Source organism: Eptesicus fuscus, chromosome 12 (assembly GCF_027574615.1).
Source record: "Eptesicus fuscus isolate TK198812 chromosome 12, DD_ASM_mEF_20220401, whole genome shotgun sequence".
NCBI lineage: Eukaryota > Metazoa > Chordata > Mammalia > Chiroptera > Vespertilionidae > Eptesicus > Eptesicus fuscus.
The window spans coordinates 52,976,158-53,188,316 of NC_072484.1; the positions used below are offsets into that span (position 1 = coordinate 52,976,158).

Sequence of the window (212,159 nt, forward strand, 5' to 3'; positions counted from 1 at the left end):
TGCATTTTATTTTCTTCTCATTCGTTTTCTGTATTTGTCTTGAGAGAGTAAAACCACTTTTGTATGAGTTGGATGCCAGAATTATTCATTGTTCTCCCTGTTGACCATTTCTTTCCAACATAGGAATAGAAATGAAAGAAAACCAATGTGCTGCTTCTAACTTCATATTTGTGAATTTTTGTTACATCCAATAATCCTTAAATGTATGGAATTTCCTCGATGAAACCTCCTTCCTACTCAGTTAGCACGAACTCCAGTTCATGGCTTCCCCCACCGCAAATCCTGTTTCCCACCAAACTCCCCGGTACCCCCTCAGGTCCGGGGTGGGCAGACAGGGTACAGACCCGAGGGCTGCTCATAAGGAGTGTGTATTTATGGATGCCCCAAAGCAAACGAATTCTGGACCCAGTCTCCTATATCAGAAAGAGAACAGGCCCTGAAGCTAAATTTGCGGAAATTATTTTATAGGAAAAACACTAAACTCGGTCCCACCTATAAAAACCCTGCTTCTCTCCCTTGCCTTCTGAGGTTGAATTATGGAACCAAACACTAGCGACTTCAGCCGCCATCATTCTCTCAGCTGCACATGGCATGCCGAACGATGGCAGGTGAGCAGGGGGCAGGTGCACAGGGGGAGGGGGGCAGGTGTGCAGGGTGAGGGCCGGGATGGACCGTCGCATCATCAATGGCCTTGCCATCACTTCATTGTGCTTTTGCTAAACAATAACCTGGGAAAGCAGCTTCATCCACCACAGCGTCCCTCCCCCTCCAACACAGCACCTTCCAAAGGAGACACGCTTGCCAGTCCTTCACACTAAAGACACGCCTTTGCCTTGGTCCTTGTATTTAAGAAAATCTCATTCTCGAAGTTCCCACTTTAGTGCAGTGGAAAATACGCCCTGGATTCGCCCTAAATGTTCTCGCGTGGTATCCAGTCCTCCTGGGAAGCCAGGGCAAATGTCTGAATCTGAGTCATCCACCGTCTGTCGGTATGAGCTGACCTCGCCAGAGAGCAGGTCTAGGCCTGGGACTCGGAGCACAGGACAGTAGGGACCCGGAGGGAGGCCCCCGGTGGGTATTTGCAACCAGCCCAGGGACAGCCAGAAGGAAGCAGTGCCTTCGCCTGCCCCGGGGGTCAGGGCACATCGGGCCAGCACTGCCTGGAGCAGGGACAGAAACGCCCCCGGGTCTTTCAGAACAATGGGCCTTGCCCTCGACATCTTGGGAGTCTGCGTCGAGTGATTTGGCATATAATGACCAACCCGCCATATTCATAACATTATGTAATACGGTCACATCAAGTGCATGTAGTTAACCATGGCTGTGAACTAGCCATGGGCATAGTCAACTGTGCGCAAATGTGACTCCCGCAAGGCTTGCACGGGGCCTTCATGCTGAAAAGCCTTGAGCTTGCACCTGCCCCTGCAAAATGCCCTCATTCTATGCCTGAAGGAAGAAGGTCCGTGGTGAGGCCGCCAGACTGGAAGCCCCAGGCAGACCCTCGGCTGCCATGGGTCAGGAGTGGGACCAGTGGGTCCAACCTGGCGTGGGCCCCTCAGGACGCTGGCTCTGCCTCCCACTCCAGACCTGCCCGAGAATTAGCGCCTGCGGAGATGAGCTCTGGGAGGAAACCCCAGAGCCGGGCAAGGAGTCCAGCAGCCCTGATGACCCCACTCCTGGAAGACCAGCGTTCTTCTCGAAGATGGCTTCCTTCTGAATGATGCACAAACGGACAAAAATGGGAGAAGTTTTAGAAACATGTCATGTGAGAACAAACTGTAGGATTTTCAAATGTCTCTGACCACAGCTTTCTCATCAGGTGACTTCTTGTGTCAAGTGCGGCCTTGCACGGCAATCCTTTTCTGATAAAACCAAAAGTGATGCATTCACTCTGTCAGTCACCTCACAATCACCAAGAGTAGATGCTTGATCTTGAAAGAACGTTGGATGTAGAAGAAATCAGGTTTGTTCGATTATCCACATATAAATGAATACTTTGTGCTCAAACCACGCAGCTGCCCGTTCTTGGTACCCATATCCATGGAGTTCTGAGGGGCAGGAGACCAGGGCTGCTTCCAAGGGTGTCACAAACACTGGAAAACCTACTTGTGTTTAAATCTTACTCAGGGCAACCAAATTTTTCAGGATGTACTTCACAGAAAGCAAAGTCCTCCTATGAACAAACAGCACCTTCCTTTCAGGATATTAATAAGGTCCCCTCCGCCCCTCCCCCCCCCCCCACGCCCCAAAGGAAGTATGCTGTGAGCGTATGTGAAGAAGAGTCGAGCCTCGCTGACTCAGCTGTCAGATGAGCTTTATGATGTGCCCTGCGGACACTCTGTCCCAGCCACGCAGCTTCACTGTCAAGGGCAGAGGACGCAGACCCCGTGCCAGCGGCTCTGTCTCCTGCAGTCAGACCTCCCCTCATCCAGAAGAAACCTCTAGAAGTCATCGTGCCTCAGTGCACCGCATCCCGGCAAAACCCCCGAGGGCAGCCTTCCTGAGGCCTCTCCCAGAGGCAGAGTGTTCAAAAGCTAAGGGCATGGCTGGTGTCACTCAGGACAGGTGGACAGGCCAGCAGACAGAACAGGGGGCAGGCCAGCAGTCAGGACAGGCAGGTAAGCCAGCAGGCAGGATAGACGGACAGTCCGTGAGAGGGAGACAGGCCGGCAGACAGTCCAGCGCCAACACTCTCGCTGGCTCCTCCAGGTGGGATGAATCAGTCATTCCAGCTGACTTTGAAACTGCATATGGAGACGGTTGATTAGCATCGACTCCCAAAAGGGATAAATGTGTGGACACTGAGAGCTGCCGTGGTCTGAGCACGGAAGCAACGACGGAGGCTTCAGGAAATGCACTGGCTGGTGCCCAGCACAAGCAGATCTGGTGGAATTTTGTAAAATCTGCAATGTGATATTATTGTAATTCTCCTTGAAATTGGTGCATTGTCACAAAATAATAGCAATCAAATTATCTCCCTGCATTGATATGACCAGAACGTGTTGGCCATGGAATGTGAGTAGTTAGTATGTTTGTGTTTACCGTGACTTCGTACAGCCCACGCTCCACGTGACTGTTGGAAAACAATTCCAACTAATTCTATAGAAGTTATAACGACAGTTCTCAGCAAGAAACAAGGATTTCGAACCGTGTGTTCACCTGGCCTCACATGGGTGTAGTTAGCACAGTTAGCAGGTGACATTGTAGCTGACCCACAGAGAGGCCCAGCACAGGGCCTGGGAACTGGAGGGAGCACCCCTGATTTTTAGAGCAATCGCCTGAATATGACAAATTTTTTTAAGAGCTCAGTTCTTAAACACATGCATGCAAAATCCAAAAAATGCCCATATATTGTGCAATTTATATTCTATTCATTTTATATTACACGTTCCATACTGAAGTTTTCCAGCCAATATCTGATTTTTTTAAAAAAGGAAACAGTACAAGGAACATGAAAGAACAAATAAAGTCAATAAGGCAGAAAATTCAAGCAAAGCAAATTTTGATTTTTTTATTTTTTAAATAAATATGAGTGTGTGCCTTTATCAACTTAACTTTACACATGTAGGTATAGTCTAATGTTTTGAAAATACATGGTGTTACTTTTGAAAGCAAGGGTTGGGATTAAAGTATATTGGGGTATAAGTCAATTAGCAATTCTTCATTTATCTGCCTCATCTAGCATCTTCCCTTGTGTAAAAGACTAATTACTTGCCTTTCAAAAGTTCAAAGTCTAAAGAAATCGACCAAAAAGTGAATACAATGGTCTACAACCCTGCAGAAAATATTAGCATTTGAAATTTTCTTTTCATAACATCATACGAAATTGGCCTCATTTAATAAAGGAATATATCAGCACTACCAAAAAAAAAAAAAAGTGGTTAAACCAATTAGAAAAAGATGTGGTAAGTTAGATGCCACATAAAGGACCTAAGGAGTAATTGTATTTCCTGGTCTTTGCATTTTCACTCATTCTTACGTTTATTTGTGGAGTGTGGCTTACATCCTCTCCTAGCCCTCTTCTGGCCCCCTCTGCACCCAAACAAGCATCTAGCTCTCCTCTTGCTGTGTCCCCACAAATGGGATGACACTTACTTTTACCAGGTACTTCTGAATTTACCTTGGTCTGTTGCCTTAATTCTGTGCATGTGGCCTTCAAATGGTTTGTCATCTCCTATATTCTATTTAATAACTAATGACCTTGGGAACTTATTTCAAATGCTGTAGGAGTTACCTCCTAAGATTTAAAACAGTTTTGTTGATAATATTAAATGAAAGTGTTGTATGTAGACTCTTAATTTTCAAAAATCATATTATTTGGTACAGCTGTTTATGCAAAATGGTATGGAGATTCCTCAAACAAATTAAAAATAGAACTATCGTATGATCCACGAATCCCACCTCTGGGTATTTATCTGAAGGAAATGAAATCAGGATCACGAAGTGATATCGGCATCCCCATGTTTGTTCCATCACTATCCACAATAGCCAAGACACAGAAACAACCTACATGTCCACTGATGGATGAATGAATAAAGAAAATGTGGTAGATCTATATATATAAAGTCCTAAGCTACCATTACAACCGAACGACTGGTCAACCAGGCGCTATGACACGCACTGACCACCAGGGGACAGACGCTCAACGCAGGGGGAGCACCGCTCAGCCAGAAGCCAGGCTCACAGCTGGCAAGCACAGCTGCCGCAGTATCAGGAGCCTCTCCCAACACCCCAGCAGCGCTACCAAGTGGCAGCTGCAGGCACAGCAGGCCGGGATAAGCGTGATCGGTGCAGTGCCCATCCCTGGCTCGGGCTCCTCCCTGGTCGCCTGCTGCTTGGTGTACTGCTACATCCCCCAAGGGGCCCCAGATTGTGAGAGGGTGCAGGCCAGGCTGAGGGACTCCTCACCCCGCACAAATCCATGCACCAGGCCTCTAGTATAGATATAAATAGAGACAGAGCTATAACGGATTATTATGCAGCCATTAAAAAAAAAAAGAAAGAAATCTTGCCATGTGCAACAACATGGGTGATCTGGAGAACATTATGCTAAGTGACAAAGACACATACAGGAAGACAAATACTGTATGGTATCAATTATATGTGAAATCTAAATCCTACATTATAAAAGGCTAATATGCAAATCAATCAAATGGCAGAACAATTGGTCGCTATGGCATGCACTGACCACCAGGGGGAAGAAGCTCAATGCGGAAGTTGCCTCCTGGTGGTCAGTGTGCTCCCACAGAGGGAGCACCAGTCAGCCAGAAGCCAGGCTCAGGGCTGGTGAGCACAGAGGTGGTGGCGGGACCCCTTCCCGCCTCTATGGCAGTGCTAAGGGTGTCCGATTGCAGGCTTAGGTGGACATCCGCTGAGGGCTCCCGGACTGCGAGAGGGCGCAGGCCACACTGAGGAACACCCCCACCCCCATGCACAAATTTCATGCACCGAGCCTCTAGTTTAAAAATAAAAGGAAGAGCCGAAACCAGTTTGGCTCAGTGGATAGAGCGTCGGCCTGTGGACTGAAGGGTCCCAGGTTCGATTCCGGTCAAGGGTATGTACCTTGGTTGCGGGCACATCCCCAGTGGGGGGTGTGCAAGAGGCAGCTGATCGATGTTTCTCTCTCATCGATGTTTCTAACGCTCTATCCCTCTCTCTCTTCCTCTCTGTAAAAAAATCAATAAAATATATTTTAAAAAAATAAATAAATAAAATAAAAATAAAAGGAAGAAAAAGTCCAACTCATAGAAACAAAGAATAGAATGATGGTCACCAGGGGCTGACGGTGGGGAAAGTGGGGCTATGTTAGTCAAAGGGCACAAACTGTTATAAGGTAAATTCTGAGGATCTAAGTAGGGCATTGTGACTATAGTTAATTATAGGATGTTGTATACTTCAAAGTCGCTAAGAGAGTAGATCTTAAGCATTCTCACCGCAAAAGGGGGAAGGTTTCCTGTGAGTGAGGAGGGTGTTAACTAACTTGATGGTGGTGATCACTCCACAGTGTATACATGTATCAAGTCATCACGTTGAACAGTTTACATGCAATTTTATCAATTATACCTCAGTAAAGCTGGGGAGAGTCCTCTTATAAACCAGAAAATAAATGTTATGTTTAAGATTGAGACATTAATGAATGTCTTTAAAATATCCAGAATTAAATAGGCAACTTTTACTGGCAAAAAATAAAATCATATAGTAACTCCATCTACTGTGAAACTGAATAAAAGCTACAGAAAAACTTTTCTAAATACCATGATAGGAAGAAGAAATGTTAATTTAATAAAAGTCTGTCCATATGTGCACACTGCTTAGCAATGAGCAACTGTTTCTTTCTCAGCTACTGGGGCAGACATAGAAAGTGTGACCTTGTTATAGCCTTCAGAGGGCAGTTACCTCTCTATCAAATGAGGTTAAGAATGTATTTTCACCCTAGCCAGTTTTCTCAGTGGCTAAAGCAGGTTCAATTCCCAGTCAAGGGCACATACCTCAGTTCCAGGCTCCATCCATGGTCCTGGTCGGGGATCATGCAGGAGGCAACTAGTTGATGTGTCTCTCTCACATCCATGTTTCTCTTCTCTCTCTCTCTCTCTCTCTCTCTCTCTCTCTCTCTCTCTCTCTCTCTCTCTCTCCCCCCCCCTTTCCTTTTCTCTTCTTTCCACTCTTTTCTAAAGATCAATGGAAAAACTCAGGTGAGGATTTTAAAAAAAGAATGTATTTTCTCTTTCTCCCCCAAATGTTTGATATTCAGGAGTAAATGGCAATCTGGGACATTTCAGTTAATTTAATAGATGCGTTTCTGAAATGTGTGGAACAAATTTCTGTAAATTATATCAGATTTACCCAATGAGCTGCTTTATAACTGAAAATATTTATCTTACTTGACTCTTGATCTTCAATTTGAAAAATCTTATCTGCTTCACCTATCTTCATGCTGCCCAACACACACACTCACACATACACTCACATTCACACACTCACACACACACATTCACTCATACTCAATTCATATTTACACACATTCACAGCATCCCACACTCAACACACACATTCACACACTCACATTCATTTACACAACACACATTCACATACTTACTGACACACACACTGACACACATACACAGTCACACACTCAACACACACATACATACTCATATTCATACACACGTACTCCTACACATACTCACACTCACAACTCTCACCCTCACCCACACTCATGGGAGAACAACTCAGAGTGGGTGTGGCTCATGGGAGGTCACCAACCCTGTGGTGTGTCCCCAGGTGGTTCCCACCCACCCAACTGCCCACACAGCGGTCAGCAGTGGCCGGGGTGCTAGATGATTCAACTGCATCTCCGTCCATTGGTTCAGATGTTGCTGGGATCCTTCTCCCAGGAAATGAATGTTCTCTTTGTCCACAGCCATCATTAGTACATTCATTATTGTCTGCATTTCTCACATGCCTAGACCCCTCTTCCATTTGCCATCCTTAGTTATGCTACCATGAGGCCTCTGCTATTTGGGACAGATCACTGGGCAGGTGCGGAGAGCAGAGCAGGCCCTTCCTAGTGAGGTGATGGATATAAAACAACCACATCCCTTGCAGGACCTCCTTAAAGGTCACCTTTCACAACGTCCTCACTCCAGAGAGCCACTCACTCACATGTCTCCTTCAGGGAGGCAGGCAAGCCTGCTGTTATGAAATTGCTGGGTCACTGTAAACACGGGCCCACTGACCACATCCCACAGCACCGCCATGAAGTGAAGAACCCTTCATAAAGCAAATAATGCCCCCTTCCACTTTCTGGTCTACACGCTCTAATCCAAGCAAACGTTTCCAGACTTTAGACAAATCTACTTTCCACCCAGTGATCAGAACTTCTATAAAGGACTCCTTTTCTGATTCAGTGTCTTTGGGGACAGCGTACCCTCCACTGCAGGGCACGTCCTTGAACAGAGCTGCCCCACGTCCCCCATGTCTGCTTTCCAGCAGCCAGGCCCGGATGAGTCCAACGCTCAGGTCAGGGCATAGGATGCGTTGCTAAGCAGAGCCGCGCAGTGGCAGTCAGCAGTGCAGAGCAGACAAGCAGCAATGCTGCGTTTGTGGAGGTTTGACCCCTCCCAGGGCATGGAAGCTCTTTAGACCTCAGTGGTCCTCTCTGAAGGCCACTTCTCTAAGGTAGACAAACGCCTCCTTCCTGCAGCTCCCTCTACCTGGCCAAGCACAGTCATTAGCAAGCGGGCGGCCCTGCGTCTGGACATACCTATGGATTTATTTAGCTCATCAATCCTACTGCATGGTTTGAGTGTGGGACTGTTCCTTCTACTACCATGATTTGATTTTTTTTTTTTAATGGAGAGAATGTGAAGTGACGCTAATCTGTGTGATTTCTGTCCTCCTCTCCAGTGCCTGGCCTGCCAGGACAGCCAGGATGGCACTGCTCCGCTACTACCTGATGCATGAGGCCACAGGGGAGATCTCATCCTTGAATGAGAGCAGGACCCCGCACTGGGTCATCTTTGTCCCCATCACGGTGGTTCAGGGTCCTCGGGTGAGAGCGGCACCCCCGGGCCAGCTTTCTGCAGAACTTCCCCTCTGTGCTTTGCAGAGCTTGGAGCCAAAGAAATGACACTGTGATGAGGAGAACGCAGGAGCGATGGGAACCGCCACATCAGAGTGGTGCCCACTCTTCTCAAACTCCTTTGATCATATTCTGCAGAGCAGGCGTCCTCTCCAGAGGGGACCTGGGACTCCCAGGGGCAGGACCTGAATTCTCACCCCAGGCTTGCTTCCTGTCCGGCTCTCCACCCCACCCTGGGAACCACACGGGACCAACCGCCCACAGGCCCTCGTCCAGGAGTTTGGGGCGGCGCGGGGTGACGAACCTGCTGGTGGGTTTCACCTCAGGCCGTCCTGGGGCAGCCATCGGCGGAGTGGCCCCGCATGGAGTGGGCCCTATGACCCCAATAAGTTAAAACCCGGCGTGGGAAGACGCTCTTCGGGGACAAGCCTGGACCGGTCTCAGGCCTGACATCCCCTCTCGAGAGCCCCCACCCCCGTGGGTGACCCCAGTCATGAGCCCGGACCGCCCTCGGGCCGGACCCAGGGGGTGAAACCGCATAGAGTCCGGGCAACTGAGGAGCCGCGCCCCAGCCCGGCCTCACCTCGCAGATAAGAAAACCGGAGGTGGGGGGCGCGTCCCGAGCAAAAGCCACACTCTTTCTGCCACTTCCCCAGTTTGCCCTCGACCTCTGAGGTCGCAGAAATGCAGGTGGGAAGAGATTGGGGCTGTCACTGAAGGGGCCCTCGGAGCCCACGGCACGGGGGTCCCCGAGGACAGCCGAGGTAGGTGCGGGCACCGGGCCCAGGAGGTTCGAGGAAGCAGAAGTGGGGGTCCCTCTGCGACCCTCCACGCACCTCTAAGCCCCTTTCCTCCTAAAACGCGCCCAAAACTCGGGCTCGACACGAACCGGGGCGCCCACGCGCGGGCACTACCCCCGGGCGCGCTCCAGGGTTGCCGCTCCCTCCCGCTCCCAGGCGGCCCGGGCTGGCGCGGGGGGCGGGGCGGGCAGGAAATGGCCTTAATTGGGGAAATGCGCGCGGATTGCCGGGCAGCCTTTGATGTGCGCCGGAGGCAGCGCGGCCCCTCTGCGCCGAGAGCCTACTGGTGTGCCCCTCTCTGCTGCCCTCCTGGGAGCGCATCCGCCCAGCGCCAAGGACGCGTGACATTGATTTCCACCGAGCAGGAGGCCTTCGGTCTCAGTCTGTGTCCAATGTCAGGCAGCTCACGCGGAGTCCCGTTCGTCTCTCCCCGACCCCCTGGGCCTCCCAGCCCCCCATTCCCCGGGGTAGGGGTGGGGGCGAGCCGGCGGAGGTGGGAGCGCGGCCCGCCGGTGCCCAGCAGGAACGGCCGCCTCGCCTAGGCCTAATATACGTACACATATAAATATAGTGCTCGTCCAAATGACATTCCGCTCGCTCTGTCCTCCCGCACCCCCCCCCCCTTTCTTTTCATCATCAGCAAATAAAGATTAGCTGGGAAGATTATAGAAAGCGTTTTCAGGCTGGTGCTGATCTTTATTCCAGAGGCTTTGTGATGATATTGATGATGATGATGGTCAAGTGGACAGTTTGATTTTTGTGTTTGGAGCTAGTTATAAAGAATCAATATTATATCAAGGGGTAACTTTCGTGATAAAGGACTTTAACCACTCCGGCTATTCATCATAAGTCTGTAGCAAGCAGATAGGTCAAAAGAAATTATATTGCACTAAAGAGTGAGTCTTCTTATCTCACCCATACCAGGGGAATAGGGACAAGCCGATCGATACAGTAGCTGCTGTATACTTCTTGCAATTATCAATAGCTGATTTCGCCTTTTGAGGCCTGCATCTAATAATGCAAGCTAATAATAATCGTTTGAGCCTCCCTGTAGGGGAGGGAGTCAAAGTTTTAGCTGGCCAGCATCACTCATGCCGTGGTACCTTTGTGCCCCTCATCTCTGTGTGCAGCCTGGATACCCATGGGAAGGGTCACAGAAGAAGTACCTTAACAGCACTCACACCCCTAAGTGCGAAGATCTTTCCCTGCGTGTGACAAGAAAGCCATGGATGTTTTTGCCTGTGATGCCTGCACAGCCTGGAATGAACATGCAAGGTTTCCAGCACACAGCACTGCATAGATGCATACACTTCTCACTTGGCTACCTATTAAAAAATATTTAGACACTTATCTCAATAGGTTTGAAAGCAGAGTGAGTGACAGGAGAGGTGTGGGCAGGGCAGTCCGCTCTGTGCTGGTTTATTTAAGGAGAGCATTTTATTCTTATGGGGAAAGTTACCTTCAATAAACCATAAATATAACTTTGGGCTATATGTTTTGTAGGTGTCCCTGCCCCACCCCACCCCCCACCACCACCACCACCCCCAGCGTAAATAGAAAACAACATCTTTATAATTGGCACTTGACAGGCTGGTTGGGCCCGGCTGTGGTGCACTGACCACAGATTTCCTGCTGATGGAAACATTTATCACTGTGATTGCTCCAGAGTGGCAGGTGGTGTTATCAATTACCTCTTCTTACCAATAATAATATTAGCATGGTAATATCTTTGCTCAAGTAGGAACCAATTAGTGGTCACTTGTCACAGCATTAAAGACATGAGACCAAGCTGGATGCAACTGTAAGGATCCTACACAAAAGTTAGGGGTGAGGCGGAACCAGGGGGAGGGGCGAGGCCTGTGAGGGAGAGGCACTTTGATCTGGGGGGGGGGGGGAATAAAGGAATGAAAGGAGACAGAAAATAGAGCTCTAATATTTGAATACTGTTTTTGTATTAAGTGGCTGGGGAAATAAGCATATTGTAGATAAAGTGTCAAAGGTACCTGATGTAAGACTGTCTTGTGGATCCAGAGGCAGGCGGCATCAATACACTGGGACGTTAGAACAGAACTAACTCCTCAACCTCCCACTGTCAAATCAATCCTGCAGATAGGCTGTTTTATCTGAATAAATGATACAAATTAAATCAAACACCTAATTATATGTTTCGCTAATGTAAAATATACAGTATTAATTTGTAAATAATATTATTAAGCAGAGAGAATAATGACGTGACGCCTCTTGAGATGAAAACATTACAAGAGGAAAGACAATTAACAAATTAGATTTAATCATAGGGGAGAAAAACAACTTTTGTTTTTGCGATAGTGTTTAGGTATTACACTATTGTAATAGGCAGCGGTCATGTGATGGCGAGTATGTACGAGCCACCGGCGGGAGTCTTGTCCGCATCTGGGAGGCACACCTCCGTGTCCTTCACTGTGGGCGAGACTGAAAGAGACATCTTGTCCTCGTCCGTGAAAATATTCCGTTGTCACCTTTTCATCTCGAAATAAACGTATTGTGGCGGCTCAAGCTTAAAACGCATATACTTTCATTAAAGCTTGCTGCCTTGAATAAAAACAAAGTTTCAGATCGTAGTTGAAGGAGGCCCAGAAGGGAGAACAGGTGAGTTAGGAGGTAACGCGCCTTTTGTTTCAACCTTTACTTTTTTTTTTTTTATTTGGGGGGGGGGGGGGAGGGGGAGGACGGGGGAGAGATGTTGTTTCCCCAAGTCGATTTTAAAAGGGCATGCCACCAGATGTACTGATCTGCGCCGTGGTAGCAAATGGCAAGAATTTGTGCAGGTTCTGTCTCTGACCCTTTCCCCTTGCAACCTCCCTGACCCTTTCGTACCAGTCTTTGCTCGATTTTCTCAACGAAATCCCAGGGCAGCGCGCGCGGAGGGCGCCACAAAGCCTGCACCTGCACCCACAGGCCCACCCGCGGCCCTGCGCGCGGACTGCACCCGCGCAGGGCAGGCCGGCCCACGAGCTCCGCATCCGGCATTCCTGCGGTTCGGTTCGCTTGAGCCACTGTGTCCAGCACAGCGCCGAGGAGCAGCCTGCAGGATCTTCCCACTTGCAAAGCACATCGCGGCTTGCGCGACACCTCTGCAATCTGAAGGCTTGCTTCTTGCAGATAAAGGGCCGGGGTCTCAGGTTCGCCCTCATTGGAGGGGCTTAAAAAACTCTCTCGACGACGACACCTCTTGGAAAATGCAAAGCAAGTCTACGAAGTTAAACATCAATGTTTGGAAGTCTCAGAAAGACCTTGGGAAATCGTGCCCGCGTATTGCAGAGCGGGTGGGGGAATGGGGGCGTGTGAACCGCCTTAGGAACAAAACAGTGGGAATCCTGTGCATAAAGTGGCCCAAAAAGGAGGAGTCGGTGCCCTGAGGGCCAGGAGGCTGCGGGGAGCCAGACTCGGGCTTCCTCCAAAAGCTTCGGACACCGGGAGCTACAGGCTTCTTCTCCCCAAAGTGTCGAATAATAATAATAATGAAGAAGAAGAAGAAGAAGAAGAAGAAGAAGAAGAAGAAGAAGATGATTATTAACCAAGTCACAAAAAGCCGTGCACCTCTAACCAGGGACCAATCCACGGCTGATGGTTTTGCGTTTTCTCTTCTAGAAAGTAGTCACCGACATCTACCTTTCTACTGTGGTTGTGCAACGTCTCCAAAGTCTGTCCTGTAAATTAGGCAAAAACCTCCACTCTCTGCTACCGCCCCCACCCTCTTGCCCCTCTTGCCCCACGAAAGTTTCTGGCTCCCACTCGCCCCAAAGACTGGCTGCAAAGTTTTCACTGCCGAGCGCTGCTGCGTCTGAGGCAGGAGTGTCTCCAAAATGCTTGCAGCCTTCGCGAAAGTTCACAGCGTTAATGGCAAAGTAAGGTTATTTCCCCCCATACAAGCTCTGTCGTGGTTTGTGTGTGAGAGAGACAACTCTAGTTTTCAGACACCTCATATTGGTCATTTTCTCTTTTCAAAAACAAAATCACCTAAATGAATATGCCTGCCACCGAAAAACAAAACTAAAACCAACGTTAAGGGATTTTATTTTTATTTTGCAAAAGTGGTGGAGGGGCTGTTTGCAGACGATTCCAACCTGTGCGCTTCGTTCCTTGGTATGATTTCCCTGCGCTTGCCTGGAGCCCAAAGCTATTGCTTCGTGAAACTTACACAATTAGACGCTGGCGGGAGAACGCGAGCTGGGAAGAGGGAATATTCTAGAATGGGGAAGCAGCCAGAGGTGAGCCAGGCGAGCGGCTCAGGATCAGGGTCCGTCCTGGGGGCTGGTGTCCCACAGCTAAGCCCAACCCCACCCCCAGCCACAAAAGGAGCTCGCAGCGCTCCCAGCACCCCGGTCTGGCTGGTCACCGCCCGTTGCCCCTCCAGCTCACAACACTGGGGAAAACGCCGGGAGGCCATCTGTGCCAAAGCTACGTACTAGACAGGGCCACTTGTAAGGACAAAAATAAGAAATTTAGTAAATTAAAAAGACACGCTGGCGAGGGACGCGGGTCCGGTGACGGCAGGGCCTAGGCACATCCAGCCTGCCGCTCTGGGATGGAGGACACGCGCGGGAGTGGGCGAGAGCGCGTGTGCACCGCTGCGGGTAGGGGTGCACGCGCGGTTGCGAGGGCGCGTGCGTGTGACCGCAGGCGAATAGTGGGTGCGTGTGCGGGGAGCGCGCGGCGTCGGCCTCTGGAGGGTGTCGGTCCAAACGTGCGCGACCCCCTCACCTTCCCCTCCCCCACCAAGTCACATCCCCCCCCCCCCCAAAGCCATAGCACACAGTGGGCTGCACGGGGGACTTTCGTGGACTTGGAACTTTCAGTCGCGCGGCCTCTGGGCACCCTGTGCCCCTGCCCACTCCCGCAGGTGCCTCGGCACCGCACCCTTCGGGAAAGGAAAGTGGGGGGAGGGACATCGGGGCCCTGCCATTCCCTCCCTTCCCCGGATTTAAGGAGCCGCTGGCAACGGGGAGGCCCGGCGGGCGGCCGAGGGGGCCGAGGCGGCCCCGGTGGTGGCCGCGGGCGGGGCGGGCGCTCTGGAGTCGGAGGGGCCCAGAGGGGGGAGGAACGGGGGGAGCGGAGGGGAGGGGGGACCCATAGAGGGGAGGAGAGGGGAGGAGCCGCACGGCCCGCGCCGCTTCCGAACCGGAAAGTTGGTCTTGCCGAAGTCCTGCCACCCCGGCGTGCGCACTCCGCTCCGCTCCGGCCGTGAGCCTTCGAGCCGGGCCGGCCGCCTTGGGAGCTCGAGGAAGGGACAGGAGCCGGAAGAGAAGGTCCAGAGAGGGGGCACCCGAGCCTGAGAGGGACTGGCACGCCGAACGGCGCTGCGACCCGCTGCCCAGGAACGAAAGCGGCCGGGCAGCCCTCCGTGCCCCGGAGCGCAGGAGACGCGGCGCCCGAGCCGCCCGGGAGACAAAGGCGCCGGCCGGAGCCCTGCCCGCGGCCGCTCTCTCCGGGAGGGGCGGCCGGGCGGCGGCGGGGGGGCGCGGCGCGGGGCGCGGGCGGCGGCGCAGACACTCTATAAAGGGGAGAGCCCGGCGCGCCGGCGGAGACGGCGCCGCGCGGACGCCGCCAAAGTTTGCTGCCTGCGCCCTGGGCAGGGGCGGCCGCCGCGCCCGCCGGCTCCGGGCCGCCAAGCCGCACCTGGGCGCCGCGGACCGCGGAGCCCGCGATGTAGGCGGCGCCGGGCGGCGCGCTCCCAGGTCCCCGGGCGCCGGCCGCCTCCTCGCCCGCGCGGCCGCTAATTGCAAGAGCGGCCTCATTTGCATAGGCCGCCGGAGTCCGCTGGAGGCCGGCCAATCGGCGCGGCCCTCCGCTAATGGACATGCATTATTCACCAGCCTAATTACTCAGCCCCATGCGCGGCCCGCGCAGCCGCCGCCGCCGCCCGCGCCCCGCGCCCCGCGCCCGCCCGGCCGCCCCGCGCCGTCCCCGCCGGCCGCCCCGCTGATGCCGCTGTCCCGCGCGGGGCCCGCGCGCCGTTAGCAGCATGTCTCGGCGCAAGCAGGCCAAGCCCCAGCACCTCAAGTCGGACGAGGAGCTGCCTCCCCCGGAAGGGGCTCCGGAGCACGGTGAGGGGTCGCGAGGTGGCGGGGGGCTGGGGATGGCCGGGCGGCGAGTGCGACCGCCCGCCGCAGGCGGGGGAAGTTCCCAGGCTCCAGCGAACCAGTGTCCGCCGCGCAGCGCCCAGCCCGGGCAGACGGGCTGCAGGGACCGGTTCTCCACCGGAGCGCGCTGCGCGGAGAGTTTCGGAAGAAGTAAACTTGGTTCAGTTTCTGGGAGTTGGGGAGCTGCGCGCGGGGCTGGGCGGGGGCTGGGGCGGGGGCGGGAGGGGTCCGCGCCACCTCTTCCGTGCCGCCCCCCAGGCTCCCTGCGCCCAGACCCGGGGCGGTCCTCGGCGACCCGAGCGTTCCCTGGGCAGGGGCAGCGGCGGGGACGCGTACGAGGTCCACCTACCGCTGGGCGCGGGCTGGGCACCTTTGTTCGGCTCTGGGCGCCCTGGGCGGTGCGCGTTCTGAGAGAAGCCACCGGCCCGACCTCGGCCTGCCCCCACCCGCTCTGTCCTCCTCGTGCGCCCTGAGGCCGCGAAGCCGACAGTCCCGGCGCACTGACAAACTAATGATCTGGTTCCGGAGCGAGCAGGCACTGTCGCCTGGCCTTGCCTAATGGCCGCTTGGGACTTAATCCGGGGTGAGCTCGGCCGCGGCACTGGGGTGTGTTACTTGCACGCGGCGGACCCGGCACGTCTAGGCGGCTCTAAGTTTGCTCGGCCTGCTGGCGTTTCCGCGGCACCGCGGGGAGTTCTCCTTGTCCCCAAGCGAAGGGTAGCATCCGCGCAAGTAAGCCTGGCGCCGGCGGCCCGACCTCCTCTCGGGAAGTTTTGGGCCGGAATCCGAGCGGTGCCATCCTGGGCCTGCGGGGTCCCCAGGGTGCGACACCAGGACGCAGGACGGTCCGCAGCTGCACCGCGGCTCGGACGTCAGATAATTCATTCCTTTAAAAACACGCCGCCTAACTTTTGGATTAACCGATTATAAATTTAGAGGCCGATACGCATCCTTTTATGGGAATCAGGCTTTCTGCAGAAAAATCACAGGAATGGGCATTGGTCACACGGTGTTGTGAAGTTTGACGAAGCAGGTACACTGCACATCGGGAGAAAGGGGAAAACGCTTAGGACACGGCCGGGAACTCATTAAATAAAATTCGTCAACTGGGCCTTTCTGTCGCTCAGAGGTGAGGCCCCGGTCCTGTGCGGCCCCGTCACCCAAGATTGGAACCGGAGATATGCTAAAAAGAAACGCTTGCATATGGTGGGTGGATTAGGGACAAAGAATCTTTTTGTCATGGAAATGGATTTTTTTGTTTTGTTTACTTCATCACATAGAATTTCTCACACTTGGTTTGTTTTGTATTGCCCTCAATGACTACATGATCAAATGAATGGATTTATTTCTGCCGAATGAGAAAGACAGTCTTCCCTTCAAAAGAACTACATTGCATCCCAGTGAGGAATTTTAAAGCTTTATTATTGTGGCTCCTGAATAGCTTAAAATCGGCTTTCACAGGCGCCCCAAAATGCAACAATGTAAATACTTTACAGCTTTGTAGGGTCGTTATCAAAATGTGCAATGTCTCCTTTTATTAAAGCATATTTTAATTAATAGAGTAAAACCTCTGGTATTTAACAATTAACAAGCTGAGGCTCTGCTATTCATTTTTAATTTCACTTCAGAAATGTGAGCTTGGTGAACCTAATAGTGTAAACATGTTAGGGGTATATAGCCCATATTTGAAAACCTAGGATGGAATAAATTATTTACAAGTTCTTTTGAATTCCCCCTGTTGTTACTGAATTCATTCAGAGGTGAAACATTCAGGTTTTATACCTACCATAGGATTAAAGTTCCTGCCAAACCTGTGTTTTTACGCCATTCAGAGTTGTGTTCCAGATATTAACACAGTTTCTGATCATATTTTGCAACAGGCCAAAAACAGCTTGTCCGGGGCTGAGCCTTTGTCAAGTAGTGTGTTTCCTCCATTATTTTAAGGATAGTTTAGGCAAACTATTTAAAAATAGTTCTTTCTGATTTAATTATTCTGAAGCTGATTGTTTACAGAGCATAAAAGATACTGTGTTCTCTGCTCACTCAAGGAACACTCATGTGTTACTCCGCCGTGCTGGTCGTCATTAGTCAGATAGCTAAAATAATTTTTAAAGATAAATGGTTGTGAAAACTAAATTACTCCAGCATGAATCAGATCTTCTCAAAATTTTAACTTTTTTAAACACAATGGAAATAAACAGACTATGCATGAAGTTACAAGGAGGCTAAGTTAGTTTACATTGTTTCAGAAACTAAGTAATTCCTTTGTATCACTTTGAGTGTGACGTTAATTAAAGCAGTAGATGCATACAGTAAATTTGAAGGCTCTTGATAATGCATGAAAAACAGACATATGTATAATTTTAATATAACAAGGGTGGCAGAGATCCACAGCCACATTCACTTACAGTAAAAAGACTTTATTTCTTAAAAAAGAAATGACTTTTTTTTTCAGACCTTGGTTTTTAGGCAAGCAGTAAGAAAACATAGCTATCCATAAACAGCTTCCATGCTATCTGAACTTTATTACTGTAGGAATGAAATATGGTTATGTATTTAGAATGAGGAAAAAAGTAATAATGATTTTTGTGAAGTTGCAAAGTTATCCTGTTGTAAAATTTAAGGGTGACTGAGGCTTACGTTCCCCAGAAGAATCTTTTACTGTTTCTGAAAATTTAGAAATAAATGTGTTGCAGCTTATGATTCAGTTAAATGTATGCCACCAATAATGAAATCCTGGGAGCCAGCTAAGTATTTTTGTTCTAAGAAAAAGTAATGAAAACTTCCAATGACAGAAGAGTGTTTCATACACCTCCAAAGAACTTTAAAAGGTGCAACCTTGCTATCCGTTATCATATAAAACACAACTTTATAAAAATGCATTTTACTGTCGTTAGAAAGAAAACGTGTTTAAGGAAGAACAAAAGGATATTATAATTTAAAACAATTTGCCATCGTATGTTTTGTTTGTTAGCACTAATTGTTTCAAAGTGTGTTTTTATTTTCAGTCATATGGCTATCTTAAAAAATCCTTTTAAATATGGTGAGCATGTGATTTAAGAATTTACCAGTGGTGTTCATAGACTGTGTTTAAGTTAAGGGGAAGGAGGCCACCAGCCCTCGGTGCAGAGAGCTTTTCTCTTTTATCTGTATATGCATGGTTTGCCTTGAGTCCTCCCCCCCCCCCCCCCCCCCCCCCGACACATTTACAATTCAGCATTCGAAAAGGAAGCAACACTGGGGCCATTTTCTAAACATTGGTAGGCAGATTGTTTTCTCTGAGATGGGAAAGGTGAAAAGTAAGTAAGAGGGAAAGGGGAGAGGAGGACTTTACAAACATTTATTTTAAAAATAACACTTAAAAACCGTACCCTTTTTAAAAATGCATCATTTGGTGGTCAACGGAAAGCCTGCCAATTAATTCCCACCTCACAGAGGAAGAGCTGATTACCTAACAGTGGGGGTTTTATGTACATTTTAAACTTCCACAACATTTGATAATCCAGTATTTTTAGATCTGTTCAGAGCCAGGAAGAGAAAAAGGTATGGCCCAACAGCAGGAATTACTTAGCAAGCTGATTATTTTTTGTATACAAAATGATGGCAAAAGTGGGTCAGATTTCATTTCCAACTGCAATCTCCCAGGCTGTTCCATTCTTCTCAAGGTAGCTCTCAGAACATTTTCTTTTTCTGGGTGTGTGTGGGGGGCGGGGGGGGGGGGGGCCATTCAGAATAAAACCAGGGTTTTGCTCTGCACTGAGCATCAATTGGAATTTAGCATTCTTAAATGTCAGTATTGGCACAGGCTTTTATTCAAGTAAAATTAAAATCTTCTTAACTGCTAATGAGGTTATGCACCGTCTTTATGCTGCAGAACAGTTTCAGAAGGGTAATTTTTGAAGGGTTTTGTTCTCCTGTTAGTTTTTATTTGCCCACATGATCCCTTGACTAGTTGCTAGAGTCAGGCCAACGTGTCCTAGTCTTGGGAAGATGAAGGCTAATTGTGCTGCTTGTGAGCAGGCTTGTAATTATAACATATGCTACATTGCTACACATTTCATAAAATCACACGTAAACAAAATCTGTAAAAACCCAATGTTTTAATATGGTCTTAAATAATGTTTGTGTTTAAAAAAAAAAAAAAAGCAAACTCATCCTTAGGTTTTTCTCTTCTAATTTGAACACCTTTATGATTTAAAATGCAGTGAGCTGTCTGTGTGATTCCCAAGCCAGCAAAGAAAGCAAGGTGTGTAACAGAAAGTGTAAAATATTAATTGAAATACCAAAATAACGTAATGGGCGCCACTTAGGTTAGAGATTAGGGTTGATCTGTTTGTTAATTAAAGAGAAGAGTTCTCCAGGCTGAACGATGGCCGCCTGAGAGACCGGATGATGCCATATCTAAACCTTTTCCCCGGGGGGGCGGGGGGGCCCTGTGTTCTCCCACTACCCCAGAGTAGTTCTGCTCACCCTCCAAGATCCCTACCCCCTCTGCATTCTGGAAAGCCTTCTGCCAGCGGCCTAGGCCCTGCTGTCTGAGGTCTGGGAGAAGGTGGGGCTGCAGAGCTGGCCAGCTTCGGACCCGGCTCCCTGAAGGTGGGTCGTTAGAAGGGCTCTGACAAGCCTTGCTGATTTAACCTTTGCCTGCTTTGGCCTGCCAGGGGTGGCCACTAGATGTCAAGCTCATAATACAATTAGTGCATCTGTGCTGTTGACCTTGGCAACAGGACTCGACGCTGTTCTATTAAGTGTTAACACTGAATCTGAGTGTTAACTGGAGACCTCGAGCTTGCTCTGGGCTGCTCAGCTTATCAGACGCCCATCTCGTTCAGCACAAGTGTTTATAGTTCTTAAAAGGACAGAGAACGGTTTTCTTTTGTACGGCTATTCATCTTGAACTGTTTAATTAACCCTGCAGGTGCGGTGCCACTCGGTCTTAATTCTTCGGCATCACTGGTCCTCTTTTGGAGAGGGACCTCGCATTGCTGTTTGGGAATTCTATTGTGTGACCGTGGACATGCAGAGCCACCGGCCTCTGTGACCAGGGCAGTGGCTTTTCCAGGGTGGTTTTTTGCACGTGTGTAAACTTTGCCCATAGAAATGGAACAGTGCAGTGGAGTGATGATGAGTGGAGATGATTGAATGGCCTCCCCGAGTGCGAGCAGTCTGACGGGGACAGTGATCCGGCTCTGTTTCTGGACACAGTGTCGTTCCTGCCTCTCAGGGGCCATTTAGACCCAGGTGTTTGTACCTCTGAGAGGTTTTGCTTATTTCTCTTGAGTTTTATGAATAGTGGACGTGAAAGATGACTGGGGCTGGGGCACTTTCGAGTAGACGTGAAGTAGCACGTTAAAGTCCACGTGTCAGATCTGCGCGTAAGCCTTCCGAATCCTGACCCACAGGGACCTGCGCAAACCTCGTTTTCACCCCTCACGGGAATTTTGATGAGACAGTTCTCCTGGGCTGACCTGCTTCAGGACTGTGCTGTCCTCAGGCATCGATAGTGATGTGTGGGTGTCCATCAGAAGTGTGACCACAGCCGACCGACCGTCTCGATGAAAGAACTATTGTGCCACCTTGAAGTGTCACAAACATCTTATTCTTCGCCGCAGCATCCAGGCAGATAGTTGGAACAAGTGGGGTGTGTGTCTGCTCTCCGTCTGCTTGTGGCCAGAGAGGAGAGTGCTCAGCCGCCCGGGTGCCTCACCACACAGATTAAAAACTGCAAATGTTTCAGCAGAAGCCGGTTGGTGGCTGTGCCACAGGTGGTCGTTACTTAACAAATTTGAGCTGTGGGCCACCGAGCGGAGCGGAGCAGGCACGCGGGCCCGCGCTGGCGTTCGGCATAGCGACAGTGCCCTCCACCGTCGGCTCCGGGCTCTCCAGCCTGGGGTCTGGGGAAAAGGACACAATTTTTCTGTTGCGTCTGGAATTTCTTCTACATTGTTAGACACAGTGGGGGTCTCTATTTGTCTCCTCCTGCGTCGCAGCTTGGGCTCAGTATGTGATAATTCATCTTTCTTTATGGGATTCAAAGCTATCATAAGGAGTTAAAAGGAATTAATTTGCAAGAAAATAAGTGTCTCCTGACAATTTAGGAAAACTTGAAAAATGCTTTCTAGATTTTTCAGGAATGGTAAAGGCCAAGGAGAAAACAGGATTTTCGCTCCTAAAGACCCACGTGGCCTTTTAAAAGTTACTAATTAAAAGTGGGGAAGTTAGCATCCTTCTCCCATACTGAACAAGTTTACTTCTTTTGTTAATGGTGGGGGGTTTAAAATGTGTAACAAAAGTGTAGCAGAGTAAAGGGTGAGCGGTTGAGGCTCAGAAACAAATTTTTTTTTAAAAAAAATGTCTATTTACTACTTCTTTGTAATTGCTTAGTTTATTTACAAGGCGCTGTGCTCCTGAAAAGAGAAAATACAAAGCCATACTAAGAACTGTAGTTTGGAATTTTTAAAGAAAGCCCTGTGTCTCCAGTATTCTTACATATGTTGCAACAATTCTTTTCCCTTGTGGCTTCAAAAAGACATTCTGCCTGTCTTCCGCCACATTATTCTTGAGGAGACAGTGAAAACATGATACGTGTATAGTATATAAAAGATCAGGAATTGAAGCTGGGAGAATTGTGAAACAGTTGAGTGGAGTTTTATTTGGGGGAGGCGGCTTTCACACTGAGAGAGTTTATCCTATGAATAGGAACATTTTTGTTAAACATTCTCGGTATGTTTTATTAGTGAGAAGAAAAAAAAATCCCTGTCTCTAAGACTGTCACTGAAGCTCTATCCTTTGTTAGGGACTTTCTCTGAGAGGCCGCTGGACCCACTTTCCCTCTTCTACGGAAGTGAGGAGCAGAACTTGCTCTAGAAGGTGTGAGCAGTGATGGAGTTAGAAAAATCTTAGATATAAACAGCCAGTGGGGGGGATCACTGTAGACTAATTACACATTTCCTCTTACACTGATGGCTTCATGCTCAGCTGTGTCCTCCCTCCTGGCATGTTCAGGAAGCAGATTCGTCATGAAGTCCAGGGCCCAACCCGACCCGACCCGGAGCCATGGGCTGGCACAGGCTCACAGAGCAGACTGTTCCCCGGGCAGCATCTTCCTCCCACGGATGCACAGCGAGGGGCCGGTCACCTGAGAACGCCTGCTCCCCAGGACGGGAGGCTCCGGGGGATTGGCTGGCATTTTTCCTCGCTTGTTCTGATGTAACCCTTACGCACTATAAATTCCTGCCTCGTCCCCCGCCTGTTTACAGTTTGAAATCTTAGTCGTTGCATAGTCAGTATGTTAAAAATAAATTGCTTTGACATTAATGATAATGTTTGCAATGCTTGTTTTTCAATTCCCCCTTAAGAAAGAAAGACTTTCCAATTGCATTAGAAATAAATGTCTCAAAAGTGTACTGTTACAGTGACTCATGGAACGCTTTTACCTTGAAATACAAAATTTCAGCTCTATTCACTCATGGAGGTAATAACTTCTATTTTTAGGACACAAAGGCCAGTTTAAATGTAAATTTCAATAAAAGGTGGTCGAATACATCTGAATCCGGCTTAATAGCGGCTTAAAACAATGGCAGGATTAAAGGGCTTTGGAAGTTATGTGATAAAACTGTGAGCTGCATTCAGATTTTTCTCACATGTGTTTTCTTGTGGCAGAAAGCATTTTTTTTTTCAAAAGGAACAAATACTGCCAGATGAGCACATCCACACTGTAACACAGTGCATTTAGTCACTGTGATGTGAAGAGCCATCGAGTTATAACAACTTATTTTATGTCTCGCTCTGAATGCAGCCGGCGCCATGCCTCCGCTCTGCTCTGAGTGCCAGCCTCGCTGCTTCCCAGAGCTCTGTCCCCAGGAAAACAGGCTCCTTTCGCTTGTTTCCTACCAATCAATTCCGCGCAAGTGCTTGTTGTTGCTGTTGAACACCGTTCTTAAAACATGCACCCAAAATTTGAATTCCGTAGTGAGACGTTAAAGTTTTTTATTGGAATGCATTTTACTTAAAGCTATCTTAGGGAATGTGTGCTTCTCCCTGCAACTTGGACGGAATGTTCATCACATTCTGATTCTGAGAGTGAAACAGTCACAGCTTGAGCAAGTAAGCATAGCAACCGAACTGATGATGTTATTGAGATTGCATACAAACCCCAGTTAAAAAAAAAGAAGTAGTATAAGTGGTGATTCTAAAATATTTGTCCAAAATAAGAAATCTGGATTGTATTGAAGAATTTTTTCCCCTCACTAATTGTAGTTTTTTAAATATGTTTTAAGCAAAAGGCAAATTTATTATGAAACTTGGCTTATAAAATGTAACAATTCTGTTGTGTGAGGTTCATTAACATAATGAACTGTTAACAGGTCCAAATGGCCAGAATGCCACTTTTATACAATTTCCTCTTTTCGGTTTTGCTTTCTTCAATTTTAAAGGAATGTAAGTGGAAGGAGCTTTTACTTTTACCAGAATATCTTCATTTTGTCTAGGTAATTATCGCTTATCATTTCATTAAGCAAAATTACTTATTATTTGGTGGAAAGGGCTTAAATATTCTATGCCTAGTTTCTGCAATTGCAAAACAGTTGTAAATTTGCAAACCTGAGGTGGGAATATAAAGGAAGTCACCTGTAGGAACACTTCCCAACTTCCATGCATTTCGAAGTGAACCCTAAAAATAACTAACCCATAAAAAAACAATGGAAAAATTTATCTTTAGATTTGTTTGAGTTGATGAAGAACTTTGGGGCAAGTACAGTGTGTAAGACAAAAGTCCTATTTCTGTTTCACATGCCATAGTTTTCTACAAAGAAAGTCAGGGAAGTGCTCTTCCTGAAGATATAATTTCTTGACATTTAAGTAAGTTAAGTCTTCCAACACTCAATGCACTAAAAATGATCCAGAAATCAACCTAATTTGTAAGCACTTTCTCAGTGACTTGTCTCCAACATATATTCTATATAGAGAAAAAGTATTTCCTGTGCACTGTGATTGTGTAAAATTTTAAATGTATACACCATGTGAATGCTTTCCTATGTCACACAAAAGAGAAACATTTTATCTCATAAGGATTTAAAGGTAGAAAATATTTCAGAATTCGCAATATTTAATTTCTTGGTATTTTTATTTTTAAAAAGTATTAAAATAAAAATCTTTATGGAGATGATGGCAGGCCTTGATATAGCTTTTAAATATTGCAAAGGAACTTTTCAAAATACTCTGCTGTTTAGTGATAATAGTTATGATGTATGACGCCGACTCCTACGTAATTGCTCATGCAGATGGACTTTTTTTTTTAATGGCCACTTGGACTTCTTAAGTACCTGGATCTGCAGAACATTCCACTAATAAATATGAAAGAAATTTAAAAGTAAAGATTCTGTGCATTGCGTGATAATCTTTTAAATGCATGACTAGAATTTGAGACAGTCTTTACTTACTGGTCTTTAATTATTTACCTGAAGATTTTTAGTTTTTGTCTTGTTTTTGCCCTGCTTCGTGACCTTAGCAGGTTTAGAATTAGATTTTGCATACCTTGAGCAAAGTTAAGTCCTGGGAGTATTTATTTTGTTAATGTGCCATCTGCAGTATACATCAGCTGTCCTTGCTCCCAGCAATACTCAGCCTCATTACTGCTCCTATCACATTCCTTCGTTCCAGTAATGAGACTCCTCCAGTCTGATCATCAGCACTGACTTTGGTTTAAAAGTCCAGCAGGTCTTTATGGGCTGCAAGCCCTAACTTTTCCCCTTCAAATGGTTTAGCCAGTTACGAAAATGCTAATTGAACACTGCTAATAATTTTTTAAAGGCATGTATAAATTACCCGGCAGTAATGGTCTCATGGAGGGCAGCAAGCAGACTAGCCTCGAAAGATATTTTTATTTTCTTTTCCAGCAGAGGGACTAATGTTTTTACAAGATTTTTTTTTTTAAAAGTCAGATTTCTTTTCTAAAATCAGGCCGAATGAATTCTTTTCCCAAAACCCTTCAAGGAAAAATATGGAGACTTCTTAGCAAGTGCATTTGTTGAGGGCATAACAGTAAATTATTTCCGGGACCCAAACTTGGGATGTCTTGTTCTTACATTCAGCTGTGTTCGGTGACAAAGAACTGATTGGCAGCTGTCATTTCTCTCTGGAGTGATGTTGCTGTCACTCCATCTGTAAGTTGACAAAAGGCAGTTCCGCGTCCGAATTGTCTAGGCCAGCACACAGAGCCGAGTAACTCCTGAGCATTGCCATCCACCCCCACCGCCAAAAACACAGGAGCTAGAAACGTTATCGTATGTTGACTTCTCGTTCCTGTACAGCCATTTATTTGATCAGGTGTGAATTAGAATTGTTCATTAAACATGGTTGTTATTCGGCACAAGAGGGTTAGGGAAGTCAGGAAGTAGCTGCCTACAACAGTAATTAAACATGTGTAACCAATTAGAGGGCTTCCCACTACGGCACAAGCATATAATTTGCTAAGTCTTTCTATGAGAATAGATAGGAAAATAGGTGCAAGAAGTGTGTGTGTCTGACTACAACATTCTCATGTTAAACGTGTCCACGTAAATGAACTTTAAATATATAATTTCTGGTTTGTTAGCAGACCGCCAAACGCTATTGGCTGATAACAGTAACATAATTTTGGTTCATTTCACCAAGAAATATCGCATTTGATAGTTCCCATTAATTGTATGAAACATGATTAATTTCAGGCCAGACTATGTTGATGACATTCATCTGGAAGGTCCTAAATGTAGACGTGTACCCTATCCGTTAAGAACCTCACAAAGGGCTGAAAAGACACAGGATTGATCGGTTCAACGACATGCCGGGGAGATGGTGGTTTTGAGCAGAGATGAGAGAAGTGCTGTATTTTCTTTGTTACGTTTACAAATGCAAGTATTTAGCCGAAATTTCCTACATGAAACAAGTGCCCGTTGGTTTGAAAGGTTCTATAGAATTGCATTAAGTCTGTAATGTCTCCCGCTGCATAAAGATGATAAATCTGCGCGAGAGGCGGCGGCCGGCTCGCTGTCAGGTGCTGACGCGAGTTTGAAAGGTTACAGATTAGTTTAGCAATGTTAAGTGAACTGGCAAAGGCATCTCTAATTTTGCTGGAAACGAGGAGGCCGGATGGTCGGGAGAATCCTAATGAGCCCATCGAAAGCTGGCTTTGTACCCACAGACAGGGCGGCTGCGGATTGTATGAAAATATTGGAAATCAATGGCTTCTATGGAATTTCATTAAGAAGCAGTATCCACAATTGATAGAGCCTCATAATTTGATGGATTGTGCTAAGAAAATGATTAGCTGGCTAGAAGGGCTCATGGAACACACACGCTGGGCGTCAGAAATGTTGAAGTGGGGTAATTTGTACAAAATAAAAAATATTGATTTTACGTATGTGCAAAATTTTGCAGCGGAGGGCGGGTTGTGTGGCCGGTTGCTGGCTGACGCAGTCTCTCGGTTTCTGCAGTGGCCCCCGGGGAAGGTGGGGACGACGGTGACAGCGGCAACGACAGCAAGAGTGGCGGCGAGGAGACCAGCGTGTGTGACAAGTGCTGTGCCGAGTTCTTCAAGTGGACGGACTTCCTGCGGCACAAGAAAAGCTGCACGAAAAACCCGCTGGTGCTGATCGTCAACGAAGATGAGCCGGCCCCGGCCTCGGAAGAGTTTCCAGAACCTTCTCCAGCCAGCTCTCCCAGTGAGCAGACGGAGAGCGAGGCTGCTGAGGAGGCGGCCCCCCCAGAGAGCGGGGAGGGCAGCGAGGTGAGGCCCCCCGAGAAGGAGGAGGAGCCCATGGACGTGGAGTCCACCGTGGGCGACAAGAGCTTCCAGAGCCCAGGCCCCTCGCTCCCGGGGAAGCCGCCTCTACCTCAGGCCCCCGAGCCGGCGCCCGTGACCACGTACAGCATGCCAAGCACCAACGTGACACTGGAGACCCTGCTAAGCACGAAGGTGGCTGTGGCGCAGTTCTCCCAGAATGCGAGAGCGGCGGGTGCGGTTGGCTCCAGCAGCGGGGTGACGGCGGTGGCCGTCCCCATGATCCTGGAGCAGCTGATGGCCTTGCAGCAGCAACAGATCCACCAGCTGCAGCTCATCGAGCAGATCCGCAGCCAGGTGGCCATGATGAGCCGCCAGCCCCTGAGGCCGCCGCTGAACCCCGGGGCCACGGCGGGGGCCCAGGGCGCCCCTGTTCCCGCCTCCAGCCAGCTCCCAGGGCTGGCCACACACTCCGCCCTGCAGCTGCCCACCGGGGCTGCCCATGTCCTCACGGCACCAGGCCCTGCTGCCCAGTCCACGGCCTACGAGGGCGCCCAGCCACTGTCACAGCCAGCATCTGGGGCGAGCACCCCCCACATCCCCAGCGGGGGCCCCTCGGTCCCCGAGTCCAGCGGGCCGGCATCCTCCAGCGTGGCCTCTGCCTGCGCTGCCCCAGCCTCGGTGGCCAGTGCCTCCAGCAGCACCTCGCAGCCACAGAAGGCTCCCACGCCGCCCACCCTGGGGCCCGGCACGTTGCTCAGCTCGGCGCCCAGCCTGCCAAACCCTCTTCTACCTCAGACCTCCGCCAGCAGCGTCATCTTCCCCAACCCGCTGGTCAGCATCGCGGCCACGGCCAACGCGCTGGACCCCCTGTCGGCCCTCATGAAGCATCGCAAGGGCAAGCCCCCCAACGTGTCGGTGTTCGAGCCCAAGGCCAGCGCCGAGGACCCGTTCTTCAAGCACAAGTGCAGGTTCTGTGCCAAGGTGTTCGGGAGTGACAGCGCCCTGCAGATCCACCTGCGCTCCCACACGGGCGAGCGGCCCTTCAAGTGCAACATCTGCGGCAACCGCTTCTCCACCAAGGGCAACCTGAAGGTGCACTTCCAGAGGCACAAGGAGAAGTACCCCCACATCCAGATGAACCCCTACCCCGTGCCCGAGTACCTGGACAATGTGCCCACCTGCTCCGGGATTCCCTACGGCATGTCACTGCCCCCAGAAAAGCCGGTCACCACCTGGCTGGACAGCAAGCCCGTGTTGCCTACGGTGCCCACGTCGGTGGGGCTGCAGCTGCCGCCCACCATCCCGGGTGTTGGCAGCTACGCCGACTCCCCCAGCCTCACCCCCGCAAGCCGCTCCCCTCAGCGGCCCTCGCCTGCGTCCAGCGAATGCCCCTCTCTGTCCCCCGGCCTCAATACCTCTGAGTCGGGTGCCCCGGTGACCGCCGAGTCCCCACAGCCCGTGCTCGGTGGGCCTTCTCTGACCAAAACCGAGCCCGTGAGCCTGCCTTGTGCAAATGCCAGGGTGGGGGACATCCCTCCCGGCGGGCAGGTCTCTGCCACGGCCACGTCGGCCGCCACCACCCTCACGGACAACAGCATCTCCACTGGCCTCTGCAGCCCGGTCCTCGTGGCCAGCTCTGACCAGTTCAAGGCCAAGTTTCCCTTCGGAGGGCTGCTCGACTCCATGCAGACGTCGGAGACGTCCAAGTTGCAGCAGCTGGTGGAGAACATCGACAAGAAGATGACGGACCCCAACCAGTGCGTCATCTGCCATCGGGTGCTGAGCTGCCAGAGCGCCCTGAAGATGCACTACCGCACGCACACCGGGGAGCGGCCCTTCAAGTGCAAGATCTGCGGGCGCGCCTTCACCACCAAGGGCAACCTGAAGACACACTTCGGGGTGCACCGGGCGAAGCCGCCGCTGCGCGTGCAGCACTCCTGCCCCATCTGCCAGAAGAAGTTCACCAACGCCGTGGTCCTGCAGCAGCACATCCGCATGCACATGGGCGGGCAGATCCCCAACACGCCGCTGCCCGAGGGCCTGCAGGACGCCATGGACGCCGAGCTTCCCTACGACGACAAGGCCGCCGAGGCCCTGAGCAGCTTCGAGGACGACGTGGATGAGAACTCCATGGAGGAGGACGTGGAGCTGAAGGACGCAGCCAGCGACCCGTCCAAGCCGCTGCTGCCCTACTCGGGCTCCTGCCCGCCCTCGCCCCCGTCCGTCATCTCCAGCATCGCCGCCCTGGAGAACCAGATGAAGATGATGGATTCTGTCATGAGCTGCCCGCAGCTGACCGCCTTGAAGGCCATGGAGAACGGGTCCGGGGACAGCGACCGCCTCAGCAATGACTCCTCGTCCGCGGTGGGCGACTTGGAGAGCCGCAGTGCGGGCAGCCCGGCCCTGTCCGAATCGTCGTCCTCCATGCAGGCCCTGTCCCCCGTCCACAGCCACAGCGAGAGCCTGCCCTCCAAGTCCCCAGGCCTCAGCAACCACGAGGAGCCACAGGACATTCCGCTAAAGACGGAAAGGCCGGACAGTCCGCCCCCTGCCCCCGAAAACGGAGGCGCGCTGGACCTGACGTCCGCCCCCCCTGGCCGGCTGGCCATCAAGGAGGAGGCCCCCTTTAGCCTACTGTTCCTGAGCAGAGATCGGGGTAAGTGTGAGCGCACCATGTGTCGTGTCTGTGGCAAGCCTTTTGCTTGCAGGAGTGCCTTGCAAATCCACCACCGCAGCCACACTAAGGAGCGCCCGTTCATCTGCGCGGTCTGCGGGCGCGGGTGCTCCACTATGGGTAATTTAAAACAGCACTTACTGACCCACAAATTGAAAGAGCTGCCTTCCCCGTTATTTGACCCCAACTTTGCTCTAGGTCCCAGCCAAAGCGCGCCTAGCCTGGTCACCGGCTCCGCGCCTGCCATGATCAAAATGGAGGTGAACGGGCACAGCAAAGCCATCACGCTGGGCGAGGGCCCGCCACTGCCGGCCGCCGTCCAGGTGCCCACCGGGCCGCAGGCGGTGATGAGCCCCGGCCTCGCGCCCATGCTGGCTCCCCCGCCACGCCGGACCCCCAAGCAGCACAACTGCCAGTCGTGTGGGAAGACCTTCTCCTCGGCCAGCGCCCTGCAGATCCATGAGCGCACCCACACCGGGGAGAAGCCGTTCGGCTGCACCATCTGCGGGAGAGCCTTCACCACCAAGGGCAACCTCAAGGTGAGGGAACAGGCTGGGGTCCCCCCCCTCCCCGAGCCCTGGGGACACCAGGGATGCCCTCCACTCCCAGAGGTGTGGCAGGCGGGGCTGCTGCTGGCCAGGGGGAGGCGCTGCTGGAGAGCCAACGCAAAACAATATGTGTACGCCTGTGGTGTGTGCACACAGAGTGTGGGTGTGCACGTGTGGGTGGGTGTGTGCACATATGGGTGGAAGTGCACGTGTAGGTCAGTGTGTGCATGTATATGCACGAGTGTGCAGTGTGTGTATACCTCTCTACTGTGTGCCTTGCATGTATATAATGTGTATGTGGGGGAGTGCATGGGTGTAGTGTGTACATGTATAGTGTGTGTGTGCTGTGTGGTGTCTGCATGTGTGTGTGTGCCGTCTGCATATGTGTGTGTGCCATGCGTGCACTCAGGTGCACACGCTCACAGTTACGGACGTGTGCATGCTGTTCAGCTATAGAGCATCTCCCCTCCCCTTGGGGGCTTGTGCGGCCCCTGCAGCGCAGCAGCCTGCTGGGGAGATGGATACCGTGCCTGGTGGGCAGGCCCAGGGCCCAGCTGTCTAGAATCTTGTGGAACACTGATGGCAAGACAAGCTGGGCCTTTAAACATCTCCCCATGATACAAATGATGCACATCCTGCCCCAGGCCAGAAGCTGGTCCTGTTGTTTGTCCTGTGGCTGCTGAGGGGGCCATGGTCGTTTGGCGAGAAGCACCCAGCCCAAGGCCAGAGTGAAGAGCTGGCGCTGTGTTCATAGTTCAGCTCCAGCCTCCGTCCTTGTTCCCTGGGAAGTGGAGTGTGTGGCAGGCACTAGGTGACATGTGCAGGCCAGCGTCCCGCTCTCAGCTAAATGTGCTGCCCTCCGGCCATGCCAGGCGCCTGCTGGGGTCTTGGTGATCTCTTCAGAGACTGTGAAAAGGTCAATGCCTGTGGCTTCTACTTACTGAGGTCTCTGCTGACCACAGATGCCCAGGATGCTTCCTCTGTGTTTGGGAGGGAGGCAGGGTGGAGCCAAGAGTTTCACCTATGAGACGACTTAATGGGGCAGGGAGAGGCCCCCTATGCCAGGCTCAGGAGCCAAGAGGCCCTGAGCTTTGGAACATCCTCTGGGGGGGGTCTTATTCTCACACCTTGGGGAGGAGAAGGTGTTCTATCAAGTTCATCAAGTGGAAGAAACATGAATGCATTGGCTGGTTTTGCCTTTTGTATTGAATAAAAATAAATTGTATCCTATATAATAAAAGGCTAATAAGCAAATCGGCTGGCAGAACAACCAGTCGCTATGACGCGCACTGACCACCAGAGGGCAGACGCTCAATGCAGGAGTTGCCCCCTGGTGGTCAGTGCGCTCCCACAGGGGGAGCGCTGCTCAGCCAGAAGCCGGGCTCATGGATGGCGAGGGTAGCAGCGGTGGCAGGAACCTCTCCTGCCTCCGCAGCAGCACTAAAGATGTCCGACTGACGGCTCCCAGCCTGTGAGAGGGCGCAGGCCAGGCTGAGGGACACTCCTCCCCTCCCCCCCCAAGTGCACAAATTTCATGCACCGGGCCTCTAGTTGAAGCATAAGATGCTCAGAAAAGTTTGCCTCACGTGGACTGGCTTAGGATGGGGACGGAAACAAGTCCTGAGTGAGTCGCACGCATGTGTGGATGGCACTGGGGCATGCATCCACAGGCACACCGCCTCGTGCCGCTTGCTCACTGCTTGTCTCCCTGTCTCCCATGCAGGTGCACATGGGCACTCACATGTGGAACAACGCTCCTGCGAGGCGGGGCCGCCGCCTGTCGGTGGAAAACCCCATGGCTCTGCTGGGGGGCGATGCCCTGAAGTTCTCGGAAATGTTTCAGAAGGACCTGGCAGCACGTGCCATGAACGTGGACCCCAGTTTCTGGAATCAGTATGCGGCGGCCATCACCAACGGTCTGGCCATGAAGAACAATGAGATTTCTGTCATCCAGAATGGGGGCATCCCCCAGCTCCCGGTGAGTCTGGGTGGGAGCGCCATGCCCCCCGTGGGCTCCCTGGCTGCCAGCATGGACAAGGCTCGCACGGGCAGCAGCCCACCCATGGTGGGCCTGGACAAAGCCAGCTCCGACACAGGGGCCAGCCGGCCGTTCACGAGGTTCATCGAGGACAACAAGGAGATCGGGATTAACTAGCCCGCGCTCGGCTGCTCATCTGCCGTCCTGTCCCTCCTACACACTGTGCTGTGTGACCGTCAGGTACACACCTGCCGGACCCGGGTTCTGCTTACAATTGTCCCCACGGCAGAACATGCGTTAGCTGTGTGGCTGCTGGAAGGTCGTCTCGTAAGCGCTGCATGGTCCTTTCTCAGTGAGCTTGACTGTTCTTGAGAATTCTTCAACCTTTTAAATAAGCATAAGTCAAAAGTCCCTGGAAAACCGCCTTGGGAACAGAAAGGGCTCCAAGCACATCCGCTTCGTTTCTCCTGAAACCTAATCATCCCGGGAGGGAAAAGGGGGTCCCCTGCGGTATTCCAGCGACACTCATTCAAAATAGTTAAACATTGAACTCCGTTTTTAGAACTCGTATCCTAAAGACGTGGTCCCGTCCTCCCAACATCGTGTCTTATGACTGTACCTTTGTCTGTAGTATTTATAATGTTACGATTATGCGGGTAACAGACATGCAGCCCCAACTTGAAAGGTAGCTTTCGTACTGCAGAATACATCTGACAGTGTGATTTTTTTTTTGAAAGCAAGATTTGTTTTACTATAAATAAGTGGGTTATTTCAATGCAGGCAAAATTGTGAAGTTCCATTGGGAAAGATAGCATGCTTTTTTTGTGTGCAAGTACCTGTCAGTAACAAGCCTTTTTTATTTTTATTTAAATGTTTGTAGCTGCTATGTGGACAGTTGTTCTCTAGTGTGGTCTGTGGCCCAGCAACTGGGAACCAGTTACAGACGAGCGTCACCGTAAATTATTCACAACATTATAAACCGTTGTGAGTAAATATTTCACGTATCAAAGCTGTACAATAAAGAGGTAATGTTTGTATAATGTGGTTGCAAACTCTTAATTTATACTGTTGCACTTTTAGTATTTTGTATTAGGGAGGTTTGTCTATAATTTGAAGATTTAAAAAGATGTAAAGTATTTTATAAATAGTACTTTGATTTAAGGAAAATGGAAAAAAAAAAACCTGTTATCGTTTCTTGTTTTAAGGTCAGACAACATGAGAAATCGATGCTACTTAAAACAGAAAAGCCACCCAGACTTCTCAGTTCCGCAGTAATCTAGGGCCTGCCATTTCTTCAGTTAAAATGACTGACTTAACTTTTCTACAAAGCGCATTTAAGAACCTGACCCCCTCTAACGAAACTTTGATGAATTCATCTTAGGAAGGGGCCACCGTGGGAGCCAGGAGCTAAGAGGAGGCTGTGTAGGTACAATTTTACTGTTATCTCTGTCTCTGTCTTACACACCCATGAGGGAGCCCTGACTGCCGTGAGCAGTGGTCCTTGTGTCCGTAAACTGGGGAGAAAGATCAGTCTGGCAGGATAATCAGTCATAACTGGGAAATTCGCTCCAGTCCTGGTGGATTTGTTACCTTCTCAGATGAAAACAAAGCACAATGTCATCCGATTACTCACAACACCTGTTTAAGCTGGTGACTTCCTGGCCTGAGTGAGGACCCGCCCTGCAGCCAGGTGGGCGGGTGGGTGGGCGGGGCTGGCGGCGGGGGCGGGGCTGCCTGTTCTACCTCATTTTGTGCGTTGGGAGCGGGCTGCAGTCTGAGACTATGGGCTTCCTCCAGCACCACTGTCCCAGAGACGTTCGGGTCCCAGTGCCCTGAAGAAGGAATCAGACAGCGACCTCGGCTGAAACAAACAAAAAAATAGGACAATCTTTCCAACTCAACCACAGCAACGACAGATCACATCGTTGAACAGTGTGCAAGACTCACAACAAAGCAGACTGCGAAGTTTGTTTCTGTCCGGAATGAACTCTGAACTCGCTCCACAGCCCTGTTTTCTGAGGGGTGGGGTCGTGTCCCCACCACGTGCGGCCGCCCCTCCTTGTGGGATGCGGGGGAGGGGTTGTCTCAGCATCATTGTGAAAAGAAACAGGTGGCTTCCTGTTGCTGTGTTTCAGCAGTTGAATGTTTTTATTATTTATCTGTGTCCTTCTTTGGCGTGAATTTTTTGTTGTTAGTATTTGATCCCGTGTAGGGTTCTGTCTTCTCCCAAGAGGATGTGTATATATAACTTCAGAAAAATGTAAAGTGTGTAAATAAGACGGCTCGTGACAGGACCGCGAGACGGACCCCTCTGTGTTCAGGGCGAGGCCGCCCCTCTCTGCATGGTGAAGAGAGACACTATTTTTCTACTGGGATGCCATGTGGGGCCAGGGCCTCCCCGAAGCAGCGGGAATTGTTACCTAGATCCAATATTTTTTATGATGAAATCTGTGGCTCGACACACCTGCTGATCAAAATGGATGTCTTAGTCTAGGTTCCTATTTTGTCATATGGAGTTGAATAAAATGCAGGATGTCCTACTATTTCTGAATCACGTTCCTTGATTATTCGAATTGAAGCAATGGAATTTGAGGTGCTGGTCTCACTTATGCGGGGGGGGGGGTGTACATCCCTGGTGTTTCTCTGAGGAAGGTCAATGTGGGTTGACTGCTCAGATGTAAGCAATATCTCTGTGTATCTTGATTGGTCTTGAAATGTTTAGTTTTCCCTTTTTTCTAAAATAAAAAGGCAGCCTCCTGATTGTGGATTTTTTTCATCTACGATGGAAGAGGGTAGAGTAGAAGATGCTCATTAGAGGCTGTTGGCAGTGTCCAAAAATGACTGCTCAGTGACCTTCCCGTCATCAGCTCCCGTGAAGACAGGGCCTCTTCCCGTCACTGGGAAGATAGGCAGCTGTGCAAGAAGGACATGGAAAGGGAGGTGCCGCTGCGAACCGTGGGCGCACGTGTCCCGTTGTTCCCGGTGGAAGATGTTCTCGACTCTAAAAGAAGCTTTACCTCACCCATAACATCTGATAAGACTTACAACGTTAAATATTTCATAGCTCCTGCTTTCAACATATATAATCCATTGTCCTTTTTTTTTTTTTTTTTTAAGTAACTACTGATATCTAGGAGCCACAGTAACTTTTACATGGGAAGTGCCAGGTGATTTTAAAGACCTGATCAAGGTACTAACCACTAAACTGCCCAGGCCACCCTCCCAACCTGTCATCAGCCTTAGGGATTAATCCATGTCGATTTCACTGCTAGTCTAGAAATGATGGGATAGAAAGTGACTAAATCAGTAAATTCGGGAGTTTTTTAATGGTAAGAAAATAGCAAAAATGTCTATAACCATTTAAAACAATATAAATTAAACTGCACTGCGGGGGGATGAGGGAGGAGACGGGCATACTTCTTATTTCAAAAATATCTCCAATGTAAAAACGAGAGGCGGTTCAGCTTCATGAGTCCTGGGTATTTGCTACTTTGTAGCATCAACTCTGGTTGCTTAGACTATATAACGAAGAATCAGAAATGCCAACAATCCCTAAATATTATTTATTTAAATACGTTTCTGTTCTAAGTGCATTACAGGGACCGTTAACATTTAACACCAATTAAAAAGTATTGCTAAAGGGCTAAAAAGCAATTGTTCTTAAACTCTCCGCTGTTTAATTTCATCCCGGTGGCCGCTTGAAGGCGTGTGGGTTCCCTGCCTGCCTCCCTCTCCTGTGCTTGGCAGACACGGCGGCTCCTGCTCAAGCCTCACAAAGAATCGGGTCGCGGCCACATCAGGGGCATTTCTTTATTACGAGGCTGCGTGGACGTTTCCAGCCCAACCGACCTCAAATCACTGCACTGATTCTGGCTGTCTGCCCGATGCCACACAAGCCCAGACCCCTCGTTTCCCTCCTGCGTGCTTGCAGCAGGTGACAATGTCACACGCGTGGAATTCTGCGTCCAGCCACCCTGTGGGCTTCCAGGTTCAGCCCTTTGTGTGAAAGTCCGGGCTCACTCGCCCATCACCAGCCTGGGGTCGGCAGGGAGGGCTTGTTTTCTCCTCTGGGAAGTTGCTGGGGACACATGGAAAACGGGCCTGTTTGCTGACTTCAAGCTACCGTAAAGCCTGACCTACAAAATACTCTGCAAGACGGAAGAAAATTCAATTCCATTCCCCTTTTCCACATAAATGGGAAATGGTAAGCATTATTTCAGCTTTCTTTAAGAAAGGACACGTTTAAAGTGAACTCACCCTAGAGGCATTTTCCTACCATTCTGTTCACGTGTTTGTACCAAGATAACAGGCTTGGGGGTGGGCGTCTCCCCTCTTCTGTGACCCAGCTGGGCTTGCTCCGCGGTGGGCACAGGACGGGCCACCAGGGCCAGGCTGGCCTCCCTGTGCAATGTGACAGCTTCAGCCCCTCCCTTCCCTCCACCTCCTTATCTGTAAGAACCGGGTAGAATTTGATGATACTAAAATCCTTCCCACTTCAAAAACTCGGTTTTTTAACAAGAACTACCATTAATGTACACCTTCCTTTTTCTCCCCAAAATTCACTAAACAGACTGACAGTATTTATAGAGAGAATATACAAATGATTACCTAAGAATATAACTGAGAAATCTATTACAAATGACTTTGCTAAAGAAAATGTGTGGAATCATTTTTGGACCATGAGAAATATGTTGGTATCTTTGCCTTTTTTTTTTTAAATCATTGAATTAATTAAAGCTTTTTAAAATGCAATTATATTTAAGGTAAAATAAAGTCAAGCTCTGTGGACATTATGTTTACTGCGTGTTCTTGTCAAGAGTCTCATACGTGGCCTGCTTCGTGTCCCGGGTATCGCGCGCACACAGGCACAATGCGGCTTCTCATTAGGGTGAGATGTATGTGTGTTCAGAAGAGTATGCACCTTATGGCCATGGTTATTTCTTATTGTTCCTGTTAGTAGTATCAGAGAACTTAAGCTGTTAACATCGCTGGTCCTGTCCTAATTTGTAACTGCCGGCACTGTTTGGTCTAACCTCTCTGACATTATTACAGATGGTTTTAGGGTAGCTTTGCCTCTTGCTCACCCCTTTCCGGCTGCATTCAGTATGTTACTGAGCGAGGAGTAGCTCAGTGGGAGATAATCCGCGTTGCTGAGATGGGAAAGAGATACCATTAATGTAAGTACGGTCGTGCTCTGTTATGTCCAAAGTTCTTTACACTGAGTGGCCAGATTATTATGATCTCTGAACACATAATCTGGCCACTCAGTATATGTGTGTGTGTGTGTGTGTGTGTGCGTGCGTGTGTGTGTGTGTGTGTGTGTGTGTGTATTAGAGGCCCGGTGCATGAATTTGTGCATGGGTGAGGTCTGGCCAGCCTGGCCAGAGGGAGGGGACATGGGCGGTTGGCCGGCCTGCCTGCTGGTCGAACTCCTGGTCAAGGGGACAATTTGCATATTAGCCTTTTATTATATAGGACATACACTGAGTGGCCAGATTATTATGCTTTCAGAGATCATAATAATCTGGCCACTCAGTGTATGTCACTAAATGAAACAGCGATCCACCAGCCGAGCCCAGGAAGCGAAGGGTGTGAGGACCTACGCATTCAGGGGCTTCCTCCCTTTGTGTGACTCAAACACAGAGACAAGCAGTTCCAAAATGGGACTATTTGTGAACATGGGAATTTTGTAACCCGCTCCCTCCCATACTTTCTGGGTTGGTATGATGCACATATTCTTAAATGATAGTACGATCTTATAATCCAGGATTTTCACAGGCATGTGAGTTGTTTCCTTCACACTCCATCCTGATACTTCATGGACTCACTGATTCCATGCCATATATTTTCTTCCAAGCTTAACTTAAAGGACAAGTGAATTCAACTTTTTACAAGTAGGGATTTAAACATCTGAATGACAACTCATCACATTTCTTTTGTAACCGGAAGATCTCTTAATTACATGTGTCATACAACACACTTCTCTCTTATTTTCCCTATTTGCTGCATCAAGGAAAATTCAAAAGCAGCTTTTGTTAGGACCTAAAATTACCCAGAGGAACTATGTCACCTCCCCAACCACCACCGCTGAGGACAAACAAGCAGCCTTGGAAAACATATGTCCACACCTCACATGGTGAAAGTTTTAGGGATAAATAATGGGAAATTATCTAGGAAATTAAAGTATTATTCATTTGAATAATTCAAGGATAAATTAAGATTTTGAATTATAAATCCATTTTCCTTCACAAAGAGGCCGAGTTCTGTTTTCCTAGGAGTTTTCCTGTGAGTATGTGCAGAGAGCAAGAAACACGGACACTTCCTTGACATTTTCTCTTCATATTTCCTTCGTGTTTTGTTTGGGGCTTTCTGTTTTGCTTTGTTAGTGAGTTTTCCTCACAGCGTTAGGTGCAGGCTGCTCAGCTGACGCCGGCTTAAAATGCTGGGTTTGGGATCACGGTAACAGGCCTGTGCCCAGGCGGTTCCTGTAACTCAGGTGGGGGGGGGGGGGGTCCTCCGGTGCTCCCTGTACAGGTGGACTGTTCGGTGATGTGACATCGGTCTGTAGACACAGGTGCTGAGTGAGAAGTCGAGCCGCCTGTGACTCCCCCGGAAAGGACTAGAGCATCACTGGCGCGTGTGCAGAGGGGAGCACCACTCAGGGCAGCCAGTCCAGAAGCTGTGCAGCAGCGGGGAGAGGCCGGCAGAGACAGGGGAAGGTCCTCAACCCCCCAGCATCTCACAGCCTGTGGCTGCGCTCAGCTCACAGATTTTCAGTTAGGAGCCACAGGCCATTTTGGAAAATGAACGTTAACAATAAATATTGGTAAATGATTAGCTTTACCTGAGGAACTCCGAACATTTTTCGTCAGCTCAGAACCTCTCATAGGGTGCTGCAAACATTAACCTCAGGGTTAACTCCTGGCCTGTGGGAGGCCTGCCTTCTCTCCGTTCTCAGGTGCATGTCCGTCTTCCCCAGAACTGAGCTCCTGGCTTGGTGTTGCTGGCCTTTTCTCTGTCTGTTTTGACCTTGATCCTTCCACTTTTGCCAACAGTTTGTGCTGGAGAATAGAACGAGAACAAGCACGCTGGTGCTGCCGTTTTATGAGCTGAGAATCAGCGCTGTTTCCTGTTTCACCGCACACATTGCTCAGTCACATCACACTGTTTTATTGTGAATGTCACGTGTGTCGGGTTCCTGCTCGCGCTGCAGGAACAGTCGTGTCACCAATGGGCAGGCTGGGCGCCCCGGGAACTGCTGAGAGCTCTCCCTTTCCAGGCACAGAAACCCTGTAACACCCCGGAACGGGGGCGGGGGGGGGGCGGGGTGTGCGTGCAGCGCTGGCTGGAGAGTGCGCGCACTAGCGGCCCAGCTGGTTAGCTCTGCTCATCAACAGAACCAACCTAAAAGCAAGGGCACATTACAGCTCACCTCCCGCGTATAGAGCAAGCGCATCAAACAAAAGAGGTCTGCACCAGGGACATTTAATGATGAAAATGAGAAAAATATGTGTTAAATCCTCCTATAACATTCCTGACTTAATTCAATAGATGATGGATGGGTAGATGGATGGATGGGTGGGTGGGTGATAGATGGGTAGGTGGATGGATAATGAATAGAGAGATGATAGGTGTATAGATGGTGATGGATGGATTGATGATGGGTGGATGGATAGAAGATAAGTGATGGATGGATGATGAATGGATGGGTAGGTAGATGATAGATAGATAGACAGACAGAGAGATAGATAGATAGACAGATAGATAGATAGATAGATAGATAGATACTGTCTTCCACACGACACAAGGCGCCCAGGGCCCTTACACCCATTTCCCCCCAGGCCCTTCCTCTATCAGTTAAGTTTGCATTTGACTGCTAATAACATAAACCCCATCTAAAACCTTAAGTAGAGGCTTATTTCCCGTGTAACCAGGCTTAGGTAGTTGCTGGGGATGACTCGGTTGCCCCTCGACGCCGCCAGAGGCACTAATGTGCTGGCTTGTCCTCATGCTGCTCCCTCACGACCACAGGGTGGCTGCTGCAGTCCCAGACATGTCATCCACGCTCCGCTCGGAAAGAAAAAGAACAGCAGAGGGCGTGGGGCCTGAAATCAGCTCTCCGTCTCTTTATCAGAAAAGAGAAACTTTGTCAGGATCCCCGCCAGAGGTCCACTCTCTGCCACCCGGGGAGCCAAGCTGCTGAGTGGATAGGGGGCTGATTCTGGACGAGCAAGGGCTTCACAGTCAGAGGCCAAAGCTTGAATTCCAGCGCTGACACTCACAATCGGTGCCTCATGCTCTCCGAATCTTAAACCCAGGGCTTGTGCAACGGGGCTCGGGGCACTGCCTCGCCGGGCTTCCGTGACGGAGCTCCCAGCACAGCAGCCGTCACCGGGAAGCTCCCTCCATCCAGGATGCCTGTCCCTGGCTCTTCCCAGGACAGCTCACTCATGTCTTCAAGACCCGTCCCTCCTGAAGAGGGGCCACCAGCCGTGTACGAGCAGAGCAACCACGGACTTGCCATCCGGCAGCCTTGGGAAAGCTGCAGCGAAGCCAGGCTGAGGTGCCGCACCAGGCTAGGCACAACTGCTGCTCTCTGTACCAGCAGCTTCCACCGTGACTAGCTGACCGTGAGCGTGGCAGGCGTGGGGGACAGACTCGGGGATCGTGCATCTGGAAATCTGGGGTGAGGCTCCGTGTACAAAAGGGATAGGGAAAGAGTCAGGAGGGTTAGGTTTATTAACATGGGGGCGGCGTCAAGGGACCCACACACTGAGCTCTGACACCAAGTGAAAGCAGATAGAAGCAGGCAGCTGGCCCGTGCTGGCACTGAGCGTGCTGGCCAAGTCCATGCGGGTGGGAATCACACATGTCCCTCCCTCCCGGTTACAATCAGGTCATCACCTTCCAGCTGATTCCAGCTACTCCTCCTCTCACTCAGGTCTGCAGGAGTGTCTTAGCGGGCTTGGTGTCCACAGCAGAGGGGTCCTTGGGACCCACTGCTAGCGAGTCACAGCTGTACTGTGAGCCCTGCATGTGAGAGGATTACCCTGCAGAGGGTGTCAGCTGAGCACTAGTCCTGCATTCACGGGAGTGCTCCTTACCTCGGCTGTCACCATCACAGAGCCACGGAGCCAGCCCGAAACCGCGGGCCTCGTCCATGTCCAGCAAATGTGTGACAACGGGCCGCGACTGGTGTTACACGTGCAGAAACGTCCTCGGCACTTTAAAGAAGTTGGAGAAGACAAGGGGTAAGCCAGTTGACCAAAGGACTCTGCTATCCTCTGCGTCTCCCCTTCCTGTGTTTCAGTAGTGGTTATTGACAGGGTGCTGCGTGGCTTTTGTACAGTACCTCTCCGTGTTCACCTTGATGATTGAGGATACGGGGCACTGCAGACGGAGGTGAGGAGAACGTGAAAAGAAAGGGGTATGACGGTAAATATGCTGGATGCCTTGCAAATTTGAGAGGATAAATTGAAATTTTACAGCACTAATGAGTTTTTGAAGACTGTTAGCCAGGCTTGTCCAAAGAGTTCTCTCCCTATTTAAGGTTTTCTGCATTAGAAACTCAAATTTCAGGAGCTCTTTTGGTCCTGGATTGAGTAAACGGCCAAAGCAGATGGCATGTTTCCACGTATTAAACTTACATTGTATCTTGCTTCCATTGTAACCATGGCAAGTAGAGCACTTGAGCCAAAACTTAGATACTTTGTAACCATCACTAGGCTCAGCTGTCAAAAAAAGAAGTGAATTCCAGGTGTTTGCATTTAACTTTTTGTGTACTGAGGGGTCCTGAAAGTTTTCATATAAGCCTAAAATTAAAATTTGAGGTTAATAACTATATTTTTGAAATTGTCCTTGGTTCAAATAATTTATAGGCCAGCTGTTGTTAGCAGCTTGAAGTTACTTCCCAAGCTGAAGTCTTCATGCAGGATTTGAATCTGCACCATCAATGACACTGTTGTGGGCCCAGAGCCACATTCAGGTATTAGAACTCAGAAGGGCCCGGCTGGCATGGTTCAGTGGTTGAGCATTGACCTATGATCCAGGAGGTCATGGTTTGATTCCCAGTCAGGGCACATGCCCGGGTTGTGGCCTCGATCCCCAGTGTGGGGTATGCAGAAGGCAGCTGATCAATGAGTCTCTCTTATTATTGATGATTATCTCTCTCTCCCTCTCCCTTTCTCTCTGAAATATATATACTTTTTTTTTTTTACGAACCCAGAAGGTTTGCTGTTAGGGCCAACCCTTTCACACACTTGAACTGGGAACGTAACCTTGAGTTAGTACAGAGACCAAAGAGTTCCTCTGACCTCACTGTCAATTGGTCTAAATACTATTTGCCTCCATATATTTACTTTATTTCCCAGGGAAGGATCCCATTCATCAGTGGAGACCCATATTTACTTTGCATTTAAACACTACCATTATGGAACATTACATATTTGAATGTGAGGAATATGCTACATGTTCTTCAATATAATTTTCTTCCCATGCAGATCATAACAGGTTATGTTTTTGCAATACATATACGTATATATGCATACATATGTATATGTGTATACATGTAAAATATTTTATTTTCATTGCCTAGAAATATTCCTAAATGTAATACAAATAAATCAAAGACCAAGTTGCTCAAACAATATTTAAACTGACAATAATTTGAGGAATAATTATAAATTCTAAGTTGTAGGGTTTTGTTTGTTGTTTGTGTGTTTATCTGTTGCCCCTATCTAAAATATAACAGAGGTGTTTTGTTAACCTGTTAGGATTCTTCCAGACCTCAATTCAATCTTTGCCATTGTTTCATATTGACATCAATGCTGGAATCATTGATTCTGACATTTTTATCTGTCATCGGCCGCATTAGCAGTTTGTACAGATGTCTCCCCTTTTTCCCTGAAACTGGTACTCATTCTGTTACCTTTGTGTTAAAAAAAAAAAAAAAAGATTTAAGGATTTCCACCTGAGCAGTAGTTTTCAATGTGTGAGTTGCAACCATTTATGGGTCATGAAATCAATTCAATGGCTCTAAACTACCTTTTCTTAATGAAAGAAAATAGACTAGAAAATGTAAGACTGCACAGCACTTTGAAACAGTGAGTCCCGCTTTATATCCATGTATGTGTGTGGACAGAATTTCCATGTGAGGTGGCCAGGTCAAAAGTGTGAAAACCACTGTGGTATAGCCTATATATATATAGGCCATATACGTATATAGCCTATACCCGTGGTCGGCAAACTGTGGCTCGCGAGCCCCTTGCGGCTCTTTGGCCCCTTGAGTGTGGCTCTTCCACAAAATACCACAGCCTGGGCGAGTCTATTTTGAAGCAGTGGCGTTAGAAGAAGTTTAAGTTAAAAAAATTTGGCTCTCAAAAGAAATTTCAATCGTTGTACTGTTGATATTTGGTTCTGTTGACTAATGAGTTTGCCAACCACTGGCCTATACTATAGAGAGACGCCCTTTCCTTTGTTTCTCTTTGTTTTCTTCCTCCCTCCCTCCCTCCCTCCCTCCATTCCTTCTTTTCTTCCTTCCTACCTTCCTTCCTTCCTTCCTGCCTGCCTTCCTTCTTTCCTCCATCCCTCCATCCCTCCATCCCCGACCCTTCCTTTCTTCCTTCCTCCTTTCTTTGAGTCATTGGGTTACTTAATAAGGATTAAAGGCTGAGACTACATGTGGGCTCTGTAGCTTACTGGTGCGATCGTGGGCAGGTGCTCCACCATCATGCTCAGTTTCCTCACCAGGAACTCGGACGTGACCAGCACCTGCTTCATGGCTCCTTGAGAGCTCCAGGAGCTCCCGTGGGGAGGGGAGGGGGAGGGGGCATGCTGCACCGGGAGGGTGCCATGCAGTGAGGTGGGTGCAGTGAGGTAAGCACCATAGAACTGGAATTCAGCTCTTGTGTGAGCTTCTGCTACGATGTTTATGAAGTTGCTTATCTCATTGTTACTACTTTGACCATTTCTACATCCCTTAATTGTACATTATTCTCAACATTTTATGCTTTGGGTTTGGCTTCTAAACAAAGATGTATATCCTTTCTTATTAGAATTGTTTATACATAATTAAGATTGTCTGCAGCTCTGGATACAGGAACCTTATCAGAGATTACAATGAGTGATTCCTATTTGAATTGAAACATGTTGAAATAAACCTAGTGAGGTTTTTTCAGTGATGGGAACTGTCACCAAATGCGTGCATTACTGGGGTAACGGGGAGGGGCTGTATCATTGGTTTGGGATTATGCATATACATGGGGAAAGGGAATAGCTACTTGGTAACAAAATGGTGAAACGCAGCCATCTTTAAGGTGAGACCAATAAGAAATAAGTACTAGGATCTTTTCCTGAGGTCTTGAAAGATTATTTATGAATCATATAGGAAACTAACAAGGAGGTCTAGCTATACCCCAAAAATGGAAGGACAGGATATACCTGTCCAACCAGCGCTGGTGCAAGATGCAGAAGTAAATGGCAGATTTTAAGAAAGCTGAAATAAAAGAAGATTGTTATTGACAACAGTTCTGTCTTGCAAAAGTGTTTGGACTTTAAGTAGATAGAAACCATCAGAACCTTAATCTGGGGGCTTTAACTAAACTAGATACTGGAAGACTGCACATAATATAAGCGAGGATTCTGTCCTAATAAATTATATCTTTCTAGACATGTAGAGGGAGGTAGCATAACTCAGTGACCAAAGAATTATAAACCCAAAACTCAAAAGGAGCTATAAACTTGATTAATTGCCTTAACTATACAAGCCATAGCCCCGAACAAAACAATTGTCTGAACAAATACACACTTTTTATATTTTCTGAGGATCCAGGAGAAACACTGGCTTTTTGTGAATTATGAAAAGATGTGTGTGCTGATTGCCTTTGCAAATGGAAATCTCTACCCAAGGCTTTCTTTCCTTTGGTGCTGTAAATCTAGCCCAACAGTGAAAAAGTCACCTACACCATCTAAAAATCTATCTTCGGCAGAATGGGCACAATCAGTCGCTGAGAACAATATATAATGAGCTTTGTAAACATTCACATCCTCTGCATTAGAGAAAAAACCTTTCTAAAGGGTTTTTGTTTTTTTGTTTTTTGTTTTAATATATTTTTATTGATTTCAGAGAGGAAGGGAGAGGGAGAGAGAGATAGAAACATCAATGATGAGAGAGAATCATTGATCCTGCACGCCCCCTACTGGGGATTAAGCCTGCAACCTGGGCAATTGCCCTTGACCGGAATTGAACCTGGGACCCTTCGGTCCACAGGCCGACGCTCTATCCGCTGAGCCAAACCAGCGAGGGCAGGTGCAATCTGTTTTATATCCAGAAGCTCGTGGGTGTGGTCTCATCGCCCAGCAAAGGTGCATCTTCCTGGGCAGTGGGACTTGCTGCGGAACATGACAGGGCACTGGGGGAGGCGTTCAGACAGGAGGGAACAGAATGATGGGTATTTAAACCGGGATTTCTAACACTGTCACATGGTTTTTTACATAGAAACTCTGACGTGTGGGGTAGAAAGGTCCAGGGCCTTCCACGTGAACATCTGAATAAGGGCCCAGATTCGCACCGCCTCTCCAGAGCGTGGGAGCCCATGTGATCCTCGGGTCCATTTTCTCCTTTTGATTTTCTGTCATGAAACATAACAGAGACAATAAAACACAACAAAAACCATGCAGTCACCTTCATATTGTGGCGAGATTGGCTAACGCTGATATAATGATGGCATTAAATGTATTTCTCACAATTGCCATTGCCTAATTCACCTTCTCGGAATGACATTGATGGAAAATTCCGTTCAGATGGATGACTTTTTATGCGGAATCAATTTGGCTCCTAAGGAAAAGAAATGAAAGCCGACAGCTGGATGGAGCAGGAGAGCGTTTCCAATAGTGTCACTATTTAGAAAACGTTTCTTTCTACTGCTCTCATTCCTATTATTAAGAAAAATTTCTGCACAGAGATGTGTTCCTTGGTGAGTCGTGGCGACTGTATAAATCATAGGAGAAACCGCCGTGATGCGGCAGACGCATTCACAGTGCGTGTGAGCCGAGCGGCCACCCACCCGGCTGCCCTCCCCCGGGTGGTCTCCGCTCCTGGCACAGGGCCCAGCGCCCACCAGCGCTCTGCTGTCCTGGCCGCTCTCCGTCCTCTGCGCTCCAGCCCCTTACCTGCCACCCGTGGAGGGAACCTGCCGACACCCCACCCACCGGAGCTGCCCTGAGACGTGAAGGCGGGGATCCCAAGCAAAGGTCCCACGGTTTCACCCATCCTGGGTATTTCTTGCTGGAGTTGTCCCCTAGCACAGTTAGGGTCTTCACGGTCTCCACCAAATGACATGATTCAGTGGTTAATTATCTAGCTGTTTTGGCCGGAAACAAATGTGGATGATTGGGCGTGCACATTTTAACCCAACGTGTGGGCGAGGCCCCGTGAACACCTGCATGCAAGGGCTTGGGAAGGCGGGCCAGACCAGGTCCCCGGCGGTCCCCGAGTCCCCGGCATCCCTGCGTCTCCACCCTCCGGGAGGCCGGTGTGCAGTGGGTCTGGTCTCGGGCTCGGGTACAGATTTGCACGTGATTCTTGCATAAGATGGGGACAGAGGAGGCCTCTCCTTTACAGAGACACCGAGGGAAGGATCTAAGGCAGCTGGTCAGAGGCTGAAGCCAGACCGCCCTTTGCCGGAGCTCTGGGGACACAGAGAGTTCAAAGGTGTCCGCCGTCCTGGAGGGACGAGGAATCAGCACAAACTCCTGCAGCGGGAATGCCGGACGCTCAGGCTCTGCCGCTTCATGATCCAATCGGAGCTTTTGAATCCCAGCCACCGCTGGATCCTCACTGGGAAATACACACACGCAGGGACGGCTTTGCTGTGTTGACAGTTCAGTGCTGCGCCGTTCCTCTCCAGCGTTCTTGACCCCCGGACCCACGTTCTGTGTCATCGTTTCTCTGAGAAGGTCCACCTTCCTCAGAACCGCCTGGGTCCGTTTTTGAGCGGAGGTTCTGCACACTGACCCCAGATCTAACTACCTGGGATCTTTGTGGGAGGAGGTCAGAATGCCTGAAACTGGAGTGTTTTCTGGGGGCGGGGAGGGAGGGGAGGGAGGGGAAGTTCTGGGGTCTCCTCATAGGAGGGCTCCAGCCAGGTCACAGAGCTGGTAAGAAGGCAGAAGGCCCATCACCACGTGCTTTACATAGAAACTCTGTCCCATATTTACTCGAATCACATGTCAATTTGAGGTGGCCCCAGCCCTTGGTCACTCCCATGGGAGTCCTAGCTCAAGAATTGAGCTGGGGAGTCCTTAAGCCTCCTTAAGAAGTCGACGTTGTGAGGAGGGGAGGACTCCCCCGGAGTCCCCACTTTAATGGCTTTTCCCAGGACCAGGAGTCTGAGCCCACATGAGTCAGCGGCCGTGGCTGCCCACACCCTACAGGGACGCCCATGCAGGGAGGAACAGGGGACCCACTCAGCTCCAGGTTCCCGAGTCCCTGAGGGAGCAGTAGAATGTGTGCCCAGGGGTCCCCACTGTGCACTCGGTTACTCTGACAGCAGAGTGACGCCCGCCAGGGGACACCCTCGAGGGTGATAAGTAACACATGGCTCGGAGTCATTCCCCCCACCTGTTTGCAAAGACCTCACGTGCTGCGGGCACTGTGTGGGGCATGGAGACGCACCCATGCCGTCCTATGGTGGTGTTTACGAACCTTTCAGTGGGTATGGCAGGAAATGAAATGGGTTTGGCTCTTTAGAAGCCACCAGACTACCCCCCAGGTCCAGTGCGTGAACAATGGAGACGTGAGAGCAGAGATGTTGGGAACAAGTGTGGGCAGCCTGGGGAGCTCCCACTGATGTGTCCCAACAGGAGGCTCAGGTCTGAAAGGTCACCTTTTTTAAAATATATATATATATTTTATTGATTTCAGAAAGGGAGAGGGAGAGAGAGAGAGAGAAACACCAATGATGATAGAGAGTCATTGATTGGCTGCCTCCTGCACACCCCACACTGGGGACGAGCCCTCAGCCCGGGCATGTGATGTGTCCTTGACTGGAACTGAACCTGGGACCCTTCAGTTCGCAGGCCGATGCTCTATCCACTGAGCTAAACCAGATAAGGCTGAAAGGTCACCTTTTGCACTAAGTTCTCATTGGCCAGCGCCAGGGTTGTGGGTACAGTCACATGACCCAGCCCAGGTCCGGTGTGTTCCCCAAAAGGTTCTGCTAAGGAAGACCAGCTGCCTGTCTCCCTTGGTGCTAGGCTGTTGGCTTCTAGAACTGTCACTATGAGAAATAAAATACGTAGGGCCTCCAGAGCTGCTTTTAATTAAATTGCCAAGCTTCCCATTGGGGGTTATCTGCCAATTATGCTGCTTTCTTTTTTATGTGAAATGAGCATTGTTCAGTGGGAAGCGCCGTGAAATCCAGGACTCCGTACGAGCCTGCCTGGGATGACATGGATGCATGAATCACTGTAATGCCGGCCACGGAGATTCTGCGCCTGCGACCGCATGGACAGGCCACCAAGCAACAGGGTCCGCTGTTGTCGGGGTGACTAGGCTCTGCAGGACGGAATGCTGTGACGTGGTCACCGTGGCATAGGGAGGCAGAGCCCTTCCTCACGCAGGACTGCATCCACTGTCAAACGGGAGAGGCTTTGAAAACTAGGGGCACTTCCGTAATTCATCTGATGGTAAACCTGGCCTGAACCAAAGCGAAGTTTGTTACAGGACATAACGTGTCGGCGTGCATTCATATGTCTGTGTATGCACCACCCACCCACCTGTATGGCCTCCGGTGTGACTCTCATGTCACTGCAGACATACGTGACTGACACCCCCAGATGCCATTGGGTGTGTGTAGTGCGTGCCGTGTGCAGGGTTACTTTTCTCAAGTCCAAAGCCCCCTGAATCTCACAGTGAAGGGTCTCAGTGAATGGGATGGCCCGTGTCTGTGGAGGGTCAAGATGCTGTTTCTCTCAAATGGACGCATGGATTCAGGGCAATCCACTCAAACTGAGCAGGCGCTGCATCAGATTCTCACGTGTGCGTGGGAAGGCACACCTGTGCCGACCACCAGGTGCCTGACTCGCCGTGCGAGGGGATGCAGGTTGACACAGGCACAGATTTCATACTTGTGAACAAGTATCATGTTCTGATCAAATCGACATGATCAAGATGGCCAACCCTGGTGTCATTGTCACTTGTTTAAAATCTTTATATACTAACCTGTGTGCAGGTAACCCAGTAAAAAATAGGATGAACACACAGGACTAATCCAGTGTTTCCCTTGTGGTCCAAAATTTCCATTCTGGCCACAGGTTTGACACAGGTCAACATTTCTGTGTCGGGCAAATCCACCTCCTATGAACATGTGCCCCAGCTCCGGCCTCAGCACTGGATGGTGATGCTGGTCCCCACTTCCCATGCGGCCCCGTCCTCCACCAAGGGCCCCTCCTTCTTTCCTCACTATGTGGCCTCACCAAGGGGAGCTTTATAGTTAGTGTATTTCCTCACAAGCATTTCTGAATTTTAAACTTTATTAATGGTGTAATTAAAAAAGTAAAAATCTGCTCAATGAAATTTCATTAAAATGTTTTTTCTTTCAATTTTTTCTTCCAATGTTTTATAACAGTTCATAATAAATATGTATAGAAAGGGAATTCACCCCAACTCCCATTACCATTGATGGTTTATGCTAACATCTCAGATATGTCCTTGCTGTCATCTGGAGCATGTACAGCACACACACACACACACACACACACACACACACACAGGAATGAGCATGGTCTGGTGCTAGACCTGTAGTTTTGTACCTCTAGCTTTGAAAATGTGAGTTTGGCCTGGCTGGTGTGGCTCAATGGTTGAGTGTCAACCCATGAACTAGGAGGTCACGGTTCAATTCCTGGTCAGGGCACATGACCGGCTTTTGGGCTCGATCCCCAATGCAGGAGGCAGCCAATAAATGATTTTCTCTCATCATTGATGTTTCTATCTCTCTCTCCCTCTCCTTTCCTCTCTGAAATAAAAAAAAAAAATTTTTTTTTAAAGAAAGAGACTGTGGGTTTGCTGCCTGGTCATATAGATGGTAATTGTTTCTGTGGGATCTTTTGAGGCACATATATCAGGGACCAAGATGCTCCCCAAGATCCTGTGGTCACCATGAAGGTCCTGGTTTCTGTGGGTTCCATGATGAGGTGACTCTACCATAGAAGTTAAAAATATGCTGGCATGGCTCCCACAGGGCTGGCCCAAAAAAAGATAAAATAAATGGAGTGCGTTGGTTTGAGGAGCTTCCTTGAATGTCCTTGTCATGTCCTACTCTTTGAGGGGAAAATACTGTGATTCAAATATTTAATAGGAGACTGAATCTATGTACCAGTACATAGGTACATTTTTTCAACTTTTATAAATATGTTTAATAATAGTTGTTCTGTCCACAGGTGTTTGAGTCGATTCTTGCAGACATAGGCTATAATGTACACGTCTTGTGTTTTAATTATAAGGGAAAACATTCGAAACAGTATGGCCTCTCCCAACACACGCTATTAGTGCACCTTTCCCAGGGCTTGTGGTTTTATTTTGTTTATCCTGACCTTTTCACACCATCATTGTTTTTCTCGTGGACGGAAATAATTGTGAAGATGTGATGGTATGTTTTGCATTACACCGGAAGATAATCTGGGTGCCCCTCCATCCCCCTCAATCATCCTGGTTGAGACTGAGAACTGGTGAGCGCCTACCAGAGGCTAATGGACAGGACAAGCTCACCTGGGCAGGGCGGGAGCCCGGCTGGGAGCTGCAGCCTCTGTTCTGGCCCACGCCCCCTGTTTAATGGAGCGGTCCTTTATACGTCTCAGTGGACAGAATCAAAGGCTGATGTGGATTTGTTCCAGGCAATTGGTCCCTTTGTTTTTCTTAATTCATGAGTATTAATATTCTTTAATGAGGATTTTTTTTATTGTTTATTTTTTTAAGGGAGCTCTGCTTTCCTGCTTTCTGGAGTTCCAAGCATTCGTGAGTTCTAAGTCACGGAATATTCACAGAGTGTACTAGCAACTCTTTATAAAGGCAAGAGGAGGAAAGGCTTGGTGAGGCCTCTCATCATACAGGGTATGCCTATAATTCTAAGGGTCTGTGAATGCCAACATAGTCCAGTGACTATAACGTCGGTTTGATGTCCTGTCTCACACTCTCTGTCTCTTCTAAGGCAGACCTGAGGTGCGGCACAATTCTCAGCTTCAAGCACCTGAGCTAAAGGAAGGAAAGACAAGAGGAGCCACTGGCAACAATGCTGAATCAACATGGAAAGTCCTTGTTATTACCCCTGCACTAAGTACTTGTAGGGTTCTCTGTCTTGACTCTCACATAAATCTTTTGTTTTAATATGTTTTATTGCTTTTTTACAGAGAGGAAGGGAGAGGAATGGAGAGTTAGAAACATCGATGAGAGAGAAACATCGATCAGCTGCCTCCTGCACACTCCCTACTGGGGATGTGCCTGCAACCAAGGTACATGCCCTTGACCAGAATCGAACCTGGGACCCTTGAGTCCGCAGGCCGACGCTCTATCCACTGAGCCAAACTGGTTAGGGCCACATAAATCTTTTGAGGCTCATACTATTGTTATTCTCCCTCTTTAGCAAGGAAATGGACTCTGAGGGTTGAGAACTTGCTGAAGTACATAGGTAGGTGAGGGAGAGAAGACATTAAAACCCAGATGGTCTGTACTCGCTCCCACAATTTAATGAAGGCATCACTGCACTTTAACAAACTTCGGAAAATAAATTTGTCATACTCTGATGGGAGTTACGTTTCTACAGTCAAAAATTTTCAGAAGGAAGAGGTATTAATAATAATAAAAAATACACCAAATGTGATAATAACGATGAATTTCTGTCCGGTATGCTTTTGCAAAAATGCGAAATTACTGGAAAAGTTGGAGTTACTGGAGCTTCTTCTAGCAAGGAGGGCAGGGGGGGGAAGAAGGACAAGCCTGCAGGGTTTGAAGGGCTTGTCACCAAGCAGAGAACTTTGGACACACCCTGGGTACCACACAGATACTTTCAAACTGGGAGAGGCCTGCTCAGCTTTGCTATTTCGAAGACCACCCTGGTCACGGTGCTGACAATATCGACGACCACAGGCTGTAGACAAGCAGGGCGTGGACCATGACCATGACTCTGGACCCGAGCAAGTGCTGGGCCCCAAGACAGCCCACCTGCCACCTGAGGCGAAGCTTCTTGCTCACCCTCTGGGTTCCAGGCTCTGGCTGTGTCACTGTGCACAGCCTGACTCTAACGGGAGAGTTGGGTTGCAAAGGGCCTTGAGAAGATTCACAACTAAGAGACAGAAGGCGGGACAGAGCCGCAATGTGTTGTTTGAAACTGTAGCCTGCATTTTCTTATGTTAACATTGTAGAATCAGACAACATCTGGAACAAGTAAACGTTACATTTTCTCGTGAAATATCCAAATGCGACACACCGAACCTTTTAGTTCTGAGACATGAAAGCCAATGAAACATTTTTGCATTTTGACATGAAGGAAATGTTAATGTATCTTTGTATTCTTGTACACAATTAATACTAGCATTTAATGTCTCCCGTAAACTTGCTCAGAGGTAAACAAACAACCCGTCAGAGATTGCAGCAAATACTCGGCTCGCTGACTGGCCGCTGCAGTAAATAATGACATCAGAGGAAACCAGAGCCCGCAGATGGTGGACAGAAGGAAGGTTTGTTCCCATCTTCACCGAGGGATAAATTACACACCAAAGAATTCGCTCATTTAAAGTATACAATTCAGTGGTTTTAATATATTCACAGAGTCAGGCAGCATTACCACAGTCTAATTTTAGAAGATTTTTTTCAACCCCCAAGAAAGCCCGTGCCCATCAGCACCCCCACCCCAGTCTTGGGCCACCACTGATCTACTTGTCATGTCCACAGACCTGCTAATCCTGGATGTTTCACATAAATGGAAGTGTATAACACGTGGTCTAAGAAAGATTCGTTTTTTCATTGAAATTTTAATAGCTATGTACTCATAATGAGAACTTTTTTATACTGTTATTTAAATTGCTATTCCCAAAAAGGAGCAATGGAAAAGAAGCCCCATTAGCCGTATCAAGATGCCTAAACAAAGGTCTGTGAGAAGTCCCTGTGGCTGTTGTAGCTAAAGCATCCCAGGTCCCGTGTCAGCATGCTTCAGGCACCTCCCGACCCTCACTGGCCACCTCCTTTCTGTTGCCCATACATACTTGAGGGGAAAATCAAGAAAATTATTCTGATCAGCTTACAATTTTCGTTTGCTGTTAATTTCAATTAGCAGTTTTTATTTTATATATGTTTTGGTGGCCATTTCACTTTTGCTGGCCTACTGAATTCCTCTGATATATCTACTAATGCAACAATAATCACAGAATATTCAGCATGTTCTCTCTTCTCACAGTAGAAACCAAGATGAGCGATTTCCCATAAAGGTCACTTTATCCACGGCCAGTCCCTTTGTCAACCACATGGAGCATCTTTATATTATAGCAACAGTTAACCTCGTTGATAACACATCTCCACCATTACTTACACTGCAATTCTGTCTGTAAGTCAATCAACTCTAGGTCTAGACTCAGTTACATGGGTAATATACTAACTTGTCACTCATCCAACTTGGAACTTTTTTTTTTTTTTAAGAATTAATTTATACCATATCACTGAAAACATCTTGAAGACTGTTGAATCCCAATTATCATGGTACTAAGTAGGCAAATGAAAGGGTAAAAGGATAATAGCATAAATCTGTAATAAACCAGGATCCATAGGGCTGGAATACCAGATGTCCATTACATTTTTTAATCTTCCTATCACCCCGAAGAGCTTAGAAATGTCTAAGAACACTCTACAATGACTGTGTCACACCGGACCCACCCGAGCTCGTTTGTGCCATTGGGACTGGATCACCTTTCTCCTCGGCTTTCCCACAGTTCCCAACCCTGTGGCGGCTAACCAAGGAGACACTCTACTTTGAATGTCTCCGTATTCTTGCTCTGTGACATATCCTGAATAGCTACATGAGGTCACTGCTACATTTCCCAACGATCATTCTTGGGTGATGGGGGACTTTTTGCTTTTTGATAATTACAAAAAGATAATAATAGCCCCACCTTAAAATTGCTTATTTTATATCAGGCACTAAGCTAAATGCTTAAAATAGGTGATCTCATGAACTCTTCATGAGGCTTGGTGGGGTGGGCGCTACTATTCCTATTGAACCAAAGAGGACACTAGACAAGGAAGGTCCACTAGCAGCTTGGGATTCGCGCCAGATTGAGGGTGAGGACTCACGTCTAAGCCCACGCCGTCCACCACTCCATCATTCTGTCTCAACAAACATGTACGATTCTCATGACACAAGGAAATTTTCCTTCTTTAAAAAAAAAAAGAAAAAACACTGACAAGTGGTTTTTTTGGGAGGGTTGCCCTCAAATTTTATGCTTCTTTTTCATGGAGAGTGTATACCAGCCACATTTTATAAAGCTAAAATAACATTTAGAAGTAAATTCCTGCCCTTCCAGGCCCTCCTGTCCGCACAGATGCAGAGCCAGGCAGCTGTGTTGGGCCTGTGTCCTCGTCACGGCACCGCCAGCCAGGCAGAGGCCGGGAGCCCTGCAAGTGACTGGGCCCCGGAAGCCCTGGCTTCTCTGCTGGAAAACATTCATGGACATGGGTAAGCACATTTCTGTGCCCATTGTTTAAAGATGTTCAATCCTTTTGGTCTCAACTTAAACGGAGATTTTTCACAATATAAAACTTTCATGGAATTAATGGCCTTCAGCAAAACAAGTACAAGTAATTTACCTGATAAAAGAATGTCAACAGCAAGTACAAAATAATTCGTGCGATACAAATTGTACACATCCTTCCCAGGAAGAAAGGGACTGCTGTGCATGAGTGGATGGGGGCAGGGTCAAGGACAAGCACTTGTGTTTAATGTGTGGCTCCCAGAATATCTCTCTGTCCTTGCAAAAGGTAGATGCAAATTACACCTAATAAAGTTGTTATGAATAATTGCTACTGCTCAGCTCCTGCATATCTGATGAGTTTGGGTGAGAGAAAAGGCAGTTAGGAACACAAGACACCTACAAATTCTGAGTCAGCTCTGGCAATCTCCACTCAAGTCAGTGATTGTTTTCAGAGTAGTGACATTGTTTATGAGCTCGGAGGTGCAGTCGACTCTGAGATCTGGGAAGGACAAGCCATGCAGCCTTCAGCACATCTGCAAGGTCCTCAGAGCACACCTCACACATGAGTGTAGCACAGACAGCGATGAGTGCTTTCACAGGATAATGGCTGGGAAGTATAGGAGACCTTAGGTTTATGAAGGGGAAAATAAGTTGTCTAAAGTATGGTGGGTACAGTAGCTCATAATTGAGGATCACTCATTCTGACAGTATTTGTTGAGAGCTCAACTTGTGTCCACACAACTGAGACCCTGGCAGTTCATTGCTCATGACGAAGATCAGGCGGCAAGCAGGAATTGAAGGGAGGAAAGGGCCAGGAACAGCCTAGGAGACACGACCAGGTGAGGAAGCCTTGTTTTAGGAAAGGGTGCCAGTTTGTGTGTTGAAACCACTGACCCGATGTCCAGCTGAAAGCTGGCTCCCAGATGCTCTGTTACAAAGTTGTTGAATGACTTTGAATTGTTACAGTTTTAGTTTTTGAGTGAGGAGGATCTGCCCTATAATGTCAGCTGCTGCGATGCGTCTGAGTAGGGGACAGAATGAGTAAAGTTCATTTAGCAGTTAGGAGATCACTGAGTGACACCAGTGTCCATGGAGTGGCCTGTATTCAAGCCACATAAAAAGTGTCTCATTATCAAAATGACAATCAGAAAGAAAGTGGGAGCAACTATTTATAAAAATTATTTTACTGAGTAATTTTTAAATTAAACCAAGTGTTATATTAAGATCTTTGAACACACTGCTTCAAACACATAGCCATAAAAGGTATATAAATTATACAAATAGAAAATTTAAAACAGGCATAGCTGGGTTTAAAAACAACAAAGCTACCGGACCAGAAACAGAAAGGTGCGAGTGACTTCAGTCTGTCGATTCCCAGGTCTGGAGTAGACCATGGAAGTGGGAGTTGGGCTCACTCCAGGGGCTTGGGTTGGTTGGGCTGTCATACTTGGGGTAGGGTAAACCAACCAACCAACCAACCAACCACCAAAACCCCGTAGATGCAGCTGTTTAGAGCTGCAGATACTACTGACAGTCTTTGGTTGATTGAAGGGGGCAAGCAAGCATTCCAAACAATCGTGTTAGGGGTAGCAGCTGTTGTGTGGCCAGCTGCTTCCTAGAACAAGTGGCGGTTGCTAGGGGCTTTTAGAGTGAGTGTCCTCAGGAGACATGACTGCATGGCAAGCAGTGTCTCAAAACAGGCCACACTTCTTTCCAAGTCCCCATGGGACAATAGGAAAATGACCAGCCACTGGGAGTGCAATGGCAGGAAGACTCATGAACACTATTGGACCTGTGGCATTTTGGATCTCAGAATATAAAACCTATTCTCCGAACATATAGTTTAGAAATCTGACCACATATCTGGCCAGGAAGAAAACCTCAAATTAAAAAAAATATATATATATATATATATATATATATATAGAGAGAGAGAGAGAGAGAGAGAGAGAGAGAGAGTTCAGACCAAATTCCAGAGCTATAAATCAATAACATTTTTCTAAATTAACATCATGGTAGCAAAATTTGGAACTCTGAAGACTAGCCCCCTCTTTGGAGGCAATTTAGGGGAGTAATGCAATCTTAAATAAAATCTAGAGAAATTTTTTAAGTACAGGAGAAACATGAACATATTTACATGTAGAAGACTGAGGAAGTAGGAATTAAAACTACCTGAAATTGAAAGTATGGTGAAGCAAGGACTACATAGGAATTAGCCTTGGAGATTGCTTCACGGTCTGAGATGGGGGTTAGGAGGATCCAGGTGCCCAGGAAGGAAGGACTTGGTCCCTGAGATGAAAGTGTGAGCTATCCGACACCATTATAAAAAATGAAATAAATGCATGTGTGCAGCAGCTTTGCAGGACTACACGGATCACAGCGCACACTCGGGGCGAGGTCAAGACTTTCTTGGGCAGTTGCGGGGGTGGGGTGGGGTGGGGGCAGAACAGCTAGGGGCGCAGAAGGGCGGCTGTAAGCGGGAGGGGTCAGCATCCTGAAGCTCTGCAGGTTGCTGTCGGCTTCTTCAAACTCGGTTTTTTCACCTACACGAACTCTGACTGTGGAACCCAGCATGGATGCCGGTACAAAAGCGCGAAGCTAGGCGCCTGCGGTTCGGCCTCTACCTCCAGCAGACGGGTCGCCCAGGTGAGCGGGAGCCCCGCGTGGGGCCTTCCACCGGCTTTCAGGGGTCTTGGGAGCAGGAGCCCGCGGCCCAGTGGGACCAGACGGGACTCCTCAGCGATCCAGGCAAGCCGAACCGGGGCACACGCACAGCCCCGCCTACATCGCCTCCACTGACACTCTCGCAACGTGGTGACGTAATATGCCTGATAAGTAAGGGGCGGAGCCTCGAAACGCCACCGCCAACCACTAGCGCTCTAGCCGCGTGGTGTCGTCATCAGTCCCCGACGTGCGGTGACGCCATCGGGCCCGGACTTGCCGGCGGCTGGAAGGGCCTGCGGGCCGCGCCTCAGCCGGCTCGGAACTGAATGCTTAGGCCGGGAAAGGCGGCGAATTGAGGGGGAGCGGGAAGGGGCGGGGAGGTGGTGGCCGGAACATGGCGGACCAGATCCCTCTGTACCCGGTGCGCAGCGCGGCCGCGGCGGCCGTGGCCAACCGCAAACGCGCGGCCTACTACAGCGCCGTGGGGCCCGGGCCGGGGGCCGAGCGGCCCAGCAGGTAACGACGGCCCGTTCCTCTTTCCGCCCCGGAGCCCCTCCCTCCCGCCCGCCCTGCTCCGGGGGATCTGCCCTGGTGGGCCCGCCGCTGGCCTCGCAGTGTGACGAGGTCGTGGTGCGCCCTCACCGGGAGGGCGCCCCCCACTCCGGAAGCGCTCAGGGGCGTCCGGGCCAGGCGGGCCCCCAGCTCGGACCCCCGGCGGTGCCCTGGCCACCAGGTCCAAAGGGAGAGGTGACTGCGTCCGACCCAGGGGTGCTGGTGCTGCTGTCTAGTGCGACGCGCACGAGAGGCCCGAAAGCTGATCACGCAGGCTGTTAGTGTCCGAAATGCACAAATTGTGACGACGACCGAAACCACTTTTACTGACGGAGAGTCACCTGTTTTCACAAATGTGGAGAGCAAGTGAAGACATTTCACTCTACGAAGTACACTGCTAAACATGCATTTACAAAGTACTTCCTGTCGACAACGGCGTTTGCTTTTAGGAATGAGAAACTGACCCAGAAAGGTTAAGCTCTTTAATGGGGCCACCATTAGTTAGAATTAAAACGTACAGACCTTTGATTTAAAATGGAAGTCTCATACCCTAGTTGGTTTTAACTCATATTTATTCCTCACCCAAAGAGAAGAATACTACATTTAACAGATGATACAGTAGTTAGAAACAGAAACTTATCAAAAGGGGAAAATACTGCCTTTTGTAGTTACTAAAATTGTATTCCCTAGGAATTATAGAAGCAATTGGCCTTTAAGACACAGACGGAAAAACTACAGATTTCAATAACCATTTGCTTTAGGATTCGATTTTAGAATATGTTTTTGTTTAGGAGAAGCGTATTAACAGTGTTATAGAGCTTCATCAAATCTCTGTTCATTTACTTACTAACTGGTCTCAGACACCTTATTTAAAAATGAGCCCTGATTTCCTCAGAGGTAAATGGGGAATGATATTTTTTTCATGGGATTGTAGAGGATTATGGAAGAACCTAGAAAGGTGCCCTGTTCAGTGTTGGACCAAAAGTACCATTTCTCCTTCCTCTGTTATCTGTACAACTGAGTGCGTTAGTGATAATCCAAGAGGTTGGTTTTTGGAGATCGTTATCTAGAAATATGCTACCTGTTTCACTGTAAGTTACCACAACAGTTTGGGTCTGTCAGTCTTTGCTTCCTATTTTTGAGGCTCTATCATTTGGTGTGTACACATTTAGGACCCTTTTGTCTTCTAGGAGGGTTTCTTTTATTGTGCAAAGTTCCCCTTTGTCTCTGGTAATTTTCTAGATACTAATTTATCCACTCCTGCTTCTTATGGATTGATATTTTCATGGTGTTAGCTTTCAGCCTGCCTACATTGTTGAATTTGAAGTGAATTTATGGTTGAATTGTGTTTTTCCATTATTGCATCCGTCATTCTCTGTCTTTAGATTGGTGTATTTAGATCATTTAAAGTTATTATCTGTACGTTAGAGTGTAAATGTGCCATTTTATTATGTTTTCTGTTCTATACTTTTTAAATTTGTTTTTCTGATTCTCGTTCCTCTGTTTCTCTTCTTGCCTTCCTTTGGGTTACTTGAACTTCTTTTGTTATCTCGACAGTGTTTTTGAGTGTAGGTCTTTGAATAATTTTTATAGTGTTTGCTCTAAGCATTGCAATATACATGTTCCTTATCACTATGGTGGATTAGTATCAGTATTTTCCTGAATGGAGTGAAGTGTGGAAACCTGACTTTCATTCTGGTCCCTTAACCCACCTTCTTCCCCCCATCACCTTAAAATTATGTCCTGAGTGCCCGGCCCGCCTGGCTCAGTGGTTGATTGTCGACCTATGAACCAGGAGGTCACTGTTCAATTCCTTGCAGAGGGGCACATGCCCAGGTTGTGGGCTCAATCCCCAGTAGGGGGCGTGCAGGAGACAGCCGATCAATGAATCTCTCTCATCATTGATGTTTCTATCTCTCTTTCCCTCTCCCCTCCTCTCTCTGAAATCAATAAAAATCTTTTAAAATTTGTCCTGATTATCAGATGGTGTAACCCTTATTGTTTAAATCACCAAATGTGACTTTAAGTCCATTGTATGTACCCATACTTTTGCTCTTTCTGTTATCCTTCCTTCCTGATGTTTCAGGATTCTCTTTTTATTTCCTTTCCATGGGGAGAACTTCCTATAGCCAATCTTTAAATTTCTTTTATTTCATTCCAGAAGGATAGTTTTATTGGATATAGAATTCCTGGTTGACAATTCTTAGCTCTTGAAAAACTTGTTTCACTTTCTCCCATCCTTCATGGTTCTGATTAGAAGTCTGCTGTCATTCGAATTGGTGTTCTCCTGTAGGTAACGTGTCCTCTCTGTCTTTGGTGCTTTCAAGTTTTTTCTTTGTCTTTAGTTTTCAGAAATTTAATTATGATATATCTCGTTGTGGATTTCTTTAGGTTGATGTTGTTTGGCAGTCCTTAAGCTTCTTGAACCTGTTGGTTTTTTGTTTCACCAAATTTAGGGAGTTTTTAGCCATCATTTCTTCAAGTATTCCTTCATTTCCACTGTTAATCCTCTCCTTTCAGAATTCCAGTGCTATAAAAGTTGGATCTTTTGTTAGTGTTTCATAATTCCCTTAGGCTTTTTCCCCCAGTCTCTTTTCTCTGTATTGTTCAGATTGTGTAAATTCTGTTTATTTTGTTCTCAAGTTCCTTAATTCATTCCCTGTCATCTTCACTCTACTGTTGATTCCACCCAGTGATGTTTACTTTTTAGTATTGTATTTTTCAGTTTTATAATTTCTGTTTGTTTCAAAAGAATCTGTAATTGATTGTTAAAGCACTTTTATGTTTTCAGCTTAAAATGCTTGTAACAGAATTTCAGTGTCTAAGTTAATCTCATTTTTTGGCATCATTTGATTGTCTTTTCTGATTCACATTGTGTTTTGGTTCTTGGTATGACTGATGGTTTTCAATTGTATCCTGGATATTTTGTCAATAATGTTAGGAGAATGTGGGTCCTATTTATATCTTTTCTAATGGGATTCCTTTGTAGTCAAAGAACATATTTCATGTGATTTCACTTATAAATATGGTGCAGTTTGTTTTGTGACCCAGGATATGGTCTAAATTGATAAGAATTCAAAAGCCCTTGGAAAGAAAGTGCATTATGTTGTTGTTTGGTGAAATATTCTGAAATATTGATTAGGTCCTGTTAGTTAATGGCGTTGAGTTCTTCTGTCTTACTGGTTTACTGTCTGGTTGCTTTATCAGTTGTTTAGAGTGGGATGTTGAGGTCTCTTCATTGTAATTGTGAATTTGTCTATTTCTCCTTTTAGTTTATCAGTTTTTGCTTCACTTGTTTTGCAGGTCTATCATTTGGTACATACATATTTGGGATTGCTTTGTGTTCTTGATGGACTGACAAGTTTGTCATCACATAATTTCCCTGTCTGCCTCTAGTAATTATTTTGCTCTGAAGTTTATATTTTCTGACATTGTTATAACCATTCCTGCCTTTTTTTTTATTAATGTTTGCCTCGCATATAATTTTCTACCTTTTTACTCATAATCTACTTACCTTAAAAGTGAGTTTTTTGTAGTTGTGGTATGGTTGGTTTATATTTTTTATCCCTCTCCCTTCCTTTCTCTAAAAATCAATAAACATATTAAAAAGGAGATCATTTTCTATTAGGTATGTGAGGCATTAGTTTCTCTTTTGCATTATGATGGCATGAGTTAAATGTAAGGTATTTGTTAATTTGATTTTTTTTTATTCCAGTCTTTTTTATGGTGCCTGTGTCATTCAAATTATCTTGCATGTGTGACACTGGACATGATTTTGTTTGCCGGTGTCTGTTGCACCTTTCCTTGCTTCCCTTTGTAGTGTGGCTCTTGGCCCTGCCTAGAGGTATTTGCAGTGTTATAATAGTTAAACTTTGGTATTTAAAAGAGATTCATGCTGAGAACAGATGTCTATTGTCTGGTTATCTCTAAAACATTTCTTGGTAGAGGAAACACATTTTTAAGTGCTAGTTTTCTCATTCTGAGGGTCTACACACAATTTTCTTTTCTTGATAATTTTTATAACTATGATGAGGATCTAAAAATATCTTACTAGTTGTAAAGGTGAAACTTTTCTTCTGCTCTGATGGTATACCATTGAAAAGCTATTCTAAAGTACTGAATGATTTTTTAAGACAGTGTTCATCAAAGTGCCCAGGCCCAGGATTCCTCAAAATTAGAGACATATCCTAAGATTTATAAAATTTCCTTTAAGGTGGGATTTTAGTTCACTCAAGTTTATGACATTGTTTAGGCCTGCCAGAATAGAAATGTTTCACTTTTTTCTACTACTGACAGTGTGCTCACGTGGATAGAGTTGGTAATTGGGAACATCAGAGTTTTAGGCAACTGTCTTGTGCTAACTGGCCCAAGTGTCTTAAAATTTCTGGATTGGCATAACATTAGATATTGCACCATTAACTCTAGTTTAGAGGTTTGCCTCAATGAAATTGGTATTTAAGTTTCTTACAGAATATTTTTGAAGAGGAGGCAATAGCTCCAAGGTTACTGTGTACACAATTCACATGGCAACCCCTCTCAGCTTGAGGGGCTGACTGACTCTTGTTCTTGTTGATTTCTCTACTAAGGTCAAGCCCTGTTTTTGAGGCAGTTCCTTCCTTTCTTTACCTACTCTTCAACTGTTTAGCTTCTCTGCTGCTATGGGAGGGAGAGTTCCAGTTTCTCTGGTGGTTCATATGGTTTTGCTACTTATTCATGACTCATCAGTGACATAATTGAACTTGGAAGCCATATTTGATAAAGAAAACAAACTCATTTCTTTATAGCACTTTTGTTTTTTACTTTACTAACATGCAGGCAAATGGGGAATTGTTTATTTTTCTTAAAGAAAACTTAAGCATTAGACATATTTTAAATGTATCCTCCCTTATATATCAGTTTACTTCTCAGAAATGTTTCTTATCAAAATGGAAACAAAGTTGTTAGGTATTTAAGATAAAAATGTGACTTTAAGCTAGTTATTATATTGACCTACTTACACTTAGATACATGTGAATTATACGCCTCCCAGTACTTCAGTGTTTTGTTAACAATTCCTAAATTTTTTAAAACCTTTGCCAGCAGTTAGGATAGCTGTCTTCATTTCTTATATAGCAGTACTCTTGGGTTTGGTATCATTCATTCTGTCGTCTTTGTTCACATTGTTTTTGTCTTAAAATGTTTCCAGAATTATACTTAATTGCTGGAAAGGTTGATTTTTCTTGAGTGACAAACCAATTAAGTGTGTATGACACCAGGCAACAAAGACACTTAAGATTCTCTGCTTAGCCTGTCTATGAAAAAATACATTATTCATCATCTTATTGTTTTTAAATACTGAAGTAAAATCTTCGATACAATAGGAAAATTGCTTTGGGAATGGGATAAAGTGCTGGTCAGTTGAAAGGCTCTGTTTCTGAAGTCCAGGTTACTAACCGCGATGTTGCTCCACTCAGCATCTTTCAGACACACTGGGCTGCTTTTCAGCATGGAGGTGAATAAGATTGTGACTTTCCCTAATGCAACACAGTAATCGGAAGAAGTTAATGAAAAGACTAAAAGTCTCATATATATATATATATATATATATATATATATATATACTAGAGGCCTGGTGCACAAATTCGTGCACAGGTGGGGTCCCTCTGGGTGGCCTGCAGGGATCGGGCCAAAACCCTCAGTCCAACACCGCCTGCAGCTCCTACCTGCCGCTTCCACTCATCCCAGCCCCACTGTGCCTGCTGTGGGCTCGCGCCCAATCAGTCCCGATCGGGAGAGGCTCGCGCTGCCACAGCAGTGCTTGCCAGCCATGAGCCCTGCATCTGGCACCCTCCCAAGAGGAGTGGCCTGTGGGATCGGGCTGAAACCGACTCTCTGACATCCCTCAAGGGGTCGCGGATTTCAAGAGAGTGCAGGCCAGGCTAAGGGACTACACCGGTGCACGATTGGGCCAAGGAGGGATCGCAGGAGGGCTCCAGGGCGTGTCTGGCCCATCTTGCTCAGTCCCAATTGGCCAGGCCCCAGCAGCAAGCTAACCTACCAGTCGGAGCATCTGCCCCCTGCTGGTCAGTGCACATCATAGTGACTGGTCGACCAGTTGACTGTCTGCCCCCTGGTGGTCAGTGCACGTCATAGCGAGTGGTTGAGCATCCTTAGCATATCATTAGCATATTGCATTTTGATTGGTTGTTTGGTTGTTCTGCGTTTGGTCTATTTGCATATTACCCTTTTATTATAGAAAGCTTAAGGAATGCCAAACAACAGCGTGTGACTCGACACGGTTAGCAGTAGAATAAAGGAATCGAAAAAAGCAAGCGAGTGCAAAGGGTTAAGTGGTGTTTTGAACTTTATATTTTGTACAAATATTCATTTCCTTATTGAGTGTTTTTAAAGAAGTCATGTTATACAGAGAATAAGAAAAAAGGAATTTTTAAAAGGAAACATTAATTCTGTTTTAGGCCTATACACAGATCACATAACTTTTTGCCTAAATTATCTAAAATAACTACTACTGTGGTCAAGCCATTCTGTAATGGGATTGGTAGTAACTGGAGTTGTTTGTGGAGAATTGTGTGGAGAGACCAGAATGGGGTTCGTTTTGATTGGTGCATTGAGGTGTTCAAAGGAGGAGTGCAAATAAGTGACTGCAATGTTTCCTAACAAACTTGTTTTCAGCAAAAGGTCTTCTACTTTATTGTTTTTAGTGATAATATGGTATCAAGTCTAATCATCAATATTAGTTTTCCCACGCTTTTTTGGGTATACTTTTAAACAGCACAACTTGGAGATGATCATCTTTGTAGATGAATCTTATATACATTTAAAGTTTTTATGGGATAGTCAGAATTGATGGTTAAAGTTTATTTACATTACTAAAAAAAGAAAGGTTTTTTATGCATCCTCACAAATTCTTCTCTGGTCTGTTCTTATCTTTAACCAGGTACCAGCTGGAAGATGAGTCTGCCCATTTGGATGAAATGCCACTAATGATGTCTGAAGAAGGCTTTGAGAATGACGAGAGTGATTACCACACTTTGCCACGGGCCAGGGCCATGCGGAGAAGACGAGGGCTGGGGTGGTTCGTCTGTGGAGGGTGGAAGTTCCTCTGCACCAGGTGTGTGGCCCCTGGCACCTAATTTTCTGTGCACCAAGCTGCATTGTTACTTTACACATAAGCTTAGCTTTTACCATACTTATTTATTTTTAAGCTAGAGGCCTGGTGCATGGATTTGTGCACTGGTGGCAGGCATGGCCTGCAGGGATCGGCCTGCTGTGGGAGCACTGCTCATCCTGGTCAGCTGAGCAGCGCTTCCATTGTGGGAGTGCACTGACCACCAGGAGGCAGCTCCTGCATTGAGCGTCTGCCCCCTGGTGGTCAGTGAGCATCATAGTGACTGGTCAACCAGTCGTTCTGGTTGTTCTGCTGTTTGGTCACTGGGCTCTTATGTATATAGATATGTTTTTATTGATTTCAGAGAGAGAAAGGGAGATGGATAGAAATATCAGTGATGAGAAAGAATCATTGATCAGCTGCCTACTGCATGCCCACACTGGGAATTGAGCCCACTGCCAGGGTATGTGCCCTGACTGGAAATTGAACCACAGCCTCCTAGTTCATGCGTCAACACTCAACCACTGAGCCATACTGGCCATACTTATTTTTTTATCAAATTAAGGAAGTTGCTCTCTAAATGGTGTCATGGAGAGTATTAGTACATTAGTCAGAACCAAGCAGTACTGATCTGAAAGACATGGAAAGCCAAGTTCACTTTTTTTGTGTGGATTATTATTTTTTTTTAGCAATTAAAAAATTTTCAATTACAGTTTACATTCAATAATATTATGTATTAGTTTCAAGTGTACAGCATAGTGGTTAGAAAATGATGTAATTTACAGATGTTTTAATGTTTAAAAGAGAAGAAAATTTGTGATTTTGTAATTAATACGTAGTACAATTAGTTCTATTCCTATATTGACATTTATAAACTGTGTTCCTTTCGCTTCCAGCTGTAATTGTACTCCCATTCCAAAAGATAGACATGGATCTGTAAAATGCAATTTAATTACATGGTAGCTATGCATATTACTTGACTTAAATGCTTTGACTTGAAATAAGAGTTTTCTGTTCATTTAAACCAGAAAGAAATTAAGATAAGAACTTCTATATTTTAAACAAGTCCACTGGTAGCTGAGGGATACTGATGTTGTATGTGACATGTATGAAATCTGTTCACCTTTGACTGTAGAGTTTGGTATGTGAAAGTACCTTGTATGTCTTTGCCACTTTGCCACTGACTGTGGCACTCAGGATCTCAGAGACCATGCTGTCATGACTTGGGTGGAATGTTTCAGATAAGTTACAGCTTTTACTCTCTTTCTGCTGTTCAAGGTTTGCAGTCAGTGCCTTTATTATGATCATTAACTCACGTCTCTTTGCCCATAAAAGGGATGTAAGTAATTGTAGAAACATCTTGTTCATCCTCCTCCTCATTATCCTGTTAGATGTGTTCAAACAAATGTTTTTATACCTAATTTGATTTCTGGGTCACTCATGAAGTGGTATTCAAACTGTATTCTGTGAAATCCCAGGGACTGAGGAATCCCTCAGGGATCGGAACCAGGAGGTGTGACTGAGCAGGGTTTAGGTTCCTCACCAGCTTCTAGTTAAAATAGGCCCTATCTTCAGCTTTCCTATATGTTGTATGCTTTTCAGATGAAGAGGAAATTTCATGGCTAAACAGTGTTTTAGAAATTGCTGACTTGTGATACCAATCTATATATATAAAGAGGTAATGTGCAAATTTGTCCAGGATGCCTTTACAGTCACGACTGGCTCCAAGCCTTAACAGTCACAACCGGCGCAGCTCAGAGCATGCCCCCAGCCCAGCAGACACACACAGGGTTGGGGGCCTGCTCCCAGTGGCTGCGGCCAAGCCCAGCGGACACACACAGGGGGGCCTCTGCGTGTGAGCTGCAGAGGAAACACCTTTTCTGACTGCTTATTGGCTAAGCTCCCTGTACGCCGCCACTTGCAGTGTTCTTGGTAACTTGGGTAATAAGAATCCAAGAAGGTAATCTAGGGTTTTTCCACCTCCTGGAGGAAAAAACGAAGGTCCGCTGCTGGAGGGGCTAAGAAATGTCAGAACCTGCCCTAGCTGGTTTGGCTCAGTGGATAGAGCCTTGGCTTGCGGACCGCAGGGTCCGGGTTCAGTTCTGATCAAGGGCATGTACCTAGGTTGCAGGCTCCTCCCTGGCCGGGACCCAGGTCCGGGCTCATGCAGGAGGCAACCAATCGAAGTATCCCTCTCACATTGATGTTTCTCTCTGTCTTTTCCTCTCCCACGCTCTCTGAAAATCAATGGAAACATATCCTCAGGTAAGGATAAAAAAAAAAAAAAGAAAGAAATGTCACATCCTATGAAAGACACATCTTGAAAATGCGTAAAGAAAGTTGTCATTTTTTCGTGGTGAAGGGACTGGAGTCCTTGTTGATGTAAACACCTTGGTGGCTGTGCCCGCTGGCAGTGGAAGCAGCAGGGGGTTATGGGGGTGGCACCTTCCCCTGATCAGCCCGGTCACCTCCCACAGAGGGAGGCCTAAGCCGTCAGTAGGACATCCCCTGAGGTCTCCCAGACTGTGAGAGGGGGCAGGCTGGGCTGAGGGATACCCCCACCCCAGTCCACGAATTTTGTGCACTGGGCCTCTAGTTTAATAAGTTTCTATGGCTTAAAAAAAAGCCCAAAACATTTTCTAAGTTAAATAGCCAGTATTCCAGGAATGTTCTTTGTGGATACATACTCATTTCTAGGGTTAATCTCTCTTAACAGATGTAGAACTGGGCAGATTTTTTTGTTTAGTTGTTCTGTGTCAATTGTGATGTTTGGTGCTTTTCAAGTGGTTTATCTATTTTCAAATTTGTATTTAAATTCCTCTGATCTAGTTAATTCATGAGGCTCTGCAGGGATGTCACCTTTTTTATTCCTGATATTAGTAATTTGTCTTTCTCCCTTTTTTCCATTAATCTTGATAAGAGATTGTCAGTTTTATTCTTTTCAAAGAACCAAATTTTTCATGTTGTCTTTGCTTTTGAAATTTTATCTTGAAATAAATTCAAAGTAAAGTCAGTGCTGCTTTTTGTACTCACATACTCCCCACACACAATCCCCAGCCCTTACCCTTAATTGGAACATGGGCTCATTTGAGTGAGGAGGTGATGGGCCCAGATGAGGACTAACAAAATGGGGAAATTGGTCATGCTTTGGTAGAGATCATCAATAATTAACAAAAGAAAATCACTAACCATGCATTTGTATTGAACCCAGCATAATTTTATTACTGTTTGTCCATCAGCAGAGACCCTGAGCACTCACAGAGCTGGCTGTCAAGAGGTGGGGGTGGGTGGGGCAGTGTTGGGCAGGTTGCAGTGGTACTTCCCATACTGCTTAATAGTTGTCAAGAATTACAGACTTTTAATGTTTTCGGTCTTCACAGCGCTGAGTACACTTAAAGTTATTTTTGTTTTTTTATAGGATTTGTTTTTACCAAATGGAACATATCCAAATTTTGGATTTTGTTGGTGCCACATTTCTTTTTTTAAGGCAAATATTAAGAGCATATTTGAAAATGTAAATTTTAGCAGCAGAAAAACTCATGTACTAGTCTTAATCTTAATAGATTTGATCATGCGGAAGAGCTAACTGCACCATCTTAGCAGGTGTTAGTCTAAATCAGCGGTTGCCAACCAGTGGTCTGCGGACCACTGGTGGTCTGTGAGGTCTAAAAGGTTGGCGACTGCTGATCTAAATGGCACGATGACCAGAGATATTGTCACACTCTTCATGTTCAGTAGGCATCTGTTGTACCGAGAAACTGTTAAGAAATTAAAAACTGCATTTTACAGAACAAATTGTACATTTAGCAACTTAGATAGGTCTTATTTTCTTTATTATAAATTTTCAGTTTTCAATATTTGCTGCTTCTTAATATCCTAAATACTAGGCATGATGAAATTTGATGTTACTAATATTATTAGGTGATAGATCAAAGAGTAGAAGATACATGAAATTATTTAGTTTAATTGTAGGAGGGAATATGGGTGAACATTGCAATAAGGTAGATAGCAAATAATTAATGAGTTGTAAATATTTCAGGTAGATTGCAACTAATATTAATGAGTCGTAAATATTTCAGTGTATCTCTGTAGATTCTGCAGGTAGTAAAACTTACTTTAGAATTCTTCAGGGAATGAGTAGGCTTATTATTTGGCAAAAATCCCAACTCTGCCACATTGAAATACTTTTTATGTTGTCTGTCTTCAGAAACTCTGACTGTCCTTCCTGTGCAAAATTGTGAAGCACACACGGACGTGTGGTTCAGGAGAATATGGGGGCTTTCTCACGAGATTTCCATTCCACTCTTATCAAAAATCACTTCATCCCTAAGAAAGTGGAGTCCTGAATGGCGTTTTCATGTGAAGGGAGGGGATATCAAGTGCTGGGATTATTCCTAGTTCTAAATGGCCTCCACATGCTCTGTTAATCTGCCACACATTTGGGGTACAGAAGCATAGACATGGGAAAGTGTGGATCTTTTAAGAAGACCTGAGTACTGTGTTGCTTTTGGATTGGTAACCAAAGGGATCTGCTGGATATAGTAATTGCCTAATTATTTCTTTTTTAAGGAGGCTCTCAATTTTGGGAGTTGTTATGGCTAGTTAAAATTTTAGAAACAGGATATATATACATATATATACATATATACATATACATATATATATATATATATATATATATATATATGCTTTATTTAATATTAGAGTGCCACTTTGATGATGGAGGGAGGCATTTGTGAAAAACTATATTCCTAAAATATTATAAGGAAAAAACATAATTTGTTCACTATTGGATTTAAGTTCAATTATATAAGGTGATCCTATCTAATAATAGACAAATATGCAAATTGACCATACCTCCGACACACCCACAAGCCACGCCCACCAACCAATCAGAGCGAGTATGCAAATTTAACCCAAACCAAGATGGCTGCAGCCACAGAGAGCAAAGTTTCCTAGGTAACAGAGGAAGCCAAGCTTTCTGCCAGCCGTTGCAGGTCTAAGCCTCCACTCAAGCTACAAAGTTTCAATTATAGAAGGTAAACAAATTCAAACAAATGTCGGCAGAATGGAGCTTGAGAGAGCAAGCCAGGGTTGCCACCGGCAACAGGGGAAGCAAAGCTTTCCACACACCCTGGCCAGGCCCACCCGCTTAAGGCAACAAAGTTTCAATTATAACCACAACACAAATGGCCTGCGGGCCTCGGAGGGAGCCCCAGGCTTGGCTCTGCTCCAGGCTACAAAGTTTCAATTGTAGAAGGAAAATAAATTCCAGATACCAGGGCCTCCGCTTGAGTTGCCAGGGGGCGTGGCCCGCCTGCAAACCACCACAGGCCCCTCGCTCAGGCCGCCCCATGCCCCAAGGGTACCCCACCCTGATCAGGGACACCCTTCAGGACAAACCAGCTGGCCCCCACCCCTGTACCAGGCCTCTATCCTATCTAATAAAAGAGTACTATGCAGATTGATCATCACTTCAACACACAATAAAGCTGCCCCCATGTGGTCAAAGATCCTGCCCCCATGTGGACACAGTATGGCCACCACAAGATGGCCAGCAGGAGAGGGCAGTTGGGAGGCACCTGGCCTGCAAGGGAGGGCAGTTGAGAGGGACCAAGCCTGCAAGGTAGGGCAGTTGGAGGTGATTAACCCTGCAGAAGAGGGCAGTTAGGGGTGACCAGGTCAGCAGAGGAGGGAAGTTGGGGGCAAACAGGCTGGCAGCAGAGTGGTTAGGGGGTGATCAGGCTGGCAAGCAGAAGCGGTTAGGGGCAATCAGGAAGGCAGGCAGGCAGGCAGGCAGTTGGGAGCCAGCAGTCCTGGATTGTGAGGGATGTCTGACTGCCCGTTTAGGCCCTATCCCAGGGATTGGGCCTAAACGGGCAGTCGGACATCCCTTGAGGGGTCCCAGATTGGAGAGGGTACAGGCTGGGCTGAGGGACAACCCCTCTCCGTGCACGAATTTCATGCACCATGCCTCTAGTTTATATATAAATGGGAAAGTGTCTTCTAAATCATTGACAATTTAGAAACTATTTAGCAGCATAAAAATATTATTATGTAAAGTTCCTGGTTATTTTCTTCCAAGGACTACTCTTTTTTCTCCCTCTCATTTATTAGTATTTGGCAACGTATTTTACTCACATTACTTTGCCCCTATTACCCTGTTTCAAAACTGCAAGCCTGTGTATTTAATTTTTTGAAGTAGTGTGGGATTTGATTGTGGCTCCCTGACCATCACTTGATTCTGTCTTTATATAAGGAAATAATTAGAAATAACATTTTTACTTGTTAATAGTTATTAGTAGCAAAGTGTTATGAATAATTGAGTTATATTTTAGAAGTCTAAGAATCTTAGTTTATTCTATATAGGATTATAGAGGAAAAAATTAATGAACTGTTGAATGTATGTGTTTTTAGCCCTTGGTATTTAATTTAGAGTTTGAGATGTTAGGAGTTCGCAGGGGAGGAGTGTGGGGGATGGAGGAGGGGGAGGTCAGTTTCCTTTGCTACTGAAGGTGGTTTTACAGAGCTTTCTGCCTATAGAAGAATATGTTAATACCAGCACAAACTCTGTAAAATCTGCATTTCCTAACTTTTATATTTTTTCAAACATATATTTTGCTTGTCCTCTATATCATCTTATGTTTGTCTGATTTTTGTACATTAAACAATTAAATTAGGTAATTATGTGTTTCAGAACAAACATTTATATCTAACACATTCCTGGACGAGTTTTGCTGTTTTGAAGTGCTTAGGGAAGCGTGTATCTCGTGTTGTACCTGCCTGCTCAGTAGCTCTCCCTGTGACGATGGGAATAATCTAGACCTGAGATGTCCAGTATGATGGCCACTACCCCAGGTGGCTGTTGAGCACTTGAAATGTGGCTCAGGTGACTAAGGAACTGGACTTTTTATTTTACTTAATTTTACTTCCCATTAAAATGCCACATGTGTTAATGGCTGCTTTCTGGGACAGAGTAGGAATGTATGCTTTTGTTGCAGAGTTAGTGTTGTAAGGTTGGAGACCTTTGACTGTGACACTGGAGGCAGGACAGCGGCAGCAGAGCTGCTGAGTGCTGAGGGTGGCAGCTGTGCCAGGGTTTCCCAGTGTGCAGCTCTCCCCTCGCCAGTGCCTCTGAGACGAGGAAACAAACAGACCAGGATTTCCGTAGTTAAATGTCCAGTGAGTCTTGTTCCCGCTTATAAGTTGTTCATTTGTTTTTGTCATCCGTTGACTGGCTGCTGTTCTGTCTGAGGCTGAGGACAGCAGCCTATGAATGAGCAGAAGCCACCCAACTGTCGTTAGGGGGCAGGGAGAACACAGCTCTGGGGTCAGCTCTGCCACCACTCGGTGCTGGTCTTTGATGAATCATGTCCCTTTGGCCTCCAGTTTTTTCCCATGTAAGATGTGGGAGTCTGGCATCTATGCAGTGTATGGGCAGCTGTCTGAGACTCTGATTCAGTCCACAGTTTAAGAAAAAGTCCCGTCATAACCTGGGTAACTCGGATGTGCCACGTGTGTAATCTAACTGTGGGGTTTTGTACACAGAAGCATGCATGTAACTGGGTCCGAGATTGCAGTGTGGAGTTGCTGCTGCCGAGCTGGGAAGGAGCCCTCCTGAGCACTTAGCTGTAGGGTCATCACTCAGGAGAGACCTCTAGTGAGCAGCAGGGTGCATGGTGTCGGGAAGGTGGGTGGAGTTAGAGAGAATGGTGAGAAATAGTAGTTGGAAGCTAATTTCATTTCATTTGAAGTTTTTTAAAATTTTTGTTTAATTCAAGCATGGATAAGATCAATATTACCAGCATTTTACCACAATGTACTTGACTAGCGCCCTCCCACCGAAAACCAGTAAAGGTGGGAATACTGTTTTGACAACCTTCAATCACTTTACTCATACCCTGATGTATACTGTTGGTGATTTGAACTTACATTGTATGTGTGGAGATGCCATCTGTTGTGATTTATTTTTAAAGTGATGGCAGAAAATGGTAAGAAATTTCTGTCCTTGCAGAGTTGGGTTTTTCCTTACCTACTCCAGTTGAAGCAGGAGGTGGGTGAGAAGCAGGGGTGTTTCCGAGCAAACTCCTTGGCTGGGCCATGAGATAACCAAGATAGCCATGCTCCAATCCCTCTTCTTCAGACTGAAGATTTTCTGAGCACAGTCAAGAACTGGGCAGATAGAAGAGTAGGGAGGTACTGATTTCAGTTTAAACACATGGATGTTCCCTACTATAGGATGCCACCATGGGTGATGATAAACACATCTGTTCTCAGCCTCTGCGATCCTAAAAATGGTATGGGTGTGACTGAAGTGACTGAGCTCCGCCACATGTGCCCCGCCACGAAGAACCTGCAGTGACTTCAGGCTATGCTTACCTCACAATTTGCCAACCTCATTTTATAGCCACACCTTCTAAGGCTGTCATTGTCACACATATTTCACATTAGCTTTCGATCTTCGTTGTCACAAAGTTAAGAATTCCTGTCTTATATACTGGTTTACAGTTCTAATCCTGACTGCATTAAACTGCACTGTTACACTGACATTTAAATTCACAATTATTTCATTCATTAAGAGATGAATTTGTTACTTTTCATCATTTTCTGAAGTATTTTTAAAAGGTTATCCACTGGAAACTTGATACTCTCCCTAAAAATAATGATTGTGCGTCCAGGCAGGGGAAGTGCTCGTGCTCCCAGAACCCTGACATTGGAATGAGAACTGATTTAGAATTAAAGTGTTTTTTGCTGAGATGAAGATACCTGCATGAAAATATAGTCAAGCTTTCATTATCATTAAACCATATCAGTAATTTTAAATACTGAATTGAGCCATAGTGTTCATTTTACATTAATGCTAATAGAAAAGTCATCTTTTAAGAGAGGAAAAAAAAATGATTACATGGAGAGGGGTTCACATAGAACCACTGAGTAGTGTACTGAGTCACCAGTAACAGCGAACCTTTCCTTAGCACTCGAGGTATGGGCCACTTCAGAATGTTAATAGTTTTATTTGGCCAAGAGCGGGTCTAAACATGGAAGATAATTTCTGTGAGGTTCTAGAAGTCACTACACAGTTACACAAGTCTCTCTCAGTATTTTATATTAAACTAGAGGCCCAGTGCACAAAATTCGTGTACTCGTTGGGGGGGGGGGTCCCTCAGCCTGACCTGCACCCTCTCTCAGTCTGGGAGCCCTCAGAGGATGTCTGACTGACGGCTTAGGCCCGTGAGTGGGCCTAAGCCAGCAGTCAGACATTCTTAGTGCTGCCGCAGAGGCAGAAGAGGCTCCCGCCAACGCTGCTGCGCTCACCAGCCGTGAGCCCGGCTCAAGGCTTCTGGCTGAGCTGCACTCCTCCTGTGGGAGCTCACTGATCACCAGGGGCAGCTCCTGCATTTAGCATCTGCCCCCTGGTGGTCAGTGCGTGTCATAGTGACCGGTCGTTCTGCTGTTCGGTCGATTTGCATATTAGCCTTTTATTATATAGGATGTGAATTAGTCTGACCTATTTTAAGAAAACCCCTACAGATTAGCATTAGATATGCTATCAGTGCCTGGTAAATATGGAAGCAGTCATTATTGGCTGTAAACATGTAGAATAAATTTTAAAAAGCATGCACAATATCTTTTGTTTCATGTAGTTGCTGCGATTGGCTGATAAATGTTTGTCAGAGAAAGAGAGAGCTGAGAGCTCGCACTGTGTGGCTTGGACATCCTGAGAAGTGTGAAGAAAAACATCCCAGAAATTCCATCAAAAATCAAAAATACAATGTCTTTACCTTTCTACCTGGGGTAAGACTATTAATTCTTGAAACTGGGTTGCGTATCAGAGATTGCTAGCTTCCTTTGTTTTCATTGTTTTCCTTTTTAAAAAATTTTTGTTTTTAATTGTGTCATATCTTTTTGTTTTTCAACTGTGTTCAAATTGTTAAATAATTCATATGCATTTTTAATGGATACATCATAGAGTTCAACTGAAGAAAATTTATAGTTTGATTATTGACTTCATTTCTAGATAAACATTTAATTGTAGAATTAATCAAGTAAAGCTAAGTAAAATTATCAGAAAATAAGTCATAAATTTTGTTTAGATGGGAATTTGTTTGGAAGGAAAGTGGAATGTAGTGTTTAAAGCCTGCCAAGGAACTTCACAGTTAAAGTAACATGATTCAAGTACATAACTCAGTAACAAAATGCTTATTTATGGCTACTTTCTTCACATTATAAGTTTCACACCTTGTTCTATTGTTATATCATTAGTTATCTTTAATTATGTGTTAATCTTAATTTTAAATACTGAAGTTTAAATATTTTATTATTTTTATTAAATTACAGTACTGAGTTTATGTATGTTTAGAATACTAAATAGTTGAATACTTTTTGTTTTGGTGCATCATTCCCTATTTTAATGACAGATTTATTTAAGTCAAAGGAGGCTGGTACTGATTATATTTTTATATCAAAGTTTTTGACAAATTCTAGGTATTACCTCTCTTGCTATTTTGCAAGCAGATCACTTGATTAAGTGACATGAGGACTGCTTTATCTTTCATGTTTTCATTTAAATTATCATGCTGATTTCATGTGGGCATTGATTGCCCCACCACCACCCATCTACCCATCCATTCAGTGGTTGGCAAGAGCTTGATAATGACTGATAATTTATTAAAACTCACAAAACTAATGGCTCCAATTAAATGACTGATCTCTGTCAGGACACTAAAAGGCAAAGTATTTTTCAGACAGGTACATATTCTCATCTTTAATGAAGCTACTGTTTTCTCTTTAGGGTTAAGTTATTAAATACTCATAGATTGGCTAAGCATTGTATATATTCTTAAGGGTCACCAGATTCAGTCAGTAGATAATCAGGTATTGATTACTTTGGTTTAAAGCCAACAGTGCAGCTTACCTTTTACCAGTAAATCCACACAGCCTGCCCGGACGCTGTGTCCCGAAGGTACCTGTTGATGGGTCTGCACCACTATTACTCTATGAATGATTTTTTTCTTAGGTTGTCTCTTAAATTAGTCTTTTCATCTAAAACGTAGTATTTTAGAAACATTTGATAATTGCACAGTAGGAATTCTATTCCATTTTTAGCATGAATGGCAATTTCTGAATTGCTAAAAGGTATAATTTATGCTAACAGATTTTAAAGAAACCACTGAGGAGAAAAAGGGCTTTCTGTCCTGCTGAGATTAATTTATGAAATGATTCCAAACATTTTGAGACAGCAATTGAACATGATTATGAACAAAATGTGTTATCAATGTAGCCGATTTTTCAGTCACGCTCGTCTGTGTGATGATGCAGATAACTCCATTATTCTTTAAATCTACAATAAGAGCTTACCTTATGGCTCTGCTCTGTTAAAATTTCCATACCTTCCAAGGTGCATAACTAATGGTATCCAAGGAGATTTGTATTTGCAAGTTGCAAGTTTGTGATAAGTTTCGTTGTAATTGTAGTGTGATATGGGAATTATTCTCATCTACAAACATGATTTTTGTTCCACTTGATTTTCAATTTAAATATTATTTTGAGAATTTGCAGATAGAAATCTATTACTATACTAGATCTTGTTTATCTTCCTTAAACAAGGAATTTGAATTAAGCAAAAACAAAAAGTTGCAGGAATTGCATTCCTAAAATTTTATTGAATGATGGTATTTATTTTATATTTGAAAGTACTGTTGACAACTCCCGGGGACTGTAAGAATATATAGGTAGCTGTCTCCCTGAAAATTGGCCTGTGATTTTCATAGCTTTCTATTTCATCATTTCTTTATACTTAAGAGATGTAATACTTTCAGGAGATTAGGGGAGTTTGGGGGGAAAGTCACACCTGTGTATGCTTGCTTGTTCACTCAATCTTTGTAAAGTTACCCAGATATCCACATTCATATTTCTTTTTTTTTTAACCACTTCATAAATCTAAGGTTAACAGGACTTTTCCATTCTAATACTTTCTGATTTGTTATCAAGATACACATTTGTATGTGTGTATTTGCTGACTTACTAACATTGGGAAGGCTTTGCTCTCTCATTTGCTTTGTTGTGCATATAAAGAGTCACAGAACAGAAGAGGAGTGGAAAACTGGAAAATTGCACACAGGAATCAAAAGGTTTTTGAGGACACTTTGAACATAGTTGAATGTTCTAAAGGTCTTTTTATCAGTTTGTTTTAAATATAATTTGGGGATAACGTTACCTTTTTTTAAATATATGATTTAGTTATTGGAAAGCTAATGTCAAAATCTTTAAATTTACTGTGACCCAAGGTATGTATTTACTGTTTGATGGAAATGTAGTCAGGTATTATGCTGATTTTAATTATTTAATGAGATATTAAAGATTTTCCTTGAAGAGACTGTTAATTTTTTCTTTTCCTTTTTAGGTTTTGTATGAACAATTCAAGTTTTTCTTGAATCTCTATTTTCTGGTAGTCTCCTGCTCCCAGTTTGTACCAGCATTGAAAATAGGCTATCTCTACACCTACTGGGCTCCTCTGGTAAAAGAAAAGATTTTTGAAATTAAGTTAAATTATTAACTAGAATATAGTTTTAAGAGTTGAAATGGTTAATAGATAAATAGATCAGATTTTCAAAAACCTGATATTGTTGCTAATTATCATTGAACTTTTATTAAAAGATGTTAGAGTTCTGTTCTTAAGTCCTTCACAGCTGTGTCCTCGGCAGGAGATGTTCCAGAGCTGGTTGTGGGGTAAGGCTTCTACTGGGCCTTGTTTATCTTCCCGGGGACAGCAGGCCTGTCCCCCTGCCTAACTCCCTTTTGTGCTGAGCTATTAGAAATGACATGTGAGGTCTACTCAGTAATTCCTGATGTCCTGACAGATGGGCAATGTTTACCTTTGTCTGATAATGACAATTCTCAAGTATCTCGATGGAGTCCAGACAATTTCTTGTTGGCAGCTCAGTGCATAAAAATGTTTGAAAGGCAAATAATACTTAACGGATATTCTCATTTCAAACATATACTCTTTTGATAATTTTATGCTATTTGCTGATTGTTTTTCAGCTTATTTAGACAAATGTATAACTTCTTTCTTCCTTTCACCTAGAAAAATGCACTGCTTTTATTTGCTCTCTTTGGGGCAGACGCCCAGTGTCATACTGGCAAGGAAACATGGTGGGGGAGAGTATTCCTTCAGGGAAAGAACAGACCAGGGCTCAGGTTTCCCACCACAGTACTGCTGCCCTCAGAACTGGAATCTGAGCAGAGTGCTCATGGTTATTTGCTCTGGTCTGCGGAGCCCACGCCTCACAGAGAGAATCTGGAAGATGGATGGGTTCTGGTTTATGGGACATGCTGAGCCAAGCCCCACCCTGCTGCTGTTCCTGTTCACAGGGACTAGGTGGATGAGAGCAATGAAAGTCACTGTGTAGGTAACATAAATGCAGAATTACAGGATAGATCTTTTCCACTGACTAAATTGGTGAGATTGAAGGCAATGTCAGTGCTGACAGTGAAGACGTTGATCTGTATAATTTGGTAATAACACCAGAGGCCTTAAAGATGAATGCAGCATTTTTATTTGAGGGATTTATCCCAAAGAAATAATGATCAGTCACAAAGTCTAAAGAATGTCTGTGATTTTTTTAAAATTTCTTTATTGATTAAGGTATTACATATGTGTCCTTATCCCCTCCTTAGCACCCCCCCATGTCTGATTATTTTTGATGAAAAAGTTATTTAAAAAGTCACATTCTAACAATGGACTCTTCAACTCTGCTGTGTGCCATGAGTATGTTGGAATACTGTGTTACTGTGTAGCTAACATTAAAGGTACATATATTAGAATAAACGGGAAAGAATGGGTTAAAACATGGATAGTATAAATACACAATTCCTTGATCAGCCAATAGTGAATTTGTTTATGTCCAGCACTAGTCTCAGCACTGTTGGTACAATAGATCTTGCTTATCTGCTTCCTGACAGAGCTTAGATCTGGGGAGAACGACACTTTAAATCAATACATAATGCCAGGTAGTAGCCATACAGCTATGAAGAAGAAAATATAAGGGAGAATGATGAGATTATTTTAATAGGGTGGTCAAGGCAGGCCCCTCTGAGGGGGTGATAGGAGAGAGCAGGTGGGCCATGCATAGAACAGGGAAAAGAGAATGCAGGCAGAGGAAACAGCAGTTGTGAAAGGTCTTAGGGCTACAGGATGCTTGTCCCTGTGGGAGGGAGGTTGTGGACTGTTAGAGGGTGTGGACCTGGGACTGTGGTTGGAAAGGAGATAGGGGCAGGCCGGGGGGAGGGCCGGGGAGGGCCCCCTCTCCCCCCCCCCACCCCCCCAGGAAGGTCAGCTCCTCCAGGTGCTCAGATTTTATCCTGAGTGAGCAGGGAGCTGTCAGAGTATATGCTGCACGTGCCCAGGAAGAACACTTACACTTACACCACAGTTTTAAAAGCTGGTATTGAAGCCAAGTAGCCAGTAGGAGGAAGTTTTATTCATCCTTTTCTCTACCTTTCTTCCCACTGAAATTAACCTCTATTCTGAACTTGAGATTATTCTTGCTATATATCTCTTTACTTTTAGCACTTACATTTCTATCATTAAACAATATGTAATATTGTTTAGCATGCTTTAATAATTTTATATATAGTTTATCTTATTCTGTATATCTTTTTGTAACATGCTTTTTTAGTTTAACATTGGTTTAGAAAATTGATCCATACCAACACAAATCTAGCTCATTCATTTTTCTTCTTCTAAAGTATGTCAACATATGAGTCTATCACAAGTGTTTGTTCATCCTCCTGGGAAAAGAGGCTTTTAGTTGTTTCTAATTTTCCACAGTTACAGACTTTGCTGTAGTGATCATTCCACTTGTACATTATTCCTGATGCACATTTCAGTCTCATTGAAAAAGTACTGTTTATTTTTTTGAACAAATGAAGTATGTGTCTTCACAGGGATGTCTTCATAAGCTCCTGAGTTCTTGCTCTTTCTTTACCTGTGTATTGTAATTGGTGTCTGTGGTCTGGGGTAGCATGTGGTCTTATATGTGTATGAAAGGTTGTACATCTTTTCTCTTCCTGCTCCAAGCTTCTGTAAGCTTACTCACATAAAAGGAATCAGTTAGCATTTCCGTATTTCTCCTAGGCAAGAACCACCAGAGAAGCATAAAACATCTTATAGCTGGAGGTTATAAAATCTTATGTCTGACGTCCACTAATTTTACAGGGAGCCAGTTACTTCAGACAATCCCTCTGCTCTCTAACTGATGTTGGGATGTTTCTGAAATACTGGTAATCTAATTAATAATCTTTCTTTTCCAATTACTCCTGGCAGTAATATTTACTAGTTTCTGCTCTGAACTAATTCTATTGTATTTTCCCATACAATAGAAAAATTAACTAAAAGCATTACCTTCAGTGGGGGCATTAAATGAAAGTGACTTCATTATACTATTAAGTCAGAATGAAGATTACCTTTCATATTCAGCTTTCAGAACAATTCTTCTAGACAAAGCTAGTGTAATCAGAGTAACGAAGCATATTGTAATATTTCTACCAAAATAATAAGGTGGGTAAGAGTTGCCCATGAAAAGATTTTTAGGTGGAGAAAGTATGGATTGATTTTTAACTGCATCTTCCATATACAGCATAGTATCCTCCTGGTACTTCGTTAGTACCTAGTGGCAGCCACACAGGCTGTGTAGGTGACAGCCCTGCAGGAGGACTCTGATTTCCAGTCTGACTTAGGTCTTCCTTGTCCACCCTTTCTCACAAGTCTGTGCATTGGAGGAGTGGGCGGATCATGTAAAGGAAACAGAATCAACCCCTCATAGTCCCACGTCCAAACACTTGGCAACAAATGGTGCTGAGACAGCTGGACAGCTATATGCAAAAGAATAAAGTTGGACCCCTACTTCATATCATACACAAAAAGTAATTCAAAATGTATCCTAGAGCTATATGAAAGAGCTAAAACTGTAAGACTCTTAGAAGAAAACATAGAGCTATATCTTTGTGTTCTTGGGCACTAAAGCCCAAGTGCCAAATGAAGAAAGTAAGTTGGACTGTATCAAAATTAAAACTTGTATGCATCAGAGAACACCATCAAGAAAGTACATTGAATGGGAGAAAACATTTATAACATCGTGTTTGTAAATCACATGACTGACAAAGTCTTTGTATCCAGAATAATATAAACACTCTTAAACCTTAACAATGAAAAGACAGATGACTAGTTAAAAAGTGGATGTAGGATCTGAATAAACGTTTCTCTAAAGAAGATGTGCAAGTGACCAATAAGTGCATGAACAGTAGTGCAACTTTTGAAACCAGTTTGGCATTTCATAGAAAATGCTAAACATACGGTTACCATATCACCCAGAAGAGGCATATCCATAGAGACAGGAAATAGATTAGTGGTTGCCAGGCTGGGAGCAGGGGAGAATGGTGGTGATTGCTATTGGGTTTTTTGGGGGGTGATGAAAATATTCTAAAATTAGATGGTGGCATAACTCTGAATTACTAAAAATGTGAATTGTATACTTTAAAGGAGTTAATTTTATGGCAGGTGAGGGTCAAACTCTGCTCATTTGCCATTACCTTCAGTGGGGGCTATTCAAATTTGTGCTGCACACTGTGCCCGCCTCCCTCTGTGCAGATGGGGCATGTCCCCAACTGTTTGGCTCTCTCCTCAGTGATTGCAAAAACGACGTTAGAATACTTTTCAAAACAGTGCTTTTTGTAACCACTGGAAATATCCTGGCAAAGACCAGCTGGGATACATGAAGGTGTTTCAGGAGACTACTGACAGTTCTCTGGTGTTGGAGGAGAAGGCAGCATGAAGAGGGTGGTGAGGCTAGAGAGCTGTCCATTCTTAAGGTTGTACTTTAGTAAATGGAGCATGAACAATGGGAGCTGTCAAAGGTTTGGGGCAGTGAATTGCTGAGAGGAGGCCAAGAGGAGGATTTGGCCACACATTTGCCAAACTTATATTGTAAAAGACACTTTGGTAATGTGGGGAAGGATGATTTGGAGAGAAATGAGACTGGAGGCGGGAGACTGATGCTGTGGGTGAGACCAGAGGAGGGTCCGAGCCAGGCCCATATGTCTCGGAGGCATGACATGCGCTTGGTGATCAGTGATGGATGAGTGCAGGAGAGGAGTCATGGCATTATTTATAGGTGATGGCTATACCTTGAAGATTCAGACTGTGATGGCTCATGGGTGAGTGGAGCATTGGGCCACGAGGACTGAGGTTGGAGCCCCGCATCAGCATTCAGGGTGACTGCATAAAGAGGGGTGCAGTTCAGTAAATACCAGAAACATAAGTACATAAAAGTTTTACTTAGCATCAGGTTAATCTATTCAGGTTTTTACCTAAAAAATGAAAGCACTGACCGTACCTGTGCTCTCCAATGCCATTGCACGATGTTGCTCTAGGTGAGGAAATTGATCATGATAAGTGCCATACCTGGGAATTGTTTTGTTTTCTGAAATGCTTTTATTTTATCAGAAATAATATTTAAGTGCAGAAATTGTAAGAGTTTTCTGTCAGTCTTTGTTAATTTGGTATTTGAATGCTTGAATGTTCCAAATCTAATTTCATAGATTTATTGAAGATTGTTTTTTTTCTTTGGGTTTCTACATATTATGATGTGAATTTTAAAAATTGTCTTATAGATAGTATGAATTGTAAATCTATTACTATGTATTATATTCCTTTTATAGTATTTTATTGTTACTTTTTTCTGTTTTCATTTATTTTATATTTTAGAAGTAATATACAGTTGACCCCTGAACAACACAGAGGTTAGGTCTCCACATAGTCGAAAATCTGTAACTTTTGACTACCCCAAACTTAGTTGTCCCTTGACATCCACCAGGGATCTGTTCCAGAACCCTCAATAGATATTAAAATGCATGACTGCTCAAGACCCCTCTGTAGAATGGCATAGAACAATGCATGTGGTCCTCAGGCCCTCCCTCTCCTCCTCCCCCACCCACATCTACACTTCCCAATCACAGATCAGAAACAGTGCAGATGTTTACTGAGAAAAATCTGTGCATAAGTGGACCCACATAGGTCACACTCGTGTTGTTCAAGGGTCAACTATAAATCGAGGGGAAAGAAAAACCAAATAGTAAAAAATAATTTTCCTTTACTTTTTTGTTTTGTAGGGATTTGTCTTGGCTGTTACTATCATGAGGGAAGCAATGGATGAATTTCGGCGTTTTCAGCGAGACAAGGAAGTGAATTCACAACTATACAGCAAGCTCACAGTAAGAGGTTAGCGAGACACCTTTAATCCAGGTCACCATTTGTCCGATGTAATCATCATTTTAGAGTGAACATAAATGAAAGAAAACATGTCTTAATTCTGTTATTGAAAATAGTATTATGTGATTGCATATGATATCTAATTTCTTTGAATAGTTAGAGCATTCACAAGTGCCTTGTTTACTGGGGAAATTTGAAAGCCACTTTCAAAGCTGGAACTGGACACATGCTCAGAAAAGACCTGAGAAGGTCTTTTGCCTCTGGCCAATGTCTAGGCTCAGTGCAAGCAGAGGTGCAGCCTAAGGCCAAGTTATAAACAGCCTGGCTAAGTGCTGGAGTCCTCAGCACAGAGCCTCTCTGCACAGATACTCCCTCCCTCGCTGCTTCCCTCTCTCTTCCTTTCCTCCTTCCTTCCCCTTCCCCCTCTTTATATCTCTTTCTCTCTCTCTTTCCCTCTCCCCTCCACTGTACCCCTCTACCTCCCCCCCCCTTTTCTTATATGCAAGGAAATCTCTTTCAGAAACCACATATGACAGAGAATACACACTTTACAAAAATGAGTTTAGCAAAGTCACTAAACATACAGCTACAGCATTTGACAAGAAACAAAGTGTAGCCCGTTCACAGAAGACATTAAGAAAAATTATTTCCAAGGATTTACTAGATAAGGACTAAATCAGTTGCCTTAAATGTGCTCAAGGAGCTAAAGCAAATGAATTGCTAAAAGGTATTAGGAGAATGATGTATTAACAATTACAGAATGTCAATAAAAGTATAGAATGATTGAAAAAGAAGCAAAAGGAACATTCTGGAGCTGAAAAGTACAATTAATTAAAAGAAAAAAATCACAAACGAGTTTTAGTAGCAGATTAGAGTAGTCAGAACAAACTATCAATGAACTTGAACCTGGGTCCTATGAAGTGTCCAGTCTGAGGAGCAGAAGGAAGAATTAGAAAAATAAATAAATCTTAGGAGACTTATGGGATGGCAGCAAGTGGGCTAATATGCACATAATGGGATCTTAGGAGCAGAGGAGAGAGAAAGGGTAGAAAAATATTTGAAGGAATAATGATCATTAACTTCCCAAACTTGATAAAGGACATGAATCTACAGATTCAGAAAGTTTAATGAAACCCTGGAAAGGCAAATGCATGGAGAGCCTCACTGGGACACGTTGTAGTCAGACTAGGTTGAAACCCAATGACCAAGAGGACACAGAGCAGCCACTTGTCACATAAAAGAGGAGGGGTCCCCAGTAAGAAGATGAAAAATCAGCAGGTGGAACATGGCGATATTTTTAAAATAGTAAAAGAAAAAACTGCCCATCAAGAATTCTGTATTGAGTAAAATTATTCAAAAACGAGGGAGAAATTAAGGCATTCTCAGATAAACTTAGAATTGGAAATGGGAACTCAAGAAAATTCACACATGCCCATATTCACTGCAGCACTATTTACAATTGCCAAAGGGTGCTAACAAACCACATGTCCATCAGTGGATGAATGGATAAACAAAATTTTGGTGTATTTGTGCACCTGAATGTTATTAAACCAGCACAAATGAGATATGATAGAACATGGTTGAACTTTGAGAATACCATGCTGTATGAAAGAAACTAGACACAAAAAGTCACACATTGTATGTTTCATTCACAGAAATGTACATGGGGATAGCAAGCAGATCGTGTTTGTCGTGCCTGGGGAGGTAGGGGAGTGGGTGTGAAGGTCCCTTCAGTGGTGATGAATGTTTTGGAACCTGATGGAGTTGGTTGTGGGATACTGAATGTACTGAGGGCCACTGAAATATCCATGTTAAAATGGCTGATTTTTTTATATCAGTTTCACCTAAAAATGGAACATAATGCTGAGAAAGACATACTAATATTATGTCTTTCACACTTTTGAGATGTTTGAAGTAAAAATACGTTAGAAACATTTTTTAGTGGAATTATTTTAAGTACTCTAGGAAATACATCTTTTAAAAAATTGGTCATCGATACTGGTGATCCATGAATTTGACATTTTTCATGCAGTTAATGATAATTTTTGCTATTTTTGACTTTCTTGTGTGTGTCATAACATGCATATATGCATTCACATAACCACCATCCAAGGGAGGTTGGTATTACCTCCAGGTTACAGATGAGAAACCTGAGGCACATGCTGAACGAGCTGCCCTGTCAGGTGCTTGATAGAGCTCAGATTTGAACCTGGACCATTCTGACTCTAAGCCTAGTGTTCTTTCAACTGCAGTGCATTGCTTGGTGGCTGGTTATTTTGATGCAAGTGATTGACAAGTAAAGTCTAGAATGTGAAAAAATACAGAGTTATGCTTATAGGGCATAATTTAACATTTATTTTGTTGTCAATAATGTTTGCCTCTCAGCTTCTTAATTTCTAATATTTCACAGTTATCTATTCTTTGAATGGCATTGATGATTACTCTCTTGTGTAATTGACTGGTTTGTTGTATCATATTTACAACATTTGAACTTTTTATATTAGGAGTTCTTAAGCACACTCTTGTAGAACTACACTGGGAAAAGGTCCTGTAATTTGCTTTTTGTTTTTTAAAGGAAAGCCACTTCTATTTCAAGTCTGTTACTGTCTTAAAGGTGCTTTGTTTGGAAGCAGAGACTACTTTGACTGATAGATGATCTAAATGAATACTGGAATACTTTAGTTAGCCCTTTGTTTTATTGCCCGAGAAGCTGCTTTTCTTGTGTGGGAATTTTCCATGTCTGCCACTGCTCTTTTCCTTCCTTCTCCTTGTTTATGACTGCGTTTATTATTCACTGTCTTCTAATAGACAGCGTCAGAGGCAGAGGCAGGGAGGAGAGCATGAAACAGGTGCTCCTGGGTGTTGGCAGTTTTTGCAAAGTTCCTGATGAAGAGGAGTATAAATTGTGTGGCCATTCTATTTTCACATTCTTGGAATCAATGCAATATTTTTCCCTACTTACAGGGAGAGGTGTATAAATTGAATGCCTTGGTAATTATCCAGTTGGCTAGTTCACAATTCAATTCCACAAATATTTACTAAGTACTCACTATGTCTTAGGCACTGTGATAACCTCATGGGATTCAAACATGAATAAGTCCTGAACTGTGCTTCTTAAAGAGCTCATGCAGTATTCTAGCAGACAGGACAAACTTGGAGGTCTTTGTGTATTTGTATTTATTTTAATCAGCTCCCAAATCTCAGCAGGGTTCAGTCATATCAACCACTATCTGTGTATTTTCCAATGTTATACCTAAAGCTAACATGAATTAATATATTTAGGAATGGAGTTTATTAGAAATGGGATTACTCTGTTCTGTGTTTTGTTTTGTTTTTGTGATGGTTGTTTCCCAGTATACCTTAAGTCTTTCTTTTAATAGAGAAGAAAATCTGCTGTCTTTGAACCTTATGTAAATTGTGTGTGTGAGAGAATGTGGAAGGACATGTCCATATTTACATGTTTCTTGTGTTCCAGTCTCCTTCCAAAAGAAGCCTTGTTCACGGGGAGTACAAAAAGGGACTGTTCTCTGTTCCTCTATGGTTGCATGGCTTGGAACCCTATCATCAGTACTGTGTTGTTGCTACTTGTAAAACTCTTACTCTGTTCTTTTATAGTTAAAAAATTTATAAAATGTCTCTGTGAAATTTTGTGATCTTTTAGTAAAATTTACTTCATTTGTGAGTTATAATTATCCCTTTAAAAATCAAGAGATTTTTAAATCCCTCTTTAGTGCCTCTTACATATTGTTTATGCATTATACACACTTTCATGGGGGAAATCATAAATGTAACTGATTTTATGAGTTACTATATTTTCTACTTGGCAAGAAGGATTTCGTTTTGTGACAGTCATATCTGAAGATAGTTTTTTTTTAATAGTATACTCAAGTGTCAGCTGAATTTCCCCATCAGAAAGTGCTTAGCAGCTGATGCACTTGGAAGTAATCAGAGTTGATTGCTGCGATCCGTATGCAGAGAAGCAGTGATGACTCTTCGCACGTTATTGATGTGCTGTCATCTCTTGTTCGTCCACTCTTGTGACAGCACAGATGAAATACAGCCCTGGATACTGGGGAGTCATTTGTGGATGTTTTATTTTATGTAGTCAAAGCAGTGCTTTGGTGCACATGCTCAGCTTTTCACATATTCATCTCATATCCTCCCTTTTGTGAAGTAGACTTAAGTCATTTTTCTTATCTGGGGGTCTGAGCAGCATTTGAAAAGAATCCATTCCAGTATTTTTCAAGAATATTTAGCAAACATTATTGTGTTTTTACTATACAGTGATATTTATTGCCTGCTATATATGTCAGGCACAAGCAGACACTTAGGATTTACTATTTCATTTGTTTAGGACCGGATATGTATACTCAGGACTAGGTACATGTATGCAGGAGTAGATGTATATACCCATTACCACATGACCAGTATGTTTTTCCAGCTCACCCTAAGAGGATCTATGAATTAATTTCTTCATGATACTCATACATTGGTTTTTATTACATCATTTGGGGATGAGGGTCTGGAACACCTGAAATATGACTAAAATCACTTGCTGACTAACACAGAGCCTCTTCTCACACATGTAAGGGCTGTGTGTGTATGTCTGGTGGCATCTGGTATTTCCTTTTTGTGACTAGTGTTGCTTTGATCATGCTGTCAGTCATTGGTCTCTCAGCTCCGTGTGCACAACTGCTGTTACCTCAAGACTAAGAAGAGTAATTGGCACATGTAGGCACTCAGTACGTGCAATATTAAGTAAATGAGGAACTTCCAGGTCAGATATGAAAAGTTGTCATCCTGATAGATATTGTCAGAGAGCTGCCGGTAAGGCTGCAACAGTCTGTGTGGCATGCCCGTGTCGGTCAGCCGGCCCGTGCACCCCTCACCTGCTGTCCTGGCCCACTTGAGATAGAATGCTCTTTAACCCACCAGCTTGATTGGTGAAAAAGGTTCTCATTTTGCTTGCTATTTACCTTTTAGCATTTCATTGTTCGTTTTTAATCTTTTATACAAATTTATTAATCTTTTTTCCTATTTCCACTTTTTTGCCTTGTTATAATTTCTTTATAAGAGAAGTTTATGACATGGCAAATATATTTATCTTGTTTGACTAATTTTTAATATCTTTTTTTAGATGTAGGTAAATTTATAATTTTTATGGATGCAAACCTTTTTGATTGTTTTTTTTTTTACTTTAACCTTAGATAGTTCTTTTAACCCCAATATAGTGTAGATATTTTTATTTTCTAACAGTGTTGCAATTTTACATTTAAAGTATGTATTACATTGGGATGGGATCTAACTTTTCTTTTTCCCAAATGGTCAGTTAAGTTGTTTTAAAACCAGTTATTAAGTTATTTTCTCAGACCTTTGAGAAATATGTAGATTCATTTGGGCCCTTTCCTCTGCTTTCTGTTCTGCTTTACTGATTCTTCCAGATCTCCATGCCAGTTTTAAGAAATGTTCCTTCATGGAACATTCTAGTAGCCTAGGGAAACCTCCCTCCTTACCTCCTTCCTTTACTGGTTATTTTTCTCTTTCATTTTTTTTCTTATTTTTTTTGAGTAACATGAGACACTATAAATGTAAGATTATTGGGACATTTTCTTCCTGCTCCTGTATTCAACCAATGACATGGAACCCTTAGCAGGAGCCTGACGCAGTCCTGCTATCTCCATCTATTGATTTTCTCCTTCTCCCACCAGGGCTCATACCAATCTCCACACTCAGGAGTAATTGAGAAGGAAGCCATCACCGTATAGATTATTGAACATAGAGGAAATAGGGACTATGGACAATTTCAAACTAAGGCTGGCTTGTATTCCTCTCGATGCTGGTGTAACCACACAGACTCACGTAGGAGGACATTGATGGAAGTGTGCATTTGTAGGCCCATGAGAGAGGGAGACCGCTGCATTGTACATCTTCTGATTTTAGTCCCGAGAGCCTTAGAGCCATTTATATTAACAGTCCTGACCTTTGGTAGATATTTAAGAGACCTGTCTAGCTGCAGAAAACAGAGATTACAAACTTCCCTTAGGCAGATAGTGGTGGGCTTGACCAAGACTTTGAGGGGTGTCTCTATCGTCTAATACCATATAATGTTCATTTGTACCTGTTAGTTGATAAAACAGTTAATGTTGAGGTACTTATTAAATTTTTCAAATTGTATACTTTTCTACCAAATATTTATCTGGTTAATGTAGTGGATTGCTACTGGTACTTATTTCAGTGTTTAGTTCTGCATATCGCTTTAGTTCTGCACATTGGTAGGTAACAGAGTCTGTGTGGGTAGCCTCTGCGGGCAGCTTCTGGACTCTGCTGGTCATTACACGGTGGTGTGGACTGTTTTAGCAAGTGAGACTAGAGGGGAAGTGGTTGGCTAGCACAGCTGATCCAGTGAATAACAGTGTTTTATCTTTAAATGTTTCTTAAAATACTGTAATATATTATTACTAGAGGTCCGGTGCACGAAATTCGTGCACGGGAGGTGTGTTCCTCAGCCCAGCCTGCACCCTCTCCAGTCTGGGACATCCCTCTCACAATCCAGGACTGTTGGCTCCCAACTACCCTGCCCTGCAGGCCTGGTCCCCCCCAACTGCCCTCTCCTGCTGGCCTGGTCCCCACCCAACTGCCCTCCCCTGCAGGCCTGGTCCCTACCCAATTGCCCTCCCCTGCAGGCCTGGTCCCCCACAACTGCCCTCCCCTGCAGGCCCGTTCACTCCTAACTGCCCTCCCTACTAGCCTGATCACCCACAACTGCCCTCCCCTGCAGAACTGGTCCCCCCCCCAACTTCCCTTCCCTGCAGGCCTGGTCCCCCCCAACTGCCCTCCCCTGCAGGCCTGGGTCCCCCCCCCCCAACTGCCCTCCCCTGCTGGCCTGGTCTCCCCCAATTGCCCTCCTCTGCCGGCCTGGTCACCCCCAAATGCCCTCCTCTGCCGGCTTGGTCACCCCTAACTTCCCACAACTGCCCTTCCCTGCTGTCCATCTTGTGGCGGCCATCTTGTGTCCACATGGGGGCAGCCATCTTTGACCTCATGGGGCAGCCATCTTGTGTCTTGGTGTGACAGTCAATTTGCATATCACTCTTTTATTAGATAGGATTTCAGTGTTCTTCCTAAAGTTAATTATTTTCTTATAATGGAATAGGAGAAAGAATTGATTCTGTTGAATTTGAGTATTTTAATTTTTTTATTATTGCTAAAGAATGTTTTTAAAAACTTCTTTAATTGCCCTTGCCAGTGGTTCAGTGGTTAGAGTGCCAACCCTTGGACTAAAGGGTCTCAGGTTTGATTCCTTGTCAAGGGCATGGACCTGGATTGCAAGTTCGATCCCTGGTCCTTGTTGGGGTGCATGTGGGAGGCAGCCAATCGATATGTCTCTCACATCCACGTTTTTTTCTCTCTCTCTCTCTTGCATGTGGATGTCCCTCCCTCCCTCCCTCTCTCTTTCTTTCTTTCTCTCTCTCTCTCTTTTTCTTTCTCTCCTGCATGAGGATACGACTTTGCCCATTTCATTCCCACTTTTATCCCCAGCAAGTCCTGGGGAAGACGGCCTGAGCTCTGAGTGACGTTAAGCAGAAGCCTGTGCAGCTGCCCAGCTTCAGCAGGGTTGGTCTCAGCCTGAGAGCAATCTGGGCCTGTGTGTCCCAGGACTAGCATCATGTGACTTGGTCTGTGTACTCATCACTGAACTTATGGAGCCTCAGATGTTCATCTTGTGCATTGTAATTACTGTGAGCATCCTCTCTCTGCCCCTTGCCCTTCTTACTGCGCCTCAGGATTCAGGTTCCTTCCTCATCCATGCCTTTTATTTCCAAACTCCTTACTGAGAATGGCTCACCTCTGAGGGTCTTGTTTCCTCTGCAGTGACTGTGCTTCTCCATAGCCTTGGGGCCACTTGACCTGGAGGCGGGGTCTCTTCCTGTCTCTACAGCTTATTCTCTTTGGACCTGACTCCAGCTGTTTCAGACACCAGTCCACTGATCTTAGACCTTAGCACTTTCTTGCCCCTTTGATGTTCTAGTCCAGTGGTCGGCAAGCTCATTAGTCAACAGAGCAGCAAACCGCGGCTCATGAGCCGCAGTTTGCCGACCACTGTTCTAGTCAATTAAGTCCAGTTTATCCTTTTTTTTAAAACAAAGGCTTGTGGTATCCTAAGAACTATTTACCCAACTCAAAGTTTTTCTGTTATATTTCTCCTATGTTTCTTCTTATTATTATTTTTTTTTCAGTTTTAGGCTTTATGTTATATATATCCATGTTGTGTAAATTTTTATGTCGGTACAGTGTACAGGTCTGAGTACTTTTCTTGGATGTGGATGTCCCTTGTTTCTAGCACCGTTTGGGGAAATAGTAATTCTTTCCCACTGCATTGCGATGCACTTTTGTCAAAAATAAGTTGTCCTTCAAGTGTGGGTTTTTTTCTCCTTTCACTCCATTGATATATTTGTCTATCTTTATGCTAATTCCATGCTCTTTTGATTACTATTGCTTTATAATAATTCTTGAAATCAGAGATTGTTTGCCCTCCAACATGGTTTTCTAATTCCACAGTTGTTTTGGCTAGTGTATGTTCTTTGGATTTTCATATGACTTAGAATCCATTTTCATGAAAAAGCCTGCTGGGATTTTGATTGGGATTACTTTGAATCTATAGATAAATTGGGGGAGAGTTGATATCTTAATAATATTAAGTCTTCTGACCCATGAATGAGATATATTCCTCCCTTGATTTAGGTCTCTTAAATATTTCTCAGCAATGTTTTGTGTGTTTTTTCAGAGTATAGCTCTCTTTTAAATAGCTTATGTTATCATGTGAAGGAATAATAAGTTTCTCAGGAATGTAAAATCTTGATTAAGAAGTCAAAAAAGGATATGTTTTCTATGTTTTAAAATATTTAAAAATTATTTCCTGCATTTATTGCATCTTTTATGTCTGCAGCTATTCATCTCTCTCCTCTTTGTGTCTGTTACAGAGAGTGTGAAAGTAGAAGGAAGGGGAAGAGGAGTGTGTAGTAGGAGTAAAAAGAAAAGTGAAATATAGGTCATGGTTTGGGGTTCTGCTGAGGTCAATGAGGGATATTCACTGCCTGGGGCTTAGCTATAAAAACAGAACAGTGGGAGTACAGACAGGTAGCTTGAAGTGACCGAGGGAAAAATAATTGAAATAGACATTCTTTTGTGGCTATTTTTTGGCTAATAATAGACATATACTTATCACTTGTAGAGACATCTTATAAGATTTGTTGCATATGTAATTCTAAAGAACATTGCTATTTTATGGTATGAATACAAATAGGCTCCACCCCCAAAAAATAGCTCCAGCCTTATGTGTTTATTATATAATTGAGGAACATGAAAAATATAGCAACATTTACAAAGCTTATTGATATCCTTCAGACAAATCGTTAGGAACTAGTTTATTATTATTGAAACGCAGCTGCTTGAAGAGGTATTTAGGAAATAAGGTTTTATAATAAGTTGAATGTGGTCTAAAAGTCAGGGGAATGGTCAGTAATACTAGGTTTTGATAATGCAACATGAACTTTCCTCTGTTCTATTAGCTTTCAGAATAAACTGAATGTAAAAGAAAAGGACCTTTCTTCATATTAAAACGTAAAAGTTGTTGCTGGTCCTAAAAGGGAAACAGACAGGGCGAAGGAGACTGCCAAGCCAGGGAGGGGAGTGAGAAACAGAGATGGAGGAAGGGATGGAGGCTAGGCCCAGAGACACAGGAAGTGAAAGAACTTGGTGTTTCAAAATGCCTCTATAATGTTTTATCTACTCTATGTGATATGAACATTGTGATGTAGATGTTATATATTGACTGTTATACATGATTAGCACACACTAGCTATCATGTAGGTATTTTAAGAATTTGCACAATATAGCATGGAGAAAAACCACTTTTCATAATAAATCTGTGGTCCTGACCTGTGTCTGTAAAAGCTTCTGGTGAAGGGTGATATTCTCTCTGATCTTCTCTGTTCCTTCTTTTCTGTTAGTCATGTGCCAGTCAATACCATTCCCAGGTTGTACAGTAAGGACTGTACATCTCCATCTGACTCAATTTCTGTCACCACATTATTTTATTTAGTGATATTTCTGATCATCCTATCTTGACTCACACCTGAAATAATGGTAGATTGGGTAAGAACCTTCCACATGGAATCCTCTTCCACATTCCCACAAGGTTTTTATTGGGGGTGGTTAAATTATACTTGGGAGTTAACTAAGAGAAGTTAATTTTTAGTGACTGTGTCTATCTGAAATATTTAATTTGAAAGTATAAGTAGAGATACATTATATAAAGTTTTTCCCCCAAAAGTTATTTCTAAAGTATTACTTATCAATTGAAAGTTTAACTCTGGTGTGCTATTGTTTCCTTGAGTTGATTATACTTCTTCTTTTTTTCAAGGTAAAGTGCAAGTTCAGAGTTCAGACATACAAGTTGGAGACCTCATCATAGTGGAAAAGGTTGATGCATTTTCAATATATTTCAGACATGTCTATACCACTTATTAACATTTAGCCTGATTGCAAGTAACTTTCGAATATAAAGAAAATTGAGACATTTATTTTCAATCTTAACATCATTGCGTAAGATTTGCTATACATGAAGAAACATCTAGATTTTTTTGTATAGTCTGTTTTGTTAAAGTACATTTCAGTGTGCATAGATGACGTCATATTTTGTCTAAAATAAGACGTGTTAACTGCTTAATGTTACATTATCAGTATTATTTCATGTGACCAAAGAATTTCAGCTTCTAGAACTTACTATTACAGATAGATATACAGGCAGTCCTCGGGTTATGTCGGACTCGATGTATGTCGTTCCATGGTTATGTCGCCATCTCCCATTTATTTATAAAAAAAAGTTCCGTCATTTCGACGTATGTACATATGTGCTTTATGTTTTTTATTATTTATTTACCACAAGTAAAGGTCAGGAATTGTTATCTTTCTTTTAAATTTTTTTTACTGTTTAACTTTATTACTGCTGTGTATGTACTCCATGTGAGTGATGTAGGTGCTTATGTAGATGGATTCCGATTTACGGCAAAAATTGCGTTATGTCTCACCGTAGGAACGGCTCTCCGACGTAACCCGAGGACTTACTGTATTACACATAATTATTGGATATTAATTCTTATGGTTAATAAGAATTCTTATGGTTAATAAAACTTAAAGAAGGAAAGGTAAATGGAAGCAAAAGAGGATTAGAAAGAAAAAGTTTAGGTCTTTGTAGGAAGAGACCATTAAAAACCCCCACATTGGTCAGAGGTAGAAATCACTGGGCTGTTGGTGGCCTGGGGTGTAACCCAGTGGGCTGACCGCATGGTGGTAGTTGTTTCTCATGCACAGTCTTCCCTGAGGAACAGTGACTCAATGGACAGTCTTTATTTTTATTTTATTTTTTTAATTAAGGCTCAAGAACAACTTTTAAAAATATGTTAAATAAGTTTTTGAAAAGCCTCTTACAGAGTAGTGTGAGCCCTTAGTGCCAGTTGGCGTGCAGGCCACATAGGAGCATAGCAGCCTGAGTCATCTGTGCAAGATACTTAGTACAAGAAAGTCGTCCTCCTCAAGACACTGCTACAGTAATCTGTACCAAGAATGATCGGGGTGTGTTTGATTTGACAAAACTAGATAAAATTAAACTGACTGATTTGCAACTCATTTACATAGTATTCATTTATATGGATACTGTAAGTCACTAATTTTTTATCCATTCTTAGATTTTCAGGTGGTTCCTATTGTAAAGTGCTACAGTGAACATTCTTGTACATTATATCTTTGCACATTTCTATAAGACAAATGGTAGTCATATAAATTTTGATGCAGTTCTTTAAAACATCAACATTGCCTCACAGTTTTTGTGGTCAGGAATCTGGGTGCAGCTTAGCTAGGTCTTCTGGTTCCAGGTCCCTCTCAAGGCTGCAGTCAAGGATTCATCAGGTGGCTGTCACCTTCAGGGCCCACTGGGCCTGTTGGCAGAACTTGGTGCTGTGTTGGACTTAGGACCTCAGTTCCAGGGACTTTGGTTCGAGGCCTTTCCCATTTCTGGCCAGATGGACCTCTCTACAGGGTAGCTCACAGCCAGCTGCCAGGGAGCAGGTGACAGAGGGCTTGAGGGTGCTGGCTGCATGGACTCCTGGCTGTGAGACCTGGTCCCATCGCCTTCAGTCTTCTTTTCGATTTTAAGAGTCTGCCTTGTGTTGTGGGGTTGAAAACTGGGATAGAATCTGTGAATCCTCTCTTATTTTTAGTACCATCCATGATAGGAATGGAGGGAATCACCTTATTCTTGTAAAAATCATCTGTAAAAGCCTATAGCTGGCATCACCCTCAGTGCATGTCAGATGCCTTTCTTCTGAGACTGGGCACAGGGCAGGTGTTTGTTCCTATCACGCTCACTCAGCTCGCATTTGTAGCCACTGAATAAGGCAAGTAAAGGAAGCAGAAGGAATTCAGATTGGAAGGGAAGAAGTAAAAGTGCCCCTATTTACTGATGACATGATTGTGTATGTAGAAAATCCCATGCGATCTCTAAAAAAAACCTCTCAGAACTAAAGAGTTCAATAAGGTGGCAAATTATAAGGTGCACATTCAAATGCCAGTGCCATTTTTATATACTGACAATGAACATGTGGAAACTGAAACTAAAAGTGCAGTGCTCTTAGTCACTTCTGTGAAAACACAATCTTAGCTATGCCGGAGATAACGTGTGTTCAGGAAAGTGATCAAAGGTCTGAGTAAAGAGGGACATTATAGTCTTGGACTGGAACATTCCACAGTTTCCCCAAAATTGATCTGTAAGTTTACGGTAATATACTTCCTATCAAAATCTTAACAAGGTTTTGTTTGTTTGTTTTTTAAACAAAATAAGCTTATTTCTAAAACTAATTTGGCAAGGTCCAGGCCCTAAAGTGGCTAAAATAGTCTTGGCAAGGAGAGTAAAGGGAGAAGAATCACTCTTCCCGAAGTTAAGGCTTCCTACCTAGACACATTAATAGCATGGTGTGGAAGAAGGAGAGAACCAAGATCAACGAAACATTAGAACCCAGAAATGCTCAAGGGTGTTTGACAGAGTGCAAAGCAGCTAAAGTGGAAAAAGCCAGCTTCCTGGGTGAATGAGGCTGGAGCTGTTTGGGCATCTGTGGGTAAAAAAGAACCTTACTCTAAGTGTCACACTTTATACCAATATTAAGTCAAAATGGATCATGGATTTCAATGTAAACTAGAACTGTAAAAATTTAGAAAAACATAGGAAAAATATTCAGATTCCAGGGCAGGAAAGTAGCTCTTAGACTGGACATCAAAAGCACAATGCAGCAAAGATAAAAACATTGATAAATTGCATCTCATTAAAATGAAAAACTGTGCTTAGTGAAAACACAAGTCAATATGATGAAAAAACAACCTACAAACTAGGAGAAAATATTTGTAAACCACATCTGACAAGGATTTGTACTTAGATTATGTAAAAGCTGTTAAAAGCCAACATGTAAAAAAAAAAATCAAATTAGAAAATGAACAAAAAAATATAAAGAGAAATTCACCAAAGAAGATATATAGGTAGAAAATAAGTACATGAGAAGATACTCTGTATCATTGGTCACCTAGGACTGCAAATTAAAGCAATGAACTATCACTACACATGTAGCAGAATGGCTATAATGAAAATGGTGCCAGCATCAAATACTACAATGATGTGAAAAGTGGATTACTTATATATTTCCTGTGGGAATATCAGACATTATAGTTATTCTGGAAAATCATTAAGTCTCTTAAAAAGCTAAATATGCAAATATTATGTAACCCAGCAATTGAACTGTTGAACCTTTATCACAGAGAAATGTTAATTTAAGTTGGCACAAAAGCCTATCTATGAATGTTTATACCTTCATTATTCATAATAGCCAAAAACCTAAAACAGTCCCCATATCCCGACTGGGGATGATCAGAGAAACTGTTGTCCATCGGATCATCCTGCATCGCGTGAAGGAGGCAGAGGTCCTGGTCTCATGGTGCTCATAGTCTTGAGGGGAGGGAAAGATAAAAAGTACCTAATAAGCATTTGGAGTTATCAAGTTTATTTATGAGTGACTCATGGAAAATGAAACATGATAAGGGAATAAAGAGTAATGGTTTGGAAATGCAATTAAATAAAGAATTTCATTAACAGTAGCATAAAAAATAAAATACTTATAAATAAAATAAAATTATTTTTCAAGAATAAACAAAAGAAGTACAAAACATATTTGAAAGCTATAAAAAATTGTGGAAGCATATTAATAGATCTAAGCACATGGAAAGACATCCCATGTTTGTGAATTAGAAGTATTAATATTGTTAAAATGGCAACACTCCCTAAGTTGACCTATAGGTTCAGGGCTATCCCTTTCAACTTTCCAGCTGACTTCTTTGCAGAAATTGACAAGCTGATTCTTAAATTTATATGGAAATGCAAAGTTCCCAGACTAGCCAATATAATTTTTAAAAATTGAACAAAATTGGAGTAGTGGCGCTTTTTCATTTCAAAACCTTATACAAAGTTATGGTAATCAAGACAGTGAGGGCTTGGCAGAAATTCAGAGTTGAGAGTCCAGAAATAAAGCTGTAAATTTATGGTTAATTGATTTTTGACAAGGGTGCCTAAAAATATTCAATGGGATTGGGGTGTGATTGGGTGGGTGCTTTTTTTTTTTTTTTTGGCCCAGTACAATTAATGAGATTCTTCCATTTTGCTGTGTGTAACTGTAATTCATTTGCTTTGTTGTTACATTGTATGCCTTTTGACCATTCTGCTGTTGATGACTATTTCAGTTGCTTTTAAGTTTTGCCTATTGGGACTTTGGTTTCTGTGGTGCCTTGCCTGGGCTCACCTGTGCTGCTGCATTTGTGCCTGGGCTGGAATTGTTGGATGTTGGGGTATGCGTATGTTCCACTTTAGTAGATACTGCAAATGGTTTGCAAAGTGATGTTTCAAATTATACTGGAATCAGCAATGTGTAAGACTTCCCATTGCTCTACATGTTTGCCAACACTTGGCATCATCAGTCTTCTTAATTTAGCATTTCCAATATGTATCTAGCAGTTGTAGTTTTAATGTGCATTTCTTTGAAGACTAATAAAGTTGGACACCTTCTTGTGTGATTTTGGATGTCTTTCTTATTTGGAAAGAGCCTGTTAACATCTTTTGCCATTTTCCTTCTTTCTTTCTCTCTCTCTCTATTTTTTTAATAAATCTTTATTGTTGAAAGTATTACATATCTCTCCTTCCCGCCTCCCCCACCCCCATTGCCCTCTCTTCCTCCCTCCAAACCCCAAGCCTTCACCACCCACTGTCTGTGTCCTTGGGTTATGCATATACTCATATGAGTTTCTTGATTAGAGGGAAGAGATCAACCAATCAGCCATTTTCCTTCTGAGTTAGCCCTTCTTTTCTCATCCCTTTATGGTCTTTATGTATTCTGGATGTGAGTCCTTTATGTTGCAAATATCCTTTCCTTCCTGGTGTGCTTTGTTGGAAAAAAAAAATCCTTAATTTTAATGAAGTCTACTTCATTAATCTTTGCATTTATAGGTGTGTGGTTTTGTAAATAAATTTTGGTGATGGGGAAGGAGTCTTCTTCCCTTCCAAAGCGTTGTGAAAATATCCTTTATATTATTGTTTAGGAGTCTTATTGTTTGGACTTTGACATTGAGAAATATAATACATCTGGAATTGATTTGTGTTTTGATTGAAGTAGAGATCAGGCATTCTCCCCCCTCCCTGTGGGTATCTAATTTTCTCAACACTATTTCTTGAAAAGACCATCATGTCCTAATAGGTCTGCAGTTTTATCTTCCTCCTCAATCTGGAGTCTTTCCATGTTTGGGATTCCTTCTGGAGCCTGCACTTTACATTGGTGTAATTATCTCTCTGTTAAATGCTACCTTGCCCTCATGATTCTACTTTAATATTTTCGTTTTGCTGTATTGTAAACTCAACTCTCTATGTTTCTGACATTTGTCTTGGTTGTTCTTTTGCATTTCTTGTAAATATTAGCAATACCTTGTTAATTCCCACCAAAAACCATGGCAAGATGTTGGTTGGGTTTGTGTTGAATATATAGGTCAATTTATGAACACTTGACATCTTTGCAGTACTATACATTCTAGTTTTGAAACCTGATACATTGTATTTTTTTAGGTTTTATTTAATTTTAGTAATATTTAATAGGTTTTTTATAGAGCTCGCCAATCTTTTATTAGTTTATTTTTATTAGTGTTTTCTTATTACTGAAATGGGAATATTTGAAAAATACTTATTTTCTTGCTGTTTGTTACTGATATATATGAATATATGTATGTAGGTGTATATACATATATTTGTTTTCTGTGTCATTAATTTTTATTCCTATATTTATTTACATCCTTGTACTTTCTCTGTGGCTCATTGGCTGTTGTTTTTTTTCTGCTTTCAAATGGACATTTAGCTCTTTGACCCTGTGTTTTTAACCTCTCTGTTTTATTGTGTGCATTTACTTGTATACATTTTCCTCTTCACACTTTCCTGACTTTGGCTGTGTTCCACATGTTTTGATGTGTTGAGATTTTATTACTCTTCAATTATAAATATTTTCTAATTTCCATTGTGATTTCTTCCTTGACCTAGGAGCTCTTTAGGTATTAATAATTGCCCTTCTTTCTTCATGTTAGAAAGAAGTAGCTCTATTCTACAACATATGTTTTTCTGTTTTAACAACTTTTATTTGTTTTTATTGCCTGCTGACTGACAAATAATCCATTTCTTATATCCTGTGTAGGAAAATCTTGAGGTCTCAAAAAATATAAATAATTCATGAAATTATGAGTATTCTTATAATTTTTCTTTAGCTTTATTGAGTTATTAGTAATAATGATTAAATTATGATTAGTAACTTATAAAAGTTTTTATGTGCCATACAGTACGTTTGAGTTATTTTTCCTTTTCATCTTTATAAAAGAACACCTCTTCAAATTTGTGGAATTTATTTTTGGTTATTCAGTTTTACATTTATTCATTCATTTAAAAGAGTGGTTCTCAACCTTTCTAATGCCATGACCCTTTAATACAGTTCCTCATGTTGTGGTGACCCCCAACCATAAAATTATTTTTGTTGCTACTTCATAACTGTAATTTTGCTACTGTTAATAAATCGTAATGTAAATATCCATGTTTTCCGATGGTCTTAGGTGACCCTGCTAGCGGTTCTCAACCTGTGGGTCGCAACAGTTATGAAGTAGCAACAAAAATAGTTTTATGGTTGGGGGTTACCACAACATGAGGAACTGTATTAAAGGGTCGTAGCATTAGAAAGGTTGAGAACCACTGATTTAAAATTTATTAAGTGTTTTATTTATGATATGCTCTGTTTTGTATGAGGCATTGTAAGAATGTTATCCCCGCTTTCTTGGGTCACTTACTCTAATAGGGAAGATATAATTTTTTTATAAGGTAATAACTTCTGTATTATGAGTTAAGGTACAACAGAGGCCACAGAAATGGCAATATTTAACATTTCTCAGAAATGGAGCAGTTTTCGAGCCATCACTAATACCATTTACATGGTACATTAATGGGGGGAGAAATCTTGAAAGTCCAACTAAAATATGAATCAAAATATTCACTTTTTAAGTACAAATTTTAAATGTGAATTGCTTCAACATAAATTTTAATTTAACCTTTTTCGTTATTTTACTAGCTATTTCTGTTTTGGAATGGAGTTGTGTTAATTTATAAACTGCATATAGATAATTAACATTTTATATTACTCTCTACAGAATCAAAGAATCCCATCCGACATGGTATTTCTTAGGACTTCAGAAAAAGCAGGTATTTTTATTTACATTGTTGATGATTTGATATTTTGGCAGTTTAATTTCCATTTTAAAAGGAAAAATATAACAATTTTTCTTTGAATGATAAATCATTTAATTCATTAATTTCTAAATTACATTTAACTGTTGATATTTAACACAAAGATTTTACTGTATAATATGTTTGTTTAAAAAATATAATCCTTTCAGAATCTATATATCAAATGAGTGCTGTCATTCATATCCATATTGGTATCTAAATAATTAGATGATGTTATTGGAAATTTTATTGCTGTTCTGCATTTGCAATTTTATTAATTAATTCAGCAAACATTTACTTACCACTTACTATATTCCAGGCACTATGTGGTGCTTAGGATATAAAAGAGAGCAAAACCAAATTGCTCCCCTTAGAACTCATGATCTGTGTATTTTTGGCATTATACACATTGACAGTAGTAATTCTCTGTTTTGTGTAGATACTGTAAGAGTGAAAAGACATGTGGGGGGATGGGGTTGAGTGAGACCAGACCATTTGCCTAGCTGAGTTGAAGTGGGCTTCCCAGAAAAAAAAAAAAAAGATATTTGCATGACTTAACCTTTCAAGTTAGAAGGATGGAAAAGGGGTACTGAGAGGTAATGATGTGGAAGCCTCATATGGTCAAGAAAACTGTTGTTGGGAATCAGGAAACCTAAAATATAGTCTGCTTTGGTCAGTTTCTAATTATATGACCTAGCCACGAGGGAAATACATTTTCATCATCTGTAAAGTCATGGGAGGTTTATCAACTAATATCCAAAGTTCTTTCTGCTTTACATCTCTCACTTTGTTGAATAAATGAACAATACTTTTATAGGAAGCTCAGCATATTATTTTTTTTTGTAAGCTCGGCACATGTATTATTCTATGCAGCACAAAAACTCTAGAAAGGACAATAGTTACATTTTAGAGTTGCTGATTTTATTTTTTCCATTTACAAATAGCATTTTTTTTAAAGTGTCATTTTAAGTCATGAGAAAGAGGAAAAAATTTTTCTCCTTTTATCAACTGTAGCTATGTTACTCATATTGCAAGGTGAGGCTGTCATTAATAGCTCAGCTACACCTAATAATCAAGCAAACTCTGTACACTTGGCACATTTACTTTATTGTGTGAGACTTAGTGGGAGGTTTTGTTTTCCCAATGGGGTAGAGACTAGAAAGCTACATTTCCAGTCCATTTTCCTTTCCTCTTGGAAATACAGCTGGACTCCTTTTCCTGTCCAGTTAGGTGGGGTCATGTCCTGAGGGTTGGCCTTGCCTTTTACCTCTTGTAGCCACCTGCTCTTCTCCTCCCTGCACGACTGGGCCCACAATAGTGCATGACTAGGATAACCTTAGAAGCTGCCTGTTGAAACGGCAGAGCATTCCTCAGCTTAGGTTCCTGAATGACTGTGGAACAGAGCCCACTCTCCTTCCATTACCAGATGGACTCTGTGCGAGAGAAATATTCTTCAAGTTCCCATGTTCAAGGTTTATCTTGTAAAATAGCTAGTGTTCTCTTAACACCTGCAGTGCTGTAGCAGGCAGGTCACAGCTTTGCCTTTCCCTTCACTTGTTTTTTATAGAGCCTCCAGCTCAGCCATGAGAGATGAGGGCCTCTTAGGCTTTCCGGGCATGCGGGCAGCCTTGCCTGGGCAGATGGCCTTCTAGGCTCCCAGGAATGTGTTAGAGCTTTTCAAAGCCCCTTTCCATCATCTCATTTTCTAACTTTTTAAAAAAGATTTTTGTTCAGCTTGTTACCCCAGTTTTATGACCACCTGAGGCAGCAATGATATTAAGCAGTTGCCACTGATTGTTTTTTCAAACATCCCAGGGAAAACACTGTTTTCAATGAATGACCTCTGCATCAGGTCAGTTCCTGTCAGGTGGTCACAGTTATCTGGCCATGGGGTTTAGGGAGCCCTGAGTTGGGTTTGGGCCACTCAGTGGCTGCTAGACTATTGGTTTTCTCAGTACTGTGGAGCAATGGGGGTGGGGCAGAGTGTTGGGAACAGGGCAAGTCAAAACACAGCTCACTCTTAGCTAGATTTACTTGTGTTTCTTGAATAAATGCACCTGAGATTGTTGCAATTTTTTTATTATATTCCAGAGTTCTGAATAAGTTACTTTTAACAGTTTTTGGTAATGTTCTCATATAGTTGTAGAGAAATGGATTTTCAGAGATTTTTTTACACTGCCATCCCTGCTGACATCACCTATTTATTTATGATTTGTCTTTGTTTCTAAATATATTCATTATAATGAATAACAAAAATATTTCCATTTGGAAGATGCTTTTTTATTAATTGTTCTTTTAATTACTGTGTTGGAATTATATGTAAGATTAAGAATATTATCCTAAATATGGAAATTGTTTTAGATGATCAACTTAAGAGAAGTACATTATATAGATTGTGTTAGGAGATAAAAAATGAAGAAAATTCAGCATTTTATAACTGGAAAATAGAAATGTCCATTTTTCAGAGGAGGAATCTGAGGGAGAACATAAATTCTTCGCTAAAGATTATATCACTAATAGCAGTTATGAAAATTCTTCTTAGGCATCTTAATAATCTTTTTACCATGTCATAGTTATGCAGTAGTAAGACAGCAAGACAGAAATAGAAATAGCACATTGGGCAAGTGAGATACTCCACTGTGTTAATTCCAGATTAATAGCATTCTGTCCAAATGGATGATGTTTCAAAGATGTCTTCTTTTATTTTTCTTTAATTTTGTGTTATATTTCATGGTATAGGGACAGTTACTATGTAGTGTAAGGATACTTAATATTATGGAGGTCAAGGATCTCTTTGAGTATCCTTTTTTTTTTAAATTATTGATTTCAGAGAAGGGAGAAGGAGAGAGAGATAGAAACATCAATGATGAGAGAGAATCATTTATCGACTGCCTCCTGCACGCCCCCTACTGGGGATCGAGCTCGCAACCCAGGCATGTGCCCTTGGCCGGAATCGAACCTGTGACCCTTCAGTCCGCAGGCCGACGCTCTATCCACTGAGCCAAGCCAGCTAGGGCTCTTTGAGTATCTTAAGAATTATTTCCTTGTGCCCCACAAAAACGTACATAATATGCATGTATGCTAATTTTTTATTGTTTTATACATTTTTGGAAGGTTATTAATGGACCTTACTTGTTTTAGCCTGTGATTCTATTATATTCCTCAGTTTTATTCTTTCTTTATCTCACATTACAAAAATAATTACTAATTACTCATATGCAAACTTTCAAATGTCAGATATCTGTTTCATGCTAGTTTTCTTTACTTTGTAAAATGGACCAAAAGCTTCCCTGCTGTATAGAATTTGTATAAAACTTGCTTTCAGTAAAGGATTTTTAGCTTTTGGAATTCTGTTTATATGACTCTAAGTAATTGTTTTGAGTGTCTTGATTGCCTAATTTTCAAAAGTACACATATTTAGAATTTTGTGTGTGTGTACTATCACTGCTAATATTACTTTATTACTTTTCAGTTTTTGTTCAGAAAAACCTGATAATACATTGTCTGTTATAATAGAAATCTTTAAGCCCAAGCCAACATGAAAGTCCTAAATCTATGCAGCTCTTCGAGCCTGGACAATAGCCATGGGGCGTTTGTCAATACAGCTCCACAAGTCTCTTCGTGGCATCATATTGACTGTGTATTAATACAGGGTATTCTATTGGGCCGTCAGCTGATTGTTTAGAATGTAAATGAAGCTGTTGATGGATCTGGTGACTGATGGCTTAAATTCCAATTAATCAATTGCTTCATCCGTTTCTTAATTCAGATCAAATATCTCCTGAATGCACACAGTTCTTTTAGTGGTATTAAGAGAAATTAATGCTTGAGAACTAATTTTCATCAATCTCTTATAAATGCCAATATCTTTTTCACTTGTCTCCTAAGTGATGACATTATAGTTTAAGTGCTGGGGACATATTACAATAGCTCAGCTGTCACTTGTTGTGGGGTGAGGGGCAGGTAAATGACACTGTACTCATCCATGTTCTCTCGGTGGTGCTATTCATCTTGCCACCAGCTTAAAAATTTCATGCAGAGTCATTAAGTCATATAAATGATTTAGAAATTAAGTTTGATGGCAAACGATCTGCTATTATATATGCAAAGTCAATGTCTATTTTTCTTTTGTTGGGCACATACTGTAGCCCATTTCTTTCAGAGCTATTGGATTCATGAATTGTTGCAGGTAGTTTGCTGATATTACAGGGTGACTTGTACAGAATATTACATATTTGTACTGCTTCTCACTGAGTCGCAGCAGTTCCTTTGTCACCACCTGGTGTGGCTCTCCTATGTGACACATATGCTGGTAGATCTCAATTTTATTGTCATTAGACCTGTCCTTTCCTGTCAACTCTTGTCAATTATACAAAATAAAATCAAGCATTCATAATAAGACTGCAATAGGATATAAGCAGACTAATTTAATAATTGATTTTTGCTGAGCCTTAACTGGCATCAGTTGAAGCTTATGCTTGCTGTTAAAAAAAATTAGTAGATACAGTTCATGTAAGACAAGTCCAGTTGGTCATACTTATGCAGCTCCTTCTCTCTTTAAATCATATCAGTTACTTCAGCATTAGTAATGTTTACTATAACTGAAAATAAATGTCAATTTCCTGTAAAATTGTAAAATAGCACATAGTTATTTAACATGAAGCAAAGAAAGGCAACTGTATTGTTTCCAGTGTTTCATAAGTTATAGCAATCTAGCTAGAAAAGTTTTCACCTTTAGAAACACAGAATGTTTAAAGTTTAAGAAACTCTACAGAGTCTCACCTTTTCTTATTTTATGTATTAGAAAAAAAACCTGGAGCAGAACTCTGGCACTGACATTTCAAAGTATCAGTCAGACTCTGGAATCCAGTCCCTTTCACTTTACTTTTATATTTTATATCAGATCACACACACAGGCTATGAGATAATCATGCAAATATTCAGATGATGGTTTTGTAGATACTAGTATATCTTCAGTTGATAAACTGGGCAATTGGAAAATCAATCCTGTTGTGCCTGAGAAAGGTAAGCTGTTCTCTGTGACTCTCTGGGATTCATGCTGGCAATGGTGATGCCCCTGGCATAGGGTGGTTAAAGGGTAAAAATTAATGGTGCAGGGATCTCAAGGGGCACACTTTTGGCACTGAATTGCTGGTGGTCGTGATTAGCAGAAAGAACATTGGCTGGCGTCTAGTATTTTTGCCGCATGAGAGAGCAGAGAATGCCCATGGTGTGCAGGGGCCCTTTCTTCTGCAGTTCAAGTGAACACAAAGCTGGTATGTTTGGGGTTGCCACAGTTCCATGTTAGTTTTAGAATGTGTGTTAAGGTGTAGTGAACTAAGCTATGTGAAGATATGTTCTTATTTCTCTACCTTAAATAGTTCCCCAAATTTGAGAAATAACATCACATGATTGTCATCTGTGTATGTCATTCTGTGCATACAAATTGTGCTATTCTGTCTTAGGGTGGGTTCTGAGAAATGGTGTGATAGCATGGTCAAAGGGTAAATGGATTGTTGAAATTTAATATTTTTTCATGTTTAAAATTTGATAGAGTTATCAGTATGACAGTAGGTCTGGCCAGAGTTTTGGCATTTTAACTGTGCCTTTATGATGAGGAACATGTGTTTTCTGATGGTACCTCAGACATTTTATTATCAAAGTCAAATCACACATTCTTGGATATTTTTGAGTATTATTGTTTAGTTATCAGAACATGAATCAAAGGTAGAAATGATCAGTGTGGTCTTTCTAAAATAAAGTGCAATTAATCTTAAACCTTAATAAGCCAAGAATATCAAATAGGAGATAAGGATCAAATAGTTAATCACCTGTATCTTTTCAGCAAACTCCTTTTGTGAATCAAATAAAGAATTTCTAGGTATATTGTTTTTGATCTGACTGTGTTGTGGAATTTTAGTTTTTAAAGTATCTGTAACTCAGAAATTTTTCTTTTCTAATTCCAAGGTTCATGTTTTATTCGAACGGATCAACTAGATGGCGAAACTGACTGGAAGCTGAGAGTGGCCGTAAGCTGCACACAGAGGCTGCCAGCTCTGGGGGTGGGTACCACTGCAGTACCCCATCATTTATGTTTAGTACATTTCTGTTTGTACCAACTAATGTATCGAATGCATCAAGAATTTAAAAAAATAATATTTACTACTAATGAAGGATCATTGAAAACTAAGCCAAAATAATTTCTGTGTATCTTAGCACATAACCTGTCGAGGTATAGTTTTGAATGTTCCTACTGACTTGACACTGAGGTTTTTTTTCTTTTTCACCTTTTTTGTTTTTATTTTTATACCCTCTCTGTCCAGTAATCTTTGAAATGGAGAGCTTTGGTGAGGTTTCAGTGGGTCTATTGAAATAAAATCACAGTTTTGGTGCCCTGGCTAGTGCGGCTCAGTTGGTTGGAGCATCATCCATTATATCGAAAGGTGGCTGGTTAGATTCCTGCATAGGGCACATACCTCGGTTTCGAGTTTGGTCCCTGGTGTGTGTGTGTGTGTGTGTGTGTGTGTGTGTGTGTGTGTGTGTGTGTGTCTCTGTCTCTCTCTCTCTCTCTCCCCACCCCCCCCCCCTTCTTTCTAAAAAAAATCAATTAAAAACACAGTTGTGGCCATTTGGTGCTTACTTTGTGTTATTTGTAGTATTTATCTGATTGAGAGAAGTTTCATTTTATATGATTTGCTGATATTCAATGGACAATGAAGAAAGATTGAGAATCTCTGAGGTAGGAGTGGGGAACCTTTTTTCTGCCAAGGGCTGTTTGGATATTTATAACATCATTCTCGGGCCATAGAAAATTATCAACTTAAAAGTTAGCCTGCTATATTTGGTCAAACATTTAATGAACTCACCCCTAATGCCTTGGTGGAGCCAGACAAAATGATTTCACAGGCCTTATGTTCCCCTCCCCTGCTCTAAAGGGAGAGAATTGGATACCATAGATTTGGTCCCTTTCCTTAGGTTGGTTGGCTTTGGATGGAAAAACCTACTTGTGCCGCATCCAGTTAAGAGTTCATCACCATGTGCAGCATGAACCTTCTTCATTCCCCTATGTCCTGGACTGTTATGTTCACATGTTTAAGACTCAGGAATAGTTTATTCTGTGGGTGTTTTCAGTTGCCTATATGTTAGGTGGTTCCTCCATTGAAATTCATTTGATCATGCTCAGTGTCCTTTTCATATATTGCAGTATTTGATTTGCTGATATTTTATGAAGGATTTTTTTATGCCTATGTTCATGAGGGATATTTGACTGTGTTGCATTTGTTGTAATGTTTTTGCTTTGATATCTAGGGGTACGCTGGCCTCATTAAATGAGTTAGGAAGTCTTTTTGCCTCCAGTATTTTTTTGAAGTACTTGTATAGAGTATTGTTATTTCTTTTTAAAATATTGAACAAATTCACCCTTGAAACTCTGGGCTCGGAGCGTACTTTGTGGGAAAGTATTTAATTGTGGATTAACTTTCTGAATTAGATAATAGAGTTCATCAAATTTTCTGTTCATTGGAAATTCGTATTTTTTAATGAATTTATTTGTTTCATATAAGTTGCCAAATTTAATGGCATAAAATTCGTAATATTTGATTATTGTTTTTAGTAGTTGTTGGTCTCAAGACCTCGTTCATTCTCAATATTGGTAATTCACATCTCTTTTTTCTTGGTCAATCTAGCCAGAAGTTCATCAATTTTATTTTTTATTTTTTAATATGTTTTATTGATTTTAGAGAGGAAGGAAGAGGGAGAGAGAGATAGAAACATCAATGATGAGAGAGAATCATTGATTGGCTGCCTCCTGCACGCCCCCTACTGGGGATCAAGCCCGCAACCCAGGCATGTGCCCTGGGCTGGAATCGAACCTGGGACCCTTCAGTCTGCAGGCTGACACTCTCTCCATTGAGCCAAACCAGCTAGGACGAAGTTCATCAATTTTAGTGATCATTTCAAAGAACTTGCTTTTGGTTTGATTGATTATTGTCTGTTTATTTTCAGTGTTACTGATTTCTGTTATCTTTATTTTCTTCATTCTACTTAGTTTGTGTTTAATTTTCTTGCTTAACTTTTTAAAGAATTTTAGACTCTTGATTTTATACCTTTGTCTTTTCTGGCAGAAACATTTAGAGCTATAGATCTCCTGATTATTACCTAGCCTGTGTCACACAGATTTTTATAGACTGCACTTTCATTATCATTTAGTTTTAAATGTTTCTAATTTATGATTTCTTCTTTCACCCCTCATTTACTTGAAAGGATATTGTTTATTTTCCAAATATTAGGGGATTTTCTTAATGTCTGATAATTTATTTGTTATTTAATTCTGTTGTGTTCACAGAATGTATTCAGTTCTATCTCAGTCCTTTTATATGTATTGACTTGTGATTTTGTCCCACAGTTGGTCTCTGGGCCAGTGTTCCCTGTGTGCTTAAAAATTTTTCCCATGTGCCATCACCTTACTACTTAAGTATCTAGCTTACAGTTCTCATACTATTTGCTAAAATGAATTGGTTCTTGTCATTAGACATTCTTGCAGCCTGCTGATTTTCTATAGAATTGAGCCAGTTGTTGGGGTGGTGCTATTTTGCTCAGTTGCAGAGTATTTCCTCTTTGTGTCCTTTCTTCTTTTTTCTAGCAAGCATCCTCAAGTAATCTTGCCAGGGTTAAAGGGGAAGAAAAGATCATGAATCCTTAAATGACTGGAAGAATTTCAATTGGCTGTCATTCTTGGACAGCAGCCCCACTTCCAAGAATTCTAGAGTCACTGGAGTGGATACTTGGAAAGAGTTGTACTAAATAATAATTTGTAGTAGATTTAAGAGTGGTAGAAGAGAAAGTGCAGGGTTAAAACACTATTAGAAAAAAAATTTGTTTGAAAGAAAGCCAAACATAAGCTAAGCAAACAAAAGCATGTAGGGTGTGGTTGCATTATTAAGAATTCTAGGGAAGTGGGGCAGTGGTGATGGAGGCTGGGAACGGGGCAGAGAGGCCTGCAGAGGGGAGATAGAACTGTCCCACAGCTTGGGTGATGGAGGCTGGGAGCAGGGCAGGGTGCCTGACCAGGGGGATAGAAATGACGCATAGTTTGATGGTGATGATGTCATAGGCATATATATGTGTGTGTGTGTGTGTGTTGTGTGTGTGTGTGTGTGTGTGTGTTAAAATGCATAAAGTTGTACACTTCAAACATGCACAATTTATTGCATGTAAATTATATCTTAAGAAAGTAGTTAAACTTACACTGTTGTTATCTGTATTTTTTAGTATTCTCATGATGACAGGAACTGACATTTTATCAGATTCAGTATTATAAAGATTTTTTCATTTTTGTTACTGACAAAAACGTATAAATTTCAAAATATTTACTATAGTATGCAAGTCATGTGCTAATTAAAAATTTTTATGGTTGATATACTTTGATAGGGACTGGCATTGAGCATTTGGATTGAGCAACTGTGTAGTAAATGAAAAAGTTTTAAGATATTACTGCAAAACCTAAAAGCATTATATTTTAAAAAAGGAAATTTAACGGAATTTCTGACTCATCAATCAAATTAAATGTGTAGCTTTATATAATTTGGTAGATTATGTATAGAAACTTTATTCATAGAAAAGAAAGCTGTAATTTTATTATGGATACAGACAAGGCAATTTGGTCTTTCATTTAATAGCTTACGCTGCCCATAACTGTCACTCATTTTGACTTTTCTGTTTCTAATGTAATGGATTTCGGGAATATTTGGTGTTCTTCGCTATTTGTCACATCATCAGTTGAGCATTGTGTCCATCGTGACACAAGGAATAAGTGAACCTACAGATCTTAGAGCTTTTCTTAATGAACTGAGGACACCATCAAGAATAACCTCTCTAATTTAGTTGCATTCCCAGAGCACCTAATGTGATCAGAGAATTAAAATTTTGACAAGCCCTTTAATACAGCTGTGCTGCAGTTCCTGCAGTGCTGGCTCCGTGTCTTGGTACTACACAGGCGCCTGTCTAGGAGGTACACATTCCAGGCACCCTAGACATTCGGGAAATATGTTTCTAGCTTTTGTGATCCCCAGGCAAATTTATTAACAACAATGAGGTCATAGTAATTTTCAATAAATCATGACTTGCTGATTTATTTCAAAGGATCCATATAGCAGTAAACAATACCATTTACATTTAATGAGTTTTATTGAACGAAAGGCAATTTTATTTGTAATGAACCACATGTTATGATTAAGGATGTATTTTAATGACCTTTAAGTAATGCGAACAAATGTTGCCCTTGACCTAATAGCAGAGGCTTTCCTACATGATTGAAAACTTCAGAATGGTTTTTAAATTATCATGAAAAGCTTCGAATGGCATTCTCATTATTGTGCCATCATTCAGTCATTTGATGTCTAATATACTAGATGAAATGCATTCCCCTAAATGTTCATGCACATGTCGAAGTGAGGATGGTTGCTAGCTTGTTCTTTATTTCCATGTCTCCAAAGGTAATCTGTTATATGAACGTTTTATTTTTTTGAAAATTACTATGACAGTATAATACTTAACTGATGAATGATTCTCAAACTGGCCTTATACTAGGAATCATTGGCTGCTTGTTAAACATTCTAGTCGTGTTTTCATAAGTCTAAAATTACTATACAATGTATTTCTTCTTGTGTAAACTAGCTTGATTTAATTAGCTTGAAAATAAATTTTTATTAGTTAATATATAGTCTCTGCTGCAGTCGCAGACCCACAGTGTTGAGCTGCTGTACTCCCCCTTCAGCTGGTGTAGCATCTCTGCTCCAAGGTCTCCTGGAGGGTGTGTGAGGAGCTTTCCCAGAGAGTGTGTACCGGAAGTCAGGGACGGAGATGCGTTAGCTTTCTGCCTGTTGGCGGTTCTCTGCAGCAGGGTTGCTGTGTATTGAACTTGATAGTGGCAACAGTGTTTTCCATGGAGAATCATTTTGGTAACATTCTGTGAGTAATTTTTGGAGGTTAGTCATGTTTTTTTTTCTTCCTCTGATTTTATGTATTCAATCCCATTCTGCTCTGAGGTGTGGTTTCTGTTTCCTATATTGATCCACCTCAAGTCAAGAGAGAAGTTTTTCTCCTTCACCAACATCCCAGAGGTCAGTGGTCCCAGGCTGAGGAGACAGCTCTGTCATCCTCCTTTTGTGACTTTCCACTGTCCCAAATGTCTGCTCCCAGCCGGCTCAGCCAGCAGGAGGGGAAGTGCGTGGGAGAGCACTCTCATCCCAGGCACTTGGCACTTCTCATCACTAGAATGAGCCACTTGGTGAGAACTAGCTGTGTGTGTTCTTTATAGGGGCCATGCACCCATCTGAAGCTCGAAGTTCTGCCTTTAAAGGCCATGGCAGAGTGGTGGACAGTGATCTTCATCTCACTGTCCCTCATTTGCCATCACACTTCTCACTGGGTGAGGCATTGAGACTCCAGTCGTTAGGGTCCTCAGAACAGATGCCCCCATTAGAATCTTATCAGGATTACCATCTGTACTATAATCAGTTACTTCACAGTTGTTCTCAGGAACTCTAAGCACCTTGAAAATGTGTATTCCCTCTCTCACCTAGATTAAAGGAGGAAATGAAATGTAAACAGCAAAATAGTACATGGCTCCTAAGGAGGCCATATCATTTTTAGGCCATTGCCTGTTTTCTGCAAGTGGTGACATACAGCCAGCAGCCAGGCTCCTGCTCACAGAGCAGCCCTGACGGGAGGCTGTGCACACAGCAGGGAGCCCTCCATGTTATGCCTCCCTGGCCACAGGGACCCTGAATACATGTTTAGAAGTAGCAGGAATGGAAAGGCCACGTGCATTGCAAAACCATTCCAGGAGTAGGAGAGCATCATGCAAATCTCTGGTGTGTTCTGAGAAATCTCAGAGGACACTGCAGTCTGAAAGAAGCCACGAAGAAGGATCAAGTGGAGATGAGACCTCATTGAAGGACATGATCGTGGAAATAAGAACACGGCATGGGGCTGGAGAAGAATTGTTCTGCAGCTCCCAGAACAGAGGCCGGAGTGTGGTTTGATCGCTGTTCCCAGTGGACACACTGAGTCCTGTCAGCAGCAGGTGGTGAGGAGGCATATGAAGTGCTGCCTGTGAGGGGAAGGGTGTCCCTTGGCACCTCGGCTTGCCCAGAAGAAAAGCAGGTGTTCGGGTAAACATGTTGCTAGAATAAACAGTTTAGGCCCAGTGAGTCTTTCTTCTCTGGGAATGCTGGGAACCCTCTTGAAATCCACATTTCCAGACACTGGCCAAGGCATCTTTACAGGGCATGTATATTGTTATTCTAGGTCCTTGCCCAGCTGGATGGGACCAGCCTGCCCTATTGGTCTCAGGTGTGTCCTGTATGGGTCCTGGATGCAGCCAGTTGAAATGGCACCCATTCACCCTAAAGTCCACCTGAGAAAACCCAGCTGTCTCTTTGAATTTCAATCTCTAAACCCGGGAGAAGCTCCCTCAGGCAGCAGGAGGGGAGAGCATGCGGACAGTTCTGCCAGACTAGGGATGAGCTCCTTCCTGTGCTCTGCCAGTATTCTCTGGCAGCGTCATTGGGTATCAGGCAGCAATCCTAACTCCCTATCTTTTCAGTCATCCCCTCCATTTACCTCGGGAGTGGCCCAGAACAGATCTTTCCCTCTCTGGGACAGCGGCACTCGGTAATAAAGCTGCCTTACTAAGGCCTGTGAACAGAAGGAAAGTGAAGGAAGCAGGTTAGGCTCATGATCAACTGCTTCGAGCTGCACTTGATCTGGAGTGCCAGCCACAGGTGACAGCAGTGACACCTTGGAAGATGGGCCTCCCACTTGCAGCTGTGAGCAGGGGTCACATGTTGGGGCAACAGTGGCTCAATTTCAGGTGGCCCCATCAGGGCCCAAGCCCTTGGTTATGGTCAGCTCAGATGGCCCAGCCAGCATCCAGTTTTCATGGTTTATGTCCCTCCCAGGGGTTCAAATTCTGCACTAGTCCCAGATCCCAGGTATCTCCATAAGGCCATTCCTGCACTCAGTTTGGCATTGCTCGGGTCATGGTCAAAACACTCCTGGCAGACAGTGAGAGTTCAGTACAGGCATCTGGGGTCTGTGAGTCCAGGGTTTCGAGTGATGAGACTTCCAGGCTGTACCCTGAGAGCTCTGGCTCAGATATGGCATCAGCCTCACACCAAGGAGAGTCCCAGAGCTGTCTAGACGGGAGTACAGTCTGTGTCCAGCACACTGGAGTGTTGAGGGCATGGCACTGGTGCCACTCAGGGCAGACCAGAATGCTGCCCCCTCCCCCCTACCCCGACCCCCATTCAGGAATCAGAGCTCAGCTGGAGAGCTGCAGAGTTGTCTGTCCCCCAAGCAGCTTTGACCTGGTTGTGCAGCTTGAGTGGTTAGTTTTCTTTTCATTAATCTTTTTAATAGTCACTAGATTGTTCTGTCAAACCTGTAGTCCTATTACAGAATTTTCCTGTAATTTAAGTCTCTTTTTTATTCTCCTGAGCTTTTTCAGTTATCTTCAGGTTACCTTACATCTGCTGATAACTCTCACAGTACTAATAAAAGGGAAAAGGAATCCCGGTCCTCCTGAGAGGACACAGAGGACCTGCAGATAGGAGCAAGCCGAGGCCAGGGCACTATCTGTCCTGTGCAGCCCATAGGCAGCAGCACCAACAGAAGCATGAGACAAGGACAGATTTGAACTCCTTACTCTTCACGTTTATGGACCAATGTCAACATCCCAGTCAAATTCAGCCCTTCAGTAAAAGACCAATATTTTTAAATTTCTGTATTGAACTTGTCCAGTTTTCTGTAGCCAATTAGAAATATTTAAAAAAGCAACACTAAAATATCAATAATTAAAAGACTGTTGAAACTTTACCTTAAGAAAAGCACAAGTACAAGTAATCTCTATTAGTGGTTGTAATTTATGCATTATTGTTGGGGTCCACGTGATCAGTTTGAAAAATGCACCAGTGTGTTTGGGTCATCACAGACTTATTTGGTCACTCTCCACCCACACTATCATTTGCCTGCCCCTGTCTGAATTCAGGTGTGCTTCACATCTGCATGCTTGGAGCTTTGCCTTACAGGCGGTCAGAATCCCATGTGGGGTATGAATTTGTCCAAATCCAGACAGATGAGGATCTTTCCATGTTGTAAATTCCTGGTGATCTGGTAAAAATCATCGTGCATCATTAAAAAAACTGAAATTTATTTTAGATACATTGCTAACGGTAATATAACTCCTGTTGTTTTAATAAAATTAACCAAACTTTCTGTACCTTACCAGCATCTCCCAAGTGCTTTGGACACACACCTGTCATCAGGTAGCAGTGATTTGTTAGAATCAAGAGAACTGCCAAGCCTCCCTTGAGCTTAGAAATTGTTTCTTTTAGTTATCTTCCATCCTAATTCATAATGTTGGCACAAAAAATAAAAGAAAATCAACCATCACTTTTAGTAAATAATATAGAGAAATATTAATTGGTAGCTGAAAATTTTAAAGAAACTTTGTTTAATTTTAACGTTACTAATTTAGATACTCTGTATTCCAGGACCTGTTTTCCATCAGTGCTTATGTCCATGCTCAGAAGCCACAGCTGGATATTCACAGCTTTGAAGGCACATTTACCAGGGTGAGTTAAGTCTTCCGTTAAATCAGATATACTCATTGTGTATGTAAGTTAAATATAACAAAACTTTATTTAAAAGAGTTGTATCAGGCAGATTCTGCCCTGTAGTTGTTCAAATGGGGAGAAATTCCTGGTGCTTCCTGCTCCGCCATCTCAGAATCCTGTCTCAATTCCTTTTTTCCATCTTATTTTGCAGTGCCTTTTCACTGCTGGTCAACTGGATCCAGCTGTGGACTTCTTTTTAATGCTGTAGATATCTGAAGTGTGAGTAATGCAAATATTGGTAATTTAGTATTGTTTTCCTTTTCTTTTCCTGAACAGGAAGACAGTGATCCACCCATTCATGAGAGTCTCAGCATAGAAAATACATTGTGGGCAAGCACAGTTGTTGCATCAGGTAAGAAATAAGCTCCATTTTTATAGTTAATTCTCACATAATAGGTGGTGCTTTGTGTTTTTGAGTGGCTCCAAACAAGTGTTTCTCAAGATGCCTGGCATAACATGCAAACTTTACTAAACATACACTCCAGTTCAGTGAGTGTCAGACAGGCCTGAGAGTCTGCATCTCAGACAAGTGCAGGGCCACGGCTGACAGTGATTGTGATAAATACAGAAAATGAGAGGAAACATTTGGAAATTTTTATAGCAACTGATGAAGTAATTTAATGTTAGAAAAATTGGGGCGTATATTTTCTTGTTTTTATAATTGTTTCTTTTGTTACTTTATTATTGTGGTATTTTACAGAACTAGTCCTCACAACATATTAATAATTTAAAAATAAAACCTGGCCCTTTATCATTCATTGTTTGTGGGGCCCCTGCTCTAGAAATAGGTTACTCTATCTAGGGTTAAGGTAGCTGGAGAAGCTGCTCCATGAGGACAGCCCCAGAGGGACAGCCCCGAGCTCTGGGACAGGGACAAACCAGCTTCTGGCTGAGCATACAGGGGAAGTGAGGACAGCAAAGAACCCACTGCAGCATGGGGTACATCATCCACAACAGGGATGGGAGTTGCTGCTTCTCAAACCTTCTGTCTCATGGGCAAGTGTAGAGGATGGGAGGTAGGTGGAGAAAGGGGGCAGAAAGTGTTGCTCTGATGTCTTCCCCAAACGTGCATGGTTGCCAGAGCCCAGATCTGGTGCAGGTCCCATCTGACACTGTGTCCCTGCCTCATCTCTTTGTGTAGCTTTTCTCAGGCTGATTTATTGGTTTCATTGGGGCATGTGGGTATATCTGGCAGGTGTGTAGTGGTCACTGGTTCACTGTCACCACTGTGTCTCCACTGCTGCTTGGTGCTTCTCCCCCCCTCCCGCCCCCCCTACCCCCACCCTTCCACCCCCCACACAGGGATGCTCGAGCAGCTTGTACGTGAGGTTTTGTTGACTGGCTCCAGGAAAGCATCTGTAAATTGTAGCCAATCCCCAAGGCTGCCATAGGGGCCTCAGTTTTCTTACTGTGTGTAGCAGGTTCTGGGTATATGATTGGGATCAAGAAAGACTTTGGTTGCTTGATCTTTCTCTCAGTCTGTATGTCTGTTTGTTTTTCCCCTGCATCTTGTCTTTCTTATATGCAATCTTTCCTTAAGTCTGACAAATGTATTATATCTTGTTGCCCCCTCACGTCTCATTTTTAAATTAACAGGTAACCCCTTCCCCATCTTTCTTTGATTTGCCATGTATACAGGTTTACTCATTCTTTTAGCCTATAAATATATACCTTTTGTCAAACAGAATGGAGGATATTTCAAATATGCTGTTCTGACTAGTAATTTTAGTAATTAAAATGCATGGGAGACTCAGTAAAAAATGCATTATTCTGACTCCAGCAAGTACTCATTTTTAGTAAGAATTAAATGAGATAATACATGAGTCTTTACCAAACTTTAATAGATTAAGTACATAAAATTGCACGAGGAATTCTGTCAAATTCTTATATAAAATTCTTGTGTATGTTATATTTAACATGCAAATACTGATTTTAGTCTTTGTCTGTCTGAATGCAGTGTTTCTTGTTGGTCTTGTCATTTCGCAGACTTCATCTGGGACACTTTAAATTGTAGTGCCAGCCTGGAGTCAACATCACTAGTCACCTACCTACACATTAGGGCAGTGGTTGCTAGCTTGATTAACTTTCAAGCCTTTTCTGAGACTTGTTTTTTATAAATTAATTAGAAAGAAATTAATTTTGTAATTTTCCTTGTTCTGTTTTTATGCTTACTTTACATTAGTGACACTTTTATATTTTCATTAAGTTACACTTAATTGGCAAATTAGGAAAGTTTTAAAGTATTATATCATTGTGAATTTAATATTTTTCTATATATATGCTAACAGACAGAATATCTAAGAAGTTTATTGAATAATAATATATAAAGATAGCATTTGTGCGGTTTGGAGTTCACTCTGCTTTTAAGAACACAGCTTCCCCAGTGACACACCTTTTTAAAAGGTGTGTGTGGGAGGGTGTTTATTCTAAAACAGAAAAATATGTGTCTCCTCTACAGATTTCACTACTTAATAGTACTCTAGCGCTCTCTTCCTGAACGCCCTGTGGAGGAGGCAGTTTGTCCTGTGACTTGTGGAACATGAGCTGTCATTGTGCTTTATGTCCAGGAGATCCTGTGATCGCACTTACTCAGAGGGTCCTGCCTAATGACTCACTAATTACCACACCTTCACTTAATGTGACATCAGAGCTTAATTATCATAGTAAATTCTACAATGGTTGTTGACTGTCTTTCTTACTTTAATCATATTTCTTACCTTCAAATTTTTCAAAGTTAGGATTTTAAATTATGCACAGCTGCAGTTCTAGAAACAGACATCCATGGTTTCAACTTGACATTTCAGAGATGCCTGCCTCTGTACATCTTTTGCAGTCTGTAGGTTGTTCTGGGGTATTTTATGATTCTTTTGTCTTAAGTTTGATGGAACACAAATTTATCATTTTTCCTTGACATACAGTTAGAAAACCAAACTTTCAGGAGATGAATAAAAGAGACTAATAATATCTAAATTGAATATCAAATATTTTTATAATATTTCTCTTATTGTTTTAATTGTATATGTGCCAACATATCAGCAGAGGCTCTTATATTAGGGCTTTAATCTTTACAGTGAAATATACTCCTAGACTCTTGTTCACAGAAACTGGTTCAGTTGGTACCATCGTGGTTTTAAAAGGTCACATGATGACTTTGACCAGTTAAGAATGTGGCCTCTCTTCATTTAACTTCAGTGTTAGAGTTACCATCTTAATAGGCAATAATGAATGAACAATGTCACTCTGTTTTCAAAGAATATTAGTACATATTCTAATGTAATCTGTAGGTAAATTTGTGTTGCTTAAGAAATCATTTGAATTTTTCAAAGTTTATTTTAAAAGTTAAGATTAGGTTTTCTTGAACAAATCCAATCAAATGTGCTGTTGGATACATTTATATAAAATTAAATGGTGTAATAATATTTCCAATCAAATGATTTAATTAGAAAGTATTATTTCTGTGCTTACCATTTAAAGTATCTCTGTAAGGACCACTTTCGTGTTTTTGCAGGTACTGTAATAGGTGTTGTCATTTATACTGGAAAAGAGACTCGAAGTGTAATGAACACATCCAATCCAAAAAATAAGGTAGGCTAGATTAAGGAGCAACTGCTTTAATGAACTTGCTTTTTCCTTTCAGTAAGAAAGTACATGTAGTTCTGAATAGCCCATTCATTTTAGCTTAATACGTAACGTAAAATTACTTTCCAAAAGGTTGGTGATTTAGGATAAGAATTCTCTGTATTTATGTAACAACATGCGCATACAGAAGAATTTCCAAAAGTATATTTTCTTGGTTAATCAGTTTTATATGTCTCTTAAATTTTCATTACTGGATATATAATTTACCCATAATTTGACAGTTAATTGTGGGTCTCTTAATGTCTCTTCAATCTATTTACTTTACAATTGGCACTCTTTATTTTTATGTTAATGATTCGTTTTAAAATAAAGGAATCTGCATTATTTTTAGAGTACTTAATTTCATAGTGTTATATTTTTAAACTAGTTTTATGTAAATTATTGCCATTTTAGAAGAGATATATTAAAAACTAGATTTTAGTTTTAAAGACTGCTTGATTCTATTTCTAAACTAATTATATTCCTAAAATTGTTATTTATCCACTCAACATGTATGCATGGTAAATCATCCAAAGTTATATAGGTGACCTTTCTTAAGTTTATGACCTCAGGTAAGAACTCGAACCCTGGCAGTTGACTGCCTGGCTTATAGTCTGGGCATTGCCACTAACCAGCTCTTTGACTCTGGACATGTGGCTTAATTCTGTGTCTTTCTACTCAATAAAGGTTACCTATAATTATTATCTTCCTGTGAAATGAAATGTGAAGTGTTAACGAATGCCATAGATTTTGAACCCAACCCTCAATGTCAGTCAAGAAGTCTTTACTAAGTGGTTGTGCGCAGTTCTGGGTTTCCCACATCCCTCCGCCGACCCGACCCTGGAAAGCCCTGTCCGCTGACCCTCTGCACTCACTCCTCCACACTCTTTTCCTCTCCCACACCCTTTTAAAAAAGACCCTTCTAGATTTCCCTGGTGTTAGCAGTATGTACCTTATAATAGGAAGGCACCTTTGGAGTTTCCCACATTGGATTTAAATTGTCACTTTGCCTCTTGACAGCCTCACACGTAAAGCAAATGTGCTCTTCCAGTGGCAGTCCTTCCTGGTGCTCAGTCCATGTTCCGTGCCCTCCCCAACGGAAGTCGTGGGGGCAGTGACAGCTAAGGCAAGGCAGAGTGCTGCCCATGCATGCACGTACACTCACAAACATGGGCACACATGTGCACAGGCATGCACGGTGCTGAGCACTTCTTTGCATTAGGTCACTAGTCTGCACCACACCCTCCGCAAGCGCTGTGCTTCGGTCGCAGAGCAGGGAGATCGTAGAGCAGGAGGCTGGGGCTTGTCAGCCCATGTTCGTTTCTCCTTGAAGGCACTATGCACAGAGCTCCAACTACATATGGAAGCATTTGTGTAAATTAAGGAATAATCTTAGGAGAGAAATAAAGTCTCTAAATTTGCATATGCTATTAAATCTTTCTAAGTGTTAAATGTCAGATTTAAAAGGAAAATTTCAGGAAAAGGTTACAGGCTACAATGGACAGCAAGTAACAGATGTAATTTATCCAGGGAAGTATTGACATATGCTGGGTGAAAAGAGTGTGTGATATGTAAGTCCCTAAGTAGAGAAGGGAAGACAGATTATTATTCACTGTTCGTACGACATTATCGTCTGCAATTTGCAGCTCACTGTTCTGACATAGCTTAGTAACCAACAAACTTTTGGACTTCAAAGAGCACTAGTAGGAATAAAAAGTAAACATTTAATAGGGAAACCGAATCATTTACCCAGGTTTCACTGGACTTCTTCAGGGAAGCAAAACTGTTCCTAACCTCAATTCTGAGAGCTATGTGCATGGAGTGTAGGTGGGGACCTTAACTGATGTGATCAGATAAGATTTTGTGGTGGAGTCCGTTGGCAGCCATCATTTGGGGTGAGAATACCGATTTATGAGAGTCATGTCTCTGTCCAGCTGTTCCACGGACTGCCCTGAAACCATAGTAGCTACTACAACACAGGTTTCTTCTCACTGCACACGTCTGACAAGTTGGCAGTTGCTCTGCTTATCATGGCCTCTCAGTGCCTCTGGAAACTCATTTCTATGACCACTAGGTCAGAGGAAATGGCTGAGTCCATGCTGACCTCACGGCTTCTGCCAAGGAGCCATGCAGGTCCCCTTTCCTCAGCCACAGCAATTCAGTGGCCTCGTGTAAATTGAAGGACTCAGGGTAGTATGGCTCTACCTTTCGTGCAGAATTGAGAGCTGACTACCCACTGCGTGCTCATGGTTAGAGTCTCTAGTAAAAAAAGAGGGACCTCATAGAACCCCCCATGCCAGGAGTTAGGGTGGTGAGCAGGACAGCAGCCAGGAAGGACAGTGGGAGAAGAAGGCATATCCAGAGGCCAGTCGTCAGCAGCACACTGGTGCTGTGGAGGCAAGGGGGACAGAGTCAGTGAAGAGAGGGCCATGGGAGGTGCAGGTAGGAAACATCGCAGAAGTGACAGTCATTGCCATAGATCTGTTGGTGTGCAATTCAGATGGACAGGTGGGAGCGCTCTTTCAAGGTCAGCAGTGTCAGGCAGGGTGTGTGTGTTGGGGCGGGGGGCGGTGTGGGAGAGTGTATCAGAGCACTGGCATCAGAGAGGGAAGACTGAACAGGCTTGGGGCGGGGAGTGGGTAGCCCCAGCACTGGAGACCCAGTGGAGAAAAAAAACTGTACCACGCAAATAGGGTTTTATTTATTGATCTTGTTTGTTTCCAGTGAGAAAACTTAAAAGGAAGTTACTTAAGCCGAAACCGGTTTGGCTCAGTGGATGGAGCGTCGGCCTGCGGACTCAGGGGTCCCGGGTTCGATTCCGGTCAGGGGCATGTGCCTTGGTTGCGGGCGCATCCCCAGTGGGGGGTGTGCAGGAGGCGGCTGATCGATGTTTCTCTCTCATCGATGTTTCTGGCTCTCTATCCCTCTCTCTTCCTCTCTGTGAAAAATCAATAAAATAGAGAAACCAAGATGGCGGCATAGGTTAAACACCTAACCTGCAGCCGGGCACAACAATTTCAAAAATACAACTAGAGGTCAGAACGGACATCGTCCAGAACCACAGGAGAGCTGGCGGACTGAAATGCCCACAGCTGGGGGGAAGGAGAAGGCCACGGGGACAGTCGGGGAAGCCGTAAAAGCCTGAGGTATGGAGAAACGGGCGGAGACACGAGCACACGCGCCTGCGGGGAGGATGGAACCGGAGAGGAGGGGGCGGCTGATGACCTGGCCGGAGTTCACTGGCAGGAAGGAGATAAAGGCTCCGGAGTGCGCTGAGCACCGGCTCCGATTGCACTGAACCCCATTCCAGGCGAAACCCTGGGAAACTCACTCACTTTCGCAACTCCGCCGCCCCGGCAGGCTGCCCGGCCCGGGACGCTGGGGACGCCGCCGCAGCGGCGGCGCCCGGAGCCCAGCGGCCTCCCAGCACCCGTCCCCGCCGCACAGCCCCCGCGCGCCTGGTGCCGCGGGCCGCGCGCCCCGCACACCGGACGGAGGCCCGGGCGCCCTCTCCGTGCACCTCCCGGCGGCGCTAGACTTCAGTAGAGTTGACTGAATTCAAGGGATTAAGAAGTATAAATTGGGGGGACGCCGCGGCGGCGACGTCCGGAACGCGGCGATGGCGGTGCCTGGAGCTCGGCGGCCGCCCAGCGCCCGTCCCAGCCGCGCGGCCCTCGCGCGCCTGGTTTCGCGGGACGCGCGCACCGCGCACCGGACGGAAGCCCGGGCGCCCTTTCCGTGCACCTCCCGGCGGCGCTAGACTTCAGTAAAGTTGACTGAAATGAAGGGATTAAGAAGTACAAATTGAGAAGTTTGAAAAAGATGGCGGCGGAGGTTAAAGGCTGTTCTGTTGCCTCGCACCCAGCGAAATCGGAGGAGATGAGGTGTGGAGGTGCGTGGGTCTGGCTGGTGGCGGGGGAAAGGGGCTTTTGTTCCAAACCTAAGGGAGATTAGCTCTCCATCACCCTGAAACCCATCTTCTGGCGAACCCCGGGAGACCCAGATGCCTGCGGGGAGAGGCGGGACTCTTGCAGAGGTGCGCCCAGCAATCAGTGTTTGCTGCGCTGGAGTGCGAAACGAGGGGACTTAGATACATGGAAGGCAGAAGGACCAGACTCACAGCCATCGAGGCTCGCCGCACCATGGCCTGTTGGCGCCCTGAGACCCCGCCCTGCCCTGGGACCCGCCCCGCACGTCTTGAAGACCTGCCCCGCAAGTCTTGCAGGCACACCTGCGCCCCAAGCAACGGCTTATGCATGTGGGTGGACTGCCCTCTGGCAGCGGACCAGATGATCTGCTGTTCTAGTCGGACTGCTCCAGGGCCACTCAGACAGGAGGAAGAAACTACAGTTTTTGCTGTAATCCTTGCTGAGTGCCTAAGGCAGTAGCTGATCTACACCCCATTGGAGACCGAAAAACGAGGGCATCTAGTGGTCTGTGGGAGATGACACCAGATTTCAACCACGTGCATAAGGGACACATTCAACGGGAATATTCAGTGAGCGCCAAAGCTTTGCTGCACCAAGACCCGGCCCATAAACGTGTCTCCTGCACAGCAACTCTTCCTTTATAGACAAAGAGAGCCCCCCCAGTGACACCAACAACAATCAAGACTTAACTATACAAAGGAGGACCAAGATGGAGGCATAGGGCGGAAGCCTGATTGTTGCCTACCACAACAACTTTGAGACTACGACAAGAGAGCAGAGCAGACACCATCCAAGACCACCATAGGGCTGGCTGAGTAGATGCTCTACAACTAGAATAAAAGAGGGGGATGTGAGATGATGCTGATGCCGGTGACCCAAAGACCACACTTTAAGAACTACAGCTCAGGCGACACAAAAGAACTATGGCTCAGGCGATACAACAGCGGCCTGGAACGTGCTCGGCGCAGTTCCCCCGGCGGTCTCCGGCTGAGGGGACGGCTCCACTGGCAGCCAAGCACGGACAGACGAGCCCCTATGAGACATGGGGTGGGAGACTCCGCGCTTGCTGACCTCTGAGTCCGTCAAGAATCTCAACGCCCCGGAAGCGGCCAGGTGCGCATGCTCGGCGACCGGCCACCGATGCAGACCCAAGGGCCGACACAGCGACGCCAGACTGGCCCACCGCCATGCACCGGGTGCACCGGAGCTTCGCCGAGCCGCCGCCCGACGAGTTCTGCAGCAGCCATACTGGAGCTCCGGAAGGACGGCCAGGGGAATTGCTGAGGGGGGATTGACCGGCAGGAATTAGGATCGGGAAGACGGGGCCCCGCTGAGACCCGGGTGCGGGCGGGGTTGCGCGCCTCTGGGCTCGGGTGTGGTCACACGCCTCTGGGTATAAGTGAGGCCTCACGTCTCTGGGTCTAGGTGAGGCCACATGCCCCTGGGTCCAGGTGAGGCCGGACTCCGGGTCCGGGTGAGGCCAAGTGCCCCTGGACCCGGATGACGCTGGATCCCGTGCCCGGGCGAGGCCAAGCGCCCCTGGGTCTGGGAGAGCCCACACACCCCTGGGTCCAGGCGAGACCATGTGTCCCTGGATCCGGGTGAGGCCGCGTGCACCTAGGCCCGGGTGAGCCCAAGTGGCCCTGGGTCTGGGAGAGGCCAAGCGTCCCTGGGTCTGGGTGAGACCATGTGTCCCTGGATCCGGGTGAGGCCTCGGGCACCTAGGCCCGGGTGAGGCCAAGTGGCCCTGGGTCTGGGAGAGGCCAAGCGTCCCTGGGTCCGGGCGAGACCATGCGTCCCTGGATCCGGATGAGGCCTCGTGCACCTAGGCCCGGGTGAGCCCAAGTGGCCCTGGGTCTGGGAGAGGCCAAGCGTCCCTGGGTCCGGGCGAGACCATGCGTCCCTGGATCCGGGTGAGGCCTCGTGCACCTAGGCCCGGGTGAGCCCAAGTGGCCCTGGGTCTGGGAGAGGCCAAGCGTCCCTGGGTCCGGGTGAGACCATGTGTCCCTGGATCCGGATGAGGCCTCGTGCACCTAGGCCCGGGTGAGCCCAAGTGGCCCTGGGTCTGGGAGAGGCCAAGCGTCCCTGGGTCCGGGTGAGACCATGTGTCCCAGGATCTGGGTGAAGCCTCGTGCACCTAGGCCCGGGTGAGGCCACGTGCCCCTGGGTCTGGGAGAGGCCAAGCGTCCCTGGGTACGGGTGAAGCCAGATTCTGGGTCCGGGTGAGGCCGTGCGCCCCTGGATCCATCCGGGTGAGGCTGGGTCCCAGGCCCGGGTGAGACCACGCGCCCCTTGGGTATGGGTGAGGCCACGTGCCCCTTAGTCCAGGTGACGCCATGCCCCTGGGTTCGGCCGAGACCAAACCAGAGGGAGTCGGACCTCCATTACCACCATTTGTCCACCATCCAGAGCTGAGGGGTCAGTGCTGACATGTACACATAAGGAACTACTGGACATCGAAATTGGGTCTCAAAAGAACTGTTGGTCCAGGGGGAAGCTCGCTACAGATTGATTCATTTGCCTGTCAGCATAAATATTATTGCTAGTCTCACATTCAGTTCTTATTAGTATATATCTAGTGACATTTGATCTCATTCATCTAGAGGAAATGATGAACAACATAGACTGAGGAACAAGAACAGAACCAGAATTAAGGAGGCATCGATCGGACTATCGGGCCTCAGAGGGAGGATAGGGGAGGGTAGGGGGAGGGTGGGGGGGAGGGGGAGAGTTCAACCAAAGGACCTGTATGCATGCATATAAGCCTATCCAACGGTTAAGTTCAACAGGGGATTGGGGCATGCGTGGGGAGAGGGGTGGGATGGGAATGGGGGGATGAGGACAAATATGTGACACCTTAATCAATAAAGAAATTAAAAAAAAATAAAATAAAATAAAATAAAATAAAAAAAAAGAAAAAAAATCAATAAAATATATATTTTTTTTTTAAAAAAAGAAGTTACTTAAAAGGAAGTTACATATTGTTATATAGAGAGTAGCTGCCATATAAACATGGCTTCTTTGATTTATATAAAATATTTGCAATCATCAGTCAGTCAATCTCTCCCTCCTTTCCTCCCTCCCTCCTCCTTTCTCACACTCTCTTTCATTTATTTGCTATTTTCATTATTAGTGTGTATAAGAGGAACATGAAAATTTGGAAAATTGCTTGAAGTTCCTAGGATAAAAAACACTGCAGTAAAATCAGTGCTGATTTAAGGGGAAAAAAGTTAATGCACAGGATTTGAGGTAATGAACTTGATGCAGAACATGGTAAGGGTTTGAGGCCCCTTCTGATACACAGAGGACAATAGCCTCACAGTTGAGGCTTGTGAATTTCTGAGCAATCTATGGACTCAACTAGTGCAGGGATTTTCGGTTTGTAGCAGAGCTGGTGGTTTCCTGAGGCTGATTTTCAAGAGCCCCAAAGTGGAAGCAAAGTAGTGGCTAGTCTAAAGTGGCAGGTGGTTGGGTAGACATGTCAGGGGATTAGAGGTAACATGCATGCCTGCAGATCAGTGGAATCAGTGACATCAGAAGGCCCTATGGTTAGGATAGTAGACATCATAGCACTTCCAGCACCCACTCTCACAAGGCTGTGACCAGGAATGCTGTCTCTGTCTGGGAATGCCACCAGCCTTTCTTGCTCGTGGGGACATGAGTGTGTGCAACTCCCCACTGGCGTGGGGACTTCTTGAGGATGAGCATTTGTACTTTTTAAACTGTTCTCCCAGATGGATGTTGGGTTTTTAACCAGTATTGTCGGTTGTTTCATAAAACATTTTTAAACTTATCATTCTACTTCACTGATGTCCCAAGCCTTATTTTGGCTAATTCTCTTTTTTGTCTTCATTTCGTTCTCCTCTAGCTTCCTTTTAAAAGAAGGATGATTCTTCATATACCTAAAACCTAGCGTTAACAGATATCATACTACTTTATTCTAAGTGTGCATTTTAAAAAAATAGAAATGAAGATTTTTTCTCTAGGTGCCGCCTTAATCATCTTACTTTGTAAGACCTAGCCCTCACTGTTTCATCTCATGCCCTAGGTGAGTGGTCGGCAAACTCATTATTCAACAGAGCGGCAAACCATGGCTCGCGAGCCGCATATGGCTCGCGAGCCGCAGTTTGCCGACCACTTCCGTAGGTGAGTGGCCCTGGGCTGCTGACATCAGCTTCACATCAACCTACACAGCCCAGTTGAGTCAGTGATTGGGTGTGGGGGTTCTGACGCCACTGTCCCCTTAGGTCATGGCAACTAAGATGCACAAAGAATTCATACATGGGTTCATTAAGCTATAACCAATTTTAGTGACTCTGACACATGTCCACTTGAATTACCCTTGGGATTGGTCTTTGAAATTGGATCTTGAAATCTAACTTGATGATTTTATATAATGAGAACATAGCTTTATGCTTATTGTGTAAGTTTATTAAAATACTTCTTTTAAGTGCAGCATGTTTTATCCAGATGTGGGGATTAAGAATAAATCCTACAGTGTTGTTAGATGGAGGAACACTCTGCAGTAAAAAAGAAGTTCTTAGAGCTTCTTTTCAGGGTGAGAATGTTTTCCCTCCTCTGTCACCAATACAGACAGAAAGCAGGGAGATGAGTCCATACAAGCTTGACGATTTTATTTGAAAACTTTGAACAAATCAAAAGTCTTTATTACTAAGCAATTACTTTTATGATAATATTTGGTGAACGTTTAAATTATAAGGAGCGCAACTTGATGGACTGCTTTATAAAACTGAGCTTGAGATATATTTAATAAGATGACACTTGATTACATTTAAGAGGAAAAAATTTCTTACAGAAGGTTAAGAAAAATCAATTGTGACAGGTTGCCATTTTCACGCCATTCATAAGAATAAGTTGCTCCTAGCAAGAGCGTCAGGATGAAATGATAATACAAATTGCTTCAAGTGGCTATTGTCATCCCTTGGGCATATTGATTTGTGTTCCTAATAAAAAGATGCTTTCAGACGTCTCACTGACAGACAGGTGATATGTGCCATTATGGGAATTAAAGCACTATGCTCCTTGAATTGTTGCAGAGGCGTTTCAGATAATAGAGCAAAATAGAAACAGCTATGGTGGACTTTGCAAGTTAAATTATCAAGGCTGTTTTGGAGAATAGCTTCTTATTTTTAAAAGGACAATTAATATTTTAAAGTTCTGTTGATTTATATTAAAATATTACAATGGGATAACTTATTTTTCTCTTTCCTTGTGGTTGCATGCAGGAACAGCACCCTTAATTTTTTTTTAATAGTTGCCTTCTTGAATAATAAAATAGTTTCTGATTTACATACTGGTTTAAAAATGTGATCATGTACTTCCTCAAAGAACTGTATGTTGTAGAATATAGTATTGCAGGCAGTCCACGTAGGTAAAAGGGCTTTTGGAATGCTTGCTTTGGTTACTGTTATTAATATAACAAATCCTAGTGTTTCAAGCCTCACCAAGAGAAGATGAACTAGACAGAGAAGCAGACCTGCACTCAGGTGACTCAGGAGCACGTGACAGGACAGGGTGGCTCTGGGTGATGACACACCCAGCTCACAGCACTCGAATAGCCATATCTGTGTGCCACCGCTGCTCACAGTTCAGAGTTGTGTTTATCAGCATTGTGAACAGAAGTAAACTCATCATTTCAGGAAAGCAGTAAAGAGAAAAAATATGCTAAGTGTTGCAAAGGCAGTCCTGACATCGGGAACATAATGCTTGTCAGAGGGAGCAGCCAGTATCCAAACTGGAAAATGGAATCAGTCCCTGAAGGCCTCTTAAGTATGAATTTTATCACAAAGCAGGGATTCCACATAGGAAACACAAGCATATTTATTATTATTTAAAGTCGGTACCTTGTATTTCACTAAAAAGTTTATATAAATTTCTGAATGAGAAGGGCTTACTAATCATTTCTTGTGTAGTAAATAAGAACTGTTTGGTAGCATTTCATCAACTCTGTTCAGTACAGCTAAATTCTCTATAATCAAAATTCTTAACAGCAAAGTATTATTTATTCATGAAGCAAATAAGCATTTCAATAATGGTTTTTGTTTTTTGAAATCCTATGTTCTTTACCCTGAGGCCATAAAAATTGTTAGAAATTTGTGGAACTTGTGATAACTTATTTATCATGACATCTTAATCTTAATGTATAAGCTCACAAAACTGAGTATTTACTATTAACCGATTATTCTGAAGCATTCCTGATTAAAGCCTTTTTGGATAGATGAGTAAGAATCATGATCTGAGGATCTTATAAGATTGAGAGTAGAGAAAGACCAGTTTCAAAGCTTCTCTGTGGAACTGAAATGAAAGTGGGCACAGGGATGGGTGATTGTGTTGTGAGTGAAGACAGAAAAGGAAGGTAGTGCACTGTTGTTTTGAAATTCTCAGCATAGATGTTACTCTCCCAGGCATTGTGAGCCGCAGGCAGGCGGGCCTGTGTAGTGTGGATGTTGTGTCTTTATGAACATTGTACCCTTCCTGATCAGCAGGCATCACAACCCAGCCTTTGCATGGTGTGGGCTCAGGCAGACGTCACTGGGGAAAGCTCCAAGCAAAGGTCATCTGTGGCCTCTGGTTTTCTTACCATGCCCCACCTGGGAAGGGCTGCTAGAGCAGAGTTCTGGGAGGCCCTCTGTGGTTCCTCCTCCTCAGGGAAGAGGCCAGGCACCTACTACTCAGCATCTGGCAGGCTGTGTGGATGCTTCTCCTTGGAGCTATGGCCTGGAGAGGACACCAGTGCAGTGGGAGACCAAAGGGGATAGGGACCCCCAACTTGCTGCCAGAACCGTGGCCACAGTGACACATGGCTCAAGAGCCAACCTCATGCAGCGGACCCCATGACTCAGGCATTTCGCCCTTGGTTGCCATGTTATCTCAAGCCTCTAACAGTGCCTGCCACGTTACTGAATGACTAAATTATTTTCCTTAAGGAGCAGTTCATGTTTTTTAACCCTCTATAGTTACTTCTTTCTAAGCAATATTTTTTAAAATTCATCAGAAACAAATTTTAACACATCTAGTTTCAACTTAATAATCTTTTCATACATCTGTCTATACTACTAAAAGAGTTACATGCTAATTAGATCCAGAGACCTTCCAGAGACCTTCTGGACAAAGCCATGGTGGTGGGGCCGAGGCAGAGGCGGTTAGGGGTGATTGGGCCGGCAGGGGAGAGCAGTTGGGGGCGATCAAGCCATCAGGGGAGAGCAGTTAAGGGGATCAGGCCTGCAGGGGAGGGCAGTTAAGGGGATCAGGCCAGTAGGAGAGGGCAGTTGGGGGCAATCAGGCCAGCAGGGGAGGGCAGTTGGGGGCGATCAGGCTGGCAGGCAAAGGTGGTTAGGGGTGATCAGGCCGGCAGTTGAAGGCAGTTAGGGGCGATCAGGCTGGCAGGCAAAGGCGGTTAGGGGCAATCAGGCCAGCAGGCAGAGGCGGTTAGGGGCGATCAGGCAGACAGAGTGGTTAGGGGCAATCAGGCAGTCAGGCGAGCGGTTAGGAGCCAGTGGTCCCGGATTGCAAGAGGGATGTCAGACTGCGGGATCGGGCCTAAACCGGCAGTCGGACATCCCCCAAGGGGTCCGTATTGGAGAGAGTGCAGGCCGGGCTGAGGGACCCCCTCCCCTCCCCCACTGTGCACGAATTTTGTGCACCGGGCCTCTAGTGTGTGTATGTATGTGTGTGTGTGTGTATGTGTGTGTGTGTGTGTGTGTGTATAAGGCTAATATGCTAAGTGTCCCTCCTACCATCCAACCGGTCACTATGATGTGCGCTGACCACTAGGGGGCAGACGCTCAACACAGGAGCTGCCAAGCTGCAGTGACTTGGCAGTGACAGTTCTCGAGTGATGCACCCTGAAACCAGAGAGGAGGGAACCCGATTCCTTGCGGGGCCTTGCGATTCCACCTGCAGCCATGGGTTATGTTGTTGCTGGGGCACTGTCAGGCCCCGAGTCTGGTTTACTGCACACGTGTTTGCGTTCCACGCCCTGTACGACAGCAACTCTGCAGAGTGCCCTCTCGCACTTTGGGACCCCTGGGGGATGTTGGAGAGCCGGTTTCAGCCCAATCTCTGCAGGCCAGGCCTAAGGACCCCACCTGCTGGAGGGACCCCACTCACTCCCTAGAAGCTGGGGAAGGACCTCGGGAGGTTGGCTCCAGGGCATGTCCGGCCCATCTCGCCCAGTCCCACCCTGCCGCCACCTTCTAATTGATTTCCTTTCAATGTGCACAAATCCGTGTACCGGGTCACTAGTCTAAAATATATTCAGGGTGTATTTTCTTATATTTGATTTGTTGACATTAGAGTAGCAACTGTACCAAACTTTCTTTTTTAAAAATGCATTAAAACATGTATATGATAAATTTAACATGAGATTTGGTAGCTTGCTTTCCCCATGTAATTAGCATTGTCAGCTAATAATTACCTTTTGCAAATCTTTCAACTGCATCACATGAGTTTGACTTTCCCACTTAGTTATGGCCAGCCTGGGGTTCCTTTTTGAAGGCAGTTATCCACATGCAACATTCTGAAAGGCTGGTTTTTAAACTGCTTAATACCATCAAAATCAAACCTTTTTTTGAAGCCTTGAAGTCAGAATGAGTTCTTTGAACTCTCTTGTTGAACACAGTTAAGACACAGAAACTTATATGGGATGAATTGCCACATAGACATTCCTTTCTTACACTGCAGTGGAAATTGGAATTGGTGTGCCTGTGCATTTATTAGTAACACTTTCGAGGAGCAATAGGAAAAGTTTTAAATGAGCCAGATGTGTTAGTACAGGTAAATTATCCCTTCCTCCAGTGATCAGAGCCTTCTGGTTACAAAGCTTCAGTAAATATTAGATGCAGTATTTACTGTTTAATATTGTAAAGTGGGGGTAGTGGGGGTGCTGTGGAAAGAGTTCTGAGGCAGATGGGTGCACAGTGTCCCTGTGGTGTGCTTAGTCCCCGCCCCCCTTGCATCTCCATCCCATGTTGAGAGCATTGTATCTAGGGGATAGAATGTAGTATGATAGATGCTCAAGCCTGTCAGGTGCTTCCCATGTCTTGATGCCCATCCCTGTTTAACAGTGCTCAATACTGTGTGAGCTGCATCCATGTGGGCTGGTGACTGATGGCCGGTCAGGTAGCTCAATAGACTGGAGTGTGAGCAGCTTCCTTTGCTTGATTACAATTTGTGTAAAGTGAGACCCAGATAAGAGCATCCTTCAGAGGATCGTCTTCCTGAAACTCTTCAAAAAGGTTCATTGAGACACTTTTTTTCCCTGGATGAGGAGAACGTGCTGGTAGCATTTTGTTTTAAGGATGAAAGACCAGATAGATAAGTACAGTGAGATGCTGATGTGGGATGGAGGAAGCTGGTAGCACCCAGTCACCTGTGTTAACTGGCTCTTTTACTCCCTTGAAACTTCTAAATTTCTAAACAAGCAAGCATGCAACACAATGTTATAGAACTGTAATATACAGTCCTTTTTGGTTTATTTTTACCTTTTGAAACAAGATCTAGTAGGTTACAAAAATTTATGCTTCCAAACAGTTCAAGAAGAGGAATTACTTATATTAAAAGTTTATAAATGTATAAGAAGGTTTCATCCTAGCACCACTTTTAAGGATTTAAAATGATGTTTTATATAGACCCATAAAAATGTTCATAGAACATTGAGAATGCAGTCACTGCCTAAGTGGCCAGTCACTTTTTCATAGTGGTTTCTTTGGCAGGAACTAGGATCTTAAAAACAGATGCATTTAAAATATCCATTTGCATAAACATTTGCTACACGAGTGGCCAGCACCCCTGGGTGCTGTTTCCTGGAGCACCTGGCTCCGGTGGTCCTCACCGGCCACACTGCAGGGTGTCGGGGCTGGTCGCTTCACTTCTCTTCTACACAGAGTGCTCACCTACACCCTCACTGGTGACCAGCTTCCTTGTCCAATAGGATTCAGCAAACACGATGACCAGCATCCACACGTGTCCCCAGCTCTCTCAGGCCTTGCTTGGCTGTCTCCTCCATCGAGACCCTTTTTCTGACCTGGTTTTCCACAGTCAGGATGGTGACTTGTTTGCAATTCCACCGTCATGGTCAGGGCTTCTCCCGTCTGTCACAGCACTGACCATTACGTCTCTCAGATCCACCTACCTCCTCTGTCCACAGCCTCCATCTGGCTGACATCATTCCCACACAGGCAGCACCAACAGCTGCTCTCCCCCAGCTCCCTCTGTCCCGCATTCTCTGCATCATCCTCTGTGCTACGTTTACAAAACAGTGCATAGGTTAGTTCAGGGATTCCTTCCGCTCTCATGGCAAACACCGAAAGACCAAGCCTCTGCTGTCACCTGCTCCAGGTGTGCATCCTGGGTCGCACACCCCTCACTCCATGCTTCGCCCCACAGGCTTGCCTCTGCTTCTCGGCACCGGGCTTCATGATCCCATTTGGTCAACCCTCTTGTGGCAGCCCCAGCACACCTTGTGCTCTTCCTGAGCACTGAAGGGAGGTGTAACTAGATAATTGGTGGTCTGTCACTTCCTCTAAAATGTAAGCTTTTTACCATAAAGATTATCCATCTCAGTGTTATCTGAATAAACCCAGGATAACTGCTCGTTTATCTGTCTGCCTCTCCCGCAAGCTTTTAAACTCTCTGGAGGCAGGAGCTATGCCTTATTCATCCCTGGGTCCCAGCTCCTCAGACACAGGAGACGTTGGACAGTTTTAATTGGGAACTAACAGAGGGTACAAGTGATCCTTATTCACATATAAACTATGTGTAGTTCTTTGTCAAGGAGATGGCTATGTCTGTAATAAAAATTGAATGAGAGATGTTGTCCTGGATACTATGGGTGCTCTGGTGTCTAGTGGTGTAGAACATGGGGTGGGGACACGGCAAGGAGCACATTGATTGAGCACTTGCTGCTCTACATGCTACAGGCACTTCCTGCATTGTCACGTGTGTGACTTGAGGTTTTCTGTTTGTTCACAGGGTAATTATGTTGATTGATGCTCGTATTGGCCCTTCTTTGGCCTGTGGGAGTCCCTTCAACCTGGAAGTTGTGTCCCATTGTTGTAAACCCATCATTTAAAAATATTTTTTGCTCTCTCTGTCACAACAAGATGTTCTAGACTCATCTTGTATTCTTTGCCCCAGCCCTGGGATCAACCCTGTGTTCCTTTAATCAGCAGAGCATGGTATTTAGAAGTCAGGATCTGGGAGCTGGGTGTGCTCATTGATGTTCAGGTATGTTCCCAAGCCACACAGTGGACAGACTGAGGGAATAGATGGATGGGTGGTTGGATGCATGGATGAATAGGTAGATGGGTAGGTGGATGGATGGATGGGTGGATGGATGGATGGATGGATGGATGGATGGATGGATGGATGGGTGGAAGAATGAATGGAAGGAATGGATGGGTGTGTGAGAGGGTGGGTGGATGGATGGGTAGATGGACAGACAGACAGAGGGGTCGGTGAGTTGAAGGAATGGATGGATGGATGGGTGGGTGATTGGTTGGATGGATATGCATACACATCTTTTAGGTCTATATTTATTTTTATATTTATGTGTATTGGACACCATGAGTTCAGACACACTTCCACTTCCAATTCACATCCATGGCATTTCTTCTAGTCTTGTAGTCTTTCCGTGTTGTTGTAATTCTCTTCCCTGGCAGTGAGAAACATGGTTACCATTACCCTTAATGTCTTTACTCGACCGATCCCTGCACGTACCAGCCTGCACCTCCTTCCTCCTGAGCTCCAGCACCTGGGCCAGACCACCCTGGCCTGTTTTCTTCCTCACTGGACTTGGCTCCACTGTCCCCCTTTCCCCACCTACGCTGTGCCCTCTTTGATGCCTGGACCACTCTGCTCAGGCACATATGTGTATACTGTGTTTAGACAGAAAGATGTGGACACATTCAACAAATAATTCTCTCGTGATTTTATTTTTATTTCACTTCTTGAGGGCTAAAGCCATGTGTTTGTTCATTTTGTAGATTTCATCCAAAGCTTATAGTATTAAGGCAAACATTAGGAGTGCAGTAAATGCTGGTTTAGTGAACCAGATGAGTCAGTCATTGAGAGACCAATGAAAGACACATTAACTATGTAAATCAGCACCCTGAAAGAACCTTGAGATGAGTATTTGTCTTTAACTGATTTAGGAGAAAGTATGACCAAAAGAGTTCTGAATCTCCTTGAGTGCAGAGCATAACATTCTACCTGCAAGCAGTGTGTTTCATTTTTTCCACATCTGTGGTCTCAGACGACTGTGTCAGCATAGCAGGTGTGCTTGCCAAGGGACCCTTGTCTTTCCAGAAAGCTCTGGACAGATGCAAGTGCCTAGGGTTCATTCCACATGGGGACACCATCTCCCTCCGGTGACCCTGTGTCTCCGCCCTCTCAGTCTGCCTCATAATCACAGTGAACCTGCCTGAGTGTCAGTGCCTGTCGCCTCCTCTGCTGCTCAGGGAGCAGAAGTAAACACTGTCACCAAAGAGATTATAATCAATATGGGCGTTCCTCACAGACATACTGTCGTCTTTCTATTCCCTTACGTTTGCACATACCATATCCATAATAAGTAATGATTTATCTTAGGTATGACTTGCTCTGCTGGCAATATAGTGTTGTTGTTTTTTAATGTTCCAAATTAAGTGACTTCAGAGCTAATGAACAGATTTAGGAAGCTAGGCCCAGAACTCAAATCATGTCTTCTAAGCTGCACAGCTAGACTTCAGTGAATGCTGTTGTTGGCACTGATGTGAAATCAAAAGTGTTCTTCACTGCGGTAATGTTGATCACTGACGCTGTTACCTGAAGCATGGAATTGCCCAGCTGCATTGTGGACACTCCCTCCATCACCAAATACATACATAAAAATCGGAGCTAGAAAAAGACAAATGTAACATTTCCACATAAAGTTCATTAACCTGTGGAAATGAGCACCTTCTCTACGCAACAATTTAGAGAAGGATTTATTTTGTTTGGGTTGGGTATTTAGTCATTCAGGCAACAATTTTCTTAAGTTAAAGTCAATAATTTGTTTTTTTATTACAATTACAAAAATTGTTTCATAGCCTTAAGATACAGACATGGTCTGAAACACATAATATAGAGAACAGAATTTTCATAATGGATCAATTTAATACGTTTTTAATTCCAAACAATATAAAGAAAAATGACTGCTATGGGTTTAATTTCACTCTCAGATGATGCATTTGCCCTTGCTCTGGATAAATGTGACGGCATTGCAGCGGCCTCAGTTCAGGAGGGTGGGGGTGCAGTCAGCTGGTTAGCAGTCAGCTCAGGCTGCTGTGGAATATATTCCAGATTTAAGAAGAAAATCAAATTGCAGACTTTCCTCATAGTTTTTTAATTATTAATAAACCCTTATTTGAGATATACTCTGAAACTACGGCTTTTGGGGTAAAGAATCCTAACAATTTTAAAAATAATTTATGGTTGCTAATTTAACTAAAAAAAATAAATGGGTTCTTGGACATTTTGAAGTATCCATGTTATTTGCACTAGTTCATTTAATACACATTTGAATGGTTTTAAGGCTGTATAATGTGCAGGGTTGTAGACACAGGTTGTTTCCCAGTGAACACTGAGGGTACATCGGCTCGTGATCACACACGATTTTATAAAGTGAGACATGCGTTGCTTAGGGAAGACATTCTGTGTCTAAGTTTTAAGAGTAAATAGAGCAGTTTAATTATTTTCCCCCTTAAAATGAGCATAAGTAGTTCATGAAGTGTAGAGTGTGCATTTTGTAATTTTGTTAATGCTACAGTAGTAGATTTTCAGGATCCAGTGGGGTGTTTGTTGGCCATCCTGTTGTCACCTCTGCTCTTGGCCCTGCCTGCTTCTCTTCACTGTCTGTCTAACGTCCTGGTTAATCTGGTTGTTGTATGCAGGTTGAGTTATTAATGCAGAGTGGTTTTTCTGTTTCTAACTTTTGATATCAGCTTCCACATAGTTATGTTTCATACTGATGGACTGAGTATAAGTTCGTCCTTCGCTTCTCTGGAGAAGAACCTGGGTGCTGAGGTGATAGATACTCTTTCACCCATTTGATGAACATGGATTTCCTGCATGTGGTTCAGCACAGTGAAGACACAGATGATGGAGGGAGAAGAGGAGTACAGGGGGTAGTGAAGGGCTGGTGGGAAAAAGGTTGAGATGGTTGGTCTTGAACCCAGTGGGTAAGGGAGAGTGCCCGGCAAGAGCAGGGCAGATTTTTATTAGACTTGGGGTAGGGCTGGGTTAAAGGGTCAGCAAGAGTCTTCCAGGATCCATAAATGAAAGGAACAACCTCTGGGTTTAGCATATCCCAGTAATTTAGAAATTTAGAGGGTGAAATTCAACCTTTGCTTTGTTCTCAGTCCCCCTCCCAGAAGACAACAGAAACAGTGAGGGGTGTGCTGCATGCAGACAACTGCTGCCAGACCTTTTTCTTTGTGTCACTTGTCTGCCACTGTGCAGGTGTTTTTCTGGGTACTTGACATCTCCCAGTGGAACGGCTCATGGGAGCTCCTACCTGCTACATCACTGGTCTCTCCCATGGACTTGAGCAGCTCGGGTGACGCCCTCAGCTGACACAGATGAAAATGTGTAGGATTTCCTCAGTTTAACATCTATAAACATTTTTTATCATAGGTTATCGTGTGTATTATTTAATCAGCTTCTCATTTCTGAAGTCTCAGAAATGCCCTTTATTGAGCAGCTTTTAAGACTTCTTATCCAATTTTATATGTACTTAATTTTCCTCTAGAATAATCTTCCTCCTCATATCATGTTGCTAACACTGTATGTGGAGCCACAGAGCAGTATGATCCATGCTCCTATTCAACTAGGGAGCTTTTGGTCAGTTCTTGAATTTTGCTTAAGAACAAGAATAATACCTTTTTTTAAAAAAAAAATGTTTTGCTGACTTTGCACACTTACACAAAGTGCACAGCACAGCCAGTCATCACAAAGTGAGCACAACTCAGGGTCTTGCCTGGTCAGAACACAGCTTTCCCAGCTCCCCACAACCCTCCCTGACCACCCACCTGCAGGGAGCCACTGTCTCCATAGTGGACCAGGAAGTTCACACAAATACACTTACGTAATACGTATTCTTTAGCATTTGGCTTGTTTTGTGCAGTAGTCTGCATGTGTGACGTTGTTCACATTGTTGCGAGTCATGGTACTTTGTTCATTTTCATGTCTGTGCACTGTTCCATCGAGTGGATCAACCTCACTTGTGTGAGGCAGTCACTCTACAGTGGACAGGTCTCTGGGTCCTTGCCAGCTTCTTGCTGTTATGGGTTGTCTGCTCTGTATAATGTCGAACAGGCATGCACTTCCGTCACCTGTGTACCCAGCAGGGGAATGCTGGGTCATGTGATACGTTTATAGCCATTTATATCATCCCAGTGTTCACTCTTCCCAGTGGTATAAGAGAATTCAACTTCCTCTGTGACCTTGTCCACACTGGTGTTGGTTGTTTGAAAAGCATTAACATCTGAGTGGTGCTACTGTTTTCACCTCCTGACCACCGATGGGGTCAGGTTTCCTTCCCATGTCATTGGCTGCCTGGGCCTTGGTCTGAGCACTGCCTGCCTGTATCTATTTTCCTATTGGACCATGAGTCCTTTTCTTACTGTTCTGTAGGAGTCTTTGCAGATCCTAACATGAGCACTTTTTGGTACATGAGTATTACTTCCCACACTCTGTTGCTGGCTTCTTACTGTCTTCATGTGTCTTGGTGAATAGCAGTTCTTAGGCCTAATATAATTCAGTTTATCTTTTCTTTTTCTGATTTAAGAAATATTTCTCTCCCCTAAGTCATGGCGATACTCTCTTATCTTATAGAAGTTTTATTATTTACCTTTCCCAGTAGCTCTATATGAAAATATGTAGGATTTCCTCAATTGAACATCTATAAACATTTCTTATTATAATCATAGATGGGTTTTGTGTTTGATGTGAAGTTGGGACAGTTTCCAGTTTTCCCTCTGTGGATACCCAGCAGCCCATAGCAACCTTGAAAGCCCATCCTTGCCCTGCAGGATGGCTTCATCCATGAGTCTTGTCCACACACAGGTATGCATCTGAATCTTCGTCTTCAATTGTCTGCAAAGCCCTTTCTGTGCTAATAATCTGTACTTACCAGAGGAGCTGGATTGGGGTTGCATCTGCTCCCCCAAGTCTGAGCAAATCAAGTCTGAGCAAAGCCCCTGGATGCGTTTCCCAAGGGCTTTGCTCAGACTTGAACACAGGTAAGAACAAAAAGTAAAGGTAGAAACCAGATCGGAGGAGAAGTACCTATGTTTTTATCACACCAGTGACAAGAATGATAGCAAGAGGCATTTAAATGAGCAGTTACTATGTGTCAGTGGTGAGCGTAGCTCAGGAAGGTCTAGGTGGCTTGTGAGCCCACCCTGAGTTGTCAACACAGGGCCAGAGGGAAAGGGAAATGGGAAATGCAGCCCACAGTCTAGTTGTGGGAATGAAAATAGATCTTGTCCAGGACACATTAGTGGGGCTACGTGGGCCAGGAGGTCAGGCTGCAGCGGGAGGCAGAAGCTAGGAGGGCAAGCCTTGGGGTGGCAACATGACACACAGGTCCAGTAATAGAAGTCATACAGATGCACTTTGTAAAGTATGAAGGCATTGGGGTGGATGTTGCTAGGTCATAGGGGGTCAGGAATGAATCAGTTATAACAATTTAAACCAAAAATGAAGCCATTTTATGTGAGTTATTAGTGAAAGAGAATTTGTTATACTTTTGTTTGCGTTTGTCTGAAGCATTTTCCTGGCAGATGAACAACGTTCATCCAGAGGTAGAACCTGTTGAGTGTATTTTGCCATAAGACGGTTCCCTAATTACTAGGATTTTAGCTCTTTTAGTTTAGGGCAACCTTTGTGCCATTCTGTGGCATGCTTCTTTTCTCAGCCAGCATGTGTAATTACATTTGGAATAAGTGCCCTCCAAGTGCTTTAACAGCGTTTTGATATTAGTGTTGTGACCCAGCAGTTGTCTTCTGGTGGCTGAATAATTAATTTGTGTCTAAGAGCTTTTGAGTGTGATAGCTGCCTAACACAGGGTTTCCTTGTGGAAGGTTTGCTAGCTTCCAATGACCCTTAGCTGCCATCTGGTGCAGATTCAGTGCTTCTGTCATCTGCTGCTAATTGCTGTCACCTGCATATCCAGTCTCTCCTCAGTGAGACGACATGAGCAGCTCGCATGCTGCCTTGTGAGTGGGTCCTCGTGCCTGCGTGTGTGTACCCCAGAAAAGGAAACGGTTGCTGAGGGCTTCTCAGTAGAAGCATTTTAAGTTTATTTGTGTTTTAATAAACATGGTATGAAAGATGGTGACTGTTTGTGAAGGTTAATAATTCACTAAATCCAAGTATTTTGTCTGCTCTATGATTTGTTTTAATGGTTCCAGCACTCAGTGGCCCATTTAGGCTGGAAGGTCGTCTCTGCACGATGTTACAGACGATTTCGTAAGCAGATCAGCTTTAGTCGGGCACTAGCCTATAGCACCATATTAATGTATTTTACTTGTAATTTAGAGAACAAGAAGAATACCCTGATTTGAGGCTAAACTGTCCCCTGTGGCACTGGCACAGCTGATAATCGCGAACTAGAAAGATGTGTATATCAAATAGTTTACAAAATGAAGCCAGCTGTGTTTCCCTACATACTGTGGCTTCCTGACATGCATCATTAAACCTTATTAGCTACTTCCTTTTACAAAGATTCTTGTAGTCTTGAACATTGCATATTAACATTTTCTGCCCCTCCAACTGGAAATGATTTGCTTTATTGCAGAGTGTCAACTTGCTCTAGTTTCTGATGCGTTCTAATTGGTACTTCAGAGTATAATCATCGGGAGATACCACGCCACGCATTTCTTTATTTGGAAATTAATATAGACCTTTTCACTTTATCTGTCAATCTGTGCAACTTTTTAAGCAAATCCCAACTCTTGGGATTGCTTACAAGCCATTAAGTATGAAATGGTTCATAAAATGACTTTGAAGACATAAAGTAACACAAAAATTTTAGATGGTTTAAAATAGTGTTACACTTTGCTATGATACCAGTAATAAACCTCTTAATAGATAGTTTTAATAATAAAAAGCAAGATGAAAAGTTTATTCAACCCTATTGCACTTATCATTTAAATTTTTCAGGAAAGTTGCTAAATTTCAGTTTTGTTTGAAAACAAAAGCATGCAAATCATGAGAACCATGGATTTTGAACACTAACATTGATTCAAAGTTTCCTTTATCCTCTTTTCTGCCATTCTGCTCGGCTGCCTTAAATGTTTAATGTTTATTGCAATTACCTTTGGTCATCAGCTGGTTGTGCTAACACGTGGGTGGGACAGCAAAATGGACATGACCGTGTCACTTTGTTCAAGATAACAGTAATTCTGAGGTGTTCTAAACCCTGGTCACCATTTGTGGATGTCCACGTGCTTCTAATATAATCAGAAATAGATAATGTACATTTCGCTACAAGGGAATTTCATGACTTCAGTGACTAGTGACTGAGATGTGGATTCTAGTGAATATCTTAGCAATAGATCTTGTCAAGTCAGCTAATGACTCTTGATTTAAAAACACTATCGAGTGGTTTTATGTAGTGATAGGTGCCAGATATTGGGAGATTGGGGTGAAGACCTTAAATGGTCCATAAATTCCCACATATTTACTCAATAAGGCATGAAATGCTGAAAGAGATGGTGACACATTACTGCATACCAGCATAGCCTTTGTGACACGTAGGGGGTGGGGATAGGGGCAGCTTCCGGGTCCAGTGCAGCTTGGGGGGTGGGGGAGCTACCTGCAGGAAATAGGGATGTGAGAACATGCGTAACTAAACCCACCATAGTAGGGCATTTATGCGTTGTGGAATTTTCCTGCTAATTGTCACCACCCCACCCCACCCCAAGATACCATGACTTAGAATTAGCGGCTTCATGATGCTATGTTTAATATTTGACTCAAGTAGTCCTTAATAAAACCAGACTTTCTGGCATCTGTTACATAAAAACAATGTTAGCTACTCCTGAGTAAATTCCATAAACCATTAAATAAATACCTTATATTTGTTGGTATGCCAAAGTTATAATTTAGATGGTGGCATTTTGAAATTAATCACCGAACAGATTTCTGACTATTATAGAAATTCATCTGTATCATGACCTCTTACGAAAAGAATCTAGGGCTGGAAATTAAAGTTACATTGTAAATTAATGATGTTTACTAATAAAAACTTAGCCATTCATTCATTCCCTTTTCCAAAATTTTATGAGGGAATTAACTAAGCAGGTGGAAAGGTGGTACCCTTGTTCCATGCAATTTCCCTGTTAAAAACAGCAGTTTCTGTGCCATGTCCCAGGAGGCTCTGGGCAGAGGGCCAGGCTGGCGCCTGGCTGCTCCAACCTGTCCTCTGCCTCTCCTGTGGTGGCAATGGCCACACACTCGCTTTTTGTAGGAAAGAGTGTTCCTCTTCCATGTCCCACCCTCTCCCATCATCTGTGCTGCAACTGTTCTAAGTCACTCACAAGACTAATTCCTTCAGAACCTCACTTTCTAGATAGCAAAAAATAGGGGATACTTTTTTAGCTCTTTGAAAGGAGTCAGAGGATTCCCTGGAGTCCCTCTGCCCCAGAATTCCAGGATGGATGGCATTCAAAGCCCTGGCTGTGTAGTTAGTAATTTCCTTAACAAGTATTAACAGACCCCAAATTTTAGTAGTAGTATTACTAATGTATTTAAAAATACAAGATTGTTTTCCATTCGATAATATATTTTGTTTTCATTAAATGAATATTTTAGGAGTATATTTTAAGGGTGTTTCTAAAACACTCACAATATTTAAAATAAGAGACTTGCTACATTCAGGAGAAAATAGAGAGGCACATACCTCCCAGAAGAAAAGTGTGCTCGCTAGTGCAGTCTCTGCTGTGTGGACACTGAAACAACTAGGAAATGAGAGGTGACACGGCCCGTCCGCCAGCGATTGCACAGGAAGTATGGTCTTCCCTTTCTTACTGTGTCTGTTAAAAATGTTAAGACTCCTAATAAAAGCCTTTCTTTAAAAATATCAGTACCACTTAGAGGAATTATTAGGAAAAGCTATTTTTCATGTCCTGTGGCTTTGAGAGTCCCCAGAGTCTGGAGCAGCACGAAGCAGTCTGATCTCTGGCTGCACTGGGGCAGAGGCGTGCTGCCGTCCACGTACCATAGCAAGGGCATTTTACGTAGTAAGGACTCAAGATCTGTTCAAATAAATATAAAGTTCCCAAAATAAATTGCTTATGTAATTGGATTAAATTGAAATCCAAATGTCTGGCTTCAAATTTCACTTATATGAATGATGTTGAATGTTGAGGTTTCTGGTGTCAGTGGATAGCTTAGATTAGTGAAGTAATTATTTTAAATTAGTGGGTGGTCTTGGCAAAACCATTTAAAATGGATAGCTTCCTACATTGTTGTTAAGACAATAAGGTAGATATTAGTATATGCAAGATCTTAAAACTTTAAGAGAAGCTATTGTTACAGTTTTATCAACTTCAAAAGTCTTCAGAGAGCATTAGCACTATGTAACTGTGCTGACTGCCTACAGTATTTTGGATGTCAAATCTTTAAATATGCTTCCTTATATCCACCATACATAATCCACCATATTAAAGGCTAAAAGTTCTGTCTTGAATTCTGCATGACAAAATAGATATTTAGGGTTACTCCTTTAAAAACAAACAAACAAAACGTGTTAACCATACTGAATTGGTGGAATTAGATCTAAGTTCTGCTTTCACCAAAAGCACATTTTCAGAATTTAGAAAAAAGAAGCATCAAACTTGAGCACCCTCTGCTGGCTAAGCTGCAGCATACTAACCCTTTGCCTTGGCTCTCCCTCCCACCCAAGAAATGTTACTGTAATAACTGCAACAAAATACCAACATGAAACACGACAGTTAGTAGTGTACACAAATTATATTCACTGTGGTGTTGGAATTATAATGATTTGTATGGTTTGGTCTCCTTTATATCCCTGATTTTCAAGTAAGTTGTGTACTTTCGTAAAATAAGATCAGGAGTACTATACATTAGAAAATCATGGGATTTTCTTAATAGTAAGTAAGTGCTGGGTTTTAATGTAATTTGTGTACATAGAGTACAAATTAAATTTCCAAATAGTTTCCAGACTTTTTTTTTATATCTGTGCATACTTATTTTTGTTTTAAATATGGCTTTGATGTGTCACAGTTGAGAATATTTGAAATAGTTAATAATAATTACTAAAAAATTGCTTTAAATTGGATGACTTTTTATATATTGGTTGTACTTTAATAAAGGTTCTAACATGACAGAGGATCTGTCAGACAATAACTGGCATGACAGATTGCCCTTCATGGACATAAAAAGTAAGCCTGCGTTTGTAAAAGCAGATCTAAGATGTGTGTATGTGTGTAGACATATTTTCATAGAAATGTGTATTTTATGGCATTTTTGACAATTATGGGAAGTATTCTGTTGAGTGGATATGTGTCGTAGGAAATGCGAAGGTCAGTATTGAAATTTCTCAAATGATCTAGAACAGTGGTTTGAGAAGATAGCCTCATTCTGCATTCATGAAGCCCCCTTCAAACTTAGCAAGTAGTATGTTTGGATTTGGGGAGTAACTTCACCCTTTGACATCATGTTTATTGTAGACCAGCTGACCAAGTGGTCTGACAATAGTCATTGTCCTGAATAAGGTTGGAGTTGATCAGCTCCACATTTGTGTCAAGTAGGCCAGGGCTTTACTTTGAGTTTCCTGTCTCCTCTTCAAGTTTCTCACATTGATATGGAAAGTAGTTTTACTTCCTGTTGAGTAGCTAAGCCTTGCAGTAATACCTTTTGTTTATATAAAAATATAACAACTCCATTTTTAAAAAAAATGTTAATTAAATGTTTAAGGAAAAACATTTTAAGTAATAACTATGTAGTAAGCAAGGGAAAAACCGTAAATGTTGAATGTAGAATAGTCTGGCAAAATTTGTTGGTAATTAAAAATGTAGGATAAGAAATATTCTTTCAAAATAGACTTTAAAATGTTTATTGTGTAAATATAGATTTCTGTTTTAAAAAATTAAGGTGATATATTGTAACGTTAAGAATTGTCATACTGATATTTACTTAGGGAGCTTTTAAAGCACAGATTATTGAGCCAATAGACTAGAATGGCTCAAAGAAATGCTTCTTATTTCGCAGATCACTGAGGCGGTAAACGGTAATAGCTCAGACACATCTACAGTGTGGGCCGGCCTGCAGGTGCCACAGCACTTGACACTTAGTATTTCATATCCAAAAAGAAAGAAATAAGTAAACTCCAGAAGTGAAAAAAGGATATGTAGCATCACTTTTTTTTTAAAAAAAGAATACTTTTCATTTAAACTGCAAAATGGAAAAAATGATTACTACAAGATTTAGTGTATGAGTTTCTATTGTTTGGCAGTTGAAGTACAAAAGAAGGTCTGCAAATTATTTTCTTGTTTCTTAAGATTCTACTAAAAGTGGAAAATATAGGGCTGATTTGCTTCAAAGGTATTTGAAAGGGGTGTGCTTTTTATTAGGAATTTTAGTTAGGTCGTAGTGTAGCCCTATGTCACTCTTGGAATCACAGTCCAAATTCTGCACAATAGGAGCCAATGGGCTGGCTGAGAATCGCTCACCTGCTGAAAGATTGCAGCCTTAGCAACGGTGTTATTTTCCCCAGTCGTCTTTCATTATAAAGCTGTCCTTCTGTCTGTGTGCGGTCGTCTTGAGTGAGTTAACTGTGAGATTGGAGGCTTTTCTATTTTTCAAATTATATTGCATTTACAGGAATAATATAAGACAAAGTAATATTTACCTTTCTACAAGAGTTGCACTTGGCTTTTTGACATTTTGCATCTTATTTTTTGCTATTCTAAAATATTTTCATGTAACAAATAAGTGTGAGTTTTAAGAGAATGGTAAAAGTATGTGATATTCACATGTTAATGTGTGTGATATTAATACCATATGATCAGCAGCTAGTGGTATGTATGCCTTTGTTCTTAGATAGGAGTTTGGGGAAGTTTTTATCACATGAGACTTGGTTCTGGTTTGGTATGCATATTGATTTCTTAGGGATTGGTAGCAGGATGAGGTTCAACGCCAAGATGGATTGGAGTAGTGCTGTGTCATAGAGATAAGGTGGTTTCTCATTCGTCCACACGTGCATTAAAAAACGGGCTGATCTTTACTTGATTAAGCAGGAGAATACCGTATTTATCCTTTATTGTTGGTATAAACCATTATTTTCCTGAGCACCATTAGCTGTTTAAAACTTGGTACATAAATTAAAGAGGAGCTAAGTGGATTTGTGATCGCTGCCATTAGCGGCATTTTAGATTATACAGGCAATTATTGTGTTCATTATCCTAGAACAGCCCCTTCGCAGAACCATTGTGGTCTCTTAGACATTATGCACAAATTTTCCCTTAGAGATTAAAATTTCCAGTAGCGTATTTAATTTTGTTATCACAGTTGTTTCAAATAAAACAAATATTATGACAAGTAGAAGAAAATTTGCTTTACTAATATAGGAAGTTATAATAAATATTGAAAATTACTTTCCAGTGAACTTACTTTACCTTTTCTTACACAGTCATAATTACTTCAAGAGATATTAATGTATTTCATGGGTGAAAAGTCTTTACAGTCATAGCAAAAGGTAGCTGGTGTGTTCCATGTCCCAGGAAATTTTTTACAATCACATGAAAACCCACATCATCACCTTTTTTACAGAATCTATAACTTTATGTTAACTAGTTTATATTGAATAGTTTCTAAGAGTCCAGGTTGCATTTTAGAGTTGAAGAAACTTAAAGGTGTTTAGAGGAGTATAAAAAATTAACTATTAATTGAAAATGGACTTTAAAAAAAATGAGTTGAAACGTATCTTTTCTTCTCACCATTGTTAGAATTGGCAAGAAAAGCCAAGCTCACGCAATATGCTGTAGCTTGGTTGCAGTTATTTGCCAGGAAGAATCACCACAGTTCAGAACAGCCTGCCAGTGGGAAGCGGGGTTTTGCTCTGCGGAACTTACTGCTTCCCTTCAAGGTGGCTGGTGGAAGAGGACACACTGGCGCCCCGTCACTGAGAAAGGTGTTCACGCTGGAGTTTCTGCATGTCGGCTTGCAGTGGCCCGCTTTCAGACTCATCCTGTGTGTGCGCTTTCAGAGGAAACTGGCCCATTCCTGACTGTTTTGTCCCTGCTTTTCCAGTCTTCTTGAAAGTGTGAGGTAGTGCATATACATTTTGCAAGACAGAGATTCTTTATTTTATTACAAAAAAGACCAACTCTGGAAGGCCAGATTAAATCATTCCTTTCACTTTTTAATGGGATTTGGATGAATAGAGTAAAATATGCACTTTGCATTCATTGATAGCATCTTTAGGTTGAGGTAATTGAGTCTTTTTTCCCTGACTGAATGAATAATGACTTCATCTGACCCTCAGCGAGCCTGAGACTTAGGCCGCCTTTGTCACAGCTAAAGGAGCTGGGCTTTGAAACATGCTCTACTTCCCTGGCTTAATTTTTCTTCATTTTAATCCAAAACCCTATTTTTCTCAATAATTCAAGCATAAACTATGTAGTAGTTGAAGCAGCGGAAATTGCAAGATATTTGTCCTCGTTGTGCTGCTTTTTAAATGGAGCTGATAAATCAGGCAGGTCCTCAGCTGCCTGGTTCTCAAGGGAAGCACAGCCATGGCAGCCCTGCGGGAAGCCCCAGCCCAGAGCCTGCAGGTCCCTCCAGCCACTGGTCCCAGGGAGAAGGCAGGCCTGGTGGCTCTGTAGCTGTGCCTGGAGGTGCTGAGCAGGTGACCCAAGGAGCAGTGTGCTTTTCTGCAGGACACTGGACACTTGGAAACTGATGGGAGAATGGCCTCATCTCCTGTCACACGCAGATGCCGTAGATACTCCATATAGAACTGGCAGCTAGGTTTTCTTCCGCCTCCTGAATTAGCAGTCTGTATATTAAGTGACCAGATGAGACCACATTTCACAGGCCTTGGGCTTCTTTCCTGCTTCTGGAGCGGGAGGGGCCTGCAGCAGGATGGGGCCTTGCAGGGGCGGGGCCTGCATACTCCAAACCCACCTTGCAGAGGTTCCAGCTGCACCCAGCCCTCCCTGCAGACCCTGCAGTGGAAGTAGAACCTATACTGTAGACAAACGTCATTCATATCCGGGTCCCAGTTGTCATTTTCATTGTTTCTACCCCTTTTTAAAAGGCCATGGAGTGCTAACCAACAGCAGTGCTGGCTGTGAGCTATAAGAAGTGAATCTATAAGCTTGGTTAGAGAAGAAAGCTTTCTATTTTGTAATTCTCTTTTATAGTATTTATTACAGGTGTTCATCTTATTTTTCCTACTAGATTGGCTGTTTCTTGTGGGTAAAATCTTAACAGTTTACTCATTTTTCATGACCTTAGAGTTTAGCAAAAAAATATAGTAGACATTTCCATTTATTTTTGTAATGAATTTTCTTCACAGCTACACTTAATGGATTTTCTGACAAAGTTTTGTGTTTTCTCTCTAACTACATGTTTAATGTTCTCATGAGAGTTTGTGGCAAATATTAATTCAAAACAGATATAAACTAAATACATATAATGTAGGAAAAGCTAGTTTTTTATTGGCCAAAGTTGTGGATTTCAAAAAGTGCTACAAAATAAAACAAGTTAACAATTAGCCCATTGAGAATTACAGTATTTAATTTATTTTATAAAAGTTTTGGCAATCATGTTTTCTTTTTTAATTATTCTCTTTCAAAATTTGTACCAGATTCAAGAGAAACAGCCTGGTACGAATTCAGTTTCTGTTCAAGTCATACACGGTCTGAGAGAGCACAGAGCCGTGCCAGAAGCCCCCATGCTGGGCTTCTCCAGGTAGTACATAGGTAGCACCAGTTTAGAGACAAGGAAAATGGGGCTTCAGGAATGTAAGCACATTTCCCAAGATCACACAATTAGTAAGCATAGATTCAAATCCAAGTTTTTAATAATAACGACAATGAGAGTATAATAACATGTATGTAGGCTTACCCTCTAACCAGGAGCTGTTCATGGTCTCGTGTAAACCCGAGTCCTGATAGGAAGACACTGTAATAACCCCATTTTACAGCTTGCCCAAGGTTAGCCAGCCAGGTGGCAGAGCCAGCATTGGAGTCAGCCTCTACTAGGCGTCCTGAGGAATCCCCTTCCTCTGCCTGGTTCTCAAGCCTTTCTCAAACGCCCAGTACTATAGGCCAATGCAAAGGAAAATTTATGGATATAAGGAGTGTCATGTATTAAGATGTATAATGTTAGGAGCATTATGTTTATGTCTTAATTCCATGTTTTTCTTTCAGGTTGGTTTGTTGGACCTTGAGCTCAATCAGCTGACCAAAGCGCTGTTTTTGGCGTTGGTTGCTCTCTCGGTTGTTATGGTAACCTTACAAGGCTTTGTAGGCCCATGGTACCGCAATCTTTTTCGGTTCCTCCTCCTCTTTTCCTACATCATTCCCATCAGGTAGGTTGAAGAATTAAGGTAAAACAAATGTCTAGTTTCATTGAATATGAGTTTATTAACATCTGTCTCTCATTGTGAAAGAAATTGCTCACACAAAGCTCAGGAACTCTGGTGAATCCTGAAGAATTCTGTAGGAAGTCATACGGGGAGGGGGCAAAGTCAGTTTTGTTAGAATAGTCTAGAAATCTGATATTTTATCTTATATAAATGTATTGATAATATAATCTTCAACAATTGGGTGATATAAACATAAAACATAAATCTGAATCCAACAAAATAGTATTTGCTTATTGCTGGTAGACTTTTTATTTCCAGTGCTCTTCGGTCCAGTTCAATCATTGACATTTTAAAGTTATCTATATTTCAGAGACCATTTAATATACCTGTCAAGTTAGATAAAATACTGAGTAAGGCAGTCTTCTAATATGAACAATTTTTCAAGATGATAACCCATCTAACTCGAGATTGGGATATAAATAGTTAATATTAGATGTCTTTAATTTAAAGACTAATATTTATAACAAATGTAGATAAGTCCATTTAAAAATATTTCCACAAAGAATATTTTTAATAGATATCCTAAATATATATGATTGAAAATTTCATATAAATGAGCAATTAAGCCTTAATAAATCATGCATAAAGTATGAACCCAGAATAGCTGTCTTCTGTATCAAAGAGTGAACTAAAATGTGTACCAGTATTAGGCACAACATACAAGGATTTGGAGAGAAAGGCATATCTTTATTTACAGACTGGTATCTCTAAAAGTTTATCTACAGGAATGTCTCTTTCATTGACTTATATCATAGCAGTGGAGCTGTAGTTTGTCCCTGGGGCTCTGTACACAGAGCTGTTAACCCCCCCACCACACACACACACACACATACTCACTCACACTCTCCTCCAACTGCCAGCATCTCCTGCACTCATCCCTGGAGCAAACTGCTTTTCTTGGGAATTCCCAGGTGTTTTTTATTCTTTCATTAATCTTGTTTCTCTTCATTGATGCTGCTTGTATCTGTTTTGCAATGTTATGTGATGTCTGTCACTTCTGTCTGAAGCAGAAGGCCCAGGGAAAACTCTGTCCTGCTCTTGTCTGGGCCTCTCCCTTCACTGGTAGAAGCCATTGGAAGAAATGTTTTATTTCTATGGGCTGTCTCCAATTTTTTTCTTCAGTAAAATAATAAAGAGACTTGGCACTTTCTCCTTTATCAAATTAACAGGGAAAAAATGATTCGACTTTTGAAAATACATAAGCATTTTAAAACTAATTTTTATTGTTTTTTATATTTTGAGTATATATATTTATAGTAAAAAATTAGACAATACCTAATACTAGGAGAAGGAAATAAGTACTATCTCACTAACTGTTGCTAAATTCTGTAAAAGCTTACAGATGTGTATATGCGCAGTCTTATAGTTATGAGGGTGCAGGTTACACACATAGACACATCAGCACTCACACACACACCCTTCCTTTAGTCTCTGCATCCTCTTTGGAAGTCTGCTTACGAAATGGGGATGGTACCAGGCTTCTGTAAGTCTGTCTTGTTCTAGTGTTTCAGTGTACAGTTTAATATTTAACACGTTCAGTCGAGCTTAGAGAGACTTACTAGACAGAATTATAGTTGCACCTCCGTTTGGCTCTGAAACATCTTTCAGGTACTTTAACCTGAAACTTCTGTCCTTCAGTCTGAAGGCGCAGCTGGACAGACTCGGCAGAAGGGATTAAAGACGGGAAGTGTGGACAGTGTAGCACACTCCTTTAGGAAGTGAAGGTTTACATTTGATTCAACCAAGGTTATTTCCCTTTGCAAAATTTCCATAAACTATGACTCATAATACCTTTTAGTCTTTGCTAAATATGCTTTCAATTTAATAAAGGATCAATTTTTAATTTTTTTTGTTTTGCAAAGTGCATGGTTCTGGAAAGTGGTTTTTGTTTTTGTTTTTGTTTTTGTCTTCCTCTACTGACCTAACACTCCTAGAAGGTTTTTCCAATTTAAGAAAGTGAGGCTGTTTTATAGACATTCTTCTTTGGAGAGTAAAATATGTTTGAGTCACCTGATATAATTTACTTTGTCTTTCAATGGAAATATTACAAGATCTGATTCTTACTTTCAGAATTAAAATGCATATACATTCCCTGGATTGTGTATCACTCACAAACAGCAGACCAGACATCCCATTTCTTTACAGGACATTTAGTTCCATTGGGTCAGGAACGTGCAGTTCCCCTTTGCCTGCATGCGCTGGCGTGCATTAACGTCCTAGTTGAGAGCACTGTCTCATGGGGCAGAGCGCTTCCCTCTCACATGCGGCCCCAGGGCAATGGGCGCAGTGGGGACTGTCCATGCGGCATCTCTGTCTGATGGTATCAGCGCCTCAGGAGGCAGGGTTCTCCTCTCTTTAACACAGTCGGGCGCGCCAGCAGGATGCCCACATGCTCATTTTGCCAACCAGCCCACCGCCTAAAGGACTACCTACCACGTGCTCTGCTCAGAGCTGTGCTCATCCACATACTGAGTGGATTATCAAAAATGTCAGATGGCACACGTACAAAACTTGCTTCAGAATTTAACTTCACTGAAGTTTTTTGTTGTTGTTGTTTTCTGAACAGGTTTTATTACACAGACTGAGCTCAGTCCTTGGCTGCTGCCTTCCTCCTGGCTGCAAGGACATTGCTCAGCTCCTCTCTCTTCCTCTTGGTGCCGATGTATATCCCCACCCTTTTCTTGATGAATTTCAGGGCCCTCTTGTCCTTAGAGACCTTGAGCAGCTCCATGGCTCGCCACTCATAGGGGGCAAAGCCACACACCTCTTGGATCATGTCCCGCACGAATTCGGTGTGCTTGGTGAGGCGCCCGCGGCGGTGGCTGTGCCTCGGCTTGCACACGTTCTTGGTCACCTTGTGGCCCTTGTTGAGGCCCATGGCCATGGGGTGCGCAGAGCCATGGCTGCTGCTCCTCAATGGCTGCCCTCCCTGAAGTTTTATTGCAAGAAAATTCTTAGGCGCTTATTATCAGCTTACAGTACATTGGTATTTTAAAATGTGTATTAACCTACTCGACACCTTTAGTCCTCATTTTCCAGGTTGAATGCTTGCAGAAGTGTGTTTTCAACCTTACGTAGACCTAGGGATAATACTTAGGTATTGATGGTCCGGGAAATATGTGGCCTGTACAGATTGCTAAAGACACTGATATTAGAAGTTTTGTTGTTTGAAAAGTGTGCCTGGGAGAGGAGGCTGAGGATGTGCTTGACAGCCTTTGCCGAAGAGATTAGGCATGTGACTCGTCTCAGCAGAGGCCAGGACTGGATGGAATTATCCAGGAGAAATCTATAGAGGAGCCTCTCTTGTCTGACAGTTGGGCCCTGGGCGCACACAAGAGACTCAGAAAGGTTTTGAGATTGTCCTAAGGGCAGAAACACCGCCAGCATAGACTGAAAGGAACGGGGACAAGACATGATGAGAGAAGCCTGTCGGACTCCCCAAATCTGCAGGCTCAAAATGAACTGCTAGAGCTACCTGGCTGCAAATGTGTGCTGACTGCAGGAAAAAGGAGGAGCGACTGAGGCCAGTGCCTCACGGGTCATGCACAGGGCTGTGGCACTATGTAGTTATTTATATGCTCTGCATGTTAGTTCTCCTTCAGTTGTGTTTCTCTGATACTCTTTCTTGATCTGTGACTTGAAGTTTTATTCGCCCAGTGGTGAAATTACAAAAAGAAGTCATCCATTTCACAGTCACATATATGAATGTTTCTGTTGGGTAGTAGTCACTCTGTATTGTTTAAGGAATCCTCTAGTCCAGGTGTGAGCCTCCTCCTGCGTTAACTCCTAAACGCTAACCGGTCTTGTCTCTGATCCCAGCAAGGTGTTTTTTTAATGGGGTGAAGTAGATTTTCACATTATTTTTTCCATACCAATTGTCTTAGCACCTCTTACAGAAAAGACTTGTTCCCTCTGTCATGTACCAGGTATTCATTTATGCGCAGGTCTATGTGGGTCCCTACCCTCTTCCTTTGGCCTGCTTGTAGACTCCTAATCAGATAACAGACTGCCTTGTTTACACACTGTGATAGTAAGTTACTAATTGATAGGACAGCTCTTCCTCCTTGTGTTCTTTAAGATTTTCTTTGCTCTCCCTGGCCATTTGCATTAATATTAAATCTGCCAAATCATGAATTGGCATATTAATATAAGAAGTTTTGTTAAAACTATTCTTAGATATTTGATATATTTTAAATGCTATTATAAATACTAGTTTTAAACTATTTCGTATGTATTGGTTGCTGGTTATAGACGAATAAAATTGATTTTTATAAAATGATTAAATCCATCAATTTTTGTAAACTATCGATTAATTATTAATCTGAGTCTATTGGATTCTCTGTATAGATAATCACATCATCAGTAAATAATGACAGCTTTGTTTCTTTGGATTCCTTGCACCATTTATTTCTTTTCCTTGTCACTATAGCAGAGATTTCCAGTATAACATTAAGTAGAAATAATTCCAGTATAACATTAAGTAGAAATAAATAACAAAGGACATTCTTCCTTTGTTTCCAATGAGAAAGGCAGAACTTTTTACATTTTATCATTAAACATGCTATACGTTTTCATAGAAACCCTTTCATATGTTAAGGAAGTATTTTCTTATTTTGCTTAAATTTGTTTTTAAATCATGAGTATAATTTTAAGACTATTTTCATGTTTAAATTTTTATTTTTTATTAATATGATAAACTTATTGACTTTCTAATGACATACCTACTTGTATTTGGGGGGAGAAAATGCCACTTGATCATGGTACAATACTCTGTCTTGTATTATTAGATTCTGTCTACTTGTGCTTTTTGTGAAATTCTTGCATTGTTTGCATGAGTGAGGTTGACTTATACCTTTCCTTCTCATGACATTCCTTTGTGTTTAGTGTCAAGATTTTGCCAGTTTCATAAAATACACTGATGAGTCTTCTCTTACTTTCTCTTCACTAACATATTTTATTTAGAATTATAAGTATTTATTCTTTGAACATTTACACATTGGGAGGCCATGTGAGCCTGAGCTTTTTGATGTGGAAAGATGTTTGACAGAGTTGATTTCTTTAATAGTTTAAATATATTTTTTAAATAGTTGACTTTAAAGAGTTACAAAACTTGATTTCAAGGTTTTTTTTTATTTCTTTTCGAGTCAGTTTTACTAAGTTATGGCTTTCAAGAAACATGTCAACTGTACCTGAGTATTCTAATTTATTCACAAAAGCTCATAGAGAGAGGATATTTTTCTTTCCTGATACTTCGTTATCTTTCCTTTTTTCTTTCCAATAGGTTTGTCAGCTTTAGTAGTTTTAGAAAAACCTTCCCTAAGCTATCTGATTTTTTTTTATTTTATTGGTATTACCATACTTTATTTCTTTCCTCCTACCTTCTTTGGTTTTTATTATCCTTACTTCTTATGATAGACTAGTAGCCCATTTGCAGGAAGAATCCTGCAAGCGGCCACTGCCGCCTTTGGGGCCACCGCGCCTGCACCTGCGCCCCGCCTGGGCTTTCCCTCTGGCAGCCACCTTGCTTTCCGATTTTCCTCCCTCTTCTAAGTAGTCTTCAGTCTTCACTCCTCCCTCCCTCAGCGTATGGAAATTAACCGCCATCTTTGTTGGGTAATTTGCATACTCGCCCTGATTGGCTGGTGGGCGTGGCTTTTTGGCTGGTGGGCATAGCAAAGGTGCGGTCAATTTGCATATTACTATTTTATTAGGTAGGATGCTTAATTCACTAGTTTTCAGCACTTTTTCTTTTTTGAATACATGCAGTAGAAGCTATGAATTTCTTTCTATAGGAGTACTGCTTTGGCTGCATCCCACAAGTTTTCATATTTTGACAGAATAATTTTTAATTTTCATGGTGATTTCTTCTTTGATCCATGGTTATCACAAAGTTATTTCTTCTTTTACTAGGTGTACCAGTTAATAATGTGGAATTTTTTTCAATAGATGGAGTTACACATATGTTGATACATATGCGATTTGATATGTATGCCATTTTGTTGTATTGACAGCAAGCTTCTAAACTTCATATGTCAAATTTGCTGAAGGTGTTAACATCATAGATATTTTTACGTTTAAAAATGTCAAATTTCGTGCCAAAAAAAAGAGCATTTGCAGGAAATTTTAATTCATTTATTTTGAGGAAAATGTTATCATATACTTCGGGAAGCTTATGGTGAACTTGCTCCGTCAGTGCGTGGGAGCAGCAGTGGCAGTAGCAGGGCTGCCGGCAGACAGGGGACCAGGGGCCGTGGCAGGAAGGGCCAGGCGGGGGCGCGGAGGATGGGCCAAGATCCGCCCCTGTGCCCACCGCAGCCTTGTGGCCCACAGTTCCTTTCAAGGTGCACGAGTTCATGCACTGGGCCCCTAGTTGTTAATAATGCTCATGGCATCCTCTTTTTATTGGTGATTTTCTTCCCAAAATCAGAGTGCTATTTCTCCAGACACTACCTCTTTGATCAAATGGATCAGGCGGTTGTAACAGCTTTTAAGGCCTACTCCCTGAAGATGACTTTTGCCCATGTTTTGCTGCAACTGAGGAAGACACTGAGAAGTCATTGATGCAATTCTAGAAGGACCTCAACATCTGTGACTCCATCAGAAATCTTGCTCAGGATTGGGATAATGCCACCAAGGAGTGTAGGTTCTTGTTATAAAACAAGACCCATTTCAAATATTCCCAGTGGAACACTCCCTGGCACCCTGCCTACCCAAGGCACTTAAAACAGCCCATCTTTTTCTTTCCCATCCAATGTCACAGACCACGCTGGAGGACAGCATGAGTAACTACTTCACTGTCACCTGTAAGCATGTCCTTGTGTGTAGAAAGGTTTGCTGACTTAAAAGACAATAAGTTCACCTATTGCAAAGTCTAAAATTCAATGTTACTTATTTCATGTAAAGTTAAAAATAATGTGTATAAATAAATAAATTTATATGGAAATCATGAGCATGTTAGTATTCACAGGTCTGGGTCACACTAACCATGTGATGATTTTATTTGGCAGTTTGCGTGTGAACTTGGACATGGGCAAAGCAGCATATGGGTGGATGATGATGAGGGATGAGAACATTCCTGGCACAGTTGTTCGGACCAGCACCATCCCAGAGGAGCTGGGCCGCCTCGTGTACCTGCTGACGGATAAGACAGGTACCACTTGTGTGTGTGTGTGTGTGTGTGTGTGTGTGTGTGTGTGTGTGTGCGCGTGCGCGCGCACCTCAGGTAGACCTGGTATGTATATGTCCACATGGGTTTATGGTGTCTGTATGTATTGAGTCATATTTAGAGTTTCTCAGACTCTGCTCTTGAAAACTGACACACAACTATACACAGTATCATCAGAATTAGCAAAATATTAAATTCTCAGAGATTGAAATGACATTTCTATATTTTTAATTTTTTACAGCCTTACAGATTTTTTGGTCTTATTTTAACTGCTTTTATTACACTTCTCTAGTGGCTTTTTAAGAGCAAAAATTGCTTGTTTATTATAGAATGACACATGAGCTAGTAGAAGAAAATAACAATAAGATGGATAAATTTGGTGTTTTAACAATGACCTTTTCCTAAAGAGCCTTACCACAAACAATTTATCTCACCTTGAGGTTTCATGCCCAAAATTCTATTTGTTTTTATTTTGTTTCTTTTATTCATCAAGGAATTCGTCAATCCATAACATACTAGAGAAAAAACAAATTGAATGCAGCAGTATAATAAAAACCAGATCTAAAGGTTCAGTCCCTCCTTGATTTATTGGTTTATGATTTCCAAATAATTATTAGTGAACTAGAAATAAAATAATATTTGTATAAATGGTAAAGAAAATATGTCTCAAATAAAATTCAGCATTTTAAATAAAATATTAGAAAAGTTCTCACTATAATCAGGAAGAAGAAAGAGAAATCTGCTAACAACACTGCTATTTAATAATTATTATTCTAGCCATTGCAGCAAGACAAGAAGTAGAAATAAAGTAAACAACAAAAAGAAAAAACAAATGTTTGCAGACTAACGATCAACCAAGCAAATCACTGGTGGAAACAAGCGATCAGTAGAGTGAGTAGCGGGTTCCAGATAAAAGCAGCACAGTAGCCCTTACGGGTAGAATAGACTGGAGAATAGCACCCTTCCCACTAGCCTAAGTCCACGCAGAGCATGCACACTGGAACACGATAGCCTAAGTCCACATCGAGCACACATGCTGGGATGTGAGGATGGCAGAGGGCACATGTGTAGAACATCCAGCCATCACAGAGAAATGAAAAAGAAGACAAACACATCCCAAATGTGAAATCCTCATTACAGAGATGGCAGCCTCACAACCAAGTCATACATTTGATCACTGCAGTGCTGTCAGATCCCGTGTTAGACTGTTTGGGTTTCCTTTGGGCCTGTCTGTGATGCATGTTGAGTACTGGCCAGGCAGGCGATGCTCAGGAATCAAGAGTAACTCAGAAATAACAGCATGGGGGGCTTGGGTTCAAGCAGGTCAGCGGAGGAAGAACCTTCAGAGTTTCCCTTACTAGCTGTGTTGAGCTGACAGGAAGAAGTTTAAAGGATGAGCCTGTAACAACATAGAAAGCAAGCAAAACGGCATCAGAGGATCCAGAAATGGAGTTGTTAATGGAAATTGAGAGAGCAGCCAGAGAAAAGCACATCTGAACTTGGAATTACTCTGACACATAAGAAGGGGAATACTGAATGTAGAGACAACAGGTGCACAGGGCAAGGCATTCACAGAAGAAACCACCCTGCTTACCAACCAATCAGCCTGGACTTCATTTGACAAATACAACTGGAAACCAAGAATCACCTACAGAAATCAAAGTGCCAACATGAACAAGTGAGCCATTCCCAAAGAAAAATTCAGTGGCTTTTACAAAGAAATCTAAAAGAACCATCAGGGAAATGTTTAGAATTATAAGAAAGCTTAGTTACACATATAAACCCAATGTCAAAGTTAAACTACATTTCTGTGTATCCACAACAATTGGGACACTTAATGTAAACATGCCGATTAGAATGGCAAGTAAACATATAAAGCAATCTATATATATAAAGAGCCAGGTTCGTAACATCCAAAACAACCGAAGGCTCGATCAAACACCAGTCTGCGCACACAGCAGGCGAGCAGGCTGAACTGCTGACCTTTCGGAGAGAGGTGGGGGGGGCAAGGCTGATCAGCAGCAATTGCTGGCGAGGCCCGGAGAGAGAAGCAGGGTTATCAGACCCTGCTTCTCTCTCCGGGCCTCGCCAGCAGCCAAGCCTCTCTCTCTCTCCCAGAGGTCAACAGTTCAGCCCACTCGCCAGCAGCCTGGGGTGGCTGCTAATCAGCCCCGTCTCTATGATCAGGCCCGGAGATAGGCCCGGAGATGCTGACTGGCATAGAAACCAATCAATCAGAACCAAATCTGGGTGAATTGCCAGGAGCCAATGGCTGCCTAAGAGGCGGAGCTTTTGACGGTGACTGGCATAGAAACGGACCAATCAGAACCTACTCTGGGTGAACTGCGAAGGCAGAACCTAAGGTGGGGGCTGAGGAGGGGTTTTAAGGGCAACAGCTATTTGGTGTAAAAAAGGGACCCTACATGTGCACAAATTTCATGCACTGGACCTCTAGTTAAAAATAAATTGAAATTAAAACATGTAGGACTGGGTCTCCTCCTTCCCAAGGGTGTGTGGCCTCAAGTCAGGGTCCCAGGCACTGGGGGAGGGAGTGTTGGCTGTAGCCATTCATCAGGGCCACACTGACCAAATCGTAGGTGTGCAAATAGAGCACTAATTTTCTAATTATCCTGCCACTGCAAGCAGGTGAATAGGATTCAGCTTCATCTGCACTTGGACACTGTAAAAACATGGTGTCCACACAGTGGGATGGGGGCCATGGACAGACCTGGTCCTTTAATGACATGTGTGCTAGGGCAGATCCCCTAACCCTTTGAACAAGCCTTTATTGTGGACAAGGCTCTGTGGTGGGGTTGGCATAGCAGAAGGGCACTGAACAGTCAGGCACACATAGATTTCTGTGCATTGGAAAGTCACAGCCAGATTCCAGAAAGTCCTCTGTGCCCCTGAAACGGGCGCATTTCTGGTGTTTACTCATGTGCATGTGCTTTCCAGGAACTTAAGTAATAGGCTCTATTTCTATTCCTCACTTTGGTCATGTAAAATATTCAGGTCTTAGGGTCACTGTAATGGCCTCCATCACCCTGCAGCAGCAGGCCTGACAGTGGGTAGTTGTCAGGTGGAACTCTTGGTGTCAGGGAGGGTGGGAAGCAATTTGCAGACATCTTCCAAGGAGCCTGAGCTCTGGCTGGAATGAAGAGCTCTGAGGAGCCCCACGTTGCTACATAACTATGAGATGGGGCTTCACAGGACTGCAAATTGGGTTTGTGCTTCATCAAGAAGCTTTTTGACAAGAGGTCTCCCTAAGTGCCACTGTCCTTGGCCGGAGCAGAGTGGAAGAGGCAGGGAGATGCAGCACCCCAATAATCGAATTACAGTTTCCTTGTGGACAAGAAAGCAGAGTGGTATAATTAGGTTTGATTGGAGTGCACGTTTCCGGTAAGATCTGAAATTAATGATGTTGCTATAGTGACACATCTGTGACCACCAGTGCGTGAGACATAAAGTAATTCATTCGGCAGGAGTTGGCATCTGTGAGCTGCCAGGATGTGGAGCATATTGACACTGACCAGAGATACAGCCGCTACGTGATGAACAGTGCTGCAGCTGGAGCTGCACCTTGTCAATCTGCTGGACCTTCCTCTCCGGTGCCTTTGGTGGTACCACTGCTTTAGAACAAAGCTGCAGAGGAGTCGTAGATTTTAAAGTGTAGTGTGGATTCAGCCTGTTAAAGCCACACACTAATTTGTTTGTTAGGGAGTTTTTATCTTTGTGTAGAATAAAGCCATTACTGAAAACATTCACTAAAACAACAGGTTTCTTAGGACTCACAAATTAACTTAAATCCATTACCCAAAATGCCATGTTGCTTGGACTTGAATGACACACACGTTTCCCAGTACAGAGCCATCTGTGCTGAGCCATGCTGCTACCACAGTGTGCAGAGTGCCTGCGAGCCACACTCTCATGAGGGGTGAGCAGTGTTCTGTCTGGAGATGGTGACAGGGTCTTCAATTGGGGCATTCGTAAGCAGTCCTGCGGGCACAGTCACTACAGTGTGGGTTTGGGTGTGAGTTTATATCTTGGGGCGTTTGGACACTCCGCAGTTGAACAAATCCTACAGTGCTGGGAATGTCATCTTGAGAAAGCCCATGGACAGCAAGCACTATAGGTGACTCCACATTAAATGGTGTCCGATAGTTTTAAAGAATCGATGCATACTCTTCAGTTTGGTAAATTAGAAGTTTTGTTTATCCTTTCCTTGTAAGGTCTAAGCTTTGTGTTTTAATATAGTCATCAACCCCATTGCTGCACTAGAACTTTCACAGGAAGTGATGTGCAGGCTGGAAGCTGCCAGTCCTGTGAGCTGTGGGCGGGTTGTCTCTTGTTTCCTATGGCAACCACCTCTCCCTCCTCTCCTGCAGTGGGTTCTAGTTTTAGTCTGAGGCCAAATCACCACCAGGGAATATTTGATCAGAAAGCTCTGCATCTGCTTCTCTGACAGTGTTCCTCTGCTAGTTGTGTCACATCTGTCACCACCCCGAGAATGACGCCTGCAGGACTTACTCCTTAGAAGTTAATTTCCTCTTTGCCTGTTTTGCTCATTGTAGTCCAAAAGAACTGCTTTATTAAAGAGCTATAGCCTTTTTTTTTTTTTTTTACAGGAATCACAAACAAACCTTTTGTTAAAAGACACTTCCTGTCCATGGAGCCAGTATCCTGACCAGAGGTCACTGGATGCTCTGACCTGGTGGCTCTCAGCCTCTGCCTGGCTGAGTTAGTCCTACCCCTTTGCCAAGTTTCAGATTCGGGACATATTGACTTCTGCTATATTAAGACAATAAAAATTGTAGGAACTGTCAGGAAGATAAGATCTGGAAAATAAGTTTCATTACTGATTTTTTAGTAACTGGTGTTGTCTCCCCACATTGACTGCTATACCTGAAGGCACAGAAGTACAACCCCAGCACGGACCGTACTGCTCAGAGTCCTGCAGTCAGCTGTGGGAGCAAAACTTCCTTGAAATTTTAAAAAGCATTTTCAGGATTCACCTTAAAATGTGAGAAATCATATATGCTACTCACAATGTCTGCATAAATATTTCAGTATCATTAACCCAACAAGATGTGAACTTATTTATTCAAATGCCAAAATAATAGACAAATATTTCATTGTTCATTTGATGAGAAATGCTGATTATATCAGTTTTATTTTATTTTTTTTAATATATTTTATTGATTTTTCACAGAGAGGAAGGGAGAGGGATAGAGAGCCAGAAACGTCGATGAGAGAGAAACATCGACCAGCTGCCTCCTGCACACCCCCCACCGGGGATGTGCCTGCAACCAATGTACATGCCCTTGACCGGAATCGAACCTGGGACCCTCCAGTCCGCAGACCGACGCTCTATCCACTGAGCCAAACCGGTTTCGGCGTGATTATATCAGTTTTAAATGGCTTAAAACATGATTTAGTAGCAAGTTAGAATTTTAGAAAGGGCAGCAGTTGTTGCACAATGTTTGAATCAAATGATAGATCTTCAGGATGTATCTATAGCTCTCTCAATATTTGGCATAACCACTGGACAACCTTCACCACAATCTAAGTTTAGAATGTTTTCATCACCCTACAAAGCCTCCTTGTATACACCAGCCTCCATCCATTCTTCCCCATCCCCACCCCACCCTAGGCAACTCCTAATCTTACTGCCTCAATAAATTTGCCAATTGGATTTTTTAAATGACTGGCTTCTTTCACTCAACATAACTGACACATTGTAGCATGTGTCAGTGCTTCATTCCTTTTTATTGCTGAGTACTATTCCATTGTATGGATATGCCACATTTTATTTGCCATTTATTCGTTGATAGACATTAGCATTGTTCTGGTTTTTGCCTATTGAATAATGCTGCTATGAATATTTAAGGTTCTCAACACGGCAGTCAGGCAAGACGATGTGTGACATGACCTTTATATAGAAAATCCTAATCTTCTAAAAATTCTATTAGAACCAATAAACAAGTTAAGTAAGGTTTCAAGATTTGAGATCAATATACCAAAATGAAATGTATTTCTCTACACTAACAATAAACTGCCCAAAAATAGAATTGAATAAACAATTCCATTTACAATAGCATCAAAAATAAAGTCAGTGTACCGGTGCATAGGATCTCACAGTGTTAAGATGCAACAGTATTCTCCAGATTGATCTACAGCTTTGAAATGAGCGCAGAGAAGCCCAGGGGAGACAGCACCAGAGCCATCCAAGCAGGACTGATGTGTACCTCACGGGGGGTCAGAACTCCGAAACCAGATGGGCCCAAGTTACGTGCATATATTAGTGTATTTTTATATTAACTGATTCATAAAAAGTGTTGAGGGTCTCCTTCCAGAGCCCTAAGATATATAGCACTGTGAATTTATTGCCACTTAATAAAAACTCACCAGCTGTCTGAAGTGTGGTGGTATCTCTGCCCACCTCTCTCATGACATTGCTTCACTGCATCTGCTTGTGTATCTTTTTGGTAGGAAGCTGAAATCACGAGCTCTCAGAAAGTTGACCTGCTTGTGCACCCCTCTTAGCCTGCCTTCCTCACTGCCTCACGCTCACATTAGTGCCTGGCCCCAACCGAATGGCAGTCCCAAGAAGTGACCACTGACTGCATGGACACTGTCCTCGCCTGCCAAGGAACCAGTGAGCACACCAGCAGCTCACAGCTACAGAATAAATGCCTTCCTTCCCATTCCTTTCCTTTCTCAGCTTAGATACACCTGCTTCTGTTCAATTAAAAATACTTAATTTTTCAAAATAGGGTTGTTGTTTTTAACTAATAGACACATTAATTTGGGGCTAGTTGTCTTGCTCGGGTAGGGCTCTCTCATGTGATTACATAGCTGTGACTCAATGTTGCAGTTTTGTGCTTGTCATTTTCAGAACAGGCATAAATGCCGTTTGTGTCAAGTAACAGGCAGAGGGGAGATTTTCTTCACAGAACTAGGCCCCTTCACATCATTAAAGTTACTAAAAGTTATTCTTGACATGCTGGGAAGAACACTTCTTGTCCTCACTAGTAAGATGAAAAGAGCGGCAAAAGACATTTCAGGAGACTGTCACGGAACGGAGATTGTGGCAGCAGAGGTGTGGCAGAGGGAGGGATCACCACGATCTCGATGAGCCACCTGTATGCTCTCATTTTCTCTTGCTCCTTGTATCATAGGAACCCTCACTCAGAATGAAATGGTGTTTAAGCGGCTGCATCTGGGCACTGTGTCCTACGGGACAGACACGATGGATGAGATCCAGAGCCATGTCAGGAGCTCCTACACACAGGTACGACTTCCGGTGAGCCGTCAGTTTGCTGGTCTGCACACTAGCAAACTCCTTCCGTTAATCTTAAAAGCATTGCATTAGTTCCATCATCTCTAACTTATAAATCAAGCAAAAGATTTGGACTAATTTTAAATAGGCATTTCTATACTGTAGAAGCAAGGCATAATAGCCTTAAATCACTTACTCATGTTAAATTTTCTTAGTGAACTATTTATAAAATTATTCTGTGAAGATGGTATTTCAAAAATACTAAGTAGAATGCTTCATCAGATGTTTCATAACAATTCTTCTGGTTTTCTTCATAATTAATAAGACTTTTTCTTATATTCTTTTGTTTTTTTCACCTTTTCAGTAAACCGAAGTAGAAAGTACAGTGTTAGAAGCCTGTGTATCTGTTATTCATGTCAGCAGGTGCAACAAACTGCGGGCCTGTTCACTCTGCTTCACCCAATGCTTTTCAAGTGAAACTCACATATCCCATGATTTCACCTATAATATTTAGTCTGTCTCTAATAGATAAGGGCTCTTTTTTTATGACATACCCTAAATCTCGATTTTTCACTGGGCCCCAGAGGAGTTGTGTAAGGTGGCAAGCACAGGGACTGTTTGCTTTCACTGAGGGGTGCAGCCTGGTGGTTAGGGTGTTTGCCTGTCCCATAGGCAGTAGACTAACTCCGGTGAGTGTGGACTGGAGTCCTGATATTCGAGGCTTTTGACATTGGACACAGCTGGGCGAGTGCGTGAGTGCAGGTCATGTTGAGATCTGTGGAGGGGTTGGAGACAGACCATTTCCCAGTGTTCAGTTTTTAGGCTCTGCAGTCTCCAATAGCTCTGTTCCCAAGTTGTGTGTTTCCTTCCTTTGGTTTTCCTTCTACCTGTCCTATAACCTGAAATCACTGATTCAGCGTGCTCAAACCTAGCAGCCAAGGGAATCGAAGATGCTCCCATCCGAGGCTGCTGTCTGTGTCACCAGTCATCACTTCCTTGGGCTTTTCCTCTGCCTCTTTGTAGATTGGTTGTAGAATCTAGTCACCCACATAATAGTGAGCCAAGGTGTGTCAGGGTCACCAGGGCAGCCAAGGGTCAGTGCACCGAGGCCCTGCCCCTCGGGGCTCCCACGGGGCCACAGCAGGTGACTTGGCAGACTCTCATGTTTGCATCATTCCTTTGCAGTCTGCATAGACTGGACCGAATGTACTTGCACTTGTCCCGCTCAGACAAAGCTCAGGTGTTGTTGGCACTGTCGTCAGATCCATGAAAACTTCTCTGTCTTCTGCAGTATTCTCCAGTCAGCATATACTTTACTTTTGAGATGCTGTCAAATGGAAACAATCTTATATGTGTACACATTTATCATGTATGTACACTTTATCATGTGTGTACATGTTTATCATATGTGTACACATCATGTAAGCATATTTATCGTGTGTACATATTTATTATATGGTGTGTACATATTTATCATGTGTGTACATATTTGTTATATGTAATATTTGTACACTCATACAAACACACACACATGCACAAGTACTCAAAGCCAAGCACTTTATTAATTCAGCTATCACTCATTTCAGTCGGAGTACTTTGTAATCCAGAATATAGGTGTACCCAAAAAATGTATACATACTTTGAATGATTATAAAGTCAGTTTTTATTAACATACAGTTCATTTTCAAAATGTAAAATAATCTACAGAAATGAATAATTCTTTTTGTCAGTGCCTGTTTTTAAACTGATGACCATTCTGGTCCAGACACTGCTGGTAACACGAAGCAGTGGAATCACAAACATCAAGAATCATTTTGTTCGGTATTTGTATATGCTCAACTCATCAACTGTTGCCAGTTTTGTACTGTAAACTTCGTCTTTTATGTGTCCCCATTATAAAGTCTAGTGGGATAAATTTTTTTTGTTTAAAGCTTAGTCTGGCTTAACCCATTATTTCAAATTAGTTAAGCCTGAAAAGGAGTGAACATTGAATTATATTAGCTGTTAAAGTGTACAAAAAATGTATATACACTTTGAATAATTATAAAGGCAATGTTTATATTCAGATGTGTTTCAGACTTCCAGTAGCATTTTAGGATGAATTTCCTTTGTTCAAAGCTTAGTCTGGCTGAAGAGAGAAACATCAATTGAACTATCAGCTGTTAAAGTGTATATACATGTTTTTGTGACACCCTTTATTTATTAGTAGAAGAAAAATCTAAAAGTCTTTTCCCCTCTCCTAGAAACCTGTGTCGGGATTGAAATGGTACCAGGTGACATCTGTTCTTTTCAAAATTAATTTATATTATCCATGAACTAGAGGCCCAATGTACAAAATTCGTGCAAGGGGCTCGGCTCTCGCAGCTGTGGCTTCATCCAGAAGGTCGTCTGGAAGGTCATTTGGCTGTCCGGTCTAATTAGCATATTATGCTTTCATTATTATAGATATGATTATAATAGCTCCAAATAAGTGATTTTACTAGATAAAAATAAAAGAAGGAAAGATGAGTCATTATATAAAAATAGCAAATATTTAATATTTTCCCCATTTAAGAGGACTTCCATTTTTTTTTTTTTTTTTTTTTTTACTAAAAGCTATCTGTTGATGACCTGGTTAGACAGTCCTCTTTATGTGAAATTTACTTTACTCCTTATGTTCTTTATTATTAAGATGACAGTAGCCGACTAGGTCCACTGTAATGTACACAAATCTTTTATAACCTGGTTATATTTCCCCATTGGAAGCACTGGTGATAGAGGGCATATCTTTAATGGGATTTGTGCGAAATTAAATTATACAGCCATCAGTGAGCATAGCCTAATGCAGAAGGTGGGCGTCAGCGAGTTTCTGCTATAACGGCAGCATGTGAGCAGAACGCAGATGTGGGGTCTGAAGCTCGCTGACAGGGGTGCCAGCTGAGCAGAGAAGTTAAACCCTTCATTAGACAGCACTGTAATTTGATGGGCAGAGTAGTCACGGTTCAGTGGCTCTGCACGCCCGGTCCAAAAGCGGCAGGCTCGGTGCTAAGGAGGATCGTCACAAGTGACTCTGAAGTTACTGAAGAAATGTTTGACAGTCCTGTGGGGTCAGGGGGCGTGTCCCTCCCCCGAGTAGGAGGTGAATAATAAAAGTCATCTGCTTGGCTGATGAGACCCTTGAATGCAGCTGAATGTGATGAGAGCCAAGCAAACATCAGTGCTAACTGGGTCGTTGCTTCAGGAGAACAGGGTTTTGAGATATGACGTGGGGGTCACTCCTCCTCAGAATGCAGCCATCACTGGTTATTATGATCTCCACAACTGGACTCTAACTTTAGAAACTGTTGCAAGCTGGATTGATTTATGGTATTCAGCAAATGTTTATACCATTTTAAGTAGAGCATTTATAAACAAAAATGAAAGAGGATGTATTATATACCATTCTATTTTGTTCTCAAACTTACTCTGCTTTCAGAAATAGTAAATAAGCAGGAATTATAAAAGACTCAGCAAGTTAATGCCACAGTTAGATTGAACCTAGTAAAAGGAAACTGTCAGATGGTAAACATTATAGCAAATATTTTGGGGTACTTGACAACTGGGGATTACCGCAGCACTTGCCACAGTCAGATAAAAACCTTATCCTACCAGCACGTATGATGTAGGAGATCATCAGCAGGAAATCAAATCAAGCTCCTTTTTTTACCCTAATTAGTTTGTAAGATAATACATGTTCATAATCCCAGTGTCAGCTATGCTTCGTCTTCACCTTTGTGACTTCCATATTCACAGCTGCACTCTCAAGCTAGTGGAAACAATACCAGTTCAACTCCACCAAGAAAAGCCCAGTCTTCAGGTCCCAAAGTTAGAAAGAGTGTGAGCAGCCGAGTTCACGAAGCAGTGACGGCCATTGCGCTGTGCCACAACGTGACGCCGGTTTACGAGTCTCGAGCCGGCGTGACCGGGGAGACTGAGTACGCAGAGGTGGACCAAGACTTCAGCGATGAGAACCGCACCTACCAGGCCTCCAGCCCAGATGAGGTCAGTCAGCCTTTTACAGAATCTCGTTTCACCATGTTATTCCTCAGAGTACAAAGCAGTGTCGGCCGGTGTGTTTCACTGGGACTCAAAAGCATGAGCATGAGTTCTTTTAGGAGTGAACAGGGGAGCTTTAGGATAGTGTTAATGCGACAGGCTGGGAAACCTGGGTGAGTGAGGACTTTCTGCGTGTGCACTTGATCCTACTGTGTCCACACACCTCAGAGTACTAAGAGCTAGTCAACAGGGCAGCAGGAGGGAAGTCAGTAGTTTGAGTGCATGAACTGATTGGAGTCTTGACAGGCTGCGTTACTCAGTTTCTTCTCACCTCCAAATGCATCATCAGGTTCGCATATTAAATTTTCGGTTATGTTTGCCAGAATTTTAAAATTTTTTAAATCTACAGAAAACAGAAATGATAAAATATTAAATATGGTAATCAGTAATTTCCAACTTTATATTATTATTTGATTTTTAGTTTGATAAAAATTTATTATTGCCCTAGCCAGTTTGGCTCAGTGGATTCAGGAGAAAACAGTGTTTTATGTCCAGCATCAGCCTGCAGACCAAAGGGTCCGGGTTCAATTCCAGTCAAGGGCATGTACCTCAGTTGCAGGATCCTCCCCGGCCCGGGGCCTGGTCAGGACTCGTGCAGGAAGCAACCAATCGATGTGTTTCTCTCACGTCAATGTTTCTCTCTTCCACTCTCCCTAAAAATCAATAGAAAAATATCCTCAGGTGAGGATGAACAACAACAACAACAAAATCTATTATTTAACTAATTTGCCCAGTTCCCATACAGTCTTAGTATATTTTATATATAGTTTTCTTGTATACGCTTTCCACTCTGGGTTCTTCAGAACTCTGTAAAGTAATCAAGCCAGCCATGGAAGATACTTAAAAATACTTTATTACACATCTACCTTATTACCTGCCATAAATAAGTACAAATTTGAAATTGAAAATACATAGGATTTTTCATCTTTAGGTTTCTATAACACTTTTTGAATCTTAAGTTAGGAATTCACAATGAGAGGGATTTCCTTGATTCAAAGATTACTAGAACTAAGTAGAAACTGCTAATCTTATATTTCAATGTGTACTTGTTTAAAATTTCTTCCTACTTTGGGAATTAGACAATGATTAAAAAGTAACAATATTCTATAACCATTAGGAAATCCTCAACATGAATTTTAGTCTGAAAATGAAAAGTTTAAATATCATCATTATTTTAAAGGGCTCTATAGATGCAGTATTTGTGGGTCCCTGAAGCCTGAAGACGGTCATCTAAGGTCTCAGTACTGAGCTGAGTAAACTTGGCTGCACTAGGCTGATGGAGGATGGCCCTGGGTCCAGTCACCGGTGCTGCTTCAGAAACATTTTTATTGAATCAAGTGCTGAGGATCGTGCACCCCAGAGCTCGACTCAAGAGCAGGGCCCCAGTGATGTTTTCTGTCCAACCTCAGCTGGGACCTGTCACAATGAACCTGCCTAACAAGCAGCGATGTCGTCAAAAGACCACAGTGCTTTATGTTCCTGTCAGCTCTGTACCTCACAATCCCCATGCGTTTATGGTTCTGTGTCATCTCGGCCTTTAGAGAGAATGCACTTCATTAAGTAGAATGACCTCAGTGTTGATTCTACTCAATAGAAGAGTCTCATTTTCATTTTCCCAAAATGGAAAGGATATTTCCCTCACGCATGTGCATAAATAAGTCTTAGCAATACTAATAATGGAGTTCTGGGTGGATTCATCATAAATCATTAAGATTCTGTGAGGCATAGTCATGAAGTATGTGTAGTAATGAAGTGTGTGTTGTTCCGGTATTTTTAGTGATATTTTCAGATATGGCGAGTGGTGGGGTGTTCTCTTGGGTCACAGTGTGGGCCTGCTTACACCTGGTTGTTGTTTCTTATGGTGAGTGATCAATAGTTCATTTTCTCTGGGAAGAGGAAGTTCCTTGCCTGTCACTTTGTGTCCACAGCTTCCGCATAGCAAACTCCAGCTTAGCAGACATGAAAAGTTCCCTGGGAATTCCTGAACAGTTAAAGCCAGCCCTCTTCAGGGCTTTATCTGCTAGGTGCTGAATGCTGACACTGAGCTAGTGGCAGGAACAGGCCTAAGTGGACATGGCCAGCAGGCAGAGGGGCGCCAGCTCAGGTGATCAGGGTACAGGATGACACAAACCTTGACAACCTCTACCCTCTTGTGGCCCAGAAAGGTGATTGGCGTGATTCTTGTGGCTGCGGACCCTGTACACCCGCTATTTGGTAGTAACACTCTTCCCCCGGGGCCACACCCTTTATCACAGGTAGTTTCTACATTCAGATATCATTTCAGGGGTAGATAAATCTTTACTGGGTGGTTAGTGAAGAATCAGCTAAGATTTAGGACAAACCTAAAAACAGAAGAACATTATATCATTAACAGCATTGCTTTTGAATTTACTGGTAGCGAAATAAGCTCTAATGTATGCAGCGTTCTTCAGTTTAATCCATGTTATTGCTGTGCCTGTCGAAGCAGAGGACTGATTGTGCACTTTCGTCAGCATGTCTGTGGGGAGCAGGTCCCTGTCAGTGACATCAACCCTCCTGTGACCCTCAGGAGCAGAAGAGAATGCCGACTCCTTGGCCAGCCATGAGTATTGATTGGCAGTCTTTCCAGGCAATCAGATTGCAGTTTACATTCATAATTCTGTTATTATAACAGTGATGGTAATAGCACAGATTATGATTGATAAAGTGTGTGTTAAAAACTACCCTGGAGTATTGCTGGCAGCTATGCCTGTGTAATTGTCAAGATGATAAAGGACATTATCCCATGCTGTTAAAGAGTGATAGCACAGCTCATACAACTTAACAAAAGGAAGATAAACAACCCAATTAAAAAATGGGCAAAGGACCTCAATAGACACTTCTCCAAAATGTACATACAGAAGGCCAAAAGGCATGAAAAAGTACTCAAAGTCACTGATCATCCGAGAGATGCAAATCAAAAAGACAATGAGGTACCACCTCACACCTGTAAGAACGGCTGTCATCAACAAATCAACAAATGACAAGTGTTGGCGAGGATGTGGAGAAAAGGGAACTCTCATGCACTGCTGGTAGGAATGCAGACTGGTGCAGCCTCTGTGGAAAACAGTTTGGAGTTTCCTCAAAAAATTAAAAATGGAACTGCCATTTGATCCAATGATCCCACTTCTAGGAATATATCCCAAGAAGCTAGAAATACCAACCAGAAAGAATAGATGCACCCCTGTGTTCATAGCAGCACAATTTACAATAGCTAAGATTTGGAAACAGCCTAAGTGTCCATCAGCAGATGAGTGGATTAAAAAACTATGGTATATCTACACAATGGAATACTATGCAGCTGTAAAAAAAGAAAGAACTCTTACCATTTGCAACAGAATGGATAGACTATTATACTAAGCAAAATAAGCCAGTCAGAGAAAGATAAATATCACATGATCTCACTCATATGTAGAATCTAATGACCAACATAAATGAATGAACAAAAATAGACCCAGAGACACAGAAACATTGAACAGACTGTCAAACCTCAGAGGGACGGCAGGGGAGGGTGGAGAGGGGTCAGAGATCAACCAATGAACTCATATGCATATATGCATAACCCAAGGACACAGACAGTGGGTGGTGAAGGCTTTGTGGGGGGCGAGAGGTGAGTGAGGGGGGGAAAGGGACATATGTAATAGTTTCAACAATAAAGATTTATTTTAAAAAATAAAAAACACACAATAAAAGAATGACAGCACAAAAACTTTTTAATATAAAATTGTAGCTCCCACCCCATGTTCTGTTTCCTCTCATTTCACAACTCTTGGAACTACCTTCCATACTGGTTACTAAGTACGAAGACACATGAATGTGTAAATAAACTTCCTGAGTGTGTTACTCAGTGCCTATGGATGAGACTTAGCTCAGGCTCCCACTTACATACATTTTTACATCACACTTTAATTATTTTTACTTTTGTATTATTGTCAATAATCATATCGTTAGATATTTCTGAAAGCTCTTGTGAAACAGTCATTTCAAATAGATTAAACCTTTATGCTCTAAGTTATCTTTACATTTCAGGGAAAAATATCTCAGGATTATGTCCTATTATAATGTCAACCAGAACCTTCCACATGAACATGGCAGCACACAAGTACTGGATAAACCACTCTCTGCATGTTTCATTCAAATACTGACAAAAATCCCTGAAGAGATAAAATCAAGCAACAGCATTGAAAACTCTCTTAAACAGAACCCAGACCTAAGCACTGAGGAAATCTCCCCAACTCTCTAGGACTCGATGTTGGGGGGAGGGCACATTCTTGGGAGGCCCGCGCCATCACTAACAGCATCCAAAGGGAACAGGAAAAGACACACATCCCCCTCTTCCCCTTCCTCCTGACCATGAGGGCCGCACAGTTGGGAAATTCAAAAAGCAGCAGAGTATTAACTGCTCCTGAGATAAATTTTAAGCCAAAGCCCGCTCTTGTTAGAAGCCACCACACACAGTATGCAGTCTGACCCAGTATAGAAAAGGATGACCTCAGAGAAGCCATGGTCAGGAGAAGCCGAGATGAAAACAGTCACTGAACAGCTCCATCTCAGGCACCACCTCCCTGACTGCCAGCAGCACAGCGGTGACAGGAGACAGAAACTCCATCTCAGCAGCTGACATATTAGGGAGTGCCTTGAAAGATAAGCCAGAGATTGTGTGCATCAGGAAGAAGAAATGAAATATACAAACTTGGCATTAGAAGAGCCATAGCCAGTTTGGCTCAGTGGATAGAGCATTGGCCTGCGGACTGAAGGGTCTCGGGTTCGATTCTGGTCAAGGGCACGTACCTTGTACCTTGGTTGCAGGCTCGATCCAATGGTCCTGGTTGGGGCTCGTATGGGAGGCAACCAATTGATGTCACACATCTATGTTTCCCTCTCTGTCTCTCCCCTTCCCACTCTCCACTGAGCTGAACCAGCTAGAGCAAGAACAGCTCTTGTCTTCAGACCACCACAGACACAGATGGTCAAGGCAAATGGCAGGAAAGTCTCCAGGTCAGAACCTTTCCCAACAACGTAACTCCCAGCGCTGACCTCTGGGCTGTGCTCAGAGACTGGACCCCCCGGCCCGGGTCTACAAAGATGCCCTCTTTGCAGCACAGGGGTGACGGTGGATGCTGCCCCGCTCATGGGCAGGACAGCAAGACTGATGTTAGAGTGCTGCTCAGGGCGAATGATCACAACCCAATACAGTCAAGGCTCATTAGCTAGCAATCTAATGTGTAATGTTTTGCTGTCCTAGATTTATGTCAGCCAACTATGATTTTATTCATTAAAATGAAATGTGTATTTTAAATGATATATTGGGGCTGAGGTGAAATGGGCACACTGCACAGGAAGCAGCGACAGGTGGTGGGACAGAGGAGGGACTCGCAGGGAGGGGAAGGCCGTGGTGGAGGACAGACTAGTGGTGGAAGGGCCTCCCCATCCTCCTCTCTGCTGGAGATGTGGCAGCAGGACACGAGGCTCTAAGTCAGTGGTCGGCAAACTCATTAGTCAACAGAGCGGCAAACCGCGGCTCTAAGGCATCGCCTGCGCCGGGAAGCGACTTCGCTCTGCACACCTAGGATGGGACCTGCTGTGTGCCCTCTTGGGCAGTGGGAAATGGCACCTCAGTCTCTTCTGTTTCTGGGGTTTCGGTGAGGAACCGGGTGAGAAGGTTGTTTGAGTGTCCACTCCCTTATGCCTTTTTTAAAAAATATATTTTTAGCAAAGGACTTGTGTGCAAGCATATGAGCCTAACCAGCGGTTAAGGACAACAGGGGGGTGGGGGCATGTGTGGGGAGGGGTGTGGGATGGGATTGGGGGGATGAGGACAAATATGTGATACCTTAATCAATAAAGAAATTTTTTAAAAAAATATTAATCTCAATAGTGTGGTAGTAAAAGATTGAAAATGACATAATGGTCGAGATTATTGGTTAGATTATGTATGACTATATAATGAATTAATATGTTACTATGGTCATTAAAAATTCATATATATATGTATATATATATATATATATATATATATATATATATCTACACTAATAAAAGAAACATGCAAATTGAAAAATATATATATATATTTTTTGATTGATTTCAGAGAGGAAAGGAGATAGAAAGATACAAAAACATCAGTGATGAGAGAGAATCATTGATCGGCTGTCTCCTGCATGCCCCACACTGGGAATTGAGCCCAAAACTCAGGCATGTGCTCTGACTGAGAATCGAACCATGATCTCTTGGTTCATAGGTCGACGTTCAACCACTGAGCTACGCCAGCCAGACTTATCTCTTATTTTAGAAAAAGGTCAGATAAACAGAGAGAGTTGGATGGTTTGCTCTCTCATAGGCTCCTGGAATCAGAAAGAACCTTGGAAAGCCGATAGTGAGTGCCTGCCCACCGCTGAGCCCTCCAGCCCACTGTGTGTGCCCACTAAACACTGGCTCTGGACAGCTAGTAAACCAGAGCACACTCAGTTGTGGCCTTTGTTTCAGAAAAGTGAGATCGAGGGCTCTGTCATCCTGCTATTGTTGGCCTGAGGAGTATTATTAAAAGTAAACACTGACACAGCCACAAAGGTACACAAGTTCTCAGTGAGCTGTGTAAATTGGTCACCTTTTGGCCAAGCTTTCTGACCGCCAGCCTCTTGCTTCCCTTCCCGGGAAGCCAGTAGCCTCACCTGTCGCTGGTCTCCCCAGGTGGCTCTGGTGCAGTGGACGGAGAGCATCGGCCTCACCCTGGTCAACAGAGACCTCACATCCATGCAATTGAGGACGCCCGGCGGCCAGATCCTGACCTACTGCGTCCTGCAGATGTTCCCCTTCACGTCGGAGGGCAAGCGCATGGGCATCATCGTCAGGGTAGGCGTGCTCGCCCCACGATAATTGACACTGTGAAGGGGGTGACTTCAGATAGCTCTCCTGAGACAACTGAGGCAGAGCTAGTGAAAGGTCATTTCCTCATTCTGTTTTGTTTTCAACAGCAGCAGCATGCCGAAGACTTTAAAGTAAGAATGATTTATGACCATAAAGTTGCTGAAATACACCCCCATTAAATTTTTAACAAATGCCAAAACTATATATTAGAAGTTGGCTATACAAGGAAGCTTATTCAATCAAACCATGAAAAGTAGAGAGAATTTATATTTACCTTGCAGTCCAAGGCATATGTCCAATAACTAATTTTATTCTGAGCACCGCACAGTGACTCGAGATCTGCAGCTGTGTTCTCGATCTTGGTGCCCGAGCATCGGGGCAATGTAGCCTGAATAGAAAGAGGTTCGAGCAGTGCAGCACCGGGCAGCTGCATGGAGACACTGTTCTGAGCCTGTTACAGCCGCTGTCATTTGAGGAGCAGCATGGTCTGAACATACCCATTTATTCTCCTTCCTTGCAGGATGAGTCCACGGCAGAAATCACCTTCTACATGAAAGGTGCTGATGCTGTCATGTCCACCATCGTCCAGTATAATGACTGGCTAGAGGAAGAGGTAACTGGCGCTCTGTCATGGGAACGTGTTCACAGATTAGCGAGCAGACAGAAAACCAGTGTCCTGTCCCAGCTGGTAGACCTGGGATCTGGGGATGAATTGAGATGCCAGGTTTCAAACCCAACACAATATTTTCCAGGATAATCTTTCCCACTGGATTACCTCAGGTGATACCAGCTCAGTTCCACGAGGTTGTTTAGTGATGAGCAGCTTCCTCTCTTTGTGCACAACTTCTGTGCTGGGTTTTGCGTGAAGGTATGTCATGCACACAAGTAGGTCCTGTGAAGAGTATTTTGTTTGGATTAGTGAAAAAGTAGAAAATTCTGAAATAACGATGTACATATAGCCAATTTAATATACTCATTTTTTAACCTAAATTATTTACAAGGAGATTTAATTAGAATTTAAATCTAGTTCTAATTTGTACATAGGATCCACTTTAAAAATAGAAAGATACAAACATAACCAATGCTCTACTGCATCAAATTCTCCCTAAACAAATATGACTTGTTTTAGCCTCATGAGGTTATAGTATTTGTTGTTTACACTTATGTATTAATAAGAAGCTGAATTTGAAAGCAAAACTAAAGCCCTGCAGTTATAAACACCAGCCTTTTAACGCGTGCACATTGCTATTGTGCTAATATCTCCCCACCATGGACAGGAGACCGTCTGTCAGTGAGGGCCACACCCTCCACAGAGGTATTGGCAATATGAATCAATAGCTCCTCGGGCAATGGGATTTAATCAGGAACATGAATAAATTAAACTCCCTGAAGACCTAGTAAAATGCCATAAAAATTACTTTTGGTCATAATGATGTGCAATTAATTATAAAATACTTGTTTAATGTATTTAGCTTTATGAGGTCAAATCAATAAATGTCCTGCACCAGACACATAATGTCAGATTGTCTTTCACAAAGATAACTTTATTAACAAACCTTTGTACATTTATTTCCTCAACATTGCAGTTCTTCCCTTAGTTGAATCTTTGACCTCTGCCCATGTCTTGGTAGTGATGCTGCCGTAGTCTGAAGACCTTTCATGGGGGAGACCAGCAGGCTCTCAGAGCCCTGTGGGCTAGTTGGGCTCCTCTGTCTCAGACAAGCCCCCAGGTTGGATTCTTGACTATAAACTTGTGTTCTGCAAATATTAAAAAACAACAAAACAAAAAAACTATCAACACTTTTCACTCGTCACGTGACAGAAGGGGCCGATTTTACCAACCCTGTGGCGTGAGTCTGCATAAACTTCAGAACCAGGTCCTGGATGTAGCAGCTGAGAGTGGCCGCCTTCCCTCGAAGGCAGGCTTGCTGTTTACCCCCAGACCTGATGTTAGGAGTGAACAGGAGTAAAGAGTTGGGGAACAGTGGAGTATGAGGGCACAGTGAAGAGCATACTGCCATCCCCTGGGGTCCGTGTCCCCAGCCGGGACCTTCCGTCAGCTCTTCCTGCCATGTCTGCAGCTGTGTGTCTGATTGTGAGCATCAGACTAGTCTACCCAGTGAACTGACAAGGAGCTTCAGCAAACCCGAATGGCTCAGGTTTTGTATGTGCCTCCAGATTTTAGCATCAAATGTAGTAAATGAGCTTTGCTAGAGATGAACCTCCTGTAGAGGGAGGTGACGTTATCTAGAAACATTAGCTTTGCCCTGAAGGGACAGTAGGCAATGACAGGGCCTCTGCACAAAGCTAGCGGGGTGAGCGAGCTTGGGAAGTCGTGTCTGCATGGTTTATCAGCGAGCCTGCGTGCTTGTCCCTGGGCGATGCGGAATTTCCACTCATGTCTCTAATTCTAATGCACAGAAGGTCAGACACTCAAAGTCACAGTCCCCTCGGTGGCTGGGATGCAGAGCCAGCCTCCCTGTGGGAGCTGCAAAGAGGGCACCTTCCTCTCCCCTTCATGCTGTACAGATGCTAACAGTAATCAGTCCTAACAGTGCATGCCCATCACTAGTCTTTGACTTTCTTTCATTAAAGTAGCGGGTTCATTTGTTGGCGATGTATTTGCTTAAACACATCATCACATTGTCAGCTTTACATTGTAAATGTACATTGAGACACTGTTTTGATTAGTTGTTCTTTAGCTGTGACTAGAGTCCTGTCCCCTGGTATTTGCTCAAAGTGTTTTGAAAAGACCCTGCTCCTGGCACTGCCTTTGCCAGCCCCTTGCCCAAAAGTCCAGCACAGTGGGGGCACCAGCGGACCCGGGAGCGATCACCATGGTCTCTGTAAACCACAAATGCCCAAAACAGGCTGAACAGCTGGAGTTTTTAGCTTTCAAAATATTGTCAAAGATTGAAAATTGAAAGGCAGTCAGTGGGGAGGGGAAGGGCCTTCGGCAGTAGGTAGCAGGTTGTCCAGGAGCCGAGTGGCCTGGATAAGCCTGGGCTGTTGTTACTCTTGGCGTCTCAACAGGTGAGCTTCAAACAGGTTGTTCAGAATGGAATAGCTTATTGTTCATCACATCGTGGCTTAAACTTTATTTTTCATAAAAACACGGTACTCTGCAGTACTTCTCACTTCTTACCACACTGCTCCGCGGGGTCTTCCTACTTCCAGGCCTCCCCTCTTCCCCCGGCCTCAAGCATCAATCTCCCTATGTTACCAGTGCCAGCACGGGGTAGCACAGAGAGCAGTATGGTTTCAGGGCTTGTGGTGCCATTCTGACAAGTCTGGTTTGAGGTGGGAAAGCATGTGTTTGTCATCTGGGAGCTGCACTGTGACGCCAGCCCCGCTGTGTGCGTGCACTGCTTGTTCTCCGAGGTCAGGAAGAGCATCATGGGGTGGGGGGTGGGGTGGCAGCAGTCCCTGAGGGCACAGCTGCTAAGTACCGTACCCACCTGTCTGGGTAAGGAGGTAGACTGGAACTGTCTGGCCTGCTGCTCCAGCTCCAGCCCCCTGGCACAGGACACAGGAACTGGGAGCAGAGATAAAAATGCAGAGAGGGTGATGACAGCACAGTAGCCTGCCTCTTCCTTTCCAGTGTGGAAACATGGCCCGCGAAGGTCTGCGCACCCTCGTGGTCGCGAAGAGGGCGCTCACGGAGGAGCAGTACCAGGACTTTGAGGTGAGCAGATCGTCTCTCTCCACCCTCACAGACATTCATCCCTCGTGGGCTCTGGTGCTCCTGTGAAAATGAGTTCATACTGCTCATGGGACATTGTGAGGTCGTGTGGCCACAGCTGGGAGCATCAGGACTTAGTCCCCCACCCTGTCATGGCCCCACCCTCTTCTGCAGTAGAAGTGAGGATTTCTTTAGTGTTGCAAGTTTCCATGTATTCAGCAAGTCCTAAATGCTAATAAATATAAATAGCACAGCCCGTCTCTGTCCTCAGAGCCGCTACATGCAGGCGAAGCTGAGTGTGCATGACCGGGCGCTGAAGGTGGCTGCGGTGGTGGAGAGCCTGGAGCGGGAGATGCAGCTGCTGTGCCTGACGGGGGTGGAGGACCGGCTGCAGGCTGACGTGCGGCCGACCCTGGAGATGCTGCGCAACGCGGGAATCAAGGTACGGCACCTGGAGCAGAGCGCCGTTTCCCTGCTACTGCGTGACCTCTGTGCTGCCTTCTCTTCCTGGCCAGTGTGCCCTCTCTGTGCACACACGACATTAGGTCCTCCTGGGATGAGGCTTAGTTTCCAGGAAGGTGCTTTCTCACCTTGAGCTCCTGTGAAGCAGAGGCTCAGTTACAGAATGGTGGGCGCCTCGGGGTGGGGCCTCCACTGCGTGAAAGAAAGGAGCCCGGCTGCTTTTAGAAAAGAGGCTGTTGGGTAGCTGAATGATGAGACAGTGGAGGGGTGGGAGGCAGCACTGCACCCACTCCTGTTGGACTTGGTGCATGGAGCAGGTTGGTGGTGTGCAGAGAGCAGTGTCAGTGAGCCCTGCACAGGGACCGACGCCCTAGCGGGTCAGGAGGGAGTTCAGTCACCAGAGCCACTCAGACTCAGACGTGCAAATGATCTGGATCTGACTGTCAGGGGAAGAGATGTGATTATGACAGGTAGATGCCCTGCTTGTTTTTCTGTTTCTTATCTGTCCATGCTAGATTATCCACAGGTTAGTTAGTCAGTGCTCCGTGTAAAGATTTAGGTACTTACGTCAACTCCTCACTAAACTCAATAAGACTTTCTGGGGTTCTCTTTTTTTCTTACATTTCCAGTTGAAGGAAACCCCCTCACTGATGTGAGGACCTGATTTCAGCCATCCCTTGAAACCCAAGGTGCTGCTCCAGCCAGTCAGCTCGCCCAAGCTACTCGTGGGCCCTTGGCGCGGCCTCTCTTGTCCTCTGTGATTCTCATTCCCAGCTTTGTCATCACAGCACGTCAGGGTCTTGGGTCCAGACTCAGTACAGTGAACACAAACATGTGAGATAAAAAGCACAAATCCTCAGACACTGAAAAGAGCCAAAATGCGTGGTACACAAAGAATCCAGAGCACATAACACTTTTCTGTGTCCTGCTTCCAAAAATGCATGTTTACATGTGACACATGAGACACCTGAACAGTCCAGATGATGAGAGGTCACTGGAAGTTTTTGCTGTAAAAAATGTATAGAGAGACTACTTGGTAATACAGTTAATGTCCTGGTTTTCTCTCTTTTTATTCTATGGATATTTATATACATAATATGTGCATGTGTGTGAGATTTAAAGTAAAAGTAGTATGATTTAACATGTGTTTTTTAAAATATATTTTTATTGATTTCAGAGAGGAAGGGAGAGGGAGATAGAAACATCAGTGATGAGAGAGAATCACTGATCAGCTGCCTCTTGCACACCCCACACTGGGGAATCAAGCCCGCAACCTGGGTATGTTCCCTGACCAGGTTCTTAGGTTGATGCTCACCCACTGAGCCATACCAGCTGGGCTAACATGTTTTATTTCCTAGAACTTTCAGCTTAACTGCACCTATTTGCCCTTTCGAACCTCATTTCCAGCTGAATACCAGCTAGCTGGAACAGGGTCTTCAGGATCCTCCTAGTTCTTGGCCAATGACTATGTGGTGCCTCAGGCCTGTTTGTGTGGCGTGTGAGGTTGTGTGAATGCTGCCTTTTGACATGTACTGGGTCCTCATCAGCCTCAGCCATATGATTCCTAAACCCTGTCATTCGTGTGCCTCCAGATCTCAGCTCTGAGCCTAAAATCACTTTGCTGCCAGTTGTTGTAGTGAAGCAAGTCAAAAAGACTGTTGTGGAAAACATGACATTTTTCCCATTGTTAGGTGCGCAGCTCACTGGCACTAAGTGCATTCACTGTGTTGTGCAGCCACCACAGCACTCCAGAACTTCATCTTGTGAATCTGACACTCTCCCCTCAAAACCAAGCCCCCATCCCCTGCCCCCAGCCCCTGGCACCCCTTATCTACTTCCTGTCCCTGCGAATCTGACCACTCCAGGGACCGCATACCAGTGGAATCAGACAGCATTTGCTCTTTGTGGCTGGCTCATTTCACTCAGCACAGCATCCTCAGGGTTCATCCACGTCGCCTTGTGGATGTGCCACATCTTGCTCACCCATTCATCCTCGATGGACACTTGGGTTGCCTCCACATTCAGATATTGTGAATAGTGATGCTGTGAACAGGGGATGCAAATATCCTGCAACGAGAGACACTTTAAAGAGACGAAGTGTAATGATGAAGTTCACCAGGGTAAACTGTTTCCTAGATATGGATGCTAACAGGCGATAAACTTGAGACAGCCACGTGCATCGCCAAGAGCTCACACTTGGTGTCGAGAGCACAAGACATTCACGTCTTCAGACCCGTAAGTCTGTGTCGAAATCACTTTAAACTTTAAATGTTGTATCTCACAATTAAAACCTGTTGATTCTGAGGTAATGTATATGCCGTTACTTATTATTTATTGAATATCAGTTTTAAAAGAGAAATACTGCAATTTTCTTACTCAATTTATGAAAACATTAAGATAGATTTCTATTAGTACATTAACTGTGATCAAAAACTGCTTTTTGATAGAAACAAGTTCTAAGTTTAAAAGTACTTTTCTGTTGTTCTATTAGAATTATTTATACAACTAAATATCTGCTTTAAGTTAGACATGCTGTTCAGTCTGTGGCGGTGTATATTGATACAAATTACATCTTCCTTAGTTACACGTGTCACAGCGGTGCAGAGCTGCCTCTGTGGGACAAATGCTACTACAGAGTTGGGATGTGTCTAATCTGCCCCTTACCCCGAGCAAATGCTCTTCCTTAATTAGCTCAAAGAAAGTTAATAGAGATGAGCTAAATTTATGTGTTCACTGTATGTATTAGTTATTTTTCATTTAATCAAACAAAAAATAAAAGTTTCTTGGGTCTTGATTGATGGTGGGTGAACAGACACTGTGTGTCTGCGTCTGTTTTAAATGCAGCGCTTGTACCTACAGAAATAGTTATTTGAATATCATTTACATGTAAATGTAGTTTATTTCAAAACATCAGAATCGCAAATTAGGCCCTGCAGTCGACTATTTGCAATTAAATTATTAATGATTCTGGTAAAACGTCAGATCAATTTTTGTTGACTTTTCTGTGTTATAGCACCACAAATTAAAATTTCCACAATAAAACCTACCTATTTAAAGATGAGTCTGAGATTAATTTGTACTGCATGAAACTTTTAATTTATTTCAGTCCTGTAATATATCATTTCTTTTATGCCCCATAAAATCTCCACAGAAAGAATATCAAAAAACCAGTGTGTTGGTTTCTGAAATGTCTTCCTTCTAAAATTAATGACATTTGAACATTATGACTTGATTTTAATCTTTTAAATCATTTCATCTTTCATGTATTTGTTGACATGAACTAATAGAATAAGTTGAAAGCTGTGACACAGACAAGAGAAGCGACTTCAGGAAAGCATTTGCACCAGTGGCGTATTAGGAAAAGAGGCGTCTTTCAATCAGACCTTGACCTTGGGTCACCTGTGTGGAGCTCAGCTCCCTGGGCTCCTCTGTTGCTGCACTGGAGTATCATTGTATGGACGTACCACAGAATTAATCAGTGGTTACCATGGCATCCCGTGGGACTGTAGTGACAGAAGGCAAGGCAGTCGTTAGCTCCTAGGTGCCTGTTACCCATTTCTGGACAAGCCAGCTTCTTCTGTCCACTGTGTTTTATTGTAACTGCAATGCTTTTTCTGCACTTTACCACGTGTCAGAAAACAATCAGTGTGAGGTAAGGAGGTGTGTGTTCCCAGCACTGCAGAGAGGTTTGAAAGAGCTGCTCCTTACAGGACTCCATGTGGCAGGCACTTCGGGTTTTAGATCATGTGTCTAACGACGTCACTGTGGCTTGTAAATAAGCTCTTGTCGGTGCCTCTGGTTTCAACAACTGTACTCTGGGTGCCCTCTCCCCTTTCTGCAGGTAGCCAGTCGAGGAGAGGCCCATTTGGAGCTGAATGCCTTTCGAAGGAAGCATGACTGTGCGCTGGTCATATCTGGGGACTCCCTGGAGGTAAGGCTGGTCCCTCGCCCAGCACATGGCCATCTGTCTGCCTGCCTGTCCGTATCTCTGGCCCAGCATGTGTCCGCTTTTCCTGCTAGCGGACTAAAGGCTTTCTGAGTCAGATATGTACGTGAGGCTGCTTTTGCGCTGCTCTGTGACTTGTTAAGTAGTCCCGTTGTAGCCTGGTGGATGTGTTTGTGAGCAGGTAGAGCCTGAAGAAGTGCTGTGCAGTGCCTGTGGCTCCTCACCCGCCGGGAAGTGGGGAAGACCCTGCACGCTTGGACTGGCCGCCGTAGCTGCAGGTCGGTATGACCGGGTCTGTGTTCCAGGTGTGCCTGCGGTACTATGAGCACGAACTTGTGGAGCTGGCCTGCCAGTGCCCAGCGGTAGTGTGCTGCCGCTGCTCGCCCACCCAGAAGGCTCACATCGTGAAACTCCTGCAGCAGCACACGCGCAAGCGCACCTGCGCCATTGGTGAGCCCCTGCCCTCCCCTCCCCACGCCGTACCTGGGGCCACACCCCCCACAGTCCCTGTAGAGTAACTTAAGAGAAACTGGTATCTTAATATTTACAGGCAAAGTTCTGTTCGACCTCCAATACTAGTTTGCTTTAATATCTATTGTGGGACATTCTAACACAGCTTCTGCTGGTAAAAGAGGAAAACAGGGCTATGGATAGGTTTGTTTATTTCATCTCGTGTTGGTGCTCCCCAGGTGACGGTGGAAACGACGTGAGCATGATCCAGGCCGCAGACTGCGGGATTGGGATTGAGGGAAAGGTACGCTTGTCCTGTCACAGCAGCGTCTCGAGCATGCCTTCAGTCAGCACCTGTTTGCGGGCCTGCTTTGTGCCAGGCTCCCAGGCACACATGTGGGCAAGGGCCAATCAGTCACTCTATGATCACCTTGATGAAATGCAGGTAGAAAGCAAGCAGGTCAGTGCCAATACCCTCCAGGGTTCCCACTGTCCTCACGTAACCTCCGAGCCCTCCCCATAGATGTCACCACATCCTCCAGCAAACCTTCTTGGCTGCCGTGGGACCTGCAGCTTCTCTCTCGGGCTTGACACATGGTCATTTTCAATGTCCGTGTCTCCTGGCCAACTGTGTGCTGTGGTTTGGGGTTTGTCTTTTATGCTCACATAACGACACCCCAGAAACAAAGGAGGTTGCAGTCCAACTTTTCCCTGGCTCTCCGCTCCTATGCTGACAGCTGTGTGTTGGCAGAGTATTTGAAGGGCTTCCCTCACTTACACTCAGAGGCTTTGTGAGATGGCAGGTGGGTGGCATTTAAATGCGAGAGAACTGAGGCTTAGACAGTCATCCTGAAGGTTCCCGAGATCCCTGGGCCCGTCTCCTGGGCAGCACTGCCATGTTCCACCTCTGCTGAATTTCTGTGATTCTGACAGACGCCAAAGAAATGGTCCTGGCTTCCTGGCCAGCGCCCTTTTCCCGTCATCAGCTCCCAGTGGTGTGCACTGCCTGCCCCTCCCAGGAGCCGTCCCTGCAGCCCTGTCACCTGCCCCAGAGGCCACCCCTCACAGTGGGGCAGGGGGTCTCAGTGCTCTCTTAGTGGAGCTCTGCACATGCGCCCCAGAGCACAGACTTGCCGTGCGGTTTGTGAGGCACCTTTACATTGCAGGAGGGGAAGGCAGCCTCGCTGGCAGCTGACTTCTCCATCACGCAATTCAAGCACATTGGCCGGCTGCTCATGGTGCACGGGCGGAGCAGCTACAAGAGGTCTGCGGCACTCGGCCAGTTCGTCATGCACAGGGGCCTCATCATCTCCACCATGCAGGTGCGTGGGCGCCACGGGTGGCATGGAGAGGTAGGGAGTGTCGGGAGGGCCTGTGACTAACTACTGTCCTGTCCTCTCTCCAAGGCTGTGTTCTCCTCCGTCTGCTACTTCGCATCCGTCCCCCTGTACCAGGGGTTCCTCATGGTGGGGTAAGTGGTAGGAAGGAGAAGCCCACACAGCAGGTGTCTGAGTGGCCATGCACAGTCAGTGTTTACATGTTGCTGAAGTAGGAGCCAGGCTCTGCTTGCGTGAATGTGGGGACGACACCCGCTTGCTGTCCCTCTTGCAATTTTACCATTAAATTAGAATTTTTGTTTTCACGGCAGAGCCATAATGTATGTCAGGAATATGTCAGATCCAAGATGTTTGAAAGCATCCTGTGTGTCATTAAGAGGGGCAACAACAGCCCATCACCGTCCCAGGACCAAGGGTCCTTCCATAGCCTCTTCTCTCGCTCTCTCCCAACACCCTCCTCCCTGGCCACCGCAGACCCCGCCACTCACGGGCCAGGGCTTTCCCACAGCAGCGGCAGTGAGCACACGGGCTCCCACCTGTTCTGAAGCCATCCCCTCCCTGCAGCATCCCCACGTCATGGGTGACAGCAGAGACCCAGTGAGCCCAGAATGCCTCAAGGCCACAGGGCTGGTAGGAGGCACAGCCAGGACAGCTCAGACAGGTGACACACGCTGCCCTCCCGACCACTTCTCCTGCAGCGGTCAGCACGGAGCAAACACACGGTCAGTACATTTCCTCCGGCCGCAGGCAACACAGATCTCCCATGCCTGTCCCTATTGTCTCAGAAAGAGGACAGAGGGCAGGGCCAAAAAAGGACTCGAGGAAATAATGGCCAGAAACTTCCCAAATTTCACAAAAGACAAACCTATAGATTCAAGAAGGTAAGCAAACACCAAGCAGCCTCAATCCAAAGAAATCCACCAAGTCACATCATCAAACTGATGAAAACTAAAGGCAAACACCTTTTAGCAGGAAGAGAGAAGACGCCTCTGGGAAGAGAAGTTCAGCGACAGCGGTGTCCTGGCAGGAGACACCTGGAGCTGCATGCAGTGAAGGCAGCTCTGGGACTGCGGGACATGGATGCTGCCACATGCCAAGGAGCTTATAACTACCTCGCAGGACTCCACAGCCCCGGACAGTCCCACTCAACTCAACCCACCAACGTGAACAGCAGTTCTCCCAGAGCAGGTGCAGAGCTGCTCAGCGGCAGTGCCCGTGGGGAAGCAGACTTAAAGCACAGTGAGACACCACTAATCAGCTGAGCGGCTGGGACCATTGTGGTAGTGCCAGCCACAGAGAGAATGTGGAGAAACCATCCTCCCACACTGCTGTTGGGAACGTGAAATGGACAGCCACACTGGCGCACTGCAGCAGGGTCTTACAAAAACTACACACCACGAATCCAAAATAAATGAAAACCTATTTTTACAAAAAAAAAATCTGTGCTAAATGTTTATGGCAGTTCTAGTTGTAATAACCAGAAACTGGAGTGACCGGGATGTACCTCAGTGAACAGTCGGGTCACAGAGACTGCTAAGTCCACAACCACGGACAATCAAAAGGAGGGAATGTTGGTACAGCAGCCCTACATCTCTGCAGGGAATCAGGCCGAGTGCAAGTGCCGCCCACAGGCTACCTGCTATGTGACACGTGTGTGCACCTTGAAGTGAACAGATTAGTGGTGGCCAGGGGCTGAGGGGCCTGGAAGGAAAGAAGTGGCAGGAGGGCCTGGGTGCAGAATGCCCGTGTCTGCACTGTGTCCCTGTCCCTATTCTGGCCGTGAGCTAGGCTGCAGCTTGGGAGATGCTGCTGCTGGGGGCAGCTGGTTAAAGGGCACAGGCTCTCTGTGTTACATCTGATCCCTGCACTCGGGTGCACAATGACCTCAGAATGTTTAATGAGGAAGGAAAACCGGGTCCTGCCACCTGTGCGTGTGTGGCTTGTAGACTGTGGTGCTGGGCGGTGGGTGGGATGAGCATTGAGTTTCAGTGCCACCTTGTGTTTGCTCTGTTTTTAACCTTCGGCCTCTGATTGCAGAGGGTGTTCCTAGTCGTGTGGAACGTTCCTCGTGCTGACCTCACTCTCCTCTGGGCTCTCAGGTACGCGACCATCTACACCATGTTTCCAGTGTTCTCACTGGTGCTGGACCAGGATGTGAAACCAGACATGGCCATGCTGTACCCAGAGCTCTACAAGGACCTCACCAAGGTACGGGCCAGGCCAGCACCTCCCGAGCCTTGCAGACACTCCAGGTGTTCCACAAGAACACTTACCAGGAGAAAAGGTGCCCCTCGTGAGGCAGTTTCCCAGCAGGTTTAAATCTGTTCTCTGTTCTTCCAGACATTTTTTATTTCTCCTAGTTGGTTTTGGTATTTTTCTTTTGAGCTAACCTTCAAAACAGGGAAACATAACCAGCAAAAAAACAGCGCTTTCTCAGACATTGGTGATACGCTCTGATGTCACAGCAAAGTCCTAATCTAAGGAGGCTCTCACCCTTGGGCTCGTAGGAGCTCCTTTCCCAGCTGTGGTTCCACTTGGCACCCTCGCACCCGTCTGTCAGGCACAGGCAGCATTCTAGCAGTTAGGACCCCAGGAGTCACCTGCGCCGGACCTGTCTGCAGCGGGGCTGCAGGATCACACCTATGTGAGACATGCTTCTGTCCCCAAGACCCATGTGCCGGGGTTGCCATGATGCTGCCACGCAAAAGTCCAGCCCCTGAAACTATGCAAAAGATTCACTCATTTACCTAAAATTGTACTGTTAAGGTTAAAATAATCCTGGAAGCCGTTTTTAGCTTATCATGTTTTTTGTGGACGCATCTTTTTATAGCACAAAAAACACACTCTGCATCCAAATATAAATCATGGTGACTTTGGAATCTTCTAGAAGGCTTGCTTTTCCTGAACCAACACTGAGAGCAAAGTCCACTAACCCTCAAATAAATTTAGGTTTACAGTTCATAATCTGTTTCTAAGGCGACAGCGGCATATGGGGCAGCAAAGAAGAAACCTCACTGAGCACAAACCAGTGCCCTGCAGCCCCGGATCCCTATCCAGTCAGAGTGGTGCTGAGCTTGACTTCATGGAGTTGCTGTGAGGATCTGGTGTACAAAACCCCATATTACTCTTATAATCAGGACAGAAATAGAGCTAGCTCACCAGTATAGTATACAATAAGATAAAATAGCAAGCATTATGGTTATGATGATAATATTGTGAATATTACAACTAGAAGAAAAAGGTTTTAGATTAATCTTCTAAAATGGTGAAATCATTACCATTCAGTGAAGTAGAATAGGATAAGAGATTCAAAACCCACAGGAAGCTATTGCAAATAATTGTGATTTTAGTAGATTACTTCCCTGTTTCCAAGCCTGCAGAGACACTTACATACTGCTCACAGAAATACAGGGAAATGAGCTTTTATGTAGAATATAAATTAGGTGAGCTACCCAGAAAATAGACAGTTGAGTCTCAGCAGAGTTGAGGTCACTACAGGTCAGCCCAGGCCAGCTGCCCAACGGTCAGTGTAGGATTCTCAGCAGCTCGGTCTGCACCTGGTGGTCACTGGCGGTGAGGCAGCAGGCACATTGGCCTCCTGTGTTTAGGGCTTAGACTGTGCCCACCAGCAGCATCCCTCGATGGCTATGGGAGTCACTCCAGTGGCAGAAAGTGTTCCCAGGGTCACCAGCCTCTTAGCTGAGCAGCTGACTCCTCTCAACCGTAAAGTCCATGCCATTGGCTGATGCGTTAAACATGTGGGGACGGTGGGAAACCTTTCAAATCTAACTAAGTTGGATCTAAGGTGCTAGCTTCCCATTCTGTCATGCTGACCAGCGATTTAGAATATTTCAGTACGCTAAAGTCAGGACACTGAATCTTTTTATAACAGCTTAGTCACTTCTTTCCTCCAGGCTCCTTTTCTGTAAGATCCAAAACATATGCTGCTTGTCCTTATAGTATGTATGTCTTTAAAAATCTCATACACATCACGTCCTTTGAAAACAAAGTAGAAAGTAGCGTTAACGTGCTCACCACTTGACTTGGTGAGAACCAAGCTGCTTCTCCTCTTGGCGCTGGAGAGAGTTTGTGACGCTGGACGCTCAGCCAAGTCGGTCTGAATGCTGTGCTGTCGGTGCTGGCAGGGACTGGGCAACATGCATCTGTGAGTCTGCCTGTGGCAGGTGTGGTGAGGGTGCTGTGCAGGGCTGGTGAAGGCGTGTGAGACGTGGCTCCTGGCCCAGCGGCCCATGTGCAGCTGGAGGGAAACGTGAGTGCAGGCCAGGGAAACGGTAGCTGCACAGCGGCACATGGAATAGGCAGGCAGGGTGTTCATACTGTCTAGGGACTGATCTGTCTAGTAAGCTGTGAGCAGAAATCCGGGTCACAGAGAACGTGAAACACCTTCAGAGGTCATCAGGCATGCAGAGGGCACATCCCGGGCAAAGTGGAGGAAAGCACTGTGCTTTGAAATAAGCATCTGTGCTTATACCTCTTTGTAAACAGTCTCTGATCTGGGTGAGCGGCCCAGGCATCTCAGGTCTGGCTTACTGTCCGACGAGATGCCCAGAGCTGCTGTGCACCCCGTGCCGCCTCCGGGGCTTTGCACGGGGAAGCAGGGTCTGCTCCATCAGTATTCAAATCGATTAATTAAACAAAGATGTGACTGCTCCTTCTTACCAACACCACAGCATCTTCGTTCCTACAGAAAACGATGTGATCGTGACCGTAATACCTAGGTGTCCCTCAGTGCAGTCACTGCTGAGGCGCTGGGTGCTGCAGGACAGGGCGTGTGCTCATTGCTCTCCTGCCTTCAGGCGGCTCTGTGGTCCTGAGGGCCGGGACCTCTTGTGAAAAGCCCTGCGCCTGGGCCCAGGGTCAGGACTAAGATATGTCAGTGCCAGAGCACTGCCTCAGCGGAGCCAGAAGTGTCTCAGACATCAGCTGTGAATTCAGTTCCCAGCTCATGGTTTTCCATTTATGATAAATTAAATGCTAACCAGAGAGACATCTGGGTGTAGTTGTGCTAATTGTCAAGTTACCAAGTAGGTGACGCCGTACTGTCCTTGGTAAAAGTCTGAACCGTCAGACATTGGACAGCGAGGACTGCTTCACTACCTCTATTTTCTGTTGAACAGTCTCAACATGGTTTAACTTTTGAAATGTATATTTGCACCTATGTAGTTTTTAAAATAATAGTGATAAGGCAGGGAAAGGACATTAAAGGCATGGACATTAGAAGGAAAAAATAAAAATATCTGTGCTATCACCATAGCAGTCTGGGTAGAAAATTTCAAGTGATCCACACAAAACCTTTTAGACGAGGAGGTTTGGGAAGCTGCAGGACCCAAGGAAATGGTATCTTAACCACTTAAACCTATGGTTAGCAATGAACAAACAACACTGTTTATCATATCGTAAGATGTGAAATACTCTGGTATAACTAGCAAAATACATGTAGGATATACACTGAGTGGCCAGATTATTATGATCTCTGAACGCATAATAATCTGGCCACTCAGTGTATATCCTATATAATAAAAGGCTAATATGCAAATTGTCCCCTCGACCAGGAGTTAGACCAGCAGGCAGGCCAGCCAACCCCCCATGTCTCCTCCCCCTGGCCAGCCTGGCCAGACCCCACCCATGCACGAATTCATTGAATTCATGCACCGGGCCTCTAATATATATATGCGTGTGTGTGTGTGTGTGTGTGTGTGTGCGTGTGTGTGTGTACACTGAGTGGCCAGATTATTATGATCTCTGAACGCATAATAATCTGGCCACTCAGCTCACACACACACACACACACACACACACACACTGAGTGGCCAGATTATTATGCGTTCAGAGATCATCATAATCTGGCCACTCAGTGTATATTCTGAAAACTCTAAACCACTGAGGAAGAAATTTGAAGAAGGTGTAAATGAATGTTCACAGACTGGAAGACACAATGTTGAAGGATCTTGACCAGCAGATTCTAAGATTTATATGGACACTTAAGGGAACAGAACCACCAAACGGTTTTGGAAAAGAACAAGATTAGAAGACTTTCTGTGAAACAGCAGTCACAGCACAGGACAGACAGAGAGAGTGGCCTGGAATCGAAAGCCAGAAATACAGCCAAATGCAACCGTCGGTCTTTGACAAACATGAAAGGAAACACAGGAGGAAGGGTCGTCTTGCCAGCAGCCGATGTGCTCACAACTGGGCACCCACAGGCGGGAGCGGACCCTTCACCCGCACCCACGCCTGCCATGGAAATGCCCTCGGGATGGATGAGGACCTGACTGTGAAAGGTGAGACTAAACCGTGCAGAAGAAAACATGCTCGACCATGATCAGGCAGAGCTTTAGACCAGGCGTCCTCAAACTACGGCCCGCGGGCCACATGCGGGTGTTTTTGCCGTTTTGTGTTTTTACTTCAAAATAAGATATGTGCAGTGTGCATAGGAATTTGTTCATAGTTTTTTTTAAACTAGAGTCCGGCCCTCCAACGGTCTGAGGGACAGTGAACTGGCCCCCTGTTTAAAAAGTTTGAGGACCCCTGCTTTAGACAGAGGGTCAGAGCATGACTCCTAAAGGAATAAATGGGCGAATTGGACTTGATCATCATCAAACACTGCTGTTCTGTGCATGGCCTGTTCAGGGAGTGAAAAGACAAAGAGACGGCAGGGAGTGTCTGCAGATGGCACCTCTGACGGAGGACTTGTACCAGGATATACAGAGAACCTCCAAACTAAAAAAGAACAGAATTCATTTTCTCAGTGGACAGGAGACCGGGGCTGACACCACACTGCCGACGATGATGTACAGGTGCAAGTAGGCTCACAAAAATGATCAATGCCATTTCATAGGGAGTTAAAATTAAAACCAGAGACGTGACCACGAAGTCTGAGAAGGGCAAAACCTGGAACACCAGCACCACCACGTGCTTGGATGGGCACCAGCAGGGGCCCCTCTCCCTGCTGGGGGATGCCAGCGGCCCAGCCCCTCGGGAACAGGGCTTGGCCGTGTCTTACAAAGAGAAGCGTGCACTTGCCATCAACCCAGCAGCCCCAAGAGGAAGAACGTGCGTGTTCACACAGAACCCTGTGCACAGAGCTTGATGGCACCTTTGTCTTAATTGCCCAGCCTGGGAACGACCAGGTGCTCTTCACCCAGTGACGGTGCGCACACGGGACAGTGAGAGGGTGAGGGGAGCCGTCTCAACAGCACAGCTGAAGCTGAAGTGCGCTTGGCCACACACAAGGCAGGCTCAAAAGTGTGTGATCCCAGCATGTGGCCCTCTGGGGCGGGGAGCAGGTCAGGGGCTGCCCCAGGTTCAGGGTGGGAGGGTGGCTGGCAGGGCATTGGGCAAGAGAGCTATCGGCTCAGCTCGGGGGGCCCATGGTGACTATGTTGGTCGGAACCCACAGATGCATGGGACGCAGACTGACAAATGCGTCTCACCCTAGGAGAGACGAGTCACCTCCATGCTGGTGGGGGTGGGCGGGGAAGGACCATGCAGAGGTCCCTGGGAAAGTGTCTGACCGAGTCTGCGGCAAGGCTGGAGGCCGGGAGCTCACAGGAGCCCTGGGCTGCAGCCGGTGAACTTCTCGCAGGAAAACTAGTCCGAACATATGGGTGGCACGTGCTGGCTGATGAGAGGCGAGGCCAAAGCTGAAGGAAGGGATGGAAGGGCTCACTGTGCCGGGCGAGGAGGAACAGGGCGTGCACGTGTGTGGTGTGCCGGGGGGCCCATCCTCACCCATGTCCAGGAAGTGAGGGTGTGCTCCGACTACTGGGTAGTGACAGCAGGAACCAACCTGAGAGCTCCCAGTGAGCAACAGGAGCTGCATGCGGCCCTCGGGGAGCAGGAGCTGGGACTTTGAGAAACCAAGCCCCAGACCAAAAACAAAAGCCACAGTGAGTGAAGCTCAGGAACTGCCTCTGCCTCGCCCTCGTCTTTGTCCTCACACACCAGCTGGCAGGCATTTCAGCCCTGGCTTCTCCCAGTCGCCCTCTGGCTGAGTCAGAGCCGCTGGTTCCCGGGGTTTCTGCCCCAGCCCTGCACACACACAACCACCGTCCCTCAGTAGGTGCTTCCAGTCGGTTCCGACAGCACTGCCCCAGCTTAATTGCCTGGACAGACCTTCTGTCCCAGACGGCTCCAAGAGGCCGCACCCATTCCCCCTGAGTGCACAGTTGGGATCTCCGACACAGCAGGGAGGGGGGCCGTGTCTGAGGGCCTGGGCCTGCAGGAGTCACCAGGCTGAGCCGCGTGAGATGCGGTGGTTAACTCGCTCTCTGCCTTTTCCTCAGGGCCGGTCCTTGTCCTTTAAGACATTCCTTGTCTGGGTGTTAATCAGCATTTACCAAGGTAAGAGCCGCTGCTCCTGCAGTGATGCCTGTCTCCTGTCAGTCCTCTCCCGTCCCAGTCCCACCCGCAACCACATTCCTGCCCATCTAGTGATCGCCCCTCCGCAGCTGTCTGCCAGGCCCTTCACTGTGCAGCGTTTTTTTAACCGATGATTGCCACCTAAAAACTTACCTGTTTTTAATGAAATGTAAATCCAGAAACACTTTAACACGCACTTATCACAGTGGTTCTTTCCAGGAGAGACAGCGGGACGTGGAGAATCTGAGTCGAGTCGTCACAGGTTGCTGGCCGCCCTATGTAGTTCCAGACAAATGAGAGGCGGTTGGAAGTGAGATTACTGGAGACCAGACTTACTGCGTCGAGGTGCAGGCTGGCCTGCACTACCTGGAGTGGAGGCCTGCCTTCTCCAGGCACTTCATTCATAATGCAGAGTTTAAGAGAATAGCCGTGGGAGGTTGGGACGTTCGTAGCCCACGTCTCTGTTATAAACGCCAACCAGCTCTTCATGGCCTTTTTCTAGCTCCTCACACAGTAACAGGATCTCCAGTCCACGCAGAAAGTCTGTCACGGAAAAGCCACACTCTCGTCGTCCTTGTGTCTTCCAGGTGGCATTCTCATGTACGGGGCGCTGGTGCTTTTTGAGTCGGAGTTTGTCCACGTCGTGGCCATCTCATTCACGGCCCTCATCCTCACTGAGCTGCTGATGGTGGCTCTGACTGTCCGCACGTGGCACTGGCTGATGGTCGTGGCCGAGTTCCTCAGCCTCGGCTGCTACGTGGCCTCTCTGGCTTTTCTAAATGAGTATTTTGGTAAGTTGCCTTGGAATTGTTTTTGGATAATTGTTTTTTATTTTTTAACATTTTTTTTATTATTACTTCTTCATACATTGTCTAAATTGGAGTTCACAGTAAAACCCACATCAGAAAACTTCAAACAAGCTTATTTGGGGAAAGATTAAACTCCTTATAATAATTTATAAAATCAAGGTATTCACCATCTTGGCTTTTAGAGAGATAGTGACCATGACATGGAGACCCCTTCACACCAGGGCTCTGTGGTTTGGCAGCTCCCACCGTCCTGCCGCACACACAGGACACCGTGTCCATGGCCTCAGCCCCACCAGCAGGCCAGCTGCCAGCACAGTGGTGTCATCCCCTCGCCGGCACTGTGGCGTGGTGTCGCGTCACTGACACCGTTTCCCCCTCACCCTCCCAGCTCTGCCATCCCCAGCCAGGGGCCGTGATGCTTCACGAGAGCTGACAGTGACTGAGACGCTGGATGAGTGTCAGGCGGTGGCTATCCCCATGCTCTCCGGCCAGACTCGCCCTCATCTTCACACTCTCAGGTGACCTCTGATGCTTCTCCTTGGAGCTCAGTGTCCCAGGAATGACTGCCCATCACAGGCACAGGCCTGGTGGTAGCTGGCACATGATAGTCCTCCACCCTGCCCGAGACAGCAGCACCACTGCAATCTGCCCTCGCCTGACCCTGGTCGAACCCTGCTCGTCAGTTACCCTTCTCCCAGTTCCAGGCCTTTCCAGCCGAGTCTGAGAGAGATTTCCCAGTGCAGCCCCAACTGGTGGATGTGTCTGACAGGACTTGTGAGTCTCTTTAAGGTTTAATCGGGCAAAGAGAAGAGAAGGAGCGTGGTCCATGCTACAGGTGGCAATTCGTCCTCAGCGTCGGGCAGTGGGGTGGTGACTACTCCCACTGCAGTAGAATGCAGGGCAGGGCTGCTCAGGGACAGCGGGGCCACGCCAGACCCGGCTTTCCGGCAGGTTTTCAGGAAGAAGAAACGTGCCCGCCCCGATGGAATGTCACCGAGCACCACGGTGCAGGGGTGCATCAGGAGGTCTCGTCCCACCTCTGACAACACACGGGGTTTCTGCCCCTTGGAGAAGCGAACACTAAATGTCTGGTTTTTCATGTGCCTCTTCCCATAAGAAAGTCAGACAGCCCTGCCGTTAGGCTGCAGCTCTGTCACGGCCCCAGTGCAGGGCCACCGCTGGGCTTCCCTGGCTGAGGCCGAGGGACAGGAAGGACAGGCGAGCAGTGACAGCACCGCCTGCTGTGGCCCTGCACCTGCAGCCCAGTGGCTGTCCCTGGAGGAGAAGGTGGGCCTGGGCATCTGTCACATCACAGGGTCCCTCCTGCTGCCGGGGTTCCTCTGGGACCAGCACTCAGGTGCCGAGTGGCTGCCTCCTTCCGGCCTTGGGTGGCGCAGGTCACTCTAATAATGTGCTCCCATGACTCCCGCTAAGAGAGTTCATTCTCCCTGGTGCGCAGGCAAAGCAGTGCTTTATAAAGAAGCCTGCAATCCGCGAGGCCCCTCTGAGGTCTGGAGTGACTCGGGTGCGCTGCAGGTGTGCGGCCTGTGTGCCATGGCGCCTGCGGCCTCCCTGACCTCCTCTCACACTCGCCTGTGTTTCTCCCTGCAGACCTTGCCTTTATCACAACCATGACCTTCCTGTGGAAGGTGTCGGCCATCACCGTGGTCAGCTGCCTCCCGCTCTACGTCCTCAAGTATTTGAAGCGCAAGCTCTCCCCGCCCAGCTACTCCAAGCTGACCTCCTAGCACAAGCGCCTGTGGCACCCCGGGCTCCATGGGTGCAGGTGCGGTGGCTACTGGGACAGGAGGACGAGCACGGAGCCCAAGGAGCTCCGCCCTCACGGGGGCGGCTGCAGGAGGCGCCTCCCATGCCAGGCGGCACCCCGTTCCTTCCTTTTCATATCGGACTGGCTTCCGCTTCTGTGGCAAATGAGCTCTAATTATTTCACTGTTACTGTAAAGCAGTCATCTTACTCTGGTTTCTGAGAATTAAAACGAAAGCTTATTTAATACTTAGCAGTTTCCAAACATTCAAGCGCTTTCTTTGATGTTACAGCACAAAGTCATTCCTACTGAACTAGAATAAAATGCAGGCGCTGAAGCGTGGTGTGTATGTCCTGCAGCTCCTCGGGACGATGTGTGTGTCACCCTTGGCCCCTCCCTGTGGGGTGGCCCATTCACATGCTCACCTCCTTCCGGCCCAACGCTTGGTGCTCCAGTGACGCGAGGAGATGGCACCTCACACTCAGCGGAGTGAACTGAGGTGGCGTTTCTGCACCTCGTCCCGTGGCAGCTGTGGGACCTGTTGCTAAAGTTCTGTCCTCACTCGTGGGACATCACACTTGACCGTAAAGCCATGTCTGCGCTGGGCGCCCTGTCCTTGGCTGCTCAGGTTGCAAACGTACACACTCACCTGACCCAGAGCAGGAAGGCCTGTCCCCAAGTGTCACCCCACCTCCGAGCGCCAGGCCTGCTTCTGCTGTTAAACAGCATTTTCATTGGATAAGGAGTTACCCTTCCCCCTGCTAGGAAGCACAGGGGCCTGGGGGTTCCTGGCTGGTGGGTCAGGCTACCTGACTTTCCTAAGCTGAGGCTGCAGGCCTTGAACCAGGCATTTTGGGTCTGTTTGTGCCCTACATGTCCCAGACCTGGGGAGGGTGGTGCTGGGCCGGCGGAGGTGTGAGCCCGCCAGGGGTTTGCCCAACGTCTGTAGTGTCCTTGGCCCCGCCCGGAGCTACAGTCTGATCCACGAAGCTGGCCAACCACCACCTGGCACTGGGCCTCAGCCCCAAGCTTGCCTGTGACCTAGGGGAGCCATTCCCAGCACCGCCACAAGGTGTCGCTATTCACTGGTCTCAGCCCAGCAGCAGCTGGTTTGCCTCTGCATTGATGTTCCCAGAGGTCCCTCCCAGTCTGGACTGACCTGGACCTCATGCGTCCCCTGCCCCCAGCTGAGAGCAACAAGCAGGCGATTTTAGCACTGGAACCCGGGCTTCACTGGGTACCTGGCAGACTGAGGAGGGTGGCCTAGGTGGCCACTCCTTTCAATACATCACACCCTCTGGCCACCAACTCGATTGTGACAAACAGGAATAGGAGCTGAGAAGTGGGAAGGGACACACTGAGCCCTGGGTTCCTGTTGGACCCGACGGAGCAGACAGGTCGGCCGGCTTCAGGAAACCAAGATTGTCTAAGTCCAAATCAGAGTTTTCATCTGGGCAGTGAAGACAGTGTCCACCTGGGGAGCTGCTGTGGGGCCCCAGGGAGCTGGCAGGTGGCCCGAGACCAGGGTGTCCTCGTGGAGATGTGTGTGCACTGGGCCAGGTGACAGAGCCGTCAGGTCTGCGGGGCACCTGGGTCATTCATACTTCTAAGCCCTGGAAGCCTTGTCAGCCCCAGAAGTTCTGATGAGTGGCTGACCCAGCCCGTAGGACTTGAAGGTTATTTCTGCATTTGGGGGCCTGGGACTTGCATTTCAATGGTTTGCTTGTGTCCCCGGATCTTCGGGCTGCTGGGAGCTCCACAGAGAAGGGACCATCCTGCTCTCCGCCCCCCTCACCCCCCCCCGACACACACACACACACACACACACACACACACACTGGGAGTCCACTGTGCGCCTTGTGCAGATGCCGAGCTTACGGGTCAGCATGGCAGCTGTCCTGGGGAGGGAGCCGGGTGAGACGAGGGAGTGCCAGGAATCGGGTCAGGTAACAGCTTCTGTGAGCAGGTGCGAGGGAAGCTGAGGATACAGAGGGACCAGACAGCTTCTGCACAGACCCGGCGGTGGCCTGGGAGCACCAGGCTGGCAGGGGAGGCCGGCTCACAGGCTGTGCTGTCCACACGCCTGAGAGGTCACAGAGGAGGAAACCGCATGGGGACCACCCTCCAGAAGTGACCAGCAGGAGGAACAACCCAAAGTCAAGGGAGCCCAGGCGTGTGTGGGAGGGTCTGGCATGTGTTCACGGCTGGTGGTGGGTGCTCACCTGTGAGGTCAGGTGAGCGGCTTTGGGGAACAGAGCCACAGAGGAGAGACAGTGGGAGAGAGGAGAGATGAGGAGAGAGACAGAGATTAGGAGAGAGCGCTGCAGGGCAGAGAGCAGCTGCTTTGGGGGTTCTGTGGAATTTACATGGATCAATGGTGGTCTCCAGTGTGTCAGCGTGTTCAGATCATTGGATTTTGGAGCAATTGTGATGGAGGGCAGAGGGACAAGGGTGTGAGTTAGGGACCGAGACTAGTTTGAGGGAAGTGACTGCAGGCGGGGTGAGGAGGTGAGGACATAGCCCAGAGCCCCTGACCTCAGTGGCACTCAGTCATCTATGGAGTGGACTGGATGGCTGGATGGACAGACGGAGGAGCAGGCGGGTGGATGGATGACGGGGGCGGAGGGGGATGGGCTGGCCTTGTACCACATCAGGGTGGTGGTCTCCTGACACTTGATAAACAGTGAGGGCGGACATTAGAGGCACAGGGATGTTAGAAGTGACTTTCCCCAGAGCCCAGAGTGTGACAGGAGGCTCTCAGCTCCTCCTTGGAATTTTACCCAAATCTGAGGTGCACAGGCGCCTGGAGTTTGGCCTTGTCCCGGACTGTGGTGAGGAACGCGTCGGGATGAGGATGGGGAAAAGAGGGGGGGGACATGCGGGGAGAAAGGGGTGTGGGCCTGTGGGGATGTGAGAACAGGCCTGGAGCATCATGGATCCTGGGACCTTGGTCTCAGGTGGAAAGGGTCCTTCAGCGACTCCACCTTGGCCTCACAGTAAAGGTCACTGGGGTCAGAGAGTCAGCAGAGGCTCCTCAATTTTCCAGCAGAGTTTGGGGGTCCCTGTGCCCCCACCCAACTCGGATCTTGGGGTGCCAGAGAAGATGCTGGCACCCGTCTGGGCAGGTCCACCATGAGTGGACTTTCCTGCCTGTCCCCCTCCCAGCCTGGTGTCCTGAAGTGACTTTGGGCTTTGGGGGAAGTTGCACAGACAGCACAGAACTCCAGGGCCGAGGTCCTAGACCTGTGGCCCTGGGAAGCCACATGGTGTCCCCACCAGGAGGACTGGCAACTCCCGATTCCCACGGATCTGTTCCTACCCCAGGATCCCAGGAACCTGGCCTTCAGGTCTACGGTGTCCCCTCATGTCCCTCCATCTGGCATGGGGGGCGTGGGGATGACACTGAGAAGGGCCCAGGGCATATGTCCTGAGAACCCAGTGCCCTGCTGGGAGGGTTGAGCCCCCAGTGCTATAGCTGAAGGAACAGGAAGCCCCTGGGTGCCGCTGGGTGTAATTCCCCAAAATTCCAGCAGGTGGCACTGGAAGCTAAGAAATGTGCACTGGTCACCTGTGGTCCAGACTGGTTTGGGGCCTAAGGTGTTCAGAGCCTGGTCTCTCCCGGAGCTGGAACAACCAGGCCCAGAGCCCAATGGACCCGGTCACCCACCACCACTACCACCACCCTCGAAGGAGCCCCACCTTCCTCAGGTGTGGACAGCCACAGGGTCTCTCTGCCTGAATGGGAACCATGGTCCGTGGTCATGACAAAAGCCATGCTGAGTTCTCAGGTCTCCAGGGAAAGAAACCTGCTCCCATGGGTGCTGCCACCTTCTGCTGACTCCTGCCTGCAGCCCCTTCCTAGGGGACACCTCCTAGAAGGCCAAAAGGTTCTGGGGGGCATTGGAGAGGACACTGAGCGGAGCCACGGGGACCCCGGATAGCTGAGGCCTCAAATCCATTTTCCAAAGTCCTGAAAACTCATTACTAATTCCAGAACTTTCTAAGTCTCATCACCATGCGGCTTGAGAACCAGAGAACCAGAAAATCCTAGCATTTCCAACTGGCCCGTTGTCAGGGCCCTGGGCAGAGACACACCCCATGGGCACCCTGTCTTTGGTACTAAACTCACCCACCCTGAAGACAAAATGCTCACACTCTTGTGCCAGAGCTAAGGCTTAACACCTGTCCTGCTCGTAAACAGAGGGGGGAGCGCTAACATCAGCTGGACCAGAGCCACGAGATGCTCTTCGAGTCCAACCTCATCCCTACATGGAGGACACAGACCAGGAGCCCCCATCCCCTCGGCCAGGAGCGCCCATCCCCTCGGCCAGGAGCCCCCATCCCCTCGGCCAGGAGCCCCCTTCCCCTCGGCCAGGAGCCCCCATCCCCTCGGCCAGGAGCCCCCATCCCCTCGGCCAGGAGCCCCCATCCCCTCGGCCAGGAGCCCCCTTCCCCTCGGCCAGGAGCCCCCATCCCCTCGGCCAGGAGCCCCCATCCCCTCGGCCAGGAGCCCCCATCCCCTCGGCCAGGAGCCCCCATCCCCTCGGCCAGGAGCGCCCATCCCCTCGGCCAGGAGCCCCCTTCCCCTCGGCCAGGAGCCCCCATCCCCTCGGCCAGGAGCCCCCTTCCCCTCGGCCAGGAGCCCCCATCCCCTCGGCCAGGAGCCCCCATCCCCTCGGCCAGGAGCCCCCATCCCCTCGGCCAGGAGCCCCCATCCCCTCGGCCAGGAGCGCCCATCCCCTCGGCCAGGAGCCCCCATCCCCTCGGCCAGGAGCCCCCATCCCCTCGGCCAGGAGCCCCCATCCCCTCGGCCAGGAGCCCCCATCCCCTCGGCCAGGAGCCCCCATCCCCTCGGCCAGGAGCGCCCATCCCTCGGCCAGGAGCCCCCATCCCCTCGGCCAGGAGCGCCTTCGGGGAGGTAGTCACGGCCCATGTCTGTGTCCTGCACGCAGCACCGTGACCAGGGCAAACTCCGTGCATGCTCAGTGGGCGCTCTCGCAACACCCTCATGTGTGACAAAACGGGGAGAAAACGGAACATCAGCGAGATGACAGTGGGTGAGCTGAGCGGGCCGCCGTTGTCCTGGTCACCTCTGATGACCTGGCTGGTTTATGGAGACCCAGGGTCTCAGGATGGAGGCGAAAGCAGGATGGGAGGACAGGGCTGTGAATTTAGGAGGCAAAAGCATGGGCTCGATGCTGATGAGACGGGGAGCTGAGGCGCGGTAGACCAGTCAGAAAGTGCTGGCCCGGGAGCTGTGGGCGAATCTGGGAGGAGAGAAACCGCTTGGACACAGCGTCAGGAGGAGTGCGAGGTCCTCGAGGTGAGAGGGTCCCTCGGGGCAGCCAGCATTGAAAACCCTCCCCGGAGGCCGCCTGGCAGCCTCAGCTGGACCAGTCTGCTCCCCAGACCACTCCCACCCTCACCCACTTGTCTGCAGGGCCCTCCCTTGGACCCCAACCCCGACCACAGGCCATGGTGGGCTCCAGGACACCCCTCAGCTCTGACATCCAACACATGGGCTCTGTAGGATGTGTCCTCAGCCCGGGTAGGGTCCCCTGAGTCCTTGGAGGAAGCTGGGAGTGGCAGTGATGGGGGAGAAGGTACATGGGCCAGTGGATGTCCAGCTGGTTAGCAGCCATTTCAGCAATGATGTCCCACTTAGCACAGCCCCCTGCTGCCCTGTGACCCCCCCTCCCCCAGGCCTTCCCCAAGGCCTGTCCCAGCCCCGCCGGCCTGACCAGCTGTCAACTCGGAGGACATCTCTGCCCAACCTGTGAGGGCAGCACATGGGGTCAGTCGATCCCTCAGAAGCAGGGATGGGCCCCTGCTGTGGGCCCAGTGACGGGACAGCGAGGCCCGTGATTTCCTAGCTGCGCCGAGCCTTTGAGCATCGCAGGTGGGGGATGTAACCTGGGCCATGGCGGCCTCAGTGGGACCTGATTCTCTCAGCCTGTGCTGCCTCGGACGTGGGAAGTGCCACCCAGGGGAGTGGCCTCCAGCCCCCAAAGCCCTGCCCCACTGTGTCCTGGGCCCCTGGAGCTAGGCCGCTGCTCCAGTCTCACCCAGAGCCCATGTCCTCCGGAAGGGAGCATTCCTGAGACCCTGCCCCAGGGCCGCTGAGACAAGGCCACCTGCCAGCCCAGCAGAAGCCGCCATGGGGAACCGCACGCGGGCCCTCAAAGAACGGAGTGACCGCCTGATCCAGCAGCCCACCGGGGTCGTCTCCTGGAGGGCTGGAGGCAGCATTATTCAGTGGCCAAATGTGGAAACTTCCCAAATGCCCGTGCACGGATGAGGGAATGAGAGCACGTGGTGTGGACAAGCAATGGGGTTACTCACCCTAAAAGGAAGGGAGTTCCGGCAAGGGCTCCAAGGTGGATGGACCCAGAGGACATCCTACCCAGGGACACTGGCCCGTCACAATGGCCAATGCTGTGCGATTCCATTGTGTGAGGTCCCCGGAGTGGTCAGTCACAAACAGCAGGCTGCGGTGCCAGGGGCTGGGGCGGAGAACAGTTCAACTTGGGAAGATGGAAGAATTCTGTGGGTGGCCGGCGGTGAGGGCTGCACCACTGTGTGAGTGTGCCGATGCCCCCGAGCTGTGCACTCAGGAGTGGCTAAGACGGCACAATCCCTGCAAGGGACTCTGGCTGTCTGAGAACCAAGCCCAGGTGGAGGAGAGCCGTGCCAACCAGCGTCCACCACCCAGCACCGCTGCCCACCCACCACCCGAAGCTCCCGAGGCCGCTGGTCCAGGGCCATGGCCCCGAGCTCTTTGGTGTGGGCTTTACAACAGCATCGTCGCTGAGGGTTCACGTTCATTACACTTTGGCGAGATGCCACTTCCTGTTTCTAAGTAGAAAAAAGGCTCAGTGGCTTGTAAACGGTGGCTGTCGGGGGACATCAAACGCTTCTGACACAGCCTCTTGATGATTTACTTGTAATGAATCAGAAGCACATGGACTAAATTCCCCTTGAAATTCACTCCGGTTTAAAATGAATGGAAAAAGTGCCTGGCAAAACTTGTTTAGAGCTTTATTGAACCAAACACACGTTTAAAACAGTGTGGGGAGCCATGGAACCTAGTCCCGGGCAACTCCGTCCCGTCCCCGGGTCAGCCTCCCTGAGCACTGCCACCCGGGCACTCACGGGCCCGGTTCAGATGGAGAAAGGCAGCCAGAAGCACCGGGTAATTTAAGGAAACGGCTACAATATTGCCATTAGAAACAGTAGCTGCTTTTACGTTGCAAGAGGAAAGAGATGTGAATTCACAGGTGCAAGCCCCACATCTCACCAGAAGGAAAAGTAACATTTTTCCATGGGGAGGTGTTGAGGAGCAGATGCCCCAGGCTTAGAAAGTGGCCCCTGAGCCTCCACCACCCTCCCCCCTCTCTCCCCCCGCCTTCCCCCCCCCCCCCGACCTTGCCCTGGACATGGAGACTGCCCCAGAGGCCCTCTCGTCCTGCAAGTGTGGGACAGAGGAGGCAGAGGCACACCGAGCAGATGCCGGGCTTCCTGGGGACTTGCCTGTGTAGCTGAAGGCTGACCGGGAAGGGCCCAGGGAGCTGGGCCTCCAGGGATCAGGGCAGGCGATGCATCTCCAAACCTGTGCGGGAGCTGATGCGGCCAGACCCGCCCGAACCACATGACCACTCAGCCTACGCGTGCTTCTAAGAGCGCCAAGGTAAATGTGAGCAGCCTCGCCAGGCCCCGGGGGCAGGCACATCCTGGGGGCAGGTTAACGCAGCTTCAACGCCTTCCTCCCCTCCCTCTTCACAGAATTGTGTATTTTCCATCTGCCTGCGAAGCCCATCTCTCCCGTCCTCACAGATCAACAGGGGCCCTGTGGCCAGGTCCCTGAGCTGTGGCTCTTGGATGATCCGCGATTCCCATAGTTGTGACAGAATCCCAACTCCAACCAGACCGAGCAAACAAGGGGAGCCGTCCCTCACCGGGGGAACTCTGGAGGGCGTTCAGGTCCCATGGGAGCAGATGCTCAACTAGCTCATGGATCTGCCTCTGGACCCGCTCTCCTCCACAAGCTCCCACCCCCGCAGCAGGGGAGCGCCTCTGCCCAGCAGCTGCAGGCTCACCCCCGTGTGGGGAGTGGGGGCGGCCCCCGGCCCCCCATGGAACGGGGTCCTTAGTCAAAGGCTGAGATGGGACGCAGTGGTGCCCACACGTTGGCCTGGAAGTAAGAGCCCAGTCCAGTGCAGAGGTGCCATGCCGGCTGCCAGCCCGGCTTCCCCAGGATGTCCTGGGTGGGGGTCACTTCCGGGCGGCCCGCGCCGAGACAACAGCGTGTGGTAAGGGTCCTGGAAGGAAATGAAACCACTTGGCATCTGTGCTGGTTCCCGGGGGCCCCCATTAACAAGTGACCACAAACTGGGAGCTGGAAGCAGCAGAAATGCATTCTCTCACGGTTCCAGGGGCCAGAAGCCCAAGATCAAGGCGTCCGCAGGGCTGCGCCCCCTCTTGAAGCTGTGGGGGGAGGAGGGGTCCTTCCTGCCTCTTCCAGCTGCTGGGGAGCCCTGGAGGTGGTGGTGAGGGAAAATGGGTGGAGAGTCCTGGTTCCAGTGAAGATGCGGCCTAGGCTGAGGGGAGAACTGGGAGCAGGACCGGGGCACGCGCCCCTCTGGGCAGAACAAGCATCAGACGTGGCCGCAGACACCATCCCGGCCGCGTTCGATCAGGCCCTTTCAGCGGAGGAGCTCATCTGCCGGGCATTGTTGAGAACAGCAGGACAGCCATAGGAGGGGGGCTGTTAGCTGGGTGTGGGCAAGGAAAGAGAGTCCTACCAAACCTCGGTCATCCCGGGGTGACCGTGGGTACCCAAGCTGCCCCCCTCCCCCTCCCCCAGGAGCAATGGCAGGGTCTGAACACTGTGGGAGGGGAGAGCTTCACTCAGATCACCCAGCCACTCGCTAAGCAAACAAACAATCAAACGGCCACCACCCAGACTGGGAGGGGAGGGGTACCAGTACCAAACGCTGCCCCAATATATTGTCTAAAATACCCAGTTTTGGACAAAGAAATTGCGATGCAGGCAAAAAACGCAAGAATGCATGACCCATACACACTTAAAAAGCAAAACAAAACAGGTAACCACAACTGCCTGCGAGCGGGACCCGGTGTTGGATTTAACAAAAAAGTAATTAAAAACATTCGCTGTGAATGTGTTGACAGAACTAGAGAAAAGCTTGATTCAAGAAGTAAAGGATAGAGGATGATGGTGTCACATCACACAGGTGCGATCCATACAGAGACAGAAACTGTAAAAAGGACCAAATGGAAATTCCAGAGTCAGAAGGTGCCACCGAAGCACCAGCTCACCAGAGGGGCTCAGGCAGCAGGTGTGCACCGGCAGAGGATGGACTGCGTGACCCTGAGCAGGTCTGTGGAGATGCTGGAAGCTGAGAGCAGAGAGAAACAAGAGCGAAGGAAAACAAGGATGGCCCGGCCGGTGTGTCTCAGTGGTTGAGGGTTGACCTATGAACCAGCAGGTCATGGTTCGATTCCCAGTCAGGGCACATGCCGGGTTGTGAGCTCAATCCCCAGTAGGGGGCGTGCAGGCAGCAGCCCATCAATGATTCTCTCATCACTGATGATTCTAACTCTCTCTCCTTCTCCCTTCCTCTCTGAAGTCAATAAAAATATATATATTTTTTTAAAAAGAGAACGAAGATGGCCTCAGAAAAATGTGGGCCAACCTATGCATAGTTCGGCCACCAGAAGGACAGGAGAGAGAAAGGGGGAGAAAAACATTCAAAGAAACAATGGCTGAAAATGTCACAAATTTATGGAAAAACCATAACCTACACATCCAGTGAATGACCAATGCAGAGACCCACTCACTGACTACATCTCAGTAAAAATGCCAAAATTCGAAGACAAGGAGATATCTCAAAAGCAGCAAGAGTAAAATGATGTGTCACTTACAAGGGAACCCCATAAATAGCAACAGTGACTTCCCAGCAGAGGCAATGCAGGCCTGAAGGCTGTGAGTACCCCGGAATCCTACACTTAGCAAAACTATCTTTCAAAAATGAAGATGAAATATAGATGTTCCCAGATCAACACAAACTGATAATTTGCTGCTCGCAGACACACCTTACAATAAACACTAAAGGAATTTCTTCAGGTTGTAAGCAAGTGACCCCAGACAGAAATGGAATCCACATGAGGACTGTTCCAGTAAAGGGAATTGTATGATCTTATACAGGACAGATGGATAGTCTTCCTTCTTCTCATAGCTGATGGAAAAAGCAACTGTATAGAATAATGTGCATCTAATGTGATGTTGGGACTATAAGTAACAGAAATGTAAGAGGCTGCAATGTATCTGCCAATCACAACACAAAAGAAGTGGGTGGAGCAGAGCTGTTTTGGTTAAGGAAGCGGCTGCAGGTGGTAAAGTAATAACTGCTACCATGTATTGTGGGGTTTGTAGCATCACTATTTGTAATATGTCCAACACAGAAGGGAGAGAGGGGGTGGGCCTCTGTAGGGTTAACATGTATATGTGTCACTAGCATTAAGCTGCTTGTGATGTGTTTTTGTTGTTGTTGTTGTTAATTCTCACCTGAGGATATTTTTTCCATTGCTTTTCAGAGAGTGGAAGGGAGGGATGTAGGAAGAGGGAGAGAGAGAAAAAAACAACAACACATCGATGTGAGAGAGACCAAACCTGAAACCCAGGTACCTGCCCTTGACCAGGAATCGAACCCACGGCCCTTTGGTGTTCGAGCCAATACTCTAACCACTGAGGAACAATGGCAAGCTGCCTGTGATGTTAATGTGTGTGGTAAACCCTAGGACAACCAATAAGAAAATAACTTATAAAAAGTAAAAAATCATTAAGTAATTAAAATGCTCCATTTAGAAAAATACCAATCAACATAAGAGAAAGCAATGAAGAAGGAATAGAGGAACAAAAAAAGACACGAGAAAAACAGAAAACAAAACAGGTAAAATGGCAGGTGTGAATCCAAGTAACAATATTGATATGAATTAAACAAGTCAATCAAAGACAGAGATTGGCAAATTGAACAATAAAACACAATCCAACTTTAAGCTGGCTATAGGAGACACACTGGATTCAAAGGTGGAAAAAGACAATTATGCAAAGCAGATTTTAACACAAAAGTTTTATTAAAGATAAAGAGGGATATTTCACGAATTTCATGATAATTAAAGGCCAATCTATCAGTAAGACAACAGCAAGTATAAACACATGTGCCCCTAACAACAGAGTTCCAAAATATAGGGTGTCCCACAAAATGTATACACACAATGTAGATTCTATTACATTTTGAAAATTAGATGTATTTTAATAAACACTGCTTTTATAATTATTCAGTGTGTATACATTTTTGGGACGCCCTGTGCATAAAGCAAAACCAGAAGGAATAAAGGGAAAAACTGATTGTGCTACAGAAATACCCCACTAGAGACTTCACTACCCCACTTTCTTTTGTTGTTGTTGTTGTTGTTGATCTTCATCCAAGAATATTTTTTCCATTGATTTTTAGAGAGAGTGGAAGGGAAGGTGGAGGGGGGAGAGAGAGAAACATTGATGTGAGAGAGACACAGCAACTAGTTGCCTCCCTCATCAGCCTGACCAGGGCTGGGGAATGAACCTGGAACCCAGGGACATGCTCTTAACCGGGAATCAAACCTGTGACCCTTTGGGGCTCATGCTGATGCTTTTAACCACTGAGCCACTGGCCAGGGCAATACCACACTCTCCATAATGGATGTAACAACCAGACTGGCAATCAACAGAAACCAGAAGACTTGAACAACACCTGAGACCAACTAGACATTCCAGACATCTGTAGAACACTCAACCAACAGCAGAATACAGATTCCTCTCAAGTGCACATGGAACGCTGCCAGACAGACCACACACAGGGCGGGGCAGAAGCAGGTGTACAGCCGTTCACATGGAAAACACTAAAATAATTAATAAATAACAATACAAGAATAAACCCTTTCGCATACTCACAACTGTGCACCTCCTTTTGCCCCATCCTGTACTAGGTTAGGAAACACGCAAGCTGTCTCAGGCAGGGACTGGGGGCTAGGGAGGTGGGAGGAGACTTAGCAGACAGGCCGTAAGGACCCGGGGAAGAGGGTGGGAGGTGGGTGAGAAGAAGGCTCTGGTGATTGACTAAATGGAGGTATGGGGAGATGATGCCTGTCGGGAGGGTGAGGGGCAACAGGGATGGGCGAGGTCTCCCAGTGAGGAGGTCCCTGAGTGGCTGCTCCAAGTGTGGAGGGTGAGGAACCAGGTGCAATGCTGAGCAGTTTGAGGGGTTTCCTGGTGCCCTGGGCATGTGCCCCAGGGCGGGAAGTTGACTGATTGATGATTGATTGGTTGATTGATTGACTGACTGAGGTTTCAGATTTGGTGATCAGGCTGAGGCTAGGCAGGGAGGCCAATGAAGAAGGCCTTTGGATGGAGGTTGCATGGATGAGATAGTGCACAAGTAAAAGCACAGTGTTGGCTATCTGAACCCCAAATTTGCAGATCTCTAAGAGCACCCCAAACTTAAAAGGAAAGTCTGAATGTGCTGACACAGAAGTATAAGAAAAGGGAACCCTTTCTTTCTCAACTCCAGCCATAGCTGTAAAATTTACTTTGGCTTAAAAAAAAAAATCCCAGCAGTTTACTTAAAAGTAATTGACCTCTCCATAATTCTGATTTCTTGCTTCCACGCTCTACACTCTGGCTCAGTGCCAGGCCCTCACGCCTGCTTCCAGGCACCTCTGCCCGCCGGTGCGCTCCTTCCCGCTGGGTAAAGGGTGCTGTCAGGTGGCACCCACCCCTGTAGGGGAAAGGAGTCAGCGCAGTGTTCCTAAATGGAAAAGTGTTAAAGCGGCCACCACCGCGGCTCAGATGTGGACCGAGCTAGAGCAAGCATCCACGTTTAACCCGCAGGTGTTTGCGTGCTGTTCCCGAGCAACAAGTGGTACCTGGGTGCGTGCGACTGAGTTCCAGGAGGAAAGGGTGGGCCTGGCCAGGCACCTGAGCAGAAGCCCTCCCCTCCTCCCTCCTCCCGGAGAGGGTGGGCAGCCCCAGGCCAGGTGCGCCGAGGTCCCGCGGGGCTCCCAGGGCAGGAGGCCAGAGCTTTCTCAGGTCCTCCTGACCCGGCTGGACCGCCCACATCGCCGAAGCCCGCGTCTCCATAGCAGTTGTGCTTAAACACAAAACCCAACCAACGTGACTCTGCCCGGGTCCCTAGAAAATCCCGGACCGGGTGGAACATCCCGAGAGCGCGCCAGGAGAACGGGCTTGGCATCCAAGGGGACTTTGAAAATGGTAAGCTTCTCGGTGTATTTGCCCCAATAATCCACAGAAACAGCAGTAATCTAAAAATAGTCTTGTTTTCTGCCCTAAGCTCCTTTTAACTTCGTTAGTCATCACCCATTCTTAAAATAAAATCCGTGTAACGTCTCTCCTGGTAGCGGCTATAAACACACCTCAAGAGGAAGCGGGAGGCCCGGCCGGCGGGAGGGGCGCGCAGGGGCCGCGGCCGCAGCACGGAGCTCGGGGGCCGCGCGGTGGCCGCAGGACCCGCCGCGGACCCGGGGGCGCGCTGGCCGCAGAGCTGTGCCGCCGCCTCCGGAACTCCCTACGCCTTGGCGCGCGGCCACCGTGGTCCCGGCAACGGCATTAAACAGAGGGAAACAGACGGGGATTCCGTCACCGGGCGGGGGAATAAGGAGGGCATTGAGAGCAGACAGGAAAGAGCTTTTCTGGATGGAGTGAAAATTATTTATCGAGGGGGAGGGGAGGACCAGCCACCTTGGCCCACGGCCCCGGCTCCGGCTCTTCCCCGTCCAAGGGCGCACCCGCCCATGTGGGTCCCGCGGGCTCTGGGCCGGGGGGGGGGGGGGGCGCCCACGCGTGTGAAAGTGCGGGAGGGGCAGAGGTGGGGGTCAGAGATGACTTGAATACGACATACGGGACCTCCCTTCGCTTCCTCCGCAACAACTCAGCCTCCTCCTCCGGCGCATGGGGGGGGGGGGGGGGGGGGCGGGCGGAGATCAGTGGACGGAAACTCTCCAGGCAAAATCCTTGGCGGGTGGGGGGGGGGGGCGAACGGGAAACGGAAACTCTCCAGGCAAAATCCTGCACCCAAGTCTGGGTACCCCAGTGCAAAAAGATCTTGTGAAGGGAGGTGGCGCGGGGCGGGGGGGAGGGGGGGGGGGCCGAGGACGGCGCGGTCCTGGCGCCCCCTGGCGGCCTCCCCAGCCGGATTCGAGCTGCTCACAGCATCCAGCATCCTTGCCCAGTCCCCCACACCCTCAGAGTCCTCGCGGAGGGGTTCCCCCAGCCTTGGTGTCCTCGCGGGGGTCCCCCTCTCCCTGCGCCTGCGCACCAGTTAACAGCGTGAGAGCACGTGTACAGGTAGGGACTCCTGAGAAGTGTGACACCCACACAGACACCCCAGGGATGAGGGGTTCACTGGGAGACCTGGCACGGAGAGATTTCGGTTCTGTCCAGTGGACGTCGCCGGGCAGTTTGCTCTCACTTACTGTCCCACCCGATTAGCTGTCTAGACACCCCCTTTCCCTGGGTTCCCCATTTCCGTGGGTCCTGGGCCTGGATTCATCTGGGGGACCCATCGGCACCCCGCAGGCCTCCTGGATCCCCGCAGCAGACACGTCTCTTGCTTTTGGGTTTATTTTAAACCACATAAGGGTGGCGTGCCATAGATTTATGGGTTTTGTACACCAGACGTTTTTACCGCCCTAACACTCCAGTCCCTTCCATCCGCGGCCAACGAGAAAATATGGTCCCGTTTGGCAGCCGAGCTGCGCAGAGGCCGAGAATTTGAAAGAGGAAAGTGTTACTTGAACGGCGGCGTCGGCGCTCCGGGGCCCAGAGCCGAGGGCCGGGACCGGGGGCCCGGAGCCGGGGGAGGGGCCCCGCGGCTCCCCTGCCCACCCCAGCTCCTGCAACCGGAGATGGGATGGCTCGGGCATTTACGCAGCGAAACGACAGTAAGTCGGGGTACTGGGACTGCCGTGCAATCTGTTAGTGATTTGGCGGGGTGGGAATTTCCTTTCTCGGGCCTGCCAGTGGGAGCGCTTTTCCAAATTTCCACCGCGGGGAAGCCTGCGATTTTACATAATGACTTCAGCATGCCGCGCTCTGGCGCCCCTCGGCCCTGCTACCCCGCCGCCCCGCTCTAGGGCGGGGAGCGACTCCCTCGGCCCCCGCTGGACCCGGCCAAGGCTGGTCCGTGCACAGTCCCCCCCCCCCACCCCCCACGCGAGCCCCTGCCCGCCTCACTTGCGTCCAAAGCCGAAAGAGGGGCAGCCCGGTACGGGG

General features: G+C 45.2%; 3 protein-coding genes and 2 long non-coding RNA genes across 8 annotated transcripts; 2 read left to right on the forward strand and 3 right to left on the reverse strand.

The window, feature by feature from the left end:
* Nucleotides 1–15,385: 15,385 nt before the first annotated feature.
* Nucleotides 15,386–32,641, forward strand: SALL3 (spalt like transcription factor 3). Of its 2 annotated transcripts, XM_054724282.1 has the most exons (4): nucleotides 15,386–15,467; nucleotides 26,975–27,942; nucleotides 27,973–30,477; nucleotides 32,210–32,641. In XM_054724282.1, the coding sequence occupies exons 1-4, from the start codon at nucleotides 15,386–15,388 to the stop codon at nucleotides 32,639–32,641; spliced, it is 3,987 nt and encodes a 1,328-aa protein (XP_054580257.1). The 2 variants fall into 2 exon arrangements, with proteins under 2 accessions (XP_054580257.1, XP_008158579.2); XM_008160357.3 differs by having other exon boundaries at nucleotides 26,975–30,477.
* Nucleotides 32,642–57,756: 25,115 nt separating this feature from the next.
* On the forward strand, nucleotides 57,757–197,065 carry ATP9B (ATPase phospholipid transporting 9B (putative)). 3 transcript variants are annotated; one of them, XM_054724486.1, is made up of 30 exons: nucleotides 57,762–58,378; nucleotides 65,352–65,525; nucleotides 75,167–75,317; nucleotides 77,926–78,039; nucleotides 83,694–83,802; nucleotides 94,217–94,275; nucleotides 101,614–101,665; nucleotides 107,657–107,751; nucleotides 116,245–116,325; nucleotides 116,644–116,719; nucleotides 119,876–119,952; nucleotides 150,359–150,519; nucleotides 157,584–157,726; nucleotides 164,920–165,032; nucleotides 168,792–169,040; nucleotides 175,803–175,964; nucleotides 176,500–176,592; nucleotides 179,581–179,664; nucleotides 179,933–180,103; nucleotides 182,260–182,358; nucleotides 183,965–184,054; nucleotides 184,375–184,519; nucleotides 184,759–184,823; nucleotides 185,686–185,841; nucleotides 185,926–185,990; nucleotides 187,956–188,064; nucleotides 194,163–194,220; nucleotides 194,826–195,029; nucleotides 195,436–195,565; nucleotides 196,659–197,065. In XM_054724486.1, exons 1-30 carry the CDS (start codon nucleotides 58,257–58,259, stop codon nucleotides 196,987–196,989), a joined length of 3,738 nt encoding a protein of 1,245 aa, XP_054580461.1. In that variant the 5' UTR covers nucleotides 57,762–58,256; the 3' UTR covers nucleotides 196,990–197,065. The 3 variants fall into 3 exon arrangements, with proteins under 3 accessions (XP_054580462.1, XP_054580461.1, XP_027995122.1); XM_028139321.2 differs by lacking the exon at nucleotides 195,436–195,565 and having other exon boundaries at nucleotides 196,659–196,890; XM_054724487.1 differs by lacking the exons at nucleotides 194,163–194,220; nucleotides 195,436–195,565; nucleotides 196,659–197,065 and having other exon boundaries at nucleotides 57,757–58,378; nucleotides 194,826–195,016.
* Nucleotides 153,164–153,496, reverse strand: LOC103303809 (60S ribosomal protein L36-like). The gene has a single exon (XM_054724489.1). The coding sequence runs from the start codon at nucleotides 153,458–153,460 to the stop codon at nucleotides 153,164–153,166; it is 297 nt and encodes a 98-aa protein (XP_054580464.1). The 5' UTR covers nucleotides 153,461–153,496.
* LOC129151013 (uncharacterized) lies at nucleotides 176,269–176,795 on the reverse strand. Its single transcript, XR_008557816.1, has 3 exons — nucleotides 176,755–176,795; nucleotides 176,477–176,604; nucleotides 176,269–176,367 (listed from the first exon to the last, which is right to left on the reverse strand). It is a non-coding gene; the product is annotated as an uncharacterized LOC129151013 (long non-coding RNA).
* LOC129151012 (uncharacterized) lies at nucleotides 176,795–179,589 on the reverse strand. The gene is made up of 3 exons (XR_008557815.1): nucleotides 179,438–179,589; nucleotides 177,536–177,737; nucleotides 176,795–176,871 (listed from the first exon to the last, which is right to left on the reverse strand). It is a non-coding gene; the product is annotated as an uncharacterized LOC129151012 (long non-coding RNA).
* Nucleotides 197,066–212,159: the final 15,094 nt, after the last annotated feature.

Bases quoted from the DNA above. Each gene is read 5' to 3' on its own strand.
- SALL3 (XM_008160357.3), top strand. From the start codon at position 15,386: ATGTCTCGGCGCAAGCAGGCCAAGCCCCAGCACCTCAAGTCGGACGAG. The intron at 15,468-26,974 runs GTGAGGGGTCGC...CGGTTTCTGCAG, and splicing joins GGAAGGGGCTCCGGAGCACG to TGGCCCCCGGGGAAGGTGGG. The intron at 30,478-32,209 runs GTGAGGGAACAG...TCTCCCATGCAG, and splicing joins CCACCAAGGGCAACCTCAAG to GTGCACATGGGCACTCACAT.
- ATP9B (XM_054724486.1), top strand. From the start codon at position 58,257: ATGGCGGACCAGATCCCTCTGTACCCGGTGCGCAGCGCGGCCGCGGCG. The intron at 75,318-77,925 runs GTAAGACTATTA...TTTCCTTTTTAG, and splicing joins TCTTTACCTTTCTACCTGGG to GTTTTGTATGAACAATTCAA. The intron at 83,803-94,216 runs GTTAGCGAGACA...CTTTTTTTCAAG, and splicing joins CAGCAAGCTCACAGTAAGAG to GTAAAGTGCAAGTTCAGAGT.
- LOC103303809 (XM_054724489.1), bottom strand. From the start codon at position 153,460: ATGGCCATGGGCCTCAACAAGGGCCACAAGGTGACCAAGAACGTGTGC.